General features: G+C 45.7%; 9 protein-coding genes and 5 long non-coding RNA genes across 28 annotated transcripts; 8 read left to right on the forward strand and 6 right to left on the reverse strand.

Moving 5' to 3' along the window:
• Nucleotides 1-9,188: 9,188 nt before the first annotated feature.
• LOC135388620 (protein prenyltransferase alpha subunit repeat-containing protein 1-like) lies at nucleotides 9,189-68,535 on the reverse strand. 4 transcript variants are annotated; one of them, XM_064618267.1, is made up of 9 exons: nucleotides 68,374-68,535; nucleotides 23,743-23,848; nucleotides 20,647-20,879; nucleotides 17,099-17,212; nucleotides 16,851-17,011; nucleotides 16,696-16,771; nucleotides 16,483-16,587; nucleotides 15,515-15,686; nucleotides 9,189-12,181 (listed from the first exon to the last, which is right to left on the reverse strand). In XM_064618267.1, exons 4-9 carry the CDS (start codon nucleotides 17,167-17,169, stop codon nucleotides 11,774-11,776), a joined length of 993 nt encoding a protein of 330 aa, XP_064474337.1. In that variant the 5' UTR covers nucleotides 17,170-17,212; nucleotides 20,647-20,879; nucleotides 23,743-23,848; nucleotides 68,374-68,535; the 3' UTR covers nucleotides 9,189-11,773. The 4 variants fall into 4 exon arrangements, with proteins under 4 accessions (XP_064474337.1, XP_064474339.1, XP_064474338.1 ...); XM_064618269.1 differs by lacking the exon at nucleotides 20,647-20,879; XM_064618268.1 differs by lacking the exon at nucleotides 68,374-68,535 and having other exon boundaries at nucleotides 23,743-23,865.
• On the forward strand, nucleotides 17,927-29,525 carry LOC135388619 (programmed cell death protein 7-like). 3 transcript variants are annotated; one of them, XM_064618263.1, is made up of 11 exons: nucleotides 17,927-18,040; nucleotides 18,607-18,853; nucleotides 19,345-19,584; nucleotides 19,647-19,781; nucleotides 19,961-20,050; nucleotides 23,650-23,781; nucleotides 23,845-23,983; nucleotides 25,497-25,703; nucleotides 25,816-25,894; nucleotides 28,011-28,150; nucleotides 28,226-29,525. In XM_064618263.1, exons 2-10 carry the CDS (start codon nucleotides 18,608-18,610, stop codon nucleotides 28,129-28,131), a joined length of 1,389 nt encoding a protein of 462 aa, XP_064474333.1. In that variant the 5' UTR covers nucleotides 17,927-18,040; nucleotide 18,607; the 3' UTR covers nucleotides 28,132-28,150; nucleotides 28,226-29,525. The 3 variants fall into 3 exon arrangements, with proteins under 3 accessions (XP_064474333.1, XP_064474332.1, XP_064474334.1); XM_064618262.1 differs by having other exon boundaries at nucleotides 28,011-29,525; XM_064618264.1 differs by having other exon boundaries at nucleotides 19,348-19,584; nucleotides 28,011-29,525.
• LOC135387347 (uncharacterized) lies at nucleotides 48,328-50,393 on the forward strand. The gene is made up of 2 exons (XR_010421062.1): nucleotides 48,328-49,609; nucleotides 50,133-50,393. It is a non-coding gene; the product is annotated as an uncharacterized LOC135387347 (long non-coding RNA).
• On the forward strand, nucleotides 59,150-63,692 carry LOC135388618 (uncharacterized). The gene is made up of 7 exons (XM_064618261.1): nucleotides 59,150-59,308; nucleotides 59,389-59,434; nucleotides 59,490-59,520; nucleotides 59,601-62,083; nucleotides 62,306-62,344; nucleotides 62,479-62,525; nucleotides 62,920-63,692. The coding sequence occupies exons 4-7, from the start codon at nucleotides 61,906-61,908 to the stop codon at nucleotides 63,259-63,261; spliced, it is 606 nt and encodes a 201-aa protein (XP_064474331.1). The 5' UTR covers nucleotides 59,150-59,308; nucleotides 59,389-59,434; nucleotides 59,490-59,520; nucleotides 59,601-61,905; the 3' UTR covers nucleotides 63,262-63,692.
• A 2,934-nt stretch (nucleotides 68,536-71,469) lies between the features above and the next one.
• On the forward strand, nucleotides 71,470-88,924 carry LOC135388621 (uncharacterized). 2 transcript variants are annotated; one of them, XM_064618270.1, is made up of 7 exons: nucleotides 71,470-71,648; nucleotides 74,731-74,784; nucleotides 75,448-75,489; nucleotides 76,289-76,400; nucleotides 81,022-81,164; nucleotides 87,145-87,271; nucleotides 88,658-88,924. In XM_064618270.1, the coding sequence occupies exons 1-7, from the start codon at nucleotides 71,591-71,593 to the stop codon at nucleotides 88,896-88,898; spliced, it is 777 nt and encodes a 258-aa protein (XP_064474340.1). In that variant the 5' UTR covers nucleotides 71,470-71,590; the 3' UTR covers nucleotides 88,899-88,924. The 2 variants fall into 2 exon arrangements, with proteins under 2 accessions (XP_064474340.1, XP_064474341.1); XM_064618271.1 differs by lacking the exon at nucleotides 74,731-74,784.
• A 3,198-nt stretch (nucleotides 88,925-92,122) lies between these two features.
• Nucleotides 92,123-122,287, reverse strand: LOC135388622 (lamin Dm0-like). The gene is made up of 10 exons (XM_064618272.1): nucleotides 121,735-122,287; nucleotides 120,545-120,656; nucleotides 120,012-120,161; nucleotides 118,493-118,663; nucleotides 115,864-115,989; nucleotides 111,361-111,598; nucleotides 101,173-101,366; nucleotides 101,005-101,109; nucleotides 98,089-98,319; nucleotides 92,123-93,611 (listed from the first exon to the last, which is right to left on the reverse strand). Exons 1-10 carry the CDS (start codon nucleotides 122,187-122,189, stop codon nucleotides 93,573-93,575), a joined length of 1,821 nt encoding a protein of 606 aa, XP_064474342.1. The 5' UTR covers nucleotides 122,190-122,287; the 3' UTR covers nucleotides 92,123-93,572.
• Nucleotides 122,288-128,768: 6,481 nt separating this feature from the next.
• LOC135388623 (DNA polymerase kappa-like) lies at nucleotides 128,769-140,828 on the reverse strand. Of its 2 annotated transcripts, XR_010421482.1 has the most exons (10): nucleotides 140,638-140,828; nucleotides 140,332-140,543; nucleotides 140,081-140,233; nucleotides 139,698-140,019; nucleotides 138,420-138,711; nucleotides 138,216-138,345; nucleotides 132,429-132,600; nucleotides 131,206-131,695; nucleotides 129,631-130,074; nucleotides 128,769-129,368 (listed from the first exon to the last, which is right to left on the reverse strand). XR_010421482.1 is itself a non-coding variant. In XM_064618273.1 (9 exons), the coding sequence occupies exons 1-9, from the start codon at nucleotides 140,651-140,653 to the stop codon at nucleotides 129,969-129,971; spliced, it is 1,893 nt and encodes a 630-aa protein (XP_064474343.1). In that variant the 5' UTR covers nucleotides 140,654-140,828; the 3' UTR covers nucleotides 128,769-129,968. The 2 variants fall into 2 exon arrangements, 1 of the variants encoding a protein (XP_064474343.1); XM_064618273.1 differs by having other exon boundaries at nucleotides 128,769-130,074.
• Nucleotides 140,829-140,885: 57 nt separating this feature from the next.
• LOC135388625 (ankyrin repeat family A protein 2-like) lies at nucleotides 140,886-144,022 on the forward strand. 2 transcript variants are annotated; one of them, XM_064618274.1, is made up of 6 exons: nucleotides 140,887-141,247; nucleotides 141,319-141,385; nucleotides 141,466-141,519; nucleotides 143,341-143,567; nucleotides 143,640-143,787; nucleotides 143,845-144,022. In XM_064618274.1, the coding sequence occupies exons 1-6, from the start codon at nucleotides 141,146-141,148 to the stop codon at nucleotides 143,886-143,888; spliced, it is 642 nt and encodes a 213-aa protein (XP_064474344.1). In that variant the 5' UTR covers nucleotides 140,887-141,145; the 3' UTR covers nucleotides 143,889-144,022. The 2 variants fall into 2 exon arrangements, with proteins under 2 accessions (XP_064474345.1, XP_064474344.1); XM_064618275.1 differs by lacking the exon at nucleotides 141,466-141,519 and having other exon boundaries at nucleotides 140,886-141,247.
• A 1,762-nt stretch (nucleotides 144,023-145,784) lies between these two features.
• LOC135388626 (uncharacterized) lies at nucleotides 145,785-147,808 on the forward strand. Its single transcript, XR_010421483.1, has 3 exons — nucleotides 145,785-146,037; nucleotides 146,605-146,665; nucleotides 147,074-147,808. It is a non-coding gene; the product is annotated as an uncharacterized LOC135388626 (long non-coding RNA).
• On the reverse strand, nucleotides 146,876-148,985 carry LOC135388627 (uncharacterized). Its single transcript, XR_010421484.1, has 2 exons — nucleotides 148,742-148,985; nucleotides 146,876-148,314 (listed from the first exon to the last, which is right to left on the reverse strand). It is a non-coding gene; the product is annotated as an uncharacterized LOC135388627 (long non-coding RNA).
• Nucleotides 148,986-164,141: 15,156 nt separating this feature from the next.
• On the forward strand, nucleotides 164,142-167,555 carry LOC135387348 (uncharacterized). The gene is made up of 2 exons (XR_010421063.1): nucleotides 164,142-164,406; nucleotides 167,472-167,555. It is a non-coding gene; the product is annotated as an uncharacterized LOC135387348 (long non-coding RNA).
• Nucleotides 167,556-184,996: 17,441 nt separating this feature from the next.
• Nucleotides 184,997-187,516, reverse strand: LOC135388628 (uncharacterized). Its single transcript, XR_010421485.1, has 2 exons — nucleotides 187,448-187,516; nucleotides 184,997-186,071 (listed from the first exon to the last, which is right to left on the reverse strand). It is a non-coding gene; the product is annotated as an uncharacterized LOC135388628 (long non-coding RNA).
• A 97-nt stretch (nucleotides 187,517-187,613) lies between these two features.
• LOC135388629 (peroxynitrite isomerase THAP4-like) lies at nucleotides 187,614-192,865 on the forward strand. 7 transcript variants are annotated; one of them, XM_064618279.1, is made up of 13 exons: nucleotides 187,614-188,003; nucleotides 188,101-188,157; nucleotides 188,339-188,434; nucleotides 188,501-188,584; nucleotides 188,654-188,762; nucleotides 188,839-189,105; nucleotides 189,169-189,326; nucleotides 189,416-189,585; nucleotides 190,265-190,326; nucleotides 190,408-190,513; nucleotides 191,468-191,639; nucleotides 191,750-191,898; nucleotides 191,963-192,865. In XM_064618279.1, the coding sequence occupies exons 1-6, from the start codon at nucleotides 187,650-187,652 to the stop codon at nucleotides 189,096-189,098; spliced, it is 960 nt and encodes a 319-aa protein (XP_064474349.1). In that variant the 5' UTR covers nucleotides 187,614-187,649; the 3' UTR covers nucleotides 189,099-189,105; nucleotides 189,169-189,326; nucleotides 189,416-189,585; nucleotides 190,265-190,326; nucleotides 190,408-190,513; nucleotides 191,468-191,639; nucleotides 191,750-191,898; nucleotides 191,963-192,865. The 7 variants fall into 7 exon arrangements, with proteins under 7 accessions (XP_064474349.1, XP_064474350.1, XP_064474347.1 ...); XM_064618280.1 differs by having other exon boundaries at nucleotides 190,265-190,322; XM_064618277.1 differs by having other exon boundaries at nucleotides 190,265-190,513.
• A 16,196-nt stretch (nucleotides 192,866-209,061) lies between these two features.
• Nucleotides 209,062-211,594, reverse strand: LOC135388630 (uncharacterized). Its single transcript, XM_064618284.1, has 2 exons — nucleotides 209,573-211,594; nucleotides 209,062-209,505 (listed from the first exon to the last, which is right to left on the reverse strand). Exons 1-2 carry the CDS (start codon nucleotides 211,575-211,577, stop codon nucleotides 209,486-209,488), a joined length of 2,025 nt encoding a protein of 674 aa, XP_064474354.1. The 5' UTR covers nucleotides 211,578-211,594; the 3' UTR covers nucleotides 209,062-209,485.
• Nucleotides 211,595-288,358: the final 76,764 nt, after the last annotated feature.

Genomic DNA, 288,358 nt, shown 5'->3' on the forward strand with positions numbered 1-288,358 from the left:
CATATTGGACCATGCCCAAAATGAAGACTTATTGACGAATTTGCATATGGGGGGGGGGGTACAGAACAGATTCAGAATGGAAAGAATTATGTTCGCGAGTTTTGTATAGAAAATCTATAGAATATGCTAGATAAAGTACCTATCCACTCTCAATTAACCTTCTATCTAGTGTATTGGAACTGGATAGAGGAGATAGATTCCCCATTGGAATTGTATAGAAAGTGGAAAACCATTTTCGTAAGAGGGAACCCACGTAGCCAGGTGCTTTTTTTGTCGTACTTGTGCTTGAAGACCTTTGTACGTTCTACTCATGGACGCAGCATTGTTGTAGGACTACCCTGCCTGTTTAGGCCATGTGCGTCGAATACAGCTTCCAGCATGCCCTCAGCATTATGCCCCTGGTTATGCATGAACCGTACACGATGGAAAGCAGCTGCTCTCAGGCTGAAACACACAATATTGTGTGCTTCACCTTGAGGCTTGTGTTAACACAAGCCTTAAGGTCCCTAAGAACATGAACAACTGAATTATGGCAGTGAACTATACGCATATCTTTCAACTGGGGTGGTATTCTCCAAGTGCACAAAAGTTCTTGCTCCATATGTGGTTTTGGCGAGAATCCAAAACCGTATCGTTTGTAGAAGAAGCAGTGACAATTTCTCTGGTGGGGGCCCCTTTTGGCGGGGGCCCCGGGGCGTGCGCCCCGTTTACCCCCCCCCCCTAAAATCCGGCACTGGTACGTTACGTATAACTAAGCTATACAACGCTCGGAGTTCTCACATCCGTGTTCCCAGAGGCCTCGTCTTCCCGCGTAGCGTTGCAAAACGGTAATCTCTCAAGCCAATGTGCCAATTTTGATAAATTTCCGAAAATCCCTTTCGTGCCCGAGTTGCACGACTAACGCTCTACGTCACAAACAACTCCCTACGGCTCCACCGTGAAGTCACACTCACCAACCAATAGGAGCATCCAGCCATTCCTTGCGACAAGTGCTCGTGGATCACGAGAGTTTGAAACACAGGCTTTCTGTGGCTACAAGTGGCTGCCCATGCGGATGATGGCGGCTTGTGTCCATAGCTACGGCCGCTGAAAGCAACGTAGTCATTGGTGTATGGTGGCTAGATGAATATTGTCTGGTGTGAGGGGCGGTGCAGCCGAGGCGGCCCGTTCACGGAAGACGCCGTCAGGTGGCGCGCCAACACGGATGTATGCAGTGCCGTGTATGCCAAAGTAAGTCTGGCCATTAGGAGGAGCCTAAAAAGAGGCTCGACCTGTCAATCAAACGTAGGCGCATTTCATTGGTTGCTGTTTTCCATGAGAGCTGCCATGACACCAAATTTTCTCCAAAATGGATGATGGTTCTTGGAACGGCGAAGCGGAGATTTCGTGACAAAAAAATTTCACAGACTACTTTAATTTCATACTGTGAGTATATATCATCATGTACGCATCTGCAAAATCAGCTTCAACTTTCGCTCCGCCATCATTATTTACGTGAAAATGGGATGTTTCGTCGCTAATGTTAGGCCTAGTTAAGATCGTGATACCAGGAAAATAGCAAGAAAGACGATCCTTATACGTAGGATTTTGCATGATATAATTGCATTTTATTTATACATACATCTTTGCTCCTTTTTGACTCAATGTACTTACATTACGTGATATAAAACTTCATTCCGGCTGTCGTCTGCTACGAAGGCGCGGTTGTACCGCAATGCTGGCCAATCACTTCTGCCAGCAATCATTTCTGCTATTCTGAGCCTTCCCAAGATGCCTCTCTCCGTGCAGATGGCGTTGATAAAAGTGGGCGCAAAATCCGTCGTTTTGGTCTGTCACCAGTGATATCCGTTTCAATCCAAATCCATCAATTTTCTCCAAAATGGTAGCGCCCAGTAAATAAGGGTGAGGTATAAGGATTGGATGGATGTAACAATAGACAACTGTATTTCGACCTGTGATTGGATAAATACCTCAAAAAGTGGGTGGAGCCTCAGGTATAGGCAGGTCCCATTAATGGCCAGACTCCCTTTGGCATACACGGCACTGGATGTATGTAGCACAGCTCCGCCAGTCGAGCCGGACGCCGGTCGGACGCTCTTCGCGGGAAGTTTTGAAGTGTGGGAAAAGATAAGTATTGCACGCAGTTTTTCTGGGGTGCTTAGTGTTAGCGTGGAGGGTGGATAGGTAAATATAGCGTGTGTGACAGGTGTACAACGCGGTGCTCGGAGCTAAGTGGTTTGGGGCTGACGTGGAAAACCACGTGGGAGTTAGGCCTAGTGATGCCGCGACAGAAGGGGCAACAGGTGGACAAAGAGGATTTCGAGGACATGGTGGAATGCGAGGGATGTAAGAGGTGGTGCTATCTATGTGAAACACCATTTAATGAGCAATCCGAGGCGGAAGGGAAGGCTTTTCTGTGCAACCTATGTGTACAGGTGGGCTTTTTGAAGGATACTCTCAAGGGGGAGATGAAAAAAGAAAGGCAAGGGAGAACGGAAGGAGAAGAACAGACGAGGGCCCAAATTGTGGCGTGTAGAGAGGTATTGATGAGCATGATGGTTGAAGGGTTGACGAAATGCAGAGAGGAGTTGGTGGTGATGGAGGCGAAATCGAAGGAAAGACTGGAAGCGGCAGTAGCGAGGACGAAGGTGACCGAACAGAGGGTTAGGGACCAGGAGAAGGAGGTGCAAGAGCTGAAGGCTGAAAAGGAGGCGGTCGGGGGAGGCAGAAAACAACAGAATCCCCGTGAGCTGACATGTAGCTGGGCGGACGCGGTCTCGGGAGCTCAGTCTGAAAGATACGATCTGGGGTTGGTAGAATCACCTTTGAAGGCACCGAGTGAGAAAAGTGACGAGCAGCTGGAGCGGTTTGTCCCATTTGCCCCATTTTTTGAACAAGAAAAGGACCAGTCGGATGGGGACGACAGTAGCAGGGACAAGCAGCCGCGCGCGAGTGGTGGTAATCGGGGACTCTAACGTAGGCAGGGTTCGACAGGGGATGATAGGGAAAGTAAGAGCAGACACACTAGTCGAGGTGGTGGCGCAGCCAGGACGAGGCATGAGAGATGCCGTGCAAAAGATGAAGGAAATAGTGTGGGAAAACCGCGAAGGGGGGAGCCTCTACGTCATTCACTCTGGAGTAAATGACATCTTTCAGGGAAGACCTAAGGCAATAGAGCGTCATCTTGAACAGGGACTACTGGAGGTCAGAGAGCTCAACAAGGACGCGCGAGTCGCTGTGTGCACTATCCCCGAAGTAAGGGGCCAAGCCTTAGAAGTGGAGCGAGAGGTGTTGACGGCAAACAGAGCGATAAAGGCATTGGCTAGGAAATATGGAGCGGAACTGATAGAGGTCAACCGAGATGTGTACCAGGCGGGCCTCTATCCCTTTACTAGAGATGGGATCCACTACAATGAGGATTTAGCGAGGCGGATAGGGGGAAGAATAGGACGCAGAGCAGTTGCTTTTTTGGGGGGTCCCAGGCAGCTGAAGGGACCAGCCTAACCACAACACATGCCAGGAGGAGACGCAGAGCTAGAGGGAAATGTAGAAGACAGAAGCAGCAGTGCACAGTGGACTTTTTAAATATACAGGGAGGGAGGAATTTGGGGAAATGGAACGAATTGGCACTTCAGCTGGCAAAGGAAGATATCTCACTTTTCGGCGCGGTAGAGACACATCTCAGGGAAGAGGAATGCCCGCCATGTAACCCTGATTATGTATGGGAGGGCTGCAATAGGAAAACAGGGGAAAGAAAGGGTGGCGGGGTGGGTTTCATGATCAAACGGTCAATGGACTTGAGGCGAGTGAATGCAGAGTGCCAGGAACATGTGTGGTTACAGGGAGCGTTGGGGAGGAGACCAGTGATAGTGTGTGTGGTATACTTATGGACAGGGAACGCCAGGGATCGGAATAGAGAGATTATGCAATGTTTGTCGAAAGACATTAGGCAGCTACGAAAAGGGCACGAGATTGTAATCATGGGGGATATGAATGCGCATATACACGAGCTAGATGGGAAAACGGACCAAACGGGAAGGATGTTGTTGGAATTCTGCGACGAGCACGACCTCATCATGGCAAATACCAGCGATAAATGCTCAGGGGAGATTACATGGGAAGTAGGTTCCCACACCACTCTTCCATAGATTATGTACTCATGTCAAGGGACATATACTGCTCGCTGCATGAGATGCAAATTGAGGAGGAGGGGGATAACAATTTGGGAAGTGATCATAAGCGTATCACAATGACATTTAATGGTACGGACATTGCACAGGATCAGCAAAGGGAAGGAGATAGGGGCTTCTTGACCAGGGCCAAGCTTGAGGAGATAGCGGCGAGGATGGAGGAGGCGGTGGAGGAAAGTGCAGAACGTGAGTGGACATATTCAGACTTCATGGGCTTTCTACAAACTGAGGGGAGGCAGGAAGATACCCACCGAAGGAACACAAAGCGGAGACCCAAGGGCTGGTGGGATAGCGAGGTCAAATTATCGAGGCAAAAGCGCCAACAAGCGGCCAGAGAGCATAGGCGGGTAAAGAGGGAGGACGAGGATATAGAAATAGTGAGAACAAAATGGGTACACTATCAGCGGTGCAAAGCGGAAACGGCGCAGCTAGTACAACGCAAAATTAGGGAGGTCGGTAACAGGTGGATGACCGAAATAAACCAAAAGGATAGAAAAGCCGCGCAGAAATTCTGGAATTATATCAAGGAGCAGCGAAGGAAGACGGAAAAGCGACAGAGTTTTCTAATAACAGAGGGGGGATACAAAGTTGGAGGGCAGCTCAGCCCTGCAGCATATAAGAGAGAAAATGCAATCGGTTTTCGGTTCTACGGAACAAGCGGAAGCTGCGAAAGTATCGATGGAGACGGGAGATGTGGAGGGTCTTGGGGGCGGCATTGATGGGGTATCGGAGTCAGAATGGTCGCGAGCGCTAAGAGCAATCCCAAATGGTACAGCGACAGGACCGGATGGGGTCCCGGTAGCATTCATAAAACTACTCCAACAATCGAGTCAGAGGATTCTCCGAGAGATAGTTAGCAGGATTCTAGCCAGCGGAGACATACCCCTGAATGGAAAAAAGGGAGAGTCAGTTTAGTTTATAAGGGTAGAGGGAGCAAGGAAAGGATTGAATCGTACCGACCGATTACGGTCACGTCGGTGCTGTACAGGATAGCAATGCAGATCTTGAAGGAAAGAATCCAAGCTTGGGTGGAGGGAAATGGGGTGCTCGGCGAATTGCAGAATGGGTTCAGAAAGGGACGAAGGTTGGACGATAATCTGTTTGTGCTAACCCAGTGCATGGAAATAGCGCAGAACGAAGGGCGACCATTACTTCTCTGCTTTCTTGACATTAAGGGGGCGTATGATTCTGTTGTCCTTTCGGTTTTATGGGAGAAACTATACGCATTGGGCATGAGCATTAGCATAATAAATCTGCTACGAAGGGTATATGAGGGCAGCTCGGTGGACATTTCATGGGAAGGGAACAACGTTGGGAATGTGCAGGAAAAAAGAGGGCTCAGGCAGGGATGCCCACTGTCACCGATATTGTTCATGCTGTACATTAGAGGTATAGAGAAGGAGCTAGAGGAATGCGGCCTGGGCTTCGACATCAGGTACGGGGTGGGTCGACAACAGAAATGGCAGAAGATTCCAGGCTTGATATATGCGGATGATATTGTACTGATGGCGGACACAGCACAAGACTTGCAAGGGCTTATGAACATATGTGGAAAAACCGGTCAGACTTTGGGACTCAGGTTCAGTGGCGACAAATCAGCAATCATGAGGTACAACGCGAGAGAAGAGACACCGCTGTTTGTGCAGGACACGGAGGTACAAACTGTTTCAAAATACAAATACCTGGGGGTGTGGCTATCGGACGAAAAGAATTACCTAAAAGACCACGAAGAAGAGCTAGACAAGAAAACAAGGAAGAACTCGTCGATCATGAAAAGCAATTGTGGGTGCACAATAAATATGAAGTAATTAGAAGGGTGTGGAAGTCTGTAATGGTACCAGGTATCACGTTTGCAAACGCGGTACTGAGCATAAATGCCGGCATTATACAGTTTATGGAAGCTAGGCAGCGAGGGGTGGGGAGACTGGCACTTGGGGCACACGGGATGACACCCAATGAGGGGGTGTTGAGAGACATGGGATGGGCTACTTTTGAGGGACGGGAAGCAAAAAGCAAACTTCGGTACGAGAACAGGGTCCGGAAACTGGGAGACAAAAGATGGGCCAGGAGGGTTTTGTCATACATATACTTAAAGAACGTGGACACGCGGTGGAGGAAGCGCACCAGGAAGCTCGCGTCTAAATACCTTACGAAATCCAGGGACGAAAAGAAAAGCATTAAAAACCAAGTTAAAGAATCTGAGACAGAGGTCTGGCGTTCACGTATGGAGGGGAAGAGGGCGTTGGGACTGTACAGAGATAGAAAGAAAGACATCGCCAAGGAGAGCTTTTTTTTTAATTCCCAGGGGAGCGCGCTGCTGTTCGAGGCCAGAACCGGTATGATGAGAACTAAAACGCATTATGCAAAATTTCAACCCGGCATCAGCACGCGATGCGACTTGTGTCAAGGAGAAGAGACCACCGCGCACGTCATCCTAGAATGCAAGGGACTCCATCCAGGACTAAGGGAGGGCACAGAGATGTGGAGAGCACTGGGCTTTGGGAATGAGGAGGGTGAGGTGGATTCCGAGGCAGTCGGAATAACGAAGGCCAGGTTGAACTACTGGTGGAAGAGGAAGCTTATCAACCGTAGTCAGTGCTAAAACTGGGGTCACAAACGATTAGGCTTTGTCTTTTTAACACTTTAGTTTAACACTTATTTCTTCTTTCTTTGGCTAGGTGGCGCAACGTCACCGCCCGCTACAAAGGGAACAGCCACTATCCATCCATCCATGCGAAGATTCTCCCCATGATTCTCCCGAACGCTCCCGAAGCGCGTCTGTTGAACGGGTCGTTTTCGCCCATGTGGCCGAGAAGTTTTGCGGAGGAATGGAACGGTGGGGGATAAATATCAATGGAAAACAAAACAGTAATGGTAATAGCTTAAAACACACTGAAGACCGCTTATTCCCATGCGTAGCTTGGACATCACAAAGCTGATGGCAACCCTCCTTTTCAACTTTTGTATCTCTTTCTTTTATCAGGTTACTTTTCTTTGCTCATTCTTGCTTTTAGTTTTGTTTTGTTTTTTATTGTCACAGCAACGAGGCCGGTTAATCTTTCTTTTTGTTCCTCGATGTATAAAGTTTCCTATCAGTCAATGAGGACACGATCACCTCCAAATTTCAACCTCGCAATGTCAAAACAAGATTTATTATGCACAGCAATAGCAACAACCTGTTTCGTCCCCTCACCATGATATATATGTACATACATATGCACACAATGAAAACAAAGAACATACACGAGTCTGAATGCTCACATGTGTGTATATCCACTGATGGAGACGCGCCTCCTTTGAAAGTTTCTGTTTTTTGCTCCGCTCTGCGCGAGGACGGTTAATGCCCTTTACGGGGAAGTGCATTCTCATCACAGCATATAATTTTACAATGTTCATTGTGAGATATTCGCTATGGGTTCGACAGCCAACATGCTCAAGGCTTCGCCTTAGCACATGCCAATTTCTAGTAGGCTGTCTGCATGCCTTTTATGATATGAAAACAGCATTGTGAAGGTATCTTCAAGTTTGGAGACAAGCTTGAAGAGTGTTTCTGAATAGTAGCGTGGGCCCCCCTCCCAAGCAAGCAATGACCGATGGCCGACGGTTGGCAAAAGGTCGGATGACAGTTGGCCAACGACTCTTTCGGCCATCCAACGTTGGCGCAGCGTTGTATAGTCATAGGCAGAGCGATGATTGGAAAGCCGTCGGCCAGGGTACAGATCCGTATCAAGAAACAAGCTCGTTGGCCAAGCACTTGCCAAAGCTTTGATCAATCTCGCCTGGGGGAGAGGGAAACGTAGAATGGTCTAGCGCTATGGTAGCGCGTAAGTTCGACTTTCGATGGACCAAGGGAATTTCTCAAAACTAAAGCAGTAAGAAACAGAAGCATTACCTTCATGGCGAGTTAATACGACACGCAATTCATCATTTCAGTGTCATTTGTGTACGCGCCAAATTAAAATTAGACACGCCTCACCCTTCATTTTGACACACACGCGAACAGGTCTCCCGAATTTGCGGAAGCTCGCGAGAAAAGTTATGTATGGTATCTGTTTTTCCTCAGGAAACGTTGTGGGAAATACGAGCAACAAACAAATAATGGTATATCATTACCTTACGCCGCGAGACAATTGAGTCTGAAAATGAGGGACGCCGCAGGAATGCTTTGGTGTGTATCTTGGCACAAGCTTGGCACAACGTAGGCTGGCCAATGCTTGGCAAATCGTTGGCAAAGGTACAGATCCGTATCAAGAAACAAGCTTGTTGGCCGATGATGTACCAAGCAAGGCCAGGTAGGCCAGCCTAGCTATAGCCTAGCTTGGCCCAACCTTTGTTTGTTGCTTGGGCTGTTGAATTCGTTCATGTACGACGACGGAGGGTCGGCGCTCTGTTCGTTTTTGCACGCCGCTTTTTCGTTACAGGGGCGTCATACGTCTGCTAAAGGTTCACCATTCCACAAAAACAGTGCACAGCCGACGATAAAGTAAAATAAAGCACTTCAAAGACGCGACAGCGTCGCTATCCCACCCTCTGATATGTCACGGCGAAAGAACACCGCCCGGGGACCAGCCAGAGCGCCCAGAAAGTAGCATACATCCGTGGAGCAGTGCGCCTGGCGGCCGTCTTCCGCAAGAGTCCCGCTCCGTCGGATAGGAGGCTGTGGGCGCTCCTCACACCAGACAATATTCATCTAGCCACCATAATTGGTGCACCCTTAATTGTTACGTCACGTACCTCAAGCGATCAGGCTTTGTATCTAGGTGGCATTGGCTCTACACGTCGAGTGACGTCAACTATTCTCTCTCTCTCTCTCACACACACACACACACATGCAACAAGTTGACTTCAGCTGTTCTAAAAGTTGGGATGGTTCTCCAACTTCTTGTTACAAAAATTATTAGAATTCAGGCTGTATTCAGGTTAGACCAAGCTGTTCCAAGATTAATCGAAGAAACCCAAACTAACGAACGATCCCATTCAGTGGCGTGTCACACAATACACTTTTGCTCGCTTTGCAAACAGCTTTAATAAAGTCTTTCCCCATGCCAACCAACGGGTACTGAGAGCACCTCAAAGCAGAGCATGATGCACTTTTCCAACAATGTGGACACAATATATTTCTTGAGAACAACAATTACCAAGCACATGCATTTGTACTATTTGTCCTTCTAGAAGTTATGCACACTACATGCAGATATTGCTTCTTCATTAAGGTAAAGGGCATGTGTGTGTTACGTACAATTAGTCGCTTTCAGCAGAAACTGCTGAATGAGCAGTGCGAGTACCATGTGGCAGAACCAGCACGCTGAACTCTGCCCACAAGTGTGACATCAAACAACATCAAGTTTGACAATGAGTAGGAGTCCTTTTTTTTCCTTTTCTAGCGCTGTCATACAATGACTTAGCTATAGTCTGGCTAACACCGTGTTTAAGTACGAAAATAGACTGTGGTGCTATTATGCCTCAGCTGTAAGTTATCGTGCAGGTCTAAAAGTACCTCGATGATTTGGTTTAGTCAAATCCGAAACATTTGATGCGATGGCAATCACTTTGTAGTGACACATAAGCTTGACAGAGGTTGGCAAAAAATGAGAATAAAACCGCGTGAACGTGACTAGACCTACTGAAAAAGCCCGGCACAAATTTCTACTCAAATAAAGTGGACACACTGCTCAAAGATGTACTTGAAGAACTGCATTTTGCAATGTCACGAAGCTTACTCAATGTTGCCTCTGTTGGAAATAAAAGTAATCCTCGAGACAAATAATGTCACATTCCCAACTTAAGAACTTTTACAGCAAAAGTTACTTTGAATGATAGACACCACGAAAATCATTGTCAGGTATTATGCTACGTTTAACAATTCTCTCACTACATACTTTAGCACTCATGACCACAATGTGACTTCTTGTTGCCTACACTGGTGTACAAGCTTTACCATATTAATCGGCCACAGGGCCAACCTACAGGGATAATAAAAATATCTATTTGTTCGTGCAGTTTTTACTATATTGTTACGTGCTCCAAAGCGCATCAGCTTTTATGTTAGATGCACCTGTATGGAAACCACAATACTTTCTGACAAACATACGCCCCCACAACAGCAACACATGGGGGGGGGGGGAACTTTGCTGTGCTATTAGCTATTTTATTTGGGAGATGCAACACATTCCGCTTGAGCAACTTTCTAATGAACACATTCCAGTATCATACTCTAGTCTGAAAATGTTCTTTCATGCTACGGTATATATTTCTCTGACAAAGAACACCTCTTGAAACAATAATGTGGTTAGTGAGCACTTGCTGTGCACTGCACGGTACAGCTAGGCTACATGAAACAGTTGGACGTTGTTACACAAAACTAGCGCTGTCCACGTGCTACGGACTAGAAAAATATTGATCTTAAAATAGTAATGACAGTAACAATATAGTAACAACAACTCTGCCAACATGGTGCTCATGTGCCACATCAGGAAGAGCTGACAGGAACACGTTTTCAAAGAAAGCATGTGGTTCCAACCTTCCATGCCTCAGCTATATCATTTCACAGTGTTACAGGTAAGTGTAACTGACATATGAAACAAGTTGCAACCCTTTGCTTCCTACCTACTTTAAAGTAAAAGTAATACTCATTAAAAGTGGTGATGTTCTTGTGAACTGCCCGCACGTGCAAATGTGAGAACCTGTACAAAATAATGCGGCATGGACCCCACAGAATGGCACAGCTTTACTCGTGTGTGGTACGCAGTTGATGCCACGCAAGTTTTATTTCACTCATTTTTTAAGGTAAGACGAAAACACTTTGCGTGATACCAAGAATATGCTGCACAGTAGTAGAGGTAGTGCTTTTTTTTTTCCAGAGAAAGATGCAGTGCAGGGGTCTGTGGCACGTTCTGAGGAGAAAGCCATGGGCAAAAGTGAGATTACGGATTAAACATCTTTTAAGGTGTCCGTAGAGTGCAGAGACTGCCTCAAACCACGGCACGTCGCCCTTTGATACTCCATAGTCATTAGATGTGGAATGTCCTACATGAATCCTCACACCAGCACCTACTTTATACGTAACAGCCTCTGCAAAGTGCCAATGTGCCACAAGACATTATTCGTGCCCTGCAATGTAAACTTGAAAGTGCACAGAAGCCCTCAAGTCTCTCAGTGTTGGCATCGTTATGCAATATGGCACCCCTTAAAAGCATATAGCACCATAACCTTGCGGCGTAGAAACATAACGTGCAGTGCTACTATATGCACGTACCATGTGATAGCCTACCCGAAAAAAGATGTCGCAAGTCCTCTACCTCTCTCTCACTCTAACTCTACCTGCCCTGCCTCTGTCTCACTCGTAGCTGATGGCCTCAAGAGAGAATGGTATCACGGTCTCAAGGGACCATCACATTAACTTATTTTGTGAAAGACAAGCACGATGGAAATTGGGGGTGCGATCCATCATCCTGTTTTGCGTTCGCACAGCTCCTGGAAGACTTCTGTTTGCTCTCTAGCTTGGCGAGTTTCAGAGCACCAGTAGCAGTGTCTGGAGCCATTTGCCGAATTCTCAATCTCCCTGCTGTAGACAATACTCTTTATCATGGAACCGACCCCATCCAATTCAGTACGTTCCGTAACCACTGAACGTGACGGTGAACCAGTGTGTCCTGCCACGCTCCCTGACCAGCGCAACAAGCCAAAAAAGCTTCTTCCGTTGCACACCAATCGGTCGTGCCACGCGCTTTCTTGGCCAATGACTGTTCTCCGTTTGTCGCTGCGACTGACGTTGGTGGGTGTAACCACCAGAGGCAGAAGCGGCGGTGGCTCCAGATAGCTTCGTGTCCTGGAAACTGCAGACACAGCTCGTCACACAGGGCAAGTTCCCGAACAAGTAGTGGAGAGCTGCCCACTCGTTTGAGCAGGTACTGCCGGTAGTGAAAACCGCTGCAGTCCGACACATGGTTTTGCACCCAATCCCGTGTCATCTGGATCTCTGATTCGAGTACCTGCAAATTTATGTTATCTCAACGTTTTCCCTAAAAATCTCACACACTCAAAGAAGTCGTTCAAAAGATAAGTCCAATTATGGTACTCGGGAAAAGAACAAGGAGCTTTAGAAAACATGTGATCCTCTGCGAGGGAAGCTAGCAGACCTGCAAAGTAAACCACGCAGACCTGTAAAGTAATTACAGTAAACCCTCGTTAATATGATCACTACCATTCCCGCTCCCTTTGGTCATAAAGCGAATTGTCATATTAACGAGAAACGCACCCTCCACTGACCGTACAGAGTGTTACGCAGAATAAAAGACAACGTAATTACGATGATTGATCTTCTGAAAAAAGTCTGTATACTTGGAGCAACTGTCAGCAATAAAGCTTTACAGATGGACAATAGCAGCATCAACTGTGCATGGGCTATGAGTCCCAAACTCAACAACATCAGGAGTCATCCCAAACACTGGTTTAACACGTGTCACCCTCTGCCCGTGGTAGCCTCTTCCTGGGGCTGCTGCGCAGGTCATGTGACACGGTCATGATAGCGAGAAGATAATACCTGTATTTGACCCTACTTGTGACAAAAATCTTGGTAATTGTCGGACAAGCGAATTGTCGTATTAACGAGGTGGATTTACATGGCAGCGAAACGGTTCCCCAAAAAAAACGGTAATAAAGTGAGCACGTCAGATTATCGTGAGGTCATACTAACGAGGGTTCACTGTAATTTCTAAGTAGCCCAAATACTGTAATTAATTAGATTCCCAATAAATAATTACTTCCAGGGTTACTTTCGATATTATGTAATTATAACTGTAACTTAACACTTGTGCAAGTAAATTGTAATGCATGTGGAGATACTTTTGGAATTACTTTGCATGGACATTACAAGCTGCAGACATAAGCAGCATCCTTTGTGTTTGGCATAAGTTAAAAAAGGCTCTCTTTGTAAGTCATCATGCTAGTCATTTCATTTGACCTTTCAAGAAATATACTTCCATATTTGTACTGTACAAATACTTGTATTTGTTCCTCAGGAAATAATAAAGGAACCATCAAAACTATGCAATGAAATTAATGTAACCCGGTGTAACCCAATTCCTCTTTTGTAGTAACTGCAATTGTATATAAGTTATAATTGTGATTTTATAATTGTAACTGTAATTTAACAACTTCTGAAAAGTAATTTTTACAGGTCTGCACATCAAAAAATGATTCTATGTGCTGAGATTTCAGCTTACATTAAAGCACTCATTGGGTGGGAAAAATTAATATCCCTGTGAGAAGATACACCAAATGTCAATCTATTTAGTAACTGTCACTTAGGATGAAGGACCTTTGTGTCCATGTCACACGCCAGTGCAAATGGCCTTGAGCAATAACTGGGATTTTTTACTAACGGAGCTCACTAACGGCCTTTAGAGCATAAACGGCATAGCCTCAACATATACCAGGTGTTTTACGAAGGTCCCCCGGCTGAATAATTCGTAAACAGGCAGCACCATTGAAGAACTTTCTTTTTGGTAAAGATCCTTGGGACATCGGCCATCGACTGAGTAGTGAGCGGCTCATTTGCATACGCTCACTAATTCAATAAACATGCCAACTTTTAAATTTTACTTCGCACACTTACAGAACCTTTGTTTGACGTATCGGGACCTTCAGCAAAAAATATTTTTTTAAAAAGCGTCGACACTGCATGATTTTTTCGAGTAATTAATCGGTTTTGTTTTATATATTTCTTGCGCGGAGCAGCGCACCAATGAGCCCTTTGGATCAGCTATCCGACTGTCAATTTCGTGTTCATCCGCCTGGTTGGCACACAGGGCACTAAGAAAAAGAAACAGCCGCAAGACCGCAGGAGACGCCTTGCTGTTCCTTCTCCTCCTCAACCCCCATTAGCTCAGTGGTCACGGCGCATTCGTCATCATCCATGATAAGAGCACGCTATCTCACCTACAGAATGACAGAACCGCCAGTGCTGTTTACCAGTCGCTTTTACAGGAATACCAAAGCGTCTCTTGCGGCTGTGCCTAATCTTCCATCACCCCCATGCACGAACCAGGTGGATGAACACACAATTGACAGCAGGATGGCTGATCCAAAGAGCTCATCGGTGCACTGTAGGCTTGGTGCGCTCAAGAAGCATGTAAAGCGAGACTGACAAATTACTCTAAAGATCACTAAGTGTCAACACGTTTTTTAAGATTTTTTCGCTGAATGTCCCGATACGTAAAACAGAGGCTCCATAAGTGTGCGAAGTCAAATTTTAAAAATTTGGATGTTTGTTTAATTAGCGAGTGTAAGGAGATGAGCCGCTCGCTAATCAGTTGATAAGCAATGTCCAAAGAATCATTGCAAAAAGAAAAAAAATTTTGAGGAGTACAGCCCTCCTTTCACGTTAAAGGGGCACGTGATTTGGAGAGATGGAGATTATTAGAGTAGCTGCCGACCTGCGGACCAGATAAACCGCTTTCCCGCCCAAATAAGCCTTCGTTGCGAAGGTGATGCGCTTCTCAGCTGCGCTTTTTCAGTTTAGGTTCATTTGCATATGAAAATTAGGGGATGGATATCTTAACGTAGGTGCATGTTTCAGGATTTTTTTAATGCAGAATGGCTTTCAACTAAGATGGTCTCTGATTCTGATCTCCCGCTTTACTCGATGTCCCCTAATTAAAGAGTTAATTAACGAATTTTAGCAATTAGTAATCTTGTAGTTGCAAACTTTCTTCGACAAGATATCAGCCTGGCCGTAGCACTAAACTGTAAAAATGGCATCTATTTTGCTCCGCTATTTTTTAATAAAAATTCTGAAAAAATCAAAATAAACACTGTATACTGCTGCGATAGAGTTCAAGAAGGATTAAAACATGCCCTGAGTAAAATTTTCTCTTGACGTAGAGAGCTGGTTTTGTATTGCTAGGATATTATGTGACTTGTCTTCCACCTTGCATGCGAAAGGGCTGTTTGGTTATGGGTATGAACATCACTAGTCAGCGATGTCAGTTAGTGCACGTCTGACAGACGTCAACTGTAAAGGACAGTTAAGTAACACAGATGTCAGTTTACCAATTGACATATACCAGAGGGCATGACTTATACTCCTGTCAGACGGCCTCTGACAGGAGCATAAGTCATGGACAAACCGCCATGGCATCACTCATGTTGTTGTCCCATGAACTCAGACCACAAATTATCATTATCAGAATCGATGCACTTCCAGCATATTTAATGGGGCCACCCCTCTGCTCCTTTTACTTACTCTTGCAAGCACAACACTGTCACAGAAGAACCTGGCAAAGAAAAACAAAACAAAATGGCATGCTTCGAAGGTGACATACCAAAGGGTTTCCATGTACAAAGCTGTCCATGAGCCATATCCGGTATGCCCAAGCATAATAGTTTGAGTGGTATTTGTTTGCTGCCAGTTGGCAGGCTTTAAGCTCTTCCTGCAGAATATTGCCCATCCTATCGCTAGAAAGGCCCGGTAATGTATGTTGTAATATCCATCGTCTGCAACGAAAGATCCAAATCAAATGTGTTAGAAGAGAAATAAAAAAGGACGTAGATAAACTAGAACATGACAGACCTACTGTGCTAACTTATTTTTAGTTTTTTGCTGCAGCTTGTTGTGCAACAAACAACATGAGCCCCTGCAGGAGAATAACGAGCACAGCAGATCTCTTTTGTGTGTGTGAGAGAGAGAGAGAGAGAGGTGTCTGATCTGCACACCCTAAAAGAAAACCTCCACCCCTTCAAAGAACATGGAAGTGAAAGAAGAAAGTGCAGATGGGAGGGACAATCAGGTAACTCGCGATCTAGCCCGGCACAGCAGCAGCGCCACAGCCAGTGGCAGTAGCAGATAAGTTTCCTGTGGTTTACGGTTGCCACCCTCCGATAATGTTATGCCTCAACAAGCTTATCAGGAGGAATAGTTCTCACTCGCTTGAGAGCTAATCACCTCAGCAGAAAGAACTTCTTTCTTTACTCACTATTCAGTTGCCTCCTGAACATTTATTTCCGCATAAGTCTATTCACTTAATAGCTCCGTCAACTCCAAGTCTCCTGGTCTAAATAACCTATGGGGGAAAAAGGTCTATGGGTATCAAAGCATATTTCGGATTCACTGTGATACTTTACTGCTGAAACTGTGATGCACGCTTGACCAAGAATTACATTATTCACATCACAAAAGCTGGCTTTCCTGACTAGTAAAGAAAGTTGGCATTCGTTGAAATATCCAATCCAGACATGAAGACAGATATCCTGTTTCCCAAAATTGAACATGTAAAGTTGACGTTATGCATACCTATGAGCAAACACCTCAGAGCACTTTGGCTTCCGTGTAAGAACCAGATGCGAGAATTTGAGCTCCTCTTCAAAGGTAGTTTGTTTGCATAAGAACAGTTCTTTCCTGCAACATGTAACAAGCAAGTTACGGAAGCGGGTTGCAAACAGCCAGTCTTTTGTCAATAACACAGCTATGTATTTATACAATTTGAAAGCAGTATGTTGTCCTCACCTTACGTTCCATGCCAGCTGTACATCTGGGTTCACCAAGATAACCAGCCTCGACCAACCAAGAACTGCGTCTTTTTCTTCAAGAAAAACCAGAACTGCATTCCCTCTGGTGTTCGAAATGTAAAACCTGCTATGATACTGAGTAAAGAACCGTACCATATCTGCCGATGTTGCTTCGGGCTTCCATGAGCTTGGAGTAGGCATAGCCATAGACATGCGGGATGCACCAACTTCCCAGAGCAAGGTGGCCGTCCACACAGACCACTGGACTGCGGTTGCAGGACGAGTTGCTCACAGGAAGCACATCGAACTCCTTACTGCATGAGATTGTAAACGACTCTGTCCCTGAGCCTACTCCACATTTTGATCTCTTCATTCGTTCGTGAGCTTGACACTATACGTACATGTATGGCTCTTTCTTGAAGGCATTGCTCAAGTCCAGAAGTATTCTTTCCGCCAACGATTCATGGTCCATCTTGTTGTACTGACTGTGCCAGACAAACTCTTACGATTTGCTTCTGCAAGACGTGACGGCAAGGTTATTCCTGCTTTGCAGAGCAAGTGATGGATATCTTACGAGAAATATTACGCGAACCGGACAAAGTGTTTTGTCCAATGGTGTGCCGATAAGATGCCAAGATTTGTGTATTTACAACAACACACGAATAGATGCTTGCTCTTTTTATTTTTATTTTTTCCCTTATGCGAAATGTACGTATGTGTGTGCAATTTCACTTTCTCGTCCGGATAGCATTCAGCTGTGTAATCTCACGAGTTTGGCAACGGTCATTACAATAGAGATGCCCAACCTTCCGCTAAAAGCTACGTTACTGACATACGCAACCGATCAAGGTTTACACAACACGATCGAGAACAGACCATTACGAAGAGGCATGCGCTACTGGTAAAAGTTATTTCGTAATCTTAGCTTATGTTGCTTTTCACGGATAGGTCCTACGAGATCGGGTCAATGAGTATCGAAACATCTGAAGCAGATTTGCCTTTTCATTAAGAATGCGAATAATTACCTCACAAGCGGCCTCACGGACGTTACCGGTGAAAGGTGAGTGTCAACTGATATCCATGCGTTAAATAATCAAATAAAAATGACAACTTTGAGCACAATCAAAGCGGTCAGTATTGCGCCGCTTTGCTCAGCGAAGAGATCTCGCGACATCTGTCGAGACAATACAACAAAATAAAGTTGCTTATTTATCCGGCGAAGGGCGCTACCTCTGGTTCCCACGGCAACCGGCATGTTGCATACTTGCATGTCTTGAATGGTTGTGAAATTTTAATCATTCCGAGGTCAACACTGTTAAGGCTTGCCTGGAATTAACCACAAGGTATTACAATGAACTAGGAACGGCCTTTTTGTGGCTGTTAATCATATACAGCTACTCGCCTAGCAAAAGAAGGCTGTGACAGCGGGCAATAGTGTGGCACACTCGGTGGTCACCTCATGCTAGAGTTATGTTTTTGCCTCTTCCCCAAAGCGTATAATCATAGCGCTACACCCACATCCAAGTGAACGATGGCACTTTTGTTATGGCTGCTACCAAACGTCTAAGAAAACAGATGTCCCAGGCTTGTACACAACTACATCATGTAGAATGTAGAAACTAGAAGCATGTTCAACCTAGAGCGACTAAATAGCTACGTGCAGCCATTTAGTGACTCTAGTTCGACATAGTTTACTTCACATAGTATAGAAAATAACTTGCTTTTTTGTTGATAAAAGAATCAACCAACAAAAAAGAAAACTTGTGATCCCCGCACGCTACGATAATAATAAGTGATGCAATGTAGCAGTATACAGCTTGGATACATTTGCAGCGCGTGGGCTACAAGCAGTACCAAACGACTGATCGCTACAGTCAATATCACTATTGTTTGGTTTATACGTTCGCAGCATGTCATACTGGCAGCAGTACCCACCGCCACCTCCTGTCGTACATCCTCAGGCTGCATCCGTTCCACCTCCAAGCACTGGCACATGGCCTGCCAACTTCCAGCCATCCCAGCCATCATACAACTATGCCGCACCCTTCCAGCAGCAGCCCAGTCCGTTCTGTGCCATTCAGCCCAATACCTTCAGTCAGGCATCTCATCAAGGTCCTCCTCCTGCTCTTCTGCCTTGGAGCCAACCACTCCCAATGGTGAACACTATTGCTGTAGGGTGCACCAGGGCTGGAGTTCTTACTGAGTGTGAACATGTGTTCAAACCATTATCATGAACCAGGCTTAACCATGTTCTTAGCTTGATTGGTACTGCACTCCATATTGGATATCTGTCACCATCTTGAAGCTATGTACTGGAACAAAATTTCTACAATTGAATCATAGTGGGACTGAAAATGTTTGACCTAATACTTTAACATAAATGTAGTGTACAGGGATATGCACAGGATTTTCATCTTGGAGGTGTGGGTGCAATTCCATAATGGGTATGACACCAGTATTTGCTGTTTTGGGCCTATTTTGGGGGAGCATTGCAAGACCTTTGACGCGGTGTATAGAGGGGGGAACCACTGGCAGTCTATGCAAATAAGGTGATAACATTCCTTTGAGATTGAAGGAAAGCCTATGCCACCCAGTAAGATTTTTGTAAATGCCTTTTAACAGTGTTCTTGTTTTGTTTTTTATCCAGCAGTCTCCACAAAACATCCAGCCAAGTGGTTGGCCAGGAGCACTGTGGGGTCAATCCACACAGCAGAATGCACCCCACAAGCAAACACCTTGTTCGAGTAAACCACCAGATAATACAGGTCCTGACGAAGGAAAGGAAAATGCTCTTTTACAAATTGTTCCTGACTGGATGAAAGAGAAGATTAAGAGACACGAGGAGGAGAAAAGTGCCAATGTGGTGCAAACAGTTTCGACGGCAACTGTGAGAGTACACAATTTAGGAGCAGTGCACTTTCACAGGAATGCTGTGTTTCTCCTCTGCAGAAAACTGTTGATGTTCTACGAGATGCACTCTTGGCAGTCGACAATTTGAAGGAGCTCAGGGGTAGAGCAAAACTGTGTATCAGCAGTGATGATGCCCAGTGGACATTGCTGATGAAAGAAATAAAATCTTCTCAGGTCAGTACTATCATACTAGCAGTTTGGGAGGCAATGATGAGAGCGACATTGCTGCCGATAGCAGGGTATAGTGGTAGCAGAGTATCGGTAATGCATAGTAGTAGCCTCGGAAAGAGTCGGACTAGCAACCTTTTGCTATGTTTTGATTCACTGCGATACTTATGCTCTTCCACGACTAGGAGACAGTGAAGGCACTTTGTGAAGAGCTATCAAAAGAAAACGTACTTGCAGACCTTAAAGGATATGCAAGGAAGCAAAACAAGAAGAGGGTAAGTACATCATCAAACTCCCACATAACACTGACGTAATATGTGCGCTGATTAAAGCAATGTGCAAGAGCTCGTCTCCTAAGAGCTTTGGACCTCGCTACGTGTTCCAGCAAAAATGTCATGCTATTTATAACTAACTCTCCGTTATTGAGAGTTCATTTGAATTCGAGTCACCAAGACGGTGCCGGCCTTGGGTAAGTTACCCTAACCCATTCTTGCCCGAATTTTTGTACGCCGAGGGAAAAATTCAAAATTTTGTTTCTGTGCTTCTCAAAACATAAAGAACACCTGAAAAAAGTTTCAAAGTTTTGCGGTGTTTATTATAGCTTACAGACATAGGATTCCTGTGGGAGTCATTGGTCAATAAAGGTGCTCCCCTCCACAAAACAAAGGAACCGACGAATTGAAGCACGCTGTATTCCCTGCTACTCCAGTCTTATGACTTGTTGTGGAATGCCAAGAAGCAATTCTTGTTTCCATTCAGGCAGAGCCTGACACTACACTTACTGCACTCCGATTTGGAGTAAGAAGAAATGCAGAGCTTACATCTCTGCTTGTCTTTGTGAAATACAGGCCAGTGACCAATTTGGTCATACCGTGTTTCTGATGATGGGCCTGCTTGTCGTGGGCGTCCTACTTTCTTTGTTGGTTGAGGTCGAGAGTTCGACGGACGACCAACTTCCTTTTTCTTTACCTTCCCTGCATTTCAAAGGCCATCTGACATGTCGAGGATGAACTCAAAGAGTGTCAGCTGTTTCACACAGAGCCATGACGACGTTACCGCCGAACCCGAGCTCAAGATCCTGGCACGGGCTCAGCGTGCTTGCTCCTGTGTAGACCAGGAAGTTACAGTTAGTCTGTAAAAATATTAATTGAGTTACAGTTACAGTCAGGGATCGGAACCGGTACTTTTTTCGGTCCGTGTCGGGTTTGGGTTTAGCTCCGCTGAACCGAAATTATCAGCTTGAACCGGTTCAGGTATATCGGTTTGGTTTGGGTTCGCCTCAGGGAGAGCACCACCCCCCCTCCTGCACACACGCAGGCCAAAAAAATCGGCCAGCGGTTGGGACACTTACACGGATGGAACCGTTACCGTTTTCGGTCCCGGTTTAACCGGTTCACGGGCAGTAATTTTGCTAAACGAAAGTGAGCTTATGCTCACCGTCACGGTATATGAGAAAGGTGTGAGATAACCGTTTCAGGTGAGTCAAAAAAAGGTCGGTCAGTAGTACAATTATTTCACTTCTGAACCAATTCCCGAACCAGTAACCGTATGAATTTTTTTCGGTTCAGTTCCAGCTCGTCAGAAAATGACGTGTTTTTTTTTTTTTTTTTTTTCGGTTTTCGGTTTGGGGTTTCGGGGTTTGGTTCCAGTTCCGATCCCTGGTTACAGTTAGTCTGTAAAAGGAGTAACTGTGTCACAGTAAATATAACTAGTTATAGGCTAGTTACTATATAACTAGGGTTCCAAGTTTTTGGAGTTTTCATTTTGGAAAATTCGGAGGGTGTTTATTGGAGTTTTCAACTTTTCCGAAATTCGGAGTTTCTCGGAGGATTAAAAAGTGTGAAAAGTGAACGGCGCCGATTTCGGAGAATTTCAGAGCCATCATCTTAGAGACAATGCAAGGAAAGAAGTGCAAAAGTGACTGAGACCACACAGTGTAGCGCACCGATGTTCTACTTCATAATGAACCCTGAGGCTGGGGAAAGAACATCAATTTATGAAGTTATGAAGATCAATTATCACCAGCTCGCCTGCTGTCTTGATGCTCTTTATGTTCTATTACCCAGAGCTATTGAAGTACAAACAAGCGTATTTGCACAAATTGTGAATGGTGTCCAGAATCAAAATGAGTAGCAGCTGTGACGAACATAGAACTGTTCTGTGCCAAACTAGCCCAGTACCCCAGGATCAAGTAGAGTCACTAGGGTCGAGGATGCATAGAGCAGATGGGATACGTTATGTTATCCTTTTTGTGTCCAGCAACCCTGAAGGAGGACCACTTGTGACCCATTTTTTGTGGTTGTAGATCAGTTTAAAGTCTAAAAGTAGGCGTGGAAGAAGGGGGGACACAGGCAGAAAGAACGGGAAAAACCATTACGCTGCCATATGGGCATTGGAAAAATCTGAGTTCATCGGATAAATCCGATTTTTTGCAAAAAACATCGGAGGGAGTTTATCGGATAAATCTGAAAAGTCGGAAGTCTATACTATATAACACAGTAAAATATAACTAGTGACAGCTACAGTTAGCACATCAAAGTAACTTAGTTACTTTACAGTTACCTTTTGCGGAAAAAATGCTGGGGAAATGCAGCTTTAATAATAATAATAATTGGGGGTTTTCGTCGCGAGACAACTGTGATCATGAGCGACGCCACAGCAGTTGGTCTGTGGATTGCAGTTTTAAAAAATTTTATTCGAGCAATTGCACTATGTTGCAACCACAATTATACCACCTGCTTAGTTGTCGCACTCATTCAATCGCGTATGAATAACTGCTTAAATATGTTCATGTACACATAACAGCAGACAACATCTATGCTAGAGTTTGCCGCATAAAATGCCTACTACCTGCCCCAAAGGTCAACATGGTTCGTGTTCGTGCAGCGGATGACAGTACCTAACACTGGGCCCAAAGAACTACCCACAATTCAGAGACGCTTGCAAGTGTTTTCGCGACATCATAAATCGAAATTTCGACCCACGGAATTATACAGAGACAAGTACTAGTAGGACAAGGAGTGAAATACGTAGCTTACAGCGAGGTGCTTCTTCAAGTTTGACTTTGACATCTTGCCTGCGCAGTAGGTTTTGTGGCATACCTTGTATTTTACCGTCAAGTTATCGCTGTCTTTCTACGCCAAAAACTAAAGCGTGTCTTCACAAAGTGGCCGTGGAAGTTGACACCAAGGGGCACTGAGTTGTTCGGGATGTGATAACTGAACTTTCCTTCCTCTGCTAGTGAAACAGAGTGAAAGAAACATGCAAGATGCGATCACGATGTGGACGACTGCACACACGTCTTGTAGAGGAGGAGAAGGGGCAGAAAGGCTAACGTCGACAAATCAAGAGGCTTGATACTGTTCGAAGAGAAAATAAAATTGTGAACGAAGCAGTGTTCGCATTAGGTCTGTCCGAGCTAGGGTGTCGGTTCGTGGTGTGTTGAATTCTGAAGAACGACAAACGACGTTAGGAAGCTGGGGCTTGGAAAATATGGCACAACCTGAGTAACTTACTCGTAGTTACATTTCACAGTTACTTTAACCAAAGTTGGTAACAACTACGGTTACAGTTACAAGTTACAGTTGGTTACTTGTAATTTAGTTAGTACACAAGTCTCCCATTAAGGCAACGGTCTGAACTCATATGAAAGCTAAACAAACTTGCAAGATTGAAAACTCTCTTGCACACAAGGATTACATGCTGCAATTATACTTTTTGTACGGATATGTATGCCAGGCCTTCTAACCCTAATTTCTATTACTCTGGGCTCTTATTTCTGTTTTTCTTTTTTTTTTTTTTTCCTTTTCCTTGTTGTTGTTGTTGAGTCTTTCCATGCTCCTTAGCTAACTTCTTTCTTTCATTTTTGCTGCAGGAACGTTGCAGACGTCAAGTCGCACAACGTAAGCGCGAGAAGGAAGAGGCTGAAGAACATGCCGCGCAGCAAGAAGCCCGAATAAATGCTTACCGCCAGAGAATATTGGACAAGGCTCTTCAAGAAAAACAGGTTAGGTTACGTTTCTGTTTATCACAGTTCCTGCCTGCTGTTCTTCACAAGACAACTTTTCAGGAGGCTGAAATGAGAGAAGAAGTGGACTCAGTTTTGAGTGAAATTCGTTTTAAAATCAGTCGCACACGAGAATATCTCGAAAAGCTCTCTGCCCTTGAGCAACTGCGTGATGCAAGAAAAGATTCATACAGAAGAAAAGGTGACTATTTTATTATTAACATTATATTATATACAGTTATAAAAGGTGACTATTAGGTGATTATTATTATTACTATAGAGGGGGGCTCTATAGGTGGGGCTACTATAACGACATATAGTACATCCACATCTAGTTGTGACATTTTATTCCAAGAGTGAAAGTTTATTCTGTAGTACTCGTGAGTGTGCTTGACATTTCTTATCAGTGCAAGGTATTGGCAGATGTATTCTTCTGATGTGTCGGTACCTCCAAGACCCAGATACGCTTGCCCTCTTGTTCTTAAATGCGAGGAGATGATGTGCTGCTGCTGTTTTTTCTCCTTCGCACTTCAGGGCAAACAAGAAAGTGCATTTCTGGCAGGGCAGCAAAAATGACCTCCAAATGTGCTATTTTTTCAGTGGCTATTTGCTCGCACTCCATTGGCTCGATCATTTTTCTGAAAACAGCTCACTGAAAGGAGCGGATGTTGTCATCGTCTTTCATAATCAGGGTCTGAAACCGGAACCGAACTGAAAACTGCTTAGAACCAGAACCGTAACGTAACTGGAAATCCTTGCCGTCCATTAACCAACACCGTAAATGCAACTGTAAAACATAATTGCACTACCGGTTTGTAGGGACCCGGTTCAAGCGTGGAAGTGAGGTGACCAGCGAAAATGACTAGTCTAAACATTAAAATGGTAGAAGCAGCACTGATACGGACAAACTCTCATGCAATAAATATATCGTCGAAAATCACCGATTATGTACAACCTCAACTCTTGCTCCATTACATCTATTTGCATGTGAAGTTGAGAATACATAGGGTTCTTCATTTTCGGGTTAAACCCGATTTTTCACGATAGTTTCCCCCGAACGAGTTTTCAAGAATTCAGGGAAAACCCGGTATCTACCCGAAATCCTTGCAGTCCTTCAACTTGTCGTTCTAGGTAAACCATCGGAAAAATTAATCATAATATCAGCAAAGAAAGCTATTTGTGGCAACCTATTTGACCTCCTTTTATAATCCCCTCCTGCAGGAGAAAAAAGACGAGCTTTTGTGGAGCTCGGACAAGTGTTTGAATACTGCGGTCTCTCAGTGCCCAAGTTCCGAACGGTCCCGTCCCAGTGTCAGTGGCTTCATATGTTTTTCGCATATGAGATCATAGTGCCCGATTTCTCCCCGAGCTATCATATGTAAATAGCACCCAATTTTTCCCCCCGAATTTGAAAAATCATAAAACCCGAAAATGAAGAACCCTAAGAATACAACACTAGTAGCTATGTAATTATTAGATTACACCCACAATTTTCATTTCGGCAACAATACCGGCAACTTCTTGTTTACGAGAATGCGAGAATGTGTAGAGCGTGTTTGTTGGAACTGAACGTGATTAAGGACGCGAAGGGCCAAAGACGACACACAGACTCTTGCTTTCTTTCAGTACCACACATTTGCGCCTTCCCCCGTATTTATTTACAGTATGGTAGACATGCGTACCTTAACGCTAAAATTTTAGTTTGACTCTTACAGGTCTGTATGTCGCACCTGAAGCGGATGAAAGGTTCACGACAGAAATGGCATCAGTAAGGTCTCTGCTGGAGAGCCAGCTTGTCAGCTATCAGAAAGAAGAGACCGCTTTGAAAGTGATGCTTGAAAGTGAACAGAAAGAGCAGTACCAGACAAAGAAGATACAACTCAAACAGGACACCATACTCGAATGCCTCTTTGGCAGCCAAGGTACATTTTATCTTTGTTGTACCTTGTGCTCATCCTAAATCTGTTTGTGTGACAACGTTTTTGACAAAAGAGCTACGGCGGCATGTTCTCAGGTATTTGTTTCTAAATGTAGACGTGGACCACATTCTTTACCCATTCTACACATACTTCTGCTCACCAATGACTAGCATCGAAGCATTTATGTCTAACAGGTAAGCCTATTTCCATTTTATTGTTAACAAATGACAGCGACTAAAAACATGCTACTAAGAATTATACATGCATACCCATTTGGCAAGCCTGACCTCAGAGGCACACAGGAACTTTCCTAGTGTGACATGATGTTGTATTTCTGAGCCCCATCACCACTACTCCGATGCAAAATGCTGCCACACTAGCAGGTAGATTGCTGGCAAATTACGTGCCACCAATCAACCGGCCAATCCCACCGCTTATTAAACGAGCAAGGGAGTGCCTTGCAACCCCAAATCAATACTGTATCCACTGAATCAGTCAGGAAATGCACTGAGAAAGATTTCCCTCGAAACCTGTGATTATCTAATTATGGAGCACCATTGGTTAAGGAGTGCTTTCTCCTGTGAGATTCCGGGCAGCAATCTGGTGACAGAGCGACACAAGCAGGGAGAGAGAACGCTCAACGTGGGTGCATGGTTTCGGTTTGGACAACAACGACGTCGTATATTTGCCGTCGAAATCACTTCAAATATGGCGAAAGGCAAATTTCAGCAATGGAGGAAGAGATTATGCGAAACACACAGCGTTTATGGATCGTTCGGTACGCAGCAGCTCGTAAAATGTCACCGACGAAGGTGTGTTCTTACGAAGAAGTTCAAAGGGGAAAACGTGCTCCGGAAGCCATGCTGACAGTCAACGGCTGTATTACATTTCTCGTAGGATTCTGTGTCAACGGTTAGTTACAATCTTGTCTCCAAGTCAAATTAAAACATATTTCATGACGAAGTATGCAAGCTTGTTTGAAAATTTTGCAGTTTGCTCGCAAAGGCCCGTCCGCGAATCGGCCTTATCGGTTTTTTCCTCGTCTCCGGAAAAATTGCCCAAAATTTCCAGGCGAAAAAATTCAAAAATGTAAATTTTCGTGCCTTCGATACGTTCCAACCCGCCAACAGTGCCTTGGGTGCCTCTAATTCGCCAACAACCACCAACTTAGAGCTCCGTCTGGCTCCTCCAAGCGATCGCCGTCGCTTTCACATATGGTCCGAGTTCTGGTCAGAGTGGACGGGTTGTTCCAATTACCTATCGCTGAGTAGACAACAGTCTCATGGGGTGCTCTGCTCTGCATTTATGCCTAGAGTGTGACCACTACTAAAGTCTCTAGCTCATTGTATGCTGTGGCTTGGCCGGCAGTGCTTCGACTCAGCAGTAACCGCGTTTGTTTCCATTTTCTCATTTCCCATTGTAAAGGATGAACATTACATACTGACACATTGTGGAGAGACCAACTGCTTTTTATGTGCTTTTCCATGTGAACAGTGGACATCACATCCCTCCCTCCAATGCTGCTGCACAAATACCTGTTGGTAGTGCATCTGCTCTTCCGCTCCTCCTTTCTGCCCTTTCCACGCTGCCTTCTCCTCCTGCGCACTATCCCCGCGCACGCTCTCTGCGATGAACAGACCTATCGTCGTGTTCAACTTATGAAGGAAAAGAAATCTAGTCCATAAACTACGTACGTCGTTGGGGATAAGGACACAGGAGAAATACTGCAGCGCCACTATGTGCCATCAGTAGGGGAGCACACTTTCTGCTCCAGCGTAGTGTCGCGAGGCCAGTCTTAACAGCCAATTCGAAAGCAAAGTGAGTATGATGGATTACATTATCTAGTGCAGGGAGAGCGTGTGACCTCTCTGCGTCCAGCCATCCTATCTGCGGCGCAATGTAATATTTTGAGGGCTAACTGACTAGATTTCAAATATATTCCAAAAGCCGGGAATCATAATGCAAGATGGAAACAATAACACCGACTTAACATAACAAACTAACCAATTTATTCAGACGTTTCGTCTCCCATACGGGAGACATCATCATGATGTCTCATGATGTCATGTCATCATCATGATGTCTCCCGTATGGGAGACGAAACGTCTGAATAAATTGGTTAGTTTGTTATGACTAGATTTCTTTTCCTTCTTAAGTTCAACATGACTGTACATGGCTACTACTAGTGGTTAGCCCTGTAGAGGTGCCACTTTTAAAAAAAGTGACGGGGAATTTTACTGCCTCTTTGAGATACGCTTGTGAATGGGGTAAATTCTGCTAATGTCTCGTGCATTTGTGCTTTTTGTGCAGGGAAGCATGGGATAGGTGCATTGTGCCTCAAAGCTATCCTCAGGGTGAATCAGTACCAGTTCAGTGGGTCAAGCCTGAGCAGCCGTCATCGCAGATGTGGGCAGAATACTGCAGCCATTGAAACGAAATGAGGCACAAAAACTTATAACAGAGAATTACCGTAGTTCAACATACTGCAATGGGTGATGCCTCTCGTTGATATTGGATGAATGTGCACTTTCTATCTACCCAACGTCTTTAAAAGTGACTGAATGCTGAAAACACTCGAATATATGCAGCAGTTTTGCTAATACATCATGTTCGAAGAATTTTTGCTGGTTATTTTGATTTCTGCAGATACTAATGGGTTTTGTTCTTTTGTAGTGGTCAAAGTTTGAACACATTGGTGACATACTTTTTCTGTACACGTCACCCCAGATGTGCATCATATTCAAAGGAACTTCATAAATCGCAAGTATAGAAGCAAAAGCCTAAGGCCTAAGACAGCCGATATTTCAAACGGGGGATTGTCGCTGTACTGTTCCAGCGGAAGCACAGTCTTCTGTTTGAAATATCAACAGCCTCTAATCTGACAAAAGTTTTTGAGACTTCGTGTTGTGTCTGTCCCTTCGTGTTCCCTAGTCTCGGGGTTTTACATTATGCATCATCTTCACCAGCTCGCTTGCTTCCTAGCCATTTTTTCATACTCTAATCTGAGGCACGCTGGCCACTTGCTCCACTAACAAAGTTGTCTTCGTTGTCGAACATGTCACACAACTATGATCATGTTACGACAATGTCACACAGCTGAAGGGTGGTGACCGTGGCATGGAATTCCAGGATGTACAAGATGGCAGCACAGGTAATCATAGAGGCGTAAATGATGTCTTGCAGCCACTTGAAAGAGGCTAGTTTCTGCACCAGATGTTCCAAAAGGTCAAAGCATGCGAGATGGGCATCTTGTTTGCCATTCCCAGCAAGTATAGAACTGTGCATGTGGAGTGGGATGTGATGTTTATGTGGTAAAAAGGGACACCGGCATGCACAACAGTTAAAACAATTTAAAATGACGTTTTGGAGTTCATATGGATTACATCGTCAGAAAAAAGACGTGCCAGCGCCTGCTCTAAACTACGTATTTAAGTATCAAAGGGACCTAGCATTCAGGAAGTGGCCCGCGCTGTTTGTTAATAGCCCCTTCCGTTTTTTTAAATATAGTAATTGTTTCCGTACGCCCCAGCACTTCTCCCTGGCTAAGATAGGTGGCTTATCTAGGCCCACGGTGTGTCCTGTAGTCCGGGCGTGTTCCCAAAGTTCGGATTGTTTCTTCTTTGCTGTTTCAGTATCTCTTCGGTGTTTGTTCATGCGTATACGCATCTTCCTACCAGTTTCACCACCACATGTTGCCGAGCAGTCACAACAGAATACCTTATATATACAATACCGCGTTATTCACCCACATATGTCTCATCCTTGGGGTGACATAGCAATTGTCTCATGGTTCTCGTAGGATTAAAAGCTGTTCATATAATCCTACCTGTGCCAGTGTTCGACGTGTAGGTTCAGAAATTATTTTTATGTAGGGTATACGCCCCGTGCAGCGCCTATAGTTGCGCCACAAGCGAATCCCATAGCGGGAGGAGCGGACACTTTTCCCGGGGCTCGTAGCACACTCCGCGGTGTTGCCGCTATGTGGCCTGCTGCATCATGTTTACCGTAAGCACCTCGATATTCCGAACACAAAAGCAGTAAGCTATCCAGTTCGAGAAAAACTACGACTGCAGAGCGCAGAGATGTGGCACGTGTATAATATTACTGCACCAGCCATGGCTGTGTTGCACGCCCGATGGTGTTATCGTGAAAGACAATGAGGTATGACTTCTACATGTACAGCTGGAGTGTCCACACTCACGTGCAAAAATTGACATTGTGGACGACAATAGAAGGGCATTATATATTCCTTACCCAGCTTTCGACGGGGCCCAAAATGCAATGTTAAAGGAGTACTGACCATCGAAAGACCACTGACCATTGTAAGACCATTGAAACTTCCGTTCCAACAGTTTTGTATAGTGAATAATTACGTGTTTAGTATTTATTTTATATTGTAGGAATTAAAAAATCTCATGCAAGGTTCCTAACTTTATTCAAGAGTGTAACATGACTCCATGATACACAGGGTTGCAAAAAATCGCGATTTTAAAAAATCTAATAAATCGGATTCATTTGATTTAATCAACTCCCTCCTAAATGACCATTTTGCTCATAATCGTGAAGACAATGTCTTAATAATTCGTAGTGATTCGTACATAGCATTAAATTTATACCCCATGACGCGTTGGTTTCCGTGATGATGTATACTATCATGAGTTAAACAACAGAGCTTGGCCCATGCAACTATTGGCCTTAGTGTTTTTGGAACGACGTTGAAATACAAGCTGAGATTTTACGCTATACATTGTGGAGTTCTCTTCAATGTCACAAAGCAATTTCCTTTCCAATGAAAGTTATTTGGTAAAAGGCAATAAAATTATTTAAATCTCGATTAGCACTAGTGGTTGAAATCGCGATTAAAATCAGTATCATACAAATCACGCAACCCTGATGGTACATCAAATGAAGAGCATGCTTATGTTAGGAATGTAAGACAGCTTGTGTCAACTTCTGAGACCTCGCCAACACGGTGTTTTGTTCTTAGTGAGTAAGTGTAGAGTGAGAATAGTTGTTCTTAATTATTGGCTTTTGCAAGGAGCTTGAGCTTGAAGGAGCGGACTTCCCTTGTAAACGGAAAGAAAAATAGACGGAACAACGAAAAGATCGTACTTGGATCATTTGACTTAGCACCGTCCGCAAAATTGTGATTACATATTACAGTGTTATTGGTGGACATCCACGAAGAGCTATCTTTACTAAAAGAAACAATGAACGAAGTTCGCTTCGACAGTGGATAACACCACTCAAAGCGAACACGTTTCACTGCAGCGTTTTACTGCGACCCACTTCTCTCCTTTTCACGAGGCTTCCCAAGAAACGAATAAAATTTCGTTCCAGGCGGTGCACTAGTAGGTTAATGCACATTTCACCATGCAACAACTGTTTTTCGGCTTCTTCAGCACCATACGACGTGCAGCAAACACACAATAGAGAGTTTTAGCAAACGGGATCTGGCAGCTCCCGATCGTTAATAAATACGGTGAAATCGAACCGATCGTATCCGGAAGAACGCCAGCACGAACACTTTTAGCAAACCGGAGGGAGCCGGAGACGCGCTCGCTGCCAAACCGCCCGATATCTTTTCAGATGACGAAGAGGATTGAGAAGAAGTAGTTCTACTGCTGTCCACATTTTCACGATTGAAAGAACTTTCAAAGTACTATTGTGCTTTTTTTTTTCCTGACCGTGAACAGGTGCTGCTCGACAAATGTGTGGACCTAAAGTGTATTCTTCGAAACTTGGAGAAAAGACAGTTGCGGCTAAGTTATTCTTTCGTTTTTGCATGCTTGGAACAATGCTTACTGCTACCGCAATGTAAGTGAAATGCGCCGGAGACTCTCCGAGCTCCTCACAGAGAAAATAAAGATAATCGGTGATCGTAAAACGCTTTCGGGCGGGTGTCATACTAGCAAACGACGTAGCCGTTATGAACCGCATGGCACGAAAAACTGGCCGAAAACTGTCCGAACCGAAATTGGGACCGAACTTTTTTCTGTGCATCACCGCATGCTACCGAAATCCACCCCGAATTTCGGCCGAAGACTTTTGGCCTTGGGGAACATCGCCTTTCAACCATCCAGGTCAATGAGATATAATCCCTGTATTCATAGGGGTAGAAGGTAGAAGTCCCACACACGGCAACAGTCAACCCGATTGCTACGTCATCCGCTGCTATGGTTCTCCTTCCGACTGGATAGCCATTGGATGTTTCTACTTTTTCGGTTGGCGTCACTTCCCATTTCGGACACTGATCTCTATGTATAAAGGCTGGATCGCGCATGGGAGAGGGGCTCGTGGGGGAGAGGCGTGCCTTCGGGCCGCCATGTTGGTGGGCCCTAAAGTGCTGTGTGTGCCCATAGAAAACAATGGGAGGCAACAGAGATTGTGAGTATTTATTGCGCTGCTAGCATTGATCATTGTTTGTCATCACACAATTTTGTAAGGTGCCAGTATACTGATGTATCCTAACGGTGTTTCACAGGTGTCCTGCCGTTCGATTCTTAATTACGTTATGTTTTGCATTCCGAAACTAGACCGTCACTGCAGTGCAGCGCTGGGGATTGTACTACAGCACGTTTCCCAGCCAATATTTCAATAAGAAATGACTTGAGGTTAACAACAACCATGTATATAATATCCCGTACTGCGTTCTGAACAAAAATTGTTCCATAAAGAACGGTCCGGGAAAAGATATACTACTCGCATGGCAGAAAGAGATCGTTCTGTAGAATCACAGCCGTTGTTTTAGCCGTGTATGCGTTTAGTATGATTTATATCAAGCATCACCTTAGAAAGAGTCTTTTAGTAAACGACAGCGGTGCTTTGCCTCGCAAATGGTTCCGGGACATTTGATCGAACGCCGTTTCGTCGAAAGCCGTTTGATCGAATGCAGGACATTTGGTCGAAAACCATTTGATCGAACGCCGTTTGATCGAAACGGCAGCGGTCGTTTGATCGATTTTTTTAATGGTTAACTTGGAGTGTCGAAAATGACAAAAAAAGACAAGAAAAAAAAAAAGCTGCAGTTCTAAATGCAGTTATCCTAAGGAACATTTAACTTTGTCTAATCTGCTTCCCCGTAAACACATTCTTCATGCTAACCCACTTTTTCGTGTCCAAAAAGCTGTACAAGGGCCAGGGTTGTTCACCCTTAACCCGTTGGACAACCGAATAGGTTTTTCCGCTCTAACACATAGTGACTAAACATGCTGTACTTGTTAATCCCCCAACCCTTTGTCAAATAAGAATTGGTGTCAAGTATTAAACATTTTGGCAGATGAATTAAAAAATAAGTAAATTACATTTTTGATTATTTATTCCCGTCGAATGTGAACAAATTTTAACAGTGTATTATTGTTTGTAATCAACTGACCACTGTATAGGAGAAAGAGCAGTTTCAGTTTATTTACTTTTCGCCTATGTGCAAGTGAACCTAAATTTAGTTCTTGCAACAGGCATGTAACCGAAGAAGTCCTTCAAAACTTAGACAAGATAAACAGGGCAGCAGATCTTTGTACTTTCTCTATTTCTTCGGATAGCGTGCATGTGTAGTGATTCGAGGCTGCAGATGCATACTCTAAGGTCGAACTAAGGTTTTACATGCTATTAATTTAATATCTCTAGTTGTACCATGGCGAATTTCGTTCTTAGCACCTACAGACTTCGAGTGGCTTTGCACATATGACTATCCCGTTTCAGACCGTTCCCTTTAAATATGTCGCCAGCAATAAGAAGGGTGCCCAGAACAAGGATAGACTATCGGCTGCAAAAAGCAAAAAAAAAAAAAGAAGAAATAAAAAAAGCAGAGGACACTGATTGCCTGCTCCGTATGCTCGAGTCAAAAGTTACAGAAAAAGTGGTGCGGACAACACAGTGCATGCAGCTTTGAATTCCCTTCGAACAAACGTCTTTCGAACAAACGGCGTCGATCAACCGGCTTTCGATCAAACGGCTTTCGACCAAGCGGCGTTCGATCAAACGCCTTCGATCAAACGGCGTTCGACCAAATGGGCGGACACCCTCGCAAATATGGACACACCGAAGCAGCGCAAATAATTACTTCACGCAATTAGATCACACTCGTTAGGACAGTTAATCAGGTAGTGATGTAAGCTTAATCAATTAAGTTACTTAGAAAGTGGTAACACCTCCTTGAGACACAGGACTTATCTCTTTTTGAAGTACAGCCCTTCTATGTTTGTTTGCTTCTTCCTTTATTTGTTCTGATTATTTGCAGGTGCGGTTGTGCCAAACTGAATGTCCTTCTCCAGCACTCACATGCTTTTGTTGAATACAACTGCAGCGTGAGAAAGGCTGCTTGGAGACGGGGTCCTGCTATCCAGTGCTGACTTTGTCATGCTTGTTATGTGGAGCATGTTCCAAAAAATGCAGCTCCACGTATGGTCTTCAAATTGCAACAGGACTATTTGGAGCTTGAAACAGTTGTGATTGTCATTTTGGCCCTTGTGTACCCAGTCTGTGAAACGCAAACAAAAAAGTCTAACACGATATGCTTTTGTAATGAAGATCACTGATGATGAGTAAAGAGAATATACGAGTTCAAGTTTATTCAATATTTTATATCATTCATTATATTATTCAACATTTTATGTCAAGTTTATACAACATCAAGTTTATTCAAGTTCAAGATTTATTTCTTGCACTTATGCGTTTCAGGATACAATGAACGTGCAGGGAGGTCGCAAAAGACTACATTTATTGTTTTGTGACCAAGCTACAATGGCAATATATATTTTAGGAATGACAATGGTGAGGTACGCTCTCTCAATTTTAGGTTGGAATGAGCAATGAATAGCAACTTCCCTCCTGATATTTTCTCATATATGCTAAATTTTAAATTTAATGTGATCGAATATGTGATAATATAATAATAATATATAAGAATATAATATGTGATAAATGAATGTGATCAACAGTAGATGTAAACAACATGAGTAGCCAGAGAAGTGCATTCACAATAAATAATTTTCTTCTTATAGCGTATATGTGCATGCCTATTAACTGAAACAATTATCACAGTTCCCTGACAAGTTTTAATTTCTGAGAGTATACTGTAGAGGCTGCTTCGATCTACAACAGTTCATACAAGGTATTATATACTGTGAATGCCTTTAAAAATCCCGTGTGACACACATGCCTGTACTTTCTGGAGGTGCTGTGGTAGTCAAAGTTTGTGGGCATTATGCAGGTTCTGCACCCATTTCTTGAGTATGTCGAGGCAGCTGTGAAGTAACCTGCATTGATGATGATTATTCCAATTTTTATGGTGCATCGACAACAAAGGAAATAATGCATCAAAAGATTGGTTTGGGTGCAACCAGTTAAAAATGAATATGTTGTTTAATAAATGCATTGGACAAATGTTAAAACATCAGTTTAAAACATGGTTTACAATCCCTGTATCTTCTAAAAATTAAAAAGATTAAAAACTATTCTAAAAAGAATATGGGGAACTCTTCTAAAAAGAATTATAATCTCTAATTATTATATTGCTGGGTGAAGGAGCCTAAAGTGTAAGGTGTGTTTCTGATGTGAACATGTAAGAAAATATGCAAAACTGAGAGAGGCTAACCATAGTGCGTGCACTGAGGTTGTTCCTTCCTGTAAAGTAGAAACCAGTGGATGAGGAACGTGATACTTACCTGTACACCCAGCCGTATCACACTGCACAGATTATTCACTGGGTAGCCCTCATGACGAAACCTGTATTGAGAGACCACTTTTGCCTTAAAAACTGCTACAAATAGCACGACACGCTACAGATTATTACTATCGTAACAAGCTGACGATACAGCTCAGACACAAAGGCGTTATTCAAGTCGCGCCACACCACCGTTACGTAGGATTCTTTGTCACAAATCAAACCAAGGCACAAAACAATACCAATACATGAAAAAAGGTGACAATCTTGGTCTCATTATGACGTAATACCGAACTTGTGCGCGAAGGTAATTCAAAGAAATGAATGTGGCACTTGCTTCCGCAGAGAACACCGTGTACCATGCTAGCAATGCATGCAAAAAAGCGCTCGAGTGCTTGCACATATATTGATGACAACACTACCTGTGTAGTGTAACATGTTCGTTCAAGCATATTATGCACTCAAACTGTATTTGCAGCCGGGTAAAATGCAAGTGTGCTCGATTGAACGTCGGAAGAGCGATCACGCAACCTGCATCCAGTGCTCGTTTTGGGCAAAAAAACACTTCATAATGGTCAACTAAATATACAGAATGGACGCCTATTTACTCCTCGATGAAGAGTGACTCACCTGTATAAATTTAGGCCCTGTAACATTGCCAGTACGGTTGGTACGACCGTAATTGCAAGAAGTTGCCATGATCGCTGCGGCGCTGCGGCGACTGTTGTGGAAGATGGCGGCCGGTTTCTTCACGCTCGTGCTCCCAATCCGCGATCCAGCCTTTTACAATCGAGATCAGTGATTTCGGAGGAGAAATCTGGCTTGGCCTAGAGCCACTTGGCCAGATCGGGCCGAATTCGGCACGGAATTCTGTTCTCCGAAAAAAGTTCGGTCCCGAATTCGGCTCGGAAAGAATTCGGACGCTTTTCGGGCCATGCGGCTAGCGAGCGGAGCTCCGGTGACGGCCGGAGAGATACGGTGAGGGTGACGTCATGTGAGCATGCGCAGTTGCGTGGCCGGCCCGACGGTAATCTACTGAGCGGGAGGACGCACTTTGCTAAAACTCTCAGGCTGGACGTTGCGCGCTACGGACGGAGCCCCGGAAAAACTTTCCGTGCTTGACGCAGGGCGGCGCGAGAAGCGCTCTGCACGAGGCGTATGTGACATAAATGGGCGTGCTGGTGGTTTCACGTGTGTGCCGCCGTGTTCTACGACGGTTGTCGTCAATGAAAGACTGGATACGCCCTGCCTTGCAAACAATTCCTAACAGTCTCCATTTCTTCCATTTTTGAGTTGGGGCTGGATGGAACATTTAGCAAACGCGAAGTCAACGATCTGACCATTGCCCTCTTGTGAACCATAGTGCAATACCAGTCCTGAATCGCAAGGTTGTGATGCGACGCAGTATCTGAGGGACTGTGGCATGTGAATGCGATGCAGGCATAACTTGTTGTGTTAGGTTTGCAGCGTGACTAGAGATGCGAGCCCTCCGGAGCAGCACGGTTTTGTTCCTTTTTTCCTCGGCATCGGCAAAAAATTGCCACAAGACAAAGGAAATAAGGCTCTGGTGGCGTTTTCCTTTTCTTTGTTACAGTTTTCTTTTTACCAAAAAAGGCTATGAGAGCATATGCTGCACTAGCATGCCGACTATACATCCAGGCAGGCATTTTGTCGAAGAGAGTATATAACTGCTAGATTACCTGAATTAATAAGAGTGATATTAAACGGTAGGAACAACTTATTTATTTACACATGGTAAACAAGACTTTCGTGCACGAGTCTGCACTTCTTCAGGTTACAAAAATATAAACATGGTACAGGCACATATACAGGGTGTTTCAAAAAACGTGTCATTCGGACTTTATAAAAAAACGGGGCGACGGAAAAATACGGGGTAAACGGCATTTGTGTGGCAACTGAATTTGCCATCTTTCAAAAATATTTTCGTTTGATTTTAATTAAAATAAATTGAATTTCTTTAATTGAACTCCAAAATTTTCCAAGTCAACCTAACGTTTTTTTTACAGAATTAGAGAGCCCGTAGCGAACTTAGTCCGATCCACTAAGAAATCCGCTCGATATTGCAAATGGAACTGCCCAAAAAAAGTCCCGAAATTGAGGCTTCAAAGTTTCGGGTATTCAACGGCGCACCAAATCAGACGCAAAGATTCGTGGAGAGGAGGACATGCTCCTGCCCCCGTGAAAGATAGAAGGTCGAAAAAACACAGGGCGGAAAAAAAGAGGCGGAATCATTTTTGTTTGCCGCTTATCAACGTATGGTGGAATGTCACCTGCCTTGTTATCTGCGCGTCTTGTGCTGCACGCCGGTTTGTCGATAAACTGTTCTAGCTTCATGGGGGCAGGAGCATGTCCTCCCTCCGCGCATTTTTCCGACTGATTTGGTGCGCTGTTGTCGGGACTTTTTTTGGGCAGTTCCATTTGCAATATCGAGCGGATTTCTTGGTGGGTCTGACTAAGTTCGCTACGGGCTCTCAAATTCTGTAAAAAAAAACGTCAGGTTGACTTGGAAAATTTTGAAGTTCAATTAAAGAAATTCAATTTATTTTAATTAAAATCAAATGAAAATATTTTTGCAAGATGGCAAATTCAGTTGCCACACAAGTGCCCTTTACCCCGTATTTTTCCGTCGCCCCGTTTTTTTATAAAGTCCGAATGACACGTTTTTTGAAACACCCTGTATAATTACCTAAAGTTCATTAATCATTCCTTTAATTATGGGATTTCATTCAAAAACCAGGTAGCGGAATGGATAGAGGCGTCGGAAGTCCTTCACGGCAGGGGGGGGGGGGGGGGGGGGGGGCGAGCCTCAACCCAACCCAACCTATCCTAACCTAGAGGAGAGCACTACGCACTGTTAAAACAGAACTTCAGCACATAGCACGCTCCAAGCCAACCATCATTCCGAATTATATCATTCTGTGCACTGATTTGTTGAAAATGAGAGGTGGCGCCTATCTGGGACAGATTATCTTGTCCCAGATAGGCGCCTCCCCCCTGGTTTGAACAAATCATGACAATGAATGATATCATTTGGTATGATGGTTGGTTAGGAGCGTGCTATGTGGTGAAGTTCTGTTTTAACAGTGCGGTGCATGTAGTTCTACATAGATTGAGAAGTGTGGCAAATACCAAAATGGGAGCGATTAACGCGCGCATTAGAGCAGCAGAAACTGAAATTCAGCTTCTGCTGCTCATCAAACCACCAATACTTGCTGATGGTTTCATTAATTGCGGTAAGGCAAATTTATAAAAGTATAAGCAGACGGCGGCGTGTATCCTTAGTTTTTATTTTTGTTCTCGTCAAAAGTACAATGATTTCGTCTGCAAATGGTCATTATTGCTGCATAAGTTAAAAAATCGTACCGACGACTCGTCGGTATGATTTTTACTTACGAACTACGAACTTATGCAGCTCGTCGGTACGATTTCTTAACCTACATGAATAGTTGGGATAAAACTGACAAGAATATGTCGAAGGCGTGACTTCTCGTATAGTACTCGTCACATCCAGGTTCTGATGATGTCAGTTTTCAGGCGCCAAAACTCTCAATTCTCTCCTTCGCACAATAATCGCTGGGTGCCGCGTTGTCAGTTCGAATCGAAACTAGGGTTGCAGGACAGGCATTGCTATAGTGAAATAATCCCGGAATCACCCTGTCTGCATCGCAGATAGGAATAGAATGGTGGGAACGGTTTAGGAACGGAATAGGAATGACACATGGTAATAATAATTCGTGGCTTTACGTCGCGAGACAACTCTGATCATGAGTGACGCCACAGTCTATCCGGTCTGTGGATTGTCTTTGCCCACCTGAGGGTTCTTTAACGTGCGCCGAAAGACACATCGTATAGTGATCGGAGGAATGGAATGGCATCAACACTTATCAGAAGGGATTGTAGAATTCGTGTTTCCACAAAAAAGACAGATGTTTTCTGAAGAAAGCAACATGCTCCTATATGGACCTCGATTAATCTTATTCTGTTTGCCGTACCTGGTCCCCCAGGGATGCACGATCCAAATTCGTGTACGTATTTGCTTTCAAGGTGACGACTCTGACGACTCTGACGACTTTTGCAGCCGTCTTTTGCAGCCACTTTGCAGCCGTCTTTTGCAGCCGCCACTTTTGCAGCCGACGACTTTTGCAAGCCGACTTTGCTCTGACGACTTTTGCAGCCCCATCTCTATATATCAGTCTCAGTACTCTCAATATCAGTCGGTATAGTGGTAACCTCGACGAAAATTGTGAAAAAGGAATACCACTGCAACAGAGGCGCCATATAACAAAAACTTTTTTCTTCTTTTCTGCACTTGTAAAGGTGCAATTTGACTGCTACATAACCCAGAGAAGTTGTGGGTAATGCGATAACCGCAGCTCTGAATTATGTAAGCTCTCTGCTTATTTCCGGGTTGTCGCCCAGTACCGCAAGAGGCACGCGGGTCTTGCGGCACTTGCGAAAAGTGGGAGGGGGGAGGGGGGGCGTCGCCCCGTAGTTTTCGGTCAGGGGTCGGCTGCCCGCCCTGCCCCCACCTTCCGACGTCCATGGGAATGGAAAACAATCCTTGTCGAAAGCTATGCAGCATAGGTGTCATTTCTACAGACATCCTCTCGGAGAAAGCATAGCAAAGACTAAATAATTACCTAAAATTCATTAATTATTCATTTAATAATGGGATTTCATTCAAAAACGAGGAGGCAGAATTGAAGAGAATCCTTGTCGAAAGCTATGCAGCATAGATGTCATTTCTACGGCCATGGGAAATCCTCGCGGAGAAATCATGCAACTACAAGACGACTACATAAGTACCTAAAATTCATTAATTATTCCTTTAATTATGGGATTTCATTCAAAAACAAGGTAGCAGAATGGAAGACAATCCTGTTTGAAAGCTATACACCACAGGTGTCATTTCTACGGACATAAGACATCCTCTCGGAAAAAGCATACAACTACAAGATGACTATATAGTAATTACCTAAATTCATTAACTATCCCTTTCATTAGGGGATACGTTCAAAGTCGAGGTCGCGGAATGGAAGACAATCCTCTTTGAAAGCTATGAGAGCAGCATAGATGTCGTTTTTACGGCCAGACGGACATGCTATCGGGGAAAGTATGCAACTACAAGATGACTATATAATTACCTAAAATTCATTAATTATCCATTTATTATGCGGTTTCATTCAAAAGCGAGGTAGCAAAATGGAAAACAATCCTTGTTGAAACCTATACAGCACAGATGTCATTTCTACGGACATCGGACATCCTCTCGGGGAGAGTATGCAACTACAAGATGACTATATAATTACCTAAAATTCATGAACTATCTCTTTCATTGGGTGATATCGTTCAAAGTCGAGGTCGCGGAATGGAAGGCAATCCTCTTTGAAAGCTATGGGAGCAGCAGAGATGTCGTTTTTACGGCGAGGCGGACATGCTGTCGGGGAAAGTATGCAACTACAAGACGACTATATAATTACCTAAATCATTAATTATCCCTTTATTACGTGGTTTTATTCGAAAACAGGGTAGCAGAATGGAAGACAATCCTTGTTGAAAGCTATGCAGCACAGGTGCCATTTCTACGGACATCGGACATCCTCTCGGAGAAAGCATGCAACTACTAGATGACTATATAATTACCTAAAATTCATTAATTATTCCTTTATTATGGGGTTTCAATCGAAAACGAGGTACCAGAATGGAAGACAATCCTTGTTGAAAGCTATGCAGCACAGGTGCCATTTCTACGGACATCGGACATCCTCTCGGAGAAAGCATGCGACTACTAGATGACTATATAATTACCTAAAATTCATTAATTATTCCTTTATTATGGGGTTTCAATCGAAAACGAGGTACCAGAATGGAAGACAAACCTTGTTGAAAGCTATGCAGCACAAGTGCCATTTCTACGGACATCGGACATCCTCTCGGAGAAAGCATGCGACTACTAGATGACTATATAATTACCTAAAATTCATTAATTATTCCTTTATTATGGGGTTTCAATCGAAAACGAGGTACCAGAATGGAAGACAATCCTTGTTGAAAGCTATGCAGCACAGGTACCATTTCTACGGACATCGGACATCCTCTCGGAGAAAGCATGCGACTACTAGATGACTATATAATTACCTAAAATTCATTAATTATTCCTTTATTATGGGGTTTCAATCGAAAACGAGGTACCAGAATGGAAGACAATCCTTGTTGAAAGCTATGCAGCACAGGTACCATTTCTACGGACATCGGACATCCTCTCGGAGAAAGCATGCGACTACTAGATGACTATATAATTACCTAAAATTCATTAATTATTCCTTTATTATGGGGTTTCAATCGAAAACGAGGTACCAGAATGGAAGACAATCCTTGTTGAAAGCTATGCAGCACAGGTGCCATTTCTACGGACATCGGACATCCTCTCGGAGAAAGCATGCGACTACTAGATGACTATATAATTACCTAAAATTCATTAATTATTCCTTTATTATGGGGTTTCAATCGAAAACGAGGTACCAGAATGGAAGACAAACCTTGTTGAAAGCTATGCAGCACAAGTGCCATTTCTACGGACATCGGACATCCTCTCGGAGAAAGCATGCGACTACTAGATGACTATATAATTACCTAAAATTCATTAATTATTCCTTTATTATGGGGTTTCAATCGAAAACGAGGTACCAGAATGGAAGACAATCCTTGTTGAAAGCTATGCAGCACAGGTACCATTTCTACGGACATCGGACATCCTCTCGGAGAAAGCATGCGACTACTAGATGACTATATAATTACCTAAAATTCATTAATTATTCCTTTATTATGGGGTTTCAATCGAAAACGAGGTACCAGAATGGAAGACAAACCTTGTTGAAAGCTATGCAGCACAAGTGCCATTTCTACGGACATCGGACATCCTCTCGGAGAAAGCATGCGACTACTAGATGACTATATAATTACCTAAAATTCATTAATTATTCCTTTATTATGGGGTTTCAATCGAAAACGAGGTACCAGAATGGAAGACAATCCTTGTTGAAAGCTATGCAGCACAGGTACCATTTCTACGGACATCGGACATCCTCTCGGAGAAAGCATGCGACTACTAGATGACTATATAATTACCTAAAATTCATTAATTATTCCTTTATTATGGGGTTTCAATCGAAAACGAGGTACCAGAATGGAAGACAAACCTTGTTGAAAGCTATGCAGCACAGGTACCATTTCTACGGACATCGGACATCCTCTCGGAGAAAGCATGCGACTACTAGATGACTATATAATTACCTAAAATTCATTAATTATTCCTTTATTATGGGGTTTCAATCGAAAACGAGGTACCAGAATGGAAGACAATCCTTGTTGAAAGCTATGCAGCACAGGTACCATTTCTACGGACATCGGACATCCTCTCGGAGAAAGCATGCGACTACTAGATGACTATATAATTACCTAAAATTCATTAATTATTCCTTTATTATGGGGTTTCAATCGAAAACGAGGTACCAGAATGGAAGACAATCCTTGTTGAAAGCTACACTGTTAAAACAGAACTTCAGCACATAGCACGCTCCAAGCCAACCATCATTCCGAATTATATCATTCTGTGCACTGATTTGTTGAAAATGAGAGGTGGCGCCTATCTGGGACAGATTATCCTGTCCCAGATAGGCGCCTCCCCCCTGGTTTGAACAAATCATGACAATGAATGATATCATTTGGTATGATGGTTGGTTAGGAGCGTGCTATATGTGGTGAAGTTCTGTTTTAACAGTGTATGCAGCACAGGTGCCATTTCTACGGACATCGGACATCCTCTCGGAGAAAGCATGCAACTACTAGATGACTATATAATTACCTAAAATTCGTGAACTAGCTCTTTCATTAGGGGATATCGTTCAAAGTCGAGGTCGCGGAATGGAAGACAATCCTCTTTGAAAGCTATAGGAGCAGCAGAGATCTCGTTTTTACGGCGAGGCGGACATGCTGTTGGGGAAAGTATGCAAGATGGCTATATAGTTACCTAAAATTCATTAATTATCCCTCTATTGTGAGGTTTCATTCGAAAACGAGGAAGCAGAATGGAAGACAATCCATGTTGAAAGCTATACAGCACAGATGCCATTTCTACGGACATCGGACATCCTCTCGGAGAAAACTCCGATTGTCTCCCATTTGCGATTTCCCATTTTCATTTCCGAGGACGGTAGCAATGTGGGAGAGGTAAACATTGTTTCCGTCACCGTTGTCGGAGATTATCGCCGCACGTCAAGAAAACCCCAGGTAGTCGAAGTTATCCGAGGTCCTATATTGCGGTACGTGCAGCATGTAGCCACACAAGTGTGGGCAGACTCACCTTACGTGTAAATCTACTCCCCAATTATTATTGTTGTCTCCCATTCTGGCATTCTCGCGTGTGCCCGAAATTCCCTAATTAAAGCGTTAGTTAATTAATTAAGGTTAGGTAAAATGTTTCTGGTCGCGAACTGCGCGTTGTTTCTCGTTGCGGTGCCCGTTAGAGTGGGATGCCCTCCGTGTCGCACCGCGATCGGTAACGCATCGGCTATGCCGCTTGGTTACGTTTTTAGGATTTCATGTTCTCTGGAGGGCCCGTAACAGGGCGGTGGTGAGACGTGCGAGGTTCCTTCCGGTCCTGGCAGCAGTAGCATCCCTTCGTGGTGAGGTGCGAAACTTCTTGACCCTTGAGTTGCACCACTTGGACCTCTCTGCTTTCTCATTGACGTGGCTAGCCACGAACGTTTTCCCGTGAAAAATTCCTTAATATTTTTCACGCACTGTTGAGTCGTCTTACCAGTCACCTCCACACAGTGTTAAAACATCAAATGAAAGCTAGTCTTATCTTTCCTTCTTAGTTCTCTCTCTTCACTATTTGAGCATTGTATAGGTTTTCTTCCACTGGTTCATTGTATGTAATGTTCTTCACTGTTTCATTGTATGCACTGTTCTTCGCTGTCTCTTTTTATCTACCACTGTTATTCATTGTGTGTTATTAACTGGTTTCTCTGTATATACCACTGTTATTCATTCTATGTTATCAATTGGTTTCTCTGTATACTGTATAAGTAGTAATTTTCGCGAGGACCTATTTTCCGCGAAATTCGCGAACGCCCTTTTTTTCGCGAATTTAAAGTCCCGCGAAATATTCGAAACAATTACAGAAAAATACGAGAACGAAATATGTAAGAAATTTTACCCAGGACGCTGAGGCAACTTATGTACACGGGGTTTCTTACGCTATTTGACTGCATTGCCTCGCAAAGTGTTCAGTTCGCCGCTGCAACTGGAGACAGTAGTCCAGCCTCCACGTACGAATCCCGCGCGAATGCAGGCGTCCCGTGATTCCAGTTCCTTGTAAGCCTGGATCGTCCATCAAGCGTGTATGCACTCCGCTACGCGGATAGGCCTTTGTAGAAGTTGCCGCATCACTATCGATACACGAGTGCCAATCGCACCTGCTAGATGCGATGACAAGAATGACGGGAGACAGGGCAATTCGGCAATGCCACAGATACAAGCCGATCGAGTAGGACCCCCTAATCGCAGCCCTTTCGTTCAGAAGCTCTCAAAAAGAAGACAATTTGAACGAGTTACCCAGTTGTGATACCTTTTATTAGCTTCTTCCAGGAAATTCAAGGTGGAGGGTCCCAAAAAGACAGGGTCGACGAACCGGAGTACCGCGAATTTAAGGTTCCGCGAATAATAGCCTACTCCTGGCTTCTCAAAAATTCGCAAATTATTGAGCCCGCGAATTTAACCACTTATGCAGTATACCACTGTCATTCGTTGTATGTTATTAACCCGTTTCACTGTATATACCACTGTTATTCACTGCTTGCACGGTACATATCATCAGATTAATGTAATAAATGTTCTTTATATAGGTAATTAGCCATCAAGTAGTTACATGTATTTTCTTCTATAAGAGGCCCGCCTGGTCGTAACTCAACCACAAAAACTGCTCTCGTAGCTTTTTCATGAAAATTCTGTAATTAAAAAAAAATCATGTACAATTATGTTACACTGTGTTTTTGTTATTTTATTCCACAAATAAGGCTAAGTCTTATTAAGGGTGCAACGTTCGCATGTACAGCGAGTTTTTCTTTTTCTCTGCAGAAAGCATTAAAGAACTGCTTTTTCTTTACTTCTTTTTTTTTTTTTTCTGCACTTGAACTTGGCCGAGCTGTTGAGAATGCAGTGCGAAGTGCTTGAAGTTGAAATATGCCATTCGAAATAAGCGCCATGAGGCTTGTGTGCCTGATGCAACAGATTTAGGTTCGCCATTCACATTTCGGTGGTCCCGCGCTTCTCCACTAGAGGCCGGAAAACAGCGTTGCATCCACACGTGTGCGCGGGTATCTACCGTCAGCTCGCACAGCGTCGGTGCTAAGACGACGTTGGGCATTTTGTCGTCCGTCTCCCACTGCCGGAGAAAGTAAAGAAAATATGTTACCTAGTATAAGCAGTGATGGTTGCGTGAACAGTTTACCGTTGCATGCCTCAGAATTTTGTGCAGCATCACGACTGTAGTGTATAACCGTTGGGGTTCCCGGTTTTCGGTATTAACCGAAAAGCACCGATAAACGTACGCCGGTAAATTTCTTACAAGTTCGGTGGAAATAATTATGCTCCGATAGTCGTCGAAATGTCGACTTCAAATGTCTTGATTTCATTTCCTGTCCCTTCGCTCTGAACTGGTTGGCTTCGGACAGTGAACATGAGGTGGTTTTTGAAAGAACAGATATTTCGTCTTTAGCTTCTCACGGGGTCTTAAGGTTGCGGATAATCAGGATCCAGGCAAGTTACAAATAGATCTGCATAATGAGAATAGGTCTGTTCGGTCAGGAAGTGCCCCGCTAGAGCCTAGAGACAATGGAGTGTATGTACCAGTGCGAAGTATTCGCCTATATTCCACAAATACTGAAAACTAGGACGCGGACCGACTGAAAGATTTGCCTTCCACAAGAAAACTCTGATGCTAAATCCTTATAGTGAAACAACAGCGTGTGACCTAACATGCATCGCTAACATGTGCCTCACAATCTTATCGACCCCTGAGTGACAAATGATCAGTTGGCATTGTAATGAAAAAACAAAAAAAAAACAAAAAAAACACAAGGACATTAAGTGTTGGTTCGCTGTATGCATAGGAAACTCCCGTCACGTTCCTCGCCGGTTTCCACCGGATGTCCTCTCGTTTCAAAATATTACCACCGAAAGACACGGATTCCTGGTGAGCGAAATGGCCATCGATTTCTCCCACCGAATCTCTGAAAAATTATGCACCGAAAACCGGGAACACTATATATATATGCATTCCTGCATTATCCCTTGATCCGAGACATAATGATGCCTACTTCTGTTGAGTTGAGTTGATTTGTTGATTCGTTCTGTTTTTCGCACAAAGGCTAGCCATTTCTTAATTAACCAAGATGTAAAGTTCGACTGTGCGGGACAGGGGGCACTACTGACGGGGAAATCCGGTATATTCACTTGGATACCTCGGGTGATACTTGCATTTGTATCATCTAAAAATAAGTTCCTCACTTGACGAGGCAATTCAAGCGCTGTTGGAGGAAAGTGATCATAGCGAGGGCGAGCGATGACCGCTAACTATGTATATGTACATCTTTGTTCACAAACCAACAACAACAACATATATATTGTGATGATGAAGTGGGGAGGTTTTCCACTCTAGGAGTGGAACGCTACGCCATAGCTAGGGGTCTAATATGAGTGGTGACAATGATGAGTGATGACGATGAGAGATGACGGGAATGATCGAAATGGCGATGACGATGCTGGACGTGATCGTGATGGTGGGAATGTCCGAGGGCGTGCTGGGGTCATAATGAGTGACAAACCAGACACAAATCATTCCTGGCTAAGTGGTTGCAATGGAAAGTGAAGTGTCGCGCCTTCCTGTGCCTTCGTAACCGAAATCGCTCACGATGTCGTTCCAGCCCCAGAACATCCGTTCTTTCTTGTTCGAAATCGCTCCACATGCACCAAAGGGTACCAGAATGTTTCCTCGTTAATTTGCTACAAGCCTACAGCTTCACCATTAAACACACAATGAACAAATTTCGTTGCTATCCTAGCCATGGAATCTCTTCCGGTTATTTCACGTATGTATACCGGGTGATTCACGAACCATATCATTTGGGGTTTATAAGCAAACCGTAGAACGGAAAAATATGCGGTCAACGGCTCCCGTGCGGCAATTAAAGTTGCCATCTTCAGAAAATTATTTTGTCGAATTTCAGTTCTAATAAATTGAAATTTCTGAATTGAACTCTGAAATTTGCCTAGTCGGCATAATGTTTCTTTCTTTTTTTTTATGGAATCAGGAAGCCCGAGGCGAACTTAGTAGAATACACCGGAAGCCGAAATCTCTAATGCTACAGCGAGTGCAAAAAAAAAAAAGTGAAAATCGGCATTTTCTGACGCGCGTATTTCAACGGCGCACGAAATCGGCCGCAAAGATGCGATGAGAGGGGGACATGCCCCTGCCCAAACAACAACAACAACAACTTTATTTCAGGATGATGGGGGGGGGGGAGTTCCCTCGCTGGGGGCGATACTCTACCCCATTGCTGGAGGTGAAGCAGGGAATGAAGGAATGTGTCCCGTTACAGTGAGGATCGAAGTCCTGTGGCGTCCAAAAAGGAGAAGAGAGCCTTGAGGACAGAGCGTTGGTGAGCTGGATGCGGCTAGGGGCCCATGCCCCTGTCCAGATGATAGACAGAACATTGCAAAAAAACAAGAGGAAAGGGACAGGAAGAGACATCGCGATAATAATCTGAGGCAACATGGATTCCCATTGGTATGTGGCGGCCCGTGGACGACGATGACGACGTGCCTCTGCTGCCACGCGCTACGGCGCTGGCACGGCAGTTCTACCGGCACCGTCCTAGCTTGAGGACACGTCCATCTGCCCGCTGGGACATTCCATCATCGCCGGTCAGGACTCATGTAGAGGGACACCACCTCCTCTACATTTGGTGACCCGAACAATGAACACCATGTTCGGCGTAATTCGGCCATGCAACATCCTAAATTTTTCGGCAAACAAGCAGCGAACCACCCTCTAGCAGGCAAGGCGCACTGGGACCACTGTTCCACCGGGGACCCGCAGGGACACCACAGTAAGCTGACTTTCCAGCCTCCACCTGCTTCATTATGGTCCTCCCCGGCACTTCTCTGGCGGCAACCGGCATTCACGCTGTCGTACCGGTCGCGGTACTGTCGCCCTCTCAGCAACTCACTCACTCAGCAACAATCAACGCTCGACAGCAATCACTCAACAAGGGCTCAACGCACTCAGCAGGGACTCAACACAATCAGCAACAACTCAAGCACCCAAGCACTCAACATTCACATCTCATCACTGGAACCCGCCCGGATCGCAGCGCTCTTGTTCCCGCCATCCCGCTGCTGCTGCATCAACAGCCGCAAGCGCAAGCCGTGTGTCCAGTCATCCACCATCCACGAGTCGTCCTAATTCTCCTCTTCATGGTATCGACGCGGGCTTCAATCCCATGCAACGCTCCGCGTATGAGGGGGGGGGAGAGTGATGTGGCGGCCCGTGGACGACGATGACGACGTGCCCCTGCTGCCACGCGCTACGGCGCTGGCACGGCAGTTCTACCGGCACCGTCCTAGCGTGAGGCCACGTCCATCTGCCCGCTGGGACATTCCATTATTGCCGGTCAGGACTCATGTAGAGGGACACCAACTCCTCTACAGGTACATGGCAGGGACATGTTCTCCTCTCATGGGGTGCGTTCCAAAACCTACTCTAGTCAACTCGGGAGTACCTCTCTACCCGAAGCGCCGTTCCAAAATCGGGTCGAGTAACTCGATGACGTCACTACCCGCGTTCCAAAACAAGGTGGAGTAACCAGAGTGTTAACTCGATTCAACTCTCCTTGGAAGGCCGGTCAGGGAAGGTTCGCTCGAGTAATGACGGCATGCTTTTCTCGTCTGCTCTTTTCCGCTAAAGCGCGGTATCGAAACCAGCTGAACGTGTGGTTGTCGAAAAGCCTCTACCTCCACGACGGGTTATCAGTACACAACTGGACACCGAAATGACAACACTCTTCCGATGCGGATTGTGCGACATGGTTTCTGAGGACCAGGCGGACGCCCAAAGACATGTGAGCCGGATACATTTCTCAGGACAAAGTGATGTCTTCATGTACGTCGCTTTTCCATTATCTATTTAGCATATGTTCACTAACAGCTGCCCTGCAATGTGTATTTGTTTCACTGCCTTGTAGCCACGTGGTCCTTGTAAAGGCAGAGCTCTATGTGAAACGTTAAAAACTATCAGGAGCAAGGGCTATTACTGGCCAGCATTATTATTATTATTATTACTTTTGTGTGCGTGTGTCCGAAATGGGATTTTAAATGGAATATTACTTTTCTTCCTTTACCTTCACAGTTGTAAGATGGTTTGTTGGTACGTTCGTGTGAACAGGTTTCAGATAAAATATGTACCATAGGGGTAGGCTAGCTGGTGGATAAATGCCTGGGTGAAACTTAGATAAATTCTGAGCTATGGAAGGAAGGGACAACACGACAGAACTCCCGAATTTCCCGTCTTTTCGCCCAAGCTCAGACTTCTTTCAAGGTGAATGAAACAGGAGGCTTTTGCGCGCTTCGCGATACGTGTACGATTAGAACGCTTCATCGCGCTTTGATTACGTGTTTTGTTTCAGCCGTTCAGCTCACATTCGACTCCGACGCCGCGGACATTTCCGTGACCCAAACCACGCCCGCGCCACTACCTCAGTTCCAGGATTCCAACCAGCAGCTTCCACGTTTTGTATTTTTCATCTTCTGTCGTTATGATGTTAACATTTTTCTTTTTTATTTCTTTTGACTACCAAATGCAACGTTATGTATCCACTTCATGCATTTGGGGTACGTGAAGTCTTCCATCCCACAAAAAATTAGCAAATAAATGACAATGTCAGCTGCTTTTCCCTTTCATTCTCCAATAGAAGGGCTTAAGAATAATTCTGCAGTGTCTTGGAACAAATACTACCAGACAAGCAATCTCTGAATGTAACTGTCCAGTAAGTAACTACATAAAGTGCTGAAAAAGCCAAATGCCCATTGGGCCGAGAAGACAGAGTTCAACTATGTCCGACGGGGCATGGTGACTCCTGTAAGCAGCTCACAATACATTCCCAGTCGTCGTTACCGTCGTCTCTGTAAAATAAGGGTGCGTTTTCTTATTCAACTCTGGCAACTCCGAGTTACTTTCAGCCGGCGAAAAATAGCCAGGGTAGCGGAAATGACGTCATAACTCTGCGGCGAAAATTAGCCAGAGTAGCCAGGGAGCGACAACTCTTCTCTACTCTGAGTTCGTTTTCTTATTCAACCCGAGCAGCCAGGAGTTGGGTAACGACGTCAGAGCCTTTGTCATCACGTGACTCCAGAGTAGCCACCTTTGACCGTAATTTTCGAACGGCTAGAGTTACTCTGCGCTCAAAATGGCGGCCTGGCCTGACAGGCGGCCCGATGTGGAAGTGGTGGCTTACTGTCTGTTTAACAACTTACCGCACATGCGTGCACTCTAGCAGACTTTGAAAATGTTCGACAGATTTTAACCAGTCCAACATTTCCGAATTGAACGCCACCGAAATTGTCAACAGGACGGTTGGTGGCAGACGATGCATCGTCGTCTGCTATCTTGTGTGTGACGTCAGAACGACGGCTACCCTTCTTCAGAGCAGAGTGGAGAAGAGTTGTCACCCCCCTGCTACTCTGGCTAATTTTCGCCGCAGAGTTATCACGTCATTTCCGCTACTCTGGCTACTCTGGCTATTTTTCGCCGGCTGAAAGTAACTCGGGGTTGCCAGAGGTGAATAAGAAAACGCACCCTCTGCTCTCAAGAAACGAGCACTTGGCGAAACCTTTATTTAAACCGTTCAGAAAACACTCTATTAACCGTCTGAAACAAACCCTAGAAAAAGCTTGCAAGCAGTATGAATGCATGAAACCAACATATCGTCTGAACTGTCAAACTCCTCAGAAGGCGGACACCCCCGCAGAAATAGTGACACAGTCTATTATTTGCATTTGCCAGACTATTTGCCTTTATTTCTCGTAAGAGCCGCTAGGGTGGCTCTTTCCAAGACTGTAGCTCCGCCAGTCGAAGTAGCGTTCCAGTTAACTCTGCTTCGAGCTGTACAATGGATTCCCGAACACTTGGGAACCGCTCACTCTTCCTCCTCTCCCTGTTAAACAGGGGAAGCGTGTCCTTTCAAGCATCCCACTTTCGATGGTTCTGGGCGCTCGAATGGAAAGAGCATTTGGGGGATATGGGTCACTAGAGCCCTGCACGGGCCGACTTTTCCGGGCCCGACCCGGGCCCGGACCTTCATATTTTTATGCGGCCCGACCCGGCCCGGCCCGGTGACCAAGTGGCTAGAGCCCGGCCCGGCCCGGAATCTAAGCAAATAGAGCCCGGCCCGGCCCGGTGACCCAGCGAGTAGATCCCGGCATAGTATTTCCAGCCGCGACGTACGCTTTTCTGGCGATTATCAAACAAATTTATCAGTAAATTTATAAGGAGAGAAGACAAACATACAAGTGATGGCGGTTTAACACCATAACCGCAGCAGACCAAATTAAATCCAGAACGTACGCGGGCATGGGCGTTATCGTTACACTGTCAAGATTTTGCGGACGTAGAGGATGCTGTCGACAAACTCCTTCCCCAGTCCATACCCCTCTCACCAAGCTTTGCCAAGTGATTGTGAAATACGTGAGGGGTGAGGAGCAATGTAAAGTGGCTTTCAGAATGTTCTAGAGGGTCGAATCATATCTAATGCAGTATTCCTTGCTTGTCTTAGCAAAATATGCACAGGAATGACGCAAGCGCATGATGATATGAACTATAATGCATCTCCATTGTGTGGAATTAGCTGCGTGGCTCGACCGGGCCTGAGTCTCGGAAACATATTTGTCGGCCCGGGCTCGGCCCGGCCCGGAGCACACAGCCCATAACAAGCTCGGCTCGACCCGCGGGCCGGGTCGGGCCCGGGCCCGTACAGGGCTCTATCCAGGGTCACTGCCACCCGTGTGCCCAGATCAACCGAAAGCTCAGAATCTCCGAATATTTTTTCGGATGAAGTGAGCTTTTGGTTGATTTGGGACGTCGGTGGAAATGGGCGTTTGGAGGATATGAGTTGCTACCAACTCCCACTGCATTCCGACAGGATGCAACTCATATCCTCTCGGCATGAGCTGTTGACACGGCGTTGCTGTGGTTATCATGGCGATGTTTGTTTGTGTGTTTGCGGCGATTATGTGAAGGTGTATGTCGGCTGAATTGCATGGATGCGATGACTTTATTTCATTGATACACGCGAAGGTGGTCGCGTTCGCTCAGTGGGGCATTTTCAAATTTCTGATGAAACAAAGGAGGATGCACGGAGTCCTTTGGCAAATTTATTGGATTTGGTGCCCGCCTTTATGTGTTAATGAGATAACAGCATCGCATCCGCGTGATATCAGTCAGCATACACCTTTACATAATCGCCTCAAACCCAAACAAACGACGCGATGATAACCACAGTTGATGGTAATGCCGAGTCCACAACTCTTGCCAAGGCGGACACACTCGCAGCATAATGGCGAGTTCGGGTGATCATTTCGTGGCAACTTTTTTTTCCAGATCCCGAACAGTCATGTTCCTTGGTCGAAACAAAGCAATCTCGCATGTTCGCGTGGCGCTTTCCGAGCGCCCAGAATTTGCCAGCTAGCACGTTTTTCGCGCGCTCTCAAAACTATCGAGCAGCGGGTTGCCCAACAATATCCGGTGTCGTCAAATCAGCACTGCAACGGTGACGAGTGCCCTCATTGGCCCGCACGTCCAAGTTGACGTAATTTCACAGATGACGGAATCCGAAGACGGGCGATCGCGATGCCGCAAGCTTGATCTAAGTGTACGAACTCTGACCTGATTCAAAAAGGATGAGGCGAGCCTGATCCTGATCCTAAAACCGCTAGATCCCTGGCACTCATGTTCGGGTGGCAACTGTCACGTGATCCAGCTGGGGAGCCGACCTAACAATTTTCGAGCGCTAGGCCTTATTGCCATAAAATGACCACCCGAATTCTCCATAAGTAGGACAGTCGAAACATTATTTCCCTGTATTTCTTCTAAGCGCCGCTAGGGTGGTTCTCTTCCCGATTCGGCGGTCAAAGTCGCGTTCCAGTTAAGTTTGCCTCGAGCTGTACTTCCTGCAACTCACCAGAGAGGGTCACGTGATCCTAGCCGTCACGTGGGTCCTTGGTAGCTGCTCATCCGGTGCTCGAAATGTTCTGTAACGTAATGTATGTAGTCCGCCGACTTCTACAGCTTATTTGGTTCCCGTGCTTAATAATTCCCCTTAGAGATCTAGCATCTGGAACTCCGCTAGATGTAACAGATATGACTGATATAAAAATGAGAGCTGATGCACGGAATCTATCTTAAAGAAGCCTGAGCTTGACACGACACTCACAAATGAGATCGCGTTCAAGAAGTGGGACAGATATTTCTAAAATGAATTTTATTCGTATGCTCGTCGCTCATGGGAGAATCACTATCTTCGAAAGCTCATGGAGGTCCGCGTCATGAGGCACGGAAAAAGAACATGGTGGGAATGGTATGTCCTGTGGCTGGAACATGTAGCGGGATGGCGGAAAACACACGAACCTCAAGCGCCTTCTGATGAGTTTGACAGTTCAGCCGATATGTTGTGCATTCATACTGCTTGCAAGCTTCTTCTAGGGTTTGTTTCAGACGGTTAATAGAGTGTTTTCTGATCGTCTGAACTGTATTAACAGAACGCATTGAAGAAAAGTAAACGAGGAGGTCCTTTTTGTAACCTTTTTAGGGACCTATGCCGTGGGCGCTTTATTATTATTCGTTTTCCATTATGATGACCTACACAGTGCCTGGACTCCAGTCACTCATATAGAAAATATCTCTCGATTCGGATCGGATCACTTCTTGAACGCGATCGACATCAATAATACCTTTCCTTGGCGAACTTCACTTCTGAGTCAGTTGCAGGAAGTACATTGGATTCCCGCACACCCAAGAACCGCTCACCCTTCCTTCTTTCCCTGTTAAACGAGGGAAGCGTGTCCTTTCAAGTATCCCACTATCGGTGGTTCTGGGTGCTCGGATGAAAAGAGCATTTGGGGGATATGGGTCACTGCCACCCGCGTGCCCAGATCAACCGAAAGCCCAGAAGCTCCGAACATTTTTTCGGATGAAACCAGCGTTTGGTTGATTTGGGACGTCGGTGGAAATGGACATTTGGGGTTAGGCCTCATATCCTCTAAATGCCCATTCGCTATAGGCCATACACTTCATAGGCCATACACTTCAGTCTATAACAGTGTTCCCAGCGTCCTGACAGCGCAAACGAATGCAACGCGTCTATGGAGCCAGACGGTAGTGTCCCGTGCGCTTTACGAAGTGCCGCGAAAATTCAAACACGGTGTAAACATACGAGCGTCAAGCTTTCTCACACATTTACTGTCCAGGTTTCTTCTAAAAGTGCAACTGAGCTATTGAAGAAAACTTTTTCCAAGTGGGGCGATTGATATTAGCTGTGAATTAACATACGTGTGTACGTATAACTACGATATGCATATGCAACGCTCAGAGGTCTCACATCCGTGTTTCCAGAGGCCTTGTCCTCCCGCGTAGCGTTGCAAAGCGGTAGTCCCTCAAGCCCATGTGCCCATTTTGATAAGTTTCCGAAAATCCATTTCGTGCCTAACTTGCACGACTCACCCAGTGCGTCACAAACAACAAACAGCCACCACGGCTCCACCGTGACGTCACACTCACGAACCAATAGAAGCATCCAACCATTCCTGGCTCTAAGTGCTCGTCTATACGTATTGGCATCGGAGCGGAAGACCAGCCACACAGACTCTAACCTCTCTAACCCCGAGCGGGATCCCTCTAACGTTTCATCCATCCCTCTAACGTTTCACACGGACTACACTAAGGTTACGTAGATGCCAACTCTAGAGCAATGTGTGCTGGATGTCACCATGCAACGAACGAATACTCGCGGAAAGCTGCGAACGTGACAACGGCACACTCTACTAGGCCACCTAAAAGTGAAGCACATACGTACCTCTATCATCTTCAAAGAGGACCGAAGATGTCTGCCATCGTCTTGTAAATTGCGCACCTCCCAGCACAGCTCTCTCTCTACGAAGAGCGCGACGAACACCCGCTCGAACAAGATTTAGCGCTTCTGCTACACTACGGATGCAGCCACCCTGTGCTGCAATGCAGCGAGAAATCCACACCTGATAGTTAATCTCAACTGCCAGAAGGAGGAACTGTTTCCTATCGCGATGCAGGACCGGAGGCTGAAAGAGCGTTTGAATGACAGCCCACCGAATGCGTGACACTCCGAACAGGACTTCAACTTTGTGCCACAGCGTATCGGGCACAAGGCACTGATGAAACGCGTGTTCCGCAGTTTCGTGACAAGCACATGGACAGAAAGGAGTGGCGACTCCGTACCGAGCCAGACGGTCCCGAAGCGGTAAAACGCCGTGTGCCAAGCGCCATTGCAGGCTAGCCCGACGTGCGTCCAACCAGCCCGCGGTGACAAGACGCCAAGCAACCTGCCGGGGCACACCAAGGCCCACAGCCGCTGGAGGCATGGGGAGAAGCTCCAAGAGGGATTTGTACAGACGCTTCACAGTCCACGTAGAAATGCGTTCACCAGGGTAGGACTCACGCAGGCGCCGCATGGAGGAGACATACTCCCTGAGGTGGGGTGCGACAAACTCAGATCGAGGCCAACTCAGCAGAAAAAAAAAACGGACATCAGGACGCAGGAGGAACTGTAACAGATCATGGGCAGGGTGGCACGGCTGCATGAGCGCATCAAAAATACCTTCAGGACCATGGGCAAGACACTCGTCTGAGGAAGGGTAGCCGTTGTTCTGACGTCACACACAAGATAGCAAACGACGATGCGTCGTCTGCTACCAACCGTCCTGTTGACAGACAATTTGTGTGATGTTCAATTTGGAAATGTAGGACTGGTTAAAAATTGTCGAACATTTTCAAAATCTGCTAGAGTGCACGCATGTGCGGTAAGTTGTTAAACAGGCAATATGCCACCACTTCTACATCGTCTCGCCCGTCGGGCCAGTCCGCCATTTTGAGCGCAGAGTAACTCTAGTCATTCGAAAATTACGGTCAAAGGTGGCTACTCTGGAGTCACGTGATGATAAAGGCTCTGACGTCGTTACCCAACTCCTGGCTACTCGGGTTGAATGGCAAATCTGACGCGCGCGAGATGAGAGCGGTGATGACACCGGCCTCCATCTTAACTCGGTCGGAGTCCCCCATGCGTTGCCAAAGCTACTCGACCGGGCGCGTTTCCTGTGGTTACATGGTACAACTCAGTCATGTGACCTACTCGACTCGAGGGTTTGTTTTGGAACGCACCCATGGCATCTTTGCGGCCGATTTCTTGCGCCGTTGAAATACGCGCGTCAGAAAAAGCCGATTTTCACTAGAGATTTCGGCTTCCGGTGTATTCTACTAAGTTCGCCATGGGCTTCCTGATTATGTAAAAAAAAAAGTTATGTTGACTAGGCAAATTTCAGAGTTCAATTCAGAAATTTCAATTTATTGCAATTGAAATTCGACAAAAGTATTTTTGAAGATGGCAACCTTAATTGCCGTCCGGGAGCCGTTGACCGCATAATTTTCCGTTCTACCGTTTTCTTATAAACCCCAAATGACATGGTTCGTAAATCACCCTGTATGCATAGTAAAATAACATGAATATCTGTTTCCTAATCCTGCCTTACGCAGGGTACGGGGCCAGTACATCCAACGAGCTGTTACATCCATCGTGTCGTTACATCCATCGATGGACGTAATGGCACGATGGATGTAACAGCTCGTTGGATGTAATAGCACGGTGTGGATGCAACGACCCGTTGGACGTAAGGTGAGAAGGTCGACGAAAGGAGAGGCAAGGATTAGGAATAGCAGGAGTGAACCGGTGACCCACCTGTGTTCAAGACGACTACAACCCGCAGGCGATTGCTGTGTGTGTGTTTCTTTGCTTTATTTCTTTTTCGTTTTCTTTTTGTGGAAGGGATAGCAAGTCGGCCTATGCCTGACTAACCTTTCCTCGCTTCTTTTTCAATAAACATATCCCTCCCCCCCCCCCTGGTTGCTGGTCAGTGGCGATGTACATTCATCCACAATGCATAGTGCATGAATATCCATCAATACCGCGTTTCGGTACCTGGCCAATAGTATTAGTTCCGCCCATCGTTTCTTTTCTCCTGGTCTCGCTGTCAATGGACGAGCGGACATCTTCCAAATTCGGACCAAATTCGATGCGAAAAGTTTATGAAATTGTCGCTTTCATTTCCACCCCACTCTTTCCCGAACGAACTTGAAACGTAAACCAGTACAAACTAACAGCAGACAGTGTCAAAAAAGGAAAAGAAAAGAAACACGCACATACAATAAAGCTTTTGCAAGCACAAGATGGCCCATCACGATGGGAGCTCTGCTCAAGCGCCAGCCTCACGTCCACAACGTGTGGCTGCAACATGTGGCAGACATTGAAAATAAAATACATAACTAAATGAATTAAGCATGAACGTGTCTTTAATGATCTGGAAGGGCAGGTGCCTTACCACCCTGAACCACTCTCGTACTTCTTCATTGTCTTGCAGACAGTTCTCAAGCAAAGCTAGTCCCGCTTTTCATTTATCGCCGTCGCATAATGAAAGGCGCAGGCACTTAGTATTTTTATCGGCTGATTCACACGTACAGCGCTGAACACTGTCACTGCTGCATTCATAGCTGCTACTTCGAAGTGCCAGTAACCTGAGCTTTGTAGTGTTCCCAAGTGACTGAAACGGTGTAGGAGTGTGTCACGAATTACACCAAGGGTTTATTCATGGGCGGCTGTATCACGTCGCCTGGTGATAGCAAACACCACAGGGTGACACTCTCCTCGTATCGACACATGAAGGGTTTACAACGGGATTCATGAATTCTGGTGAGTTATACTTAAAGTTTCCGTCCCAAAACACTTACTCGGCCGACAAAAGCGCTTCCAAGTCGCTATCTCCGTACAAGACGATCATTTCGCTGTCCGCACTCTTAATTTTTTTACTCCCTTTAGGGTGTAATCCGGGTGTAATTGGGGTGTAAACTGATTTTTACTCCCATATTACACCAGCTCGAAGAAACACCCTCGGATGAGGGGTGTTAAATGGGTGTAATAAAAACTTAACACCTTATTTACAACATCCACTGAGCTTGGGTGTAAAAGAGGCGTAAAATGGGTGTAACGGGCATAGAGCTTTGTACATGAACTGTATGTGTCTTTTGAAAGTACAATGACATGCTTCATGCTCCTTACAGATGCCTACAATGGGGCACCTCGCTAGAAATTTTGAGTCTACACTCTAAATCGTGTGACGAACATAAGCCGGTTAAAAAAGTTCCCTCAGAAAGTACAGCCGGTAAACAGCCGTAACAGTTATCAAATAGCAAGCACAGCGATCCCAATCGTCAAATATGTGTGTCCCACTGAATAATATGTGTGCCTACTGAGCCGTGTACGCATGTGCGTATTGAACATTCTTGTGCGTGTTGAATAATGCGTGTGCAGGCTAAGTATGTGTGCCTTCGCTGGAGCGTACTACGTTGCTGCGCGCTCCCGCCGTGAGGAGTGACGTGGCACCAGTGGCACCTCGTATTCTTCCGCAGTGTATTCCTCGCTGCTTTCCTGCCTGTTGTGTGCTGTGCAACCTCGCGTTTGAGAAGGATGACAACCTTGTTTTTTCAGTACAGGCTTAATGTTTGCTTAAGGTAAGTCAACCTAGCTGGGATTCCACGTACGACGCCCGCGTTTTACTTGTGTTTAACCATCGCAGTACATTCTGTTGCAGACAGTGGACGCATTGCAAATGGCGGCAGGAGAGATCGGCTACATCGGTGAAGTGATGATGTGTACATTACAAGCGAGGCTAATTGTATTCTTTCGTTATAGGTGCACGTGGGACTGTATCAACTTCAAGGACGTGAGTCGCAAAATGCTGTACTATTCTAGCATTCACGTTTGAACAATACCAGCGTGATATTAACTTCGGTTTCTTCACAGGTAGTTTCCTGTCTCAACGGTCACATACACGCGTGCAAAACTGTAACTGCAACTGCTTCGCATCGAAGTGTGTATGGTGCCACTAGCTTGGACAATTGTTCATCGGCCATTTCGTTTGAGGAACTGTCGTGTTCGTCACTAAGAATGATCTTGGTTGAGCTGTGCAGTGCCTGTTCGGAGTTCCGAGGACTGTGTGTTCGATGTTTGGAGTACTGCCTGGTTCATCGGAGGTTGTCTGTCCATGCAACATGTGCTCCATATGTGTGTGTTGGGATTAGTGAACCGTGTATGCTTTCCATTCGGCCAACGATGATGTACGGGATTCAATTTAAAGGTATGTGCACGGCAATAAAATTTGGTGTTTCAATTGGGATGTCCTTGGTGCATTTTTTTTTTTCCAAACGTGGAGGTTATTTTATGTTAGGGAACCCGAGAGGCATAATGTATCTCGCGTATTAATGGGTACAAGTATTCCTTTAATACGTAAGGTACACTGTGGCTCCTGGCGTCAGCAGGGGTGTCGTACCAGTTGTTTCAGGGGGCACAGAGCACCGGCAGCTTTCGCAGGCCTCTTGAAGTCATCTAGCGCATTGTTTGAGAAATGTGCCAGTTGATCAGGCGGCACCTATCCGTCACTGGGTTTAGAGTGTATATTGTACTGCTTGTGACGTACTTGTCTGAAATTTGCAATTGAAATTGGGGTGTGCAATTCTACAACATTTCGCTCTTTGTCCTTTCACACGGATTTACAGTTTGCAGCTGCTGGCAGCTCAGAAAACTGAAATTTCGTGCTGCGTACATGCGCAAACACCCCTTTTTTTTAAGGGTGTAATCCTGCGCACGGTGTTCACGTACACCCTTAAGGGGGTGAGTTATGACACTTCTTGATTACACCCCAAAGGGTGTTTTTCGCCCAACAGAAAACACCCTTTTTCTGGAGGGTGTAACCTCTCCTAGAGGTGTTCCCATACACCCTTTAGGGGGTGAGTTATGACACCACCGGATTACACCTAAAAGGGAGTAAAAAAATTAAGAGTGCGGGGTGGAGTCTCTGTATCAGAGGAATTCTTCTCCGTGGAATCGTCCAGGCAGCAACAATAGCCCGCTTCTGGGTCAAACCGTGGTTTTTCCCGGATTCAGGTGACCAGGTGTGTGCACCTTCCCAACCCTATCTGGTATTCAAACCACGTGATTCACACCCAGGACGCTATCTCGTAGGTGAAGGAGATCATTGGCAATAAAGCGCGAAACGCGACATTCGCACGAGGACCACTCAGTTTCAAAACAACTAAGTTTCCTAAGTTTCAAAAACAACTAAGGAATTAACGACCTCAAGACTTCCTGGCCACTGACGTAGGCGCGACAAAAAAGTACAGAACAGCGACGTTGGAATGAACCGCGTTTGAGATAGTCGACAGAAGGCGCTGCGTAACAAGCACAGAACAGCGACGAGAACATTGACCGAGTATTCTGCGTCCGTGGATGTAATGGCTCGTTGGACGTACTGGCCCGATGGATGTGATGACTCGTTGGATGTACTGGCTCGTTGGATGTAATGACCCGTGGATGTAGTGGCCAAAAATGGATGTAACGTCTCGTTGGATGTAACGGCACAATGGATGTGACAACATGTTGGACGTAACGGCTCGTTTTTGGATGTACCGGCGCGTTGGATGTAATGGCACGTTGGATGTAGTGGCACGGAATCCTTACGCAGGAAATAACCGCCAATATGCCTCAAAATAACAGCAACGAGAAAGCACGACCATAACTTTGCGTTCAAAATAATCACCTCAAAAATTCCCATCTAAATATGAATCTTGACGAACCTAGGGGGGTTCCTAACGACGACGAACCTAAGGGGACATTCAACAGGGGCCGATATGGAAGAGGCTGACAACGGCGAGCTCTTCTATTACCGTCACCACCACCACCAGCGCCCAACAGAGATCACTAGTGTACAAAGTAATTGTTTCATGAGCAAATATGCACTGCGACGAATTCAGCATAGAAATCGCATATGAGAGACACACTGACGTTGCGATATACTATGTATAATTTTTACTGGGTATTTAATATAACGGAGGTTCGTGACTAATGATTGAAACGGTATTCACCAGTAATGCACGTCGCACACGGGGCAACGCTAAAACTTTATCGTTCAGCACTCAACTGAAGGACACGTTGACCGAGAGGAAGTGATCCATGCTCTACAGGGAGTCAGGGACATCTTGAGGAAGGCCAAACAATTTTGGAAGGTTGTCGATTTATCGCTTTCCTATTCTGCACTATAAGGTCATCATATATGTCCTACACTAGCAAGTACGCTTTTCTTTTCTTAATCACTTCGAGATGTCCCTCAAGCGGGATAAGCAGTAAGTTCATCTGGAACTGTTTCCCTCTGCCTTTAAATTCCCCACCGGGCGCATGCGAACGCTCATACCCTGTTGCTGTCCGCTATTGCACGCTCGTTGTCCAAGGCGGTAAGTTGTCTTCTTCCTCCTTACAATTTCATCGCACAATGTTCGGTAGAGACACAGCATTCTGTATTTTTTTGCTATGTTATACTTTGTAGTGACGAATGCGATTGTCTTCGCTGCAGCGAACATCCCCCATTACTTGTATACCTCATCATACTTGTCTGTCCTAAATGCAGCTTTATGTCTACGTATTGTTCGCCAATTGTATTCATTCTGTCTGTATAGTTTCACAAGGAAAGAGAAAAATGGTCGTTGCCCCACTCGGTAAGACACCAGCTCTCACTTTTTGCATGTAGTCCCTAAGTTTGTCGCCTTGGGTAATATGCTGAAATGTGCGAAGAACGCATATCGATGTGTTTACGAGCTTATAACTGGCTTTGATGTGCTGTCTTTCCCAGTTTTCACTGTCCTGTCTGTTGCTGCCGTTTTTTCTGCCCTGCCATACGTAAGTACTTTTCAAACTCCGTTTGCTCTGCCTGTCGTTTTGCTGCTTGCAAGTGTCGCAAAATTAATAGTTCTGTCTCAGCCCATATACCACCGGGACTGAGATTCAGTATCGATCATTACGCCGACAACTCGTGGCTTTATGTCGCGAGACAGCTGTGCGCACCCTGCCAACTGACTGCTGATTATCGTTCACACCTTAGCAAGTGGCTTGACGACGAACGTTAACCCTCCCTGGAAAGAGTACCTATAGTGATAGGTTATAGACTTGATTTGACTTACTATATGTACTTGACTTGACTTGACTTAGGTTATAGACTTGACTTAGGATTAATCTTGAAGCAAAATGTAGCTTTTCTAAGTGCCATGTCCGGCGTTACCTCCCACCATTCTAGAACTCCTCCCAGGTAGCTGCCGAATCCCCTCAGGCCGCTTTCCTCGGCCTTCCCTCTGGCTCTGGTCACATCCTTCGTCCCATCGAAATCACTTTCTCTTGCGCCAACCGAAGCCTGGGTTACTATGCCGATGTCTCCAACCAGTGCAAGGTCTACCACGTCTGCAATCCAATCGTCGTCGCGAACAGCACCGTCGCCATGATGCAGTACAGTTTCTTCTGCCCCGACAACACCATCTTCGACCAGCAAACTGTCACTTGTACCTTCCCTCCGGGCTCTGCTCCCTGCGAGCAAGCTGAGAGCTTCTACCACGATGACAAGTCCGGCAGTGAGACGCCGTAGTTTTAGTTGGTATCAACTGTCCTCCAGAATGTATCACGAACCGTATGTGCATCTTTAGTGTCTGAATGTCCTATAAAAACACTTAAAGACGACACCGACGTCGTCTTTTAAGTGTCGCCCTGCACTGTGGTTTCTATCGATTTTAATGTCACGCCAGACAGCCCGATTTTTCACCATTTTCAATGCCCTAGTGCCACGAAGTATACCCCACTCTGGCCAAACCCACGTCGTTCATCACCAGCAACACCTCAGCATCCTAAGGCTCCCTGCCTGAACACGAAGGATCCCTACAAGGAGTCTTCACTGACAGCTCATTGCCAGTGGCGCCGATTCCAATAGGCCCGCTGTTTGTTACTACAAGAGTTGTTACACCAATGTCACTCATCTTCATAACGTATTTCTGTAAATAAATGTGTATTTGTATAAATGTGTATTTGTATAATATTATGTATTATCTTGTGTGTGTGTGTGTGTGTGTGTGTGTGTGTAAATGTATAACATAAGGTATAAAGGTGTTTGTCTTTCCTGTGCATGCATACGAAGATCTGCTTGTGTGATGTACACGAGAATGATAATCAGTGTAGATTTCATGGAAGATGCCTTCGATAAGCTGCTGCGTTAGTGTTCGACGAATTATATCGTACTAACGCAGCAACTATTAAAGAATAGCTACTATATATAGAGGGCGTTTCACGAAAAATGAGCCAAAGTTCTTTTAAAAAATAGTTCATCGCATACCAAAAAGACAGACTGCATAGTGTTACCAGTGGTGTGAGGATACTCAAAGTATTTTTGTTTTACAATTAATTTATTTATTTATTAAATTAATTAGTCAGTTTAGTTATAAGGATTAGAGCCAAAATGCCAACGAGAAAGTTGTAGCGGGCGATTCAACGACACGAAACCCGTTGATTGCAACTTTGTACCTCTAACGGATCCTTTTTTCTTCTTCTTCTTCTTTTTTGCACCGGGGGGGGGGGGGGGGATATGTTTAATGCAAAGTAAAAAAAGAGAAGGGAAAGGTTAGCCACGATGTGGGCTTGCTATTGCCTAAAGCTTTCAAGCAAACAAAAGAATATACAAACAGCTGGGATACAGATTGTGTTTTGTACAGACGGTGTTTTGCACCGGCTCCAAAGACAAACTTTCGGGTTTGCAAAAAACTGACGCGGGACCTGTCGTGCGAGGAGCGCCGGATCACAGCCCCCTCGAGCGTCCTGTTTTCGAACGAAGGCTAGTCACAGTTCTCATTGACATTTGATATTTTGGCTTGACATTTTGACTTGTCATTGGATCCTCACGCGTACTGATGCCATTTTTGCGGGTGGGTTACAAGGCTAGGCGGACGTGCTATGGAAAAGCGCATGTAACTAATGGACGACCAATTCCCTAAAATTCACGAATTCACTTTTTAATTACATGCATTCGCGAAAATGCGAGACACCAGAATTGAAGGCGACCATTATTTGAATCCACCCTCTTTCTCAAAAGTCCTGAAACAAGCAACTTTGGTATGCAGGTGAAGCGAAACCAGAACTACGTACTACTCGAGCACAAAAAGAGGGAAGGGGAGTGGCCATGGGTTTTGTAGCGATGGAGCTGATTGGAATAAACGCTTATCTGTTGGCCAGATAGGCGGACTTCCGGTCACCTAACTGCAGTTCTACCATGCGTGACGATCTATTACTCCAATCATCTTCTTTTTTTTTTTACAGCTTTCGGGACCAGATATGCCGAAGGCATGTCGTTTCAGCGCTCGAGAAGAGCGTATATGTATATGTATATCCCAAAGTTTGGCGATCTATATCTCAAAGGAAGTGCTCGTTTTTTTTTAGAAGGTGGGCAGCTCAAATAATGGTCGCCTCCAATACTGCTGTCACGCATAATTATGAAAACATTTAGCAATTAAAAAGTTATTTAATGAATTTTACGTAATTAGTCGTCCAGTAGTTACATGGTCATTCCCACAGTACTTCCGCCTGGCCGCGTAGCCCGCCCCGCAAGAATGGCATCAGCTATTTTAAAGGGACCATCGCATCCGTCGTGGCCGATTCCGAAAATACAGTGCTCTTTCACCACCGACAACTGCGCCGAATATCCGACGCGGATTAGTGGAGTTGTTTCTGTGTAATTTGATGTAGTGCATGACAAGAGCAGACGACGGATGTTGAGAGCATTCCGGAACTTCCTCTCGGCAAACGTCACTTGGACAAGGCCAATCAGTGAGCGGCAGTGAGATCTTGGCGTCCGACCGTAGGCCGGGAATGATGCATGGCGTCCGGAGGTCGCGGAAAGGTCTGCGATCGGCTCGTGTAATGCTGTTTCTGGTTAGCGTCGTACGTATTTGTACAGCCAGGAGTGTAACACCGTGTTCCACGAAACATAGACATGTCAGCCAGGGGCGGATTTAAGGGTCTGTAATGGGGGGGGGGGGGGCGGTCTTAAGGATATTTCGTGCTTTGCAGCACAACATCATCCAGGAGATAGCGTTTTTACATAGGGAACACAGCCGCATAGGGGGGGGGGGCGTCGCACCCCCCGCCCCCCTTAAATCCGCCCCTGACACCCCACTCACACTGATATACGAGCGCTGGCGAATTTACCGAGGTCTTTTCACTTCGTATGTTGCGGTGCGAACGCAAAGCAGACGACCTCGGAGACAATCACCTGCGCTGCGCTCTCATTCGTGTGCCCGGCTTCCGTCATTCTGGCTTAGCTTCAGCGGGAGTGCGAACCTTTAAAACTCGTTTATTTAATAAGTAGTTGTTTTCGGAAGAGAAACTTGGCCAAGCAGACTGTGAAGCCATGCCGAACATTACCGTTGTCGGTCTCATACACACCTTTCCGGATGTGACAAACCCTTTATAAAAAAATCTGTAACGGAACAAATGCGCGCACACACACTCTGTATATAGACTTTGGTTGGGTCTTGTAACCATAGGTGGGCACTTTTCCAGAAATTTATTAAACATCATATCAGCAGCCCTCCTCAGTCTGTCTTTGGACGCAGTCCAAAACTAATCTACCCTTACCTCACGCGCCCGCCTCCGTCGGTCGCAAAGCGTCATGTCATCTGGCAACAATGTTCGCATTAACGCTCTACGCTATTATATCTACGCAGCTCAGATGGATCGAACAGCAAAGTCTTCATCCCTCTTTCCGAACGCTGTCTGCAGCGGGATCGTTGCTAAAGTACAGCCAAGCTAGGACACAATTATCGTTTAATGTATCGTAATTTATTTTCCTTGTTTATTGTTTAGTGTAATGATAAGGAGATAATGTATTGTGATCCTGATTGTGATTAATAATTTTTTAGTGCCGGCACTTCAAATAATTGGTGTATTAACAATGTTAGATTAATGGCATCATAATTAAATGTCGTATCGTTTTAACCACGGATCGTGCTATGACTTCATACGAGAGATCTATCGGTGTCTCGGGAAAACTTGATATGTTAGTCAGAAATGAGGATAAGGCGGCAGTGAAGTAGTATTACACGAAGATATAGTACACTACAAATATATATATATATATATATATATATATATATATATATATTGTATTCATTGTAACACTGTCATTGTAACACTGTATAAAACTCCAAGTGTCATTTGTCATTCTTCAGTCCTGACGAAGGCGGAGCCTCCGCCGCAACGTTGACTTCCCCCTTAACTTTCCACTAGTAAATAAATAACTCCCCCTTTTTCTACTTCCTACATTTTCGTTGTCTGCCTCATATTTTGTTAGTACCTATTTAATTTCGCGGTCGCCCGAACCCCTTTCTTCCAGCATATTCTTCCACGATGGCTGCCAGGAGTGACAGACCGAGGATTCAAAGGAAGTATCCCCTTTATGCACCTACTATTGCTGTCCTTGGAGATTCCCAAACTAAATACCTTTACCATCATTTCGATCCCAGGTCTCGATCGGCACCCACGATGTTCGTGTCCCGTAGCGGAGGGCGGATCCTAGACTTCATCGAGGAGGTGGACCTGCTGCCTGCCAGCGTACGTGTCGTGGTCCTACACTGTGGGACCAACGACATGCCGCTGTCAGACCCCAGATGGGCCATGTCCCACTACCGACAGCTACTTGAGAGGATCCGCTCCCGCGGAGGCATCGAACTGGCCGTTTGTACACTCGTGCTCCCTCGATCCCATAACCGACGCCGACCTTTTGTTGACAGGCGCAGGGGGTACCAGTGCAACCCACGTGCCTTCAGCTTCAATCGACTACTCGTGAAACTCTGCCAACAGTCACGCGACCTGTGCTACCTGGACCACGGATTCCATCGACGACACCCGAGCCAAGTCCTCGCGGCGGACGGCCTCCACCCGAGCTTCGAGGGAGTGACGACTATCTGCCGCCATCTCCAGGACTTGGTACCTCGCCTGCTCCGACACCTGCCGCAGCGCCGTGCCCACGCCGTGCCCCCGATCCCGCGTGGCCCACACTGCAAGAAGCAGCTTCCTTGGATCGACGACGCCCTCAACGCATGCCGAGCCACCAACACCAGGATTGACTGACCGACGGTGAGAGTACTTCTTCTGACCTTAGTACCGAGCCACCTCCTAGTGCCAGGGCGTTCTTTAGACTAAGAGAGATCAGTGATAAATCCGTGCGATACAAATCTCATCGCGATGCTATGCAACTCTATAAATCGGAGAACAAAATTCCCAAGCGGCTGGTGATCAATCTTAAACCAACTTTTCCCCTCAATGACCAACTTCAGGAGAAGTGGAACAGCATTCTACATAGTACTTCCTCTACATTAATTGATATCTTGATATCCCACTGCGACGAAGTAAATGAGGAGCTTACGCGCGAAGCGCAGGGCATTAACGAAACAGTTAGCTTATCAGATAGTCACCGTTCTGAATTGTCACAATTCACCAGAAAAAAAGAAAACAACATCCTGACAACCAAACGTAAAAAACTAACCAGAGACAATATTGATCCTAATCTCTTAACGGAATGTGACACAGAGTCTCGGTCTCCAAGTGCAAGGGCTTTACCCCATTGTTCCCAAGACAATTGTACAGACCCCCCAGCTCGCGCAAGCTCACTCGTCCCATCTCATAATGTAGTTAACCTATCGTCCCACTCACTTACCGAATCGGAGCTCTCCCTCCTTAACCGTGGTCTCTCGTTCTGTCCCAACATAAGTTACGTAAACGAATATCAACTTCATTTGGATTTGGACAACTTCGCTCGGCGTATGCGTCTTAAAGAATATTTTCATGAAGAGCCCGGTCACAATGCTAACCCCTTCAGACAACCTTCTCACTTTATCCCAGAACCCAACCGCGACAAAGCTCTCGATATGTAGATAAAAGCTGTCCAGAAAGATATCATTATCGCATACAACGCGTCTTCTAGCCGCAGTCCCAAGTCAAATTTGACCCCAGTAGAACAACAGAGTCTTTCTGAACTCAAGCATTGTAAGGAAATTGTTATCAAAAGAGCAGATAAGGGTGGCGCAATTGTTGTAATGAATAGGCAAGATTATATTAACGAGGGTCTGCGACAATTGAGTTGCACTTCATTTTATGAAAATCTGGACGCCGACCCCACGGAACGAATTGTTGCGAGCATCACAAAAGAACTAAAAGCCCTAAAAAGTAAGAAAGAGATCGACGCGACTCTCTACGAATACCTTCTTCCCCGAAATTCCACACCGGGCAGGTTCTACATGCTGCCAAAGATTCATAAAGAAGGAAACCCTGGCAGGCCAATTGTGTCTTGCAATGGTACAGCCACAGAAAAGATATCCAGCTTTGTAGATCACGTCCTCAAGGACATACCCCCACAACTACCGTCCTACATCAAGGACACTAACCATTTCCTTCAAATACTAAATCAGTGCCAGCCCCCCACATCAAGTTTCCTAGTTACATTAGATGTCTCGTCCCTCTACACTAATATTCCCCACGAAGATGGCATTATTGCAGTTGAGACAGCTTTTTCTAGATGCGCCGGACACAGTCCTATCGACCCACTTGCCCTGTCCAAGCTAGTAAACCTAATCCTTAAAAACAATAACTTCGAATTTGACAGTCAGCACTACCTCCAAATCAGCGGCACGGCTATGGGCACTAAAATGGCGCCTACTTATGCAAATATATTCATGGGAACTTTGGAAGAAAAATTTCTGGAAGGACGTGAGCGGAAACCGGCACTTTACAAACGCTACCTGGACGATATATTTATGATCTGGCCACATTCAGAAAGGGACCTCATAGAATTCATAAATGATCTCAACCAATTTCATCCCACTATTAAGTTCACCCACACGTACTCAACTGCAACTGTTAACTTCCTAGATGTTCAGGTAAGACTACAAGATGGACTTCTAAGCACCGACCTATTCCGTAAGCCCACTGACTCCCAACAGTATTTGTCCTTTCATAGCTATCACCCACGGCATACAAAGCTTGCCATCCCTTACAGCCAAGCCCTTCGGTACAGGAAAATCTGCTCGAACGATGACGATCTTGACAGGAATCTAAATCAGTTGCAACAAACATTCGTTGACCGCCATTTTCCACCGAACCTTGTGAAAAACGCTCTCAACAGGGCCCGAAAAATAGAGCGCCAGTCACTATTCGGTACGCGAAAAAATAGCACAAAAGAGGACGCTATCAACCTGATCGTAACATTTGCCGGAAATATCCCAAACATTAAGGGTATACTGAATCGACACTATAGCATACTTCACCCAAGCAGCACAATGTACTGAAAGTCGAGTGCAATAGGGGTGGACGGTATGTCTTATCAATGTTCTTTAGTTTCACGAATCTGTTCAAGGCCTTCCACCTACCCGTCCACCCCTATTGCACTCGACTTTCAGTACATTGTGCTGCTTGGGCAGCAATCCGAGCGCACAAAGGAAATTTTTCCGCAGGCATCTCGTGTCACCTACAGGCGCGCACGCAATCTGCTAGATAGCTTAGTTCATTCTAAAATCAACGAACCAAATGATTCACCAATGGGTTGTCACCCATGTGAAGGCCGCAGATGTCAAATATGCAAATCAATGCAAAACACCACCATGGCCGAAAGTACTAGTTCTCACTTCAGAGTGACAATTAGAGCAAACCTAGACTGTAATTCTTCCAACGTTATCTATCTCCTTCAATGTAACGCATGCCAAGCACAGTACGTGGGCCAGACAAAAACCGCATTCAGAATCAGATTTAACAATCACCGATCGCACGTGACGAAAAAACCGAATCTTCCAGTTTCACGCCATTTTAGCCAGCCAGGGCATTCAATTAACGATGTTTCAATTTTCCTTCTTCAAACAAACTTCAGTTCCGACCGGTGCCGAGAACAGCGCGAATCTTACCTTATCTACAAATTCCAATCTATCATAAACGAGGACCCTAATGTACTGTCAACAATAAGAAATTTATCTGCTTAGATAGTGTACTGCTGTTTGTTCCCCTTTTCTTTGCAGAAAAACAGTCCACAGCCCTTGGATTCCATCCCACCTCCCGGACGATGACCTCTTCACCGGACATGACTCAACCACTTCCTTGTACTTGACCTGCTGACGGCCGCCAGGTGGCGGGACCCCCCGATTGTGACGTCATTGTAACACTGTATAAAACTCCAAGTGTCATTTGTCATTCTTCAGTCCTGACGAAGGCGGAGCCTCCGCCGCAACGTTGACTTCCCCCTTAACTTTCCACTAGTAAATAAATAACTCCCCCTTTTTCTACTTCCTACATCTTCGTTGTCTGCCTCATATTTTGTTAGTACCTATATCTATATATATACATATATATATACAGAAAACACCATTAGAACTGCGGCACTTTCGATTGAATTTTTTTCTTTACATTCGGATGCGCGGACAGTTCCTCGCAGAGTCGCATCACCAGGTATCCGTCGGATAAGGTATATTGATCAACGAGTATCCGTCTTCTACATCAATGAAATTCTCAACGGTCCAGTTAGGTGCGGATTCATTCCTTCGTGCAATGTCGCCGTGCTTATTTCAAACGAAAAGAAGGAAGGAAACACTGCACTGTGAAAGACAACAGTAAAATGGAATAGTCTCCCAACCACCCACGAGCTCTCCCTGTAGACCTTCACGCACCGCCACCTTACGTAAGAGCAGGCGCAGGCGTAAACATTATTAGCTCGTGCCTTTGGAACATCCCCTTTGCCCCTCCTTTCTTATTTGTGTCCCCGAGAGACGGAAGTTGACATGGGTGCCAAGTCGAGCTATTCTGGCCCACGACGCTGAGGATCGCGCTCAAGGTTCCGCACGGTACTCATTACACATCACGGACCCTGTTGCCGGTGCAGAGACAAGGTCTGCATGATGGCGGGAAGTGTCCCTGCCTTACTCTTTTTGCTCGTAGCTGTCTTCTGCAAAGGTATGGGACCCACGTCTTTATGCCTCTTTCTGCGAGTGGTAACTTCTACGAATGATCAGTCAGTGGAACGTGTTTGCGGTCACTGTTTTCGAAGTTATGCTCTATACCACAATCCAAAAGACATCCGTTATACATAGGCACTAGATCGAGTGTTTATGTTCCTTCGTCTCCGCGGTCCACATTCGTCGTATACAGACCATGAGTAAAGCAACCTTTTGACCTGTACCCTTACGTAGCTTCGGAAAACGGCGAAGACAATTCGGTGTTTATTCCAGTTTTCATTATTGATGCCGCTCAGTGGTAAGGCATGACGCTATGTGTTTCACGTGACCTCGTTTTATTACTGCGCGAAAAACAATAGTTCCTTCATCTAGCCTCTTCTCGTTAGCACAGTGAGCGCATTTTAGATAGTTGCCGGTTTCTACCGAATGCCAAAAAATACGTACATTTCCCTCCCGCAGGAAAGAAAAAAGTACTGGGAACTTCTCTAGGAAATTTTTGGACAACAGCGTACCTTACATATGACTGGATAAACAAAACTGTAAAATTGATTACTACAACATAGAGAGTGATTTCTTTTGAAATTCTCAATAACTCCTTTTTATTTATTAACTTATTATTAATATCGGGGATTCCTCGTGGCAACGTTACACGAAATGGGTAAGAACGTTCACAATACTTATTGCTGAACGAACCACAGAACTGCCATAGCGGTTAGGAGACGACACATTATTTTGCCATTCTGTTGTCGGCGCTGTTGCCATTCCCATCGCCTGAGGTATGTTTAGGTCGCCTGGGCCTTGGACACATCTGATTCGAACAAACGGTGGGAATTGTGGTATGGAGTAGCGTAGCCAGAAAAATATTTCTAGAGGAATTTTTTGGGAACTTTACATGCGGAAGAGAATTTCACCCTCGTTTTCCATCTCCAAAATGCGCGATTTCAGTGTGTAGTTGACCCCCTCCCCCCATCTGGCAACGCCACTGGTGTGATGTGTGGACTTGTTCTCATGGCTAGTTTAAACTTCAATTCTAATTTTGAGCTCCAGTCGCCGTTTACAGCACGGCGTTGGTGTACGATAGTGATAGGCTTCTAAAGCAGTTCATTACCAACACTCCTCGTTATTATCTGTCGCTTATTCGAATAGGAAGCTTACATCTGTTACGACGCCTTGAAACAGAGCACGTCATACCGCCGATGATGTTATGAATCATAATAAAGTAATAATCATACGTGAGACACAGCTGGTGCTAGGAATGTGCTAATAAAAAAGAAAAAAGAGGGAGCAAATTGGGGGGAGGGGGCAATTGTCGCGTCTACTCCACTAGATTTATTCCCCATTTCAGTCCCGTTACACTGAAGTTTACTCCACATCACTGCAGAAGGACCTTAAACTTTGCATGAAATTTCACGTATCACTACCCAAAGGCATGAATGGTTCTGGCCATGCATCTATAGTACCCAAAACACAGCCCGAAAGGACTAAAAGATTACTCATTTGTTTGTTTGTTTGTTTGTTTGTTTGTTTGTTTGTTTGTTTGTTTGTTTGTGTGTGTGTGTGTGTGTGTGTGTGTGTGTGTTCATTTACTTACAATATTGTGATTGCTCCACTGAATAGGGGGTCGCGACATACAGTCCCTATATGGAATGCACGCATTTTTAAAATCGTATACCGACGCAAGGAATTGTTCAATTTGCGTGAAATATGCCTTGGCAGGTCGATTTCAGTCATTCGCAGAACTGAAGCAGGATCGATTTTTCGATGAGGGCCTGCGTATTATTCCTACCGCGGTCAGGAGATAACAAAAACAATATCACCGATTTCCTACTTCATTCACTCTTTTGAACTCTCACAAAATGATGATGACTCAAACCAGAATACTGATCTCATTAAGCGAGAGAAAAACATATCTAAAACCAGTAACCAAATAGTATTTCGTCCTCACGTTCAGCCATCTGCTTCCTGCATGCTTTTTTTTTATCAGTTATGGTTAGTCGAGGAGACTCGCTAATCTTCCAGATTCAAGCTACGTGCAAGGTGAGCGTGCACGAACATCTTAGCACACCTGTCTTTGTGAGGTTACTGTTGTAAATACACAAAAACTAGCAAATTTTCCGCAAACATTTCCGCCTTCGCAGTCAGTGGGGTCATTGCACCGCAGGCATATTCCGTAGTACGCGAGTTATTTTTTACGGCTTTCTGTTTCTTTTTTTTTTTTTTTTTTTGCCTTACGTGTACCGTGTGTCGCGTGGACGGCTATTTCCATCCTTCGGTGTTCCAGGAACGAAGAAGAAAGAGGCCTCGCTTTTTGCTCGTTCCGGATAATGTCACCCTGTAATGTGTACGGTCTCTTCACGGTGCTGACGAGATGTGGCGGTAAATAATACGCCGCGCAAAATAATTCTAATAAGAACGCGGATAAAGAGACAAAATGCACGCGATAAAGCAATCGCTTCACTGAAAAATTAGTCCTAGATCACGACGCATCTGATGAGATCACAAAGAGAGAGGAAGTTAGACGAAAGATAGCTGTAGTACGGTAGCGCCTTCATCAGTACCGGCGTCTACTTTTTGCCTCCGGGGGTCAAATGCGGATGATTTGCACCCACCCTGGTATTCTTGCTCCTCGAAAGTTGTCCTTATTGCGCCCCTTTATGCAGGCGCGGGGGCGGGGGGGGGGGGGGGGCGTTGCCCCACTTCCCCACCCCGTAGACGCCGGCCCTGCCCTTCATGTTTCCTTTCGTGCATCATTAGAAACATGACGCCCCTGTGTAGAAGGCTTCCCCACAGGCTCCTTGTGTCTACGGGAAAGGCAACTTTACGTTGAACATACAAAGTTATTGATTAGTTATTACTTGTGCTCGCAGAGGCAAGTTTACGTCCGTGTCGACATTCCGCACAGGGCTACGCACGGCGAATTTTGTCGTCATCACGTGACTTAACATCGATGTTAGGACCAGTTCCAAAGACAACGCAGTGTACTGATTGGGCTCGTTCGGAATTAGACAACTTTGTGGCATTGCTTACGACGAAGTTATATGAAGGGCTCGACTCTTTCTTCATTCTTTGCGTGAACGCAGGTGGAAACACTGCCTCAACTCCTCATCTGATGAAAGTCCCTTCCACTGTGACCCGTACGTACACGTCCACATTTGTTCTCGTGTAATGTCACGGTTGAAACAATGTCTACCTTTTGAGGAAAGCCAACGCTATGCGGTCCCATGCCTTGTAAATAAGGAAGGGCAACAAATATATTAATCCTCAGTTTTCTTTCTCTTGTTTTCTTTTTTTTTTTTTTTTTTGTCTCTGTAAAGAGCGGAAAGAAAATTTTGTTTTCGTTTGTGCCTGTGCTGGTCCCTCTGTGTGAGATATACCAGAAAACGTTCTAAGAATTTTTTTATTAAGAAGTGCACTAAATCAATAATTATCGTACGAATCGCTATGAATTGGACCTCAATATTGAAGTAAATGTGCCGTAGGCTTCTGAAAGTTAGACATTAGAGTGGCATTATATCGAACAATGTTTTAAATTTCTTCTCCTCTATGCGAAACGTTCTCCCCTACTTGTAAGCTGACACTCTCTGGGCTATGTTCATCTCGATCCGGGTGATAATTACTCATTGAATAACTCTTTCATGCCTTTAGTGTATTCCTGTTTCCACTCCCATTTCTAAGTACACATCTTATAATCTTATTTTACGTTTAAATATGTGGACCCTCGTTCTTTCCTTGGCGCCTTACGTATTCTTCTTCTTTGTGCGGAGGTATACCATCTAACAGATTCCCCTCTTTTCAAGCTGGCGCGTTGAACTTCACGGGCAAAGGACTCATACTTCACCGTAAGTAATACTGTCGTCACATGTGTGCTTAACATTCCGTACATCCATTGCATGTTTGTCGACAAATGTATCCGTCGTCAGAGGCGTCTTAGTGAATTTGCCGAAACAGTGCACATTTTACCAGCGGCTACGTCTCTGGTACACGAGGAATGTCAAAGCAAGTGGAAGGCGCACTGAACAACCGCGTTACCGCTTCAAGCGTCTGGAAGAGTTCTTACACATCTTCTATGTCTCGTAGGTATAATGAGCAGAACACACATGTGTTCGGATGTAAGCAAAATAGTAATTCAAGGAGCATGTAATGTACTTACGATAGGTTTTCCTAAATGCGGTCAAGTCACAACATTTTCTACCCACCGTCTAGACTGATACAGAAGTCGCTAATAAATTTCGATATTACATCGTAACATAATCCTTGTAGCCTAACTATCGTAAAGACTCTCACCTTTTCGATAACTTAGCGAACTGAAAAATTTCGCGGAAATTTCGAGCAAGAACTGACGCTTTCGAAAACTCTACTGGAATCTCAAACTTTATTTTCAAGGGCAGTTTCAGGCTTATCACCAATATTAGCATCCAGATTTCGCGAAATTCAGAGGCCGCGTGTATGTGACCGCGTCCAAGTCGCCAAAACTGGGGCCACGGGATAAAAGAGATACTTTCGCTCACTTTGAATATTATTAGTTATTCCGCGCAATATAATGCAGCGTTGCCCGACGGCACGACCTATTCAACAGTGCTCATCATGCAAATGTATCGGGCTCATTTTTCGAAAGCTACATGTCCATTTCTGATACAGGCGCGCTTTGCCACATACCAACTCTACGGGAGCTCATAGAGAAAGCGGACAAAATACTGATGCACGACAAGGATGCCTGGTCCAACACTTATATGAAAAAGAAATCCTGCCAGTGAGTATGACGACAATTTGCTATCCTTGCAGCGCGGAGACCTTGAACATGGCTCATTGCGGGGTTCAAAGTCGCGGTGCCCGTGTGGGATAGTGCAGGTCGGAGTCTATTTAGAGACATCCCAAAGATATCGGCTGAGAGGGTCATAATCGCGTCACGTAAGCCCCGTTTTATATTGCTGTTTGATCTCCAGAGATCCTTCGCATGTGAGAGACATTTGTCTGTTTTGTTTGCTGCAAAATAATAATAATAATAATAATAAAGGTTGGTTCCTACGCGGACAGAGACCTGCTCCTGAGTCATTCTTCTGGATTTTACTATACTCGTGTTCAACTTAAGAAGGAAAAGAAATGATGTTGATGTTGACGAAAACAAAATATTAGGGAGAGATTGAATTCCTCAGACGACAAATTCAGCTACTCCCATTAACAGACCCCCCCCCACACACACACATACAAAAAAAAAAAGACAAGAAAGAAATAGAGAGAAACCAGCCGCTTTCGCGATAAATATGGGCCAAAGGCCGAATCACCTGTTAACGCGCACAATGAATCACACGGTCCTAATAGACTGACTCCAACGCACACTTCTGAATAAATGTCACAAGCGCTGACAAGGCAGCAATCCTCTTGTCAGGCGGCCCAGCACTTTTACGAGGTCAAAGTTGCGGTTGTCCAGTTGGTCGAGAGCAGATTTCATGGCAGCCCTTGGAGATGTGTATCTAGAACAGTGCACGAGATCGTGCTCAGTGTCTTCCACAGTTGCACAAAGTGTACAGTTCGCTGAATCAGCCTTCCCAATTTTATGGAGAAATTGGCGCCCGTATGACACGTTCAGACGAAACCTGTGCAAGAGCGTCTGGATAGACCAGATAGACCGAGGTAACGTGGACGGAAAAGAAATCTAGTCCGTCAACTACATACGCCGTTGGAGATAAGGAGACGAAATAGCGCGTGAGGAGAAATGCCGCAGCGCCATCACGTTCTTGGGGGCAAGGCTTCCAGAAACGTCCAGACTGAGCCAAGGCAATGTAGTTGCGGCCGCAGTTGACGCATCACCACTCCAAACATTCTGCCCCCCCCCCCCCGCTCTAGAAAAAATCCTTGCGGCGCTCCTGGTCGTGGCCAATCTCTCAGATGCAGCAGGTAACTATGCCACCTAGGATGTAATGATAATAATAATTCGGGGCCTTAGGTCGCGAGAGAACTGCGCTCATAAGCGAAGCCACAGTTGTCGTGTCTGTGGATTAATTCTGCCCACCGAAATCTCGACACACGGCACACTATATTTATCGTCCCTTGCGGAAGATGGCGTGCCTGAGCAACTTGTACCCTTCTATCAAGTCGGTCGGGTTTGAACCCGCGATCTCGGGATCAGCAGGCTGACACGCTACCGATTGACCCACCGAGGACGTCTGAGTATACGTAATAGGTCTCTTCGATTTGGCCTGTACCGCCAGCACTAGGGAGCACCATAGGGGAGTTCCGCTGTGGTGTCAAGAGTGTGCGCCGCCACCTGAGACAGTGCAAGTGTAGGTTGAACGAACCAGCGAGTACAGGTGCAGGCCGGTCGTCTGTGCATGGTCTGCTGCCCGCATCGCGGCCACTGTCATGTTCATTATATGCTTTCCTTTTCTTTCATGCATACGGGTTTTTGTGTGTTGTACTTCATCCGCTTTACTAGTCATTCGAATAATGGCGAATTCGGGTGGTCATTTCATGAAAACACGGTCTAGCGCTCAGAAACCGCTAGGTCGGCGCCCGAGCTGGATCGCTGACTGTTGCCAACCGAACATGAGCGTAGGGAAGCTAACCGCAAGCAGCACAATGTACTGAAAGTCGAGTACAATAGGGGTGGACAGGTAGGTGGGAGACCTTGAACAGACTCTTGAAACTAAGGAACATTGATGAGACACATACCGTCCACCCCTATTGCACTCGACTTTGAGTACATTGTGCTGCTTGGGACGGGTTTAATTGCTTGGTGGTGCATGCAAGATACAAGTAAAGGCATATTACGATGCGATAAGTATCAGCGCCTTTCTCCTCAACCTTTGTGTTAAATGCACACAGTCACGAGAGTTTCAAGATTTCATCACCCTACCATAAAGGTGGTAACGAGGGCAGTTACACCCCTTGTGGTATTGAACAAGGAGGTAACGTACGCACAAGGTGGTAACTCGTGGAGTTACCATCTTTTAAAAGCGTTAAAACCCCAGTGCCTTTCGTGCCCAGTGCGCTTTTAATCATGATTCCAGAAAACCGAACAGCCCAATTTTTAACCCTTTTTGATATACCATCTTTTCACACCTTTTTTTCTGAGAGTGCATTAATTGCTACCGTCCTCAGCCGGGATTATCCTAATCCTTGCGGTGTCTTATACACCGTATTGCTCATTCCATTTCCCACACATTATCCTCCTCTCCCTCGTGTCGTGATGGCCATAACTAACCGACACCACACTCCTAAAATTTACTTCCCGGAACTGCAAATAGTCGCCCTGAACTTCGTGTAAACTGGCGTGCGTTTAGTCTCGGAAGGGACCAATAGTCGTGGCAATCCAGTCCTCATAAGGAGTAAAGGTACTCCTTTTAATGAAACAAGGGAAAGAGTGCAGGCTAGCTGGTGTAGATCCGTGTGTCGTCTTCTGTGTCCGTGTCTCTCGATCTTCTTCGTGGTTACTCCTTTTAAATTTTCCTTTTTTAGAATTTACGCCTTTCCGACCGTGTATGTGGTTGACACTGAAGACATTTCATGGAACATTTCGGTTGCGGACTGGTGTAGGGTGAAATTCGTTAAATTGGGGTTAAATAATCAGTTCCAATTATTAAATAACTTCGGATAATTGAAAAATAAATTAATAAGTTAATTAATTTCGAAGTCACCAAAGCAAACTCTACGCTCGAAGCTTCGCAGACCCTTCCAGCGGTACACTACAGAGTCCCAAATCTGCGAAAGAAGGATGTGACTGAAAAGGTTAGCCGATCGCAGTTGTCTCGCGACGTAAAGCCCAGCATTATTAATAGGTTTTTTTCTATAATCAACCTCATTAATAGGTCAGCCAGCTGTAGGGCTCGAACACACATCGTCTGGATTGCCAGAAGATGGACCGGCAATCCAGAAGATGTGGGTTCGAATCCTACAGCTGGCTAATCTTTTCAGTGACTTCCTTCTTTCATTGTTCTTAGGCACTCGAGGCTGTGTGTTGCCCTTTCTTCTGTGTTCCAACCTCAGGACATCAATTTCCACCCTAAATCGACTTTTTTTTTTTTTTTTCCTTAGGGTGAAGTTATATGCTAGATAGGATGTAAAAGACAGTTAGTTGCATCGCTGTGAACTGGTATTCCAGGCTTTACAGCAAAGGGAGTAACAGACTCGTAGAAAGCCAGCACCGCGACAACGGCGAAACAATCCCGCTGGTGTCCCCGCCAGTGAGGCAGCCGCGGGCGAGATGCTTTCGAGAGTCAATGGGAATGGCCCAGGCTGTCGCTCCTCCCTTGTCGTAGCTTGACACGCGAAGTTTGTTGGAGAATATCCATCTCGCCAACACGTAGGAAAATACAGGCGTGTCTCGCTTATCTGTAGGAAGATGGGGCTTAGGTACCGAGGCATTCGGATAAGCGATCGAGATATGACTGGGGGGGGGGGGGGTATTTTCTAGAATAGCACAATGTCCATTGCGAATAGTTTATGAACATTTCACTTGCACTGCAAATCGAATCCGAATAATCAGAAAAGGCCCAATTCGAATAATTTGAAATACCTCATGGTGAAATATTTTGTGGTGTTGTGCTCATTCGACGATGTTCTCCTCCAAGCTTGCGAGCCTTTTCACCCAACATAACATATTGTGAGAGAACGGTCCATCTGTGTTGTGTATGGTAGACTGCATTAGTGGGATGAACTGCACTGAGAGTTAGTCAACATGTTCCATGCAGCCTGCTTCGTGTGCATCTCCTCAGTTCTATGCTTACATTGCGAATTTCCTGTACTTTTTTTAGGAACTGCACATATTTTCATCTGTTACTGAACACAAATCTGAAAGTTATGAGTACATTTACTGTACCATGCAGTGCCCAGAGTACAGTGTTGACCATGAGGTCACAGAAGTTGTAGACTTTAGTGACAGAATATTGTAAACAGTGTAAAGCGGGCTTCACCTAACACTCGAGTGTAATGAGGCGAAGCCGACTTGCAGAATAGAGCTGCACACCAAAAGAACAAAGGCAGTAACGTGAAGTGGGCTTCACCTAACTTCTGGATGCAATTAGGCGAAGCCCACTTGCTGAATGGCGATAGCGATACCTCGCTTATAGATATTCGTTTCATATTCGAAATTTCTAAATATTCGCACAGCTCTCCTATTTTCCCTTGCTTGTGCGAAAGCTCGCTATTACATGGATGCGCTTTCTAAATGGATCCATCCTCATACAATTGCACAGACGTCACAGATTAGAATGTTCTTCCGCTTTTGACGTGTAGGGATAAATATATTCTAGCGTACACGTATTTCAATTCCACTTGGCCACTGGCTTTCCTTGATTGCGAATCGCACCTTAACGTATCATAAATACAAAGTATACGAGATATATGTCCAAAATATTTCTCTCTGTTCTGTGTAGGGAGGTTGAGATTATCTACAACTCCATCTCGAAGAAGTTGGAAAAATGCAAGGACGAAATGACAAGGAAGAGAATGGGGGCCACCGCAGACAATGGAAGAACACTGCTCAAGGAAAAATGCCAGGATGTAGAACTCCATGCAGGTACATTTTATAGTATACAATCACCGCAAGCTGGCGGCTTCCTCTCTATATATTTTACGCACGAAAAGACTCTACAGCTGTTCCTGCACTTTGAGCGGTATACTGAGATGTATTTCGGTGGTCAGGCTCGCCAGAAAGATGTGTTTTATGTTTCATAATGTCAGCGGAAATGTCGTAATATCGTCCTATGCGCGTTTCGTCGAACTCAAGCAGGTTCCGAAACAAATCGCATGCCTCCTCTCATTGTTGTCTGCAAAGATTTCCCATCCCGAGGTGCAGAAACAGCTGTTAAGTTTTGGCTGCGCGTACTGTACAGTCAGATTTGCAGCTGTACCTATTTCTGCATTGGTCTTACTTCTTATTACTACGCGTCTTACTTCATATTACCTATCACTATATAATTACCTTCTGTGGATGAATTTACCAACATGCTTAAAACATTTCGCAATATTTCCGGTTGCCCCGTCTGCTTCTTAAATGCATACACGACGAGTCAACGAGCAATGGTGCGGCAGCTGCAGCATTGACCTTGGCCAGCGTTACTTTTGATTAACGCCTATCAAGCGAAGTCCTTCAATTAATACGCAGCGTAATTCCTATTACAGCCTTATATACGAGGGTGGTTCCATAAGTTTCCGGCCCGACCAACTTTTAATAGTCATAGAGACGAAACAAGTGTATCACTTTTCGACATAGTCACCCTTAACTTCGAAGCACTTTTGACACCTTTCAACCAGCATTCTTATACCCTTGAAAAAATAGTCCGAAGTTTTGTCCGCAAAATGCTGGAAAACTGCATCTTGCACCTCACTATCGTTTTGAAATCTCCGTCCTCTGAGATCCGTCTTCAAGTTTGAGAACAGGAAGTAGTCACTCGGTGCCAAGTCTGGACTGTAGGGTGGGTGGTGGATTTATTCGAAGCTGCACTCCTTCAGTGCAGCCTTGGCAACAGAAGCCGTGTGGACAGGGGCATTGTCCTGGAGCAACCGGACACCTCGACTCAACCTGCCGCACCTCTTTTCCTCGATGGCGTCTCGCAGTCGGTGCAGGAGTGAAGCATAATAAGTCGCATTCACTGTGGTGTTTTTCCACTGTGGTGTTCCCCTCTTTGAAGTCGATGAGGAGGATCCCGTGACAATCCCAAAATATTGTTGGCATGATCTTCTTTGTGGATTGTGTGACCTTGGCTTTTGTTGGGGGTGTTTCTCCTGGTTTGCGCCATTCCATCGACTCCTTTTTCGAAAGGGGATCATAGTAGAGCACCATAGTCTCATACCCTGTGACAATTGACTTCAATATTTCTTCTTCGTTCTCTTGAAAGAGCTCCAAAAACTCTTTGGCACACACGACGCGCTGTTGCTTTTGAACTGACGAGAGAAGTCGTGGCACCCATCTCGCACTGACCTTTTTCATGTGAAGGCCCTGGCCGATGATGCGAAAAACGGTTGTTTTGGAAAGCCCCAGCCTTTCTGAGATTTCCTTCACCTTCAGACGCCTGTCGCTCAGCACTTCCTCCTCGACAAGAGACAAATTTTCTTGTGTCACCACTTCCACTGGACGACCATCGCGTGGATAATCTTCAGTGGACTTTCGCCCCAGTCGAAACTGCTTAGCCCAGTCTTCTACCGTTGTGTACGACGGAGAGGCTCCCCTGTACACGTTGTCCAGTCGCGCTTTAATTTCCTTAGGCGAAAGTCCCTTTTTTGTCAAGAATTTTATCACAGCGCGGTACTCGATTTTTTCCATTTTAACTGAAGAGTGCACCCTGGCTGTTTGAAATGCCGCTCTCCAACCGACAAAAGCATGGAGAGGGTTGAGGGTGGTGCTCCGGTCCTCCAACAGATGGTGCCACGCGTCCTTAATCGCATTTTCAAATTCGCGCGCATTTTCTACCTCGGGCCGGAAACTTATGGAACCACCCTCGTAGTTCAGGAAGAGAAGAAGCAGACACCGCTGAAACAGCACCGTCGACAACGTCAGTCATGAACATAGTTTATTTGCATATGATATGATGGAGAATATGAGGAACACGCTCAAAAGACAGTGATGATGAGCCGTATAGTTAGTCGTCGGGGCAACATCGCTTGCGGTGTTGTTTCCGGGAAGATTTTTTCTAAAGATAGTTAGTCCTCAGACGCATTTGGGATGATGCATTTTCCCATGAGACAACGCGCTATACATCAGCTGATTCGACTTAATCACCGAGGTGAACTATGGCTAAGTTGAATTATCAAATGTTATTGGTATTAAAAGAAAACTAAAGTAGAAGAGCGCATATAGTAAGCCACGCCGTGCAATGACATAACCTCACAATTTTACGCAAAGAGTGCATTGTATAGAAGTTGAATAATACATACATGTCAATACATAGAACTTTTGCGGCCCCCGAACTTGTGGAGCAGGGCTCGAAACCGTTACTTTTTAGGGTTCAGTTCAAGTTCCGGTTCAAGGTTATCGGTTCGGTTCGGATTCTGGTTCAGCGCAACCAAAATAACGGTTTGAACCGATATTAACCGGTTTACGTGTGCTATGCTAATCAGTGTACCACATGTGAGAGGTAACATCAGGTTCCGGCGATCGCTTGCTCCTCCTCCCTTCCTCTTACACCCTCGCCTCTACACTTCATAGCTACAAAGAACCATGCATTTCACGGCAGATCATCCTAAACGATAGGTTTGAGGTAGGTAAGGCAAAATTTACGTCGCCCTCACACTGTGACGCTGAATAAAAGGAAGCAGCCGAGGGAACAATGCAAAGTGTAGCCGTCGTGTAGTACATCTTTCTTTATTTTTTTTTTTATTTTTTTTTACACCTTGAGTCACAAAAATGTACAGGGATGTCGTGAACCTTTTGGAGGTCAGGCTGTAGGAGGTGCATGGACTCACCACTTCTTGGTTTATCAATTTGTTATATCCGCTTTATGAATTCGGCAAGAATCCGAGCGACGCAGGAAGCTGGTGGGCGATCCACCGATGGATCTCTTGACTCGGAGGATCTCTTGACCCGTTGGATCTCTTGACCCGGTTGGATCTCTTGACCCGGTTGGATCTCTTGACTCGTCTGAGGGTTCGCCAGGACTGGATCTTTTGACCCCTTTGTGTTACGTCGTTAACTCTAACATCGCTAAGCAGGAATTACTCGTATCGAAATACGAGGGACTCGGTTTACGTGCGTTATAAATAGAATACAAATGCAGGTGGCAAATCAACATCATGGCAAATCAACATTTTATTGACATAGTTACCTACTTTGTAACACATAGCGCAGTCGAAGAAAAGCCGACAGTTCTCTTACGCCATCTGTGTTAAAAACAGGTGGTTGCATTGTAAGATCAACCTGTTTGTAATACAGGATTTATAGGAGTGCTGTCTTCCTTTTTTTTCTTTTTTTTGACAGCGGTTCGTGTTAGAGATTATTTCTACAGTTAGCGTGGGCTACGTACACTCACGTTGGGTGGGCCGGCTGCTGTTTCAAACACGTGATTATTCAATCACTTCTCGTATCACAGCCGGCTCGTAGTCGAAGAGCCAAGTCTCTGTTGCGGACAGACGTTCTACATGGTGGAACCGTCTGACCATGGACTCTCTTAGGGTACTAATGAGAGCTTTTTATTGTGTGTGTGTGTGTGTTTGTATCAAGTTTCCCCTTAATTTTTCCCGCCGTCCCACAAAAGGACAAAGACAAAGCACTTTGCGGCTGGGCCCATTATAATTGGTAACAAACTTCAGTGCTGGCATAACGTGGGGACGGCTGCGCCAATGGACACAAAAGTACAAAGACAACTCTGAGTCCAACAGTATACCCTGCATTTTGGGGTTGAGGTCAATGAACGTGACAGGTCAATGTTGATTGGAAAGCACAGTCAGACAATATTTTCCAGGGCGGTCAGTAAAAGAATAGAATAACGTGATAAGGGTGGGGCCAATGAAAAAAATGCGACAAGGATGTGGCCCACGATTCTTTGTAAGTTGAGCTCAATATTCTTGGTAACGAGCATCTGTTCTGGCATAGCGTGGTACGGAGCTAGGGGCAATGGACATAAACGTGCAAAGGCAAAAGGGGTACTTGCCGCCGTAACTTACAGCACAACCTCAGGATTTTCTCGCTTGCATTTTTTTGTTCGTGTGCGTGTGTGGTAAGAAGAGAGAAAACACCGAAAAGTGTTCACTGTTACCGGGCATATTACTTCCTAACTTAATACTACGTACAGCGCAATCGTTCTGCAATGAACATGGTAAGGGATAGTCTTTCTTTTCTGTCGGGAATCCTGGCCAGTATGACGCTTTGACTGGTTGGATCTCTTGACTCGCCTGTCACGTGTCCGGTTGGATCTCCTGACTCGTTGGATCTCTTGACCGGGTTGGAACTCTTGATGCTTTGGATCTTTTGACTCGCCTGTCACGTGAGCGGTTGGATCTCTTGACTCGTTGGATCTCTTGACCGGAAGCGGAGAAAAAATGTTTACAGTTCGGTTCGGGTTCGGTTCGGCAAAAAATAACGTTCTTTTTTTGCGATTTTCGGTTACGGTTCAGTTCCGGTTTCGACCCCTGTTATGTAGTATTATATTATCACGAGATGTAAGTAAAATACTAACCCATTAAATGCAATGGCGCCCAAAAGATAATGCATTTGGCGATTCGCACCGCCTCCAGGCTTCCGACTTTCATCGAACTTCGTAGATGCGTTCATAGCTTTCACTGAACGATATGAATACGAGCAGTCTGAACCCATCTCTCTCTCTTTTTTTTTTTTTCGCAAATGTGCCTCACAGACAGTGCTGAGCATTTACATGGAGTTATCCACGGTTCGCCGTGAACGACGTAACAACAGATACAGATTTAGCATTGAAGCGTTAAAGGGGTTAAACATGTTGACGAGCATTACATCCGGGATCTGGAGACGTTTCCAAGAAAGGAAAATGTGCATCGAAGCTTCGGACGTGGACCACGAAGGGCTGCGGGCTGAGGGCACCGCCTTGTCGGGCTAGCTGCCGGGTGAAACGAGAGCAACTACTGATAACTCCAGCGAACTAATAGCGGCGCCACTGGTACATATGACCTGCATTTGCTGTGGATCATGCAGTTGGTTCTCTTGACGCACACGAGACCCCACCGGAGACAACAACGGTTGGAGTGGTGCAGGAGCGGAGCATAAACAAAGCCACAGCGGAGCCGTATTCCGATGTGTTTATATATGGAGGAAACTGTCGGGAGCAGGTCCAACTCTCGCAATACTGTCGAACCCAACCAGTATGGAGGTGGTACGCGGATGACAAAGCCCATTGCATAGGGGAGCGGCTCCTAAAGTGTCAAAAAATCAGGTGGTGGTGATGGCGATAGGGCTTGCCGTTGTCGGCCTCACGTATGTGGGCAACGTCACGACTGACGCCCTGGGGGAATGTGCGTCCTGGGCCGACTTCAAAGGGAACTGTGCCGACATATGTCTGAAAGCGTCTGAGGAAAACCCAGGAAAAACCCCAGACAGCACAGCCGGCACCGAACCCCGGTACCTCCCAGTCTCGACGTGACATGGCCAGCACGCTAACCACTGAGCCACGGGAGCTGGTGTCAAAAAATCAGTCGTTCGGAAGGCATGCACCCGCGCCTGACCTCCATCCTATCCGGGGCGTGGGTGACACGTTCACGGACGACGTTTGGCACAACGTGAATCACCCACCCGGAATATTTAGAAATTGCAGACAGCGTCGGTACAGGAGCGGGATCGATTACCCCAGTAGTTGCTGGACAATCTCGATTACAGGGAACCAACACGTTGTGGCGCAATCATTGCCTGGACGAGCGGCTCTTGCAATAGTTACAGTAATATGTACTATATACTATACGTCAGTGGAAGGTACTAATTTCGTGAAAATCGCGCGCCTGGAATGTTGAACCCCCTGGCCATGCTATGGAGCACCGGTATACCACGTGAAACAGAGAGCACTAATTGTATATCACATCAATTTCTGTGTACATTACAGAGGCCAGCAATTTTGTGCAATGCCTAGAGAAAGAGGAGGAGGATATTTGCGCAGCAGAGCGGGACAATCTCTTGACCGAGAATTCGCACTACAACACCGTCGGAATGAACACACACGACGTGTGCTGGTGAGTATACCTCACAGGGGAATGCCCTCTGGACAAACGAACAGCATGACAGAAACAGAGCAAGCTCGTCCATATGTGTTTGCCGAGCGATACGCCTCGAGGAGGATGATGCACCCTGGGCAGACTTCATTAACAAATGACTGAGGGAAAACGACTAGATAGCGCAACTGATGATTAGTTACGGCACATGCGCGGCTATGGTCAGAATACGCCAAACAACATCGAACGAAGAACAAACTAGGGTCACTCTAGAACAAACTAGTTAAAAGCTGGCATAATTGCGTAACAACCTGTATATGACAGCCTGTATAAGCAAAAAGATTATGTGATGGTATTTAAAGGAGATCCTAGGTAGCCGATGTCGGTATACAGAAGCAGTACACCCGGTACTAAACGGCACATGGCGTGCGCCAATCTTCTTAGGACCGAATGAGTATTAAGCACGAGTTGATCAATGTGTCAGTCTTATACCGTGTCCCCGCGGAATATTCTCGTGGGAGAAAGATAGCAGGAAACTGGTAACTTGGGGAGTGGGTGCGATGTTCCCCCTTGTCTTATGTTGGAGTATTCGGTCGTCGCCGGAATGTCGTGAGTAGCGGCGCATATAGCGGGCGCGCCATTGACTCTGCGTCGTCAGCTACGGAATATCTTGTGGCTTCGCCGCAGCATATTCCACATGCTTAGAAGAGCAGGAAAAAACCTGACTGTCAGCTTTCGCACTCACGTGACAGCTGAAAGCTATGACGTTTTACGCATCTATCGCTGAAGTAATTCTTGAGGATGTCGCTCGAGTGAACACAATGATGATGGAATGTTCCCCCTGCATCAGTTGAAGCGGGAACACGCTCTAAACGTCTGCACCACGTGTCGATACGTGTTCGAGGAAGCCCAGCCGCGCTCGCCTCCGGGGAGGGGGGCGGGGGTCGAGACAAGTGGGAGATCTGCATCCCCCTGAGTTGATTTTCTCTCTCCTGCCGTCCCAAGCGCCTTCTTCCTGAGAGGAAGGTGTTTTTTTTTTTTTGCGCTTCTTTAGGCGGGCTCAGTGTGTGTGTGGTGGTGGTGGTGGGGTGGGGTGGGGGATGGCCCCATACTCAAATTGGAGCGAACAGGAGTGGTGCGAGCCGTCCATACAGAAGCGCCATGCCTCATGCCCTAAATGTAGACAAGCTTTTCTATGGTGTACATATACGATAGAATATGCTAGAATAAGGTATCACCATCAACAACCTTCTCGGCATGAAAACCGAAGCTACCTGCAAGTTTACTCTCCAAGACATGTGGGGAAGGGGGGGGGGGGGCAATCACAACCTCTTTGCACACGTCTACGTACACACAGTGTCTGCTCGCGGTGGTCTCTTCGCCTGATGTGCTCTTATCCATTTTCAGTGCCTACAAAGCGTACGAGAAGTGCGCACTCGATAAGGTGGTGTCTTCTTGCGGCGACCAGGCTAAACGACACTTAGACCTCCTGCTCGAAGTTAAGCCCAGCGACCACTTCTCGAACTTCTGCCAGACGTATGAAAACAGTGCCTGTGATATGACGAAGGATGAGCCTGGTTCAGCAACAAGCCACACGTCCACAGTTGTCACATTGTGTTCTGCCCTCATCATTCTCCTCTTGTGTTAATTGTGTAATAAAGTGCTGTCAACGCATCCCCGTTATTACTGCATTAGTACACACGCTAGTACATTGAGATGCACAAAGTGAAAGAGAAATATCAAAGCCTCAAGTAGGTCCTTCCATCTTCAGGATCAAAAAACGTAAATGTGTACTATATACGTATCTGCACTAGAGTATTATAGTGTCATGTTAGAGCAGGGTCATGCGATCGAACTTTGCGCATTCCAAAGTGAGAAATGTTTGCAACTGGAATCATTTACAGGTGGTTTACGAAACAAATTCCGCTCTTTGCACGGTTTGCGAGTTTTAGTTTTGGCTCTAGCAGCCTATGGTACAGTTTGGAGACAGAAAATCGGTAACACTGCAGGTCAATTAATACACGGTATCACGTGCGGAGCACGGCAGTGGTTTATCCAGAGTCCGAAGCCTGGAGGGGTGTTGGAAAAAATTGGGCAGGGGGGGGGGGGGGGGGTCATTATTATAGTTACGTCATTACAGCTTAGCATATCATTACCGACATGTGTCTAAAGCTGAAATCGCAAGGGCACCCCCTGTAGGGCACAGGTGAAAAAGTTAGGGGGGTGTCACTGAACATTCACATTCACACACTCGTCTGGCCAACACAAGCGACGAAAGTGGTCTTTCGGTATCCGCAGAAGACGCAACAGCTTTCTTCAGCTGTAACGGCACCTAACTCGTCGTCTCAATTCCTGGTCTGCGGCGCAGACCAGGAATTGAGAAGGCCGCGAAACTATATAGTCCTTCTCATGCGATGCATGGACAAGTGGCAGTTATTTAGGTTGCCGCGTTGTCTTGTGTGTCCGACAACATTCTAGTCATGCGTATTTGCACATAGTCAACAAAAGCGAATTCAGACCAGACGCTCGGTTTGGGGGGGGGGGGGGTATTTGCCGGAGCGCGTAGTGGGGAAGGCGAGAGAGAGGGGTGGGCGATCGCCCAACCGCCACCCCCCCGGGATCCTCCACTGATTGTAAGTGCAAGGCGTAAATACACGGTGTGTTTCTATGGCCTGGTTGGGGTAAGCCGTACCGTATGGTACAGTTTGCCAGCATTGTTTAGGTGTCAATTCGGACATTCTCATCAGCGGACATCTTCTGCATGGGGCTTCTTCTGCATATGGTACCATAAGCTGTGCCATATGGTACAGCTTACCAATTCAAGAACAATCCATACCAATTCAAGCAAATCAATTCAAGAACATTCGAGATGTATTGCTACTTAGTAGCAATACATCTCGAGTGTTCTTGAATTGATTGATTGATTGAAATGCATGGGACACTGCGCAACGCCTTCATCTCCATTCTGATTTTCCAACAGGTATCACTTTCAAGCAGAACATACGCCATTAAAATTAAATCCCGCAACCCTGGGTCAGGGGCCCGTGAATGTTACTTTCGTGTTCGGAGCAACAGCCTTCGTGTGCCATACCGTCGACAGTTCAGCCACATTTCTAACGTCTGCATAGCAGTACACAGAGCACTCGCTCAGGAGATACAGGGCACTGTGTCAGAGTTTCCGCACACTCCACAATGAGCAAACTTTGACGCAGCGATTATACAACAAGTTATCGGCACATCGGGAGTTCGCGACCATTTGAAACATGGCTTGAAAACATTGTGGACGATGTCGATCCGCAGGTGTGTGGGTGGTGTCGTGATAGCGACGGACAGAAATGAATGACTACTTTGAGGTCTTTCAAGGACATGCTTTCAAGATTTCGTGGAGGAGTAAGACAGATAAATTGATCATTTTCAGAAGCAAAGCACGTCGATGGAATCTTCTCACTGTGCGTAGAAACCAGTGTCGTAGCCAGAGAAATATTTCGGGAGGGGTTCTATGCGTTCCCAGTCGAAAAGCACAAGCTGGGACCAATTAGGGATCATGCTGGTTCTTGATGGTTCTTGTGAGTTTGAACTGGTTCCAGCTTACCACAGGAGACCAGCTGAGGGGGTTCCAGCAGAACTGGAGTCCATGTACATTTGGTTTAAGCTGGATGATATCCAGTTGAAAGGGTTCGGGCATATGCATGTACAAACTGGTTTCAGCTGGATAATATCCAGTTGAAAGGGTTCCCACAGAACTGGAGTCCATGTACAATTGGTTTAAGCTGAATAATACCCAGTTGCAAGGGTTCCAGCTGGATCCATCAACGCTGGGATTTGTTCCATAAGCCAGATTAGATGGAACCGCTTGAGTTTCCAAATGATTCCAGCTTGTGATTTTCGACTGGGTTCTATGGGACCTTACATCTTACATGGGGGAAAAGGATTTTGCCTTCTCCCAGGCACCGCCAAAGGTAAGGCTTCAGTAAAGGGGGGGGGGGGGGGGTGAACCTCCCCTGACTAAGTCAACGGTACAAACTAGAAACCTCTAAAGCACGAAAAAGCTATTGCATAAGCTGAAGCGATTTGGGGTTTTCTCTTTTTGCAGTGTATAGCTTTATCATCAACACAATTATGTGTTTGATAATGACAGTAAAAAGCAATATTTTAAAAAAATTATATGACTTTCTGTCCTTCCCCCAATTTTGGTTTAATTGAATTTTGATTTTTCTGGTTTTGGTAGGCTGGAGTAAATGAGACAGGACATCTGCAGGGAATCTCAAGTGTCCAAGCATATGCCTGTTTAGAATTTGAAATCTAGGATTTGGAATAAGAGGTCAGATGGAAAAGGGAAGAGTAAAACTGCCAAATTTGGGGGTACATAGGTTGCCACAGCTAGCAGAACTGATCACAACAATGTAGTGCATAGTTTTGTTTCATTTAAAAGATATCCACTGTCATGAGCATACCCACTTTAGCCGCTGTTCAAAAAGAACCCTTTATATGTAATTAACATCCATCTCTGTTGTTATTGTGTTATTTGTCAACGATTGTCCAATTTGAAAAATAAGTACGCCATATTTATTAGCATTTCTAATGACACTCACATGAAAGAAAAAGTATATGCAAGGTGCACAATCAACATGCTATGGCAGTGATAACTGGAAACCTTGTACCAGTCTGCACACACAAAAGAGAGTCTAGGAACATGCACAAAGCCTAAGGCATTGGTTAGTTGCATTTGATTGATGCTAGTTGAACAAACAACAAACAGGGAAGATACCTAACAGTACATACATACTGATAATCCTGTCTGCGGTGTGCCATACTTTGAAACGTAACATTTAAGTATGCCAACTAAGAGCTCTCAAAAATAAACACAAGATGGTTAGCCAAGGACCACTTTATTTTTTGATCGTGTAGGAAAACACAGTGTTGCCAAACGGGCAACACAATATTTTATTGACGATGCTGGTGGTTACGCGACTGAATCAATAGTCCACTGACAAGTTTTTCATCACTGGCAAAAGTTTTGAAGCAGAAATTTTCCAGGTACTATTTTGCGTTAGCATATTAGACACCTTTGTCACATTTCTGAAAGAACAAAAACAAGAGGACAAGAACCTTCCGACCGTCACTTCGGCAGACTGTCTTGGTAATTGACGATTGCCATGATTTTTGCCCACAAGCGTATTTTGTGCAATGCCATTAAGGGCACAGAGACATTATGCAAGTATAGAGGATAATATTAATAATAAGAAATGTACGAGTGTTAGGAAGATGATGACACTTTCTGCTAAAAAAAACTGCGAACGGAACAAGCACACGGTTGACGATGGTTTGAGGGTGAAACCGAAAGAGAAGACAGCAGTGACAGGCGAGCAGAAAAGCCAGGAAACTGTAAGTGAACTTTACTGATAGGATCTCTGCAGCTTCAAAGATACTACTATTAGCTTTCACACGAGGCAACTGTTTTAGCATATAAGTGCAACAGTAGCCAACATACAGGGAAAGAATGTCCATATCATTGTCATTCACTGTTGTTCAAGTTTTTTTTCCTACACAGAGCAGGAATACCTTTAGCACCGATTTTACGTAGATTTCTCTGACGTTATGCGAGTCATAGCTGTTATATTCGGCTATCAATACAGCACGCAATGTACATCTTATTTTCTCAACCTTTACTTTGACGAAACTGTTGCAGGAACAAGCAGCGTACCTCCAGCATCACCACTGAAGTTGAAGGGACAGCACAGAAAACAAGGAACCAGCCATAACGGTTTTCACGCTTAAATCTCTGCACTGATCCTTCACGATGAGCAGTTACCTACTAGCCCACCTTGTTAAGTTAATACGTCACTAAAGACTGCAAAAGAAGAAATGAAGTAATGGTGACAGGCACATATTTGGTGCCTACATTCAGCTGTGAGGGTTCACGTTAAAACAAACGCACAAAATTAACTTACCCACAAAAGGAAGCAGCAGTACACACATAAAGCATCTGGTCAAAAAGCATGCTTAATATATTTAAATAGCAAACACTGAAGTTTGTTTTTCAAGCTACCGTGAAATGCAAAAATATTAAAAATGACTACCATAATGCTAAAAAAAAGTGGCAAAGAACCAAAGAATGCTGGGCTGTAAATCATAAAGAACTCTCCCGGGAAGTCCAGGGGATGCAGAGAGAGAGGAGAGCACGTGATGTGAACCACGCATGGACGTGTCCCGTGGCATTTATGATAACAAAACAATGAAGCACGATGGGAACAATGGACGAATGGCACGCGGTGACGGATGGTGAAGGCCTGCTGGCCACCAGAGTGAGGGCCACAAGGCCCTACATGATCAAGCAGCGGTCTGGATTTGTTGGGTCTCCCTGCGGATGATACAGAGACAGGGTGTGAGACATTCGACTGAACTCAAGTTACAGTACAGTTGGCCCTTGAATTTCATGAAAATTAGGGGAGAAGGGGCTATGCAAAAGTCAAAATTCGCAAATATAGGTAACGTGGGGACAATTTTAAAAGCAGTCATTGGATACTTAAAGGGGCACTAAAATGCAAGAACAAGTTCACTTCGAATTACGTTGCATGCTATGTTAATTTCATACTTGTTATCATAATTCAAAACTTTGATTCCATTTCCAAGCTACATAAAGAATTATACCGGACTCTTTCTCTGTTTGGCGTTATGCAGTGAGCGATGCTTCAGCTCATGCATCGGAGTTTTTAGTCGAACATGCGTGTGCCACGCCATAGAACAGTCCCGGCTAAAAACATAGTGCGCGTTGTAAAGTATCTGTAAAGTCCTGCGGACTGGCGTCGCTGTCCGAAGGACGTAAAGATAAATGTTGTCAGCAGGGTGTCAAAGCGAATCGAAAACCGAAAAAAAAATAAAAAAAAAATGCTATTTTGGTGCGAACCGGAACGGAATCGAAACCGTATACGTTTTTTTCGCTCAGGAGGGAAACAAAAAAAATTATTTAACGGTTTTTGGTCCAAGCAAAAACTTCACCGGGTTGGACTACGAGTAGGCGAATGAAACTGCCGTCGTGTGTTCTGAAGTCATGTCATGAATACTTTACAAGGGTTACTGTTACGGTGCAATGTATGTCGGTAGACTATGACCCTTAGGCTCCCTTTGTAACGTTTTATCGTTGACGCACATATACTTAGATGTATACGTGACAGGTTGTGACTCTCTACCAAACTGTGCAAACAGTGCTTCGTCTGTGTTGTCGCTTTGTGTCCCCTGTACTGGGGTTTTATCGCTTTTAAATGTACCACCAAACAGCCCGGTTTTTATCGCTTTTTTCTCTACCAATGTGCGACCCAAGGGGGCTGCGAAACGGCTTCTCTATCGGTAATCTAGCGCAACGTGTCCCTTGTTTGTGTTTAGAGCCCTTGTCCTGTGTTTGTGTTGTAGAGCAGCGAAGTTGAATACATTTACGTATGCGCGAGGGCAAGCGCGTGCGAAGTGGCGCCTCTTTTGTGGACAGGACACGAAGAAAAGAAAATGGAGCCGTCGAGCGCGTTTGTGAGTGAAGGTGTTCCTCGATTTGCGTCGTACTCGTGCAGAAGTGCTTGCTGGCGAGGAAGCAGCAACAGGCATTCGGATGGGACGCGATCGCACCAATCCAGCAAGAAAGTACTTTTTCTTATGACATCACGACAAACAAGTCCGTCTGTATCATGCGCTTCAAGAAAAGAGAAAGCCTATTTGAACAGACAGTCACCTAGAGGAACTAGGAGCTACCAATTTGTCTGCTGCCTATTAATATTAAATACCATGTATGCATATAAACGGGTTTACATTTTGCAGCATTGATTTTTTTTTTCTGGGAAGAAATATGTCCACCAGAAGCAGAACCGGTTAAAACCGGCATGAACCGTTATTTTTTTGCTCTGGAGCAGAATCGGTACCGGACCGTTTATGGTAGAACCGGAAAGAAAAACGTTTCGGTTCGACACCCTGGTTGTCAGTGAAACATTTACGAAAACTGTTGTGGGCTACGATTCAGTGAGTCGGTATTGAAAAATACAACAGTGTGCACCATGTCGCGCATATACGGAACACTACGATCAGACCCGTCCCCACATGCACAATAGGTATGTGAGCGCTTCTCCTGCTGTCTCATTGGATGCCGCCAATCTTTGCCTCCCGGGGATCCCATTCGTTGCCACCAAAGACGGCTGTTTTCATTGCGCTTTTCTTCTAAACGGGAGCGTTGTGTGACCTAATTTTGTTTGAATTGGACTAATTGAAACACAGACTTTCATTTGAGAGCAAGTTGTTTTTGCATTTTAGTGCCCCTTTAATGTCATTTGTGTCATAATGGTAGGCAACTGCAGTAGTTTCTTTCCGCACAGCTAATCTAATAATTCAATGTTTCCTTGGGAGCACTTTCAGAAGCAGACGAACAAACAAACCTTATTTTGAGATGATGAACGGAGAGTTTGATCACCAGGGGCGATACGCTTAAAGCAACTGAAGCACCACACTTTGGACCCATAATTTCCAGTCTCATTGGTTCAAAGAAACAAGATAATTGAAAGAGGCCTTGGAACCTGCCTCAGAACAGTTACTTTCCATCGAGAGATACCTGAAACAGCTTCGCACAGGCAACCTTGGGGCCACCCTTGTTTAGGAGGCTATGGTCACATCTATCCGCAATCTATAATTTCAGACATGCGCATATACGTAGGCTAGAGCCACTAGATAAGCTTCGCTTCGGAGTAGCGACACTGAGCTCCACAGGCAAGCAAGGAAGCCATCTTGTTTCCGCTCCACACATTTGCCATCCCCAGTTGAGGAGTGAGACAGCTAACATAACCATGCCCGCCATGGAGGCTGTGAGTTAGGGAAGCGTGTGTGATTGTTGTCCAACAGACCGTACAGAGGAGGTCAAGGTGAGCTCAAGGCTGTCGAGGTATCTACCGTGCTGAACTGCTCTCAGCAGGAACAACATTTCGGAGGACGCTTGACAGATGCCATTGCGAGCTAACAGGGTGCGGAAACAAAATGGCCTCCTCTTCTCTCTCCTGCTCGTCTTTGAACTCAGTGTCACTACTCTGAAGCAGAGCCGTCGCGAGGCGAGTTTGTACCCAGGGCAGGGCAAACCTAAAGCGCCCCTCTCCCTCACCGCCCTCAGAAGCCTCGTAAACAAGGAAGAATGCCCATTTACACTGCCGAGTTTGTAACTTCAAATTCTCTTCATTTCTACTCCGTACAGTCCAACCAACCTGCCAGGGCTTGCCGTTCGGCATCCTCTCTGGCAAAGGCGCCCGGGACGGCTGCCCCTCTTGCATCCCCGTTGCTATGGCTCTGCTCTGAAGTGAAGCTTATTTAGTGACTCTAACGTAGGCAACTATGAAAAGCAAAACAAATAAAAGCAAATAATCTAATTCACGAAAGCTACGCCCGCAAAAGTCAAGGACCAACTGTAATTCACAAGAAAGTGAATGTGTTTGAGCAGAATACTTTCAATGGTCGTCTCAGATTTCAGGCCTGGTACCCTTCCACCCTTTCAAAGTCGCGCGCCTTGCAACGGGCACATCTAATCCCCAGTAGTCATGCGTGGATAAACACACTGCGTTCACACTTTAACGCTCACAGAAGCCAAAATGCCACCATAATTTGTTTCAATTAAAAAGTGCAATCTTGCTCTTCAATTTTCACAAGTTTTACCGGCCGCCAGAATTATGATCGCTGTACGCGAGCGAACGCTTTCATGGCGATCCTTATATCGATGTCTTGTTTGCATGTACTTCAATGGGTGAGCTGACGGGAACCAGCAATTGAATCGTAATAGTTATCATTATAACGAAGATCGAAATAAACGGGCTAGACTGTACTTTCATCAGTGTGCAGTGACAAGATGTCCCTTCATGAAGTACAAGTGGACGTGATGGCACGGAAACGGAAGAATGTTCCTCAACTGAACATTCCCAATTTTTTTGAGACACTGAACTGAATAAGGTAGTTTTTAAGACAAATTAATTTTCCCTGGATTGCCTGATTACCGGACTTTTGCACATTCCCCGACGCGTCCAAAAAATCGATGGGTGACTGTATATCACAGATTAACGATTCCTCGTGAGGGATCCCCTGCCTCATTTGTGTATGGGTGAGCAAATGTTTGGAAAGCATGTCAATCAAATGTGGTGTGATAGGACCCGCATGTTTTTGGACTTTATGTTTTTTGAGACGCAAGGAGCAAAAATTTTGATTTATTTCAGCTATAAATTAGGGTAAACTCAGTCAGTACTGGTTGGGAAAAAAAGAAGCAAAAAATGAGCTTCTCGGACTTCAGGTGGACACAAGATGCTGAGCGGCTGTGCTGAATACAAAGTAATTAGCGCTCACGAGGGCCTGTGTTAGCAGCTCAAATTGCACTTTGGCAAGCTCGGTTTGGGGTATTTCGGGTTTTACCCCAAGTGACGCTGACGTAAATCTGGGAGTAAAAACAGGTTCCACTGGGTTCAACCATAAAACACAACGTTCTAGTAACACTAGCACATACCGACCCTGAACGATCAGCCAAGCTTTTTCTGTCTCGTTTGCTCGAAAGATGCACAAAAATTGGGAACCTAAAACTTTCTGAAGTTATATTCAAGCACTCAATGACAAAAGTTATGTCTGTCATGACACCGGAATCTGTCACAAGGTCTCAGAACCCTTTATCTAGAGAAACCGTTTATGCAAGAGACGTGTATGGGGTAAAGTATTGCCCATGGCAATGAAACCCTCTATTCATTATCTCACAATCAAGTTCTTGTTGTTGTTGCATGGGTGAATCCAACCTTATTCCGATACCCTAACCCACTACGATGGAAGGTGATCATGTCACTCACGTGTTCGTGGAACATGTGCTCATTGCCAGACCGGAAGCCACCTCCGCTGTGGCCCGAGGAGCGCTCCAAGAGTCGAGAGTACTGCCTCTTGTTGCTCTCCCTCGATGCCACTTCTTCCCCATCTGAATTTAGGAGAGCAGTCCGAAGGGACTCCCCTTGAGGCCACTTCTGGTTGCGCATCACAAGGTGCTCTGGAGGCCTGTGTTCCGTTCCACTGTCTGAACTCCAGATCTGGGATGCAATGAACAATAATGAATGTGTGAATGTTAAAGTATGCATGAACCTAGCAAACAGACCAGCCAATATGATGTCTCTGTGACTTACAATTTAAGAAGGACAATTATTGTAAATATCACGCAAACTGTTCAGAAGCGCGCCACATCCGCTAACTCATGATAAGAAAAATCCACCACTAAAGATGCAAGAACAAAATGGTTCCATTTTATTTTTCAAGTGGATCCGCTTGTTTTTCAAATGAATCCACTCCGGATTCCACCTCATATCTCTGCCTAGGATGTTTACGTAACTCAAGAGAATTTGTACAGGTGACAAGCAAGGAGCAGACCACAAGATTGCTCTGGATAAGTAGAAGTCGTGGGTAAGCAAGTACAGGGTTCGCCAAAATAAACTTCGGAGACAAGCTTTGTGAAATCGTGAAAATTAAAAAACTGCCGCCGCCTAACATTTGCAATCGGCTATACCTATGTTTCAGCTCCTTCCGTCAGATGGCGAAACGGTCGAACGCGACGTTGCAGACGATATTGAAACCAAGTGAACAAGTGGAACGGAATGCAGAGGACTACTGTGCAAAGTTGTCTGCAATGCCGCGTTCGACCGTGTCACCATCTGACAGAAGAAGCTGAAACACAGGTATAGCCGATTGAAAATGTTAGGCGGCGTCCTTCGTCTTGGTGACTGGAAATGCTAGGCAGCAGCTATTTTTTTTCACGATTGATCCACAGAGAAACGAACCAAGTGGCAGCATCGACATAAAATTTTGAGGCACGTTCTCTAACATCTACTTTAGCTTCCCTAAACTCCTTCTATTTGTTTTATCTTCATTACAAACCCCAAAGTTTATCTTGGTGAACCATGTACTTGCCTACTGTTCGACAGCATTTCAACACTTCATAAAATTTTTACCTTAGTAACCAGTTGGCTCTTAAGCTAATTGTAGATACAATACAAGCACAGTGTGCATATGCATTAGGTCAATGGTTCTCAAGTAATGTACGATGGGATCCATGCTTTCCACAGAACTTGCCCTGCATTTTTGCATACACGACACCGTAGAGTTCAATTTAAGTATTTCCAAACAATCCCGTTTCTAACATAGATGTCTTATACATAGAAAATATTACCTCTGACACATAGGCATGCTTGAACTCCTTTACACAAAAGGACACCTAATGGAAAGACGTGTGATGTGTCACATGGCAAAGGAGGATCTCCTTTTACGAAGCGGTCCATTAAGCGGAGATTGGCAATCTCCTTTTCACCTATGGCCATTGGCGTGTGGTATAGCCTCGAACAAAGGGCGATATGACGACAATACTCTCGAACGAAGGCTAGACTACGTTTTCATTTTTGAAGTACTCAAAGTCTGCGTACAGATATTACTGTTGCAGTACGTATTTTTAATTAATTGGTCATATTGTTATGTTTACTTACTATGTATGTCATATGTGTAGGCTGGTTCTAATGGAAATACCTAGCTAGACATCCTCGGGTGTATTTTTCAAACGAAACACCAAAAGAAGTTCGCTCTAGCCGTGTGTCACTGGCATGAACCCCCTTTGTGCAGGTGTCGTTTACAGCTCTAAAGGACCCCTAATGGAAAGGAGTTCAAATGTGCCCGTGTCAGGGGTATTAGCCTCGCTGTTTTAAGAGATCAAGACTCATCCCATTGACAAACACAGCTAACAAAAAAGTGTGGATGATAGTCAATATACTCTTATCAAATTAGATTAGCATTATTCACTTTCATGGGGTTCGTGACTGGGCTCAACCTTACAATAGAATGTCATAAATAAAGATAGAATGTTGATTGAACTGTGGCCGGAGAAACGATCGCAAGTGCATGTAACAGATTATTTTCTACCCTGTGATGTTTTGATGCTTGCCTGTAAATAGATATTTTGTAATATGAATAAGCCTGTTATATTTTCGTCATTGCGCGGTCACAAACGTGTCGCAACGCCAAGTGAGCCATGACGCCTCTGCGATGCAGCTAGTATGCACTGTCAGCACATCAAACCCCTCATTCAGAGCGACTCCCTTTCGTTCGAACTCCACCTTTATTCCAACAATTCCGGTCCCCTTCGAGTTCAAATTAACGGGACTGCACTGTACAAGGCTGAGTACATAGACAACCCGAGCCCCTACGTCATTGATTATGTAACGCCGGCGTGTAAAGCATGGTGGTGAGCACCTATCAGCCTTATCAGCCAGCGCATTCTTCCCACTTCTTGCCTACCATAGCAAAATATAACCTAGAACCAGTCTTCTTCTGACATCACAGGTTTATAAACAGAAGGTCGTATATTCTGCATCATACCGGAATTGTTCACCCAAGCATGATGATTTGGCCGCAACATTTTATGTTCAGATATCTCGTTGATAATCCGTGTTTCAGAGAGAATATTTTACACTACAATATTCACTGCACACTTCACTGCCCTTTTAAGCAAAGACAAGTTGCCATACACAGAAAATAAGATGCTTGACCGGGAAATATCCTACAAGTCCGCAACAAACATCAATCTACTATAATTTTTAGTAACTTCAAAGTTGATTCTCAGAAACAGGCAGTGTGACGGCAATAATTACGAGATACACCGAATCACTCAATCATGTGCTTCGTACAAACGACATTTAAATCAACGCCTTAAATAAAAGCAGCAAAATCCTTCTTACAGTGATGGTGGCCTTTGGTTTGATGACATGGGTGCGATGGAACTTGAAGGTAAACTCTTCGTCGCCGGCTTTGCGGCGGATCTGCCACCCTGCCAGAGGCACGTCCTGCACAGAGAGCAAACCTCTCCGTCTCTCTGACTGCGCTTGGGTCACCTCTTAATGACTTACCTTCGCTCCCTTGTTGTGCACTGCAACGTATTTGCCCTCGGCACAGTGGTCAGATACCTCTATGTCACCTTTCGCGGTGGCAGACACCTGCATGTCAGAATTGCTGTGTTCCTCTCGACGAGCTATGAAGGTTCGCTTGCGCTTCGTGCCACGAGGATGTGGTGTGGAGTACATCTCTGCGCCGGGACTGCCAGCTGCGAGGTTTGCACATAGCGATGTCAAACATGTCGGGCACAAAGTCTGACGTTAGCAAACTTGAGTCACAGTCCAAGAAGTCTACAGTTATAAGTGCGTGTGGGTGACGTTACGTGCAGTCGTATTGACTTGCGGATGGCAATCAGGGAGCGGTAACGGAATCTTTTTCGTTTCCGTTACCACCTCCGTTACTGGCCTATATTTGTCTCTGCTTCCGTTTCCTTATGTGCTCCAGTTTCATTGTTCATTTTAGTTTTATTTCCTCAATTAATCTTAGTTTGCTTCATTCAGCTTGATTTCACCAATTTATCTCAATGACACGGTAAAGGATCGTGATAATTCGGGTCCTGCAGTACTCGAATTATTACAGTAATTTTAAAAATCGTTTTCCGCGTCTGTTTCAGGTATTTCGAGTGTGCGATATCCATTTCTGTTACAGTTACCCGCTATATTCCCGGTATAATACTGTTTCCGTTACCTTTCCCTGACGGCTATCAAACATCTTCAAATCCACGCGCACAAAATGCAGATCTGCACCACTATCCGCAAATACCGCATTTTCTCGAATATAAAACAACCTTTCTTTTCAAAATCCCGCGTTCCAATGTCGGGGGTAGTCTTAGATTCGAACATCCATCCTGTCCGCGTGAGAGGCGGGAGCGGGCGACGGAATCGGGCCAATAGCGCAGTGCGACCGATACCACGTGTTGTGGTTCTCAGCGCCAGTCAGCATGAAAGAAACAAAGCAACGCAATACAAATGGGGACAGACTGTCATGGCATCGTCACTGCTGCGTTCAAACGCAAAGTTATCGCTTGCGTCACTGAATGTGGCAACAATTTAGAGGCAGCAAGGTGGTTCCAAGTATCGGAAGTAAATCTTAGAGGATGGCTGAAGCAACAGGAAGTGATCAAGAATTGCGCCAGCTCAGTGGATTTTCGATGCCTGGTGCGATGTGCTAGACAACGTGGTCGTGCGTGCTTTTAAGAAGTATGATTTGTCTAACGCTCTGAACAGAATGAAGCACAATGAGCTGTGGGCAGAAAACGACAAAGAAAACAGTGGCGAAGAAAGTGGTGATGAATAAATGGCATCGTGCATCGTTTCCAACTGTTATACTGCCTCCCAATCTCTGTTTATTTTTTTCCAAAATTGTGTACCCTGAAGTCAGGGGATCGTCTTAGGTTCGAGCCAATACAGTTAGCATTAGTGTCCTTGCCGACATTCCCTAGATGCAGTCACAACTGAGGGTACTTAGTGAACCCAAAATTGTGTGTCAGTGTGTGCCATCTGTCGCGTTCTTGTGCAGTTAACCGCTATCATTAGACACTGTGAATTGCGTAATGTTCCCAAGCAGTTTTTATGGTCAAAAGTAAAAGCGTGTGCGCGTAACATTTTCATACTGTAGGCTTTTCCCTACGAATGCAATGATCACGGACGTGCAGATATATTGAATAGCTGCGCAGATGCAGATCAGGGCTGTGCGAATAGTGAAATTTTTGTTAGAATCGAGTATGAATCGAATATGTATTTCTTCTATTAATAACAAATTGAATACATTCAAATATTGCTACATGTACTACTGCATAGGAAGCTACAGCTTGAAAAATATCTTGTGTCAGCATTCACATAATCGATCAGCATTAGGTGCAAGGAAACTATTCCACATGTAATGGCATTTTGAATTATGGAGAACAAGAATTAACTTGCTCTGAGACTCAAATGTAACGATACACTTGCGTAACTTCAACGGGAAAAGAAAAAAAAAAGAGCAAAGGTTTTCAGTGAACGTGTTTTTCTTATCATATGACATAATAGAGGTTGTGAAAACAACAGAAAACTTGCATATTTCAAAGAAAATCGATTATATCTCATTCATAGCTTTCAGTAACAAGTGGCCGCAAACTTACTGCACAACTCTTTTGCTTCTAGTAGTGACTTTCCGCTGGCAGCTAGAGTTGACCAATGTTACGTTCAACTTGCAAGACACTGTACAAATTTTTGTGCGGCTTTTTCCAACACCCAATATTCTTCCCACAGAACATAATGCATTGGAATACCGCTTATAATGGCCCATCACGACGCGCGGCACAACGGTTATAGTGCAGTCACTGACACCTTCCTCGAAGTAGGTGAAAGACCGAGAGCATTTGTCAGCAAATTCCGAAGCATGAATCAACCACCAGGAAGAACGCTTGTGTTATCTCCTCGTAACGAGGCGGGTGAGGGTGTCGTGCGAGGAAGTTGGCCGCCCGGGAAAGCTTCATGGCTTCATTGGTTGCGTTAAGTAGGCGCCCCGGAGCGAGGTGTTTCAGTCACTCCACTCATTTAATGCGACACAAGCACCACTCGCACATCCGGGAGTGCGAGACTGCCTATTCACTATGAGTTGGAAGAGTTAAATAATGTTGTGAACTTCTTCGTCATCAAGATTTTTTACACCTTCCATTAGTATCAAGGAGATAATGCGGTCCTGCGCTGTTTATAGCACGCTGTAGTGCAGTAAGGCTACAGCACAGTAAGGTAGAGTACGGCTCACGTACCCACGTAAGCCGTAGTTCCGCTTTAAGAGTACTCTAAGTCTTCGACAGAAGTGCTATTAAATATAATGGATTCAATAAGAGCTCAAGCTACAGTGGTTTTTTGTAGGGGTGTGCGAATCAGAATATTTTAAGTCGAATCGAATATCGAATCGAATGGGGGAAAAAAATTCCGAATATCAAATATTCGTGCAAAATTTACTGTATGATGGTGCATGAAAGAATGAATCTTTATTGTCGTCGTCGTCTACACAACAGTCTGACTTCCTCTTCGTCAGTCGTAACCCATGTTACATCCCCCTTTCCAAGATATAAACAAACAAAAAAAAGAAATGTACGTGTATAGAGACAAAAAGAAAAAAGAGAAAAAAAATTACAGAACAACAAGAACCTAACTTAAGTCGTTTTCTGGGTAGCGTTTAGGATGCCTCCTTTCACGGTTTGACCTCCTGTATGAGATTTCAGCTTCAGCTCTTTGGCTCTGGTGATTTGTTCCTGCGGTTTCAAGAACTTTCTCTGTTCTTGGTTCGTTGGCTTGAGTTACAGGTACTGTGGATGTTCTCGCTTCTCGAAGGTGTTCTCGGGTGCGAACACAAGACTTTTCAGGAGTCTGTACAATGTACGATCTCGGTGTTTTGGCTTTGCCTACAACAACCGCTGGCGCCCACGTCTTGCTGAAGGTGTCGTAGAGTGTGACGTTGGAGTTTCTTTCAAGATCCGGTGTGCTCTTGGAGGATCGATCGTAGTAGAACTTTTGCTGTCTTCGTATTTCTTCCAGTCTTCTTTTTACAGCTGTGGGTGGAACGACTCGCGGTTCTAATTGCTTTGCACTCGTGGGAAGGAGAGTCCTTGCCGTTCTACTCATGAGTCGTTGTGCTGGTGACTTGAGAATGTTATCTCTTGGAGTGTTCCTCCACTCCAGGATTGCGTAGAAAAATTCGTCCTCAGTTTTTGTCTTCCGCAGAAGTTGTTTTGCTTGGCGCACCGCTCTTTCGGCCATCCCATTTGATCTTGGGTGGTATGGGCTGGAGTAGACGTGTTTCACTTGCATTCTGGTTAAGAAGTCGTTGAATTCAGCGCCGGAAAACGGTGGACCATTATCGGTAATCAAGGCAATTGGCAGGCCATGTGTTGCGAATGTCGTCCTACAAAAGTTGATGATGGTACTTGCAGTTGTGGTTCCCAACTTTTTGACTTCGAAGAAGAAGGAATAAAAATCCACCATCACAACGTATTTTTCTTGATTGTGAGTAAACAAGTCCATTGCGACACGTTCCCATGGTAATGTGGGGACTTCGTGGCTGAGTAATGGCATCTTGATGTTCTTCACTTGATATTTTTGACATTGGCGACACTCGTTGTACTCTCGTTCGATGTCCGCATTCATTTCGGGCCAAAATACTGTCTCTCGCGCCCTTCTTTTCATTTTCTCTACTCCTGCGTGCGCAGCATGAAGCAACTTAGTTACAGTCTTCCTTAATTTGCTTGGTACTATGATCCGGTTTGATCGAAGCAATATTCCGTCTTCGAGATGAATGTCCTCTTGATAGGACCAATACTGCTTAGCTAGACGATGCACGTTGTCTTTTGTAGTGGGCCACCCTGAGGTCGTATACTTGTTGAGCTGTTGTAACTCGTCATCTGTATGGGTCGCTTCCTTGATATCGCGAAGCCTTTCTTGTGAGACAGGCACGAATTCCAGAGCATTCACGTATACCTTTTCTTCAAGTTCGACCATCCTCTGGGTGTCTGGAAACCTTGACAAAGCATCCGACAGAACTTGTTCCTTTCCTGGCCTGTACTTTACTTCGATCGAGTAGGCTTGTAGTAAGAGCCGCATACGCTGAAGCCTCAGTGGGCACTGATGAAGTGGCTTCTTGAAGATATTCTCCAGAGGTTTGTGATCCGTCTCCACCGTCACTACGCTGTGTCCCAATAGGTACTGGCGAAACTTTGTGCATCCATGAACTATAGCCAGCATTTCTTTTTCTATTTGAGCGTAGTTCTGCTGAGTCTCAGTCAACGTTCTCGATGAATAGCTGAGAGGCTTGCCATCTTGCAGTATCACTGCGCCAACACCGGTCTCGCTTGCATCTACCGATAACGTGATCGGTTTGGTCGGCGTATAGTATGCTAGTACGGGTGCCATCGTTAGACCCTTTTTTAGGTCTTCAAAGGCTTGTTGGTGGCTCTCAGCCCATACCCACGCTACGTCCTTCTTCAGTAATTCTCGTAGTGGCTCTGCCCTTTCTGATAACCGCGGGAGAAACTTGGACAGGTAATTAATCATTCCCAAGAATATTCTGAGTCTTCTGACGTTGGTTGGCTCCGGAATTGCTTCTATGGACTTTGTTCGTTCGGGGTCTATCTTCACGCCGTCAACCGTGAGAAGATGTCCGAGATACTTCACTTCGCTTTTTCCAAAGTGGCACTTTTTAGGGTTCAGCTTGAGATTGACTTCTCGACACCTCTTCAGCACATTCCGAAGGTTTTCATCGTGATCCTCCTTTGTGTCACCCCAGACCAGGATATCGTCCATGACGACTTGCACCCCTTTCAAATCATGCAAGATCTCGTGCATTATTCGCTGGAAAACTTCAGGAGCCGTGCATATACCAAAAGGCATTCTGTTGAAGCGGTAGCGCCCAAACGGCGTGCTCATAGTACATAGCTTAGAACTTGTAGGATCGAGTAGTATTTGCCAATACCCAGAAGCAGCATCAAGTGTCGAAAACCACTTCGGATGACCAACTTTTTCCACTACATCTTCTAACGTCATCATAGGATAGTGTTCTCGCAATAAGGCCTTGTTGAGGTCGACTGGATCAATGCATATCCTGACTTTGTTTGGTTTAACCACCACCACCATGTAACTTGACCATTCTGTTGGTCCCTCAACCTTTGAGATAACACCATCCTGCTCCATCTTCTTCAATTCTTCGTATACTTTCTGTCTCATAGCGACTGGAACCTTCCTGGCTGGCCGAACGACGCCTTGCACTCCAGGCTTTAATTTCATGCTGTACACGACGTCTTTTACTTTTCCCAATCCGTGGAAAATATCGTCGTACGGTTTTGCTACTGGATATTGCACTTGTGGATTGGTATCTGTCTCTGATATCGTTTCAATTCGTTTTAGCAGTCCGAGTCGTTCACACAACGATCCACTGAGTGTAGTGGGCACGTCTTCCTGCATCACGTAGAAGTCTTCAGTAATACAATGACCAGCATTCTGCACCTGTAGAGCCACTTTCCCTACAGCTTTCTTTCGGTGTCCGAAGAACGTACTGAGCGTTGTTGAGCAGTTCTTAACCTTCTTTTGAGTAAGCAACTTCACCAGTCTTGATGGAATAACTGAACAGTTGGCTCCAGTATCCAATTTGCAGTGCACGTCGTCTTGTTCAATTCGCAATCTCATTGACCAGCGATCATGCTTCCTTACGCCCCCGATTGACAAATGATTCAAGAAATAATCCTCGTCGCTGTCATCTTCGGTGTGCGGACTACTTTGTAGTTGCCTCACCCTCTCCCTTTCATGGGTCTTGCGAGTAGCTGCCGGTTTCCTTGTGTGACCCCTCATTATGTGCTTCGTTCTGTGCTCTTCAGGTGGGTTGCGACAAACTTTGGCGAAGTGGTTTAAGGTCCCACACTTGCTGCAGATCTTGCCTGCTGCAGGGCAATAATTAGTACGGTGCTCCAGGTATCCACATCTGGGGCAGTGTGAGGTCTTCCGTTGCAGGACGTTTACAGCTGCACATGCCTCGGACTTTCTTTCGTCGCTCGAAATCTCTTTAAACTGTTCTTGTGATCGCTCTTTTATGCGGCACCTTTCGAGAACTTTCTCGGGTCGGGTCGGGTTTTCAGTTATCAACTTCTGTTGCAATTGTTTATCGTTCGTCCCCAGTACAATTCTGCTCTTTAGCATCCGGTTTTCGAGATCTCCATATTCGCAGTTGCGTATCATTGCTTTCAAATCCGTGAGCCAGTCATCGAAACGCTCATTCGGTTTCTGGTCTCGTTTACCGAAGACATACTCATGGTAGGTAAGATTTTCAGCGGGCTTCAGGTAGGACTGAAACTTTTCCTTGAGCACTTTCAGCTTCTTTTTATCGTCTTCGCTGTCGAACGCGAACGTGTTGTAAATTCTCCTACCTTCTTCTCCGATGCAAATCAGAAAGGTGGCTGCCTGCACGTTGTCAGTCTGCTGCGCGAGGTGTGTCGCCATCGCAAATAAGTCGAATTCCATGATCCACTTTTTCCATTCTTGCCAGATGTCGGCCGCAGTTGTGTCCAGGGCTTTGGGTGGCGGTAGTAAACTTGACATCATGACGGGATTGAGGTGTTGTCCGGGGCTGGACTCGCCGTTTCCATCGGCCATTCCAAAATCGAATGCTTCGCAGCTCGCGACACTTCTGACACCATGTATGATGGTGCATGAAAGAATGAATCTTTATTGTCGTCGTCGTCTACACAACAGTCTGACTTCCTCTTCGTCAGTCGTAACCCATGTTACATTTACAATATGTGACTTTCGCACTAAAAGTTCCCATTTTGTAGCCCATGGCTTTATGTAATTTTTCTGGCATTAACTGTCACAAGAGAGACATGCAATTCTTCTGTTTAAAGCCCATACTCTTTAATTTTACATGAGAGTGCTTCCTGCATTTCAGGTGAGCCTACACTTACTGGAGTGCTGCAGTGGTTACCTTCATTTCAAAATTTTATGAAAGGCAGTAGCATGTTATACGGATGAGGCTGTAATTGTTTCAGACAACCACAGGCCATTCAGACAACCACATGAGCTTTGCCATGAACACCTTTTAGTTTCTTTGCACTACTAGGAAGTTGCACTACTGAAATTTTAGACGTAAAGGACATCTTTAAGACACCCTTCTTGTTCGTGGGCTGTAGTCATTATTCGAGAGTCCTAACTTTTTCAAGGCAACCTCACAGACATCAAATCTAAGTCCCTCGTCGGTGCTAAAACATGCTAAACTGCATATGTGAGGGGCGCCACCCCTTCCACAGACGATGTCTACAAAACTAACTCTGGATAACGGTATCTTGAACTAAACACCGCCCGGCCTGTGTTGGTCCTGCAGCAAGGGCAATTTCGTAAAGCAGGCTTCACACCATGCACCGAAGCATCAGGTGAAGCCCACTTTCGGGTTGTGCCGTTCATATTCGTGGAATAGTCGAATATTCGAAAAATCTAATATTGGATATCCGATTCGCGAATCGAATAGTTCGAGCGTTTGATATTCGATTCGAATTCGAGAATTCGAATAGTCGCACACCCCTAGTTTTTTGTGTACTTGTCCATTAGCTTGTACTATTTCCCGCTGTCCTGTTGTACTGGCCACAATTTTGGTTGCGTTGCATCAGTGACAGAGTTTGTCACATGTGTTGTTTTTGCGTGCAAAAATCGCTTCATGCGGGCCAGCCTTTACAGGTTAGAGCGATTGTGAGTCATGGTGTCAAGCATGTTGCCAGCTATCACATTGTCCCTTCAGTACAGCCGAGCATTCCTCCCTTCAAAGTGTGGAGTAATGGGAGAAAAGCAAGGTCAGGCAAGGTCAAGCTGGAATTGCGTGGCCTTCATAAACTGGGAAAGGGGGAAGCCACGGGAAAGCGTGCGGTGCCGGCAAGCGAAAGTAACATACTTTTGTCAATCAACATGAAATAAAGGGTTAGGACTGTGCAGGTTTTGTAATTTACCTCTCGAATAGAGTTTCTCATCGATCAGCCGGCAGGTGGGTGCGTATGTGAGCTTTTCGGTTATGCAATTGCTAACCGATTTTTCTGACTCCCATGGAGAACGGTGGCCTTTGCCATAGGATGAATACATTTTGCGTCCGTTTTTCCAGACAGATTGAAGCCCGAATGCTCCATTTTCCGGACCAAAACGCTTGCGGAGAAGCACCAGCACCACTATTTTCGGGACTACAGCAGCAATTTTGAAACCACCATTTTGGATGGTGGACTTGGATTGGATTGGTAATTGGAATCCTAGGCGAGACTTCTCAAAACTGCCGAACCGTACCTCTAGGTGATGCCACAGCGCCAGTGCTTCCCGGGGCTGTGTGTCGGGACACTTTCCAGTTTCTGTTTGTGCACACTGTCGTTGTTCATCAGCTTTTAACGCTGTGACATTCGCGCAAATGCGAGCGGATATCATGATACTCATGTGCCAGATCCGACAGGGCACAATTATAGACTTCTTTGGTGCAGCTCTGGTGAAATAATGTTGAACTTAGTACTCGTCAGGTTTTTCGGACTGCTGTATTATTGGGACATTTTCCCGGTCACCGCCAAGTCCGGAAAATCGGTCGGCGACTGTAGTACCACGTTGTACGTACTTCTTTCGAGTCACCGCCAGGTACGCTTCGACAGGGTTCTACTGTAGTGTCATACCAAGAGCGTTTACATACTGCTTTATGTTGTTATACAATGAGACAACAACTGCTTTTAACTGACTATAGAAAGCAATGCCATAGTTGAATATGAACTTGCGAAAACCCTATAGACCCTTTTCACTGACCTCATTCCGTCCGCCATACTTTTGTGTTCACACGTGCTCGCACCACAGTTAATGCTGGTAGCGTGCACGTGCCATGCACAAAAGTATGGCTGCCACAAGCAGGGGGAAAGGTTATGCTGTCTGCGACAGTGACGTCAGATGAAAAGAGTCTATATCTGCCCAGTGGAGCTTTCTCATGGTTGGTAGCACAGAGCAATTCCATTAATTTCAAAATCCCTTCTAACGTAACTGTGACTAGACAGCAACCATTTACAGTTAGTGCAATAGAATTTCATGTTTTTCTATCTTGTTTCAGTCTTTGTTCACTACTGTCACCAAGTGATATGCAACATTAAAGTTGCTCTCTGAGAAGGCATTATTAATTACAGTTACTGGTTAATTGCTCAGTAAGTGAATACTTGAGACTTGGTTATTTCCCAAGACTGGCTGGTAGGACTCGTGCAGATATGGAGTATATCGCACATCTGCGGTTGTTGCATTTGTAGGAAAAAATCTCCATGACAAAGATGCTACGTTACAAACATATTTTCAACATAAAAGCTTTCTCAAGAACGTTATGTCGTCCTCAATCCAATAGTTCAAAGCACAGCAGTTAATAAGCCGATGGCAGCACAGAAAGGTGCAGCAATGCAACGGATATGGCACTCTTCGACACCATTTTTGCTAAGTTCACTGCGTGCCCTCAATTATGGCTCCCCCGGGTGATGTTGACAGGGGCACTAATGCTAATGTGTGGATATCCGCAACCACTGCAGAGGCAGCTGTTATGCGAGCAGATTTACCAGGTTCATTCAGGGATATAAACGCACCCATGCACACCTTTAGCCGTGAGCATTCAATTCCAAGACAACCCTTGGCATAATATTTTGGAAACAAATAAACCAAAGAAACACACGGTATAAAGGGGATTACCAGGGGTAATGTTGAGACGTGTCTCTTCTCCCTCCAGCAGCTTCCTATAAGCAGCAATCTCCATATCCAGAGCGACCTTGATGTCCAACAGGTCCTGATATTCGGCCAGCTGCTGCTCAATCTCTGCACGCAGTTTGGAGAGCTCTTCATCCTTGGAGCGCATGGCCCGAGAGTGCCAATCGCGCTCCTGGTCCAGCAGGCGTTCCAGGTCACGAACTCGGTTTGTCAGTGAAGCATTCTGCAAACACGTAACGACAAAGCAAGAATGAGCGTGAAATCGCATTTATGAGGGAAAGCCAATAAAACTTCAAGTACACAAAGTATTCCATATTTGTACTGAATACTTAGAATATCGAGAGGCAAAAATCTGATTTTATTTCAGGTGCCGCAAAATAGTGCAAAAGTGTGAAATATCGGTTTCAAAAGTAGATTTCAGGTGCTAAATTAAGAAAAAATTTAAGGACGATTAATGCAACAAAAGGGGGAGGAAATGCGTGAGCATTAGACAGTAGTATTGTAATATGTAACTGACGACAGCCGTGCACAGACTACGCTGACCCACCACCCACCCACTACCACTATCCACCCATGTCCCTAATTAGTATCACTAATTGTTACTAACTACCACTAACTATCCCTAACTATTACTATCTATTACTAACTTTCGTTGTTCCTCTGTTTCGGCTTCACAACGTCGCCGCATAGCCTCGGCATTCTTTCGGCGACGCTCTTGTGAGTGGTCATCTACACCACTCGTAGAAGGGACCACATCCATTTTATAAACTACGCACGCATAAACTCACGTAGCTACACATGTCCGAACGTGCCCAGGAGCAAATGCCAACTACACAGTGAATTTTGACCTCACGCCAACCTCACAAGCTCCTCCGTGTGACGCCCTTTCCACTCCTCTGTACACAGACGAACGACACCGGGTTTTCGTTCGCATAACCGTTCTAATGCTAATGCATTAAAAAGTGCTTTCACATTTCAGATGAACATGACATGCTGAGAAACTGCACCGACGCACAGTGCTTAGCATTTACAGAATATTTACCAAATTGCAGCCTTCAAATTCCCTGACTTTTTTTCACTGACTAGTTCAATAGAATTCCCTGACCAAAACAAAAGGGAACTTGATGCCTGCTGCTATGTTTTCATACAGATCCCTCATAAAACAGATCATTTATTGAGTATTAGTGGGGTCGCCCTACTTTTCTGCCTCTGAGCTTGTTGTACTGGCGAACTGCTACTCGTGGCAATGTTGCTGCGGCTTGGCTGCTCAACCACTAATCGGCACTCGCGATTTGCTGCGTATCGTCACAGTACTTGTCTGCAATTTTCCCTGACCGCAGCTGCTTTTTGGCAGTTTCCCTAGCAAAGTTTCGGCCCTTTTCGTTTCTCAGTTTTCCCTGACCTTTCCAGTCGCATCAAAATTCCCTGAGATTCCCAGTTTTCCATGTCAGTAGGCATCCTGGTTTGTCCAATGTCTGTATCAATTGCTGAATTTGCACTTCGGCAAGTTTGTTTTCGGGATTTTTCGGGTTTTTGCCCTATATGATGGTAATGCAAATGAAGGTGTAAATACGGGTTTTACGAGGTTTAGCCTTAAAATGCAGGGTTCTATGACTACTGCGGTCTTGCAGTTGACATCTGATTCAACAGGTGTTTTTTGAGTACTTTGAACATTTTTGAACTGCTAGATATCCATCTGGAAATCAGGCTTCCGTAAAATCGATAGAGCCACCAGTGCTGGGTAAAATGACAGACGACACGACAGACACTGAAATTGTCTCATTTTTAAAAGTAGTCTGTCGTTTTACCCAGCGCTAGGGTATTTATCGCTTTAAAGCAAGAATGAACCAACGTGTAGAAGTGAGATCGAGTGTACACGTGCAGTTTTGCGGGCAGAAATTTGGTGTCGCTGCAGGTAAATCCACATTACCCACACGCACTAAACTAATCTTTTGAGACCCTAACTTACTCAATAATTTCAATATCTTAACCAGTTCTCATTTGGAAAAACACCTGAATAAGAGCACTACTTTGGCATACCCCGTGGTCATTTAACTTTTCACTGAACCGCTTGTGGCTTTCACTTATATAGTTGACAAATTCTGTATCAAACATTAAGTGAAACAGCACGCGTTCGTTGATATTCCTCTCAACTCTATCTGGCAGCACGCAAGTTCTTAGTCTCACAACATCACAGTCAGATTCTACCTGTGCAGATTCTACCACACAGACTCTACAAATTCACTAAATGACACACTCGGAACTAATGGTGATCCCAAATGATATTGCTCTCTGTTCGGATTTGTTTCACAGTTTTGCTATTTGCGAATAGAAATTCAATTATGCTGCAGGTTGCGGGTAAAACGCACGTGTACCTGCACCGCGTCTGCGGGTATACCCAGGCTGGTGCAAGCTTACATACCTGCGCTCGCCTCTACACGTTGCAACAGCATTCAGGCGTATCAAATTACTTCACGTTTTCTGCATTATGAGACATTACTCAGCGGTATCTCAGCAGCAGAAAAATGTGCGGTATGAATAATGGTAATTCTATATGAGTACAACGTAGGAACCCATTGACCTTGTTTAAGCTTTCGTTCTTGTTGGTATCACACGAAAGCAGAACACAGTTACACGAGTTACACGACAACGCAAAGCTCCAAAAAGAATTGCAAACCATATTAGGGAGCAATTCTGCATACATCTACCAATATATTCATATATACTCATGAGTATAAGATATGGGGATTCATATATTAAAAAGGTTTGCAACCATTTGTTACATGACGCCATAAAGAAAATCGCATAAAGACCGAGTCAATATTTGATAGATAAATCACCAAAAAAGCATGTTACTGAAACTCACCCAGCATCAAACAAATTTGGGTTGATTGCTCACATGAAAAGCTGCACAAATACAACACAGGTCCTATGGCCCCATTGTTTATCGTCCAGAGTTCACCACAAAGACTGCAAATTACGTGTTTTCTGCAACCAGGAATACTGTCACGCACAAAATGTTTCACGAAAAAGCTTTATGTGAAGTTGCCTGTAGCAATACTCCAAAAGTCATAAATTCCACATTGTTATAAAAATTTGTGACTCGATTTGTATCCCGTCCCGACCAGAATTTCAGCATGCGCACAGCTGTCTTCTAATTTCCTTGGCGTCATTTTAAAACCTACTGCCTCGATTTGCATGATGTTCACACAGTTTAAAAATACGGGGCAATCCCGCTAATTCGAACTCGAAGGTGACAGAAGATTTGTTCAAATAAAGCGGAGCCGCTCCGAATGAGCGCTTGATGCGTTGGCAGCGCATGCTAGCTACGTCGGAGACACATCACGAGTCGCCAGGCCTTGCCATACATTCGCAGTAACGCAATGGTGGATGTATGAGAGGCTGTTTCTATCCAGAATATTTGTTTACAGACAAGCATCAAAACGGCTCAGGACAGAAAATAATGTTATATTATATATTACTCTATAAAAGTTGTTTGCAATGTTAAGCCCAACTCAACTGCAAACCACGCAAACGCAAATATCACTGACTAAATTCGAGAAAATATCAAATTGCTGACTTTTTCTTGGCTGCGTGCAGTGAACAGGAAGGGTCTTGATCCCCTCAAAACAGCGAGGCTTGCTTGCTTAGCCGGCGACAAGTAAGCGGTATCTTTCCACGCCGGTCGCACTTGGGCAGACAGTTACGGTGATTCGTTCCTTACTCCTCTTAAGTATCGGCTCAGTATAGGCTCAAGTATTGCTTCTATGAGAAATTGACTTGTAAGTAATAAGTAAACTTGGCAATTAATAAGTAAAGGTGTCTCTGAGACGCCAGCCGGCGCTTCCGAGCCGTAGTTGGGAGTCGGGCACGGCCCTGCAATCTTGTTCGAATAAACTGGTGCACACGTTCAGAAGTTTGAATTACCAGGCATTTTCCCGCTTTGAAATACACACGGCCTTGCCGTAACCCAAATTATCTGGAAGTTCGAGTTAAGAGATTCTGAATTAACGGCATTGCACTATACTTTGACAACCTTTGATAGCCTGATACACAAATGTCACAAGTCTACGTCCCAACCTTGTCATACAGAAGAACAGAGCTTATTTCATGATGTTTGTACAAGGAGCCACTAAAACAGGGTTATAGACACAAAGCCATCTTGTAAGTAGTACCAGGAACCACCAGAACAGAGACGGAACACAAAGAAGCAATTGTATGTGCCCTTTGAGTTCTGTCCGTGTTGCTGTGGCTTTCACTGTGATTAAGTGATAGATACAATACCACTGCAAGCATTTATATGAAACTGAAGGAAATAGACATTATGTAATAAGAACGTGTGCAATTAAAAAATTAAAATTTGGGAAGGAAGGACAACGTAGCCCTAGTTCTTATCCAGCACCCACATGCTTACGTACGCCATCGTGCTAAGAGAAAGCAAGAGATATGTAACTACAAGCTGCACATTTTTCAGGCAGCTGTGCCTACCTGCGACTCCAGCTCACCAACGCGTGCATTGAGGCCTTCCATTCGGGACTTGTAGGACAGCAATTCGTCTCTTGTGCTCGAACTGTCAGCCGAACGCTGCTCCAGCAGTGTTTGCAGGTCATGCAACTGGAAGAGAGAGGCAATGTTACTTGAAGAAGTTACCATATTATCGAAAACAAATCCAACAAAGCATAAAACAGTACTGGACAACTCTAAGGGTGTGTAGTACACAAAGAGAGAATAAACAGACCCCAGTGTTTTCGGGCTTTGTTTTCCTTTTAAAACATAAGATATAAAACATAAGATGCCAAACAATACGTATTTCACAAAGACAAGTTAATGCTCACTCTCTATAATTCTCCATTTATTATCTATAATTAAAAAAAGCCATTACATGTGGAATGATTCCGCAACTTCCAAAGGATATGCAGCCATTCAGAATGCAGCACGAAATATGACAATAGCTATGCTGATTGATGATACGAATAGTGACACAAAATATTTTTTTGAGAAATAGCTCTCTATCTAGCATATGCAGCAATACAGTCGAACCTCCATATAACGAAATGTACTGGGATGGCGATTTCTTTTGTTGTATCGAATATTTCTAGGGGTGTGCGAGTACCAAAATTGAGACAGAATAGTTTTCGAAAAGCTGAAACTCACTGCGAATAGTTTTCAAATATTTCACTTGCACTGTGAATCGAATCCGAATAATTTCTTCAGACGGCAAATCCAACTTGAATAATCAGAAAATGCCCAATTTGAATAATTTCTAATACTTCGTGGTAAAATATTTTGTGATGTTCTGCTCCAAACATATGAGCCTTTTTACCCAGCATAACATATTGTGTCGGGTCCCTCCGTATTGTGTATGGTACACTGCATTAGTGGGATGAACTGCATTGAGAGTTAGTCAACACATTCCATGCAGCCTGCTTTGTGTGCACCTCCTTGGTTATATGTTTACATTGTGAATGTCCTGTACTTTTTCTAGAAACTGTGCATATTTCCACCTGTTACCGAACATAATTGTGAAAGTCGGGAGTACATTTACTGGAACATGCAGTGCCCAGAGTAAAGTGTTGACCATGAGGTCACAGAAGTTGTACACCTTAATGACAGAATATTGTAAACAGTGTAAAGTGGGCTTCACCTAACACTCGATTGTAATGACTTGAAGCAGACCTGCAGAATGGAGTCGCACACCAAAAGAACAATGGCGGTAACGTGAGGTGGGCTTCACCTAACCCTTGGATGTAACGAGGTGAAGTCCACTTGCAGAATGCTTGCCTTGTGATACCTTGCTTGTGTACTATTCGGAAAATATTCTAAAATTTCGAATACTGAAACTATGTTGCGAACAGCATTCGAATAGCATCAGATATTCCTTTCATATTCGATATTTCGAATATTCGCACAGCTCTAAATATTTCTGTAAGCAATCGGACAACTGGTCCTAGACGTTGTGCTTCTTTAATGGTCATGTCTCGAATGGAAGATGCGTGTGATCCTCGCTACAACTTCGTCATCGTCGTTTTCCAACAATTTCGTTACACTGAAACGAATGATATTTGAAAAGATGTATGTCGCAAATTGTGAAGAGACAAGCAACATAAACATGTATATCCAGTAGAATAGCGATTATACGACCACGGAATTCTTGGAAAGCCCGCACCATATACATAACGCATTACGTTTCGGGACAAAGACAAATGCTTTCCTACTACTCCGACAGCCGACGCCCCGATCAGTTGCGATCACCACTGGAGACAATCTTTTGCGTGACCGACAAAAGATGGTAGGAGAGATAGACAGAATAGCAGCACTGCAAAAAAGAGCCTCAGCGGCACACACTTATGCCTTTCTTTGAGCTTTGTGCATGTGTCGGAGATGGAGTAAATGCTGTTTTGGGAACTTTTCATTTGTTGTATAGAGATGCCGGCTCAAAACTCTTTTGTTCTAGCGGGAGTTCAAATGCATTGTACCCTATGGCAACCTGATGGGGAATGTCTATTTTGTTATAGTTGAACCTCGGTTATAACAAATTTGTAAATGCTGACTCTTTGTTTCATTAAACAGAGAAATTTCTTAAATAGAACGCGCCAAGTGTAACGAAGATGTCCGAGGCCACTACCTGTGGCATGCGTACCACAACACGCCATTTCCCATAAAACAGGTATCAAGCTATGCAGGGCACAAAATATCAAGCTTTATTCATCAGACAACGGTAGGTAATTACGTAATTTATGCACAATATCGCTTTGAGCGTTCGTAACTTTCGTAACTCTGGATGCCCCCCAATGCTTTCTCCTGCGCGCTCGCGTGTCGACTTTTCTTGGTTGGTTCACTAGCACTCATGACACACATGATGCACAATTCCGGAAACTACAAGACTACACCGCCATTGGATACCGAAAAGAATGAGAAATGGGTACATATCACATAGACGTTTGCGCCGATGGAACTTTGACCGGCGTCAGCGGCACAAACAAAAACGACGAAAACAAGTACAAAAACGGCACAAAACCGCAACCTACTGTCATCGGCATCAACAAGAGCAACTTAGACTTTGCGAGAGGCCAGCAATGCAAGCTTTCGTGTCCAAAAAGAGGTGCGAAGGTCTTACCTTGACCTCATAGAGGTCCTCCATTTCCTGCCTGTTCAGCTGCATCTGCGTCTCATACTGCTCCCGCAGTTCCCGCAGTGTATCCTCCAGCTTTTGCTCGTAGCGGTCCTTGAGACGACTGTCAATCTCTGTGATCTCTGTCTGTTTCACGATCCGAACATCTTGAAGCTCCTGTATAAGTGGCAAAGAATGTATACACATTGGTTGCTCGTGGACATGAAACCGATTCAAACAGTACCAAGAGATAAAAGCAGGACCCTGCTTCATTTTTGGGACAAACTCAGTTACACCATCGGCTAACCTGCGGAACAAATGCCTCTCTGTGACATGTCTTTGGGTTACACGAGATGATTTTTCAGATAGGCTTATCCTCAGTGTCAGCTTCATTCTACAAAGGGCAGAGTCGTTTAGCAGCTGGTGACAATGTGGCAAAGATGCTCCTCGAGGTATGATATTTCAGGCTTTCCTAATGAGGATGACGTAAATGCAGCAAGTGCCTGCAGGGCCCATGCGCAAAGAGGAATCAAACACTCTGCCATGAGTGCTCAGTTGCTGCATTGTGTGCACAACTACTGGATTAGTTTATGTGGGTCCTATATATTGACTTGTCACAAGCATAGGTCATCATATTCACTCATGGTGAACATCACGGACATCATTCACCACCACATCATGCGATGCTGAAGTTGAATGATGGCCGATGACGCGATGCTGAAGTTGAATTAAGTTCCGAAGTTGAAGGCAAATGGATTGCGTGAATGATAGGGATGTCAATGTGATGGCCTGCTCCATGGTTCACAGTTCTACAAGTGAATGCTTTTTCTTTGCTAACCTAAAAGATCTAAACTTTGGATGGGGTAAGCATGGCAGAAAAATCTCACGTCAATACACCTTAACTGTAATTCAACACATGGCTCCCACTGAATTTTGTAACCAAAAAATTCAAGGGTCTTTTTAGGACCTCTTAAGACTCAAGGTCATTTTATGTAGGATATAAAACACAGTTTATGGTCAGCATTTCACATTTCCAACCAACAAGGGGTGTTTGACAACCTACAGAGGACTGCACAATAGTGACCCGTTCACAAACGTGACCGACAACTCTTGAATGTCAAAGATCATAAGACAGCAAGGAAAATTATTTAATACAATGGAGAGCACCATTCATTTTATGCTGCTGCTTCCTATTGCAAAGAGTGCTAACTCCTGTGGTCTCAAACTTTAGTTTCATACTATAGCTAAATTATAGCTCTGACTACTGATAAGTGGACTTATTGGCACTAGCAGCACCATGAGAACAAGAATAAGATGCAAAATCAAGGGTTTTCAAGAGGACCTTGGGAAAATTCCAAGTTTTTCCAGACCTTAAAAGTGCCATTTTCAACTTCCACATTATTCGACAGTTTCAAGGGCTAGTAGGAACCATGTCAACAGCAAAATAGCCAACTACAGCTGCCTTTGTTTGAAAATCGTGCAACGTGCAACAGAATGACTTGAAGTGATTGAAATGATTTCATACCTTTTCGTAAAGCGAGCGTTGGAAATCAAGTTCTTCGGACAGAGTCTTCGCTCTGTTCTTGAGATCCACCGTTCGCAGAATTTCATCGTCCAGCTCCTTCCTGAGTCTCTCAACTTCCTTGGCCAGCGCATTGCGTTCGTTCTCCGCTTCCTGCATAACGCAAATCACTGTCAGTGAGCTTTGCAAGTGCAAGCTGATCAAGATGAATGAGTATATGAATAGGGTTCCTTTTTTTAGACTACTTTCATTTTTAACAAGAGGAAACAATGTTGTCCTCAATGTAATGATGCTCAACAAAGGTGTTGACATATCAATATTAAAGAGAGAATCTGCTTCAAAATTTATGGTAAGAAATTTAGCACTGCACTAATCAATATGCTGCGATGTTTGGTAGACTACATTTTCAAAGCCCAAACGAAAGTATTTTTGTACGAAGGTGACTAATGTGTGTTTCAGCTGCCTTGTCTATGTGTGAATCACTAGCATGCTCCAAGATACCCATAGAGTAGTATTTCAACCAATAAGTCACGTACCTTCAGCTGGGCCAGGGCTTGATTGAGACGTCCCTGAAGATCAACAGCCTGTGACTCCAGTGTGGTAACCCTCCTCTCTGAAGCAGCATACTCTCGATCTCGCTTTGTTAACCTAAAGCGAGTATGAAACAATTGTTTTTAAGCAAGTCGACAGGGCGCCACTAAAAGTGCATAAAGCCCTTTTCTTTTTCATGTTAGTCTGGGACATCAAATAGTAGGATGGTGGTGCAGCACTTATGTGTGCAATGGACCTCTGGGAGTAACCCTGTACCACTTTGGGCAAATGTGTCCGATGCATTACCCATTCCACTGACATATGAGTAAGTTTGCAAAGTATGCTGTAGTCGCAAGGCTTATTTGTTGGTTGACACTCGTAGTTCCAAGCCATTACAACAATGCAACAAAGATTTGGGTGAATCGACTTGTTCCCCATAGTCCTGCTTAGAGGTGCTGTAGCATAGCAAAAAAAAATTATTCCGTGAAATTTTTCTGTTGAACATGGCAAATGGTGTGTGGGACTACAAATATGATTTATAAGGCAATAATGTTACGGGTCTAGGTCACCACAGTGACAGTAAAATGTAAACAAAAGTGTTGTGACTAACGTTTTGTGGAAAGCAGTACACACAACAAAACGCAAACAGAATAGACCTTTAACACCCCTTCAGCTCACTCGAGCGTTTATCTCGGTCAGGGGCTACACGATTCGTTGCGGTAACCCACTTTCGAACGCATGTGAACTGATGTGACCAAACGAAATACAATAGGCGTGGGACTGAGGGAGCGACCCAAAGCGTTGCCACGATGACGTCCTCCTGTCCCGTTTTTTCCCGCACATCTAGAGACGATTTCTTCAGAAACTGTGGCTCAAGTACACTGCCAACCTCTGAAGAAATATATACATAATGAAACGCGTCAGGAAGTGCATGCGCATCCGCGAACTCAGCGCAGTACATCAACGTAACAAATGGAACGCATTAAACGACAATCTCAGCACAAATAAAACCGTCCGACAGTAAGCCGCGATGTAACCAAAGAGGTACGCGAAATAGGGACGCTAAAATTCGCAAGTAGGGCACAGGTCGCTTCTTTCGCAACAGCCCCGAGTTGCAAAGAAAAGATAACCAAAAACAAGACACCGGCAACGCGCAGCCATCGAGTCATGCCGCCACACCGAACAACCCACTCACTTAGCTTGCAAGGTCTCCGCTTCGGCTTGCCACTTCTTCGCTTCCAACTGCAGTTTAGCATTCTCGTTAGCAGTGAGGTCCACCGACCGACGGGCATCGGCTAATTCTCTGTCGTAAAGACTCTTGACGCTGGTCACCTCACGAGAACGAGTCTCCTCGCTCGTCTCAATTTGCTGCGTTAGCCGTTGATTTTCGGTTTCCAGATGCCGTACCCGATCGATGTATGCTGCTAAACGATCGTTGAGGTGCGCCAGCTGATTCTTCTCTTGAATACGCGAGGCCCGAGTTGGGCTGAGCGGCGAGCGTGATCGCTCTGACCGGTCTTTGCTGCCGGAAGCTTCCGGACTTCGGAAACTGGAAGCTACATCCTCGCCTTCTCCTTGGTCGCGAGAAGAACTGCGCGACGATGTAGTTGACGTCGTCACCACTGTCTTTCGAACACTTCTCGATGCCATTTTGGGCGAACCTATAAGCAAGACCAACTCCGCGAAATCACACACAACTTCTCTGCCTCGCCCAGAAAAAACCAAGATGGCGAAATGCCGCCAAATACCACGTGACCTATAAATTCAGGCATATGATCCAGCGCACGAGTTTCGAGCTTCGTTTCGTACATGGCAATTAACGGCTGCAGTGAATGCATGTGTGGAGGCTTGTAGGTAATATTACCGAGTGTCTGTTTACATAACGCATCAGTAATCTTCACACTACATGTACGTTACATAGTGTATGTAAGAATGGTCACGATTACGTATTCATGACGTCATGAACCGGCTGGTGTAGTCAGTGTAGCACAACCGTAAGCACGCGCCCCGCTAGCCGGCGCGTCCCGTAAGCATTTTTATCTGATCATTCATTCATACGAAAGGAACTAGGGCTAAACGTATTTCTCGACGATGACGTCAAGACTATAACACGTAAAGACAGAGACTACGTGCTATGAAACGGTGGAGAAAGATAGTAGGAGATCCTAGGAGAAAGAGGAGAGATAGGATCCTAGGAGAAAGATATCAGAAATCGACAGGTACCGAGCGGGGAGCCGAGCCCCCCTCCCCCGTGAGACACGAAGGTCGCTTGCGAAAACGGGACTCTTTAGTCATAGGTCGTTGGTGATTATTCTCAAACGCCATGATGGGAACCTCTGAACACCCACACAGTGCGCAACGTTCGCCTCCAGAAAAAGATGTGATGGGGAGAGTTGCACTCTTGACCCGGCGGCGCTTACCCACCACCACCCCCACCCTGGAAAAAATCCTGAAAATGCCCATGGGTACCGAGCATAAAAAAGGGAGGTTCGATACATGTTTGTGGGTATATGCATTAGTAGCCGAGCTGTATTGGGCAATTTGGGAGGATGTTGCAAAAAAAGAAAGAAAATAAAAACGGGGGAAGGGTAGGGAAACACCTGGATACTACGTGTAAATACTCAAATATCAAATACTAGATTGGTGGCCACTGCAGCCGTTCGCAAGAAACTGCACATTTCTCAGTGTGAACTCTGCGCATGCAGGTCCAGTTGCGTAGCCAGGAAAAAAGAAAAAAAGTGTATATATATACAGGGTGTTCAAAACTAAGCTTTCACTAGCGCTACGCAAACACAGCGACGACAGGAAACCGGATGATAACTTTACGCTACTTGGGTAAGAAACAGGTGCTGCTAAGTGGTTAGCACCTGTTTCTTACTCAAGGAACAGAAAAATTAGCACCAGTTTTCTTTTGTTCGCCTATTTATAAAGTGCTGGTGAAAGCTTAATTTTGAACACCCTGTATATGGTTACGCCATAGAGCTTTAGCTATTTTTCCTTTGTATATATATATATAAGGAGGGGAGACAGTGCTTCTACAGGACAAGGTATAAAAGGGAAACTTTATTAAAAACTAAGAGGGGATATTCGGCGTTTCGACAGCAGCGCTGTCTTCAACAGTTGTTCTGTTGTTAGTCTGTTGCAGACAGCGCTGCTGTCGAAACGTCGAATACCCCCTCTTAGTTTTTAATAAAGTTTCCCTTTTATACCTTGTCCCGTAGAAGCACTGTCTCCACTTCTGATCGTTATTGAATATCTTTATTTTTCGTGATCAACCGCATTCCTTTATTTCAACTTATATATATATATATATATATATATATATATATATATATAATGAGGGAAAAAAGCCATTAAAGAAACAAGTAAATGATAACATGCTAAAATATATATATGTATATATGTGTGTGTGTGTAAGGCAATTGAATTGGAAGAATCAGACAGACACGAATATATATATGAATAGATGAATAAATCAATGAGCCTTAAGACGGAAATGAATAGGAATAAGGTAAAACTAAGAGTTAAATCTTTATTTTTTATTTTTAGATTTTATTTTTATTTATTTATATTTCGGGAGGGGTGCTGTGGGGATCTTTACGAGGTGGAAGAAGATTTCGCCCTCGTTTTCCTCTCCCAAGTGCACAACCAAATATGGCTTTTTACCCCCCCCCCCCCCCCGGTTACACCAATTAGCATGTCCATGTACGCTGCCACTGTATGGAATTGCGCAAAGGATAATTAATCTGACAGGCCCTGGGGCAGAGTTCCTGTCGCATGACGTCAGTGTGCCGTTATGTAGACTGGTTTCTAGAGATTTCTCAACTCCTAGTCGGGAGAGGGACCGACGGAGCCTTATCATCGAGAATAATAAATTATACACCCTCATGCAACGGAACGGAGACTAAAAGTGAAATCGTTTAGCGACGAACAGGCTAAAGTCCCAAGAATATCGCAGGTAGCGTTGAAGCAGCATGTCCTATCGGTGACAGTCAGGAACACTCCTGCGTTGCGACAAGGAAGGTCACGTATAAAGTATGTTGAGCACGCAAACGCTTTCATTTATTCATGTCGCAACCGCGCCACGCCCTTGAATCAAGCAGAAGCAGATGGCTAGCTTTATGGAAAGGAGCGATGTGCGCGGTATGTCTTCCGCGATCTATTATGCGGCCGGTATGTGGCGGGGATTTCAAAGTGCATGCGTTGAGTTTACCATAATTACATAAATGGGAAGAGTACTTAGAGAAAGCCTAAATTCATTTGCACAATATCTATCTATTATGCTTCAATTTCTAACGAAGGATGTTTTTCCCAATGACCGCACGGAAACATTTTAAACACGTGGGCACGTGTCCCGCGCGCACATGCATGTGCAGTGACGTGCGAAGCATGTTAGTGTTTACCACAAGAACCGCAAGGGACGCTTTAATGTTTCTGGTTGATACAACAACGAGTGATCTAGGCAATAGTTGTATAATGGAAACTGTAAGCTGTATTTGGTTACCATGGTCGGGTGCTGCGTCGTGGAGTGTGGGCAGGGCAGAATAGCTCCGCTTCCCATTTTAGGCTTCTCAACTCTGAGACTCGCTGCAGTTCTCACCTCCTGCAACGACGCCAGCCAAAAATGGATGGAACCATCTCATTAATAGCGCGCAAAGCAATGGGAACGCAGAAGGCAGGACTGCGCAAACGACTGGTATTTAAAAGCCGGCAGGTTCAGCAAAGAAATCTTCAAACACCCCGCTTCCCTCCCACGCAGCGTTTCGCACATAAGCGTGCAAATCGTCCCCCGAACCAGATGGGCCGGTCGACCAAGCTATTTTTAGTTCACATCCGACCGACCTCCTTCAGGTGGGAAATAGTAAAAGACAATGAGGCCTCCTCACCTGTCCACACAAGTATATTGCCACATAGGTCATCTTCAGGATAACATCATTAGCCGCCAGGCATTGATGGGGCGGCGGGGGGGTATATAGAGATGTCGATTGATTTAGATATGAGAATTGCGTTGGACTGCAATGGAGATAAAAGTGGTTGAGAAAGCTTTGGGCGAATCCATTGGCATGTTGCTTTTGAAGAATAAATTCTATTGCTGACAGGTTTAAAATGTTACTAGTTATTAAAACTAGTGATCGTTTATATCGTTCAACAGATAGAGGTTGAGAACGCAAACAAGCGCGCGCACACGCTATGCTTTGGAGCGTGGTCACCTGGGTTTGCTTTTTCTGTGCTCTCAAGACCTGATTCTATTATTGTTGTTTTCTGTTATTGTTTTTTTTCTCTCTCACATTGTTCCTTTCATTGGCAGTTAAGGGTGACTAAAGCGCAAAAATTTATTTCGCGAAACTAAAGATCCCATTACCAGGACACGAACACAAAAGAAACGGGAGTCGTCCGTTGCGCGTGTCTCATGAGCGAAAGAAAGAACAATTTACGTTTTCCTTCTCCTTCTCAAGAGGGATGCGGAACGCGCTCTCATTGGTCTCCGCACACGATTTGTCCACTTATCGTGAGTTCGTTTGAGGAGACCAATCAGAGGCCTCTCCGCATTGGTCACACTTCGTGGGAGAGAGAGGGAAAGCTTAAATTAAAGCGGGTTCTCTCGCTCATAAATCATGAACGACGCAACCGATGAATCTCGTTCCTTTCGTATTGCTATCAAGGTAACGGTATCTTTCGTCCTGTGCTCCGGCTCGATACGAAAACTCGCCCCCCCCCCCACCCCCACTGATCCTGGGTGCGACAACACACATATATTTGTCCACACCGCAAAATGCGGTTGAAAAAAAAGAAGAAAAAGAACGAAAATAATTTATTTGGACGTTCACAATACGATTACATGTATAGGCTGTCATGTCCAGTGAAGTGGTGTCACGAGATTGTAAGCACTTTGAAAAACTCATACTTTGAAAACCATTCACGAGTGCTGCTTAGATAGCCGCCATGAACTGCAAGAACTTTCGCGATCGTCACACTGGTCCCCCCCCCCCCCCCCCCACACACACATACATATTATTTTCTCTTCGGATTTGCACGATTTGCGTGGGTCGGGTCGTGGCAGGTAGGGGGGGCTCTGGGCCCAACTCATGAGTAGCGGCCCCCCCTTATTTGCTCGGTCGCTTTTGTAGCCTACGAGGTGTAATCCAGACTTCACTGAACACCTGTTATACGTACACGTGCTTAGACCCTCGTGATTACAGGTTTTATGCTTCTTTTTTGTTGTTGTAAAGTCAAGGTCAATGGGCTGTAAAACAAGGTAAAATTAAATGATATCGAGCATAAAGGAAAAGAGACGCTCTTTTCGCATTTCAGATGAATATACCAGATGCTGACCGGTGTGCTGCAGTGTTTAGTTTCTCGTCCAGTACGTGCCCGTGTAATATATGGTGATTGGATTTGGATGGTGGGATTTGCGCTACTTTGTTTTCGGGTATTTTAGGTTTTTACCTGTGAGGATGCTATAAATCGGGGGATAAAAATGATTTTTACCGGAGTTAACTCTGAAACATGCTCAAGGGTGTGTGCTGGAGGTCGGCAGTGTGAGCGTGATATCTGCTGGTACTCGCTCGCACTTCCAAGCAGGGGCGGATCCAGACCCTCGGTTAAAGGGGGGGGGGGGGTACGGGCTTCTTTGCCGAAGCCCGTAACTGGGGAAGAAAGAGAGGGAGCCCGGATCCGCCACTGCTTCCAAGGCGATCCATTTTGCTGCGAAGTGCTCAGCAAAAGTTAACGGTAGGGTCAGACTGGGTGTCTTTGTCCATAGCCGCAGATATGTTCAAATGCTGGCTACCAACGTGCATTTCGAGAAACGGGCCAAAATGTTTACGTTTTCCCTTCCAAGACCACTCCACGTGCGCCTATTTTACGATCCAGCATGCCCACACCTAATACAATTTGAACAAAGTAGGATGAGGTAGCAGTATAGCATATGTGTGCCCCCGTGCTTTGCAATGCAACGAAATCGAAAGTAAATAAAGCGCATCTTCGTTTTCGTTCCCAGCACTTCCTATCAGAAAAGCTGTCCGGGAAAACGAAGAAATATACAAAATCATGTTTGGGAGACTTTTTTCGGCAGTACAAAGGAAGCTGCAACTATACGCATCGCGGAATAGCAGCGGCGTGGTAGAGTGGATAAAACCGATCCTCCATAGCTCCAACGTCGTGATCAAGACGGAGAGGTGGTGGGTTCGGACCTCATCGTCTGTGCTGCCTGAGGTTTTCCGGCAGGCTTTCCAGACGGATGCTGGAACAGTTCCCCCTGAAGTCGTCCCAGGACGCATACTAACCCCCTGTCCCCAACTTATTCCTGCTGTCCTCTCTCCATCTGTTCACGACTGTACGCAGCTCATAACCACCGTGGTTTCGCGGCGTTATCACGAAATAAATAAAATAAAATAAAAAAGCATTTGCGGAATAACAGCCAGTGCATTGCCAGAGATTCAACATAAGAGAGACGGGGGTCGAAAAGCAGCCGCGCCTAAAACGAAACTCGGCGAGACACACGGAGGTTTTACGTTTCGTTTTTTTATTCCGTACGTGTTCGCGCCGCGGAGGTTCGTGTATGCAGAGGGAGCTAATATTGAGACACCCTAACTGTGGATGCGAGTGGCGTACACAAGTGGACAGACAGAGAGAGTACGCAGGAAGGATTCGGGGATGGTGTGCGTCCTGGGCAGACTTCAGGGGGAACTGTGCCGACATTCGTCGAAACCCTACCGGAAGACCTCAGACAGCACAGCCGGTGGTAGGATTCGAACCCATCACTTCCCAGTCGTCAGCATGACCTTGGCTATCAGCAAGGAGCGGACCAGCTTCCGCGACATGGTGGTTAGGGTGACCGCTTTCCACGCCAAGACTTCCCCTGAAATCAGCCCAGGACACATACTAACCTTCTTCCTGCTGTCCTCTCTCCATCTGTGTACGCCACTCATAGCCACAGTTGCTTCGTGGCACTAACACGGAATCTCTAAAAAAAAAAAAAAAAAGAAACACAGTTAAACAACGAGCGGATACTTTTCCCCACTTGGCCATGCGAGATTGCTGCTTTTAAGTTTTCCTTTTTTTGCAGATTAGGAACCTCAGGGCTTCGCTCTACAACTGTCCAGGTTAAACCTCTCACATTCTTTTTAATTAATTTTGTAAACTCGTTAAGCACTGGTTGTACAAACCGAATCATGCCTAAATAGGTAGTCTTTTTGGAGCATATTCCTTTGACAGGATTTACATATATATTAACAGTATAACTTTACTACGTGACACTTGCAACACAATTTGCATTCAACTTTTGGGGATGTTCAACCTAGAGAATGAGCACAATATGAACAATTAGGATACTTTAACTGCGATGGGCTCACGTAAAAAGCAGTCTCAGTGCACAATGAAAGTAACAGCTGCTGTATTTTCACAACATCTGGGAAAAATCAAGTGAGAGCTACGTTATATACTTCTCTATTGGATTCAATCCCAAGTACACAGTGGCCTAAAATTTGTGTCAATGCCATCGCATAATAGACCATCGATCGGCATCTTGAGGCAAATATTGTCAAAAGTATTTATGCATATAGACAGCTTGTTCAATGTTGGTGAAGAAACAAAACTGCACAAGAGTAATGGAAATACAAACATATTACAAAGCAATACACTCTGAAATAACTCTGAAGTGGCATTCAATCAGGGGTGGATTCAGGATTTTTCTGAAGAGGGACCTAGTCTAGGACACGCTACATGCGTTGCACAAGATCATTCGAAACAGACAATGACAAATTAAAGTGGTGATGACAGGAACTGGGGGAGAGTCAGGGCGTCCCGGCGACCCATAGATCCGCCCCTCTATTCAATGACATGGAAAGAGAGAGAGAGAGATAACTAATCCACTGCATAAACTACATTTCCACTCTCAAGTACAAATATGCACTCCTCACTGAGCTACACGAACTAGTCGTGCCCCGCTTATCCAGAACTCGGTGGAAAAAAAAGAAAGAAAGAACTCATTGTCTTTACAAAAAAACGTAAGGAAAACCTGGATGTTCAAGTTTTTGCTGCAACTGATCCACACTGTCCCAAAAAAGCATGCTCCTGTGACTTAGCTCACCAAAATGGGTCCTTCAGCAGTCGAGGGCGCAATATCCATTGCACAGTCCCAGATTTTGTTAGTGTAGAGGTCCGTGGTGGCACGCATTAGTATTTGCAAGCTTTCTTCCACTTGAAGCTTATATCAGGTAGACTCTCATTTGATTCATATATCAAGAAATTTGCGTAGTCACACTCCTAGTCTTAGCGAAGGTAGGAATAGAATAGCCAGCTGGTGTACATCTGGAGAAAACGTGTCCCTGAGTTCCTAATCTAATCCTATTATAAATATCAGATTGTCACTACACAGCAATAATCACTCGTAGAAAATGACTCCCATTTGAGCGTAACTTGACACAATCAAGATGACTGAGAGAGGTAGCGAGTGATAGTGTTAGATGGTGTCTCAGAATTTGGCTTTATCCTCTTCTGCGACCGCTGAGAACGCTGGGAGGTGGGCGTTTTCCTGGAATACAAAGGCAGAAAGAAAGTATGTCAACAAAAACTGATGAAGTTTGCTATTCTGAGAGGTAAAAAAAATTTTAAGCATCATTAAAGTGATAAAATTTCTCCTCTCAGGACGAAAGATGCCGTTACCTTGACACCAACACAAAAGGAATGGGATTCATCTGTTGCAATGTTCGTGATTTATGAACGAAAGAACCCGCAATTTCCACTTTCAATCTCCCCGTCGGATTCGCTTCCTCAAACGATCTCCCACTGTGACTGGACAAATCGTTTGGGAAAGACCAATGAGAACATGGTCCACATTGTCACGTTTCAGATGAAGGGGAGGGAGAGCTAAAGCTTAAATTGTGGTCTCTTTTGCTCATAAGTCACGGACAACACAACGGAAGAATAATGTTGATGCCAAGGTAACAGCGTCATTTGTTCAACAAGGAGAAATTTTTGCACTTTGGTGCCCCTTAAAAATGTAAAAATGCAGTTCATAAAATATTCAGCAAGTTTGCAACATCAATAAATGTAATTTTGTATGTGGCATATTCGAAACATGGTATGTTCCTTTAGAATCAGAGGGCGACATCAAAACATGACCAAGGCACATATAGCGCAAATGAATGCCTTATTACAGGATGGAGCTAGAACTAATTTATGATGAGGCCTTTTATTAAACATTACGCAAAATAGGATCATTAGCTTGTGGCTTTTAGTCTCTGTATTTGTAAACAGCATTCCTCCATATGGATGTGTGCTTGAATCCACGTGCTTCTTGTGTTTACGATGCTCCTGCAGATGTGTCGTACGATATAGCTGCACAGACTAAGTCTGAAACCATTGCTGCAACACTGGTGCAGCATATGAGGTAAGCTTATTGTAATCTATTGTTCAGGATATACAGTGAGAAGCATAATAGTAAATTTGACATGAAATGACAACATAAAAAGGACTGACAACCTGAAAAAAGAAATTGTATGTCGCTTAGTTTCTGATGAGTTGGTGAAGCTGTCTGTCACACAGAGGGTATGTCATTCTGACATTTGTTATGTTGTGCTTTTAAACAAGGCCACAATCCCATTATGCAGTTCACCTCTGCAAGAACAAGCAATACTGCAGCAATGTTAAACAAGGCACATACCTCTTTTCCGATGCCTGCGGTGTCACGGCGCACTCTTGAGATGACAGCATTTCTTTAATTGCTGGCTTGCTGAGACAAGTGTCGATGTGTTCATTTATTTTTCTTTGATCCGTGTCTTTCAGAGGAAATTCACAGACAGGGCATCTAAGGGGCATCTGTGAAACTCTCTCCTCTGTATCATGATCCGTTAAATTGAGGAAACAACTTCCTGCACTATCATTCAAACTAGAGTCTTGAGTTTCAGATGCTGTCTGCAGGCCACTGCACTGTACTGACATGTTAAGGTTGGTGCTGCTGGTACAATCTTCCGGAGCTGTGTCACCGAGGCAGCTATCTATGTGAGAGTTGATGTCCTCGGAGCTTGACATTGGCAGTGCCTTTTGGCACACAGGACAAGTGATATCTGATTTCTGTGACAGGAAGGCGGAGAGGGTTGGTTGCACAGCTGACTTCTGAGTGTTCTCTTCAACTAGACCTGCTAAACGTACACCTGAAAGAGGAAGGAATCTTTACCTTACAGATGATGCATGAGAACAATCATTAAAAATGATCAAAATAAAGAGACACGCAAAAAATTTTGTCTGGCTTTTTGGCAGCACCCCCACTGCAAGTGAGTAATCCACACCAAGGAAAAAAATATTTCAAAGCACTTAAGTCTGCCAACACCGTATTGTACTGCTTAAAGTGTTCTAATTTTCATAAGCTCATAATTTTCACAAATTTAGCAGGTACTGTCAACAACGTCAGGAAAGTACAGAGAACTTTCAATTTGCAATGGATGAGATTTAGTAAGCTGAACTGACCTACTGAGTGCAATTTATTTATGTATATATTATTTATTATGGCACTATTTTGGTACACATTTAGCATGCTCTAGCAACATTTACACTACTGGATATCGATTATAGACTCATCCAAACATCATCTCGTCATTCTACCATCAATAATGTGTGCTGGCTGTTCACCATCAAGCTCACCAAAGAAGGCTTTGATTTTATGTGGGCAGCACAGAAGCACGGACAATCCTCTGGCTCCAAGCATTGTTTCCCAGATGAGATTCATGATACAACTCCATAGAACGTGCATCGCGAAACTGAAGTCCCATGAAATATTCCCTAAACGTTATGCCGAGGAAATTCGCAGACTGATTAAGATTATATTAAGACCGCCAAATTAACCACTTTTACACAATATGTGTTCAACTGGCTACAAAAGTTACGAACCCATGAGACGTAGACGAAGTGGATCAGGATGCAGACTGTCTATTTCGTGTCTCAGAAGACGAAATGCAGCCTGTTGAACCGGTCCTAATTCTCGCGTGGGAAGTTCCAGCGTCACACTTCGTGTCATCACGTCAAACGATACAGTCTTCAGCTTCAGTGTCACCACCTTGCCCTGCACCGAGTGATGTTATAGGCTACATGTAGTTCATGAACAGTTGTCTCGCTTCTGCTGAATTTCATTGCCACGTCAAAAATTTGTATCTTTTTCGAATTGTAGGGGCATAAGCTTTTGGTATACCCCAGATGCAGCAGATTCAAAATGTCTCTAATGTGTCTAATCAACTATAAAATGTGCAGAAATCACTTTATTACTTACACCGCATAGCTTGTCCTGGCTTCTACAACGAGAATAAAAAGTAACATGAAATAATAAATGACCAATTGCAATTTTTTTGTGATTGCCCTTCTGCTTTTTATGGTGCAATGTGTGAAAATGTCCTATGTAGTACTTGAAAGAATCTGAATACCGTATCCCACTGCATCAGCCAGCGTACTGAAAAAGTGGAGGGAGTCCAGCTTTGAGGTTTCCAAAAGCTGGTTCTTCAGCGGCGTGCCACGAAATTCGAGGTCCGAAAAATGAGGTGAGCACACATACAACACAAACACAAGCTGTTGGTTAGATTGCTGCGCCATGGCAGAAGCCTTGGGGCAGGCGAAATGACGGTAGCTACATTTCTGTCTAAGCCTCGGGCAGCCATTGGTTATATTGGTGCGCCATGGCAGAAGCCTCATGACATGCGAAGCAACGGTAACACTGTGCCATCGCTTAGGCAACAGCAGAGGCTTGGGAAGTGCCTGCCCTCGGTGTCCTCCTATTGGTCGGCATCCAGGAAACGGAGCCCCCTCGCTCTTGGTCAGCAAATGTAAGGATAGTTGCTGGAAAATGCTGACCTACGGGTATTTCTTGAGAAGCAAGCACACCGGCCGGCAAACCCTCACGAGTCAATAATATGAAAAGGCTACCTGCATCGTTGCTATCAGACAACCTTACAAAACATCCTTGAGAATCTGAAGTCACGGAAAGTGTGGATATCCATAGATGAAACAACGTACGCTTCGGGCGTAGCCTCTGTTGTCGTCGGACCACTTGGGCTGGACACGTGTGAAAAGGGCTACCTACTGACAGTCGAGGAGCTTCCAAAGGTCAATCCTTCGAAAGTGGCACAGCTCTTCATAGACTGTGGCATGCTGCTCTTTCGTTACGGACGCAGTTCCTTACATGGTGAAGGCTGGTGCAGCTCTTCGTGTCATATACCCAAAAATTGTTCACGTCACCTGCGCAGCTCACGTGCTTCACAGAGTCGCAAAGAAAGTTCATGGTTGTTTCTAAAATGTTGATGACCTCATGTGGCCAGATGTGGCTTTGCCTCCTCTGCCTGCGCTGACCAGATGGGGCACGTTGACCGAAGCAGCAAAATATTATGCCGCAAATTTTGAAATCGTGCATCAAGTGGTCAGCAAGCTCAAAAAAGAAGACGCAACAAGCATTTGTTCGGCGCAGCGACTCTTTGAAGACGTTAGCGTGAAAAATGGCTTAGCAGCTACTGAAGCTTATTTCTCGTTCTTTTCCGCTTCCATCACAAAGTTAGAGTCAGCAAACTTGGCTCTCGTGGAAGCTTTAGCCATCGTGCAGGATTCCTTACAAAAGGCTCGAGGTCTATGTGGATCTGTTGTTAAAGCAAAGCTTGAAGCTAAAAAAAATAAGGGTCTGAAACTGTTGCAGTCCGTAGGCGCCATTCTTGAGGGCAAAGAACGAGACTCCGAATCTCTGTCGGCACATAGTGCAGATGAACGAGCTCATTTCAAGTTCGCAAGGATAACGTCTTGCGATGTAGAATGGACATTTTCTCGATACAACACTGTATTGTCCGACAACAGGATGTCTTTAAAATTTGAAAACTTAAAAATGGCTTTGGCTACGTACTGTTACGTCGTATAGTTCAGAGTTGGCTTCAATAAAAAATGTACCTTTGACATTCTATGACGCATTTATGTTCATTATTTTGCTGCACAAAGAGGCGATGATGATGATTCAGCTTTTAGTGGCGCAACAGCAACCTTGGCCTTTGCACAAAGAGGTTTATGGTATCAAATAGGCTTTTGTACCATTCTCCTGGCATCACGTTTCATGAAGCATGAAGGGTCATTCCACATGAAGCGATCCAATCGGGTGGCTCGACCCCCGCGGAAATCGCTGATTTTCGGATTCCTTGTTCCAATAGTTGAAAAATCAACACCCAAGAAATATTTTCGCCGAATTCGGCGGCATTTTTTTCGCTACGTGCCGCTAAAGGTCGGGAATTGCGTCAAAAACGAGGTGCGTTTGATTGCTTCTCCAGAGAAAACGACAAGATGTTTTTCAGGTTCGTAAACGATAAAGTGACCCAAAAGGATGTTTCGTTCACCCACATCCGAGAAACCTTGTTTTGATGTGGCTTCCAGGACGTAATCCAGAGACAAAAATGCGCGTTTTCGGTGAATGTTTGACATTTTCTGCTGACTCACTGCCTACGAACTGAAGCTTGAAATTTGGTAGCCATGGAGTTGGTGACTCGACCAATCAACGAAAAAAAAATTATTGCTTAGGTGCCAAATGAGACCCGGATATAATCAGGCAAATATGCCGAATTTTAAGAAATCGGCATAATACAACAAAAAATAAACAAATGTGGCCAACGCGATACGAACAATCTGTCAAAGCGAAAGTGAAGATAAATGTGTCATCTAAAACATAACTAAAAATCTAAAGGGTACTTTTTGTTCTTTTTCAGCAAATAATTTTTGAATGAAGCACAGTTACGACAAGGGGCGTATAGGGCGAAGTTGCGTGCCCTTATGTGACTGGGGTGAATGAATAGACACAATATGCCAGAAAAATGGTATTTAGGGTAAAAAGGGTTTATTATGGAATCGTATTGAAAACAATCGGTAACAAACACTCTGTACACAGGCGAACCTAGCAATGCGGCTTCCGAACGTTATACACCTTGGCCTTTGCGGATGACGATGTAACACGAACCCTCACTTTTCCTGTCGATAGGGGTTCAAAGCAGTGGAAATCGCGAGTGCCTGGTATGGCTTTTGCCATCTCGTAACGTGCTTTCAATGCGCCCTGTTCAAGGGTCACATCACTACATGACACCCAAATTGGAACTATGCGCTCTAGATTTTCATGAGCCCAGAGGAAAAGGTCGTGTGCGGTGAGTATCTGGCGGTCGAATGGTCTCTGCAGACTTGCCTTTGCTGCAAGTCGCTTGACGGTGCCTCCAATTCCGTCACACGCTCCTTTGCCGTGAGAGGTACCGAAGAAGTGCCATGTCGCTGCAATACCAAAATCCTCTTCGTGATAGCACAAATTTATGAAGTTCTTCTTGTTTTTGTACTGGGAAGCGGCACCATCGGAAAAATAGTGCAACTTTTTGATGTGGGGATGATCTGCGAGGAACCGTTCTAAACATAACTTTTGATACAAGTGAACAGATGCATTGTCATGGGCGAGGGACTCTGATATCACCACGAAGGAGAGATTTTGCAATACTTGATCTCGATCCCTGAAATATACCACAATCGGGTGCACTGTTGCCTGCGACGTATTCCAGTAAAACGACTGGGGTGAATTCTGGGCAATGAAAGAGTAGTTTTCTGAAAAATCTAATTGCACGATGGCCTCATCATGGGGAAGACTGTCTTTTAGTTGCTTCTTGTAAACAGACTGTGACGAGCAGATGAAGTGATGTTTCTTTAAGGCCGAAAGTGCACATAGCAGGTTGTGATGAAACTCCTCTACTTGGACAACAAATGTTTGAAGCGACGCACGAACTCCAGGCACCCACTGCTGGTACGTGATATTGTCACAAAACTCTGACATCAGCTGGAGCTTTGTATCCAGTACGCTCTTGACTCCCGGTAACCCCGGACAGTCAGGACAGCTGCCCAGCATGCACTGTTCGCGTTCAGCGAGCCGTTTTCTATCCCAGCCGCGTGGAGCATCATCTTCACATTCTGATGGTAACTGCAAACACACACAGCATGCGTTCCTGGGTCCCCTGCGAGGACGCACCAGGGTGGCCTTAAGGAAGCAAATGTCGAAAAACCAGCTTTCAATACATTGAAAGCTGGTGGTGCTCTTCTTTCGAGGATGTACATATGATACCTGATATTGGATCACATAAACAGTTTGGTGTTCTTCTGAATCATGCGGCGGACTGGCGTCGTGCTTTTTTCTTTGGGCTAAAGTGCGCGAGTTCAATTGTTCACACTTCTAATACGAATAATGCAACAAAATAATGTTACGGTAATGAAAAATGTCAGCCTTTACATGTACCGTCGAAGGGAAGGTGCCTTCCCTGTGAGAGGGCGAAAATTACGTAAAAGGAAGATGAAGAAAATTTGCTTGCACGTTGCTTTAAAGAGAACGAATTGCTTCTATTACACTACTGTAGTAAACAGAATTTATCGCTTTTTCTGTTTTTTTTTTTTTTTGTAAAGTTGTGTGTTTATTCATCCCAGTCACATAAGGGCACGCAACTTCGCCTTATACGCCCCTTGTCGTAACTGTGCTTCATTCAAAAATTATTTGCTGAAAAAGAACAAAAAGTACCCTTTAGATTTTTAGTTATGTTTTAGATGACACATTTATCTTCACTTTCGCTTTGACAGATTGTTCGTATCGCGTTGGCCACATTTGTTTATTTTTTGTTGTATTATGCCGATTTCTTAAAATTCGGCATATTTGCCTAATTATATCCGGATCTCATTTGGTACCTAAGCAATAATTTTTTTTTCGTTGATTGGTCGAGTCACCAACTCCATGGCTACCAAATTTCAAGCTTCAGTTCGTAGGCAGTGAGTCAGCAGAAAATGTCAAACATTCACCGAAAACGCGCATTTTTGTCTCTGGATTACGTCCTCACATCAAAACAAGCTTTCTCGGATGTGGGTGAAAGACACATCCTTTTGGGTCAATATATCGTTTACGAACATGAAAAACATCTTGTCGTTTTCTATGGAGAAGCAATCAAACGCACCTCGTTTTTAACGCAATTCCCGACCTTTAGCGGCACGTAGCGAAAAAAATGCCGCCGAATTCCGCGAAAATATTTCTTGGGTGTTGATTTCTCAGCTATTGGAACAAGGGATCTGAAAATCAGCGATTTCCGCGGGGGTCGAGCCACCCGATTGGATCGCTTCATGTGGAATGACCCTGAATTTTGCTGCGCATAATTTGAGTATAGTATTTGACCATTTTTTCCCACATATTTGGATGCATATTTTCGAAAATTTCTGCGCATAAAGTCCAGGGCCCCAGTTATCATCAAAGGAAGTCCGCCAGCATGTCACAGAATTTTACAGCATGCCACAAAATATGGGGTTTTGTTGTATGCTGGTTGATGCAGGGGAACACGGCACTCATTTCTTCCAGTCGACCCAGTAGCTAGGATCAGTACATTCTAGCAACCCTCAGGTTCAATATTACCGGCCCAATACTAGCTACTCTCCGTAGAGTAAAAATATTGATTAAAAAAAGTGCTGCAATTGACTCTGAAGTGCATGAAGCAACAAATGGGCTAGTCGGTGGCAACGAAAACACAGGACAACTTTCAACCATTTACTAGGTGAACAAAAGAAAATGCCACACGCAGTTTGTACACATCCCCTGCTGATGCTAATCCCCGGTCTAGTAATTTCTCACACGATAGAGAGAAAAAAGTCAATCCTGATACCTACGGATATTTTGTCTTCTGCTAACTGTTCGCAAAGCCTTTGGCACAATTCCGAGCACTTGCAAAAGAGGTCTGATGGGGAGCTCATCTCTGCAAATGTTTCTTCAACACTTTTAGACTTCTGGCTAGAATCACTGGAATCACAACAATTCAATGTAAATCGGACATCAATAGCACTCGGATCATTTCCAAGCTGAGAAGGACTTACCATCGGACAAGTGTAGAGCCAAGACCTAACGATACCCTCAAGTAGAAATGAACAGAGCTGGGGCTAAAGAAATGTCCAATGAGGCCCCGTTTTCCCCAAAGGTCACCGCATGTCCTCACACCGAGGCACTGGAGAAGCTGTTCCTGGACAGCTCCTATGCCAGGGACCTTCCGGATGGAAAGAGTATCCACGAAGGCTTTCACAACATCCCTGTCACCTATCAGTCGGTACTGATCGTTGGGTTTGCGAATGTCGGAGCACACTTTTGCGAGGAAAGTATTTGGTGCTATACCTAGACGAAGTAAACAGAGAGAAGACTGTGTTAGTGCAGATGCGGGCCAACACTTAAGGATTGTACTGGTGTGTCTCTCAGTGGTCATAAGCTTTGAGGAAAAGCATGCACTGAGATGCAAAACAGATTACAAATCATCTAGAAGCTCACAATCCAAAACAAATCTATACTGGTGCCATGCATGCCACCTACGAGATGTTCCTTAAGAGGTGTATTCTAGCAAAGAAGATACGTTCCCTGCAAGTAATACGCACAACAGTTCCATACAAAAAGCATTATACATCTTTGCCTAGATAATGATTCATGTCTGAAGCAATTACTGTAATTCTTAATAGTGAAGTTTGCACGAGACGCATTACTACTGACCTTTATATCATCGAAAATTACCTGGCAAAATCTGTGTATTTTTAACTTGCTGTCAAACTTATTTTGCATAGCGAATTACACATGCTTGGGAGACACGATCATGGTTTTGACACATTTCTTTCAGCAATGGCCAAATACAACCTGAACCCCAAACACTGATGTTAGTATTTCTGCAACTAGAAAGCTATACAAGGCTCAATTACCTAATTCAAAAGAAGTTGGTGCCTAGCATCACTTATTATGTGCCTGCATTACAAATTACATGGAGAAATGTTGTAACACAAAAATGTCTCATCTTCATTTGAGCAATCTTGTTCCCTTTATGCACACTTTTAAAGGGGCACTGAAGTGCAGAAAATCTCCCTAATCTTCTCAAGACACACGAATCCAAATCACCGCTCGAAATTGTTGGTCGTGGCCAATGGGAGAGCGCTCCCCCATTGCCACATCTCTTGAGAAGGAGTGAATGAGGAAAGTGTAAATGATGCTGTGGGTGGATTCTGTTCCTTTTGTATTGCTGTCAAGGTTAACAGTATCGTTCATTTTGTGAGGAGAAATTTTGCACTTTAGCACCCTTTAAGGGGTGTAACTGTAGAAGTGCGATTGTATTGTGGCATTACCGGCACTCGCAGTTAGTCCCGTTGCTTTGAAAATTTCGTGACGTATTTGTTTCACAGTTGCTTCTACTATGTCATCTGCAGTGACGTCCTGATTGAGACGTTCAACCAAGTATTCTGTGATATCGAGGTACGCTTCATCCAGGCTCACCGGCATCAGGTTCGGATCGTAGTGTACCAATATGCGCCGTATATCTGCACTCACAGCTGTATACTTTTCAAAATTGGGTGGGACAATAACCAGGGATGGGCACAACTTCTTAGCGATGAAACCTGGCATTGCCGCTCGGACACCAAACTTGCGGGCCTCGTAGTTCGATGTTGACTGTGAAAGAAAAGCGTGTGTGGAATGCACTTCAACGTGACAATGGCTTCAGTTTAGTTACCAACATTCCCATGGACCCGACTGCCATTGGTACATCGCGCAATGCAGGGTTGTCGCGCATTTCGACTGCAGCGTAGTAAGCATCCATGTCAATGTGGACGATCACTCGATCAAGATTTCGGCTTCGTTCCATTTTCTCTGCCAAGTGGTTCATCTGCTTAGAAAGAAGGGTGTCGTGACTCTTCTTCTTCTTCAACCACTAGGAACAGTGGCCACTAGGACTCTGTTTTCAGAGAAAATTACGTCAGATACCTTTTCTTCTTCTGGTTGTATCTGTGCAGGAGACAGTTTGCTCAACTCACACAGCATGGCTTCGACCTTCTTGTCAATTCTTTGCTGGCGTTTCTGTTGGTGTTCATAGTACGGTGTTCCTTTGGAAATTTCTTGGATCACCTTATTTACGAATTCCTTGTCGACACCTTGCAAGCCGGCCTTCGTTGCATTTAATCGAAGTATTTTGACACCTATGCACACAAAAAACATGCACTTATCGAGCATGTCATGTCAAGGAAGTTAAACGGAACTAACGACAACATAGGAATATGGAATAGGCATTACTTTCATTACTGTCCATGGCCAATTAGTGTGATGTGTTGCCTGCGTCTCAGCAGCCCGTCATATCTTTCAACAGTTGCTTGGTTAATAACGTCATTTCAATTATGCTATACAGTTCGATGCTATTTGAAAACGCGCTACATCTCCAAGCTCTGCAAGTAAAATGCACGAACGGAAGTCTCCCCTGTCGCCCTAGCGACACTGTGTGCCAATCCAAAACTGATCTAAAATCCAAAACAAGCCAATTTATACTTCCGGTTTGGACTACACCGCACAGCTGATGAGGGATACAACCGGTTACATCTCGAACATGACGACAGGTACAATAGTAAAATTTCGTACTGGCTCTGATATTCACGCTTGAGTGTCACCTGCAATGAAGACTGACAAGGAGTGCGGCACTTCATCTATTAATAATTACCCGCATTAAAACAAGTGCTTCCGATTTCTATTTACCTGTGCTTACACATGAAGTGAAAAATATCATCCAAAGTGGCCCATTGAGAACAACATGCCTCACGTCTGCCCTGAAACATCGCTAGACCAATCGAGACTTGAAGGGTCATCTGCACTGCAAGGCGATGCTAATAGAAGCGCATTCACGCCTTACAAGGTAAAAGGTTTACCATCATTTCAGCATGTCTCTTGCTTGGTAATGATGATATAACATGACATTTGCTTCAGTCTTCCACAGTGTTAACAAATCTGCAAAGAGGCAATGTTCCAACTCAAACGCCAGCTGTTCCTCAAAGTAAGTACCAGGTCAGGAATGCTGAATTGTTAGGTGTGCAACACAACGGGTTAGAAGAAACTTTGAAACTACCTCCACAGGAAGGTGCATTCATCTGTTGTCAGCACAAGGGGAACTTTTACCTGAGCAACTTGGTGAGTAGTGAAATTGTCATGGGCACTATACTTGCAGGGAGCTCTACTGATTACTGTTTGAACACTTTTTCATTGGCCCTTCGAAATTTCCACCATTGAAAACTACCTACAATTCATTCTTAATATGTGCTTCCAGAACTGAACATGCACGTAAATCAGTCCTCCCAAATCCTGCGTTACTATTTGGCCCCTGATAATTGTAATGACTGCAACAAGGAGCCTAAAAAAAAAAAAGCCTCATGCCAAAACCACTCACTCTCGTAATAAAGATAACACAAACACTGAATATGAACCTTGGGTGCATGATCAGGCTGAAATACTCGTGTGAACAGCTAAAATCAGAGTTCGAGGTAACTTGTTACTGTATGCAAACAACTCAGGGAAAAGAGTTGTTACTGTAACTAAGTTCCCTTATTTGGTAACTTGTAACTTAACTCAGTACTTTTGGGCCGTGATAACTTTCAGAGGAACTCGTTTCTTTTTTAGGTAACTTTGCCAAAGTAACTTAAAATAAGTTCGAAGTTACTTTTAATTCGCTTTTGACTCACGTCCACTTATTTTCTTGCTTTCTCTCTGGTTCTTTTATGGCATTTTATGCCACAGAACATGGTATTCAATCAATGACAGCATTCTATTCAGGAAGTTAGAACTGCTGCCATTGAAATGAAGCTGAACCATTGTGCACCCACAGGGAGTAAGATGCAAAGCGTTCGAACTGTTGGACATAAACGAAAATTATCTAAGCGTGTTGCCCTCCTCTGCAGGCAACTCAAGGTCTAACTCAACTGCTCACGCGCGCTGCACCTGTGTAGTGCTATTTTGTGTCCGAAGTAACTTGGAAGTAACTAGTTCTGTTTTTTAAAGTAACTCTGTTACAGTTACATTTCAGGCTGAAGAACTTCGTTATTAACTTAGTTACATTTTTCACGAGGTAACTTAACTCGTAACGAGTTACCTTTGATGGGTAACTTCTCAATCTATGGCTAAAATGCTGGATTAAAATGTGTCAGCTGTCGGTCAGTCATGGCTGTAGTCAGTCAAATGGAACAAGGACAACAGCTTTCTTTGAATCATAACAAGTAGGGAGTTTTATCGCCAGGGACAATTCTCTACCCCATTGCTGGTGGTGATGTGGTGAATTGGAATAATGAATTGCCTCAGAGTGAGGGCTGAAGTCCTACAGTGTCCATAAACTTTTGAAGTGCTTTGAGGTCAGACTGTTTGGGGGGCTGGATTTGGCCATGGACCCAGCAATTTTGATATAATAAGAGGGCGAGAGTCCAACTGGTTTAGAGCTACTGAACGTGTGGTTCTGAAAGGTTGGTATAATGGGCAATGGAGAAGAATGTGCTCCAGATCCTCTTTTGCACCACAGTGACGGCATCTAGGGGAGTCCACTTGTTGCAAGCGGTAACGCCACTGAGCTGTAAAAGCCACAATGAGGTCGCGTCCTTGCCGAGAGGTGTCTCGTGGCATCCGGAAAGCGAGCAAGGACAAGAGCTTATGAAGTGAGCACATGTCACTCTTGGACAATGCTGTATGCTTGTTCTGAAATACAGCCAGGAGCTTGGGAAAAAGAATGAAAAAAAAATAAAGAAGAAAAAATTAAATCTTGTTTCTGTAAGTGTGATACAAACACCAGCCTCCCAAATTTTCTAAAGCTTAAAATTGTAGCAAGTCTCAACAAAAAAGGATCCTGTTTGTATTGAAAGTGCTTGACCTTCACACACAACTGATTGCGGGAAGGCGATTCGTACAACATGATTACTCCGAGATGAGTCTCCCAGTGGACCACCTGTTTAAGACACACACTTCCACCAGGTGGCGACAGGATTGAGCTGGCAGACGAAGCTGGTCTAACTCCACTTCTGTGGGCAAGTGCGCACGGGCAAATGCTAGCTGTACGCTTGCTCCTTGGACGAGGTGCAGCTGTGCATGCACAAGGCAAGCATGGTGAGACTGCTCTGCTGCTGGCTGCATCAAACGGACATTCCCACGTCGTTCGTCAACTGTTGCAACATGGGGCCAATCCCGATCAAGCGGATCTGGTATGCGGCAATGCTTTCTCCGCACAATTTCAAGCGTGGTCACGCTAAACACAAATACTGCTTGTCATACAGGACGGAAATACTCCTCTCATGTATGCAGCTATGGGAAATCATCTGACATGTGCTCAAGAGTTACTCTCCTGTGGTGCCGATATCTCAGCGCAGAACAATGTTTTCGACACTGCCTACGACCTTTCAGTGCTCAATGGAGCAAAACAAGGTCGGTTCGCTAATTGGGTACGATTTTATTCCCATACTTTCCTCTTCTTCCTTACAGTACAACAAGCTATTGACAGCCACATTTTGAAGCTGCTACAGTAACGACATCTGCTGAAAACGTTCAGAGACACTGTTCGACACGATGGCCGTGATATTTATCTGTGTTCCTTGTAAATATTGTGTTGTATTCATGTCTTGTACTGGGTGCTTGGGAAAGAATGACCTGCTCAAAAACAGTTACGATTCACAGTTTATTTCCTGGCACACAAAAATGTACAAAATACAGACACAAGCAGGGCACGAAGAAAGTTCTCCAAGACAGCTTCAGATCATATTCTCCTCTTCTGTGTGCTGATGTAGAGTACTGCAGAGATACCACCATAGGAACTTAATTATTCACTGTGCTGGTTAATTTTCAATGAAGGGCTGCAAAGAGAGGAATGTTTGCCACCTCACCATTATTTCCTCTGATGAATGCGTCGCCGTATTTGTTCTTCAGCTGCCCGTTGACGTACTCTTCAGTTTGCTCTAAGGCGATATTCATATAGCCATCTAAGCACGCGAGTACACCTGAAATGAGACTGAAACTTTTAAGTTCTTTGCCAAGCGAATTGCTAGATTTAGAGAAGGTGTATTTGGTCATCGGGGGTCGTTTTACGCATACGGTCGTATCAAAGGAGATGACAGTTTTCGAAAACTTTACCTCGGTAGTCGAGGCCAGAATTAAGCTTTACAACGACTGGGCGGCCAATGATTAATTTGAGGAACTCGCTGGGTGTCTGCTTTCTTCCACTCATTCTTCCGTGTTATCCTAGTTCAGGAAGAAATAACGGAACTATAGGTGACGACTAGGTACACAACGTAAATTCACGCTGCAAACGCCGGCTATCGGATTGGATTGGATAAGACCGGATTGGATTCTTCTCACCAGGTTGACGGATCAAAAAGTATTTTATGCTTTTTGTGTCCTCCCTGCGCGGGAGGTCACATGCCGATCTGCCGAATTCCAGTTCGGGAAGGTCAACCTCTTTCGGCCAGCTGGGAAAGGAAACATGAGTTTTACGGCGGGTTGGGTATGGCGGAAAATGATCTAAATAGGAAAGGGGCGGGAGCGGACGTCTTGTAAGATGGGAAGCCATACCGTCTGGCTGACCACTCCAAACCCATATAATAAGGAAGGAAGGGGAAATGTCCAATCGCTCCTGCTGAATCATCTCCGTTTTTTTTTTTTTTTCTTTTACCAATCAGTCAACCATCACTCAGTGAACTATATCCGAAGAACTATGGATGGTGTTGAAAACTGACACACTCACATAGCACACTGCAGCTATAGCTGGCTATAAAATATAGTAAAATTGAATATCACCCGAGACTATAGGAAACGAGCGCGCAAACATGATAAATAATTAAGAGTAGATCTGTTGAATAGGGAGACAACAAATTTATCGACAACAAGAGTAGGGTGTCGTCACCGTATCAAACTTCTCAGATATGTTTCATGTTTGTGTGTGATAGCTTAACATTTGCTGGTCTCAGGGTTTTTTGTATTGTATTCTTGCCATCATCTCACATGTTTTCTTACCATTCTTTCATTAACAATAAGTGTGTTGTTTCGTAATTTGATAATTTAGAGTAAAAAAATCTATTCAGTGTCCATGTTATTGCGATACGCTTGCTTCATATACCATTAAAGTAGCACAGAAGTCATTTTTGACACCCAGTTTTCTTCCTGTAAAACTGTTAAGTAGGCCAGTAAGATGCACCATGCGAAGTAATTTACACCACAGAGCCATAATTATCGCAGAAATTGAATTTAAAATACGCCGCAAAATGCGACCGTGCGCAACGGTGGTGAAGAGCAGTACCAGCCTGTGATCTGCCTGGAACCTCGCGCTGACGCTCTAAGGAGAACGCTCGCTGATTGGCCTAGACAAATGTTTTCTGCTACTCCGCTGTCGTCTGCTACTCGGCTGTTCGGGGTTCTGATAAAGCCTTTCTCCTTGCTCGGTAATGCTTCGGCAATGCTCCGCACGGGTGCACGGGGGCCCTCCGTCGTCCACTGCCGTCGTCCAAGTCACGCGCACTGATCTCGAATTCTCGATTCTGGATCGCGGATAGGGAGCGCGAGCGTGAAGAAACCGGCCGCCATCTTACGGTGCTCACAACAGTCGCCGCAGCGATCATGGCAACTTCTTGCAATTACGGTCGTACCAACCGTACTGGCAAGGTTACAGGGCCTAAATTTATACAGGTGAGTCACTCTTTATCGAGGAATAAATAGGCGTTCATTCTGTATATTTAGTTGACCATTATGAAGTGTTTTTTTTGCCCAAAACGAGCACTGGATGCAGGTTGCTTGATCGCTCTTCCGACGTTCAATCGAGCACACTTGCATTTTACCCGGCGGAAAATACAGTTTGAGTGCATAATATGCTTGAAAGAGCACGTTACACTACACAGGTAGTGTTGTCATCAATATATGTGCGAGCACTCGAGCGCTTTTTTGCATGCATTGCTAGCATGGTACACGGTGTTCTCTGTGGAAGCAAGTGCCACATTCATTTCTTTGAATTACCTTCACGCACAAGTTCGGTATTACGTCATAATGATACCACGATTGTCACCTTTTTTCATGTATTGGTATTGTTTTGTGCCTTGGTTTGATTTGTGACAAAGAATCCTACGTAACGGTGATGTGGCGCGACTTGAATAACGCCTTTGTCTGAGCTGTATCGTCAGCATGTTACGATAGTAATAATTTGTAGCGTGTCGTGCTATTTGAAGCAGTTTTTAAGGCAGAAGTGGTCTCTCAATACAGGTTTCGTCATGAGGGCTACCCAGTGAATAATCTGTGTAGTGTGATACGGCTGGGTGTACAGGTAAGTATCACGTTCCTCATCCACTGGTTTCTACTTTACAGGAAGGAACAACCTCAGTGCACGCACTGTGGTTAGCCTCTCTCAGTTTTGCATATTTTCTTACATGTTCACATCAGAAACACACCTTACACTTTAGGCTCCTTCACCCAGCAGTATAATAATTAGAGATTATAATTCTTTTTAGAAGAGTTCCCCATATTCTTTTTAGAATAGTTTTTCATCTTTTTAATTTTTAGAAGATACAGGGATTGTAAACCATGTTTTAAACTGCTGTTTTAACATTTGTCCAATGCATTTATTAAACAACATATTCATTTTTAACTGGTTGCACCCAAACCAATGTTCTGATGTATTATTTCCTTTGTTGTCGATGCACCATAAAAATTGGAATAATCATCATCAATGCAGGTTACTTCACAGCTGCCTCGACATACTCAAGAAATGGGTGCAGAACCTGCGTAATGCCCACAAACTTTGATTACCACAGCACCTCCAAAAGTATGTGTCACATGGGATTTTTAAACGTATTCACAGTATATAATACCTTGTATTAACTGTTGTAGATCTAAGCCGTCTCTACAGTACACTCTCAGAAATTAAAACCGTGAGAACCGTGATAATTGTTTCAGTTAATAGGGCATGCACATATATGCTATAAGAAGAAAATTATTTCTTGAGAATGCACTTCTCTGGCTACTGGTGTTGTTTACATCTACTGTTGATCACATTCATTTATCACGTATTATATTCTTATATATACTATTATATTAACACATATTTGATCACATTAAATTCAAAATTCATCATATATAAGAAAATACCAGGAGGGAAGTTGCGATTCATTGCTCATTCTAACCTAAAATTGAGTGCTACAAATTTAGAGAGAGTACCTGTCCATTGTCATTCCTAAAATATATATTGTCATTGTAGCAAGGTCATAAAACAATAAATGTAGTCTTTTGTGACCTCCCTGCACGTTCATTGTATCCTGAAACGCATAAGTGCAAGAAATAAATCTTGAACTTGAATAAACTTGATGTTGTATGAACTTGACATAAAATGTTGAATAGTATAATGAATGATATAAAATATTGAATAAACTTGAACTCGTATATTCTCTTTACTCATCATCAGTGACCTTCTTTACAAAAGCATATCGTGTTAGATTTTTTTTGTTTACGTTTCACAGACGGGGTACACGAGGGCCAAAATGACAAAATCACAACTGTTTCAAGCTCCAAATCGTCCTGCTGCAATTATCCTGTTGCAGACCATACGTGTGTAGTGCAAGAAGGCCCTTGCACATCAAAATGTAAGATGGGAGTCACAGTTAATGCAAAGTGGTTCCTATGAGAGACTTCGATGCTGAACAAAATTGTGCAAACTGCGGAAGGTGCCATAGAAGATATTCAGAAAGCGTGTCTGGTCTCACAACGGTGCTACGACGCTCTCTTTTAGATGACGATGATACTCATTGGAGTTTCAGATGTGCAGCTGCATTTTTTCGAATGTGCTCCACATAACAAGCATGACAAAGTCAGCACTGGATAGCAGGCCCCCGTTCCTAAGCAGCTTTGCTCACGCTGCAGTTGTATTCAGCAAAAGCATGTGAGTACTCCAGAAGGACATTCAGTTTGGCACAACCGCGCCTGCAAATAATCAGAACAAATGAAGGAAGAAACAAACATAGAAGGGCTGTACTTCAAAAAGAGGTAAATCTTGCGTCTCAAGGAGGTGTTACCACTTTTAAGTAACTTCATTGATTAAGCTTACATCACTACCTGATTAACTGTCCTAACGAGCGTGTTCTAATTGCGTGAAGCAATTAGATCACGCTCACAACGTATTTGGGCTGCTTCGGTGTGTCCATATTTGCGAGGCAAAGCACCGCAGTCGTTCACTAAAAGACACTTTCTGCGGCGGTGCTTGATATAAATCATACGAAACCGATACACGGCTAAAACAACGGCTGTGATTCTACAGAACGATCTCTTTCTGCCATGGGAGTATATCCTTTCCCGGACCGTTCTTTATGGAACAATTTTTGTACAGAACGCAGCACGGGATATTACATACATGGTGGTTGTTAACCTCACATCGTTTCTTGTTGAAATATTGGCTGGGAAACGTACTGTAGTACAATCCCCAGCGCTGCACTGCTGTGACGGTCTAGTTTCGGAATGCAAAACATAACGTAATTAAGAATCGAACGGCAGGACACCTGTGAAACACTGTTAGGATGCATCAGTATACTGACACCTTACAAAATTGTGTGATGACAAGCAACGATCAACGCCTGCAGCGCTATAAATACTCACAATCTCCGTTGCCTCTCATTGTTTTCTACACTGATCTCTATGTACAAAGGCTGGATCGCGCATGGGAGAGGGGCTCGTGGGGGAGAGGCGTGCCTTCGGGCCGCCATGTTGGTGGGCCCTAAAGTGCTGTGTGCGCCCATAGAAAACAATGGGAGGCAACAGAGATTGTGAGTATTTATTGCGCTGCAAGCACTTGTCGTTGTTTGTCATCACACAATTTTGTAAGGTGCCAGTATACTGATGTATCCTAACAGTGTTTCACAGGTGTCCTGCCGTTCGATTCTTAATTACGTTATGTTTTGCATTCCGAAACTAGACCGTCACTGCAGTGCAGCGCTGGGGATTGTACTACAGCACGTTTCCCAGCCAATATTTCAATAAGAAACGACTTGAGGTTAACAACAACCATGTATATAATATCCCGTACTGCGTTCTGGACAAAAATTGTTCCATAAAGAACGGTCCGGGAAGAGATATACTCGCATGGCAGAAAGAGATCGTTCTGTAGAATCACAGCCGTTGTTTTAGCCGTGTATGCGTTTAGTATGATTTATATCAAGCATCGCCTTAGCACGAGTCTCTTAGTAAACGACAGCGGTGCTTTGCCTCGCAAATATGGACACACCGAAGCAGCCCAAATAATTACTTCACGCAATTAGATCACACTCTTTAGGACAGTTAATCAGGTATAGTGATGTAAGCTTAATCAATTAAGTTACTTAGAAAGTGGTAACACCTCCTTGAGACACAGGACTTATCTCTTTTTGAAGTACAGCCCTTCTATGTTTGTTTGCTTCTTCCTTTATTTGTTCTGATTATTTGCAGGCGCGGTTGTGCCAAACTGAATGTCCTTCTCCAGCGCTCATATGCTTTTGTTGGATACAACTGCAGCGTGAGAAAAGTTTGTCATGCTTGTTATGTGGAGCATGTTCGAAAAAATGCAGCTCTACATATGGTCTTCAAATTGCAACAGGACTATTTGGAGCTTGAAACAGTTGTGATTGTGTCATTTTGGCCCTCGTGTACCCAGTCTGTGAAACGCAAACAAAAAAGTCTAACACGATATGCTTTTGTAATGAAGATCACTGATGATGAGTAAAGAGAATATACGAGTTCAAGTTTATTCAATATTTTATATTATTCATTATATTATTCAACGTCTTATGTCAAGTTTATACAACATCAAGTTTATTCAAGTTCAAGATTTATTTCTTGCACTTATGCGTTTCAGGATACAATGAACGTGCAGGGAGGTCGCAAAAGGCTACATTTATTGTTTTGTGACCTTGCTACAATGGCAATATATATTTTAGGAATGACAATGATCAGGTACGCTCTCTAAATTTGTAGCACTCAATTTTAGGTTGGAATGAGCAATGAATAGCAACTTCCATCCTGATATTTTCTCATATATGCTAAATTTTAAATTTAATGTGATCGAATATGTGATAATATAACAATAATATATAAGAATATAATATGTGATAAATGAATGTGATCAACAGTAGATGTAAACAACATGAGTAGCCAGAGAAGCAGGAGGAGCACGTTGCAAAAAATGCAGCTGCACATCTGAAACTCCAATCATTATCATCGTCATCTAAAAGGGAGTGTGGTAGCACTTCCGTGAAACCAGGCACGATTTCTGAAGATCTTCTATGACACTTTCCGCAGTTTGCACACTTTTCTGCAGCGTCAGACTCTCTCATAGGAGTTACTTTTCAGTAACGGTGACTCCCATCTTACATTTTAATGTGCGAGGGCTCTCTTGCACTACACATGTACGGTTTCCAAACTGCAACATGACGATTTGGAGCTTGAAACTCGAGCCCTGGTGTACCCTGTCTATGAAATGATACCAACTGAATCATGTCTGAAACGTGATGTTTAATGGAAGATGGCTTTCTTGGTTGTGCGTTCTGCGTGACAAAGATGTAACACGATATGCTTTTGTAAAGAAGATAAGTGATGTTATGCTCTATGAATGAAGAGAATATACATTTTTCAAGTTGAACATTTATTCTGGCATATACGCATTTCAAGATACAATGAATGTGCAGGGAAGTGACAAAACAATACATTTATTGTTTTGTGACCTCCCTGCAATGACAATATATATCTCAGGAATGACAATGTACACGTACACTATGCAAATTTGTTGCACCCAATTTTCACACATGCTGAATTTTAAATTTTTGTTTTGCTGCCTATGTGTTCAGTGTATTACAAATTGCTTAATGCAAACAACACTTTGTTAATTTCAAGCTTTTTGCTCCCATCTAAGATATTCCTATCCTGGAGGAACTGCCACTTCGACACCATAAAATATTCAGTAGGTTTCACTCTGGCAGGCCCTGCCACTTCAAATTTCCTGAATTGAAACCCTTCAAACTGTGTCATAATCTTAAATACGTCAATATTTCTGCAAGTAGTTGACATGCTCGATGACACTCCTCCTGCAGCTAAGGCAACTAAAAAAAAAGAGTTCCAAGAGGCCGAAGGTAAACCTACAGCTGCACGAGTGTGATCAACACTAGTGCATTCTCAATAAATAATTTTCTTCTTATAGCGTACATATGCATGCCTATTAACTGGAACAATTATCACAGTTCCCTGACAAGTTTTAATTTCTGAGAGTGTACTGTAGAGGCTGCTTAGATCAACAACAGCTCATACAAGGTATTATATACTGTGAATGCCTTTAAAAATCCCATGTGACACACATGCCTTTACTTTATGGAGGTGCTGTGGTAGTCAAAGTTTGTGGGCATTACGCAGGTTCTGCACCCATTTCTTGAGTATGTTGAGGCAGCTGTGAAGTAACCTGCATTGATGATGATTATTCCAATTTTTATGGTGCATCGACAACAAAAGAAATAATACATCAGAACATTGGTTTGGGTGCAACCAGTTAAAAATGAATATTTTGTTTAATAAATGCATTGGACAAATGTTAAAACATCAGTTTAAAACATGGTTTACAATCCCTGTATCTTCTAAAAATTAAAAAGATTAAAAACTATTCTAAGAAGAAGTACAATCTCTAATTATTTTATTGCTGGGTGAAGGAGCCTAAAGTCTAAGGTGTGTTTCTGATGCGAACATGTAAGAAAATATGCAGAACTGAGAGAGGCTAACCACAGTGCGTGCACTGAGGTTGTTCCTTCCTGTAAAGTAGAAACCAGTGGATGAGGAACGTGATACTTACCTGTACACCCAGCCGTATCACACTGCACAGATAATTCACTGGGTAGCCCTCATGACAAAACCTGTATTGAGAGACCACTTTTGCCTTAAAAACTGCTACAAATAGCACGACACGCTACAAATTATTACTATCGTAACAAGCTGACGATACAGCTCAGACACAAAGGCGTTATTCAAGTCGCGCCACACCACCGTTACGTAGGATTCTTTGTCACAAATCAAACCAAGGCACAAAACAATACCAATACATGAAAAAAGGTGCCAATCGTGGTCTCATTATGACGTAATACCGAACTTGTGCGTGAAGGTAATTCAAAGAAATGAATGTGGCACTTGGCCACTTGCTTCCGCAGAGAACACCGTGTACCATGCTAGCAATGCATGCAAAAAAGCGCTCGAGTGCTCGCACATATATTGATGACAACACTACCTGTGTAGTGTAACGTGTTCTTTCAAGCATATTATGCACTCAAACTGTATTTGCCGCCGGGTATAATGCAAGTGTGCTCGATTGAACGTCGGAAGAGCGATCAAGCAACCTGCATCCAGTGCTCGTTTTGGGCAAAAAACCACTTCATAATGGTCAACTAAATATACAGAATGGACGCCTATTTATTCCTCGATAAAGAGTGACTCACCTGTATAAATTTAGGCCCTGTAACCTTGCCAGTACGGTTGGTACGACCGTAATTGCAAGAAGTTGCCATGATCGCTGCGGCGACTGTTGTGGGTACAGTAAGATGGCGGCCGGTTTCTTCACGCTCGCGCTCCCTATCCGCCATCCAGCCTTTTACAATCGAGATCAGTGGTTTTCTATGGACGCACACTGCGCTTTAGGGCCTCCCAACATGGCGGCCCGAATGCACGCCTCTCCCCCGCGAGCCCCTCTCCCATGCGCCATCCAGCCTTTATAGATAGAGATCAGTGGTCACGCGCATCGCGCAATGCGTCGTGGGAAATGGTTTCGGTTACATTCGTGCTCGCTGCCTGTCGCTCGAAGTTGTGGGAGGTGAAGGAGAAAGAAAACCGAAACCGTTTGCGCTCTTCTTCTTCGCTCTGTCTCATGAAAACTAAATCCCAAGGTGCAGCGGGACATTCGCAACACGGCGCTCTCTGGTGGGCCATCCATGCAATTTCTGAAATCGTCTATTCTCCAGGAGAACTGGCAAAACTGGTTTACGGCGGCAAAGGGACAAGGCGCTGACCCCCACTGACCGGCGAACCAGAACGAGTTCTCTTTATACCGTCATCGGTGACGTGACATCATACCTCGTCACGATTTGCTGTCTCTTGTTCTCTCTCTTTCTTTTGTTTTTGTTTTTACCATAAAAAAAGCATTTGTCCGACAAAATCCCCTTGCCTACATAACGAATGTTTATCATGGTGCAGACGGTACCTGAATTCAGTCATACGCGTTACATTTACGGTACACACGTGCGTGATTCGGGGACGTTTTTTTTCTTTTGTGTGTTTGCGTGTGTGGCTGGACACGTTTCCTTGTCGACAGACAGTGCTGTGCGTAGCGGCGCTACTAGCTGAGCAGCTCTTTTCGCTACTTTTTCAGTAGCGGAGGAGCGCTCGCGCTAAATTTCTAACCAATAGCGGAAAAATAATTCCCGCTACAAATTTTGGTAACGTGTCCGATGCTGCCACCGCTACTTTCCCGCTACTTTAGTGGGCAAGACAAAAGAAGTAACTCGTATTCAACGCCATTTCACTTCGACAAGGCAGTATCCGTGTCACAATCCGGCATGACAAAAGTGATATTTTCTAATTCCTGTACGCTCTTATTCTGCCTAGAATAAAGTTCAGAGGTGGTATCGACATTTTTCGTGCTTATTGTTCCTGCATAAAACAATATTCTATTGCCTAAGCGTTGTGTGGGCTCTACTCATCATGGTTACATATTCGTCATAAAAAAAATATCTTACGAGGCAGCTTGGCAGTAGCGCCGGTACAAATTTCCTTCCGGTAGGGGTACCGCGTTACGTTTCGGAATGAGTAGCGGCGTTTCAGAGGAGTAGCGAATAGCTCGCGCTCCGCTACCTACTGCCGACCGAAGGGACAGGACGCAGACAAGCTGGTGCATAACCCGGTTCCTTCCGTTCGATTAGAAACAATGAAGCAAAAAATAAAAAATAAAGGAACAAGACGAAGAAGCGTGTGTTTGGGAGACGGAAGAGAATGGACCTTTTCCAGAGCGGAAAAGCGCCTCTAGCGGGAGGAGTCGGAAACACGGTTGGTGGCTCGCGCGACGCGCGGTGTCTGCACATTTGGTCAAACGCCGTGTGATTGGAGACATCTGATCGAACTCCGTTTGGTCGAAAGCCGGTTGTTCGACACCGTTTGTTCTAAATACTTTTTTTCGAAGAGAGTTCAGTGTGTTGTTCACACCTATTTTTCTGTAACTTTTGACGGTACTCTCTGAGCGTACGGAGTAGGCAACCAGTGTCATCTGCTTTCTTTCTTTTTTCTTTGCTTTTTCCGTTGAAGATGGGAGACCACGGGTTATTCGCATATCTTTGTCTCTCACGAACAGCACAGTTGAATAGAACAGTGTGGAACAATCCGGCGTACCAGTAGGACACATCTTGAAGAAAATGGCCTCATGTTGAGCACAGCCAATAATCCGTGCTTCCTCTGGGCACCCTTCTCATTGCTGGCGGCATATTTAAAGGGAACGATCTGGAATGGGATAGCCATATATGCGCGAAAGCCACTTAAAGTCTGTGGATGCTCAGAGGGAAATTTCGCAATGGTTCAACGAAAGATATTGAATTGTCAGGCATATAAAACCTCCGTTCAACCTTGTTTAGAATATGCATCTGCACTGTGGGCCCTTACACATGCAGGCTATCAAAAAAGAAGGAAAGAAAAGACAGTACAAGGATCTGCTCCCCGGCTTATATTGTCTAGGTTACGAAGGACTTCTTCACTAACATGTATGTTGGAAGAGGAAATTTAGATTCACTTGAACATATGTGCAAAGTAAATAGACCAAAACCATTCTTTTTCCTGTACAGTGGTCAGTTAAATACAATCATTAATAATACATTGCTAAAATTTGTCCACATTCGACGCGAATAAATCATCGAAAAATGTCATATAATTATTTGATTTATTTATAAAAATATTTATTATCTGACATCAATTATTATTTGACAAAGTGTTGGGGATTATGGGGGAAAATCATATATGGCATGTTTAGTCACTATGTGTCAGAGCAGAAAAACCTATCAAGTGGTCGAACGGGCTAGGGTGAACAACCCATGCTCTTGGACCGCTTTTTGGACGTGAAAAAGTGGGTTAGCATGAGGAATGTGTTTATGGGCAAGTTTATGGCGGATGTTCCTTCAGACAATGGCAAAGAAATGTGGAACAAGGTCCATGAGGGCCTAGTATACTTTTACAAGGCAGCAGTCGTATCAGACACATTAAACATCTCTAGGGTTTCTGTACACAGAATGGGTAGGGTGTGTGCCCTTTCAGCGGTACAAGAATGGCTTTTATGTGGTTGACGAACAAAAACAACCCATGAAGCTGAAGATAAGAAGGCTAAAATAAGGCAGCAAGAGCTACATGCACTTGTGCAACCAACGGCAGCGCATCGTTTGGTTGCATTTTTCGCACGGAATACGCGAACCAAAAGCGCCCCGGCCGTGCTATTCTGAGCACCGAGAGCCACCAAAGATGATGGCGGCCGCGCGGCGCTGCTCGCGCATGCGTCGCACGTCCAACTGGAAAAGGTCCATTAGCTCGTAGCCTTTTCTGTGTCCACATTCATTGCCTAGCAGTGACAATTCTTTTGTAGGAGCCTACTAGTTGCCCCTAACAGCTTTATCTAACACGCAGGATGTCAGTGACACTTGCAGTAACCGAATATGATTCAGCATGCGCGGCGAAGTTGCAACTGCTATTATTCAAACGTATTGCTATACTTAGGTTCATTACGATAATTATGTTGATGACACCGATTACAGTTTTATATTCCCTTGAGACCATGGCTGCTTGCGTACCGAAGATAGTGCTGCACGAACTGCTACAGTCGTTCATTGTACCGCTAGATTTGATCCACAGGCACACTACACGCACGTATTGCTCTCTAGGCGCAAACATAGGGTTCTACGATTTTTAGTTCGTTCACAACAACGATTATGAGCCAAGGCCAATACGTTAGGCCGAAGACACGTTGCGAGAATGCGAGAAAGACAAACAAGGAAGCACACAAGACCAGCTCCGGTGGCGCAGCGGTAACGCGTGCGCTTGGAGACTGGGAGGTCCGCGGTTCGAATCCGCGGGCCGGGGTTTTTCCTGGGTTTCCCTCAGATGTGTAATAGGCGTATGCCGGCACAGTTCCCCTGAAGTCGGCCCATGGACGCAGCTATCCTCCCCCCTTCTTCCACTTCACCCTTTCCTCTCCACCACCTTTCCCTTCCCGAGAAACATGCCGCCTAATCAGGCAGGCAGACCTCTCGGGTTCCTCCCAACGACACTCCTCCTCCTCCCTCCTCGAAGCACACAAGAGACACGTTTCGAATGACAGCCTTATGCGTTCCCCCACGATTTTCTTTTACAATTAAACAGGTGGTACAACAACCGAAGGAATGTGAACGGGCGCGCTTTCCCGTTATTTGTTTCGGTCATCTGTCCTCCTCTGCCCGTGTGCCATGCTAACCCGATTGCAGCAGGTCAGTGGTCGGAAATCTCGTGCAAGTTGGTCTCTTTCCTGCTCTTGCATAACGTATCCCAAGTGTTCGAAGACTTTTGTGGGAGAAGAACATATACGATAACTTTTCATGAGACCGCAGGACGTTGGAGAAGGAAAAAAAAGAAGACAAGAACATATGGTGAGACAAAACAAACAACTTTATTTTTGACCTTGGAGAGTGGGGAATATGGTGAGACTAAAGGAATATACGGGTCAAATTTCAGGTATGTTAGTACGGGCATTGTGATATTGCTATGAACATGCCCATGCTGACTTCATCGTACTGCGGAAGCGGCCATTCGCTTGGCGCGGGTAAAACAACGGGATGAGGCAGTGAGGCAACTGTAGCAAACATAGAAAAAGAGGAGATAGAACATAGCCATTAGAAATTGGTAAATGCATATATTGTTTATGATAACATCCGGGTCGAGCTGAACCGCATCACATCGTACGCCTGTCTCTTGGATAGCCGCAAGTGAAAGTTGGCACCACTATGGTAATCTGAAAAAGTCGAAATGCACAAAAACTTGGCAATGCTCCCATGGGCACACAGCAGGAGACAGTTCCAAACCTAGAGAACGCTGTCCATTCTCACCCTTTTACTCCTGTGCTGTACCTCAGACTATATATATATATATATATATATATATATATATATATATATAAATCAGCGGGGGAGAGTCGTGATACAGGTGCTTCTCAGTCTTGCCTTCAGAGTCAAGGCAATGGCACTAGACTAAGACCACTGATGCCTAAGACCACACAAGGGGGGCAAAGACCACAGCTTGGATTGCCTACGGGGAAGAACAAGTAAAAGCAAGCGCACTGCACCAGTACAAAGTTACAATCACTTGGTTACAACTTACCGTTTCTCTCTCGCCAGCCGCCGCCGCAGCTTGCGGACTGATTTCCGACCGCAACTCCGCGGTTTCCGAGGTTTCTAGCACGGCCGTGTCATTGGCGCGCGTTTCCAGTTTGTACTAGAGTCACTGTACCCGGGGGAAGAGTATCGCATTCGCTTTCCCCGTGCCGCCGCCTTGCTCATTCGCCGAGGCGCGTCACGTGGTGCGTTTTCCTCCTCTTTGCTTCCAACCTCCCGCCGGGTCTACGGAGAATGCAATAGCTGGGACGCATGTGCGCGTACGTTCGTGTGCCGCTCTTGGTTTTTTGTACGTGAAATGTATCTCAGAGAGCTGAGGAACTACGAACAACCATGTCTGGATGTTGTGCTGCAACGGGACAGAGTCAGGGAAAGCATTTTTCTGCATTCCGACGGGCAAAAGTGACGAAACGCGTAGATCGGCACAGAACCTGCCGGAAGAACTTCGCGCCTACGAATAACACACGCTCGAGCGAGGTAAATTTCGTGGCGTGTTCATTTTTCATTGCAGAACCTTTGCACACAGTATTGAATAACAGTTAAACTGTGCGAAGAACAACCGGTCGTATCAAAGTAGTGCTTGTTGGATCTTCCCATTGCGTTCCCTGTCCTGCGGTGCTAACAAAACGTCACTGTCAGGACCACTTCACACGCGACGACTTCGAGGACAAGGAGATTCGAAAGAAGTTGAAGTGGACGGCAGTCCGAAGCAGTTTTGCATACCGGACACCTACGAGGCTGAAGAAGGCTCCTATCCCCCGTTCTTCGCACGCAGAGTTCTCCGAGGAGTCACCAAAAGACTTGCACAGTGAAGTTGATGACAACATAGTGTAAGATCAAGGGGCAGTGGAGGATAATAATGCGTCGAGATATATGTAGATATGCACTATGAAAATTATTGAAACTTATGAAAACTATTCCTAAATATTGAAAGTTATGAAAACTGTTCTTAAATATTGAGCTGTAATTGTGAGTGAATCAACTTTGCAGAGGAAGACAACACCGTCACAAACCAGAGCATCGAGGAACATGCACAGGAAAAACCTGCAGACAAGTCGGTCCCCTCGACGAGGTCGCAGTCTTAAAAGAAACGAGCAAAGGCTGAGACGGAATGTAGTGACTTGAAGCTCACGGTCTACTCCTCATGGAAGATCAACTGCTTGCGTTGGAGCGGGGGATTGGAAGAACAATCCACAGTACTTTACATGCGCGTGAAAAAACGTTGGCATGCACATAGCCATTGAACGTTTGAAATAGAAATTTAATTGCGAAGAGATGAGAGTAAAACTGGTGGAGGTTATTTATGTCAACCTGAAGCTGCACACACGAGCATTATAGTTTTATGTCCACAAAACAAGTAACTAAAAGGAAAAAAAAAAAACTGTACTATAGAGCGCAAACGAGACTCGACGACGCCTTTTAGAGGCGAACACGCGCCAACACAATTCGTCTGTTAGCTACAGAATACAACAAACGACACTGTAGTGACGTTTGTGCCATGTTTCATTAAGTATTAGCCGAGTCCCACCACAGGAAGTCACAAAATATTTGGTGCACAGCCGCGAAATCAACGCGATGTAACACTGACTACAGCTATCCCAACACGCGATCCGCGGCGGCTTGGAAGCAATATGGCTGCCGGAGCAGACGACGCGGAGCGGTTGCGGTACTCTTCCCCCGGTACAGTGACTCTAGTTTGTACCAGAGCCATATATTAAAAGGGAGTCTGGCCATTAATGGGTCATGCCTATACCTGAAGCTCCACCCACTTTTTCAGCTTTCCGACCAATGAAGCTTTGAAATATGGGGCGCTATCAATCAGCCTATCCTCACTATTTGTCCCCCTATCCAACATGGGCAGCGCCATTTTGGGTGGCAAGTGGATTGGATGGGATTGAAATGGATACCTCTCGCAATCTGCAAAAGTAGTGGATTGTTAGTGCAAATTTGATAAGCGCCACCTAGGGAGCGTAAGGCACGTCGGGAATTGTCGTCTGCTTCCGTCGTTGTACCGCTGCCGGCAGAACCACCTGCTGGGACACATTCTGTTGTCAGTATGATTTTTAAACCAATCTACATGAATAGTTGGAATATAAGAGGCAAGAATGTTTATATCCATGAAATCCAGCTGTTAAATATAAGATTGTACAGCACAGCGCCGTTTTTGTTATGATTTCGTTGTGATCGCCGTGTTCACTAGGCCTAACACCGCCGACAAAACATATTATTTTCAGTTAGATATTGATGGATGAGCATAAGTTGAAACTGATTTCCGAGAAATTGATATTAAGATGTACATTTGCAGCGTAAAATCAGGTTAGTCTGTGAAAATTTTTTGTCACGAAATCCCCGCTTCACTGTGTTTGTTTTCGTCGCCATTTTGGGTGGCAGTATGGTGTCATGGTGGTGGTAGTGGTGGTGATAGGGCTTGCCGTTGTCGGCCTCACGTATGTGGGCAACGTCACGACTCACGCCCTGGGGGAATGTGCGTCCTGGGCCGACTTCTAAGGGAACTGCGTATGGTGTCATGGCGACCCCCTTGGTAAAAACCAAACCAATCAGAGGAGCGAAACTGTGATTGACAGGTCGAGCCTCTTTTTGTGACTCCTCCCAATGCCCAGACTCCCTTTTAATATACGGCTCTGGTTTGTACGAAGAGGCAGCAGCAACGATATTGTAGGGTACAGAAGGACCAGCAGACAAGGCTGAATGCGAAGTGTTAAATGTGGCAGCCAGGCCAACAACAACTTCTTCTTCTTCCACCTCAGAGCAATGGCCGTTAGCCACTGAGGGCGATTGGTCAGGGCTAGTCATGACGTAACACGCGGAGCGACCTCAGAGATCAGGTACGATCAGATAGGATGACAAAAGCAGCCACATTGGTCGCTACGGCCCAGCTCTACCTCCCCAAGTGAGAAGCTCCAAATGATAGAATGATAGGCCAACAACTGAAAGAATCGATGGTACGCGCGCTCGATAGAAATCATGCGCGAGACACGCGTCGTGACGAAACCACGAAACGTCCATGGCGGCGCTCGTCGTCCATTTCTGTCGGCTGCTACATGCCCCCCCCCCCCCCGCTAGTGGCAGCTTGAAGCTGTCGGCCCACGTGACGTGTTTCGCGATGGGCTTCGGGCATAAAGGGGAAGGGTTGGTTGATGCCGGGACACCAGGCGTTGGAGGGAAACCGTTCCAGGCTGAGGAATCAGTGGTGTAGGAGTCGACGGTGGCAAGATCCATGTAGGCCGGCTTCAATCTGTCGACGGCAACCACGTCCTCGCGGCCGTTGATAGAGATGCGCAAGTTCTTGCCCTGGCGCCCGAGGACGGGATGTGAACCGGAATAGGGCGGCGTAAGCGACTTCCGCACGGCGTCCGTGCGCAGGAAGACGTGCGTTGCGGATGACAGGTCTTGGGGGACGTGAGCACGGCGGGAGGAGGAAGCACGGGTGGCAACGGGTCAGAGTGTGTCGAAAAACCGATGGAGGCGGTCCAGGTAGAGGGATGGGGACGGGTCGGGAGAGGGCGGCACGAAGAAATCGGCTGGAAGACGCAGAGCACAGCCATACACAAGGTCAGCCGCACTAGACCTGATGTCAGTCTTGACGGCTGCGCGGATGCCGAGGAGCACCAAAGGCAGGTAGTGTACCCAGTGTGCCCAATCTTCGTGGGCGACGAGGGCGGCCTTCAAGTGGCGACGTTGTCGAAACGCGCGTCAGGAGGCTGGAACTTCCCGAGGGGGGCGGAAGTGTGGCGGTGGACCTTCGCACGCTGACAGCGGTGACAGGAGCGAACCCAGGCGCGGACGTCTCGGTTGATCGAAGGCCACACGAAGCGGTCCGCAACAAGCTTCTGAGTTGCCCGGATGCCAAGGTGCGCCAAGTCGTTGGAGCGAAGAGAAGACGGCCCGGCGACACGTGACAGGGACGAAAGGCCTATAGGTTGGGGAGTCGACGTGTCGCAACAGATGTTAACGGAAGTGCCGGGAATGGGGAGGTCTTGCAGCTTGAGGGAGGTGGTGTTAGCGCTGCGCAAGCGCTTCAGCTCTTCATCGTGGAGTTGGGCACAAGCGAGGACTTCGTGCGAAAAGCGCTCCGTGGTGGTAGAAAGGGCGGCAACTCGACTTAAGGCGTCGGCTGGAGCGTTTCCTTCTCCCGGTACGTGCCTGATATCTGTGCACATTTCAGTAAGATAGGCGAGCTGTCGAATCTCCCTAGGGGAATACCGGCTGCTGGCAGAGTGGAAAGCGTAGGTCAAGGGCTTGTGGTCGGTTAAAACGGAGAAAGCGCGACCTTCCAGAAAGAAATGGAAATGCCTGACCGCGAGGTATGCGGCCAGCAACTCTCGGCCAAAAGTGCTGTAGCGCTGCTCGGTAGGTTTCAGGGCTTTGGAGAAGAAGGCTATGGGGCGCCACGCTGTGCCAATTTGCTGCAGCAGCACCGCGCCGACGGCTATACCATCGTCAACCATGAGTGTAGTCGGCGCGCCGTGCCGGGGATGGCAAAGCAGAGAGCTAGCGGCGAGATCTGCCTTGATCTTGAGGAAACTCGATTATACTTCTGTATATGTCGCCACTTACTATCAGGGTTTACAACTGCTTTTTCCCATTTTCCGTGCGTCGGAGCTCATGTTCAAAGCCAAAAGATTGAAATCTGGGATCCCAGATGGCGCTGCCACTCCCATCATATATAGTGTCACTTCCCTAATCCCTACCCGTCTTTCCTCTTTTGACGTCCGTCGGAGACAAGTTGCCGCTTTGTTCCTCCGTTAGCTTCAGTTTCCTTTCGTTTCTTACTTAGATTAATTATCTTGCGTCTCTCAGTTTTCTTTTTATTTTTACCCCTGCTCGGTACAGGTAAGTTACCTTTCTCGTTGAAATAACCTGTTGGACAGAGATAAGTTTGGAGGGACGTGCGTCCCCGCCACTTTCGGTTCGCTCTGGAAAACGCGGGCTGCACCTTTTGCAACTTGGCTGGACGGCCGTATAAGTGTGCAATTATTTTGTTGGTGCTTGCAATAGTCTAAACTAGTGCTGCTTACGACTTAGGCTGGACGGCCATATAAGTCTGCAGTTTCCTGTTTGCGCTTGCAATAGCCTACGCTAGTACTGCTTGCGACTTAGGCTGGACGGCCATATAAGTCTGCAATTACCTGTCTGCGCTTGCAATAGCCTACACTAGTGCTGCTTACGACTTAGGCTGGACGGCCATATAAGTCTGCAGCTTCCCGTTTTGCGCTTGCTATAGCCTAGTGCTGCTTGCGACTTAGGCTGGACGGCCACATAAGTCTGCAATTACCTGTCTGGGCTTGCAATAGTATACACTAGTGCTGTTTGCGACTTAGGCTGGACGGCCATACAAGTCTGCAACTACCTGTTTGAGTCCGCGAGTCTTGCTATGTCCGACTTAGGCTGGACGGCCATGTAAGTCTGCCGTTTCCTGTTCGACCTTTAAGAATGCAATCGGCCACAATAGCGCTGCTTACGACTTTTTACGATTGCCTGCTCGAGTATAGTTAAGCATTCTGCTCGTTAGCACACCACATAGGCTGGTCAACCATGCAAGTCCGCAGTCGTCTAAGCAGGAGGGCTTCATAGTGGGCTCAATAAATCTTATTTAATACCCTCTCCTCACAGATCATGGCTACCCCAAACAAGGAGGTGTCAGAGTTGCGGGCCATGGTGGAATCGCTGACAGCCACTGTGGCCACGCTGGCGGACCGGCTCCCTCCCCTCGCAATGGAGGAGGTCGACATCCAGGATGATTCTGGTGATGACGACCCTCCCCCCAGCAGTCCTATTCTCGGTAGGGCTGGAGAACGTGACCCCTCAGAGACTGCGCCCCAGGAGGACTGGTTGGCGGGCCTAGCCGGTGTGGGCCCTCGGGAGGTGCCCCCTCCTATCGCACAATTTGTCAGGGCCCATTGGGGCTCAGAGGGGCGACAGGAGAGGTGCCGGAAGGCCCTCTCAGACTTCCCACGCCAGAGGCTTCCTTTTCTGGTGGTACCAGAATTAAATGCTGAAATGAAGTCGCTGGTGCGGGGGGCACCAAGGGACAGGAAGGCCCTCCTGTCACCGGACGGTGACACCGACCACAGCAGCGCCACTCAGAGGGACCAGGCCCTCCGAGACGCACAGGCCTCGGTGATCTCATCGATCAGTCCGCTTGTGGCCCTCCTCGAGCGTTGTGCGGACCGTGAACCCACGGCGCAGGATGATGTCCCCAGCGGCCAAGTGGAGAGACGGGTCATTGCTGACCACCTGGCGGCGACCATCTCCCACCTCGGCCGCCTCTTCACCTGCCTAGGCAATGAACGGCGGGACAACATCCTGGGGCGCATTGCTCCGAACCTGCGTTCCCTCGGGTCTAAGGACCCCCAACCCGAGGACGAGGGGACGTCGCAGCTGTTTGGGCAGCGCTTCCTAGATCAACTTCGCACCCGGAATGAAACGTTCCGGGTGTTCAAAGAGGCCCGCCAGGAACCCACACGCCAGCCGATGCAGGAACCGGCAGCCAAACGCCCCAGAACAGCAGGCGGTGGCCCCAGTACCTTTCGGCGCCAGCCCATACCCTTTCCAGGGAGGCCCTTCCCGGGGGGCTTCCAGGGAAGGGCACCACCAGGCCCAAGAGGTAAGTCCTGTAATTCAGTCACCCTTGACGGCAGGCAGGACCAGTCTTTGTGTTCAGGCTTGGGCTCAGCTATCTCGCGACGCGTGGGTCATCAAGACAATAAGGGGGTACCATCTGGAGTTCTCGCAGAGGCCGCCGTATCAGTCCCTCCACAGCAACACTCAGGTTCCGTGTCCTTCTGTTGCCACTGGGGGAGTGATCCAGGAACTACAACAGAAAGGAGCAATATCTGCCATCCCCTTGAAGGATGCACGTTTTCTGTCCCCATTCTTTCTGGTCCCCAAGAAAGATTTGCAGTTAAGACCCATCTTGAACCTGAAAGAGCTAAACCGTTTCATTGCTCACGAGCATTTCAAAATGGAGGGCTGGGACACTGTAAGGGGACTGCTCCTTCAGGGAGATTTTCTTGTTCGAATAGACCTCAAGGACGCTTACCTGTCCATTCCGATCAGCAGTTCCGATCGTCCATGGCTTTGCTTCCTCTATCACGGGACCTGCTACCAATGGAATGTGCTCCCTTTCGGCTTGACGTCTGCACCACGGGTGTTTACCAAACTGATGAAACCAGTCGTGGCATACCTGAGGTCGCGCGGAGTTCGGCTAGTGATTTACCTGGACGACATTTTGATCATGGATCAGTCTCCTTGTCATCTCCTTGCCACCACGAGCTTCGTAGTAGATTTCTTGCATGCCCTGGGTTTCATCGTGAACCAATCCAAATCCCACCTCGTACCAACTCGGAAACTACTCTTTCTGGGGTTCGAAGTTTCAACCTCCCCAGAACCCACACTTGGCCTACCCCTGGGCAAAGGTCAGACCATCACCCAGGAGCTCAAAGCCCTTCTTCAGGGCCCAAGGCGGGCGAGACATTTAGCAAAAGTCATTGGCCTATTGAGTGCAACATCCCTAGCAATCCTGGAAGCCACTCTCCATCTCCGGTCGCTCCAATCTCTGCTTCATCAGACCTTGAAGCAGGGTTCGTACGAGAGCACAATTACGCTCACCGTGGAGGCCACCAAGGACCTGCAGTGGTGGAGCAAGAAACTCTTGTCGTGCCCCACTCGACCATTGCGCGAAAAATCTGTAGTACAGATAATTCAATCAGACAGCTCCCTGAGGGGCTGGGGGGCGAGCTCAGAGGGTTCTGTAGTGGGTCAACAATGAACCAGCGACCAGGCTCGCCTCCACATAAACGAGTTAGAACTGGTAGCTGCCCTCTTGGGACTCAAAGCTCTAGTGAAAGCGCCGCCTCAAGGGCGGATCCTTCTCCAGCTAGACAACAGGGCAGCAGTGGCAGCCATCAATCGCATGGGGAGCACCCGTTCCTCACGCCTCAATCAGGTAGCACTCGAGCTATGGTCTTGGTGTCTCAATCGTGGCCTGACAGTGCAGGCGCAATACATCCCAGGGAGTCTGAATGTGGTGGCGGACCGAGCCTCACGTTTCAGGTTCGACAGCAGCAGCTGGAGACTGCATCCCTTAATATTCCGCAAAGTCGTGAAGCTGTGGGGACCAATTCTGGTAGACCTGTTTGCAGACCTATCGAACTTCCAGGTGCCACACTACTTCAGTTGGAAACCGAATCCAGGGTCAGCAGGTGTGGACGCCTTCAGCCAGCCCTGGTCGGGGCCAGGTCTCTATGCTTTGCCCCCCTTCAGCCTAATAAGCCGTTGCCTTCAGAAAATGTGCGAGTCACAATCCACTCTCGTCCTTGTATCCCCGATCTGGCCCTCTCAGCCATGGTATCCGTCCCTCCTGCGTCTTTCATGCCAGGAGCCTCGTCTGATTCCTCCACTTCCAGACCTTCTACAGAATTCCCAGGGTGTAGCTCATCCACTGTTGGAACAGGGCCTTCGCCTGGCGGTATGGAAAGTGACCAGCGACCACTCACAGACCCAGGCCTTTCGGGAGAAGCTGCCGAGCTTATCTCAGCATCATGGCGTAGGGGCACAAAGCTTGTTTACAGTGCTTGCTGGCGAAAGTGGGACAGCTGGTGCAGTACAAGGTCGATGGATTCCCTTTCTCCCCCTATAACAGCAGTCCTGAATTTTTTGGCCCATCTTCACTTCAACGAACGTCTAGCTTATAGAACGATCAACTGCTATCGGTCCGCCCTGTCCCAGATTATCGGTAGCTGCGAAGGGTATCCTTTAGGCGAGCACCCTTCTGTATCTCGTCTGCTTAGGGGAGTCTTTAATCTTAATCCCCCTCTCCGAAAATATACCACTACTTGGCCTGTGGAAGTGGTCACCTCTTACATCTCTTCCCTCGGCTCAAACAGCTCCCTCCCCTTACGCCTTTTAACTTACAAATTGACCATGCTCCTAGCCCTTGCTACGGCTGGCCGCTCGGCAGACCTACGTTTGTTGTCTACAGAGGGCATAAGCCAACGTGTTTTGGGCTGGGATATAGCTCTCAATGGGTTACGGAAAACATCCAGGCCCTCAGGGACTGCACCTTCCCTTTTTATTCCTGCCTTGCCACAGGAGCCCCTTCTTTGTCCTGTGCTCTGCCTGCAATCTTATATAGCACGCACCCTCCCCCATCGGAACAGCTGTCCTCAGCTCCTTCTGACAACCCAGAAGCCGTATAAGCCTGCCTCACGCGATACTATTGCAAATTGGCTCAAACGGGTCCTGAATCTTGCGGGTATTGACACCCGTATCTTCCAAGCACACTCTACTAGGGGTGCAGCAACATCCAAAGCACTAGATAGGGGGGTTCCTGTCTCTGAGATACTCAAAGTTGCTGACTGGTCTTCTGACACCACATTCAATCGTTTCTACAGGCGTGAGGCTCACTCAGGGACTAGCTTCGGGGTTCAGGTGCTATCTCAGGTGTGCACACAGCTTTGAACCAGCAGTTGTAAACCCTGATAGTAAGTGGCGACATATACAGAAGTATAATTACCAGTTCTGACGAATGGTACTTACCTGAAGTTAGAGCAGGAATTATACGATGTATAGGGAGACACTTACTATCAGGAGGTGTGCCCTCCCGTGGTTACGTGTCCCACCCTTTCACACCCTGTTTACTCATACATTTGTATTCTTCTCTCCTGACAGGTCGAGGCAGAGTATGACCTTAGGCCATCAGTCTAACCAACCTCGTTACTATGGCCAATAAATGTAGTTGTGCACACCCTCGTACTGTCTCTCGTATGTACCTCCATCTCCTCCTCAGTCGGCAAGAGGAAAGACGGGTAGGGATTAGGGAAGTGACACTATATATGATGGGAGTGGCAGCGCCATCTGGGATCCCAGATTTCAATCTTTTGGCTTTGAACTTGAGCTCCGACGCACGGAAAATGGGAAAAAGCAGTTGTAAACCCTGATAGTAAGTGTCTCCCTATACATCGTATAATTCCTGCTCTAACTTCAGGTAAGTACCATTCGTCAGAACTGGTAATTCGGCGTCAGAATTCCACAGCAACTTCTTCGCAGCTCGGCTCGACTGGGTGAGAAGAGCTTCAAGGGGGCGGAGGGTTTCTGCGCAGTGCGGAATGAAGCGCCGGTAGAAATTGATGAGGCCGAGGAAGCGCCGAAGTTGCCGGATGGATTGGGGCTGGGGAAAGTTGTAGATAGCCTCGACCTTGGAGGGAAGCGGTGTTATGCACTCCGGGGAGACTTTGTGCCCAAGGAACCGATTTTCGTATCGAGCCCTCCCTACCTTGGAGTTCAGGCTACGCGTTTGCCTACGCTACCACGTAGGCGAACGCAGAGCCGTGTCCCTCGTTTTTTTTTTTTTTTTGTTCTTTAAGCACCATGCAGCAGTTAGTCTGCGCCCTCTCCCTTCTGTCGATTTCTACACTACTTCTGGAATTGTAAAATAATCGGACGTCTGTGAAGGTTGCTTTTTTGTGGGGAGAGACAGCTGTTATACGGCCGACCCTCACAGAAGAAGCAGATGCCATGAGAGAGAAATACCTGGCACCGGATTTATAGTGGCTTTTCACAAAGGAAACAGGATATACATCAGTTATGTCAAGTGTAAACGTAAACGTATCAGCTGTAAGTAGCGCTTTAGTATTCATTCAACTAGAGTGCCTTGAAATTAATAAAGAAAATTATTCATTTATATATCAGCACACAGATTGATTTTAACCCTTTTTGTAACAACTTGCACAACAACTCCACTCTTACACAAATTTTCAGGTTAGGCGTTCAGGGATTAAAAACAAAGGAGCTTCAAAAGTTCTCCGCAAAATGCTTCGAGCTGTTGCTAATAGTGTTGGGAACCGGGATATGCCGAATCCCAAAATCCCGGCTGCTTTTCGCGTCCCGAAATTCCGGGATTTGTGGTGCATACCTCAAACGTATCGCTGGCGTAGTCGCGACACAGAACAACATAACAATTACGGGTCATTCAATGTCTATAGCACACATTTTGAATTACAATTCTTTGTCACGAGCTGCCTCTCAATCTAAGAGTAAGCTCTAGGTTGCCACGTAACGGTCATTTTAATTTCACCCACTGATCTGCTGGTAGGAATAAGTTTTTAATACTCGTTAAAAAAAGTTGGAAATCAAAAGTTTTGGAAGCCTCGAATCTTTGTTTCGTAATCGGTGACAGTACAAAACAAATCAGTAGGCGCTATGAGTGACAACTTGGAATAAAAACGAGCCCACAATTTGAGGGAAACATAAAACAGGCCCTATCAGTTTTTGGATAAAACGGGTCGCATATTAAAAACGAATGTTTTGGTTAACACGCAGTGACCGAATGCCGGGGAGACAGACACAAAATACACACTGGAATCATTCGAGTTACTACACAAAGGCTGTGTATGAGTGCTGTTTCGGTTTTACATCAATCCCCAAATCCCCCCCGTCCAGGGATTCCCAACTCTAGTTGCTAACAAGTGTGTTTAATTACAGGAGTCTCCTTCTGCTTATTTTAATGCTACTAACTGCATGATCTTTAGGGTTCCAGGTTTTCGGTTTTAATCGAAAAACACCGAAAAACATACGCCGGGTCAATTTTCCCTCATTCGGTTTTAATTGAAAAATGCCGAGTACAGAGGGACATTCCAAGACGTGACAGAGGCAAATTGCCGCACATGCCCAGCAAGTTGTTGATGCAGATAAGAAAACCATACAGAAATACGATGGTCGTGAAAAATGTCTGTTTACTTTTTCGTTAACCGTAAAACGCCACCGCAGCGACCAACGCCATCTTGAATGGGCGTCGTGCGGATATTACATTGTGATTTCTATTCGCCGATAACTGCCGGGTAAACCGTGTACACGCCAGGAACATCGAAAAACGTCGATTTCGGGAAAATCAATAAACATCGAATCTTCAAAGTCGTCTGTGCAAATTTTGCTCTCTTCATTCGTAGGCCGTCACGATATTTCTCAGCAAAAAAATTACGGCAGAAATCACTGTGCAGATCGTCATGAAAATGTGATACCGAAATTAGCGATTGAAATGAAATGCGATTGAAATGCTTATCGCTGTTATTCTCCAACGATAGACAGTAGACGCCAGTGAAGACTGAAGTAGCTGAAGTACTTTACCTCCACTAGCTTGTCCATGCTCCTGACGAAGACAAAATCTATATAGCAGCTTCCGGACGGGTTGTGGTAATTTATTATCGTCACTGACTAGTCGAAGCTTTTCCTTCATAAAGTCCGCGAACGAGTTGTTCTGAGGCTTTTTAATATCCATATTTCTGAAGTCTCCCATATGACAGTGTTCCTTCAATTGTTCTATGAAGGTGTTACTTGCGGAATAATTGAGGAGCTTGGCTAGAACGAACTTCTTGATCATGCCTTTAGGGGATTCCGGCGTAGTGTATACATAGGGAGTGACTTTTTCGGGTTAAACCCGATTCCGCCCGGTTATCCCCCCCCCCCCCGAACTGGCCTCCGACCAATTCGGGTTAAACCCGATTTCTCCCCGAATTCCAGTCACTATGAAATCCTCAAGTGACGTTTCCGCTGAAGACGAACAAAGGTCGTCACGTGTAACACCTGTAAGAATGGGTCACTTACTTTCCAAGCAATACACCCAGGTGTGTCAACACCAGTGATGGCCAGTAGTTAACTACATGTAGTTAAACTACTAGTTAAACTACCTGATTGTAGTTAAAAAGTAGTTATCAACTACTTGCAGAAATGTAGTGGCAACTACTAGTTAAACTACTATTTTAAGTAGTTAACTACAGTAGTTAGGTTACTGAAGGCGCCAACTACTACCGATTTTGCCGCAAGCTTTACGGCACGATTGTGCTTCCCACTTTTGTCTTGAGCTACTTGTTTGATGAGAACGGAGGTGCAGGGCAATTGTGTCGTGCATGTGTGGCTGTATCGTGGCTGTATCACGCGTGATTGTTTCCGCGACGTTCGTGTTCAGCGCTCCTTTCATTTCACGGCGGAAACCTGCGCCATCTTCACTTTTATTTAGAGGTGTGCGAATATTGAAATTTTTGAATACGAATAGCTACAAAATTGTCCTCCGAATATCACGTCATAGGATAACGGCTTTTAAGTTAATTAAGCCCCGAAAACAAGCATCGTCACAGTTGTGTTCTGCTGATCCTTAGAATAATGTCCCAAGTGCTAATGAGGAATATGTATTAATATATTGGCTTAGCATAGGGCATACATGCTTATATATGCATGTACAGTAAAATTGTATTGTGTGCGCCAACACCATGGCCTTAGCTTCCGTTCTTGGGCACTAATAAAAATTGTTATTATTATTATTATTATTATTATTATTATTATTATTATTATTATTATTATTATTATTATTATTATTATTATTATTAAAATTATTATTTACAATGAGACAGTGTGCTGTTCTCATGAGGCAAGCTGAAAACCGCAAGAAAAAATGTTCATTTCAAAAATCTTTCATGAACTGTGAGCACCTGTGTTGGCATTGTAAAGTGCTGGTGAAACAGGCAGAATGGAAGTCAAGAGCAATGACATGTTCAGAGTGACATTCTCTCAGACTGACATTCTCACGCGTGACGTCACGCGTGAGACCATCGTTACTGATGGTAATGCATAGTTTGGAACGGCCTCATGCATTATAGCACAGTAAAACTGCGATCCTCGACGATGTTGTATGGCTGTATCACGCGTGATTGTTTCCGCGACGTTCGTGTTCAGCGCTCCTTTCATTTCACGGCGGAAACCTGCGCGCGGGCCTCAAACTTTGTCGCGCCGACGGCGACACGCTTGAGTCGCGAGCAAAATCGCTCCATGAAGGTCGGGCTTAAGGCTATATATGCGTTTTGCTATCATCTGTAACAACAGTTAGCGCAGTTTCAAATGACTGCAGCGTTACTGTCGTAGAGCGATCGTAGAGCGAATGACGATCGTAGAGCGCCGGAGTTGGAGAAACTATGTCGAAATATCAACACGTCCCACTCCTCGATTATCGCCGTCATCGCACGCGACCATGATTCTCTCATATATCGCTGACAACCACAAATCGAAACCGAAGAAGACGCATTCGAAACGCAGGCTTTGGCTGTGCATGCAATTGGACGCTGAACAGCGGTGTCCAGCTCAACGTCAACAAAATTTCAATATTTAACCGTAATTTCACCGAACTGTAGGCCCCATACGAATGTTCAGCGTTCACTAGCAATCCACTAAAGCCGCGACAGTGCTGACGATGTATGAAACGTACCGCGGTCTCGGGTTTCGCTGGGGCGGACTCTAAAATGGCGACTGCACACAACTGCATACTAGTTTCGGTTTCGGTTACCGAACGTACAGCGACGCATTCTCAAACGAGCGTACCTCGGAAGCTCCGCGCGTCGCTTTGCAGCTGTTCTATTATGCATGTTCGTCGCCGCAACGTATAAATTCCAGTGCGCAGCCCGAAACAGCTTCGGAATAAGCTGCTGTGATATGCGAAAAAAAAAAATCGAATATTCGAACTTTTACGAATATTCGAAATCTTCGAATATCAAATTTTCGAATACGATACGAATCGAATATCGCAAATGTTCGATTCGTATTCGAATATTCGCACGCCTCTACTTTTAATGCTCGTCTAGTGAAGCCTCATATGCTGTGAAATAATTCTGCAACTTAGTTTATCGCGTAGGCACAGAAAGAATCCCGCCGCAAGGTTTGTATTTGACGATCGTCGCAATGGGTTGAGCCAAAGTTTATTGCTTGTCATTCACATTTAGGTGTCCAAGAACACTACAAGGGATTGGTGTTGGTGGACAACGTTAAGTAGTTATAGATGTAGTTAAACTACATTGCAGTAGTTAAAAAAGTAGTTTTAACTACTCCCCTGAAAAGTAGTTGAACTACTAGTTAAACTACTCAATCACAAAGTAGTTAGTAGTTATAGTTAAACTACTGTAGAAGTAGTTAGTGGCCATCACTGGTCAACACTGTCTATGCCTTCGGGGATTACCGCTGGAAGGTCACGATCTCGCAAAAACAACAACAAAAGAACAAAAAAGAGAGATTAGGAAAGGACTTAATAGACAAGAGGAGAAACAAAACACCCGATAATACCCGAAGGTACAATTATCGCACGATTTCTCCCCGAATTACAGATTTAAAAATAGCGCCCGATTTTTACCCCCCGAATCTGAGAAAGGCATTTAACCCGAAAAAGTCACTCGCTATGTATACAGCACGAGCACGATGAGGGCAGGGGGCACAGGTGGGGTAACTTCGCCAATCACACTGGAGGTTACCGTGGTACAGAGAGCATCCCCATGAAAGCTACCGAGGGATGCTCGTGTGTTTTCTGCGATGGGTAATAGTTTGCGACTGCCCTATTCCCAGATCAGGAGGGACTGCACACCCTTTCTCTCCTGTACCACCCCCCCCCCCGCCCTTTTTTCACCCTTCCCTACTCTAGGGCCCTGCTGCACCAAGCCGCCACCCACGAGCAGGCTGACCGCACCTACTTCAAACATCATTCCCCTGTCGCTACGACGCATACCGTAGGGTTCTTCTTTTTCGGGTTTTATGATTTTTCAAATTCGGGAGGAAAAAATCGGGTGCTATTTACACACGAGAATTCGGGGAAACAGCGGGCGCTATGATCTCTGTCTGATATGTCACCGGCGAATTTTCGGGTAAAACGAAAGGCATATGAAACAAGTCACTGCTATGACACTGCGGGACGAGAAACAAGAATCTTTATATTTCCGCTCGGAACTGGGATAGTGAATGACTGCGGTATTCAAACACTTGCCCGAGCTCCACAAAAGCTCGTCTTTGACTCCTGCAGGAGGGGATCATAAACGGAGGACAAATCTGTTGCCACTATTTAGAGACTCTAGTTGTTCCTTGTTTCTCCCTTTCGATGTTTTTTGGTTCGCGTTTGTCGGAATGCAGTGAGAGTTACAGAAAAGCGATAGAGCCTTGGCTGTTTTTGTCACATTAAGTATTTTATTGTGCGGTATACGTTTATGCAAGTAAGACGTACACAGCATGTCTGCGGTAACGAAGACAACATGACACGAGCCCAAGATTCGCGGACAAAAACTTAAAGCGTGCTTCGCCTGCATTACACTCATAGACGCAATGCGTAAGAAACGCATAATTTCATTTCGAAGGAGAACCCCGACACTTTTCACTGGTTCGCTACTGGATCCTTAGTGATCTATATGCAAGGAATTATGCCGAAAAGGAGTTATCCCTATATCTATAAAGGCCTTCGCTCCCCCGACGTTTGAAATCTTCCCTGAAAAAGTCCCTTCCAGGGTGTCGGAGCGAACCGAAAACCGGAACCGAAAAAAAAAAAAACGCTATTTTGGTGCGAACCGGAACGGAATCGAAACCGTATACGTTTTTTTCGCTCAGGAGGGAAACCGAAAAATATATTTAACGGTTTTCGGTCCAAAAAAACTTCGCCGGTTTGTACTACGGATAGGCGAATGAAACAGACATCGTGTGCTCTGAAGTCATGTCATGGGTACCGTAGGAGGGTTACGGTTACGGTGGAATGTATGTCGGTATACTATGACTCTTAGGCTCCGTTTGTAATGGTTTATCGTTCGCGCACGCACACAGGCTTAGAGGTACATGTGACACTCTAGCAATGTGCCGTACTGTTCGTTCTAATTTGATCCCCGCAAACTCTCCTCAACTAAACAGAGACCCAAGGGGGCTGCATAACGGCTTCTTTATCGGTAATGTCGCGCAACGCGTCCCTTGTTTGAGAGCAGCTAAGTTGAATACATTTACGTATACGCGAGGGCGAGCCCGTGCGAAGTGGGAACTCTTTTGTGGACAGGACACGAAGAAAATAAAACGGAGCCGTCGAGCGCGTTTGTGAGTGAAGCTGTTCCTCGATTTGCGTTGTACTCGTGCGGTGGTGCTTGCTGGCTAGACAGTAGCAACATACATTCAGATGGGACGCGATCGCTCCAACCCAGCAAGAAAGTACTTTACGTATGACATCGCGACAAACAAGTCCGTGTGTAGCGTGTGTAGCATGTGCTTCAAGAAAGGAGAAAGCCTATTTGAACAGACAGTAACCTACAGAAACCAGGAGCTACCAATTTCACAGCTGTCTATTAATATTAAATACCATGTATGCGGAATAAACGGGTTTACATTTTATAAGATTGATTTTTTTTGTGGGGATAAATATTCCCAGCAGAAGCGGAGCCGGTTAAACCGGTATGAACCGTTATTTTTTTTGCTCCGGAGCAGAACCGGTACCGGATCGTTTATGATGTAACCGGAACGAAAAACGTTTCGGTTCGACACCCTGATCCCTTCCCTTCCCTTCTGAAAGTCCGTGATTTTCGGTGATTTCGCTCGACAAGTTTTATCCGACGTTGACTTTAGGTGTTCTGTACGTACCTCCAAAGCCAAGTTTGTCAGGATATTCGGCCTGAATACATCATTGTGAAGTAGCGCAATAAAAGACATTTTTTGTACTTAGGTCGCTCATCACACCCCATAGCTGCGAGCTTCTCACAACCATATACCATAATCGTTCTTATTTTTCGCATTCAATAGCACCGATTCGTATTAAGGAGCAATATTAAGTTAATATTGCTTCGGAATTTGCTCGAAGAAGTCTGACGATGTCGGACCACCTCGGGCAAGGACTGCTACGGATGACTGGAGCTGCAAGATGAAAATTGGTATCAGATATATAGCTACGTATGTGAAAGTCGCAATGTCAACAGAAAGAATAGAGGTGCTATTGAATGCGAAAAATAAGAACGATTATGGTATGGTTGTGAGAAGCTCGCAGCTATGGGGTGTGATGAGCGACCCAAATACAAAAAAACGTCTTTTATTGCGCTACTTCACAATGATGTATTCAGGCCGAATATCCTGACAAACTTGGCTTTGGAGGTACGTACGGAACAGCTAAAGTCAACGTCGGATAAAACTTGTCGAGCGAAATCACCGAAAATCACAGGCTTACAGTAGTGTCATGCCTTTAGACAGTACGACGTGAGCGGGTATTTAATCGTAACATGAAAATGATATTGTTTCACGAAAATAAATATAATCTACCATCGTAACTGCAAAACTACGCGGTTGGTCACAGCGTATTCCGTATTTACAGTGATTGTTGAGCTACTTATCAACAAAACACGAAGTGAACGCCGTGTTGTAAGGCAACAAGCAATAACAAATGAATTACCTGTCGACAGTCGTTCACCGGGTATCGGAAGAACAAGGCGCTTGGATTCTCGAATCGTTTCTACACCAAGAAGCAGAGCAGAAATGTTGGGCATGCATCTTCCCTGGCAGCTGTGACTGTTCAAGGACATAGACATGGTACGTCCAGCCAGAGTTTCTAAACAAGAAAAATCGGAACTCATAGAGCAACCCAACAGCTATACATAACATATGGAGAAACATGAATTAAAACATCGTGAAGAGATCAAACCGACTCAAAGGGCACATATGGAATTTGGCCAAACACTATTATAACCAATATACAGTGGGAAGAATACTATGGAAATCGACAGCGGTACCAGCCCTCACTTATGCGAACGACAGTCTCATCTTCTCAACAAGCTACACTCAGATCCCTATAGATCGCCTTCAGCGAGAACTTGGGAAATGGATCCTTGGGGCAAATTTCGCGACGGCGAATGCAGCTATCCAAGGAGAAATTGGCTGGTCGACTCGCACTGGACGCAAGGTCGAAGACGCACTACCTTGGACGACTAAATCATCTACGAGCAACTTCAGTAGCAAAGAAAATTTTCCAACATATTCGCTTCGTCGGCCTAAAAAACCAGCTGGATCAACAAAATGAACCAATACGACAGAAAGCACAGCGGGGGAACCAGAAGACACAAAGCCCCAAACGAAAAAGAATGGACAAAAATCATCACCCAAGAGATTAACAGGGCCGAAATCGACGAATGGAAACGGAACGTAAAGAAGGAACAGAGCCACAAGTACTACATTGAACACAGAGAAAAATCAGAATTGTGTCCCAAATACAGCGCACTCCTTTTCCAGGCACACACCGGCTGTCTCCTGACTAATACTCAGAGGTACGAACTACTTGGCCAGAGAGACCCTACCTGCCAACTATGCGGCAAAACACTAGAGACTCTGAACCACATCCTGACTGAATGCGACGCATTGCCAACACATGAGTTGAACAAAACAGCGGAAGACGACAAAAACATCATCGACAGGCTGTATTGGAAACCAGAAACCGAAACAACGGAACAACCCACAGAATGGATGGATGGATACTGTGGCTTTTCCCTTTGGAGCGGGCGGTAGCCTGCGCCACCTAGACTAGAATGGCTGCTGCGTACGCAGCGTCATCTGGTAATGCTGGAGGCTGTGTGTTCTCTTTCTTTCTCTTTATATCCTTTATCAGAAGGAGATTTCTTATGATTTCTATGCTTTATACCTCTCTTTTCTATTTTCTAAATCTTCGCCTGTGGTGTTTTATCACCTGCCTTGATACAAAATGATTAGGCGAAACTAAACCTGTTATAAGGCGTCCTTTGTGTTTTTTTCCTTTCATTTTATTTCCTTCTTTTCGTTTCTTTTACTTTTCGCCTGTGGCACCTCAAGGTGCCTGCCCTGTGTCAAGAGGGATTAGGCGAACCTGAACCTGGCACCGCAGACGACAAAATTTCTTCCGGTTCTAGCCTTCAGTATGCACTATGCACCAGCCTAGCACCAGTTCGTGCTTTAGACGGCCACCTGCATGTTGGTTTAGCGTTTAGCACTACTCTACTCTAGCTCTAGCTGCTTAGGCAACACTGAGCGTAACATCCACACATCCATCCACCGCCATCCACAATCCACAACCAGACCAGACACTGAATCTGACAAGACGCTAGATCCTGAGGGGTATCATTGCCGCGTCACTCACTCTTCTAGGTGCTTCCGCGCAAAAATGTAGCTCCTACTTCTCATTGGCTGCTGTGTGGGACGCCTTGCATTCTAGTTGCATCCGCGGGAAAAATGAAGCCATTATTTCAATTTCATCTATTTTTGTTGTACTGTTTATTAATAGGCCTGTTCTTTCACACGAATGTTGCACGGACGATCTTTTTCGCGTTGTTGAAATACTGGGAACTTTTTGCCTGCTTTGTAGTTTGTTGGGTTTGTGTGTTGAAGGTTGAAGCCGTCATGGCTATGGAAGCCCGCTCATATTCGAAACGCTGAAAGTGTATCGGAAGCATGCGAAGCACTTTGTAATTTGTCAGGGGTACTGTGCATCACCGCTATGTTTCTCATGGGTCATCATGAGGGACCTCACGCCAGTGATATGAATTTGATGAAACAAATTGGGTTAAAGTCAACTCTTTTTCGAGAAGCAAATGAAATCATTATATGTATCCAGAATTACAGTTTTTTCTGTATTTATTTATTTCTGCTATTACGAACAACGCCTGACATTACTGTGGCGGGGATACATACAAATAAAAGTAAGCAATAAGTACAGCAAAGAAAAACTGAAAAGCACACATGTATATAGGTGGAGGTGGTATTGTTGAAAGGGCTTGCCGTTGTCGGCCTCACGTATGTGGGCAACGTCACGACTGACGCCCTGGGGAAATGTGCGTCCTGGGCCGACTTTTAGGGGAACTGTGCCGACATATGTCTCAAAGCGACTGAGGAAAACTCAGGAACAACCCCAGACAGCACAGCCGGCACCGGGATTCGAACCCGGTTACACATGTATATAAAACAACACGTACTCAGGTCCCGAACAAATCAGCTCTATACATCCGTTGGGCTAAATTTTCCTGTGATGATCGATTTCGATGAGATGTACGATGGAGGTTCCAAGTAATTAGAGGAGGTTCCTTTGTCATACTAATTTTATTAGTAGTAACCTTATCTAAAAATTGCAAACGTAACTGTTGTTTCCTTGTCGACAAACTATCCCAACCTAATCTGGACTTTATCTCGCTTATACTAACATCCATGCAACTCATCTAGCCGCAATATCCTGAACCCTCTCTAGTTCCTGCATTTAAAACATTTCGGGCGGATCGCGTACTGTACATGCACAATCCAAAGTAGGGCGAATCTGTATGCACCCCTTTTGACTCGAGTACTATGCCCGTTTAATATTATGGAAAACAAAGTGAAAGCATCTTTCTTGCTTATTTGCCTTTTTTCATGCCAAATCAAATCCCATTTCAAATCCGGGGTTGTCAAATCCTCTACAGAATCCAGAAATTTGGGGAATTTGATAGAAAACATGGCCAGGTGGTCAACTTAAGAGCATCCTATTCACATGCTATTCACTGAAATGCTATTAGCATATTATATGACATGCTATTAGCATGCTATTCACTGAAAGTATATCGTGCCAGGTTAGCCTGAGAGATGAATGACAGTTAGTTAGAGATGAATAAGTTTCAAATTTACAAATGTAACCAAACTAACGCAGACACTTGGGGTAGATGGTACGGTGTAAAAACAGCACAAAGAAAGAGAGAGATACACACCACGACGCCGAACGTCTAACCGATTTAATAAAAGGAAAAATATACATATACAACAATTATTGTCATTATCTGATTCTTCCCGCAATTACAATTTTCTGGCATCTTCAACCAAACTGTACACTTTCCTACGCTTAAGAACCGGTCCTGCAGTAAAAATGTAAAGATATCAAGAAAATATGAGGAATATTTCAGATTTCGAAGAATACAAGTTGACACCTATGCGTGTGGAAATAGTCCGGGTGCAATATGTCACGAGGAGCTTTTACAATTTCGCTGCAATACCACACTACTATATTGAAAACAATGATCATGTATGAACAAATTAATATAGTGCAAGAGAACTGATGTACTCTATAACATTTTTTTTTTTTAGTTCGTATTTGAGTCTTGTATCGTCCTCGTCGTCTTCTGGGTTCTTCAAACTCAAGGGAGGGGTGGATATGTTTATTGAGAAAAAAAAAGCAAGGAAAGGAATGCTACATGGGAATGTTACATCTTTCAATAGCGTTGTGTCCAGCTACACAAAAAGTCAAAGTGCAAATTGCCGAAAATCTGCCGGAGATCGGTATTTGGTTGGCACAAGTCGCTGCAACTTGGGCTGACGTCGTCATAATGTCACCTGCGAAGGCAGTTCGTAAACTGCGTTGGGCTCAAAGCAGTGGCCTAGTCCAAAAATATTTCTGGAGGAGTTCTATGGGGACTTTACGTGGGTGAGGAGGATTTCATTATCATCTCTTCCAAATGCACTAACCAAACTTACAATTTGGGAGGGGGGGGGGGGTAAACCCCAAGCCCCAAACAGCAGCTGCTGCTCGAAACAACAAAGCAACGATGCTAGTCTATGTCGTTCAATTCGATGTACACAAGTCCATTTCTACATTTTTTCTTCAGCTTGCAAACTTATTTTCAGACAAGGTGAAAACCAGCTTCATACATTGAGCCATAATGACACGGAGAGCTTAATCGAGTAGGAATTTCCATTTCCTACGCGTTTGTAATGTGTATAACCTTTGACAATAACAGCTATCGAGCAGGTTGGTACGTATACATATCTATTCCAATAGCGGCAAAACGATGTTAAGACAGGCCACACACGACCAGCAGCAGCACTTTCAACCTTTGGATTTGATTTTTGCAATATACACACCTGCCAGATACAGTTGTAAGGCACACTGGTGTTATAGAATAGAACATCGCGTAGAGGGGTGCAGAAGCTGCATGGGATACCTCATAACCGTGCTTGGTTGAGAATCTTATTAGATTTGGACCATACTTGGCCCATCATTGCTGGTGCCTCATGGGACGCTATCTAGCCAACTAATGCCCGACTAGAAACCAAGATTGGTTCTACAATGGCCCCAACGGCATTGCATACTAGTCCCCGTGTTTGTTAGGACGGTTTGTCACATACTGGCCCAAAGTTGGCGGTATTCAGTTGGCCCGAGTAAGGCCGATGTCAATCAAAGCTTGGCCGAACAACGTTTAGGTATAGGAATGTCGTTTTTCTCCATGGGAAGCACATTGTTCTGCTTACCGCTAACAGATTCGTTCATAAATTTGGTGCCCCGTGTGTTTCTTTTAAATACAGACAGGCAAGCTTTGTGCTGATGGCATGTATATAGTTTGTTTATTTATTTACCCTCAGGGCTACAGCATTAAACAGGGGAGGGGCTTGAAACAAAGCAGGAACAATGTGGAATACAATAAAAAATAATAATAATAATAAAAAAACACACACAACGAACCAAAACACGAGCATAGATAGTATCACTGGTGGACAATCAGATTAGTATATGTAAAGCTTAAATAATCTTACGCTGCATTCAAGTGGTCGTGAAGCAGTTTTCTGAACTGTCTACCGTCAGTGATGGAGGTAAGGTGATCCGGGAGATGATTCCATTCCAGTGAGGTTTTAGGTAAAAATGAGTCAAAACACGTTTTAGTAGTGCAGGATGGGACACCAACTTTCTGGCGATGATCAAGCCTTGATGAGACGTATGATGGATGTGCAATTAAATGGAGTTTTAGCGTTTCGTTGTAGTAATATGTCTTATGGAACAGACAGAGTCGAGCAAACTGGCGGCGAACAGTCAAGGAAGATAGGTTAAGGGCTGATTTCATCGCAGTGACACTGGCTGTACGACTATAATTTCCGAGAATAAACCGTGCAGCACGGTTCTGAACCATTTCCAGTTGGTGAATGAGTGACTGTTGCCCTGGATCCCACACCGAAGCGGCATACTGTAATTTAGGAAGAATTAGCGTTCGGTAGAGTGTTAGTTTAGTTTCCCTTCAGTTGACGATTGAACCCCTGTATGCAAGAAGGGGATAAGTCGAAAAATCCCAAACCGAAAAAACTTCGAGTATTTGGTAAAGTAATTGCAGCCGGGTTACCTCGACTAATGCAATGGAAAATGTGTAACATATATGTTTGTGTTTTTTGGGTCTGTGAGTTAGCAGAAATTGTCCGTGAGCATGATACATCATTTTCCAATGTAACACCGCATGCACACAGGGTTATCGCGCAAATACAAGTAGCTTTCACAAGTCGTACTTTGATTGTTGAAGAACCAGGTAGGGTGAAGTCACCTGTGCGTTGCAGAACAGTCTAGGTCGAGCGTATCGTGCTGCTAAACGAGCACAATCTTGAAAATATATCGTAGGTGACCAGCATAATATGACTTATTAGCTTAGTGCTCACGTTTTTTTTTTTCTTATTTCTTTTCGATTACAACGCTCAGTATCACTGCCGACACAGTCGTGTTAGTTAGGAAGAACGTGTTTTTCGAGTGGAAGCCGCAGTTCAATTTAAGCTATCATTTGTATGCGTGTGTAGAAAAGGGGCAAGACCTGGCTGCCCATCCTATTAACACACATACATTTCTCGTTTCTTACCCTCCTGTAACAGGTCAATAAATTGCAATACGGTCCTAAATTTTCTATGGCAGGTACATGTTGGTATGTGGACGTCATTGCAGCAAAAATACACGAAAGGGGATTGCATTACATGCATGGCTTGCTTATTGCATACAGAGGTTCAATTACTTTATATATGGTTATCTCTAGATTAAAAACCCGAGACTGGGGGACAAAAAACGACAACCTTGTCTGTGTTATGGATCTATACCACCAGCTCGCTTGCTACCTCTCTATCCTCTCGGTACTGTGTATATATTTTTGTCATTTTCTTTGGAGACTGTGTTGCACGATTTACCCTAAACATACCCGATCATCGTGATCATTTTGTGACCTTAGTATCAATAAAGAAGTATCCTTGATCGAAGACAATTTGTCGCCTTCTCTTATGTTTTTTTTCATTTTTATCTGCCCCTCTTCCTTTCTACTTAATCTGCATATCAATATACTTTGGTTATGGACACTTCACTTTTTGTAACCAGTTGGAAGGAGAAGTGGTCACGAGATAAGGGTATTTCGAGGCTGTCGGGATCCGGGGCCCAAGAGCAGTGGCAATCATATAATGCCGAAAATCATGAGACCGAACTATCAGAAAGCTGGAAAGTCGGAAGACAGAACTATCGAAAAACCGAACAAAGAGGAGCCCTAAGATATGAAAAGCATTAGAAATTACAATTACTACATAAAGCGTACTTTCACTAAGTCGATGTTATATGTGAATTGCTGTAGTAAATGAATCATAAACAAAAGAAAGAAAGAAAAAAGGACAGAAATCACGGGACCTGCGATGTTGGATATACTTATATAAACTCAATAAACTGCAAACTAAATTTTGAACATCTGTCAAAGAAATTCTAGAAGAATCTTGGGGGCGACACGTGATTCACATTTACCACCTGCACTTATGTTTGTTTTCCCACGGTGGTGGTTCCCCGGAAAAACCCGTTCATGTCTTTGGAAGACTTGCTTTGTGCATGAGCTATGGTGCTTTTGCGCAGATATAGGACAGCGTTATGTTTCTGATCCTTGTTGTTTAGTTTCGAAAGCGATTGCCCTATCTACAGGGATCTCAAACACGCGGCGTCTTGGCCACCAAAGAGAACGAAGCTACCCTCTCGAAATTTAAAGACGAATTAGGAGAACAGATTTTCAGGCATTGTTTTCAGCCTGGCCCCAGTACTGCTGCTGCACTGTCCATGTTAGGTAGAATACACTGCATGCGAGCAGTTCTTGTGGCTCTCGAACCTCACAAAATTACGGACACGGCAACCCGGTATTCGCGTGCGGTATGGTACACTAGCACACCGTAGCTAATGCGAGGATTGAGTCGATCTTCTGTCCATCCTAATTCTTATACTATATCATATAGTGACATTAAAACCCGGCTTTTGAAAGAACTCAGCCAAAAAGAAAAGCAAACTTTCAGTTCGAAAGAGAGGTAGTCGAAGTGGCTGAAATAAGATGTGGCTCTTCCAGTTGTACTACTGAAGCTTCTATTTGTCTGGTGGATAAGAAACTTGAATTTTTATTCAAATCATAGGCATTTTTTTCACTTGTGTCACCCCTTATCACTACGGTGGTTTTGTTTGCACATGCCTAAAAATGTCATTTTGAGGGTCTCGTCTGACATACTTGTACAGACTTCGACTACGGAGCTATGGCAGACAAGGACAGCAGGAAAAGATCACCACTAGGTGTAAAGTTCCTGTTTAATCAGTTCGTCTCAAAACCCCCAATCCCAACGCTCAACCTTCCTTTTCCAGAAATAAACCAGTTGATTATGGAGTGGTGTATTGTCCTTGTCTGCTGTAGCTCCATAGTCTAAGATGTCATACCAACTAGCCCACTCTACATTGTTAATCACTTTTATACTTGTAAAGTGCTGGACAAAAGTTTATGGAACATGCTCTGGCACACTCCTCCCTCCGAGTGACAGGCTGGCAGCGAATGGTATCGTACGGACTTGCATACAGGTGACTGGGCTACCTATACGCACATGTCTAAGTCTGTACGGTCCCATTTGCTGTCACTCTGAGGAAGGAATGCGCCGGAGCGTGTTCTCTAACATTTGTCTAGCACTGTACTCGTTGTTTTGACATGGTGGGATAGCAGTGCACCTGCGCACGTGACTGCGTCGGGTTTCTTATCATTATAGTTTAGTTGTAAGCAGCTCTGTCCCTCCATTGTCCCGTCTGTATACTCTCCCTTTTGCAGTTATGTACCAACTAGCCCAAATTTCTGCACTTCTAAGTAAACACAACATAGCAAACCCGCAGCCATAACCCACTGTGAATATGCCAGCTAGCTCTTTCTCTTTGATTTTCTATACTTATTTTTCCAACTGTGAGCTAAGGCAGCAATACAGTAAGTAAATGGATAATTTGGAGTGCTACTGAACATTCTCCTAAGCCTTTGTGAAGGTCGAATAGTTTTTCATACCTTCAGCACTCTATTTGGAAGGCCGCCCATTTATTGGCGTTAGCCTAGTAAGCCCATTAATTTTTGGTGTTATCCACTATCCGGCTCCACAATAACTATGTCGGTCCTGTTTTTGTGTACAATGTTATGTATGATATACCAAAGTTTTATGGTAACTACAATCGTTTCTTTTCCTTGTGGCCCTGCATGATGTGGTGTAAAGTCAATATGCCCTGTGGCTCCAATGGCGTTCTTAGGACCCAAATATACTGTCTAGATAAAGTTTTGTCCTCAGTGCCACAGGGGTTCAATGATATAGACTGGCACACAATTATGTCAAGTACACCCAAAGACCTTTTTTCAAATTCTCGTATTATTGGACTACACAAAAAGAACTACCTTTACAGTACGGAGAGAAAGGGGAAAAATGGAGGCGTCCAGTACATTCTCCACCTCACTTTTGTTGAGAAACGGTGATAGCTTTTACAAAAGACATAGAACAGACATAGTACAGGTCTCTCGCAACAACCACGACATTTTCTGCTTCATATTTTCTGTGCGAATGAATAACAGGAGTTATAGTCGGTTCCACATACTGTTCACCTTAGCAATATGTTCTGTGATGCATACTTTGACCATCCAAAAAGTGGCAGAACATGACTCCTTCAACTCTAAATACTACTGTCATCAAAAATACAGTGCTTAGTGAAATGTATGGCATTTACAACTGCAATGATTGTTTTCTATCAGCACTGTTGTAGCCATCATGCTTGAATTATGGTTACTTCAGTGATCTTCTATCACCGTCAGGGTTTCTTCTACCAGCAGAACGCTAGCCATTGTGGCAGACATATGGTGGCCCTGATAAGGGCCGTTTGTTTACTTCGTCCAGGTCTGCTGCTTCTTCTCCAGTGCACCATGAAGCTACTGAAGAATTCCTTAGCATGTCCACAGTCCATCTTCTAGTGTCTATAGTTCCCTACGGGAGCACGCTGTTGGCATAAGACAATCTGTGGGGTGGGGCATCGTCATGCAGCTGGTGCCTGTGGGATGCCCTGGACAGCGTTCAGGCATGAATGCAAAAGGCCAATGCAATAATCCTGTGGGAGTGGCGCACTTGATTACAGTGTGCCACCAGAGGCCTTCTGTTGGGTCAGCTCTGTTTGAAGAACTTGAACTGAAAGTAAAACGTAATTGTGAGTAGTGTGAAATTACTGAGAATTATAAGTAAAGAATGTCAATTACGAATCCGTCAGCTCAGCACGAGAACAATTGGGTGCCTGCTTTGGTTGGCCTAGTGAGGAGTAGCATAAGCAGGGGTATGCAAATTCTCCAATAGAATCTCAATATTTCTCTCTATCCCATACCCAATTCATATATGGCATCTGGCAGTCCTGGCCTTTTTGGTCAGCTACAGGGGTTCCACCTGGAAACAATAGAAAGAAATGCATTTAGGCAACAAAAAGCTTCAAGATTGCAGCTTTTAACATGCTGGATAGCATTTCACTCTCCGTAATTATCATTTGCAAGCCTTAGGTTTTGGCAATGTCATTTATAAAATCCTCTACAATTTTTGAAAATTAAACCATCTGATCACTCACTGTGGCATTTGTAAGCCATCAAAGGCCATATGAGAAAAGAAGAATATTGTTTGATTGTTCAAATCGGATCGGGGCTTAAAACCTGAGGGGTATCATTCGTAACTGCTGCTTGACCGCAGGGTTTTGAGCACTAAATTCTAACTGTATCACACGTTAAATCACTCATTGAGGCTTGTATAAGCTATCGAAGCTGCACGAGAACAGGAAAACGTCGTTCGGTTGCTGTAATTTGGTCGAAGCTTAAAACCTGAGGGGTATCATTCGTAACTGCTGCTTGACTGCAGTGTTTTGAGCCCTAAATTCCAACTGTATCACACGTTAAATCACTTACTGATGCTTCTATAAGCTATCGAAAGCTGCACGAGAACAGGAAAACGTCGTTCGGTTGTTGTAACTTGATCGGAGCTTAAAACCTGAGGGGTATCATTCGTAACTGCTGCTTGACCGCAGGGCTTTGAGCCCTAAATTCTAACTGTATCACACGTTAAATCACTCATTGAGGCTTGTATAAGCTATCGAAGCTGCACGAGAACAGGAAAACGTCGTTCGGTTGCTGTAATTTGGCCGAAGCTTAAAACCTGAGGGGTATCATTCGTAACTGCAGCTTGACTGCAGTGTTTTGAGCCCTAAATTCCAACTGTATCACACATTAAATCACTTACTGATGCTTCTATAAGCTATCGAAAGCTGCACGAGAACAGGAAAACGTCGTTCGGTTGTTGTGTCTTGATCGGAGCTTAAAACCTGAGGGGTATCATTCGTAACTGCTGCTTGACTGCAGGGTTTTGAGCCCTAAATTCTAACTGTATCACACGTTAAGTCACTTACTGAGGCTTGTATAAGCTATCGAAAGCTGCACAAGAACAGGAAAACGTCGTTCTGTTGTTGTAACCTGATCTGAGCTTAAAACCTGAGGGGTATCATTCGTAACTGCTGCTTGACCGCGGAGTTTTGAGCCCTAAATTCTAACTGTATCACACGTTAAATCATCACTGAGGCTATTTATAAGCTATCGAAGACTATATGAGAACAGATAAACTTTTTGGGTTGCCCAAATTTGATCGTCGCATCATTCAGCACTGTTGCCTGCAAATCTACCGAAATTGAACTTATTTAACTGATTTCACCACAGCTGAAACAGGTCGCGAATGCTTCACTAAAAATTCGGGAGTACAAACACCAAGGAACTAAAATTACTTACCTCCATGTGGTAATTAGCATGAAACAAGAAGCACAACACACACACACGTTAACCCACGACAGCGCGAAACCGACGACTGAGAACAATCGATGTCTTCATGCGCTGACCAGGGCACTACATTCATAGCCACCACCGCCGAGGCGTACGAACACAACGAATGATACCCCTCAGGATCTAGCGCCTCCCCTGAATCTGTGGGGCCATGCCGTGTGCCGTTCCGGGTTGTGTAAACAAAAGAAGTGGAGCCGCGAAGCGAAAGTGTCTCTTGCACAGGATACCGAAGAACGAGCCAGCAAGAAGCACATGGCTCAAACTAATTGACCGGCACGATATTGCTCCTGGCGTTGGATCAAGAATATGTCACCTCCATTTCACTCCGGACGACTATGTGAGGAACACAAGGATTGCGCGCTCGTTAGGGGTGAAGTTCGACGCTATTTTGAAACGCGACGTTAGTCCGTCGCAGAATCTACCAGGCACAAGTCAACCCAGCAAACGGCACAAGGCAGAAGACAGTCGAGAAGCTGCTTCTATTAGCGGCGATCCGAAACGAACGGTAGGTCGATCTTGCATTGTTCATCTGAAGAAGGAAAGCATAGTGATCTAGGTGATTCACATACAGTAACCATCAATTTCGGATTGCCCCCCTGCAGTCTGCGCCTTTGCCTTGTGAACTCGGCACTGGAAACAGTGATTCTGATGATATACGCGTAAGCTCACGTAAAAAAATAAATAAATAAAACTGTCCCCGAAACGTTTGTATGTGTTTCAAATTTGTCTGGTGTCGATGTCACCTGAAGACACCACAATCTGTGTGGTAAAGGGGGGTTCTTGTTTGAACAAAAGTTAGAAAAGGTGAATGCTCAACGATGACCATTAATTATTGTGCAGGTCACTGAGCCATATAGCGAAGAAGGTTTGGCACCAGTTCCCACTACAGTCGCAGGGGATGATGCACCCACTGTTCCAGCAGTGCACAGCATGGAGGTACAGTTTCACATAAGTGGTTCCGTAATGTGTTTTATAAAGCAACGTATTCTCTGGGAACATTAGCTGTCCACATTGCAAAAGCACCGTGCACAAGCTTTGCCAGAGCATGACCTGATGTGCCAAGATGTCTCAGCTGCAAATGTAGAGGTGTGTATACATAGCTCCAGCAATCACAGAAACAAAAATACGAAGTGGATCTAACGGGTCTAATGACAGGCATCATCACAGGCATATCACGAAACCGTCGATGAACCTGTGACCGTCGTGTGTCCGATGATAGTCGATGCAGCGACTCAAACAATGTCAACAAAGTACAAAAGAAAGGGTATGTCGCTCTAATTTCTTGCTTATTTTCTGCACAACTATACTGGACAGCAGTATAATTTTCCTTTCAAAATCAGCTACACAGGTGGACTTCTGTGTGAAATCACTGAGGGAGACCGGTGTGCAGGTGAACCTCATAGATGACTCACATCCTTCACAGTCACCAGTCCGGTGCCCAACACCAACACTGCTGCAGTGTGATACCACTCAAGATGCCACAAATACCACTGTACATGATGTAACCCTGAGGCCGAGTTCTTATTTGAAGTCCACAGGTCTTCTGTGTTCGTACTTCCTTTCTGTACCAGCGAGCATATCTGCTGCCAGCCATAAATAAGCCACAAGTGAGATTTGAGAATTGACTCCCACCTCCACAGTTTCCTTTACTGAACTTCTTTTCATGCTAGGTGTGGAAAAGACATCAGGCAGAACAGCTGGCACAAGGGAAGAATACAATGGAAAGAGTCGCACCTCGCTGGAGATGGCCGCTGCAACTCCCCCGGTCATAGCTCAAAGTTCCTCACCTACAGCTTCCACGACGAACACCTGAATAAAATTGTGCAAGGTGAGAGAAGTCCTCATCCTCAATCTAGGCCCTCTTATTTCATACAGATCCATGAGGGAACTATGTTTATCTGTGGCTTTTCTTGACAGTCAAACGAAGTAGCCTCAAGTTCTCACAGTACTGCTGGAAGCAGTACAAAGGGGCCTGGAGGAGCTGGCAGACTACAACGTGCACATAAAATCCTTCACCACTGACTGCCACCCCACAGTGTGCAAACCAAACCTTTGTCACCAGTTCGATGTTTGGCACATTGCTAAAGGTACCCCTGTTTTGCAGAAAGTCAATGCCAACCCAAGAATAATTAAAAATGCAAAAACTGCCAGTGCTGGGGGTCTAAAATAAATGACACAAACATAAAGCAGTGAAATTACTTTATTTTAGCTCCCCGACACTGGGGGTTTTAGAGTTTTTAATTATGAACTACCGAACCGCCCAATTTTGAACCCTTATTGATAACCCAAAGAATACTGTAAAAGTTCCTGCTTAGAAAAGTCAAAGGATGTACTGAAACGGTAAAATGGAGCTGAACCTGCAGTCACAGTAAATGAAATGCAGAGTAGTTACTCAATATTATCAGTGTAGTGCAACAGTATGTAGTCAAGAAGCGTACAACTCCTCATGTCCACTGATTTTATGATGCTGGCCCCATAACCAAGTGCAGCCAGTGTTTATTACAATACATTCAAAAGCCCGGTCACTAAGAACATGAACAGATGTCTGCATCAACTAAACTGTACACAGTTAAATGCACGTGAAATAAATGGCATTGATGTTTACCTAAGTTAATGACAAATGCCAAGTGAACCAAATGACTGAATACAATTACTTGATTACTAGCATTTTCTACTACCACTAAGTTTGGCTCTGACATTAGGTCCAAATCAATTGGGCACTAGCTGCAATGATGACGTATAACTTAAAATAGCATGCTGCACCAGGTATCCGGAAAAAGCTGAAGTTGGCCAGCAAGGAGAAGCACTGCGATATCCAGGAGTTGTAGGTGAAGCTTGTGGTGAATCACCTTTACCACAGTGTTACCCACAGCGAAGGCGACTCTGAGCGACTTTTGTCCATGTGGCAGGGCTTCAACAACCACGTGTCCAACATTCATGAGGGTCACGAAGGACCCTACTCGCGATGCCTCCACCCTCCACTGAATGACAAAAAGCGGCCTTGGCTTCTCCCAGGTGAGCAGCCTTATATCTGAAAGCAGGCACTGATTTCAATAACCCATAGTACGAGGGGTGTTCAAGTCAAACTGGGACTTTTCATTTTTCGCAAAAGTAAAATGAACTTGGAGGTGAGAAATTAGTTTTATTTTTCAACGGAATCTTCAGCTGCACTAATGCACTTGTCCCAGCGTTTCAAGAGGGCTTGGATGCCAGCAGCGTAGAAATCCTTACCGGCGCATAGCAGCCATGATCGGACCACATTCTTGACCTCGTCGTCTCAGCTGAAGTGGCGGCCCCCTAGGAACGCCTTCAGTGGCCCGAAGAGATCTGTAGTGAAGTCAAGTTACGACAATAAGTGAGACGAAGGCTACAACCACTTTACTGCGTGAGGGCCGGATCTGAACTAATGAACAGGCAGCACGAGCAGGGCAGAGACAAGGCTCGTCGTCAGCAGGTGCCCTACAACTTGGATGTTCTCAGGAACTCTGACACTGGGCTCTGAGCCGCCATGGCCGGGATCATCCTGCACTGATGTACGGCCGTCTCGGAACCGTTTGCACCACTCAAACGCTTTGCTGTGGCTATGTGTATCGTGGTCATACTGAACCTGAAGTCTTCTGTGAATTTCAGATGACAATTCGCTGTTCGATGTGCACGCTCACCTCGTTGTCGGCCATCTTGTCCAGGACATGTCTTCTGGTTTGCACAAACTTTGGACCACCGCGTGGTGAACGCAGATGCCTGTTGCGTGTGAAAATGACGAAAAAGTGGCGTGAGCTATTTGTACACTCAGGAGACAGAAGGTACCGGTTTGACTTGAAGACCCCTCGTATGTTACGAAGCAGGGACCATTATATGTAGTACAGATACCGCAATACAAGACGAACATACATGTGGAAACGTGCAACACGTTCAATATTTGTGTATGGTTTGAATAGTGTCAGGTAACCTGTTTTTGTATACTTGAAGGTTCTCGTCCCAAGGAAAAGGAGATAGCTGTGACCACAGCAAAGCACTTGTTGAAAGATACTCAGCATCTTTCACCTGACATGCAAACGTCTGGACTAGAAGCTTTCCATAGTCTACTGATCAGGTTTGCACCAAAGTCGGTAGGCTGCAGTGCAAAGGCTATGCAGAGCAGGTAGGGCACACTCTTCCTGATGTCAGTGTAGCGCACAAAGGTGTTTAGAAAGCACATGTGGTTTCAAAACTAAACTTGTCACCCACGTAACTTCCACATTCCTGTTTCAGGACATTATTAGCCATTCTGCATCTTAATGAAAATTTTGAACGACAACACTCTATGACCGAGGAGGGGGAACACCGGTATAGCATCAAGGCATCACAGACATACAAGGGAGAGCATGTTGCACTGCCAATCAAGGGGGAGCCCACATTCAGTAAGTACAAACACATCAGTTAATTTGGCCAATAAACACAACTGAGTTTCCCACACAATGACAGACTACTTATATCAGCTGGTAGACAGGGTGCAATGAGTGGCCCACTTTTGATGCCGCATTTGGAGCCAACCCTGATGACGATCTCTACCTTTGACTGCAAGCAACCCAGCAGCAGAAAAAGATGACCCTTGTTGCTCAGAGACTCCACCGACTGGAACCATGTCACTGTATGCAGTGCAAATCTTAGGGCATGGAAGATAAGCTCATTGTACTCAGAGTGTTCAAGAACCTATTTGTATCAAACCCCAGAAGGGAATATACGGGTGATTCCATCGCAACTCAGGCAAGGTGGTCCGGGCACCATCAGTATTTTTTATTGAAAAAATTATGTTGTAGCCTGGCTCAGATTGAGAAGGGAACGGCAAGTATTTTTTCTCCAGTTTCCGTAGTTCCCGAGAAAAAAAATCTGCAAGAATATGGCAGGTCTGGCGCACTTTCAGGCATAGTGATTTTGGCGTTCAATATCTTTTCAATGAACGTGTTCACGGCTTTGAATTTTTTTCCACGCACTGTCAGCTATGTTGGCTTCTAGTGCATTGAATCACTTCCGGCGGCGGTTTTGTTATTTTGCAGCTAAAAATATGCAAAGTTGGCAACGGCGATGAAAATCGCTCATATTCTTGAGGTTATTGCGGCACTTGTGTACATGCTGGTGTAACGAGAAAGGGATCGTAATGTAGCGGAGACTGAGCTCTATAGCTTGGTATCAAATTTAGGTGTCTAAGCCAGGTTGCTGTCACTCACGGAGGTATCAACAACACGTGATGTTTGAAAAGTTGCGGTTTTTGAGCGCCCACATCTAAAGAGCCCCACCTCGAATATTATTATTATTTGTAGGCACATATAATATTTGAGTGCACAGTAAATCAAATGTTTGTTCCTTGCACAATAAAAGTTAAAGCGCGCCAAAGTTTCAGTGTCTGACTGTGGTGTGTGTAATGACCATGGAAGCGCTGCGAGAAGTCCACTAGTCGATATTAGCCTTTTTCTTGAGACAGCGGACCGTGGTACCTGTAGTCTACCCAAGGAGATGTCCTTCAGTTAGCATCATAGACAACGATTTCTGTGTCCGTCAGCAAGTACTTTGCCGTGTCAGGAGCTGCCGGCGGCGGCGGTAATAAACAGCGAGGAGAGTAACAAGATTCACGCCACCCACACTGGAGCCGTATCCTGCTTCAGGTACAAAATCCAAGTTAGTTGGGAGTCATTGAGAGAGAGAGAGAGAGTGGTTCCTCTAGCTGTTTCCAGTAGTGATTTCGTTTGTAACAGTTGTGTTTTGACACTGTTTAAACTCGCAGTTGCTCTGCTATCTGTATCTTCGCCATGAACATGAAATTAAGTAAAGACCATGCCTACTGCACGAACTAGTACATGAATAGGCACAGACAGAAGATACATTTTCAAAGGAACTTCGCCCGTGCGTCTTCGCTGGACAATGCGTTGATGAGAAACGTTCTGGCCCAGGGTTACCAGATGCCGAAGCCTAAGCCCGCCAAAGCCAGGAAAAAAAGTAGCCCAAAAGTAGCCAACTTAAAAAAAAAGGAACATAAAAATAGCCAAACGAGATTTCGTGACGGGAAAGGAGCTTTATGTGTATTTTGCATTTATTTTTTCACTCATACATTATATCGCTTCTAAACCTTTCAAGAAATGCATCAGTGGGCACGAAATCAGCGCAACATTTGCCAGCTCTGCGTATTCCAAACCTCACATGCAGCGTGTTCTCAAGTGTGTCGTGGGTCATCCGGTTCCTGAGATCTGTCTTCGTCAGAGCAACTTGCAAAAACACCCTTTCAACTGCGGCATTTGACATTGATAGGCTCAGGAGCTTCAGAGCGAGGCTGGAGAGTTTGGGAAATTTCTTCTCCCCGACACTATTCTTGGCATTGGCCACGGTGATCCAGAATTCAGAAGTGCTTGCTTCTGCTGTGCTTTTTCGTAGTTCTCCTATGTTTGTTTGCAGGAGGTTGAACTCCGACTCGATAGGAGCAAGATCGCATGGCGAAATAAACTGCTTGAAGGCTTCATAAATGTCGCCGAAGTTCTTCTTCGCTATGCTGTCGCAGTGTAGCAGCTTGAGGTTCCCCATTACATCCATGTTTGACGGGACGCGTTTCAAGACGGCTTTGATGGCCGCCACCAAAAATTGCCGACAACGTTCCATTATGACAGTTTTCTCCTCGCCGCCAAGATTTTGTGCTGTTTCTAGTGACTGCCGGAATGCTGTCCCAAAGTTGCACGCTCTGACGTGTAAAATATGGGCTTCCCAGTTGCATCCGGGTGACGCGAAGGATGGCATCACAACTCTTCGCATCAAGCTCTGCACAAACAGTGAAGGTCCTCATACAGTCTACACGGATCAGGGTTTTCCGCTTCGAACATTTTGTTTATCGTTTCAGAATCAGTGATGATGGGGCTAACAAACTTTATGTATAACTCGTTCACGTCATCCTTGTACATGTCCGACAGCAGACGCGCGGTGTAGCAACGCTCTTCTGTCTTCGTAGCATCAAAGAACGTTTTGAGTTCCAGCCACTGCGCTAGAATCGTACGCAAAGCCCTCGCGATGCTGAGCCATCGCGTTGCGCTCACCCCAATGAGCTTATGTGGGATGGACCTGTCATTGATGGCTGCATACATGGCTTTGTAGGTCTGTTGCCTCTTCGACGAATGCGTAAACCAGTTGAATGTTTCTCTCACAAGGAAGTCCAGCTGAGAGGGCAGTACTGCTATGGCCTCACTGCACGCCAACTGTAACGAGTGGCACATGCACTTCACGAGCACCAGGTTATTGTTTTCCGCTTTCATGTGCGAGTACAAACTGTTGTTTTGTCCGCACATAACATTTGCAACGTCTGTCCCAATGCCGACGCAGTCATCAAGAGATACGTTGCAAGAATGAAGGAACTGCTTGAGACTTGAAAACAATCCGGCGGCGGATGCGTCCCACACTGGGACAAGCCCAAGAAATGCTGTGCTGAATTCGTTTCGCGCACGGGAAAAGTACCGAGACACCACCGCAAGTTCTTTCGCGCAGGACACGTCCGTGCTTTCGTCGAGAATAAGAGAATACTTCGAACCCTTCATGTCGACTAAAAGTAGTTCTTTGAAGGTTGGTCCCACAATATGAGCAGCAATCCGTAGCTCTATCACCTTTATGTCGCGCATGTTGCTAGTGGGACGGGCTTTAGCTTGAACAAACTTGTCCAGGCACGTCGCGTTTGCTGTGGACGTTGCCAACGTAGACATATTCTTTTGATGTTTGGCTGTGCTCTTGTGAGCCTTAAGGTCCTGAATGTGGGGCCGCAGCTCAGTCTTGCAGGCCTTGCAGTATGCTGAGCTCGACGACGATGATGCTGCTAGCCAACCTGTTGAAATACGTAAGTATATATGCGTCAGGCGCTTGTAATCAGGCTGTAATAGGCACAACAGGAAAAGCAAAGGACAACAAATGATAATAGCCGTGGAGAATCTACCTTTGAACTCAGGATCGTCCTCCCATTCTCTTCTGTAGTGCCGCGCATACTTCCCCCACTTGACCATGGCTAACGGCGTCCGGCGAAGGGAGAATGCTGCCCGCGACGGTTCAGAATCAAAACTGACCAGGTTCAGGCGAACAAACGGGTGTGTGCACGAAAAAGTGGCACAAACTTGTAAAGTCCATTCAACCCAACCGACCGGCATCGATATTATACAGAGTTTATTATGAATCATGTCGTACCCAAGGTAGATGTACCCTCCAAAGGTCCAGATAGCCCCCTTCGAGGTTACAGGGGAGCCTCCGGTGACCTTCTCCCCTCTTTGTCTGTGAAAGGGTGTCATTGCTGGCCTTCTCAGGCAGCACATTGCATTCTTGGCGTGGAAGGAAGTTCCACGAATCGGAAATCCTAGTAAAATATCAGCAGCTCCTGACCTAAAGCGCTGAACATGGAAGTAGCCCAAAACTAGCCAAATAGCCAAGCTTAAATATTTCCCGCCAACCGTGCCAGAAAGTAGCCCAATTTGGCGGTTTATAGCCCAATCTGGCACCTGAACAGAATTGTAACGTGCGTGAGTTGGATTGTCTTTTTCACATCTGCTCATGTAATCAGTAAAATGTAAATATGTAAATAGTGACTCATCTTTATTGCCATGGTCTCTGGCTCATCTTTATTGGCAAGCCGTCGTGCTGCTTTCGACATCATGGGGAAAATATTTGACTCTTTGGGTTCTCAAATAGCAGCACGAACAGCATGGGTGGCTGTCACAAGAAAAACGTGAATATCGACCAGTGAACTTCTCGCAGTGCTTCCAAGGTCATTACACGCACCACAGTCGGACACTGAAATGTTGACACGCTCTAACTTTAATTGTGCAAGCAAAAAAACCTTCGATTTTCTGTGTACTCAAGTATCATATACGGAAGCATGTGTCTACGAAGTTTGAAGAATTTTCGATGTGAGGTTTCTTAGATATGAGCGCTCAAGGACCGCATTTTTTCAAATGTCACGTGTCACGCCTCCATGCGTGACACCAACCTGGCCTAGGCTCCTAAATTTGATACCAAATTATATAGGTCAGTCTCTGCTACACGGCGATACCTTTCTCTTTTCACTGGCATGTACACAAGTGTCCCAGTAGCCGCGAGAATATGAGCGATTTTTGTCGTCGCCACCAACGTTGCGTAGTTTTAGCTGCAAAATAACAAAATCCCTGCCGGAACTGAACCCAAGCACTAGAAGCCAACATAGCTGAAAGTGCGAGGAAAAAAATTCAAAGCCGTGAATGCGTTCATTGGAAAGATATTAAATTCCTTAATCACTATGTCTGAAAACGCATCAAACCTGCCATATTCTTTCGGATTTTTTTTCGCAGGAACTACGGAAACTAGAGAAAAAATACTTGCTGTTTCATTCTCAATCTGAGTCAGGCTACAACGTATATTTTTTCAATAAAAATCACTGACGGTGTCCGGACCGCCTTGCCCGAGTTGAGATGGAATCACCCATGCATTAAAGGGGCACTAAAATGCAAAAGCAAGTTCACTTCACATTACGTTACACGCTATGTTAATTTTGTGCTTGTTATCATAATTCAAAACTTTGATTCTGTTACGGAGCTAGAATCGAAATTATACCAGACTCTTTCTTGCTTCAGTGCTAAGCAGTGAACGTTGTTTCATCTCATGCATCAGTGTTTTTAATTCATGCTGCACGTGCAAGATCGCAGATGACACCAACAGATTGCAAGAGGAAAAGTTATTTCAAAAGAGGGTACCCAAGACAAAGGTGTACTGAAATGGAATAAAGATTATTGTGTTAAGCTGAGCTGTTGCTAACATATAATTAAATGACTAAACACATACGACTAAATACATTCCTGTCAGTTCGAGATTTATTCCATGTGCCACTGTTGTATGCTGCATATGACCATTAATAAATGCTGTGTGTTTTGGGGTTTCCCACTGATCGCGAACAGATGAACTCTACTGACTTTACTTTCGTATCCATGTTGTTGTGCTTTTGTGAGATGTTGCACACCTGGTATCAGTAAGATATGGTAAGTGCAATGCTACACAGCTGTGCATTAATCGGTCCGCTCTTTCGCCTCGGAGATGCCAGTGCCCATGCGGTTCAGTGCCCATGCGGTTCAGAGCCCATAGTGTTGACGACAACACGGAGAAGTCATGATGGTCGACGACCTCTTCAAATGAAAACACTGGTCACTGCGCCGCGTCTTCATGACTACGCGTTTGTAACCAAGAACAAGCACTATATTTCAATCCGAATGTTTGTTCACACTTAGCAGCATCACTTACCAGTCTCCGGGGCATTCGTGCGGCGAAATCGAAGCTGGCGGACCTTAGGCTCCAACTTCATAAAAAGGTTTTGTCAAGAACAGCAGACGCGTCGCCCGTAGAAAGTGCAGGTCATCACTTGTCCTTTCCACGACGTCCGATAAACAACAACACATCCTGCTTGCCGCCGAACAGATCGCAAAAAAAAAGAAAAAAAAAAAGAAAAAGACGGCGCGGCCACATGACGTCAGCGGCTGGCAGCCGATAGAGGGGGCATTTCTGCCGCGAGATTCAAAGCTCTCTCGCGCGTCGGGATTGCGCGCTGCGCTTGAACTTTTTGTGCGAATATATCACAGGGCTCGGAATCGTAATTTCTACTTCTCCCGTCATATTTTATTCCGATCAAAACTCTGAGCTAGCGTTGTCCCAGGGCGAGCAAGTGAGTCAGACACGACCAACCATCTGTTCTAGTCCCGTCCGAATGATCGCACTTCATCATCCTCCACCAGGACCATTTATTTTCGTCAACCTCACGTGTAATATAGTGACAAAGAAATATAAACGATAATATACCAAAAGACCATAACAAAAGGAAAGACAAAAGGATTTGCGCTGGACGCAAAAAACTCTTCGGTTAACAAGTCCCCCTGCGTCAAGCAAATACTGAGGAATAGAAGAAAAAGCACAAAGAATACGGAAGGCGATCATGCGAGATTCACAAAACCAAAACCCTTTGCACGCACCAGGTTCTTTGCATTTGGAACGGATTTGGTCAACGAGTCCGCAATCGTCTCATCTGTTGGCAAAAACTGCAACTTGAAATAGTTGCTTTCCATCTCATTCCTGGCGAAGAAGTACTTAAGTTTGATGTGTTTTGTTCGCTGATGGTACATTGGATTTTCGCCTATTTTGATAGCAGATTGGTTGTCACACCTATCCTCCACGGTGTCCGTGCCGTATTGATTGAACCGTAGATCGCTCATGAAAGTCGTAATCCAGTTTCCCTCTTTCATAGCTTCGACAAGTGCAACATACTCCGCTTCACAAGACGATAACGCAATAAACCTCTACCCGACAAACGTCATCATGACGTTGGTAGACAGACCGAAACCAAAACAGATCGGAAGGGGAAAGCTGGGTTCCACGAATGAGCAATTGTTCGGCTGAAAGAAAATAGGACCCAAGGTCGCGTCCCTTTCAGAGACCATCCCTCAAGATAATCCCCTCAAGACCGTGGCTTTGAGGCGCGACCTTGTTCGCCACTAGCTTTGAACGTAGTTCAACTCTACCAAACTCGTGGTGCTGTCGAACATTATGACGTCATTTGTTTACAAACAGGTAGAGGTCTATTAGTTGCTGCTTTGACGATTTCCATCTAATGGCGCATTGAGCTATGGTGTACACATAAGCACTTCTTGATCTTCCCGTACCATACTCGTTCCAGCTAGCATCAGAATATCCGATAATGGACTCCTTCGATGCTCTATACATCACACCGTTGTTGCGAGTTCCTTTCAGATAGCGGAACACCCTCTTTCCCATTTCCCAGTGCTTGTTGGTGTAACAAAGATTGAACTGGCTCAAATAGTTGGTCACGAACGCGATATCAGGTCGGGTTGCTTGCGCTAAATACATGAGACTGCCTATGAGACTTTGGTACGGCACATTTGGTTTGTCTTTCACACTTTTCGTACTGGCTACTGTTGGATCTCGAGTTGCCATTGGGGTCTTCGTAGTCTTGCATCTTGAAACGTTGCAAGATTTCGTCAACGTATTTTCTTTGGCCAGTTGTCAATGTGTCATGTTCTTTATCATGGGAGACTTCAATTCCTAGGCTATATGTGGGCTCTCCCACATCTTTCAATTCGACTTCTTTACCGAGATTCTTTATAGCTCTTTGTAGCGCTGCTTGACTTGTCGCTAACATGAGCATGTCATCCACGTACACACTCACAATAACTTTCTCAGTTCCGTTTTCCAGGATGTAAACACATCTGTCAGCTTCAAGCCTTCTGTAGCCTCGTGTTTTTCGAATATCATCGAGAGTTCCAATACCAGGTTCGCCCGGACTGTTTTAAGCCACAAAGTGCCTTATTCACCAACAGACTTTGCCACTTTGGCCAGGGCAACCTAATGGGGGCTCCACGTAAACTGTTTCGTCTACACTCTTAAAAATGAACTTCACCACATAGCACGCTCCTAGCCAACCATCATCCCGAATGACAACGTTATCGCCCTAGATTTGCTGAAAACGGGAGGCGGAGCATATTTTGTGTCAGTTATGCACGGCACAGAATAGGGTCCGCCTCCCGTTTTCAACGAATCAGGGGCGAGAACGTTGTCATTCGGGATGGTGGTTGGCTAGAGCGTGCTATGCGGTGAAGTTCATTTTTAAGAGTGTAGTTTTCCACGAAGGTATGCAGTCTTTACGTCAAGCTGCCGCATGGCCATTCCTTCTGCTAATCCCAGTGCAAGTAGCAGCTTCACCCGGTGCGGACCGCGCCCCCCTAGTGACGCCACTGCGTCACCAACTTCGTCCGCAGCGGCTAGGGAGCGTTCTACGAGGGTGGTTCCATAAGTTTCCGGCCCGAGGTAGAAAATGCGCGGGAATTTGAAAATGCGATTAAGGACGCGCGGCGCCATCTGTTGGAGGGCCGGAGCACCACCCTCAACCCTCTTCATGCTTTTGTCGGTTGGAGAGCGGCATTTCAAACAGCCAGGGTGCACTCTTCAGTTAAAATGGAAAAAATCGAGTACCGGGCTGTGATAAAATTCTTGACAAAAGAGGGACTTTAGCCTAAAGAAATTAAAGCGCGATTGGACAACGTGTACAGGGAAGCCTCTCCGTCGTACAGAACGGTAAAAGACTGGGCTAAGCAGTTTCGACTGGGGCGAGAATCCATTGAAGATGATCCACGCGATGGTCGTTCAGTGGACGATGGTCGTTCAGTGGAAGTGGTGACACAAGAAAATTTGTCTCTTGTCGAGGAGGAAGTGCTGAGCGACAAGCGTCTGAAGGTGAAGGAAATCTCAGGAAGGCTGGGCTTTCCAAAACAACCGTTTTTCGCATCATCGGCGAGGGCGTTCACATGAAAAAGGTCAGTGCGAGATGGGTGCCACGACTTCTGTCGTCAGTTCAAAAGCAACAGCGCTTCGTCTGTGCCAAAAAGTTTTTGGAGCTGTGTCAAGAGAACGAAGAAGAAATATTGAAGTCAATTTTCACAGGGGATGAGACTATGGTGCTCTACTCTGATCCCCTTTCGAAAAAGGGGTCGATGGAATGGCGCAAACCAGGAGAAGCACTCCCAAGAAAAGCCAAGGTCACACAATCCACAAAGAAGATCTTGGCAGCAATATTTTGGGATTGTCACGGGATCCTCCTCATCGACTTCAAAGAGAGGAACACCACAGTGAATGCGACTTATTATGCTTCACTCCTGCACCGACTGCTAGTCGCCATCAAGGAAAAGAGGCGCGGCAGGTTGAGTCGAGGTATCCGGTTGCTCCAGGACAATGCCCCTGTCCACACGGCTTCTGTTGCCAAGGCTGCACTGAAGGAGTACGACTTCGAAGAAATCCACCACCCACCCTACAGTCCAGACTTGGCACCGAGTGACTACTTCCTGTTCTCAAATTTGAAGAGGGATCCCACAGGACGGAAATTTCAAAACCATAGTGAGGTGCAAGAGGCAGTTTTCCAGCATTTTGCGGACAAAACTTCGTACTATTTTTTCAAGGGTATGAGAATGCTGGTTGAAAGGTGTCAAAAGTGCATCGAAGTTAAGGGTGACTATGTCGAAAAGTGATACACTTGTTTCGTCTCTATGACTATTAAAAGTTGGTCGGGCCGGCAAGTTATGGAACCGCCCTCGTATCTTGTCTGCTTTGAGATAAGATAGTTTCGTCATGTCTCAAGGAAGTGACGGCACCGGACTTCGGTTGTCTTCTCTCTTGGCAAGGGAAACGGATCACAAGCCTTGCAATGTCGCGGTAGGTTGGTCCTTCGTGGTAGGCTGGCCAGTACCAAGTCAGTCGATATGTCGGGAACATGTGCATTGGGGTTCTACACATTAAGGGCCTCCATGTTTGTCGTTCTCCTTGGCCTGCTGCACCATCTTTTCGGAAATATCGAGACTATAGTAGGTATTTTTTTTTGTTGTTGTTGTCTAGCGCGCGGCCCCCATGCACTGTAGATGAATTTGGTGCTGGTTGTCGTTTTCGTGGGACACTCTCGCCCGCTAAAGAAGAAGGGGGTGGGGGACGTTGGGCAGAAGAGCGATGTGCCTGCCTAGGCTGGTGGCACGTTGCTCGGGGGAGAGGGCACTATTGGGAGGACCGTTAACTTATGTACTGGCAAGCACAGTCTCCTGGATTTGGGGCTCAGATATGCTGGTGGGCTGCATATCTCGCTGCAGTCTGCGTCTTGCATCAGTCTTGCATCGACCGTTTAGCTTGTCGTAGTTCGGACAAACTCGCTTTGCGTTTGTCTGAAGACTCACTCGTACACAGTTGCTGCTGCGCCTAGACACATATACGCTTGAACTGGAGAAGTTCCTCCGCCGACAACTGCTTGCGCCGGCGTTCGTGGCGTCGGGACGTCCACGGTGTGACATCTGAAAGCGCGCCCTCTCTCACGGCGGTTTTGTATCTGCGCTTGAACACGTATGGGCCTGTTTCACGACGTTTGGGGCACTCCGAATTGTATTCTGCAGCACCATTTGTGGTCGTGTAGCCGGAGGTTTTTCCGTACATAGACATGTCTCACTTACTCTGCAGCTCTGAAAAATCGTGGCGCAAGGTTTTCCAGAAAAGAGATGACGTTCCCGGTACGGCGGTAAGGCGGGGAGCACGCCGGACACGACCGTCTAGTAAGGGCGCTCTGCTCTAGAGGAGGGCAGTTGGCGCTGCGGTTGCCGGACGAAACTTCGGTGCAACAGGCCCTATGGGCCTGTGATGTGCAATTTCCATCTGAAAATCACACGCCAACCTGGCTGACCACAACCGCTGTCCCAGAGAACACAGCAGCGTACACGTTAACGAACAGCAAATATGTTTATTTGCTTACATGCAATTCTGCCGTGTTTGGGCTGTGCACTGTCCTCTGTCTGCTCTGTGCAATGCTGCTGTTGTGAACGGGTCACTCTTTCAGCTTGGTCTTGTCTCTTCTTTTTCTATCTGCTTTGTGCTGCTGGCATTGCCGCATTTAACCGCTTCGCTCCTCGTCACTGCGAGGTTTTTTTTTCACGTTTCGTGGCCACTTTCGTTACCGCCTGGGAACATTTCGGCGTTATCACAACACACGTGATCTCAAAGTCGCAGACACTAAGTGCAGGTCTTACGCTGCGGCATACCCTGCCTCAAGCTCATATGCTCATCGAATGATTAAAAAAAAAATCATGGGAACGCCCATATGCTTCATTGTACGAGTATATTCCTTTGTGTGCGGAGCGGGCCTGCTTTCATTAGTTTGCTCAAACAATGTGTCCAATCATCGCGGGAGATCGTTTGAGGGAACCAATCAGAGACCTCTCCACATTGTCGGATTTCTTGAGAACGAGAGGAAGAGGGAAAGCGTAACTTGCAGTTTTTTTCTCTCACAATGCACGAACGACGCAACCGATGAATCCCGTTCCTTTTGTGCTGGTGTCAAGATAACAACATCTTTCATGACATGAGGAGTAATTTTTGCACTTTTGTGCTACTTTAAGGAACAAGAAGCTGTGATTACACCCCAATTTACTCCCCTTTCCTTAGAATGCGCGTGCACTGCTGTGCTGGCCGACTCTATCCTTCAGGAACAACGCGCAAGCAACATCGTTAGAATTCGAATTCGATGTCCAGCACTCTGTGCAGAAGTTACACATGAGAGAGCAGTCGATCAGTGAAGCCGACCTCGGACGAAACAGAAGCCAAGCGGACCTCATCGCTTGAGGAACACGTGGTGGCAAATGATACATCCATCTCTCGTACCCTATTGTGCCTCCCTGCGGGTGGTAGTTAATAAAACTCACGCCAGGGGGTCGCAGTTCACCCACGCTCCTTTTTTTGTGTTCCCGCGTCTCTCCGCTAGAGGGTGCCTGGAGTCCGTGACGTGCGATCACCCATAAGAATACCAGGGGAACCAGGCGTGAATCGTATCGGAAGTGTTGTTTGCTCAAAGCGTAAGCTGCGTATGAATGAGGCATTTATTTCATTGCGCAGCAGATTGTAGCAGCGTACCGACATGGTTCCGTTTGTGTAGTAATCAGGTATGAATTCAGATTGCCTTTACAATTCACGGCTGGAAATCGGGTGTATGTTGCGAAAAAGAAAAAGAAGAACCTAGAACGTGTACCTACAACAATTTACGAGAAATTTTATCGTCGCTTCCCATTCTGCAGTTATATTCACTTACAACAGCTGGGAAGTATAGGTTTTGCATAGCATCTGTATGACTTGCTCCACCGACGTGCAGTACCTTATTCTTCCCAAAACAGATAGCAGGATGCAGTGGTTTATCCAGAATCCCAAGCATGGGGGGTGGTGCAAAAAATTGAGGGAAATAGAAGGGTCCCTCCCCCGTTTGCGGGGAGTGCACAGGTAATAATGTTACGAGGGGGTGTAGGATGTTTTCTAGATATATCATTGGTAGGATGGAAGGTGCCTCTATGGAACTTTACCGAAGCCCATAATTAAGCTGGAGGACATCATCAAAATGCAATTGTTTGAAAACAATTTCTTGACATTCGTGTAACGGAGAACAGGTCAGCTCTCAGAGAGGGCTTGTAGTATAATCACGGTCTCGAAAACTGGAAAACTCCCAGTGCTACATGGAATGGTATGAGTCTACTTCGCCTCCACTTGTATCTGTGGATGTCTCGGTCTTGTACATTGAATAATGATTTATTCCGTGAGCAACGCGTTTTGGTATGCACTCGGACAAGTAACGCATCGATATGGTGCCTCACTCTGTAGGTTATTGAAAGTTGTCGCCTGTTCATTACGCGTGCTCTCATACACTTCTGTGCTTTTGTTTTCGATGCGTTTGTGATCACCGTTGGACCAGCACCACCTAGATAACACAAGGCCTCTTCATGCACGCCGTGACGTCACGCTAGTTGTCTCTGGGCTGCTTCCCTCTGATACTTGGACGGTCGCCAGAGCATGTCTAAGCAAGTGACGTGGCGCTGTTGTTGTTGAAAACGATGTTTTAATAACCGTAATGGAATTTAGCATCAGCTCAGGAGCAAGGCCAACTGGTGAATGAAGCACTTCGAAGTTTATATATTTATCCTAACGTTGAAAATACTACTTTACTCATTCGAACACTTAAATGGTTACATAAAACCTTAAGTGCGATGATGGGTTGATTTCAATGTGGAGAAACATCACACACTTGTCGGTCACACTCATTGTCCAAAATTGGTGTTGCAGATGCCTCCTAACTTGCTTTTTAAGTCGACATAGAAGACACTGAATTCTTCATCACTTGTTCTCTTCTGGTTCCTAGTGAATTTTCTAGGGCATTCTGAAGGATCGTGTTCTTCATCTTGGCGCGTTTGGAGTTCGTTGATTCGCGTAGATGATATGTAGGCCGGGCAGTTTGAATAAACTGAAGGCACAGCACCTGGCACCGGTCGTAGTCGATCGCTTTCGATTTCAGTCGTCTTCCCATTGGCCCCATCGCTGTGCGTGAGTTTCGCGACAATTCCGATTGCTGAAAATGCAGTTCGCAGACGTGCGAGAGAATGAGGGCGACCGCATTGCAATCAACATGTAAGTAAGATCCCACAGCGCATTCCAGCGGCAGTGGCTTCAAGTTCACTTACATACCTTGGAGCGAATGCTCGGTATAAAATCTGCGCATGGAATGGCCTTCAGCTATGATTTTTTTGAGAGCTTCATCCTTTGGAAACGAGAACACACATGCACTATTGGGCCCTCGTCGTTGTTGTCTCGACAGCGAGGAACGCAGCACCGGCCCATGTGGAACTGACTCACCAACATCGTTTCAGTAAACGGACACTGCCTATCCCCACATACAGCGTTCCAAAAGCATACGTACCTGTGACTCGAGAAACCTGACAATGCAGTACGCGACGCACAGGCCAAAATCTCACGAAACAGACACTAGAAGTACGCATGGAGAGATGACCGGCAAGTTGCACAACGCTTGCATCAGCATGCATCGGGCCATCGGACTCGGGATCGGGCTTAGGCAACTAGTGTTACGTCACACCAGAAAGAGGGAAGCATGAAGAGGCCTTGTGTTATCTAGGTGGTGTTAGTTGGACCCGATCGCCCCCCTCCCCCTCGCGCAAGGCTAATAAGACATGAGGCATTTCCGAAACCACCTCTACGTCGTTTGAGACCCCCGGAGTGCCGGTCCGGGCATGCCCGTATTTGAAAATCATGAGACAGTATCAAAACAAAGATTATGAGCTGCGTGAACCTTCGGCAACCCCTAGCCCTGATGGCGTCAAAGCCGCCCAAGTGAACACCCCGAGAAACGAAAGGCAAGCGCGCACCGGTCAGTTTCTCAACGCAGTGATGTTTCGTGCGTCTCCCGTCATAAAAAAAGATGAATGTCGTTTCTTGCAGAGCCCATTCCGCGTTCATCGCCACGACCCAGCTCTGCCGTTTAAGGCCCGGTTTCACCAACGCTCGTTAACTTTGAACCGAGATCAAGGGTTACTAAAACTTGAAGTTAACACTCAATTCTTTTTTACAAACGTTAGTTGGTGATGCGATGAATGTTTCAGTGACAATAAATCCCTTTAGTGAAGCAGAGTTAAGTGTTAAATTCAACTTAAGGGAATGTTGATCTCGGTTCAAATGTTAATCGGCGTTGGTGAAACCTCACCTAAAGCGCTCAGCCTTCCTTTCGGCACGCGACTAACGAAATAAATTGATGCCGTCGACGTGTGGGATGCCCGACATACAGTTCTATGTCGGTTCGACTGGTTTCGGGTTTGCTTCCAAGACGCACGAGGATTTTTTCTGACCTGTCGGATTTTAACGACACCGAGCCCGATCTTCTTCTTCTTCTACCTGGTTGGCACATAGCCAAAGGCGATAGGCCATGGCCGATGAGTCAGTGGGCAGGAGCAAGGAAGGAATGAGACTAATAAGGACTAATAAGGAATAAGACTGCACGGAAGATGGCTGGATTGCTGGCGCGTTAACCCATAATGCGCGTTAAAGAGACAATAAAAGAATATTTAACAAGCCTATGATCATTATCAGTTAGTTATTCTGAACTAAAGCATGCAATCTGTGAAATATGATGTTGAAACTGGTGCAAATAGTGAAAATATTCGATATTAACCACGGGCGTGAGCGGCAGCTGCTATGCGTCCCGCCTCCGAGGCGAGCTGGCCGTGACATCATACACACTAAACTTTTTTACACCCTTTCCAGTGTAAAACTGGTGTTTGATAACTCACACCCATTTGGGTGTAAAGTCTGTAGGGTGTAAGCAGTTACACCCGTTAGAAAGCTGTACCTCTGTTTTTGCTTTTGAAAATTTATTACAGCATTTTAAAGATTGAGACCGTGACTTGAATGTAGGCTGCACCATACACCGGTAGTGACGTCATTTTTCTGTCAAATGATCATTTTGCTGAATATATTCACGGGAACGTGCTCTAACTTTTGTACCTGCCTTGATGCGTTTCATGCTGCGCATGGGAATGAAACTTCGCTTCCATCGAATTACCGTAGTTTTGCACTTGCTGTTCGTGACGTCACGGTGAGTAGGAAACCGAAACGGGATATGGTTCGGGTGTTCGATTTAATTCAATTCCTCGAAAACTATTTCATTTTCAGATGTATCCTTGCACATACAGTATGTACGCCGGGAGGAGAACGTTATTCAGCCGGAATCTGAATACCCGCTGGGGTCCCTACTGTCCCTTTTTAATCTGCTTTTGCTTTGCCATTCTGATGTCATTCGAAGGCCGCATTAGATTGAAAGAGTTTCATCAATTTTGTTCCTGCATGGTTGTGTACATATTAAGTGCAGTCCATTACTGCCATGCCCATGTTCACCTTTGAGACCCTAAATAAAATATCCACAGTTACTGGTCTTGGTAGTTGGCCTGTGTAAGAAGTCGGCTGGCATCATTTGCAGCATATCATTTAATTATGTGCAGTTCTAAGTAATGTGCATGATGTTCAGTGCCACATTTAAAAACACTGGACTGCATGGACTATCCTCACAGCACAGAACGAACAGAAGCTAAAGTGCATAAGTCCCATCGCTGCTAAAATTGCAGAAATGCCGTGTGCAGCTGACCCGCCTTTTACACCCTATGGGCCTGATGACCTTCTCACGAAGGGGTGTAAAAAGCAGACAGAAGGGCGTAAACAGCAGGATACACCCCCTTTACACTCAAATGGGTGTTAGACAGTTAAGTGTGGGGTGTGAATTGTGCAATACGCCCTTTTAACACCTAAAGAGGTGTGAAATTTTTTAGTGTGTACACAGCGCATGTTAGTAGTATAGACATAGACTGTATAATTTTGGAGCGGCATAAGAACCGAGCGGCATAAGAACCGAGCGGCACAAGAACCGAGCGCTATAACGGCCTCTTTTTTCTAATTCAAGATGGCCGATTCTAAGCCAACACAATCCAGTTCTAAGCCAACACAAGCCAAATCCAAAGCCATCTGATTGGCCGCCATTAGCTCCGCCCACTTCACACGTTGATTGGCCCATGCTAAGCCTACTGATCTTTGATTGGTTGACCGTAGCTCCTTCATGCTAATTAATTGGCTCCGCCCCCACTTCACATGCTGATTGGCTCATGCTAAGCCTTGACTGAGCATTGGTTGGTTTACCGTAGCTCCACCCCTTCATGCTAATTACTTGGCTCCGCGCGCGTTGATTGGCCACCGCTACTGATCGCGCGTTGATTGGTTCACCATAGCTCCGCCCCCGCCCGTTTATGTTCATTACTTGACTCCACCCATGCCCCCACCGGGCTTCACGCTGATTGGCCGGCGCGACCGCTGATTGGTCCAGGCGCGGCGGCAGCGACCCCGCTGCGGCCCTATCTCAGATGTCCAAACTTACCCATCTGATTGGTCCATTCTAAGCCGGTCCGCGCACTCTCCCAGCCCCCACCTCTGATTGGCCGCCGCCACTGCCTTCACCGGCACCCACCAGACGGCCCGTTGCGGCCCTATCTCAGATGTTCACACTTATACCGATTGGCCCGCCACCAGACGGTGCGCGGCGGCGGCGGCGGCTTCAGATGGTTCTTACCTATCTCAGATAGCTCTATGAGATCGAACAGACAGGGGAAAAAATACCTTTCAACGTTTATTGAGTACATGTTTGAGGAAAAGCATGGCAGTTTTGGAGAGGTTGATTCCCTTGATGCTGGGCATGGTTCCACGGAAGTGACGGATCATGTAGACGTCTCCGGGACAGCGGCTGAGACAAATTTCGTCCTCCGTTAGTAGGCGCTTCCGTGTGCACTGGATATCTTCGTAGCTGTCGCTCACGTCCAGCGTGTGAAGGCACGTACGCAACGATCCAGTAGCGTTCCTGTCCAGGTTAATGCCGGACCGCATAGGTACCACGTGCCACTCTCTGATGGCCAAGATGTCGCCGGGGCATTTGTGCGCGTACGTGTGCTTATCCTTCTCCAGCTTGATGCTCGCCGTACAGTTGCCGGCGTCCAACGCCAGTGCGCACGAGACGAGCGAGAAGAGAACGAGGTACCACATCCTTCCAGTGACGCAGGTCAAATGACGCTACTCCTACTCATCCACCGCATTATCTGTGCGGCGGCGGGGGAAAGAACGCCAGGTGAAATCTCGCTATCTACGTCATCCACTCGAGCTTACCATATTCGCAGCTTCCGTACGGGTAGGAGTCCACGTCATTGTAGAGATATCGTTTGTCGTCGTACGCCATCAGACTTCTTTTCACGTTTCTGATGGTGTACATGCACTGTTTCTTTCCCACTATTGACACCTGTTCGTGCGATACGCTGGCGTGCTTGAATAGGGTATCGCGGTACGTGTCATGGAGGAGGTGTTTGCGCACAATGTTCTTTTTGACCCCTTTAGCTCTTGCAATTTGTTTTCCCCCGGCTAATTTGATGGAATACATTTTGGCTTTCAGGCATATTACTTCCTCGATGGGTACGCTACCCGTTTCACTTTTGAACGCGCCAAGTCTACCGCGATTCCTCTCGCTGTACAGTGGATGATCACGATCGAAGGAAGACAAGTCTAAATGGTCGTCGGCGATCGCGCGTAACTGATCTTCGTAGTCCTTGCAGAATAGGCCGAGGATCAGAGAATCCGTGTCAAAGTAGCAGGTAATCACCGGACAAGTGAGCTTGCTCAGCAGGGTTTCATAATAGAATGAGTACATGGTTAACTTACTCAGTTCTAAAATCGTGAAGCCAATCTGCAGGGGGAAATCGCATCGCACTTTTCTCTTGCGCATTTCGTACATGACACAATCGGGGGACAAAATTTCCATTCGCGCGCATTCCGCCTGACTCCCGAGGCGACTCGCCGTCTCCTCATCGAAGGCTACTCGAATGTCTCGCATATTAAATTTATTTAGCAACGTACGCCCGAAGACCGCATTATTTGAGATTTTATAGAAATTTTTCTCGAACGTCGTGCTCGATGCGACGCGTCTGGCAACATTGTCCTCAATGTAGGGACGCAGGAATGGTGCCTGACGAAATTTTAGAATTCTGTGAATTTTCGTCACCCGCATGCCCAGTCTACAATAGAGCCCGAGCAGCGCGTAATGAACGACGTACTCGACCTTGTCCTTGCACGTGAGCAGCAGCTTTTTGCTGTTCGCCGCCTGATACATTAACTCTTCGAGGAGCCCTCGCTGGAATGGTGAGAGCCATTCCTTCGGAACGACAGCCTTCTCGGGAGCCAGGGGGAAGTACCGCGTCAGCGCGTGGATAGATTTTGGATACTCCAAATCGCTCACGTACACGTATCCCACGTCCGAATCTGTGGGATGACGCATAAAATCCACGGAGCTAAAATCCTCGACCCATTCGAAATCGCCGACTGGGAGGTGCTTTATCATACTGAATCCGTAAAGATTGTTGCAATCTATGTACGATATGTACGATATGTACACCTCCTCTTTATCGGGATCGTAGCCACTGCACAGCGGGTTGTTAGCCCGTAAATGACGCCTGCTCGCCTGACAGAGTCCACCTCTAACACCCGATTCGATGGTCCGGTACATGTCCTCGGCGATGATCAGCTCCAATTTTGCCCGCGTGTAATTTAGAGCGCATTGCCACGAATAGGATGCCAGCGAAACACAATGAAGCAATTCCAATCCGCGCGCGTCGTAGCACAGGCGCCGGAAGTGCTGCATTACGTCAGCATGTAACAGGGCATCCGTTTTCAGGTACAATGCATTATAATCCCTCAGATTCGAGCATCCAAAACGTTCAAATACGTGCAGCGCGTACTGATAGTCTTCGTCGCTTATATCCTCCCCCGTCAGATCGTTTCGGAAGGCGGATTTTGCCGGCAGAGCCAATTCGTCGTAGACTGCGAACGAGCTAACGTGGCTGTACGGGAATACACCTTTACGAAGCAAAATTTCGTAGTCGTCTCCAAATACCTGCTTCAGGCATTGGAACGCCTCTGCGCCCCCCATGGATTTGACGGTTTCCACGAGCTCTCCCAGCGACGAATTTAGGTACTGCATGGTATCTCTGAATAGGAAGGTGCCAATTTCGAACGATCGGATTTTTTCCATGGAACTGGCCACGATGAAGGGAGCTCGCTTCCACCCGAGAAGGTGAAATTCCCGCAGTAGTCCGGCCAAATCGTAGGCCAGATTGTGCACCATGATGGGCAGTTTTTCCCGCGTCGTGCACGCTACGTTACAGGGGTTGCACAGCGTTGCGATGTAATTTGTCTCGCCAGCGGTACAACGCTTGGAATGGTCGTGGTGCCGGACACGGGATACATCTTGCGCGAACTCCCGCCCGCAGTACGCGCAGTGGGTGGCAGCTCTGTGCCTCGTTGCTCATCATTCAGCACCATTTCCGCGGGGCAGGCGTTCAGGGCGATCATCTCGTCCCGCATTTCCATCAAAGCTCTGACGCACTGCCTCGCAGAATCTTCACCGTGGTGCGTCCTGATGCGCATCACCTTCGAGTCGTGGGTGCGTACGAGCACGGCACAAAAGCTCGAGGTGACGTGACGCTGCATGCCAACACCACTGGGCGCGAGTACGCTCTCCGTGTCCAACGCGACGACGTAGTTGTACTGCTGCTTGTACTGTATTTTAGTAAACTCTACAAAGTTTTTGCCCGGTTCGCAAAATTCCAATATGATTTCGTTTACGTCCGCGCACAGGCGACGATGTTTCGCCATGCTCTCTTCCTTGTTAAAAGAGCGCGTGCAACGCTCGCATACGAAACGCCTGTTGTCTCTCATCAGTAAGCGCTCGAGAGACTTGATTCCGAAAAAATGTTCATCTACAGCCAATAAGTGAATTTTCTTTTCATACTCGAGTTTTGGGGATCGCGACACGTGCACTCCCTGATCGACGTACTCGTATACGTACACGGATATCTTGTTTTTATCTTCGAATTCGTCCAGATCAGAGTAGGAAACGGGGAAGCGACTAGGCCACCAGTACTCCGCGGCATAGTTTTCACATTTTTTCCACGAATTACTTTCCTGCGGGTGCAGGAGGGCAAGCGTATTGTATTTAAAACACTCACCCTCCTTATGTGCCGGTAAATGAATATTCGTCAGCACGTTCCTGCGTTTAGCCAAATGATCGGGAAGTGCCCCTTTGCATCCGAATTTTTTAGTTTTCACCGCGGAAATGCATATTTGAACCTTTTGGACGTCGGTGGACACGAACCCGCTCCCTTCCCGCTGATAATTTTCTATGCGTCCCGTGGACTCCTGAATCGCGTCCATTAGGGTATTCGCGACGGCTCCGTCGCTGTGGACTTCGCGAGCAAATGCCATAAAGTGGGCTATGTGCGCGGTTATCTCCCCCCGAGTTTCCCTCACCATTAAAACATCGGAACAAATGCAAAACCTAAAGGGTATTCTTTGCGCTCTCAATATGGCGAGCATATCGTGAAAGTGACTCATTAAATATTGTCGCAAATCCTCTACTCCCTGATCGTGAACAGATGCCAATAGCGTGAATCTTTTGACGATACCTCTAAATGCGGCGTCAGTCTGGAAGAAGGGCAGGAAGGATGTATCCACGTCGGGGTGCGATCGCATCACGTGAGCAGACAGTGTAGGAGGTGCGCCGTCCCGAGAATCGTCGTCGTCGTCCGATTCATCCTCGATATCGTGAGGATCAAAAAAGCAGAACACACACCGAGGCACTGAAAATAAACGCGCATCAGTAAGAAACGTGCAACAAGTAAAGGAGGGAATAACTTACTTGTGAAGCGAGTGAAAGCAGACTGTTCCCCCCCTGAGGCGATCGCGCGGCTTATAAACCGGCATCCACGCTACATGCGCAAACACGTCGGGGCTCGCTTGTTTCCACGCGGTCGTAAATCATGTGGCACCTCGAGGATGAGGCCGCGTTGGGGGCCATCTGTTTAATATCAGAACGCGCGCGCGGCCGCAATGGTGAGCATTCACCGTCGAAGAAAATGTTGCGTCAAGGTAATGTAAATAGGTCTTCTCCGAGAAATTGGGTCACCTTGAGTCGGTTGCATGTTCCAACACGTTGGGGTCGCCTGTTTTATATCAAAATGCGCTTCATGGTCAAAATGAGTTTATACAGTCGACCCCCGTTTATCCGGACGGTGCCGTTCCCGGCGAAATCGTCCGGATACCGGAGCATCCGGATAAATGAAACGACCGAATAGAAACGTCCTACAGAGCAAGGTTTAATTAAAACACAGAAATCTTGTCAATGACAGCTGTTACATAGTAGTGTAGGCACTCGATTCCTGCAAACTTTTGCTAATTGCATAGAGTTGAGCCACGGTGTTGCGCTGCTCGAAGAATGTCAGTGCGGACGCAAAGTGTCAATGTCGGAGCCTTGTTTCTCACTGGCGTCATCGGCACCGTCTTGCTGCACATCATCGGAGGCAACAGCAGCAGTCGCACCGTCATCAGTCATAGCTGCGCACGCGTCATCATCCTTATCAACGTCAACGTAGTCAGAAACCGCAGCATCATCTACGGCAGTCACAGTTAGCCTCTGCATCAGGGTTCGCAGCTCACCTAGGGGAATGTCTTCATCGGCCAACGGGCCGTAAGCAGCAGGCCCTCGGGTTGGAGTTTTCCCCTCTAGAACCGGATAGCTGCTCCAGACATTTCCAAATGACTCGACTGGTCAACGTGACCCAACGCACACAAATAGAAAAGGGGATCATCGTCCACGGTTGTCTCCCCTACGGAGGAATGTAGGTCCCTAACGTGTGACGGGAATAACCCCAACACAGCGAAAAGGGTGACGAAGCGGGGTCAGTGTCGCCTCTTACTCACGGTAGTTCGGATAACTGAAGCTGGATTACAATAATTTTCGACTTTCGTTCCCTGGAATTCTCATCCGAGTCCGGAAGCTGAAGTCCGGATAAACGAGACCAAAATACATGGAGGAAAATTCGTTCCCGTGCCTTTTGTCCGGATACCGAGGGATCCGGATAAATGAAGTCCGGATAAACGGGGGTCGACTGTACTATAGAACGGTGAGCTTTGTTTTATTCTCGGGGAAGTTGCGTCAAGGTAATGTAACGAGAAATTGGGTCACCTTGAGACAAGCCCCAACACGACGGTGCCATCTGTTTAATATCAAAAACGCACTTCCACCCATCGTGGCGGGCCCTAGTGAAAAAAAATGTTGCATCAAGGTGATGTAACGAGAAACTGGGTCACCACGTAAATCATGTTTTCCGAGGCCACGCGTATTAAAACCAAAAGTAAACTGTTGTGCTTGATGAGACAAGTCTATCTGAAGGAAAATATCCCTATGAGCCAACCAGCTCATTGCCGAAACAAGCGCCAAAAACAAAAGGGTTCGCTTATGCAGTTTCCAAATGTCCTTCGCGCGCGCATCATATATCACATGCTGTTCCCGTGTGATTGTGTAAACAGAATCGCACCACCCTTGCGCTCCTCCGGAGGTGCTTTATATAAAAGTCGCGATATATACAACTCATTTGAGGTCTGTGAAGCCGTCGGTCGACTCCTCGTGAAGCGCACAACGAGAAAGGTATGTTTCACTATTGTCTTCAAGATGAGGAAAGTTAGGTAATAGTCGTCCTCATTTTCAGTTCATTTGGCGTGCGTAGAAACTTGCACTGAGAGATATGTCATCTATTGTCGAGAAGCTGGATAAACTAAAGAAACCCGGTGATGGAGACATTCAGAAAGTGAGCATTGTTCCAAACAACGAAAAGCTCGACGTGTTGGACTTACGCAAAGTGGACACTATCTATGGGGAGTCCGTGTACGTGGAACTCCTGATGAACAACGATAAACGCGTGAAGGTGTACCTACCCAGTCGTTTTAGGCGACTCACGGATGAAGATTTGCAAGAAATGCGAGAATTACCAGATCTGAAACTAGAGAAGAAGGAGAGATTCGGGGATGGTAAAAGAGCCGCATCGCCCGACATCATCTTTACTCACGCGAAGAAGAAGTGACCGCGACGAAAGTCCGCGTCCCATATGTAATCAGCGGGAAAAATAAAAATACATGTATTTCTGATTTTAAATGTTGCGTTGTTGTGATGGATTAGGAAGATAGGCTGATATGATGGGAAGCTCTATTGATAGAATGATATGATAGGGAGCTATAGCGCGTATTCATTGACTAAGCAAGTGTAGTTTGTGGGGAGCTATAGAGAATAAAGGACGCCAGGCGTTTTTAAGCGACAAACAACTTTTCTAGCAGCTTTATTGATTTTAGGTCATTAGCGGCGAGATTATCGGAAAACAGGGATACAATGCTCTTCAGTGATTTCCCTTTCGCCAACAATGTCGCCGCGATACAACAGTACACACCACACATTGGAGAATACAGGCTTTGGATACAGACATCATTATATTCGTCGACGGTGAGGCGTTTCAGCTCGGGTTCGATGGGCGGCAATCCGAAGGAATCAAAGTAGATGAGGTCATCCTTCATTTTCGCGTACAAAATCCAGTGCTCCCCAGCTTGCTGTCGCCGATCGGTGTTCACCACGATCATACCCGGTCTATCCAGTGCGGGCAGACGGTCGTCTCGAGCGTATACACCGCGGAAGAGTGCCGAAGTGTAGTCGTTGTACTTCAGGAGTCTCTCGATATCTTGCTCGAACATCGCTAATCCAGTGTGACGTTCCTGTTCTTATCGATGGACATAATTCGCACACTCTCGGACAGTATCAATACGGTTGTGGGTTCGGCTAAGGCACGTCGGAACTTGAGCTGCAGACGAAGGTTTCCACGCCTGATCGGTGACAGGTGGACGGAGGATTGATCCGGATCCAGGTCGTAGTACAGTAGGAACTTGTTTCCAACGTAGTGGTCGTATTCGTAGGAGACGTGCTTCTCACACAGCTGCTCCAGGAGGTTGAAGTAGCTTCGGTGGTTCAGGTTATTGCTGAAGTCGAACGTGTCTATTCGCTGCGTCCCGTTCACGGTGAGCGTCGCCGACTCAATGTCGCAGTTCACGAATCGGTACGGGTCCCGATTGAATGCTCCCTGGTAGGCTAGGGTGGGCACGAATGCGACCACCACCTTAGACGGTATCTTCTCAGGAAATAAATCTTCCAGGCATGCATCCAGGTTGCCAACTGGTAGCGAACGAATACGCGATTCACTTCCGGCCAGTGTGTAGAGAGCCTTGCGCTTCTGCAATTCCGTTTCGTGTCCGAGGAATAGGCTGGGAGACACGGTGATTTTCTTTATGTACAAGGTGGCACTCATGATTTCCACTTTATGCGCGTGCTGCTCCTGATCGGTCTTCATAATGCGGAACGCGTCGGAGCCTTGATAAAAAACAAGCCTAATTTCCACTCCCGATATGAGTAGCTTAGGCTGCAGGAAAATGTCCGAGTTGATCTTGGAAACCAGGTCGATGGTCTTGCCGCCGCGTGTGAGGTTGTATCGTTCGGCCGGTCCACGAGCGCGAATGTTGTTTTCCGTTTGACGCGCTTCTTCTTGCGTGTACAGACCTGCTTTATGCACGGTATTTTGCTCCGTGGTGCTGGCGTGAAGCAAAATATCCAAGTAGCTTCTATAGCTATACAAATCATTATTCGTAATCATGGTCTGATTCAAGAAGACGGCTACGTTCTTGAAAAGCGAGCTGGCGAACGCGTTGACGGGGTAGACCTCGTCGTAGGTCGTCCGATCGCCAGCCTGTGTTTCCGGTAGCGAACCATCGTCACGTACGATGCGGACTTTCGTCACTATGTACGCGGAGTTCAAATCGAGATAGTGGTGCCCCAAATTCGAAAGCTGGAACTCTATGACGGAGGATATGTCAGCGACCGGGTAGAATACCTCATATTCCCCCTTCAGTATATGCCACTGCGTTCCCGGCACGGAAAATAACTGTGTTTCCGACTTATCCAACAGAGGAGTGTCGGGATGTACGACGTTAATCGTGTCCATCTCGCAACTAAATTGTGGCCGCGCAACCAGCGTGATTTATGCCGTCGAAGACGTCCGGTTTTCTCCTCTTTCTTCGCCCGCCAGCCCCTCCGAGGTCGCGGAGAATTTCACGGCCCGTATCTTTCGCCGATCTCTTAAGCGCACTTCGGAAAGAGTCTCCCTCCGACAGATTTTTGGCCACGCGCTTAGCGGCCGCAACAGCCGTCTTTTTTAAGTATGGCGATACGCGTTTAAAGAGTGGAATAGCGAAACGCCCGAGCTGAGAAAAAGAAATTGCCTCCCCTCTGGTACAGGTGCGACCTGTATACCGTCGGAACGCCAAATCCGTAGATTGGTACTGCTTTAGTGTACATGCTTAAAGTGCAGCGTCAGCGTCGATCTACCGCGATTTTGTAGCGGTAGCTTGCGACCCGTGTCATCGCGTATAGAGACGGTGATTGAGGAAATTTCGCGCTGCACTAACTTAAAATACTGAACGGGTAGAAAGCTGAAACTCAGTTGTTCTTTCGTTCTATCGTATACGAATGGAAGTAATTGCAGTATCGGATGCCGCCCGTTTCCCACTACGGAGGGCGTGACGAGATCCGTATATATCATAATACAGTTAATGGGAAGATCTATGGTCACTTCGTCGACGCCCGTATCGTTTTCCGTAAATACGGTTTTCGCGCCGAAACCCAGTAGGTACGCAAAGTAATCGGATAATGTAAGCGACACGTTTTCCCGCAAGCTCAACGAACACTTCCTCGCCCATGCATCGTACGTGAGGGAAGCCTCCGGCTGCAGACGCTCATGGATGGCGCTCACGAGAGCTTCGGGTGTTTCGTAGTAATTCAGTGGAAGTGAAATGCGCCGACTTTCCGTCTCTCGAGTGTTTATGTGGACGCGGTACGTCTTCACTATGGGATTACACGTGATGTGCTTTCGGGATCCTTCAACGTGGATGTGCTTCACCTGAATGAGGTCCAGGAACTCGGTCGACAAGTTGAAATTCGTCGGGAGAGAAAGCGAGTAAGTGTTGTCTTTGTATTCCACCCGTGATTCTGTATCGTTCGTCGCTCTGAAGAATTCGTTGAATGTGTCGGTAATGAGCGATCGGGGTTCTAAAATTAGATCGTTATTGATCACTATCACCCGGCGAACTCGCATCATAACGGCTCTTTCCTCCGCGAGCGGTAACACGTTTGGGACGGCGCGTACTTTACCGCCCTCCCGGTGATCTCCATCGATGTCGACGATTCCAAAGGCGAGATGCAGCGGTCTGTCGATTAGTTTCGCCGAGCGCACGCGCGACGGTAGCTTAAACACGTAGTGATCTTCCTCGTAAGTCCACTCTATCCCATATTCGGGGAATATTTTATTCAGTAGCGTGTCCGTGTCTTCGAACGTGAGCTGTTTTGTTTGCCACTTCTCCGTTGATAGCGTTATCAGGTTATCAGGCGCTTGGTTCACGTTCAGGAAGCTGTTGGGAATGGAAAATCCCTCTAGACCGACGACGTACGAATCATCCAGGTGTAGTGGCTTATCTAACGCGATCGTGAAGTCATTCAGCGTATTGGACGGGTACAGGTCCATGCTAGCGTTCGAGAGCAGATACACGTAAAATTCATTTTCTGACATCGCTGGCGGGCACCCAAGAATCGTGATCTTTGGCGTATCCGAACCAACGAACCAAGTAGTGCAATACCCCGTTAATTTTCTTCTTTCTAATCACCGCGGATATGAGTCGCTTATCGTACGAGGAAAGATGGTGGACGGGCTGCAGCTCCTGCTCGTAGAATGATCCCAGTATTTCTTTTCCCGTCGAATCTTTCACGTACACTACGGGCGGATCGGTCTTTCTCGTTCGCGACACCTCGAACACTTCGGCCGTCCACCTTTGATCGTAGCCTTTGGCGAACACGCCGCGGTCTAACGCGAGCCTCACCTGGTCCCCTGATTTATACTTGCTCTCGCGCGGGGTCGTCTTACGATTCAATCTGTTGAACAGAGCTACTTCATTTCCGGCGTTCACGTTTTTCGGCTTTTCGCCCGTGACGGAGTGTACCGAGTCGTTATAGTCGGCCACTATCTTCGGCAGCGCGTTGATATAATTAAACTTCCCCGTACTAGTGAAATGCCTGGCTATTCTTTCCCTAATTGTTCTCTGCACGCGTTCACAGGAGGCCGCTTTCATTCCGCTTTGTGTGCTATAGTGATTTAGTAGCGACTGAAAGTACTGACGAACGGGGGAACCCCAAAATTCGCTCCCGCGATCCGTGAGCAAATTCTTCGGAATTCCGTGACGGAAAACTCGTTGGAAGGCTTTCTTTACGTCTTGCGGGCGCTTTGTGCGAATGGGGACCATGTACAGGTACCTCGATAGCGTATCTATGACCGTTAGGATGTACCTGAAGCCCTTGTTAAATTTCTGATATTTGCGCATATCCAGAAGGTCTGCCTGATATAAATCCCGCACGTGAGTTGCGATGATGGAGCGCCGCTTAAATTTTTTCTTCACTGGCTTGTGAAGGGTGTAAGCATCTTCTTTTTTCAGCTGTTCCACGGCTTCTGCGCGCGTGAGCTTGTGATAACGTCGGTACCGATCCACTCCACCTAACCCTTTCTCCTTGATCTTTCTATAGGGCCCCATATTTGCTCCAGCGAGCAATGCGGTGTATTTTCAGAGCGCTTATAATTTTCGATACTTTTTTGTACCAGCGGGGTTTCTTGATGAGCGCGCTACGACGTGCTAAGTAGCTCACGAGAGCCACAATGTTTGAGCGATTGATTCGCTTCCCTCTATATACTAGCACATTATCCGCCTGCCAGGTGAATACTTTCTTCAATTCTTTTAGCACAGATTTCGCGCGTGCTTTATCAACGCCGGAGGGTAGAAGATTAAAATCGAATGGATTGGGTTCTGGTTCAGGCTCCGAATGGACAGGTTCCAGAGGAGGAGGAGGAGGAGGAGGAGGATGATAGTGAGCTCGCTTCAGCAAGTAATAGAGGGCTTCCAGTATTTTGCCCACTTTTACATCGTCCGAATCGTTAGATTTCAGAACTTCACCTATTTCTATTCTATGAGCCATGACCGATGGCTTTGGATATCGCTCGCCCGGCGACTCCCGCCACGAGACTTGATAGCCCTGAGAGGAGCAGTGGAAGTATGGGAATGAGACCACCTCGTTGTCCCCTAATATATTTCTTCAACTGCCGGGGGCACTTATGAAGTGACTTGTAGGCGAGGAAGCGGAGGATTTTTTTGTGTTTCTTCAGGTTTTTATGAAGTTCCGTCGAAAGTGGGATATTTCCGCGTAGAATGTTCAGACAGATTTCCGAAAGGATTCGAATGTCGTCGCAGCTGAGCTCTTTAAGTAACTCTGTGCTGTGCGTCGGTTTGCTGGCGGCCAATACTTTGAGGAGCGTGAGATGTCTTCTAAGATCGGCCGTCATTTCGCGGGCGTAAACAGGAACTGCCGGTCGTGCGGTAAAATACCCGTTCGCAGGCTACGAGAGGGAGGTGTTTGCGCGTGCAGATCCACAACTAAATAACCGTGCGCCTTCTCCGTCGCCTGGTTATATGCGTCGAGAAAATAGGAGAGCCCCTGTTTCCCGAATACCTGACGTCCGAAGGTTTCGATCTGTTGTACGGACCGCGCGTTCCGGAACAATACGATATAACTGGCGTTCAGCGATATCGTTCGAAAAGCGGCATTGTGATAGAACAAGGCTTGTGTGATCAGGATCACGGACGCATTCTTATGGTGGCTACCACGTACAAACAGCGACTCTACCTCCGATAGAACCCCCTTTTCCGTGATTTGATCGTCAATAACTATGAGAGTGGGATATCGCTCATCCCAATCTGCGGGTATCCTGTCCATAAACTCCACACCGTCGAAATCCTTTTCCCAGCCGGCTGGATACTTTCGTACGTAGAGTATCTTCTGCGGTGGAATGCTAAATAATTCGGGGTGTCTCATTATATTCTGCGTGAGCACCGTCTTCCCACACATGGACGCGCCGGAGATGAGAATTCGAGCAGGGTGCTGGAACTGCATGCGCATCGTGGAATAACTCGAGCAGACTGTGTACCGAGGTGTGATGCATCTTTATTTTCATCCATAGCTCCTAGAGCGATTGATGATCGTCTCCAGGACTCTTATTTCTTCCTGACATAGTTCCTGAAGCTCGCGCAGTGATTGCTCCCTGTAAGCCGACAGGTACTCGTCCAAGATTTCGCGTATGATTTCCCGCAACTTGCTTGCGGTGATACGGGAGCGCAATATGTGGCAGCACATCTCGACGAAGTTCTCTCGCTCGTGTGACGCCTCGAAGCGGAACCGCGTGGAGTTGATGCACCTGAGTCGCGCCATCTGGTGGCACGAGGTAAGTTTGGTTGTATGAGATAGAGACATTGGGTTAGAACCATCTGAAGCCGCCGCCGCCGCCGCCGCGCACCGTCTGGTGGCGGGCCAATCGGTATAAGTGTGAACATCTGAGATAGGGCCGCAACGGGCCGTCTGGTGGGTGCCGGTGAAGGCAGTGGCGGCGGCCAATCAGAGGTGGGGGCTGGGAGAGTGCGCGGACCGGCTTAGAATGGACCAATCAGATGGGTAAGTTTGGACATCTGAGATAGGGCCGCAGCGGGGTCGCTGCCGCCGCGCCTGGACCAATCAGCGGTCGCGCCGGCCAATCAGCGTGAAGCCCGGTGGGGGCATGGGTGGAGTCAAGTAATGAACATAAACGGGCGGGGGCGGAGCTATGGTGAACCAATCAACGCGCGATCAGTAGCGGTGGCCAATCAACGCGCGCGGAGCCAAGTAATTAGCATGAAGGGGTGGAGCTACGGTAAACCAACCAATGCTCAGTCAAGGCTTAGCATGAGCCAATCAGCGTGTGAAGTGGGGGCGGAGCCAATTAATTAGCATGAAGGAGCTACGGTCAACCAATCAAAGATCAGTAGGCTTAGCATGGGCCAATCAACGTGTGAAGTGGGCGGAGCTAATGGCGGCCAATCAGATGGCTTTGGATTTGGCTTGTGTTGGCTTAGAACTGGATTGTGTTGGCTTAGAATCGGCCATCTTGGATTAGAAAAAAGAGGCCGTTATAGCGCTCGGTTCTTGTGCCGCTCGGTTCTTATGCCGCTCGGTTCTTATGCCGCTCGGTTCTTATGCCGCTCGAAAATTATACAGTCTATGTCTATACTACTCATGTTACCGATTCGCTGACGGGCTTTTGGAAGCAAGCAGTTTTGCAAACTTGCAAAGCAAATTTGCAAGCAAGCTGCTTCTTGCAGCTTTTAGCACTGGGCCTCCCACATTGTACTTGCTACAATGTGAAATAAAGTTTAAATTCAAATTCAAATTCAAGCTTGCATACTTCGCAATTAAATATGTTTTAATTGGATTTGGAGACAAGATTGTATCTAACCGTTGACACAGAATCCTAACGAGAAATGTAATATAGCCCTTTATGTCAGCATGGTTACCGAAACGATTTCCTCTCTAAACTTCTTCGCTAGAAAATGTCTCTGTCGGTGACCTCTTACGAGCTTCTGCGTACCGAACGATTCCTAGACGCTGTGTGTGCCGCATGATCTCTTCCTCCATCGCTGACAATTCGCCTTTCGCTATATTTCAAGTGATTTCGACGGCAGACATACGATGTCGTTGTTGTCCAAACCGAAACCATGCACCAACGTGGTCCCGCGGGGTGTGTCCTCCTCGTCGTTCACAGTTGGTTGAGAGGATTGGATGGTGATGACGTAAGCCCGCTTCGAAGGCATATATCCGGCTGTCACGCCCCGCTATTTTTGCCTGGTAACTGCGCCCCCGCTGTACTGACTACGGTTAAAAGTTGATGTGTGATACGATCATGAGAACGGTTTCCTGCGGAGTACTCGGAATTCGCGAAAATCAATTCATGGTACCTTTAAATCAGACATGTACAAGATACTCAAAAATGTATTTAAGATAAGATAATAAATACTGACATTAGAATGTAATTAAGATAAAGTATAAATACATGAAAATTAATGTACTTAAGATAGAGTACCAAATACTTCAAAAAGTATTTGAAATACAATTAAAATACTATTTATCCTTGATCGCAAAAAGTCACCGGTCACTGGTCAAATGCGGCAAGTCGCCGCTATGTGGCATGAATCACCTAAACCCCGCGCACTACGCTAACCGCCGCTGTGTGATAGGAGTCATCTAAACACAAGTCCCAAAAAGATGACAGAGAGATACCACATAACTGCACTAAGTATATGTGACCCAGAACAAAGCAAACTTCTAGCATGTCCCTGCTCAGCGAGTTCAGAATTCGGCATCACCATGTCAAGGCACACATAATAGAACCCTGACTGGCCAACAACAACAACAAATAAGTTAATGATGATGAATGGGGAAATTCGCCAAGGATTAGTACACACGGGGCAAGATCTCCAAATGGGGACTTCCAAGAAGGGCCAATGTCCGGGTCAAGTCCGAGGGACTCAGGAAATTCCCACTGAACAAGCAAGATAATGGAAAGACAAGACACAGAAAGTCTGAGAGGGGGATCCAAAATATGTAATTAGAGTAGTGAGTAGAAAATACCATAAAATGTATTTTAAATAGAGTACAAATACACAAAACAAAAAGTATTGAGTAGAGTACCAAAATACCACAAATTGTATTTAAAATACAGTATTTTAAATACAATACTCCAAATACGTACAAGTCTGCTTTAAATGCACCACTTCTGCCCGTGATATGCCACGATCTCTTGCGCGAGTCCACCAAAGCGGCTTTGGAGCGCGCGAACTTTAAATAGAACGATAACGATTGCTATGTGAAAGTTCAAGATCCGGGTCCACGGCCGAAAGGAGTACTTTACGTGAATATCTTACGTCCCTGCTTTAAAATCATGCAAATGTGCTCAGTGTACGCCGCCTCCGACGACGCAACTGTACAAGCAACAGTTTAAAGCATGCGAGCACACTAAGTTGTTACTCTGAGGCGTCACGTGCTCTTCTAAGCCAATCATAGACGTGATTTGTGTGCGATGTTGCCCCTGTAGGAGTTAACCTGTCCCGAAGTATAGGTACCGAAGTGAGTCTTATTCGTTACTTTATCTTTTGTCATTTTGAGTCAGATAAACCGATTTGAATGCAGCATGTTTGAAGGTATACCCGGGTCCGTTTACATAAAAGTTGAGTACGAGTCTATAGCTAAATATATAAAGCTTTGGCAATGCTTTTCGCACGAGCTTTTACACGTGCTCACTGTACAGCCAGGGCTATTGAGATTGAGTCTGATCCGTAGTAACTTTTATGCAAACGGGCAGATGTTATAGCTTTAAAATGAAGAAGTAGAAGACGGCAGTAGCCGTCGCGAGATTGCGTATTACGTTCCCTTCTTTTTTCATGGAGCTTTGGTTCGTCTTTGTGGGTCCTCTTAATAAGGAGGTTCGAACTACAGATGTAAAGGAACGAAAAAAAAAAAAGAAGAAAAAACCCGGAAATATTTAAAAAAGTTTTTCAGCCGCTCAAAGGTTGAAAAACCTAAAAAAATCCATAAGGCGTTTTTCGTGCGTCAGCACATTGTGAGGCGTCCGAGTTTTGGTTGTACATTCAGCATGCAACTTCGATGAGCAGCGGTGAAAGGTCGCCATCGTCATTCATCGCTTTCGCTTACGTTCATACTTCGACGAAAGGAACGATGCTGTGGTATTACCGATAGCTTTTACACCTGATGCATATCTGCAACAAAGGTTATGAGCCCAGCAAAAGTACGGGCAAAGGTTATGGGCCAAAGGAATGCTGGGGCACATGGCTCGACGTTGTCCGGCAAACAATGCCAGTGGTGGATCCGGAGGCAAGGAATGGAACGACACCGGATTTCGTCGAAATCAGCTCAGGGGAAGACACAATGCATGGCTGATTTCATGGAGGACGCTGATGCTGACACACCATCTCATGCTGAACAAGCGGAAGGTTCGTCTACATCGTACGCCTTTAGGGCGAACGAGTCAAGTTGCAGGAACGCAACATGGAACGGATGGTCCGTGGACTCTAGAGCTTGCAGTCACATGACAGGCTCTCGCACTTTACTGAGCGAATCTCGTGACCAAAATGAAAAGGCGGTTACGCTGGCGGATGGCAACACAATCCAATCTCAAGGAGTTGGAAAGGTCACATTCGAGGTGACAGCCGGAGGAGTAACGAATGTACTTACAGCAAAGGACATCCTCCATGTCCCAGGCATGGAAGACAACCTGCTTTTGGTATCGAAACTCACGGAAAATGGAATGCACGTAATGTTCAGCGGTGGTCATTGCAAGGTCTACTACGAAGGAAAACTTGTCTTTGACGCTGTCAAGGAAGGAGGCATTTACAAGTTGTATACCAAAGTCACTTCGCCCATTCATCAAGCTGGTACAGCGTGGCTGGATCCAACGATGTTATGGCACCGCCGCATGGGCAATTTGAATACGCAAGACCTGCGCGAATGTCGGGTAGAGGAATGGTTCGAGGAATGCAGAAGTTAAGGGATGTAAATGAACAATGTCCTGAGTGCATCAAGGGAAAACATTCGACAGATCCATTCAAGCCATCGGTTGACAAGCCAGAAAGTGAACTACTTGAGTTATTGCACGTCGACGTATGCGGACCCTTCCCAGTCCACTCTATTGGAAGAAGCCGTTTTTTTTTTCTTGTAGTAATCGATGACGACAGCCATCGGGTAACAGTACGTTTTCTCAAGCACAAGAGCGAAGTGCTTGAAAGCCTCACAGAGTATATAAAGCACACTCTCAGAAAAAAGGGAGTATGGGAAACTCCATTGGGGGTGTTCACGCTCGTCGCACATATGACTCCCTTTGTGGTGTTTGGGCTGCTCCCCTCTGTGAGGGTGTTCCCCCGACACCCTTCCTGCAGGTGCTTCCTTGACTGCCCTACCAAGCACATCGCGGAGAACACTAAGCACTCTTTCCCACCCTGTCAATAAGTGGTGTTACTTCATTGCACTTCACTGTTTGTTTGTTTTTATTTTTTGTGTGCACATACTGATCTGCACTGCACCGCGCTACAAAAACAATACTGCTCTCGCCCCAAAACACGAAAAACAGGCGCAGTGCTTCTCAGTCTTGCTCAAGAATCCAGGTATAGTCCCATAGAACTACCGAAGCAGAACACTCCCCAGAAGTATTCATTGAGCTTGAAGTTCTATGCGACCCAAAACTTTACAACCTGCTCCTAGAGTACAAAGGGGGCGCACACTTTCGTAACGGTGACCGTCATACGCCTCATCAACTCGCACTGCATCTGCGGTAACTTGAAGGTGCTTAGCGTTACATAACAGATATCCCTTTCTATTGGACGTTGCGTTTCTTAGTTGACCTGCTGTTTCAGAGAGTATTTCCGCGGACATTTTCCCTCGAATGAAACGACAGATCCGAGTGTCAGTTAAAATGAAAAAAAAGAAAAGAAAACATTGCATTGTAGAAGCAAGCATCTTTATGAGCTCAACGAAACAAGATGTGGGCACCAGCTTGCTCGTGAAATTGCAGTACCTGTTCCTCAGTACGTAATGTTGGGTACTTTCCAAGGATATCTGCCACCAACAGCATTTCCTGGTACAGCCAGGACTTGCGAAATGTAACGGCCCTCAGCAGAGACACAACTACTTTGGCCATGCCAGACACAGGTTTGTTCATCTCTTCTTTTATTATGTACAAGTGTGTCTCGGTAAAGTTAACAAATAAATAAAGGTACGAGACTGTACTGTTGCATAGAATGGAACAACCTGGTCATAAACATTGGGGAGTGAGGCTAACACCCCTCCATGAACGGAGTGCACGCAACGTCGCTGCAACGCTTTCTGTGTTCGCGACGGTGTCCGAGAATCGTTTGAAACCCTTTTGACTCACTTTTTTTTTTTGAGAGTGCAGGCCGAAGTTCAGAGTGGCAGACACGTAAGAAGAGTACGAATGGACAACGGAGGAGAGTTCACGAACCAGCACCTAGAGGATTTCTTCAAGAAAAAAGGAATAGTGCATGAGATGACAGTCCTGTACTCACCAGCGCAAAATGGAGTGGCGGAACGGACGAACAGAACGCTAGTTGGAACAGCCAGGACTCTCTTGAAGGACGCTGATTTGCCCCTGGAATACTGGGCGGAGGTAGTAAACACGGCAGCTTGCGTGCGTAACAGATGCTGTTTTATGTTCTGTGCGGAGGAGTTCCAGAGGAAATGTACAAGGGAAGGACACAGTCTGTCCGCTACTTTCGGGTTTTCGGGTGCCTGACATGGGTTTGGATCCCCGACAGCTACAGATCCAAATTAGGCACCAAGAACAAAGAAGCTATTTTCGTTGGATATTGCGAAAATGTCAACGGATACAGGCTCTACGATCCTGTTCAGAAAAGGATCTTCATCAGCAGAGACATACGATTTTTGGAAGACCAAAAGGGATCGATGTTGTTAACACAGCCCAAGAACAAAGACAACTACGACGAAATGGTTTAATTCAGCGTAAATAGTACTGCGAGAGATGATCAACAGCGGCTTCAACAGAGAGGAGGCAATGAAGCCAAAGATAATGTCGAAAATGAACCGAGAGACGTCAATGATAATGAACAAAGCACTTCAGTCGACAGTCAAGGGAGTGGCTCCTTAGTTCACGATCGATCTCCAGACGAAGCAAGTGGGAGCGACGAGAACGAAATACAAGTTTTGTTTCGGCTTAGATCCACAAGGGTTTAGCAGACCACCCGAACGGCTACAGGTGGATCCAACCAAGAGGAGCTATTGGGAGATCGCAGATGTAAAACAACAGCTCGAGGAACCGAAAACCTACAGCGAAGCAATATCTTCGCCTCAACGGATTCAGTGGGAGAGAGCTATGGAAGAAGACATAGCTTCCCGCAAACAGATGAACACTTGGACTCTTACTCCCAGAACACCAAATATGAAAGTAGTAAAGTCCAAGTAGCTGTACAAAATCAAGCAGAATGCTGCTAGCGAGATAGAGAAGTTTAAGGCTCGTGTCGTAGCCGTCGGCTGTTCACAGACACAAGGCATAGACTATTTCGAGACTTTTTCATCCGTCGTGAAGCTTACCAGTTTGCGCATACTCCTCGCGATTGCAAACGAGGAAAACTTGGTGATGCGTCAGCTAGACGTGAAAACCGCATACCTACACGGAATATTAGAAGACGTCTACGTGGAGCAACCTCCAGGATTTTGCGAGAACGCTAACCAAGTATGTAGGCTGAATAAGACTTTGTACGGGTTAAAGCAATCTGGACGGACTTGGTACAAGACCCTGGATGCTATGGTTCAACAACAAGGGTACAAGCATCTAGAAAGCGACAGGTGCGTTTTTGTTCACACGAGAGGAACCGAGACTGTTATCCTAGGGGTCTACGTTGACGACATGTTAATGGTAGTCACCAGTCGACTGGCAATGGAGAATGCAATCAAGATTCGCAAAAAAAAATGAATTGAAGACCTGGGAGAACCAAGGTACATTATTGGATTGGAGGTAAATCGGGACGAGGAACAACGGAAGGCTACTATTAGTCAGAAGACATACACTCAAGAAATATTGCGACGCTTCAAAATGGACGATTGTAAGCCAATCAGTACACCCATGGAGCCGAGCCAAGTCAAGGAAGATGATGAACAAGCAACTGCGGCAACTGGAACGCAAGGTCAGCTACCTTACCAATATCTTGTCGGAAGCCTCATGTACTTAGTACAGGGCACAAGGCCCGACATCGCATTTGCCGTTAATTACTGAGCCAGTATAACAAGAATTACACAGTACAGCACTGGAGGATGGCAAAACGAGTATTGAGTTACTGAAAAGGGACACAAAATGCAACAATAACATATACACCTGATGCGTATCTGCAACAAAATCTACAGAGATTGTATGTCCCTCAGAGCTTTTTATAGATACCACAATGTCCTACTTGCATGAGAAATTGGAGGAGAACGACACGTTTTGCAACATTCCTAAGCACCAATGGTATACGTCACCACCGGAGACCACCACTGTGGCCACAAGCGAATTGCGAAGTTGAGAGGTTCATAAAGAATATAAAAAAAAGACTGTGAAAGCCGTCTATGATAAAAAAAAAGACTGTGAAAGCCGTCTGTGAATTGGAAGGAAGAACTCAACGAGTATCTTCTGAACTACAAAGCAACATCACACTCCATCGACAGCCATCACACCAGCTGAATTTTTGTTTGCAAAAAAGTACGGGCAAAGCTGTCCCAAATGCAAGACAAACACATCTACGAGAAGCTGGAAGCGACAGATCGGCAAAAGAAGCAGCAACAAAAAGCATCAAGCGGTGTCTCAGAGCATCTGACAAGGGGGATACAGTGCTGCTGCAACGATCATCGCCGTTGTCCCACGAATCGGCATAACGAGCCTCGACCGTACAATGTAATAAGAGCCTAGGGAACTGCAATAACAGCTGTCCATGACAACAAGAAGGTTGTCAGGAACGCTTCATTTTTCAATCACATCCCCCAATGCACCCCTCAGGAGCCCGCAGACTGGGACGCGGTTGGGGACCTGGTAGAAACACTGCGAAGACTGCGAAGGAAGCTGACAGACTTCATGCTATACTAAATCAAGATAGTTTTCACCCTGTCTGCCGGCAAAGGTGCAGTCGGTGCTGTCGCTGGCGTTGCCTGAAACCGTGCACACGCACGGCAACTCTGTATGACAGACTTGACCAACTCTTGTTGATCCCACCACTTCTCCCGCAAAGTACTCATGGTCACTTGCACTCCTCCATGCAATGTCCGTCGATGTGCGTCCGATGCTAAGAACTTGGATGAAGCGTGTGCTTCTGGTAGAATTATTGTATGATTGACTTCGCGAAGCGTTCAAGAACTTTACCATGCGTACGCCCATCAAGGCTTCCATCAACTGAAGCCTCTATAGCGTGATCTTCTCGAGTGGTGCCGCACGCTACTTTGCAAGTTGCAGACTGATCTAGAGTGCCGCCAGTCTCGCTCATGATTCTGATGTACGCACGCGCTCCATAAGCGAGTGGGCTGGCATCCGTGAATACACGGAGCTCCTCTGTATGTTGAACTTCATTGCTTGGAAGCAGACGTCGCTCCAGTGACATAGTGCACAGAACGGGTAACTCAGCACGCAAGACATGCCATATCCTGGCCAGTTCATCAGGAAGTTCACCGTCCCGATCCAAATTCGCTTCCCAGAGCTCTTGGAAAATAATCTTCAATCGAATTATATACGGAGACAAGAATCACAGGACATCAAACAACCTCACAGATGTAGAATGGACCGCTTGCAGTCCCTCATCCCTGCGTTGACTTCCAGAAGATGATCCACCGAGAACCTCAATCTGTCTGTAGATCTGTCCCATACTACGCCGAGGATATAGGTTCACTCAGGAACTTCTCCTGGTTCGCCTTCTGAATGTCGGCAGTTATTGCCACTCTGTACATTCTGAACCGGAGCAGAATAGGCACAAGATCGGGTGTTAGCTTCTGCCCCTTTTCCAGCTGGTCGTTGAGAGAGGCAACTTCTACGGTTCTACCGCATGCGACGAATCATCGAACACTACCCGTACCGTCGTCGTGGTCGACTCGCTCCTGTACACAGTCCTGTGCTGCATATAGAACACCATGCTAGAACTTGGTGTATCGGTTGTCACCTTCTCCGTGTGACCGTTTTTAAAGTACGCTCTTATACAGGGTGTTTCACGAAAATTCCCCGGCTGAATAATTCGTGAACAGGTGGCGCTATCGAAGACATTTCTTTTTGGTAAAGATCCTTGGGACATCGACCATGAACTGAGTAGTGAGCGGTTCATTTGCATACGCTCACTAATTAAATAAACATCCTAACTTTCAACTTTTACTTACGGAACCTCTGTTTTACGCATCGGGACCTTCAGCGAAAAATATTGCAAGAAAAAAAAAACGCATCGACACTTAGTGATTTTTTCGAGTAATTAATCGGTTTCGGTTTACACATTTCTTGTGCGGAGCAGTGCACAATGCGCTCTTTGGATCAGCTATCCGGATGTCAATTTCGTGTTCATCCGCCTGGTTGACACACGGGGGTGACAGAAGATTAGGAACAGCCGCAAGAGATGCTTTGATGTTCCTTCTCAAAGCAACTGGGACACAGCGCAGCCGGTTCTGTCGTTCCGTAGGTGAGATAGCGTGCTGTTACCATGGATGATGACGAATGCGCCGCGAGCGCTGTGAACTAGTCGGTAGACTCTTAAAAATTAACTACACCACATAGCACGCTCCTATAGTCAACTATTATCCCGAATGACAACGTTCTCACGCGATTTGTTGAACAGGGGAGGCGGAGCCTTTCTTTTTGTCCTTATGTACGGCATCATTGGTTCTAAAAAAGAAAAAAAGAAAGGCGCACGCCTCCCATACTTATCAAATCCAAGGAGCGTACGTTGTCATCAGGGATGATGGTTGGCCAGGATTGTGCTATGTTGTGAAGTTCATTTTAAGAGTGTAGAGAAGGAGAGGGAACACCAAAACGTCTCCTGCGGTCTTGCGGCTGTTCCTTATCTTCCGTCAACCCCGTGTGTCAACCAGAACACGAAACTGACATCCGGATAGCTGACCCAAAGAGCGCATTGGTGCACTGCTCCGCGCAAGAAATGTGTAAACCGAAATCAATTAATTACTCGAAAAAATCACTAAGTGTCGATGCGGGTTTTTTCTTGCAATATTTTTCGCTGAAAGTCCCGATGCGTAAAACAGGGGTTTCGTAAGCGTGCGAAGTAAAAGTTAAAAGTTAAGATGCTTATCTAATTAGTAAGCGTATGCAAATGCTCACTACTCAATTCATGGTCGATGTCCCAAGGATCTTTACCAAACAGAAATTTCTTCGATAGCGCCACCTGTTCACGAATTATTCAGCCGGGGGATTTTCGTGAAACACCCTGTATACATTGTTGTATCCCATTGAATGTGACTGAACCGACTGAGTGAAGTTACGGTGTGGGCTATTTCCGTTTCGGTGGAGGAGGACTAGTAGATGACTGTAGCTGTCGCGAGATTATACGTTCCCTTTGTTTCTTCTGGAAAAGTCGAGTTTAGGTTAGTCTTTGCTGGTCCTCTTAATAAAGAGGTTCGAACCTTACAGAGTGTCTTAGTCGAGCTCTTACAGTCACAGAATGGAAAGGTGTTGTTTGATATTTCATGTTGTCAAGCTCGTTAGCGGGTTCATAAAGTGACGTCTGGTTTCATGGATTGTAACCTCGATCCATTCGAATATCTTACCAGTGGGTTACTCGTGGTCAGCTTATATTAACCAATGAAAGCTGCTAGTGAGTTTTATGGCATCTTCGACTGGCAGCCACCGACCGCTCTAGAGCGCTCTGGAGCGCATGCTCTATCTTCCACTGCTCAAAACTGAATGCTCTGACAACAACTTCGGCGGTTCTTTCTTTCTTTCTTCCATCCATCTTCTTTCTTCCTCCAGCTAGGAGCGCTCTGGCTTCCATTGGTACCGCCAGTGGAAGATACAATTAGTAAGTCGTAAGCACATTACGAAGACAATGCGATAAAGGAAGCTGTCGAATCCAAGGTCCGTAACGTGAAGTGATCCAACTCAAAGAAATTTGTTTATTTATTTTTTACACACGCACGCACGCGCACACACACACACACGCACAAATAAACAAATGGGATGATGTGGTGGGTCATTCTCCGCCGTTATGGCGGTACACTGCCCCATTGCGCTTGTGGAAGGCATGAGAAAGCAATTATGATGGAAAGGTGTCCTATTAGAGTTCGTCCATTCGTCCAGTACTGGAGAGCAACTCAGCAACAACTCGTAGGCGATGTGAGGGGTCCGACCATGGTCCGAGAATTTTGGCTAAGTCGAATTGGCGTTGATCGACGCGTTGGAGAGCAGTTTCCATGAGGGCGCGCTCGCGATCGTACTGTCCGCAGACCAGGACGACGTGATGGAGGTCACCGCGCACACCACGCGTGGAACAGAGGCTGGACGCGCCACACCGAGGAGGTGTTTGGTAGTCGGTGCAAAAGCCACATTAAGTCTAATGCGGTGGAAGACTGTGGTAAAGGAACGCGACATTCGGCGGGGGAAAGTAAGGGACAATGTGGGGTCAACGAAGTAAAGCAGAGAGTGGGTGGTGATGTCACGTTGCCATTGAGACCGCATCATGGGGCCAGTGAGGCTTGAGACGAGGTAACGGCGATCCCCCAGAGACAAGATGATGGGGACACGCCGGGTGTACTGGTGCGCACCTGCGGCTGTTCGATCTGCGTCCTCGTTTCCGCTGATGCCCACACCCGGGACCCACTGGAAGACGATAGCGTGGCCCTGTGTGCTTGCTTTCTTGTATACGTGTAGAATTTCAATGACCACAGGACTGAGGAAGCCGCGAAGTCCCATAGTTGCAACACACTGCAGCGCAGGTCTGGAAACCGTAAAAAGGACACAGGAGCGAACGGGGCTGTCAGTAATTTTCCGCAAGGCGAAAAGACTAGCATAAAGCTCAGCGCATGTTGACGATGTTTTATGTGAGAGATGATGGTCATCTGAAATTGACTCGGAGGGAATCACAAAGGCAGACGCCGAACTTCCCCTCGTGGTTGAGCCGTCCGTGAAAACTGCGGTAGAATTAAGTCTCATAACACGAGTTCATCATATCGAGAGTGAGCTGCTTCGTCACGCGTGCAGCGACGTTGCCTTTCAGCCCTGTTAACCCAGGCACCGACGAAGGGAATAGAGCGACTATTTGCGCATCGTGTTTTCGGAATAGTTATCGTAAATACCATTCTACCCATTCTACTAAGACGAGGGCCGGTGAGAGGGTGGAGCAGCGCTGGCCTGTCGTAATTATATAAAGAAGAAATACTTGGAATTTGCTATCCAGACGTGAGGAGCGGTCCCGGGCATGACCCATCCCCGGGGCTTGTAATTTCTTTCACTAGCCCTGAACAAGACTCTGTATTAATACACAACCTGACGATATGTGTCAAGGTGTTTCAAAAGCGTCTAGCACTGTTCTTCCTGGTGTTCGACTCCTTTTTTTATCCGTGTCTCTGGTCCCTGTCATCGTGTACCGACTAGTCTGAGATCTGTCCCTTCTATCGAACCAATTCAATGTTATAAAATGCTGGTCCCTCCCTCTATGAGTATGTAGTAGGCCCCTCCTGTGCACAGTGCCTATCTCAAACCTCCTGAGATTTTTTAATGCACCTCAACTGCAAAAAAAAAAAAAAAATATCGCGTTCTGCGGTACGCCCTGCATACTACCATACCGCGCACTCAGGTACGAACCTATTGTGGGGTGGGTTGCACTCCAGCTGCCTGTATGAGGCTTCCATCAAAGGCAAGTTCGAGGATTCGACGATAGGGAAACGAGAATAATTTTAGTGGTCACTGATACGTGGCCGCTGAAAGTGTTTGGACATGCTTATTTATAAACACCATATGGACAATTTTATCTACCAGGCGTGACAGTTACTCATCCCACACTCACTGAGGAACGACGCTGCTGTACCCAGGGTAGTTTGCTGCCTGAAGGGCCGACCAAAAGACAACATGTAAATCAAGTTAGGAAACACAGGAGGCAAGGCAACCATGGCTAAGGGAGAGCGTGGATAAGATTGACAGTATCTGCATGCGCACAGTATCAACGCATTTGAAATCCACGACCGCATCCACAACCGCGCTTGTGGAAACAGGTGTTCTGCACCCGCATTCCTGCGGATATTGAGCGTATCCGCACATTCGCGGTTATTGGACTTGTAGAAAAAAATCCGCATGATCAAAATGCTATGTTACAAAAGTTTTTACTTTTCAGCACGCAAACTTTACAGCAACGATATGCCATCCGCCTTTGCTGAATAATAGCAGTTCAAGGGGTTGGTACAGGTCGTCTCAGGTTATCCCAGATAAACGTAAAAGACGGTTCTTTGCACCAATGTGAACCCACATTGAAAGTTTCACAGTGGAAAGAGTAGTAGAAGCGGAGAAAATGGGCACCGCGAATACCGAAACTCATGCGGCTCTGACTGTCTGACATCACAGCCCCCGCCCGCCACCAGTCAGGCAGCGCACGAGAAGCCTCGTGCTTACGGCTGCCAATAAGAATGGACGCAACTCTGAGCTCTCTGACGTCGGCGCTTAGCTCGGGAGTGTGTTCGAAGTCTTATATCTCGCTAAGTAAGACACGTCGGAGGATAACTATTTTTTCTTCGGTATCCTGGAGTGCAATACAACGCCTCCGTGATGTAATGAACGACATCTATGAAAGTGTCCCAACCCTTTAAAAGAACAGCAATACAAGGGATGGTACACTTCCTATGAGTACATCATTTTGGATTCATTGCGTCCTCCCAATTATGGCTCCCCTACGGGGCGGCGGTAGACACCAATGCTATTTGCGGATAGAATGCGCATATCCACGAGCATCGCAGACACGCGCGGTCCGCATTATATCCGGGCGGATGTGGAAACCTTACATTTATATCCGCAAACGAGAAGTATAGGAATTTTACAGCGACAGCTGCATAGTGGAGTCAAGCATCGGATAGCTACCGTGCGCGCGCCGTGTGTCCCAGATATCGCGGCGCAAAGAGTCACGGAAGAAGCGCGCTGCGACGATGGCGTGATGCGACGTTGGGCATCACGTGAGGTGTGGTGATGCAGGTGGCGGGAGTGGAAAGCACAAGCCACCAGGCCTATCGCCAGGATGGCTCCGCGGAGGAAGGTTCTTAGTGATGGTTGTCGTCTTATGTACTTGCAATATGAACTCGTTTGGAAAAGATTGTAAAGATTTCTAAACATCTGAACAGGGTTCACGTTGCATTGCATTTGTAAGTGGTAATTTTGAAATATTAACATATTACAGTATATGTTAAATATCTCTCAAACACAGCGAAAGAATCGTGTTGAAGTCTATCCACAATGCGTAGCAACCCTGCTGTCGCTATCTCAGCTGCGAGTACCAAAGATTGCACAGCTACTCGGGTTTTTTGTTGTTGTCACTTTGCAAAGTCCATGCAGCACGCACATGTTGCTAATGCTCTCACGTGTTACGTCCTAAGGTGCAAGTTTTGTAAACTGGCCGTTCATCTGTGTCTGTTGTTCAATGTCCAACAAGGCAGGTCCATAAGGCATCGGACTTTTCAAGATCCTGCTATTACGTGGGGCAGCAGATGAATCGGAAGAAAGACACGTATGCGAGTTCATGGCAATTTTTCAGTTGTGTCGTTGAACAATGCTCGTGAAGCTTATTTGACGGAACGGCTCGATTTGGAATGCATGGATACATCCGGTATTCAGTACCGGTACCACTTGGATGGTCATCCAGGTACGGGATGCCAGGCCCTCATGTATACTTGTACTTCCTCAGCAGGTACACCTAATGCAGTCCGAAAGAACTTATATATCATAGCAGGATTTCCGCCAGGACCTTGCGAGAAACCGACAGCACCAGGCGGCACATTATATTTCGTGTGTATATGGAACTTGAGGTTCATAGATAGTTGTTGGAACACGGAGGCGAAACCTATTGCGTCAAAAGTATAGGCTCGGATTCTTGGAAAGCATACAAAGAAGAAAAATAAATAAGGCCCAATTGTGATTATTGTGAGTGCGTTTTTTTGCATATCACAAGGCGTATAAGCATCTGGTACATTACGGACTATAAACTGCATTTTGACCAGAGTGTCGAACCGAACCCGAACCGAAAACCGTACCCGGACCGTTATTTTTTCCTGAACCGAACCCGAATCGAACTTTTCATGACACTTTTGAAAGGGAACCGGAGCAGAACCGGGAGAAATAATAGCGGTAACCGGTTTTCCAACAAAACGGTTCCGACATAAAAGAAGTCAGCAAAAGAGTTCAAGTGCATCTCAATCCCCGAACGAGGACACATTGGTCTCCATATCATGCATTTCGCAAATTTTCACCTATCAGTCAAACGAGGACGCATAGTAAGTATGCCTTCAGCTTCTTTTTTTAACTCGTTGACGTAGATGAAGTAGGAAGTGAAGCAGGCACCACGCGGACGAATCAAGCAGAAATGCAGTAGGCCAGTTATGTAGCTCTATAGGACGAATATGTGATTAATCCAGCGCCCAACATTTTCCTATACACGTGAGCAGTAAAAATTATACAAGTGCGAAACATGACAAGTGGAGAAGAAGCGTACGCAGAACGGTGCCTGGGGTTTCAAAAGTAAATGTAGTTCTGCTTACTGGTAGTGAAATTGTGTCGTGACACATTGCCTTTGTGTTGTGTATTAACTGGTACACTGCTGATAGCTCGGACAGAGCAAGGCTGGCGGAATACTTTCCGACATGCTTCAGTGCGGTTCCAGATCGACTCACACTGCGAAGGCAATGTGCCGGCTCAGTACCGTCGTTTATGTAAAATTCGGATTCTCTGATTTGGCTTCCTTTAAGTGTATTTTGCTGGCACTGCGCGTGTGAGATAAGCGATTTTGGAAAGACAGTAACAGGACTATACACCGTTTCATTAGCGTGGACGTTATTTACAAGTGTTCATCTATTCCTCCTTTCTCTCGCTAAAGGGAGTGCCCGGCCACTAAGAACGTCAATGCAGACAACAGCAGTAAGCTGACTAATTGACTAATTACTTAGTATTAATTATTAGCTCCCTAATTCGGGAATTTCGTGCTAAGGCGGGAATACAGAATGGGGAGACAATCGTCGTTGAAAGCCATTTTATCTTCTAAAATCCTGAAACAAGCGCTTGTCGTGAAATATCCATTGCTGAATGCACCTTTTTTTTCTAACCTTCAAATTCAAAGTCAACTCCATCACTGAATTTCGCTATGTAAATAAGCCGAAACGGCGCGCCTCACGAACTCATCACCATGTTCGCCGACGGAGGCTTATCTTGGCCGCAAAGTGGTGGTGGTGCTGGTGGTGTAAGTGCTTGCCGTAGTTGGCCTCGCAAGGCGGGTAACGTCACGACTAACGCAGGTCCAGGAAAACTATTGTTGTATTGTGTTAAGGGATGTCGGACAGAAAGGGCATCTTGGATCGTGCGTATAGTCATCAGCCGGTGGAATATGACGTTCGTATACGTATATGCTGAGTTTGTGCGTATGCGGTGTAGGAGTGTGGATGTGAGCCTGGAGGAACTTGGAGAGTGAAGGTCGTGCGGTGGACAGGGTGAGCCTCATGCTCGAGTTAACTGTAGATATTAAAATTTTGACTGCCTCGTTAATGCTTTGATGTGGTGGAGATGGGAACGTGGGAGACGGAAAAGAATGGGCTCCGTTTGCTAGACGACCAGCTTCATCATCGCCGGGAATGCCACTGTAAGAAGGAGGGGGGGGGGGGTATATCTATTAGACGAAAAGGAAAAAAAAAAAAAACGGGGGAAAGGTCAACCAAACGAGACGTCGGCTTGCTATTCCAGAAATAAATAAATAAATAATGTAAGAAGGAACAACAACAACAACATAGATGAATGGATGATGATGATGTGGGATGTTTCCCTGCGTTGAGTGCAGGACCCTACCCCATTCCAAAAAGGTTCACATGAAAGGATGACGAGGGAAGGAAATTCCTACAGTTCGTGAAGGAGGCCGCTGGCCCTCAGAAAGGAAAGAAGAGCGGCAAGTGCACGGCACTGGTGTCCAGGGTTACTCCATGGGCCGAGAACTTTGCAGATGTTGAATGGCCTCTGATCCAGCATTTCAAGTTGATATTTAAAGGCCCGTCGCTCGCGTACGTACTGGCTGCAGTCTTCGAGAATGTGTCGGATTGTTGCCGGTAAACCACAAGTTGTACACAGCGCCGTGGTGCTGTGGCCCAGCCTATACCGGAGTGCAGGGGTGAATGCGACGCTAAGTCGTAAACGACGCACTAGAGACGTAAAGAGGCGAGGGAAACCGCTTGGCATGTCAAATGAAAGCGTTGGGTCAACAGCATACAGAAGCGACCACCGGGTGATATCATGACACCATTCCTGATGGGCCCAGGGCGACGTCAACGCGGACAAGAGGGAGCGCCTATCTCCATTCGAAAGTATGATGGAGACTGCTGAGCGGCGATGGTGAGCTGCAGCAGCTGCCCGATCCGCTACCTCATTGCCTCTTATTCCAATGTGGCTAGGGACCCATTGGAGGGTGAGCCGGTGGCCCCTGTCTTCTAAAACCTTGAGTGTCGTCAGGATGTTCACGACCACCGGAGCCAAGGAGCCACGGATGCCCATGTTGTCTATGCACTGCAGCGCTGCCCCGTGAATCTGTGTAAACCACCCAGCGGCAGGGGTGGTGATCCAAAATAGACCTTAGGAATAGCAAGATGGCATACAACTCCGCAGAGGTGGCCGAGGTGCGGTGCGATAGGCGGAACCCACGTGAAATTGACTCCTCTGGGATTACAAATGCCGCAGATGAGCCGCCTGTAGTGGAGGAACCGTCCGTATATACAGCGGTTTGGTTTCCGTATGTAGCGTCCATCCACTCCAGAGTAGCCTGCTTGAGGACTGGAGCAGGGGTTTGGCTCTGCGGCCCCTTGATCCCCGGGATGTGAGACAAGATGGATGGTTTCGGCAGTGTCCATGGCGCTACTGAAGACGCGGATGGGGCAACAATGAAGGCAGGTATATGGTCCGTTAGTTCTTGCGCACACCGCGCGATTTTGCTGCGGTTTCGCTTCCGAAGCTTCTGTACCAGTGGGTGACGGCGATGGTGAGCGCGCAATCGCAAGTAGTGGCGGAAAGTTTCTCTCTTGCGGAGGACGCCAATTGGGAGTTCCCTTGCCTCGGCTACCACCATCCTCGTCTCAGCGCAACGCGGAACGCCAAGACAGGTCCGCAAGCTGCGCGCCAAGACGCAACGGAGCTTGTGTTCGGACGTCCGTGATAGTATGGCGGGCTAGAATGAATGGTGTGCTGAGCGAAGGATGAAGTCGGGTCGGGACGACGGGCCTGCCGACAGGTGGCTACCACGGGCTGCTTGCGCTGTCGTTTCCGGCGCCCTCTCTCTCACCTTCTAGCCCGCCATAGTGATAGTCCGTGCAACACAGGAAGGCTGTAGACTACTAGGAGAGCTTTGCGGATACAGCGGATCATAATAGATGAGTGGTCTAAGTATTTGATCTGGTGTAATGGACTTAATGAGTCAGTGAGTATAGTTGCTTTTGCACAGTTGATGTATTTCAGTGCTGCCGGTTTAGGGTTGCGCATAATTCGGCTGGACGAACGTAACCTACAATTAAGTTCTGCTTTCCAGCAGTGCATGTCTTGGAAATGTAGTAGGAGCTGGTTCTTGATTGTTTGAGACCGTAAACCGTCAACGACTTTTTCTAGATATAACTTGTAGCAAAGAGAAGTAGAAGGATACAGTCTACGTCCAAAAAAGCTGATAGTACTGATGCAGTACAGACAGTGAAGCCTTGTCCTTTATTACACAATTTTTTTTATGTAGGAGACTACATTTCTTCAGGTTTACACGCGTGAAGAAATGTAGTCTCCTACATGAAATCTTAACAGTGTCTATTAAAGAACGAGTCTTCACTGTTTGTAGATCTAACTTGGTTAGAGAACCGGACCTTGTACGTCGATGCACGATTGGCAATCACTGGAACGCCTCCATCGTGTAGGTATTAGAATCGCACTGGGTCTCCCAAAATATTCAGAATTAGAAGCCACCCTCGTCGTCGCGGCCGAGATACCACTGAGTCTGCACGCAGAAAGGACGGCACACCCTGTTATCGACACAATCTAATGATGAACTTCAATCTAAAAATGAACTTCACCACATAGCACGCTCCTAGCCAACCATCATCCCGAATGACAACGTTCTCGCCCCTGACTTGCTGAAAACGGGAGGAGGAGCCTATTTTGTGCCATTATGCACGGCACAAAATAGGCTCCTCCTCCCGTTTTCAACAAATCTAAGGCGAGAACGTTGTCATTCGTGGTGATGGTTGGCTAGGAGCGTGCTATGTGGTGAAGTTCATGTTTAAGAGTGTACTCCATTGCACGTGGAACATTATGTGAAAATGATGAAGGAAGGATGAAAATACAAGAAAGAACTAAAACGTCTGGAGCAATCCAGTGGACGACCTGCAAAGTTGCCAATGTGTCATCTAAAATAATGTAAAAAATAAACAATTTTCCTCCTTTCTTCCTAATTTCGCAAACACATTGATAGAGAGAAGAGAGTAAAGGGAAAAGCAAGCTGAACAACAACGAAATGCAGCCTGCATAGGCGTTTCGAACAGAACACAAAACATTACTATACTATGTATATACGGTGAAGAGCTCTTGCGGTGAACAACAACAACAACAACAACAATAAATGAAGAAGTGATGATGACATGGGATGCTTCCCCGTGGTAGCCACAGGACACTACCCCACTTCACAGTGGTTAATACACAGTGAAGCCCCGCTCCTTTCTATAGCTATTTCATCCCGCAATGCGTAATTACATTCCTGGAGCATGTGATTCCGTGCCGACATAAGTGCTTGGCATTCGATGCACTCTAATAAGTGCGCAGGCATCTGCTTTGTGACGAATGCGATGCGCGTACGCTTAAATCTCAGCACGTTCGTCGAGTACGGGCGGTGTACCTATAATTTTCCTTTACGGCTACAGTGGTACAACGAGGAAACTGTGTCATTTGAAATGCGACGTATGCTGAGTTCTTCGTGTAATAGTGTCAACTGCTACATACACAATCTACATGTCGTAGCATTTTACCCAGTATCCTGCGGCCAGTTATTTTCACCCGATAAAATGAAATGAAATTGTGATAGATCCATACAATACAATGTTTATTTATTCGAGAAATCACACAAGCAAGCTACTGAGAAACCGATAGGATAAAGCAACCAAGGTGGCTACACTCTAAAAACAGAATTTCACAGCATAGCACGCTGTGAGCCAACCATTGCCACGAATGATACGGTTATCGCTTCTGATTCGAAGAGAAAGGCGTACGCCCCCGTCTCTCTCCGAATCAGAAGCGATAACCCTATCATTCCTGCAATGGTTGGCGCTCAGCGTGCTATGTGGTCAAGTTCTGTTTTTAGAGTGTATAGAGAGAATTACTCCCGACTAAAGTTCTGTATCCATTGCCGGGATGATAAATAAGATTAATATAATATAGACACTAACTTAACATAATGGCATGGTTTCGCCAAGTGCACTCTTAAAAATGAACTTCACCGCATAGCACGTTCGTAGCCGACCATAATTTCAAATGATATCGTTATCTGCCCTGATTTGTTGAAAACGGGAGGCGTACGCCTTTTCTGTGACACTTATGCTGTTCATAATTGTCACAGAAAAGGCGTACGCCTCCCGTTTTCAACAAATCAGGGCAGATAACGATATCATTCGAGATGATGGTTGGCTAGGAGCGTGCTATGCGGTGAAGTTCATTTTTAAGAGTGTGTGAGAAGCACACATCATGCAGTGAGAAAAAATATTATAGATTCGAAAAGACACAACCAGAATGCAGTGTATTCCCTCAATTTTTCCATTTCGATACGACGTCATTGTTACTTGTACAGCCAGTGAGATCACAGGTCGGTTACATACCGTCGTTACACTCAGCCTGCTGTATTACCCCAAAACAAGAAAAAAGAAAATCCCACGATTTAAAATCTCTCCTGGGTGAATGAGAGAAGCCGTAACTTTAACTCCAACACAAAAGGAACGGGATTCGTCCGTTGCATCGTTCGTGATTTATGAGCCGAAGAAACCACCTCTCCCTTTCCTTCTCAAGAACCGCGACAATGCTATTGGTCTCCTCAAACGATCTCCCGCGATGATTGGAGAAATCGTTTGAGGAGACCAATGAGAGCGCACTCCGCATACCGGCCTTCTTGAGAAGGAGAGGAAGGGGGAAAGAGGAAATTGCGGTTCCATTCGGTCATAAATCACGAACGATGCAACGAATGAATCCCGTTCCTTTTGTGTCGGTGTCAAGGTAACAGCTTCTCTCATTCCATGATAGGAACTTATTTAGTGCCTCTTTAAGGGTTAGTGATACCTACCCATGCAAGTCTCACATATTAGATTCATGTTCAGAGTACTTCTTCTACTTAAAATGGGTGGCGCATAGAGCAGAAGCCGCTAAATTCTGCATGTAGTGCACGAAGCAGCTCGTGGAAATCTTCGTGTCATCAGATTTTTGGTTACACGCGAATTCGCGAAACTTGTGTTCGCGAAAACCTATCTCATGGGTAGCGCCACGCAGAAGAAAATCCGCGCTTCGAATTGGCTACAGGAATGAAAATTCCGTCTATGTTCCATTATGCGAAATGTAGCTTTTATCGAACACGGCTTCCTATATTGGCCGAGCTCTTACATGACATTCGATCGCAGTAGCCGCTACACAAACCGAAGAAGTTGGAGCTAGCTACTGCATATGGCTGAGGGAATGTCGGAGAAACACAAAAAAGGAATCGAACAAACAAATAAAAAACGGCAGTTTTGAGCCCAGTCTTGAGCATAACCTGTCAGAAACTTTAAAAGCACCGGTGCGTAAACCCGAATTGATGGGAGATCGCAAGACAGATTGATTTTCTTTTTCTTTTTTGTCATCCCTTTTCAAGTTTCTTTGAGTCGCGACTCTTCAGTTATTCTACCGCTCGCGTTTTTCGTCGCTTCCTATCACGGTTCCTGAAGTTTGTTTTCGGCCCAATTCTGGAAAACGTCAAAACGGGATTTCTGAGGAAGCAGAGGTATGAACCAGGTGCGTGAAATATACTACAGTTGTTGCGTTACGTGAAAATGAAAGATACTGCACAGATTCACCACCCGTGAGAATCAGTGGTTGTGGTTGCGTTGCATCTATATAAGCAACGTAATCCGCCGAATTATTGTATATGTTTTCGAGAGATCAAAACAACAACGCTCAGCATCGTGAACACTCAAAACGGTGTGTGTGTTTGGGGGGGGGGGGGGCTCGCCGTTGTTGGCCACACAGCAGTGGCCGTCGTCACGACTATAAAAAAGAAAAAGAAAAGAAAAAACAGACATAATAGGAACAACAAGAACAACAACATAGATGAATGGATGATGATGATGATGTGGGATGTTTCCCTGCGTTGAGTGGAGGACCCTACCCCATTCCAAAAAGGTTCACATGAAAGGATGACGAGGGAAGGAAATCCCTACAGTTCGTGAAGGAGGCCGGTGGCCCTCAGAAAGGAAAGAAAAGCGCCAAGTGCACGGCATTGATGTCCAGGGTTACTTCATGGGCCTAGAACTTTGCAGATGTTGAATGGCCTCTGATCCAGCATTTCAAGTTGACATTAAGGCCCGTCGCTCGCGTACGTACTGGCTGCAGTCTTCGCGAATGTGTCGGATTGTTGCCGGGAAACCACAAGTTGCACAGCGCCGTGTTGCTGTGGCCCAGCCTATACACTCTTAAAAATGAACTTCACCACATAGCCCCCTCCTAGCCAACCATCATCCCGAGTGACATCGTTCCCTCCCCTGATTTGTTTAAAACGGGAGGCGCACGCCTTTTTGTGACATTTATGAAGAAATGTTAATTCTCACAAAAAGGCGTACGCCTCCAGTTTTCACAAATCAAGGGTGAGAACGATGTCACTCGGGATGATGGTTGGCTAGGAGGGGGCTATGTGGTGAAGTTCATTTTTAAGAGTGTATCTTGTCCCAGATAGGCGCCTCCCCCCTGTTTTGAACAAATCATGACAAAGAATGATATCATTCAGTATGATGGTTGGTTAGGAGCGTGCTATGTGGTGAAGTTCTGTTTTAACAGTGTACCGGAGTGCAGGGGTGAATGCGACGCTAAGTCGTAAACGACGCACGAGAGACGTAAAGAGGCGAGGGAAACCGCCTGGCATTTCGAATAAAAGCGATGGGTCAACAGCATACAGAAGCGACCACCGGGTGATGTCATGACACCATTCCTGATGGGCCCAAGGCGACGTCAACGCGGACAAGAAGGAGCGCCTATCCCCATTCGAAAGTATGATGGGGACTGCTGAGCGGCGATGGTGAGCCGCAGCAGCTGCGCGATCCGCTACTTCATTGCCTCTTATTCCAATGTGGCTAGGGACCCATTGGGGGGTGAGCCGGTGGCCCCTGTCTTCTAAAACCTTGAGCGTCGTCAGGATGTTCACTACCACCGGAGCCAAGGAGCCACGGATGCCCATGTTGTCTATGCACTGCAGCGCTGCCCGCGAATCTGTGTTAACCACCCAGAGGCGGGGGTGGTGATCCAGAATAGACTTTATAGGAATAGCAGGATGGCATATAACTCCGCAGAGGTGGCCGAGGTGCGGTGCGATAGGCGGAACCCACGTGAAATTGACTCCTCTGAAATTAGAAATGCCGCAGATGAGCCGCCAGTAGTGGAGGAACCGTCCGTATATATGGCGGTTTGGTTTCCGTATGCAACGTCCATCCACTCCAGAGTAGCCTGCTTGAGGACTGGAGCAGGGGTTTGGCTCTTCGGCCCCTTGATCCCCGGGATGTGAGACGAGATGGATGGTTTCGGCAGTGTCCATGGTGCTACTGAAGAAGCGGTTGGGGCAACAGTGAAGGCAGGTATATGGTCCGTTAATGATAGGGTAATCGCCTGTGATTCGAGGAGAGAGGGGGGGGGGGCGTACGCCTTTTTGTGGCAATTTGGATATATGGTAATTGCCACAAAAAGGCGTACGCCTCCCTCTCTCCTCGAATCAAAAGCGATAACCCTATCATTCGCGGCAATGGTTAGCGCACAGCATGCTATGTGGTGGAGTTCTGTTTTTAGAGTGTACACTCTTAAAAATGAACTTCTCTGCATAGCACTCTCCTAACCAACCATCATCTCGAATGATATCGTTATCTGCCCTGATTTGTTGAAAAGGGGCAGGCGTACACCTTTTTTGTGACGATTATGAACAACCTCAGTGTCACAAATGAGGCGTACGCCTCTCGTTTTGAACAAATCAGGGCAGATAACGATATCATTCGAGATTATGGTTATCTAGGAGCGTGCTATGCGGTGAAGTTCATTTTTACGAGTGCACTTTCTGATATCCTGCATGGCGGTGCCTTGATTGCTTGTTTTTCCTTTTCTTTCTTGACGTCCCATATTTACGTCAACATGAATCGTACTTAACGAGGGTCCTCGAATGGATCCGCAGTGGTTTGAGGAATCCGACACAATGGGAAGTTTGGATTACGTTAAGGTGCGTCCTCACTATGCCGATCGGCTTTGCCGCTCAGTAAAGCCGCTCGTGCTCTCGCTAACGCCACTTTGCAGGTCAGCAAAACCGATCGGCAGAGTGACGCTCCCCTCAATGCCGATGAGCGAAGCCAATTGGCATAGCCGCGTTCCTCACTATGCCGATCTGTGATACTGAGCGCCAAGGCCCAACGGCCTCAACACTTACACACGTCCGCTTTGTGGTTGCAGTCAGTTCACAACGAGCGCACCATGAGTGATAAGGATGATGAAATTTTGGTAGCTGCAGCGGCACTAGTGGTGAACTCGTGCACACGTTCTAGTGATATTTCTTCACTTGCACCTAGTGTACTAACACACTAATTGTTGGGGATGGGGAATGTACTTTTGTTTGTTTTGGGTTTGTTTGTTTGTTGTTTTGTTTTGGGAGTAGCAGAACTAGTCAGGAGACAAGTTCAATTTCTCCCTGGTTTTCTTTTAAATAATCAATCAATCAATCGTGCACATGTGTGCGCAGAAAGTGTAGTTTTGAATCCGACCAAGTTTGAGGAGCAACAGATATTGTGCCACTGACCTGACGATGGACTTGGCTGTTAATGACATTGATGAGTTCAATTTAGAATACCGGTGCAATATTCTACGCAAGTATTCATGACTACTGCTTGTCATTATGACATTTCATAACTATTTCCGAGATACGGGTAGTAACCCAACTTTGCGGCGCGCGACTACAGCTGGGTGAAACAGTGTCAGGCGACGATTCAATTGCCATAAGAAAATGTATTAACATCACCGATTGGTTGGTTGCGCTGCTGGGACTGCCTCTACTCCAATGCAATATATGCTATACAATAGCTATAGTTACACAATGCTATACACTAAGTATTAACTTATGTACATAGCTACAAGATTAGATACGCGTAAGGTATGTAGGTATGTGTAGACGCTTATACACTAGACACTAATATGTACAGTCAATATGCACAACCACATTGGTGTCTGTATACAGATGAAAAAGCGAGAAGACAAAAGTAAATGAGATTCACAGTTCAGGGAGGGGCGCCAGTGACGGTGACACATTCACCACGTACAAGAAAAGAAGGGTGAGAACGCCACCTTCGCAAGAACCCTTCGTCACCAAGGGCGAGCAGCTAGCATTGCAAATGGTTCGTGAGGAGGACGCGTGTGTTCCTAACGAGCAGAAACGTAGGTGTGTTAAGCTGACGTTAGGCAACAGCTCCACATCGGGCCGCCCACAACACTGCTGCGCCGCATGCCGTGAGTATAGGACACTCAGGCGGTGTGGAGCCGTTGATTGAATTGCACAGGACAACAGATCCGGGTACACCGTGTCGCTATAGGGTCCAGAATACACGGGCAACGCGACATTCATATATAAAACATGTCGGTTGGTTTCTAGTTGGCCGCAATACGGACGCGTATCAGTAGATGTGATGCCCCAAGAACGGAGGCGATCATGAATAGGCTGGATGGCCCAAGCAAAGGACCACATGCTGTCACGTAGTGATCACGGGAGTCAGGCGCTTGCAAGCGCCCACAAAATGCCTGACGTGTGGTCGACCCGCCTCCTTCCTTTTCTTTTTCGTTTTCCCCCTTCTCCCTTTCCCCCTTTTTTCTTCCTTTTTTTTCGGAATAGCAAGCCGGCTCTTTGCGTGGCTAACATTTTCTTTCTTTTTTATTAATAAACATATCCCCCCCCCCCCCCCCTGCCTCCTCAGACTCTCGCTCGCTCTAACCATACTTTGCAGTGCTGTCTTTGCCATCAACGAAGGCCAAGTAGATGCCGGACAACAGGCAGATGGCAGGAACAAGAGGTGACAGCTTCTGATGATACGCTCGAACAGCTGCATGGAAACGCTGTGGCACTGCTCTCGGTTCAAAACGAAGTCTGGGAGGTTAATCCTGCCTTGGGATTCGGGAAAGGACAGCATTGTGCGGGGAGGACCACTCCGCTTCTTTCAAAAGAAAGACAGGATGCAAGAATGAACTCCGACGAAAGCAGCGTGCGGAGCGATAGAGTCCCGACAGGACACGACGGATGAGATAGGCTCATTTGGCAAGATAGTTCATAGTGAAATAGTATCGAACTTGTACTCCACCAGTTTACTTGGTCATGCTAAATATCCCAAAGAGCAGCCAAGAGTTTCACATTTCGCCTGTATCTCGTTCAGCGCCATTATCCAGCTGTCGACCACAGGACCATGTCGATCGAATACAACACTCAGTATCTTCATTGTTGTAGTGCATTGAAGATGCAGGAACATGTACGACGCAGAGTTCCGAAGAGGAATGAGCTTTGTGCTCTGATAGTTGAGCATCCCTAGATGATTTTTGATTGCTGCTTGTGATTATGACGTTTCATGATTATTTTTCATATACGGATCATAACTCGACTTTGCGCGACTACAGCTGCTTCAAACAGTGTATTGCGTATTATTAGTGACTACTGCGTGGTCAGACATACTATTCATGACTACTATACATGACTACTGCGTACTAATTATATGACATTTCGTGAGTATTTTGGGCATAGGGGTTCATAACACGACTTTGCGCGACTAGAGCTCGTTCAAACAGTGTCAAGCGTTAAATTATGACTACTGTTTGTCATTATGATGTTTCATGACCTATCCCTGTTAACAAACAAATGACGTCAGATGGTACAACAGAGCCGCCAACTTGGTAGAGTCGAACTGATATAGACCTGTTTCTCTGGGCCAGGTGGCGCGAGTGAGCAGCAACGTCAGCGCCCCAAATTGTGCAACACGCGGTCGTTTAGCAGACGACGCGGCACTTTCAAATACACAGTCTCGAGTTGTTCACACTTTTCAAGAAGCACCGCTTTTTCTGTGGATTTCCTACAGGTTTTGTAGCTTCCTTGGCAGCATACCGTTTGAAACACCATGCAAAACACGCTGATGAAACGACCTACTGTTGGGATCTGTGGCCGTTGGGGCAGAAATGGCGCTGTGCAAACTTCACTGCAACAGCCCTATAGCAAAAAGTCAATGTCACAAGAAAGCCACGTTTAAATGTAGCTTCTCATATTGTAAGATTTTCTTATTTTTTGCAATTCTTTATATGTTATTAGTTGTATATGTAAGTTTTGCTACACCTTTCACCGTTTGATATGGCCACGTGGATCTGGCGGACAATCCGATTTCTGAAGGAGGCGCCCCCTCAAAAGAATCCTCTCGCGGCCTTGGCTATCGTTAAGGGTGTAGACGAAAACACGCTAGCGACGGACTTCTGTGTGGTACTAACGACTCTGGCGGCTGCCTCGACCACGCCACTACACCGCAGTTTTGTCCACAGTTTGACAGCTGAACTTCACCAAGACTGGCCCCGTCCCCCGGAAGTTATGGACCACGACTTCACACTAATCGAGCTAAAGGCAGCGTTGCAGCTTGTGAACGCCGGCTCGCCCCTGGACCCGATAAAATCACCTATGCCGCCCTGCGAAACCTTGACGGGCGGTCACTCCAAGCTCTCCTTCATGTGTATAATACGTCTTAGCAACAAGGATTTTTACCACATACATGGAAGGAGGCTTTGGTTGTTCCCATCCTGAAACCAGGCAAGCCCCAAAATGCCCTATCCTCCTTTCGCCCTGTGAGCCTGACAAGCTGTATGGGGAAACTGATGGAGAGAATGGTTTTGCATCGCCTCGACTGGTGGCTCGAAAAACAACGTGCGTTCCCTCACAAAATGGCTGGATTTCGTCGCCAGCGAAGCTCCATGGATCCAGTTCTCGACCTAGTCTCTACAGTTCAACATGCTCGTGCCCATCGACGGATCGTCCTATCGGTTTTCCTCGACATCAAGCGCGCATATGATACCGTCTCGCACATTTGTGTGCTGCACGCCTTGCGCTCGTTTGGGGTATCCGGTCGGCTCTTCATCTGGATCCAAGACTTCCTTACGGACCGAACTGTCGCTGTCCGTATGTCCCAATGCCAAAGCCCTCAGCATCCTGTTCCACTAGGAGTACCCCAAGGAAGCATTCTCAGCCCGACACTCTTTAACGTGGTGATGGCCGGCCTACAATCAGTAATTCCTCGTAAAGTGTCGTTTTCCGTGTATGCAGATGACGTCGCCCTTTGGACAGTAGGCAAATCACGCCCAGCCATACAGCGCCGCCTGCAGCTCGCTTTAAATAATATCCATACGTACCTCACGCACCTTGGGATGGACCTTTCACCCGAAAAGTGTGTCGAGCTCCCTTTCACGCGCAAAGCTATGGCCAATTTCCCTCTTTGGCTTGGTAGAAAGAAGCTTGAGCCGGTACGCTTCCACCGCTTCCTTGGCCTGGTAATCGACTCAGACTTGCGCTGGGCTCGGCACATTAAACGCCTCGAAACTTCCGAACCACACTCTCCGAGTCTCTTCGTCAGCTGGACTCTCGCCCCTTCTCCCTATCGAAATTGCTTGGTCCCTGGCCTAATCCAGCCCAGCAACGCTCTGCGCTCAAAGCTCTTCTGACATTTCTGGACACCATAGGACTTCGATCGTTATTGTGAAGGGGCTCGTTATTTTATTCCCCACATTCCCGCCAGCAATGGGGTAGAGTATCGCCTGTGGCGATGAACACTCCAAAGCCAAAATAAAGTTGTTGTTGTCTTTCTGTGGTAGAGTGGGAAAGCGAATGAAGACACGAAAGCAACTAAAAACGTGACCTCACTTGTGTGTACCACTTATACAAAGAAGCCACCCGTGACCTTCATGAAGGAATATGGCTTTGTGAAATGGCGGTGTTCTCCACCCTCGCTGTTTCAGTTTCATTATGTCTACCAACGTCATGATTACGTCACGGTGACGTGTCATAGGTCTGTTTCGCACATACGGGCCATAAGTCGACTTTGTGCGACTACAGCTAGTTCAAACAGTGGCAAGCGATGATTTATGACTACTGCTTGTCAGTATGACATTTCATGACTATTTTGGTCATGGATCATAATTCATAACTCGGCTTCGTGCGTGCTGGCAAAAACAGTGTCTTGTGATGATTCATTACAACTGCTTGTCATGACGTTTCATGAATGTTTTGGACATAGGGTCATAGCTCGACTTTTTGAGGCTGGTTGAAACAGTGTCTTGCGATGATTCATGACAACTGTTTGACATTATGATATTTTATGACTATATTGGACATAAGAGTCATAACTCGACTTTGCGCGACTACAGCTGCAAGCGATGATTTATGACCACAGCTTGTCATTATAACACAATTTCGTAACTATTCATTCATTCAGCTAGCTTGCTGCCCTTGATTACAACTCCCCAGAGTGACAAGTGCAGCTGCTCATGAGTTACACTATTTGTCTCAGCACCCATAGAAATACAACCATAATGGGTTTCTACACATGGGAACACTAAACACATAGAACATGGATTATCACACAGGTAGAAAAAAAGCAAGGTATAAGTCAACATTGCAGGAGATGCATAAAAAAAGAAGAAAAAAAGAACTTCACCGCTCAACACGTTCTGAGTCAACTGTTGCGCCGGATGATACAGGCGTCACTCCTGATCGGAGGAGAGAGAGTAGGGCATATGCCTTTTTGTGGCAACTCAGGTATGTGTAAATTGCCACAATGAGGCGTACGCTTCCCATTATCAACAAATCAGAAAAGCGAACGATATCTTGTTCTCAGCGCGTTATGCGGTTATGGTTTTCAGAATGAAGAGGAGTCTGATCCCCATCAAGACGTTATTGGAATCGAATGGGTCGCCCAAAATCCCTGAGCAGGGTCGGCGAGAGAACGCTCCCCGGGAACGAGTCCTGACCGGGACCCCTTCTCACGTGTACTGGCACTAGCAATCGTCGGGTCTTGGGTCGGGCGGACCACTGAAGAGGCCCGGGCCCCGAGGCTCCATCCCCGGGTGATATTCTCTCGCCGGCCCTGTTCTTGAGAGCATTTTAAAAAATAAATAAACGAGACACGATGTCATCCGAACACATATTCAGACGTCCTGTCGAAGGAACGGAAAGGAACAGGAGAGGATGATCGATACAGACATGACGAAAGGAAAGACGAATTTGAAAAGACGAAACGCTGAAGAGGCCACTTAGCCAACGTCTCTCTCAGTCGTCCTGCCTTTCCCTGGTCTCCACTCAGCTAGACATTCGCTTCTTCAATCGAATCTTCAGGTAACCGACACAAACTGGTTAAACTTGTCCATAAAGCGAATTCCGCGCCAAATTCTTTTCACAACAGTGAGACACATCGGAGAGAGATGGGCGGTGGCATTCCAGTGGAAAACATTCCAAGTCGACGGACAGCACACACAGGGGAGGGGATCTCAGCCATACAGGGGCGGGTATCTTAGCACGGTTTAGAAAGTGGAATGCGACAATAGGATACCGTGGTCTGGCCTTTTCACATTCTTGGAGTGGGGATTGTTTCTAATGGCGAACGGACGAGAACGCACGATCTGGAGATGTGCTACGAAGAATACACGGTGTAACCTTTATAGGGCGCACTTCGGTATGAGTGTGCATCGAGAACAGGGGAATTTGAGATAGAAACTACCCCGGTGTCATTGTGCATTTAGAAGAAAATTCGTAGAGAAGAACGTGTTTGAATGACTTTTTAAATTTCGCTCCCAAAAATACAGCTTTCGGTGTTCAGATCTTTCGATGTTAGTTTCAATAGGTAGGAAGCTTTCACCGTGAGGATTTGCGTAGGTAGGACCAGAGTTGGTAGAGTTACTTTTAAGAGGTACTTGAGTTACAGGAAAATAGTTCCAAAAGTACCTAATTTAGAATTACAGATAACCCATCGAAAAAAGAAAAGAAAAAGAGACACGGATAAACCATTAAAATATCAACGATTAAAATTCCACCCGCCAAGTTCATCCGCCGAAATAAATAATTCAAGAGTTCACGCACTTAAGAACCACATTGCCAAAATAAATCATAGTTAGGCCTAGCGGGGAACTCTGTCGCACGTTATTTTATGGGCTACAGGATATTGTGTTCAACAAAATCCACAATAGTGACCTTCTCTATTTACATTTATTTCATAATTAATTATGAATAATATTTGAGGAAATCGAAATATCCAGTTTGTGCAGACGCGTATGAATAAAAGAGAATACGCACACATTCGTGAGTTGAGCTAATGGAACAGTGCTGTTCCTATAAGCTTGAAGGCCCCATGACATAAGAGCAGGGTGTCGAACCGCAAAATATTACGGGTTCGGTTCGGGTTCGGGTTCGCGTTGTTTTGATTTCTTTCCGGTTCAGTTCCGGTTCGGCCACGCCAAAACTCGAACCGGTTCAACGCTTCCGTTTTATATGTTCCATAAAACTGCTTTTATCAGGAAATGCGTGGCTAATAGCTTACTGCTGTTGTCTGCATTGACGTCTCCAGCGGTGAGGTAGCCCTTTAGCGAGAGAAATGAGAAATGGATGAACACTTATTGCAAATAGAGTCCACGCTGTTGAAGCGGTGTAGTCCTGCTACTTTCTGTTTCCAAAATGTATTTTTTCACACGCACAGTGCCAGCAAGATACATTTAAAGGAAGGCTAATAAGATGGACAGCGTAACATAGACGACAGTACCTGCCGGCACACTGCCTTCGCAGCGTGAATCGATCTGAAACCGTACTGAAGCATGTCGAAAATAAGCCTGCCAGCCTTACTCTGTCCGAGCTCACAGCAGTGTACTAGTTAATCCACAACACAAAGGCAATGTGTCACGACATAACTGCACTACCAATAAGCAGAACCACATTTACTTTTCAAACCACGACCAATCAAACAGGCACCATTCTGCGTACGCTCCTTCTCCACTTCTTATGTTTCTGACTTGTTTAATTTGTACTGCTCAAGTGTAAAGGGAAATCTTGGGCGCTTATTGGATCACATATTCGTCCTGTAGAGCTACATAACTGGCCTACTTCATTCGTGTTTCATTCGTCCGCGTGGCACCTCGTCTCTGAAGAGTAGACGCCGCACGGCGTGCGTGGGGCGTTAGCCGCGGCGCTCACAAGGACAACTGCGCTTCAACATGTTAAAAAGACGCCGAAAGTATACTTACTATACGTCGTCCTCTGACTGCTAGGTGAAAATTTCGGAAATCCACGATATAGGCGCGTCATGATGATACCAATGTGTCTTCGTTCGGGGATAGAGAGGAACTCTTATGCTGACTTCTTTTATGTCCGAACCGTTTTCTTGCGAACCGGTTACCGCTATTATTTTTTACGGTTCTGCTTCGGTTCGGGTTCAACAGTGTCATGAAAATTTCGGTTCGGGTTCGGTTCCGGCAAAAGTAACAATTCCGGTACATTTTCGGTTCGGGTTCGGTTCGACACCCTGCATAAGAGGATTAGTGTTGTACGTTCGTTGTCCCCAAACTAAAGTGATAGCTGCCTACGTAATCTTGGCAAATATACAGGGTGTCCCAGGAAACGTGTCATTGAATTATAATAAAAACCACGCCACCTAGGATCATGCGGTCAACAGCATTTGTTCTTACTAGGTTTTTGCCACCTCCTCATGTGAATTTCATGTATCGTAAGTTTAATTATGTAAATATTCGCGAACTGAACTCGGAAATTTGCCAAGTAAAGGTCACTTTTTTGCCCAACCAATATGAAGAGCGTGCCGAATTCACTCATGTTCACGATACTTGACAGCGATATCCACGAACTATCACATCGAAAAAAAAAAAGCCGAACATCATGCTTTTCGGTGCACCGGATCATAACGCGCTACGACTCTTTGAGCACAATCGCCGTCAGTCCGACGAAAGGAGGTTCCAAACCCAGCCCTCAGAGTGACAGTAGATAAAATGGCAGTTCTTGAAATTGGGAGAGGTAAAGCATGATCCCAGCGAAAGACGGACCCGATGAGCCATGCCTGTGTTGTCTCTTTCTGCCATGCCAGTGTAGGCTGGGTTACCAGCCACCTTTCGTCGGACTGACAAAGATTGCGCTGAAAAATTCGTCGCGCGCTATCCTCTGGGAGCTCGGTAGAGCATGATGTTCGGCTATTTTTCCCGACGGGATAGCTTCTGAATATCCCTGTCAATTATCATTAATTTGAGTAAATTAGACACACTCTTCACATTGGTGGGGTAGAAATGTGACCTTTGCTTGGCAAATTTCTGACTTCAGTTCGGAAACATTTACATAATTAAATATGCGATACATGAAATTCACATGAGGAGGTGGCAAAAACCTAGTAAGAACAAATGCCGTTGACCAATGATTCTTGGTGGCGTAATTCAATGGCACGCTTTCTGGGACACCCTGTATAGAAGTGGTGGGTGCCTGGACAGGTGGGTTCAGGCTCGCTGACGCTTCGAAGTCCCCTCCTTTGCTCTTCTCCTTTAGAGCAGGGTGTCGAACCGCAACAAATACGGGTTCGGTTCGGGTTCGCATTGCTTTGATTTCGTTCCGGTTCAGTTCCGGTTCAGCCACGCCCAAAATCGGACCGGTTCGCAACCCCGAACGCTTTCAACGCTTTCATTTCATATGTTCCATAAAACTGCTTTTATCAGGAAATGCGTTGCTAATAGCTTACTGCTGTTGTCTGCATTGACGTTTTTAGCGGTCAGGTACTTTCTCTAGCGAGAGAAAGGAGAAATGGATGAACACTTATTGTAAATAGAGTCCTCGCTGATGAAGCGGTGCTATTTTCTGTTCCCGACATCTCTTTTTCCCACGCACAGTGCCAGCAAGATACACTTAAAGGAAGCCTAATAAGATGGACAGAGTTTCACAAAGGCCCGGTTTCACAAACGCCGATTAACATTTGAACCGATGTCAACAGTACCTTTACTTGACTTTTACGCTTAACTCTGCGTTACTTAAGAGAGTTATTGTCACTAAAACATTCATCCGGCCACCAACTAACGATTTGTAAACAAGAATTGAGTATTAATTTGAAGTTTAGCAACCCGTGATCTCTGTTCAAAGTTAACTAGCGTTGGTGAAACCGGGCTATAGACGACGGTACTTACCGGCACACTGCATTTGAAGCGTGAATCGACCTGAAACCGTACTGAAGCATGTCGAAAATAAGCCTGTCAGCCTTACTCTGCCCGAGCTCACAGCTGGAACTACTATATCAATAAATGAATATGTCACAAGGAAGCGACGTTTGAATGTGGTTTCTCGTATGGTAAGATTTTTATGTAATTCCTTACATATTATTAGTTGTATGGCCTTGTTCTGCTCCATTCTACTGGTAGCCCTATCTTTTCGGTGGCACTTTCTAAAGATGGATACCGGGCTCTTCCATCTTCTGGAGCTTGAAGGGCACTAGAGCCACTAAATAAGCTTCGCTTCAGAGTATCGAGGCTAAGGAGCATGCGCCATCTTGTATCCGCGCCACGGTAGCAACGCGCACGCGCACTTTAGCGCACGATGCTATTCTATCGTGCGCGGGTGAAATGCTCCTTTCTCTTGCAAGCTGCCCATCAAAGTTGGCGTTCTTGAGGTCACTTTGATATCCTCGGCACGCTCTCGTGAACAATACATGGATTATCGCGCAACAATCATACACCCTTCTCTACCCCACTGAGAGCATTATGTTACCCGTCCGTCAATTCAAACTCAAACTCATGTTAGCCCTCATTGGTCATTAACTGGGACCGGTGCGGTGCGGAAACAAGATCACGGTCCTGCTCTCCCTTGGACCTTAGTATCAATGTCAGTGCACGTGGTGTCTATATACAAAGCTGTCACAGTCCTCAAACACAAGGCGACACCACCCACGACTTTTTGTAGTTATTTTTCCCAGTCGCAAAGAAAAAAAAAAAAGAAGAGAAAGAAAAAGTAAAATCTGTCCGGCACGGCAGCACGGCCAAGAAACTGTGCGAATGGCTCGCACTCTGTTAGCGGCCATTCGTGTGTTATTTCAAGGACGGTTCCGGTGTACAGTCCGAATAGACCTCTACCCGAGAAACGTCATCATGACGTTGGTAGGGAGACTGAAACCGAAACAAATCGGAAGAGGAGGGCTGGGTTCCACGAATGGGCATTTGTTTGCTGCCTCCTATGGAAAGAAGAGTAGTACCGAAGGTCACGTCTCTTCAGGACCACCGTAATCCCCTCAAGACCATGGCTTTCGGGCGCGACATTGTTCGCCCATAGCTTCGAGCGTAGGTCAACATTACCAAATGGACCTTTTTCACATACGCGTCGTATCCTAGCGGTTCTTCAACGAACCATGCTCGGCGTGCGTCAAAACAAATCCACGAGGGTTGCACAAAATACCAAAACTGGTCCGGAGTTGGGCGACAAGCTCGTGCCGTTCGTGCGGTCTCCGCACTGGTCCCGACTTCTGTCGTCCCCATACTGCGCCATCTAGTGAAGGCGGAGATAATCCTCCCCAGCGCCTCAAGGTCATACGCATGCGCATAGGCCATTGTGAAACAGGTCCATTGGTGGCATTGTCGAACACTATGACGTCATTTGTTTACAAACAGGGAGATGTCTATTTCTTTCCTTCGTGAAACTTGACTTCAGAGGGACGACATATTCATGGAGGGGATGTTCTATAGTCCTGAAGCAGGACGCAACAATGAACTGCAGGTAGTTGGTATCGGTCTGGCTCAAGAAGAAGTCGCACTCTTTTCTCGTGGAGTATCGGGCGCCTCGATGCAGTGCCACCAGTATGGGGCTGGCGTAGTCTTCAAATAATCTATGCAAAAGTGTTTTCCTACTTCAAGCTCCACCTCCATCTTCGTCAGCTGCAATCGAACTTTTCTCCAAGACTCTTCTTCTCCGCTGCATATCTCGTCTCGACGAGGGACCTCACTCATCAGCGATTGAACATTCGGGAACCGCAAACTTGTTTTGTTCTTGTTTGCAGCACTTATGCAATCTCTGAAAGCAGTATTGTCATGCCACTATCTGTCTCATAGCGATTGTCTCATAGCGATTGTCTATAGGTGATTTAGTTGCTGTTCGTTCATAAATGTGTTTTCCCAAAACCGATTGTGTGACTTGGACTGCTGTTTGGTCGGATGACGACACAGGCAGGGATTTCCCTACACCCCCCCCAGGGGGGGTGTACACGCTCCCTGCATTTTTGCAACACCCCCTTGAAATTTCTCAGGTGACTCCACCTAGCTCGGCCACAAACACGTACTGGGGTCCTGCGCAGCGAATTACATCCTGTACTGTCAAACTTATGCTGTAGGACCACAGTCATGCGGATGATCGTACCATGCATTTGTCCAAAATCATTTGAAAATGACTGTTCGATGCATTTATTGCGCACATATACGAGCAAAAATGCGTGCAGGCACGCAAACTCAATGTGGATCATCAAGAACCATTTGCGCCCAACTCAATCAAGCAAGGTATTCTGCTTTTTTCGTCCAAGGTTTTCACCTTTGGTTGCTAGGTATTCATTGAGCTTCGTGAGACAAAGTGCTAGTCTTTTTTCTTTGTCAGTCGTGCAATTATGGACCTTAATGTTGAAATGCCGTTCATAAGGAATCTATATTCTAATGTACTGTGTTCTAACGTAATAACGTGTACAAATAAAACGTGAAAGCTGTGCAGATATATCACAATTGTGCCACGATTCTTTCCGTGTCTAAGAAAAATTCCGTAAGTGGAACCTATCACCAAGTATACCCCCCGTTGAAAGCTCGGCACCCCCCCCAGCAGTGAATTTCTGGGGAAATCACTGGACACAGGTTTTCCCCAGTGTCATCGGGGCGTTGGGGAAACCCCTGGCTCATCACACGATGTGACAACAGCAAGCGCGAACTAAGTCAACAAACCACATCCCGCACAGGATTACGACATTGTCTTTCAGACGATGCAACTCTTGGGATGAAGCCTTCTTTTCTTTTCGCGGTGTACTGGGAACGCGAATGAAGACACGAAAGCGTCTAAAAAAATGACATCATTTGTGTGTGCCACTAATACAAAGAAGCCACCCGTGACCTACGTGAAAGAACATGGCTTTGTGAAACAGCGGTGTTCTCCGCCCGCGCTGTTTCAGTTTCATTATGTCTACCAGCGTCATCATTACGTCAGGGCGATGTTTATGCGGTTGAGGCTCATTAAAGAAGATGGATTTTGAAATATTTATTTGGGGGGGGGGGACCCGTCGATTTTCCGTAGTTTATTTTTCAGAGTGTGCTTTGACAGCGTTGATATTTACATGATTTATTTTTCAACGTTTTATTTTCAAATGGTTTATATGAGCATCACCACCAACCAGCATAAGGGGGCTCACCAAAGCGGCCTGTTATCCTGTTCAGGCCAGCACGGGGACCTACCGACAGGGAAGGGGTAACGGAAACAGAAACGGGTATATTACCGAAATTGGAGATGGTAACGATAACGGAAACCGAAACGCATAGCATGGTCCTCCATTACCGGAAACAGAAACGGAAATGAATTTGTCATGCGGTATTGAATTCAGGTAATGGCTATTCCTGTTGTGCGATGTCATTTGAGTGACTTTCTATTTTTTGTTTTTGTTTTGATGGCTCCATTCCCTGTAATGCTCTATATACTACACGAGAGCATGGCATGGGAAGCAACCGCAATATTGGATCTCGAGGGTGCACCCGTCGCTTACCACGTCCCAGTCCTCATAGCTCCATGACATCAACACATGACTATACCACACCTTAGCACGAACTTGACAGCCTACGATTTTTAGTTACTTATTTTGTGCTTTTTTTTTTCATTTCACCGTGGCCATGGCCGCATTATTTACTACTGAGAGCGTCCGCTTATGAATGCGACATTGGATGCAGGTTACACCCACCTTGAGTTGCTGAACTCCGAGTGACTGAAGACATGTTCCTACATTTTCTTATTTTTTAGATCTTGCAAGATGTGCGCATCCCAACGACGTAAAATTACTTGTGCAGTGTGTACACATGACACAGAAGCAGCACTTGGGCAAAAGAGGGTGCTGATAGAGCCGGACGGGCTGTCCTCCCGCAGCTCTGTAACAACCGTTCCATTACCGAAAACAGTAACGGAAACGTAACGGAAACGAAATTTAAAGGCCGGTACCAGAAACGGGTAACGGGAACGGAAAATACAGCAGTAACGAGAATGCAAACTGTAACCAAAATACGTCCGTTATCCTTCCCTGCCTACTGACTCATAAAAAGATAGCGAAACTATTGAGCCAGGGGGACGCAACATGCATGTAATGCGGAGGGGAACAAGTTGACTTGGAACACCATAATATTACGACGCCCAACTACCGAATCAACCCACAAGACGTGGATGTACCAACCGCAACTGAACTGAAGGCTCCACCTAATCCTGAAAGCTCCAGCGACATCGTCGAACTGGCCGATCGCAGCAAACGGCATCTAGCAAACTTGAAGAAACAGAAGAGGAACGCTTTGCTATGGTTGGCTAGCTTTGCGATCTCAAGAGTCGGGACGGCGACAAAGCCTGCAACTTAGCCAAACGATCTTAGCTATACCTTAAAGAACGGGAAGTTTGTACCGTGTGCAATTACCACCCGAAATATAGAATGTTCTGTGTAGTCCCACCTGTGGTGTAGCAAGATCCCTGCCATGATTCTAAAGGGATGAGGGGATCCTGAATCTGAACTTGTGTTTCTTACCTGCATAATAATCGAAAGTGTTCTAAATATTACAACCTTTTTTTTTCTCTCTCTCTCGATCGAGTAATCAAGTTAAGCTACCTTGCAGAACAAAGCAAAGAACGAGCCTCAGGACAGGTTGTATAAAACTTACATACACGCAACTTCCTTCCTACACTTCCTTACATTAAGCTCTGCAATACAACACTGTCACACTTTTAAACTTCCTAATATCACCACGCAGTGTCTATTACAAAATTTTAAGCTTACTTCGCCCCCATGACAAAACGACCTGTTCCCTAACACATTACGCACGGGTGCAGAGACAGACATAGGGAAAAAGCGCGTGTGACACCTTTCCCAAGCACCATCGAAAACCCACAAAGAACGGCAGAAGGTATCGAACACAGCTTTCGTTTTAATTCCGACCCCCCCTACTCTTGGAAGACCGCCCGATAGCGTTGAGACCTACTTGGCTATCTGGCCGCTAGGGAGAGCAGCAGCTCAAGACAGAGCTGACAAATCACAGTTGGGATTGATGAGCAATGTGGGGAGGGGAGGTGCTCGCTCCGGAGGGAATTCTTCGACGCTGTATCCCCCCCCCTCCCTCCCTCTTTCTCCTTCCTGTAGATGGCAGTAGCGGTAGCGAAACGATAGAGACGCCACAGCACACAGGCGGGGCGCATTAATGTTGCAGACCGTTTTCTCGGCGTGTCCACTTTTTCCCTGCGCGAGGTGTGTTGTGAGTAGGGAACAGGTCCGTATAGGAGACATTTCAGTAATAAATGGGTGCATAGGAAAGACGGGACATGTGGTTTTTCCCAATGCTGTTTCATCATTTGTATGTGGTTGGAGTCCGCGCGTGCTCTGTCGAACGAAATTAGGCAGCTTTTGTGGTACGCACATTTAAACTGGGATGGTAATCGACGGATATTCTCTAAATGTGCCAAAGTTGTGCCAAATAAACGTGAAAGAAAATTGAACCCTGGTATGCAATGCAGGGGATAAGTCGAAAAATCCCAAACTGAGAAAACTTTGAGTGAATATTTGGTAAGGCACGTTGCAGCTGGCATTGCTCGAATAACGCTAATGCAAAATGTGTATCATGCATGTGTGTGTCTGCTCTACATGCATGTCCTGTTAGCGTCATAGTGTGTGTGCCTTAGCAGAAACTGAACAGAATCCAGGAGCGTGACTTATCCCTTTTTAACACCGCATGCACAGGATTTTGGTCTAGAAAAAAACAATTTTGCCGAGTAAGACTTGGATGGCTGATCAATGTTGATGCCTGGTAGAGTGAGTCACCTGTGTTTAGTGGAGCAGTCATGATCGGGCCTATCATGTTGCTAAACGAGAAACACTCTTGAAAATAATGCCCTACGTGACCAGCATAACAGACCCACGTAAGCCTCACATCGTTCGTCCTACTGGACTTTGCAACCAAATTTATTTATGGATATCTTTCAGTTATTTTCCTTACACCTTCAGCCACAACAAGCTTTCAACCCCCTTAGCTACCGAAAACTTCGAACGACCGCCACAGTTCTTGCTTCCTGTGACTGTTAGCTGGTCTGTCTCCCATCCGCGTAGCACCGGTGTCGTGTAACACTGCGTTAGAGCCCAGATGTCGGAGGGACTTCATTACGTGAAATTGTCAATTGGCAAAACAACCAGCACAATTATATTCGAGGCTCTCCGGACAAACACACACACACAAACAAAAGCAAGAAAAAGTTGCGGAAAAACAATTCGGTTTCTGTAACTTTCTGCCTGCCCTTGACTGCTTCGGTTGCTAGCCTACCGGAGACAAGCATATTCGACTCTCCCCTTCCCCCTCTCTTGTGTTAACCTCTTCGTCCTCTGCGTTCCTCAAATCTAAATGTTACCTCTTTCTGCACTACACCAGCTCGCTTGCAGCATTCTAATTTGCTCATCATAATATGACTTATTAGCGGCGATGAAACTCTCCATTCATCATCTCCAACTAAAGCTGTTGTTGTTGTTGACTTATTAGCATAGCGAACACGTTTTTCCGCTTTCAGCGCTCAGTAGCACCGCTGACACGGTCACGTGAGACAGGAAGAACGTGTCTTTCGAGTGGGAGTCGAAGTTCATGTCCGCATCCTAACAAAATTTAAGTTACACGATTTGTATCAGCGCATAGAAAAGGAGCCTGACATAGCTACGTATCCCATTGACACACCAGCAATTTCCCGATTCTTACCCACTTGCAGCGGTTCGATACATTGCAATACGCTCCTGAATTTGCTTTGGCAAGTACATTCTGGTATTCAGATGTCATTGTAGCAAGAACATTGAAAAGGATATAAGTCGACTTATCCCTTCTTCGACACAGAGGTTCAATATGGCATTAAAGAATTTGATTTCGCGTGAATGCACACTGACTTCCACGAAAACACTGTCTTAAGTGTGACGTCGTCGTGGCAGTACGACGTTACATGAGAAAGACTGCACGAGCCATGTTCGTCTGTGTGAATATGGGAGTGACTGGCAATAATGTAAGAGAGAATGTATTGAGGTTGAGTGCATGTCTCCGTGTTTCCTAGCGTGGCTTGGTACGTTACCGTTAGGGTAGCTAGTATGGTGGAACTGGTAGTATCTCTGGCCGGCAATACGAGGATGTGGGTTCAAACCCCACTGCTACCGCCTTTTTTTCAACTGCCATCATTCACTTAAATGTGACGTCACTGAAAACTTTTCGCAACGTGGTCTTGAAACTCTCGCTAATATGTCCCCCAGCAACAAAATCATATAATCATATTTCAGGACCGATAATAGTATCGAGGTTCATCTACGCAACATGCATAACTGGCACGGAGCCAAGAATTTGCTGACTGAGCCGATAGCAACACTACGCTATTTTTGCTTGCCATACAACTCACCTCTGGCACTCTATTGAAATTCCTCCCGTGTTTCAACGGCGTTAATACGCGATATCTTTCTCACGCGCAATAAAAAACTAACAAAACTCTAACGTGAGACAAGGCAGCGGAGGCATTATCGGCATCACGTCCTCCATTTAGAGCGACAATTTTTACGAATATGTTAGGGGCTGCGGTTATTAGGGACATTACTAATACGGCAAGGTCTTAGGTAGGCCACCAATTGGCGTTCCCGTATGACCGTGTTTTGAATGTGGAGGCAGAAGGTCGAACAGTCTATTTGGGCAGAGGGGCAGAACGTGGGCACAGAAACGTTGTGCCTCCTATCTTCCTGGTGACGTGACAGAATTACACGCTGGACGTGTTTATTCGAACTGCGCACATGATAAGTATCGTATTAATGAGCTTGAAGGGAAAGACACATAGGTACCTGTACGTTGTTCTTCACTGCATGTCTTCCGCCTCAGTGAGGTATACAAGAGCTTAGACTAAACACGCGCAATTGAAAGCGTGTGTCATAACTACATGTCGGCAATGTTGATAATTTCATTTTGACGGATGATTTTTAGTCGTTCCCAACACACTGCCGCATAGTTTTAAAGCGATACCCTTATAGGGCCGACCACCGTGTATGTCCGACACCATGTTGTTACCAGACTGTGTTTGCTGTACGGTGAAATTGCGTACCCGCAGCTTCCGACGCTGGACCATGAGCCTGGCCTGGCCTCTATCTCACAAGCCTTTATTACAATACCCTTCTTTGCTATACCCAGGAACAGAAAATAGACGAAGACAAAAACATCTGCACCGCTCGCTAGGTCACCTAGCCTCCGTTAGCTCCTGATGCTCTCCGAAAACTGGAAGTGCGCCTCGCCGTTTAAAAGATGCCGCGTTTTATACGAATGGAGCCCTCATAATCCAGTACAGCTCGCGACGATGATGATGCAGAGCGCCTTGCAAGGAGCAGAAACAACGAAAATAGCTTCGGCGCCCACGGTTATGTATTTCAAACATTGCCAATCAGGCCCTATCAACCGTCCGTTGACGGCCTCCTTTTCGTCCACAATAATCTTTAGCAGCGAATAAAGAGTTGAATGTATGGACATGTCTATGCCAGAAATGTACAATCGAATAAGGTCGTGGGGGTTTGTCATACGTGGGAAGTACGATATGATGACTTTTATGTATAATGACTCAAAGCATCAAATCTATGTATGTACGTAACATGTGGCATGTACGTAACATGTGGCATTTAGTTGTGTAACCCGAAAGAAGTGCAGTCTCTTGCACGAAAGTTCTTGTTCAACTACAGTTGTTCCTAACCGTTTTCATGTTACGTGTGTGATTCCTTCATCGCGGGCTCTTTGCCAGTGTTTCTTTCTTTGTTTCCCCCCCCCCCCCCCCCATTCCCACGTATGTACGTAACCAATGCATCAACCACTGTAGAGGATACTCCGCCGTAAGCATACACTATGTGCGGGAAAGCACCCTCTACAGGCGACAGTGGCCGTTAGTTATTATTGTTAACTTCTGTTTTTTCGCGCTAAACACGTCATGCCGGCTAAACGCGTCAACGAGGACACAGAGTAAACTCAAAAACACCCTTTCTGGGAAAAAAAGATGTTTTTTGAAGCAAATACACCTTTTTTAATTCCACAAAGATAACCAAAGGCCGCAAAAAGAGTGCTAAAAACGGTGTATGAGAAAATACACTCTTTATTACACCGAGTGCTGTATCAAAAAGAGTGTTTTTATGCGTTTACAACTGTCTCTTCCTTTTTACACGCTTCAAGTATAACACTGGTGTAGGAAATGGTGTTTTTACGTAGCAGTAAGACTGACCGCTTTCTGGTCTAGCATGGTGTGTGCAGGTGGTCATGCACAGGAAAAAACAAAGGCCACTGACTGTGAAATGTATCACTTGGTTGTCCAACAAGGTTGTGTTACACTTTTGAAACACGGTCCCGTAGGAACAAGCTGACAACAATGTGGCCTGCACAGCAAATCATTTTATGCCTTTATTCGCTCAAAACAGGTGTATTGTTATAAAAACGACATTGTCTATCCCGCAGATTGAAGCAAAAGGTTTAAAAAGAGCATCATTAAAGGTCACCATACACCACATTTTATCCCATGTCGACCATTAAGGGTGTAAAAAGAGGTGTCGAAAAAGGTGTTTACGTTATATACACCCTGTTTACACCGGTGTAGAAAATGGTGTTTTAATTCGTTCGAGAAAAATTATATTGGCTTGACAGCTCCGCTCATTAGGTAATCACATTATAGACGATAACTTGAGTTAAAGGCACAATATTTGACAGGGAGGGATGTCAGGAAGTTCGCTGATATCTTTGACTCCTTGCAGGCGTACGTGTTAATTGCAAATACACATTTCCGTCACCGTTACAGACGAGTTCTGCCGCACTAAGCTTAACGAACGTACCCCAACAAATTATATTCCAGTATATGATCAATCTGGTACGCCAATATAGGCTACCAAAGGGTGCCCGGGCTCATTGCTGGCATCGTCTGAAGATCGCAGCATCGTAACGCCGCTCATTTCACGAGCACGGACGGCGTTACGATGCTGCGATCTTCACCTCTTCCCTTGCGCATGTCCCACAGTTTTGCTTCCATTTGTTTTACTTTTTTTTGCACACTCACTCATTCACAGTGTTGCTACGACGATGAGGGGTGCCTGTGACGCGCTGCGCTCCAGTTTAGGTTGTGCGTTGGAACCACGGCTGCAACTGTGCCGTCTCCAGGGTGGTTGTTGCCACACAAGCAAAAACGTCGAACTGCATGGTTCGGCATGCTGCCGCGGGAGCTTTTCGGGAGGATTTACTGTGTGGAACCAAGCCGACAAAGTCAGTTCTAAGGTAGCTAGCTAGCTGGTGAAGGTGCTGTGAGAACGTGGGCTGATTTCCCTTTTATAGCGCTGGCAGCTGGCACACAACCCAGGGACTGCCGGGTGCTGGAATGCTCCCTGGCATTTTATTACACCCTTACGAAAGGGTGTAAGATTGTTAAACACCCTCCTAAAAGGGTGTTTAAAGGGTGCAAAAAAGGCATTTTCAAGGAAAAGCACCCTTTCAAAGGGTGTTTTACACAGAATACACCTTCTCAAAAGGGTGTTCTAGACCATACTGTGGCGAATATCACAACGTGTAACTACGAAACGGAGAATGTTGTTGACCATGCCAGTCGAACTATGTTCTTTTGACTGTTCATGTGAGCCACGGAGACTTGTCAACCGAGTTCATGTTATTTATGGGGCGCTGCACCTGCACCCCTCGTTGGAACGTCCCCGAATGGGTCAGTGTAATCTGATACCCAAAGCAACGTCTTCCGAGAGGAGCATCTGGTCACAGTTTCTGGTGCCTCTGTCTCTCCCTTCTTTTTGTAAATAAAATAGACGTCTCTTCTCAAAGCTACGGAGTGGTCGTGTGTTTTCTGGTCTCTGCGAAGTTCGGGCACCCCCGACGTTTGAGTTCGACGGATTTACAATACGGTGTAAAAAGTGGCGTGAGTTATAGGACAAGCCATTTACACCCATAAGGGTGTTTTTCAGTTTACAGTGTACAGAAGGGTTTTTCATTCTGGCGTTATCGCGATGGAACAATCCAATCATCACCATCATTCAAATAAAGTGTCGTTGTTGCTCTCTGGTGTATTCAGGCTGACTTGACGCGTCATACGCATTGGACACGCAAGTGGCGCACGCACACGATTTAGTTTGATTCTTGATACCGGGACATACAAGCTCCATTGTCACAAATTTAATCCAAAATTAATCCACAGTCCGACCGCTGTGGCGTCACTCATGATCACAGGTGTCCTCGCGACGTAAAGCCACGAATTATCACTACCACGATGGCTGTAATTATCCCATGAGACTAGGGGTAACAGATAAGAACAAGTATCCACGAGGAAATAAGCTGCACACCCAACTATCATGACTAGGACATCTGACTTCAGAAATGATGCTGTCGCTACGAGAGAGAGGTAGGTCGTACAGATTGAGCATGAGCAATGCTTCTCTCAGAACATCTTGCATGCACTGTGTATGCTAATAAGTTCTTCAACCCTGTGCAGCACCGTCAATGCCTGCACTCATTCTATCAGTTCTTGACGTCTACCAGCCTGCTTGAACTCCTCTCACCTGAGAGCTTTTGCCACGAATGCGGAGGTGTGATCTTCACAGCACTACATCTCCGGTGGCCGACCGGATGAACTACTATCCCCATCAGTAACGACGTGTGTGACATCTCATTTGCGTGTGTCATGTGTGTGTATGCCTTGTCTTTTTCATCGTCATCCCACTCACATATTAACCCAAATGCACCCAAATGGTATGGTACCGCAATTGTTGCGGTGAATCACCTCATCCCATCGTCATCCATGTAGTAGTTGTTGTTACAAGTTCCGTTTCCTTTTCCTTTCTTTTGTACGCAGAAACCGAATCGGATCGAAAACCACCACACGGAGACGGAGCCAGCAACGGAGACATTCTTAAATGTTGCCAAAGACTAATTTTACAGGAATGCTGAAGCTGAAGTAAGTATTTCTGTCCTAGTGTCGCTGTATACATTTGCCAGTGAATCCAAGTCATTGCACACCTATAACACTATAGAAGGACATTTGACCGGACTCAGAAAAGAAGCCGAGCAACACTGAGGAAACAGCAGCGCCACCGTTGCGTCTTAGCGTCTTGCGTCCCCGGTCGCTGTAACGGACATGGCGACTGCGCTTTCCGAAGACTGGAAGATTCAGTCTGTCTGTATCATCTGTATCACAAATAAAACGACAATACGGATATCACGAGCAATTATTCATTTTCTCTGTGTATAATTGTTACGCGTATTGAGTTTCTTGGGTGCAGTTTTAGAAAAAGTGACCCAGGATATTATCGGGAGTTTTGGTACATCGTGCGCTATAGGCCTGTTGCGCTGGGCCAGGGGGCGCAGCAAACCTTGTGTGTCAGCGCCGCTAGTGGCGACCTTTTCAACACACGGCCGCTCCCTAACAGACGACACTCAGTCTACGCTGGCTAATTTGGTGTGGCGTTATCGTTTATCATCTGTTTTCCGCATTAAAAAAAAGTCAAAAGATCGACAAATTCTTCCTAAAAAAGTCGCTGAAACATGTGTACAATGCGCGGCACGATGTACATATGCTGAACGCGTGTATGTCGCGAATGATGCTGTTTGTTAGAGTGTTTAGTGTGCTTCTCTGGTGCACTGGGGGGCACCAGTAAAAGTATAAATTTCATTCTGAGAAAAATCAGGCTCAACAAGAACGTGGCAAAGATTAATTCGCAGGGTGCTCATCGAATTCAATGGGGACTTAACAAAACGCTCACCGTTATAATTGAAGATAGTTGAACAACATTAACGGGACATCTAAAAGAAACATAAACTGTTTTGTGGTTCAACACCTAAATAGTTGCTCTTTCCTGGGACCTCTGGTTATGTTCTCCGCGTGCGGAATGTTTACGACGCTACCATGAACACAGAACAAACAGCCATTGGACAACGCAGTACCGATGATTTCGAAGCGTTTTCGGGCACAGCCATGCAGCGTCAGCAAACTTCTCGACAATTTAGATTTGGAATCAGCTATCATATGTCCGCCTCGTTCAAACAGACGTCTAACTTTTTCTTAAATATGCGTACGGAAACAAAGGTTGTGCACATATACACGAGGCTATATATTGTATATGTATATGCTTGTAAGAACTCCAAAGAGCTCCAGCTATATTTTTTCCTTATATATGTATATATGGAGCTTCTGGTGACGACGACCCAGTGAAAGAATTGATAAAAACAAGTGAGCTGGTGAGTGTAATTCATGACACTAAGACCCGGAGACTAGGGACGACGAAAACAGACACATACAGATGTCTCCAAACTCTGTCTATCTGCGTCTGTTTTCGTCGTCCCTAGACTCGAGATCTTACTGTCACACAGCGACAATTATCCGAAGCATCGGCTGCGCAGTCAACTTAAAAGCAGAAAACTGCAAAGCAAATACAGGAAAACGAAAAGTATATCTGGTCAAAGTGTTTGTGTTCTATTTCATTAGAATGGATGACGATATTTGTCTACTGCAATAAGTATACCTGGATCTTACATAGCCGCAATGAAAGTCTATGACTAAAAACGGTAAACGGCGGCAACAATCAGGAATAATTATTTCAGGGCTTCATATTTTAAGAATTAGCTAACTCTGGAGTACAAAAGATAATACAGCCGCCTGCATATCGCCGGCAGCCGGAATAGCGCTGCCAGTCGGGGACATTTCGTTTGGGGACATTTTTTCTGGGGACTTCTCTTGGGCGGGCAAGTTTTTGCCGTAGCCATCTTCTTACTGCTATGCGTACGATACAACAGCAGTTTGCGATGTTTAGTAGAGTTCGATTTCGGAAAAAAAAAAAAAAAAAAATACGGCGCACTCTTTGACGCGTCCTGCCCGTCACTATCACCACGGTCACCTATTCATACGGGGCGAGAGCGGCCGCGTGTCGTAGCATTCCGACGGTAGGGGTCAGAGTGGCGCTCCAGTCGCCCTCCTCAAACTTTAGCGCAACAGCCCTATATCGCCTTTGCGTTCGTAAGGAATATCGTAGTGGTTCTGCGCACCGCGCGAAACTCGCTTTATGTTTTGCGCGTGCGCAGGACCACCAACGTTATCCCTTACGTACCCAAAGGCGATAGCGTACGATGCACTCAGACTCGCTAATGACGCGTATTCTTGTCTTAAGGACACCAATTCATCGCTTGCACGCAGCCATCATAAACAATGGAAGGTACAGCAGGTTTCGCAGGGCCACTATTTCTAATCATGAGAGTTAGCCTTGCAGTGACCACCACACCAGCGCGAAAGACCGTGCTGTTTCTGTAGACAGATGGTACCACGGATTATGCATTGTTACGATCACATGCAAAACAGATGACCACGTAGACAGATTGGAAGTAGAAGATAATTTCGAGCTTCAAGGCTGGACGACCAAACCAGACACACATTGCGGGAAGCAAGCACTCAACTTCCCCTATTGTCCCTTCTGAGGGATTTGTTCTCTCCATCGTGAGCAACGCCTTTCCCACGGACTCCGGCGACCAAAATAGGACTCGTACGTGGAATCCGACAAGGACGTGGCCACAATGCAGTCTACAAAAGCGCAGGCTATCGGAGCAACTTCGTCTTCCCCTACTACCGATGCTGCTGGACGGCCGCAGCGCCGACCACTTGTATGTCTTTTGTACGTAATGAGATAATCACTTTCGTTATACTTTGCTCCCTGAGTCGGTTCCCCATTTTTTTCGTTGGTGTCACGCTACCAAAGATGCCAAGACGTAACAGCGTGCAGTATCAGCTTGAACCTACTTCGCAAGTGTTGTGCTTACCAACTCGCTCGCACACTTCTCATTTGTTCTTTCATCTGTTCTTTCAATCTATTGGACAACAATAAAACTAGTCGCGATACATACAGGTATAAAGATAAGAGATAATAATAATAATAAAGATTATTATCCATTTCACCACATATCACCACATTATTCCATTTCGTGTACATTGTCGCCAGCAATGGTGTTACAGTATCGTCCCTGGCGATGAAACTCCCCGTTCATCATCATTCAAATAAAGTTGTGGTTTCTTTTCATTTCCTGTCATGATCCTCTAGGAAGAAACAAACCTAAACGCTCGCTACAGGGCTCGGGTAAGAAATGAAATGGCATTGTCGAAAGTAGTGTAGTTAACCTTTGCTTTCATGCCACAGTGAACATATTCCCCTTCCCCCCTACGCATGTGTTTCCTCTTCTTTTCATTTCATTATTCTGCGCATTTTATTTTGTTCTGTGCCGTGCCTTACTCCACGAGTACATATACCTCCGTGATGTTTCATCGTTTCTCGGGCGCCTGCATTCGTATCGGTGCCATTGTAACTTCTTCTTCAGCTAGGAAGGCAGTGGCCGGTGTTCTTCCTTCGCTCTCTTCTTCTTCTCTTTCCACGAGCGTCACGGACGGACCCAGAATGCTGTGCTGCATTAATAGACGAATGCATAGAAGAACAGACAAAGATCCGATTACGGAACGCACGCGAGGCATAAATGTACCTACATTCTTTTGTTGTTTGTAATTACCGACAGCATGACTTCCACAAGTCAAATACACAGTCAGTGCAGTCAGGCGTAACACGTGACTCCACAGAACCTCATCCTCCAATCGCCGCCATTCCCCGTCGTTAGCAGTAACAAGAGCTCGACACGCGAAAACGGGGCTCTTGGGGGTTGGCTTTAAAGGCATCGATGCTGCCACTGCCAGTCGAAGAGTGTGCTTGCGAGGCGTGATTTACCGACTTCAATAGGCTTCCTCCTTCCGCTTTATATTACACAACGGCGCTTTTATTCCCGCATGGGTAAACGAAAGACGCCTCTTCTCCCTAATTGAACACAGTCAATGAGCGGCAAATAATGAATTAAATTTGTCTTCCGTACGTATCGAGAAATATGGTTAGAGCTCGCCTTGCTCTTCCGCCGAGCGCAAAGAGCAATCAGCACGTGGGAGTGAGGCTTTTGCAATGTATATCACGTCACAAGATAGATTAACTGTGAAGTAGTCAACTCCGACTGGCTCCCGTGGCATAGTGGTTAGGATGATCGCTTTCCACGCCGAGACTGGGAGGTGACACGGGTTCGAATCCTGTCATCGGCTGTGCTGTCTGAGGTTTCCCCTGGGTTTTCCGAAGACTTTCCAGACGAATGTCGGCACAGTTCCCCCTGAAGTCGGTCCAGGACGCATACTAACCCCCCTGTCCCCCCTCGTTCCTGCTGTCCTCTCTCCATCTGTCCATGTCTGTACGCCGCTCATAGCCACAGTTGCTTCGCGGCGCTAACACAGAATAAAAGAAAGTCAACTCCGAGTCCCACGATTAATTTCTTTACGAAAAGTCGTCGTAGGGCTGCTGTCGGCTCTAAGCGGTGATACATAGCATGACGAGGTTTCGTTTCCAATCTCTTCTTTTCATTTCAGTTTTGATTTCATTTTATTTCATTTCTCGAGAAAATGTGGGTCAGGTGCAAAAGGGAGAAGATCCCTGACTGGGCTCCCTGACTAATCTAGGAGTATTCGATATAATGTGCGCCCCACCGTGCAGTGTGGCTCAATCTGTGACGTATCATGCTCGGAGTCACCGTGAGAAACATTTCAATTAAATTCGCAGTCAATTACCAGCCAAGACGTCACTGTCAGTAGGCTTCCGGGTTTTGTTCTGCCAAGCGTGGAAGCTAGCGACGATGATGAGGATAGCGAAAAAAAAAAAAAAGACATAATTCGCGACGTATTGCACACATAAGTCACTGATTGCTTGATCAGATGTCAAAAGAATCCGCTGATTTTCCGCTATCTCCCGACGTCCGCCAGGGAGTGGTATATATAGGTACCGATTACTTCACCGTAGAACCCATACAGGATGTGAACGTGCCTTTTGCTTTTCCCGTGTATCTCGAAAACTACAATGATATTCTCTATTAAATTTAGCGTATGATATTTATACGCAACCTGTACTCTCGAATACAGCTCAAAATCTTTCGGTCAAAAGAACCCCAGATGGTCCAAATTATACCCGCAGTCCTCCCCTGCGGCAGGTGCAACATGTCGCCACACTGCGCAGACGAACCTTACGTGTAACATCACGGTACAATTATTATTATTCTGAATGACCGTTTCAGGACAAGTGGTGGCTCCTCTCTAGTTTGCTACTGGGTCACCTAGTCGATAACGCGTGCAATAACTGAAATAAAAACTGATTTGAAAATTGAGTGTTGAAGAGCGCCCACATGTCGATAAACTTGACTTGACAAGCTGCTCAACTGCACTACAGCTTTCATTTAAAGAAGAAGAAGAAGAAGAAAAAAAAAAAGAAAAAGGTGAAAGAACGAAGGGAACGCCAATTTAATCCGGAAAATGTCAATTAATTTTGCTTTCACTCAATTACCCCATTCCGTTAGTAGCTCCGTTTTCAATTGACTCTACAGCCCTCTCAAACACTACAAATAATAGCAAGAAACCAACAGCAAGCAGACAGGGAAAGAAAACAACCTGTTTTCGACAACAACAACAACGAGCGCCCGATTAAATTAAAAAGACATTAATTGCAACGAGGGTTCATTAATTAAACTCACCGTCCAAACGGTAATAAATGAGTGGGGCATGTCGTCACTTCTTGATTGCGGCGTTGTTGAACGGCACAAACACTATGCTAAAGAAAGGAGTTGTACGTGCCAAATAATTGAATGCTATCTAACTGCGAGGTGCTAATCGCTCGGATGGTACTGTGTAGTTGGGACGTAGTGAAGAAAACACGTCACGCTTTATTCCACCTTCTTGGCTACTTCCTCTACTACTTGTCAGATCAGTATTCGTTGAAGGCAACACTTCCCTGAGCTTGAGGAATGATCGGAAAAATACACGAAATAGAATACAGAAAACTCTGTCTTAGTGTATTTTTCTTCGTTCCTCAAACTCACGGAACTGTTGCCTTCATCCAATGCCCCCAGCTCGCTTGCACCACTCCTCATCTGTTCCTTCAGTATTCGTGTTACACTGTACTGCCGTGCATACAGGTGGAATATGCAAATCACGGATGGTAGGCGTCAAGCATATAAGTGAAACCTGCTGCTTCGAATCGCTAAACCAGGCAAAATAAGGCGAATAAACCAGGCGAATAGCAAAAACCAGGGCCCACAGCTTCTGTAAGAAGCTGCACTTAGATTAGATTAGAAGCAGAAAGAAAAAATTATGATAAATAAAATAATGATGATAAAAATAATGATTACATATCTGCCACACCTTTTGAAAGTCCGTTGTGTCGTCGCCGTGTGTACCTCCGTCTCGGGTTTTCGTTTCTATCCCTCTGTGTGATGATTGGTTTCCAAAGGGCGTTATATGTTTCTGCGTTAAGTTTTCGTTTAGAGTGTACGAGTGCAAAAAGTTTCTCTCTGTGTTCAGCAGCATTCAGTTTCTCAGACAACCGGTCTCTGTAGATAAGTTAGTAATGTGCCTGCTTTCTTATCCCATAGGGTGGCGACCTGCATGGAACCCGGTCATGAACACCAGGAATTCGATGGCACGGTACATGCTGCTTTGATACGTCGTCTTCCGCGATGTGCCGTGTGCTAAGATTGCGGTCGATGAATATGAATTTGGAACGCGTTGAATGGTTGTTATTTTCGGTGCGGGGTTCACTTAGTGAGACATAAATGCTTCGCAAGATGCTACAAATTTTGCATCGTGGCTTTTGTTCTCCATCTGTAGAGCTGCATATCAATTGTATACAGGACATGAGGAATAGTTTTAACAAGTCCTATGATTGTCATTTGGTTATTTAGTGATAAAATTCGATCAGTGTTGTTGCTTTGGATTGTTTTTCATTCACACTAGCTCTGCTACACTGCCCACTTGTCTACTGTGTACGTTTCAGTGGAAATAAAAAGAAAACAAAACTACAAAAACAGTGTTGCAGGTTGTCCTATCTATCTTTTTAATAACCCTTCATTAAGCCAAAAATACGAATAAAAACTAGAAAACAAAAATAAATAAAGAACCAGATAGCGGAGTGCATCATCTCGCGTTGTAATCTACTTTGAAGACGCTACGTACTCAATAACCGAAGATGTCTTTTGACTGAAATAGGCACTCTGAAATAAACGACCTCTGAAACGCTCTGAAACACAACGAAATAAAGCCATTTGCAACTTCCATTGCGCACTGCATATAGTGGGAAAGATATCGCCAAGTACGCAGTCCATCGAATACTGTTCCAGTGTCCCACCATAATATATCCGCGTGACGAAACAGTTGAGATCGAGTACCCTACAAAACTGGAACTGAAACCCATAAAAGAGCTATAGTCACGGATGTGAAGTCGCGGAATTCGCACATAGCACGCTCCATATATATGAAATACTTGCCGAACAGCGCGAACGGAAGAAAGCACCAATCAGATACAAAGAAAAGCGACAGACTTCGTTGGCAAACCAATCGGCGTCCGGCCATAGCGCAGCAGACGATATTATCCCCGTAAACGGCGTAGTTACATAAATCTGTCGCTTGGAACGCCGCTGTCGACGTATGGCCTGCGCGTGGCTGAGATTGCTATACATCCGCGGGGTAAACAACAAAAAAGGGGACGACGATATTGCCACCTATTGATGATCGCGAAGAGGGTGGGATATTACCTACGAGGGAGAGCGCGGGGGTGCCCGGTATAGTTATATGTCAGGCAGGATGGTGGTGGTAGAGCTGCGAAAGTAGATCCCGTGGAATTCGTGCGCTGTGGGCGACATACAGAATAGAAAGAGATAAGATGGGGGTCGTTAGGTGCTGCCTCCTTGTGGTGTGGTTCCCTATGTTCGGGGTTCATCTGTGGATACATGCGTGGATACATGATGGCATGAGCTTATTCGGAAAAGAGCCCGCAAACAACTCGCATTGCGAAAACTGAAAATAACGAAGCAAAAAAAAACAAAAAAAAAACAACAACATTGATATCTTATGGTAACGAAGCAAACATCAGTACCGTCCAAGCTCGAGCACTGCACTCTGAAAACAGAACTTCACCGCATAACATGCTCCTATTCGCGTTTTGCATGACCTGTAGGTGGTGGTGGAAGGGCTCGCCGTTGTCGGCCTCACAGAGGTGGGCAAGGTCACGACAGACGCCCTGGGGGAATGTGCGTCCTGGGCCGACTTCTAAGGGAACTGTGCCGACATATGTCTGAAAGCGTCTGACGGAAACCCAGGAAAAACCTCAGAGAGCACAGCGGGCACCGGGATTCGAACCCGGGTACCACCCAGTCTCGACGTGACATGGCCAGTACGCTAACCACTGAGCCACGGGAACTGGTGGTGCTTGTGTGTTGGTGCACCTATGCATCTACACTTCAACATGGCGAACGTATCCAGGTTGTCGCTTAGTTTCGATTTCGAGATTTCGGAACTGCAACGTTGATTCTCGATGCGTTGAAGGCTAACGAGTATTTAACGCTGCTCATATACTTCTGGCAGGCGTAACCGAGTTATCCAAAGCGAAAGCTATAGTTGCCGCGTATTATTTGCAAAGTTCCGGCGTGTTTGATCAACCACATTTCGTGAAGGTGAATTTCACGTTTACCGGCTGCGAGGCCGAAATAGCAAGCAGCGAGTGTCCTGCGCTGCAGGAATGCCAGAGACATGCAAGCATCAGCACACGACAGCGGTGTTCATGCTCTCTTACAGATAAGATCTTCTAAGTGTGTAGCGCGTGTACGAATGTAGTTTAGAATTTACAGGGTAATGTTGCGACACGTGTGTGTCATTGGAGTGCATGTTTTGGGGAAACCTTAACGAAACGTCCCATTCTTTCCCAAGTGACGTGACGCGCTAATTCAGATGCACAGTTACAAAACTGACTTGGCATATGTTTTCCTGCTATCCCTTGCGCTTTCTTACTCATAATGGCTACTTTGATACAAACTTGTTCTGTTTTGCCTAGACAAGGTTTTGCTTCCGTTCCTCACGTGAGCTGCACAGAAGTGTGCTTCAGAAAAAGAAAGAAAAAGAGAGAACGTTCATCCGATATGTAGGCAGTATACCGCTCCAAGAGCTCTGCCACACACACACACACACACGCACACACACACAAACATTGCAACAAGGTTTGCTGATTTTGAGTCGCTGAATCCATCTCTTCCGACGATGCGCCAAAGCAGGTTGTATTCCATGTGTGGAAAGAATAAATCGCGGAAAGACAAAGTGGCTGTCCCCTCGGCGCGCAGAGTCGCATTGTGGCAAAGAAAAAAAGTAGTTTGGTTTAGTTTGCTGGTCGTTGTCTGCATTACTTCCTACAATCATGATTTCAACAGCAAAATACAGCTGCAGCTCAGCGACCCACGCGAAAAGCAGCGACTTCTCTGCAAGTGAACGCGGGGTCGGCGGTCAGATCCTGGATCGGCTAGTCCCGAGTTTCACCTCTGTGTGGCGTCGATTTGGCGAAAAACGCGAACAGTATAGCTAACCCTAATCTCGAATAACATCGTTCTCTACCCTGATTTGTCAAAAACAGGAGGCATGCGCCTTTTCGTGACACTTTATTAATTCATCCTCTCATATTAACCACCGTGAAGTGTGGTAGGCTGTTGTGGCTACCACGGGGAAACATCCCATGTCATCATCACCTGTCCATCGTTTATTGTTCTTGTGACACTTATACAGTTAGGCTAATTGTCACAAAAAGGCGTACACGGCGCGCTTTCCACAAAGAAGGAGTGATAACGGTATCGCTGTGCGCGATGGTGCTATGTGAAGCAAACTGTACCAGTCGCCGATTCCTAGAACAGGAAGTACCAATGTAAGGTTAAACTAGACTTTAAATATTTGGAATGGAACTGAAAAATACAAATACAAATGCACTGTTTACTGTTACTGGAGGCAACTCACGGGGATTCCAACAAGTGTAATGCCAAGCTGGTACTATAGCAAAGTCCACCATAGATCTCAGAGCACGATACGCTAATGACTTTCGCCGTAGCTCAAGAACAGGAAAAGTAAGAAGAAATAGAAAAAAAAAAAGAAAAGAAGAAGCAGGAAATGCTGCACGACATCGGAGCGGGTTGAATCCAGCAGGGTTATGATGATCCTCGACTGCTGCTCTCTAATTACCACGAAAGGTGCGCCATACATCTAAATTTACCGAGTGGGGCTAAAAAAAAAGTACCGATTTATATTGCATCCTGTATAAGACGAACAGTAACCTTGCTTCTTTCATTTTTTTTCCTGCCTTTCGTGGTGTGCTCCGGAACTTTACTTCGCCGTGAGCAAAACCGCGCAGGGAGGACAACTTTCTTTCCCCTTCCCCTTTCATCTAAAAGAGATGTGAGATACATCGAAAAATAGTTTTCGTCAGATTCCCCATCAGTATTCATGAATTTCTGTAGCTGTACTGACTCATTTCCCTATAGGTTGACTGCTTGGAATGTATTTTTTAGTCAACATATATGTGTGTGCGCTGTAATTATACGAATGATTTATACCAGGTAGGAACGTGAGTGAATAAAAAAAACTTGAAAACTACTGGAGTTCTGTAGAAGTTTTGAAGGTCTGACATATCGAAAAGGAACAGGAACAAAAAGACAACTTTGTGCTTGCCCATTATGTTACATCCGACGTTTCCGTGGGCATCCAATGCAGCTGTGCATAGAAAATGAAGTTGTTACTCAAAAAAAAAAAAAAAAAATAGAAAGAAAAAGAAACTCATAAAAAAGCAAAAAAAAAAAAAGAATAGCAGGGAGAAAAAAATGAAGAAGTGAAATAGAGAAACGAAGTTATTCGTTACTCGTGGTTACCTTGTCGATATAGATGCGCTTGTATTGTCCTTTTCTGACCGGGAAATATGCGCGAACAGTGGCTCCCATATTAACAGGGGTGACTACACGAGTAAACCGATCGAGTGATATTGGCGTGAGATGGCTCATGTCATAAGACTGTGCGCAATTTTTTAACAGAACTCCGGCACCGAGATCGTCGCACGTACGATAACTTACACGATATTTACTACGCTGTACAGAATACAAGCGCAGCGCAGCCCAGCCCATGCCGAGATGACGCCGAAATAAATCATGTAAAAATAAACCGTTCAAAAATAAATATGGTAAAGATAAATCTTTCAAAATAAACTCTTCAATATAAATCATGAGAAAATCCACGCGATCGAAATAAACTCCGAAAAGTAAACTTCAAAGAATAAACGCTTCGAAATAAATCACCGTCCCTGATTGATGGACAACCGACGGCTCTACGTCCGCCGAGGAAATTAGTGCGCTCATCGCGCTTTCACAGGTCGGCGCTCGGCTGGTTCAAGGGTCAAGAGTGCGTGTCCTGTATTCATACGCGCATCGTCCTCATCACTTTTAAACTGGATATTTGAAACCCAAAGTTGTTATTTGAACAAATGTAATGTACAAACATGAGTTAGAAACATCATAATAGCATGTTCCGCCGAAAAGAACATCGTGTAGCCCATAAAGTATCACACGGAACATTACCTTCCTAACCCTAACCATGATTTATTTTAACAGCGTTTATTCTGAGGGCGTGTATTTTTAAAGGATTTATTTAAGAAAATGAATTTTGAAGGGTGGAATTTTAAGCGTGGATATTTTAATGTTTTATTTTAAAAGATTTATTTCGGCGTACAGCCCCCATGCCAGGTTTTGGCAGAGTGCGTAAAGCAAAAAACATGTCAACAGCACAAGTGATGCCCTTCAATTTCCTCTTCGCGTGAGCAAGCAGAAAGATCAGCCCTCCATTAACATTATTATGCTGCCTGTAATGTTTGCGTGGAGCAACAGCGTTTTGGCTTAGCTTCGGTTGAGAACTGATGGGTAGACGGAGGACACCCGCGGCGGTTCCGTGGCAGACGGCTGCACCACCGCCGACTTCCGATCGGGGTCGCGGCACACTTCCGGTTTCAATGTTGCTGTTGCCTAATTTCCGGCTTCTAGCCCCAGTAACGACGCAGCAGACGATAGACTTCGACCTCGCCCAGCCCATTTTTCTTCGGGCGGGTCGCGTACTCTGTCGTTGCTACGAACCTGCTCTCTTCGTTTGGCGTTAAGAAGTGCAGAATGACGTCAGTGATGACCGTATTTAAGCAGACGACATGGCAGACAGTAAGTTAGCCGATTTTGTTTCAGTGGGCGTGAAGATGATGATGTTTATTACGACGTTTTCTTTAAAAAAAATCTGACACACAATTTCAGACGAGTGTTTTCCGAACACAGTTTTGAAAACGGTTATTACACTTTTCAGTTGAGAGCGCGGAATAAAAAAGCGTGTTTATTTGAAAAAAAAAAAAAAAGTTACGCGCTGAATGGTGTAGAAAAGGATTACGGTGCAGCCCGAAGGAACGTGAAGGTAAGTCACACATCCGAGAGAGAGAAAGAGAGAGAGAGATACATGATGACGATGATATGGGGATGATTTCTGCTCGTTCAGCGGGAATGCATCCGAACACATCCGAAGTAAAAAAGTCATTTGCACAAACCAAACGGTGACAACTGAAACCTATTACTGGCTGGTGAATCTTGCGCACACTCACAGCATGAAGAGACGTCTTTCGTAGTTTGAAATTTAGTCACACAGACTGGTAGCTTCGCGGAGATAACCAGGGATTTTGAGAAAAATGCACCTAAAGCACAAAGACAAATATAAAATCATCCAATGAATCGCGGTGTTTGAACTGTTCAATTTATCTACAGCGGAGGAGAGTGCCATCCGAAAAAGACCAGCGCCATGGCCGAGTGGAGCATCCGCTCGTTGGTTGTTACTCAAAGCTCGTGCTGTAGACTGGGAGGTGGCGGGTTCAAATCCAACCACCGGCTGTGCTGAGAACTCCACCCCATAGCACGCTAACATACCACGCCAACTATTGCCAAGAATGATAGGGACGTACGCCTTTTTGTGATGATGATGATTTGATTTTTATAGCGCACAACCAACAAAGGCCATATAGTGGGCCAAAACAGTGGTGAAAATTGTGATCTGTTGTTTTCTGTTCTCAGATCACTCACAAATCTGCTGCCAAGGATTATCATGTATCCAAGCTGACACAGGCAGTGGTGGTGGTGAAACAGCTCGCCGTTGTCGGTCTCACGGAGGAGGGCAACGTCACGACTGACGCCCTGGGGTAGAGTGCGTCCTGGGCCGACTTCTATCTGAGGAAAACCCAGGAAAAATCCCAGACAGCACATCCGGCGACGGGGTTCGTCCAAACTGGCACAAAAAGGTGTAAGCCCCCTCTATCTTCTAATCAGAAGCGATAGCCCTGTCCTTCTATTCATGGCAATGGTTTGCGCACAACGTGCAATGCGGTGAAGCTAGTGTTCCTGCTGTCCTCTCAATCTGTCGACATCTGTACACTGCTCATAGCCACATTTGCTTCGCGGTGCTCACACAGAACAAAAAAAAAAAAAAATCTGAAAGAGGGTTTTGTATACGCCAATATACACTGCAAAGCAACTCATGAATCTTATTGGGTCGGTCGATCTTTCCGAGACGGGATATTCAGTTCCCCGTTTGAACGCGTGCAGTGAAACGTACGAAGCACACTCGTCTACATTACAGCGAGTCTCGTCGCCACAAGGAATCCGCCACAACCCAGAACCGTACAACGGAACCTGGCGTACAAATACTGTAATACATCTCCGGCTGGAGGGTTGAGACACATATATAACACGAATACATTGTTCCACATGTTTGGGCTCACACAAAACCCGAACGCACATTGTACCGCGCGATTTAACGCAACTCCCGCAAAGCGGATAATCAAGCCGCGTGGCACGCGACGCAGGCACGCGACATGTCACGTGACCCCCGGCAACCGAGAGGGCGCGATTTAATTGAGTCCGCACCCGCTGAGCACCGTTCGGGGGCTTTGTTTAGAAAAGAATTCCGTCCTGGTAATAAAGACGTCAGCCGTGACTCACGAAGTGTCACGCAATAGTGACGGGGACGCGCTATATAGGATGGCGCGTGAAATGTTGGGTAAGGTTGAGAGCGGCGCTTTTGCGTGTATGGTAATTTGTGGTTCTGTGCCGCAAGCGCTGTCGCTTTACCGTTTGGTGCTGCAACTCTTCCTCCCGTTTGAACGAAATGTTCGTCCAATTCGAATAACCCTGATACTGAGAGAGAGATAGAGAAAAAGGAAGAGAGCGATGAAGAAATGGTAAGTTAGAACGGGAAATACAACCTCCCGCTTCTTCTTCTTCTTTTTTTCAAATAGGAAAATCATAACGACCGTGCCTACGAGGAAAGAAAAACGAGGTGGACAGAAGAACAATCAGGAATCCGTAAACCCTACATTGTATAAACACAACTTCACCGCACAACATACTGCAAATCAACCGTCATTCAGAATAGTATCACTCTCTAATGCTGACTTGTTGAAAAAGAAAGCCACATGGGGAAAGGTGGTGCAAGGTGAGACAGAAATTTTCATGAATATCGAATTTTTGTTTTTCATGTAAAAAAAAATTCTAGCCATAGATACATTCTCAGAGGTCTAGAGCTTCTGATCTGTAAATTAGAACGGACGTAGCCGGTTCTAAAATAAACACAGAACAAGAAATTCAAAAATGCAGATTGTCTCATCTTGCCCCAACCCTCGGGACCAGACGCGTTAGCCAATCGTGTTAGCCAATATGAGATACGCCGTGATAATAAACAATACGAATTAGTTTTTGCGATTCATGCACCTACATAGCCCCCTTGAGCCCACGCCTACATGATGAGCAATAAAACCACACACATCTCGGTGCTATTTGCCTCCACCGTCCTTTGCAAACAAGGCACCACCAGTCTGATGTGTCGCTGGTCGCTCGCTTTTCAGTGAGATTCTGCTTTGCTGGAAATGTCCTAGGACACAGGAAAATTTGCTGGAAAGTCATAGACAACATGCAAAGAAGGAATCTCTGAGGAACAAACATAAAGGCACCTAATAGTTGACTTTCCAATCAAACTCAAACGTAAACTCAGTTGACTTGTCAGTTTCCAAATTACATCAAATTTAAATTGCATTACATTTAAACTACATTGCGTTGTCGCGTCTTGCCCCATGCATATCATCGGATGCATTCATTTTTCAGTTAAGCACCGGATAACCAAGAGTGTTCATATTTTGCATATATCCTGATGAACGAATAAAGAAATAGGATGGGGACTTACATTGACGGAATGAATGACGGAACGGGGCTCGTTATTTTATTCCCCCATTCCACCAAGCACTGGGGTAGAGTATCGCCTGTTGCGATGAAACTCCCCACTCTCCAAGACCGAAAATCATGTTGTTGTTGTTTTGATTTGAACCTGCGACACGCTGCTGCAGAGCTGATAAAAAAAGGTACACAAAAATTCGCGCCTTTTTTTGCTTGTCTTTGCATTTGAAGTAACCGATTTTTTTTTTCTCTTCAACGCAAACACCAACAATAGATCTCTCCCTGTTTGTAAACAAATAACGTCATAGCATTCGACAGCGCGACCAATTTGCTAGAGTTGAACTAGAGTCACTGAATAAGCTTCGCTTCGCGTAGCTTATTTAGTGACTCTAAGTTGAACTACTCTCCAAGCTAGGGACGAACAAGGTCGCGCCCGAAAGTCACGGTCTTGAGGGGATTACTGTAGTAACTGAAAGGGACGCGACCTTCGGTCATACCTTTCTTTCAACAGGAGGCAGCGAAAAAGCGGCCATTCGTGGAACTCAGCCCTCCTCTTCCGATTTGTTTCGGTTGCAGTCTGTCTACCAACGTCATGATGACGTTTCTCGGGCAGAGGTGTATTCTCACGTGCAATAAAGCGGATATGCAGAGCCACCTATGAGTAAAGCTTCAAGCGCATGGAGCAACGTGTCTCTGAGACAGGCGGCGTCGAGCAAAAAATGTCTCATGTTGCCCCACTTTACCCTACGCCTTTTTGTGGCAACTGAGATACGCGTTAATTATCACAAAAAGGACCGGGACCGTTGTGTCTCCAAATAAGAAGCGAGAATTGTGTACCATCCGGCGTAAATGGCCGTCAGAGTGTTTATAGTACGTGTGTGAGAGAGTTCACAGTGGACAGGGATCGACGGGACAGTGGGATCAACCACACAGGGATCGTAGTTTGTCTGGCCCACAATACGAGCTTTGTTGCCACGACTACAAGCGATATTTTTGCTCTGATACGGCGTGCGAGGGAAAGAGAAGTGAAGATATACTTGTAAACACGGCAGAAGGGTGCCGAAGAAGTACAGGCATTTGTGCGTATCTAATAAGAATGAAGTCACAAAAATGTAGTTGCGTCAAATTAAAAACGAAGAAAAAAAAATCAAAGCGCTAACTACTGAGCGTAATAATTAGAAAGAAAAATATATAATTCATCATTCGATTAATATAATTACGAAGGAAATTGCGTCGTTAAACCGTGATCCGTCACTTAATTATAATATCTCACATGCAGAAGCAGCGCTGCCGAGTGGTTGCTAACTGGTGGTGGTTGCAAAATGTCGCCTTTGACTTGATTGGGATCGAATCGGGCAGTGCAGTCCGAGGTTTTGAAGGTCCGAGTTATCGAAAATTCATTCGGATCGTATTTCCTTTTATGTTCCCTGCACGTTTGCATATTCCACGCAGCATGCAACGTGCGCGTTGCTCGTGCATGTTGCCGCACGTTGCGCAGAACCTCTGCAACGTGCCGCGTCAGGTTAATGTAAGCTTTTCTGCACTACAACGACCAGTGCTATTCCCCAGAAGTGCCAAAAATGGTCAAACACGGGGGCAGCTAGAGCAGAGATGAGCAACTCGTAAAGCCACCCGGTGGCTATACACATATCTGTACGCACGCACCAATGCTAAATTGAAAAACACATCGCACCTGCATGACTTCATTCGGAAGCCTGCCCTGTATCAAAAGGGACTGTATAGGTGCACTCAGTGGCGGATCAGACCTTTTTTTATGGGGTGGGGGGTGGGGGAGGGTGATGGACGGTATCTGTGTTGAAGCGCGTAGTGGTGAGGGGAGAGGGGCAAAACCAATGTATAAACTGACGTTTTTTAAAGGGGGCGATTGAACCGCCCCCCTCCGGCACTGGGTGCACTCTATACTGTAGCCACTCGTGGTCGACCAACACTGATGCCGACGCATCGCTCAGACGACCAAGTTCTCGAAACGCGCTCAGAAACTCTCCACGAGTGACAAACATATCGGCCGACAGAGTCCATTCTGCTCGCATATTTGAAACAGGCGGTTGCCCCAACGCCGCGTTCGTTCGGAATTTATTTAATAAAGGTTGCCGCTCGTTTTATTACGGGAGAACACGCGAGAGGGGGTCGCCGAGCAAAAGCTCCTGCACGCTCGGAGCCTCGTGGGTAGCAACGGTGACACAGTCGGTGGAACGTCGAGTGTTTCGCATTATGTTTCTCTCGAGCCGGAATGCAGGGACGCATATCGTATGAGGACGTTCATAAGGCGTCTTTAAGTGCTTTCCGTTAATAAGGGATGTCAGACGTTTTGATGAAACATGAAGGGAGGATGCAGCTACTCAAAGAACCGTTGAGCGTTCTTCCACGTATCGTAATTTTAGTGAAGCTTAGGGAATGTGAAACGCTTCCAGGTTTATTTACACCTTTTCTTAACATCATGCAGGAGGAGAGATCACTTTAATCCCTTCGTTTGTTTGCAAACAAACGGCGCAAACCGGAAGAGTTACGGGGTACAAATCCAGTTGACGCGCGCTGGCGCAGCCTGGCGTTGCGAAAGGGTCTGTACACACACAACTTCACAAAGGCGAACCAGCATTAAGAACGATATCGTTCTATTCCATGATTGGATAAAAACGGGAGGCGTACGGGGAGGAGGGGATATGTTTATTGCAAAAAAGAAAAAAGAAAGGTGTACGCCTTTTTGTGACACTCGTGCAGTTGCGCTGATGTTACAAAAAGGCGTACGCCTTGCGCTTTCCACAAAGCATAAGCGACAACGCTATCGTCATGTGCAGCGGGTGTCTTTGAATGCGCGTGTAATGTTTGAAGTTCCGCCTAAAGACGTCATCTGTGTCAATTAAGTACACCGTAAGACAGACTCCTGACTCAAAACATTTGCTTAATCAGTTAGCAAACTCTTCAAGTAACCGAAATGGACTCAACCTCGTGCTGAACCCGTTATTCAATGTGGCACACGGTCAATGTGCTACCGCGTTACCTTCAATACCGACGTGCATAAACAGAAATTGAACAAAGAGGCGAGTGAATGGAGACGGAAGCCCAACGAATATCCCACTGTGTAGATGCTCCCCAACCCTTTCCCACGCAGTGAGCGAACGGGGTGGCATCATCCCCCGCAGACTTCGCATGAACATGAAGCAGTACAAGTGCAACTGAGTTGCCCGTACGCTCATTGAATTACAGGATATGCCTTTGGGTAGCCATACGCACTTCCCAATATATGGCTACATAAATAAAATGACGTCTTACAAGTGCAGACCTTGATTAGGTGTATTCCCGAGAGACACTCGTCCGACTGAGGTCTCAATTGAATGCCCGTTTCTTCGAACTCCGCGCCAGTGACACAATTAATGGCACCTAAAGAGTGCCTAACCAAACCTGATGTAGAAATCGATTGAATTGGAAAAACGTGACGGTAGAATTTATGGTTCTTCTATTCGCTTTTATGCGTATCATTTCATTTATTCGAGTTAACGGTTACACCACCTAATTATGACGTCTAGCAAGCTAAAACTAAACAATCTTTAGTGACCAATTTTTAAATTGGGGCAAACGCTCATGGAGCCATATGCGGCCTGCTACCGAGTCTCTCTCAAGTTGTATATATATATACCTCTGCGCAAACAAAATGTCGTAGCCATTACAGCCATTATTTTTCATTTAATACTTTGTGTTTCAAGTTCGATTTTTTGCCTGTGGCGTTAATTCCAATACAACGGTATTGTACATATTGCTATACATATATGAAATAATAACAGTGGAATGGAGACGTATATGAAGACGTACTTTATAGGCAAAACGATGGTGTGATAACGGATAATGGTATCACCCTACGCAACGGTTTGCCTTCAGCGTGCTACGTCGTGAAGTTCTGTGTGTGGATTGCGAAGCGTATTTATGTAGGAGTTGTGGATAAATGTCGCGTCGCACTACTTTTATCATTACCGAAATGTTGAGGAAGCGCTCACTGTGAAGGCCCTGTTCAGGACACCCGTAGAGTTCAGCTTACTGGGATAAGACGTTCTTGAAGGCATCTTGAAAAAAAGAAAAACAGAGAACACGCATCACGTGACTGAACGAGAGATTGACGCACGGACACAAAGAATGACACTAAGGACTTTATCCGTCAAGTTTAATATTTAACGCGCGCTATAATTCTGCGCAAAGGTTGGCCTCCGCTCGCATTTTTTCTTGCTGTGTATCAACACGTGTTCCTTCCTTGAAGACGACATATCTTTTATACCAATTAGAGTCACTAAATAAGCTTATTTAGTGACTCCAATGTGAACTGCTCTATGCCGACGAACTGCCATTTTACGGAGCGGCTGCATGGGCGACGCCAAGTTGCTCGATTACGACGACGTCCAGCGGCACTTTGGGTTGAGAAAACCTTTGCTGTGCCAGTGTTTTTCAGTGTTACTCCTCGCTTTTTAATTCTCATACATCCTTAATTGGTACCCCTTTGACGTTTTTTTTGTTTTCTCTCCTTGTTCATTTACAAACGGCTGATTGTTTATTGTTAATATGATTGTAAACTGTAGTTAAAGGCGCCTTTCGAAGACCAAATGACAAG

This window comes from Ornithodoros turicata, chromosome 3 (assembly GCF_037126465.1).
Source record: "Ornithodoros turicata isolate Travis chromosome 3, ASM3712646v1, whole genome shotgun sequence".
In the NCBI taxonomy this organism is placed as follows: domain Eukaryota; kingdom Metazoa; phylum Arthropoda; class Arachnida; order Ixodida; family Argasidae; genus Ornithodoros; species Ornithodoros turicata.

Excerpts from the sequence above, each read along its gene's own strand:
- LOC135388625 (XM_064618274.1), top strand. The coding sequence starts at position 141,146 with ATGCCTCACGTCTGCCCTGAAACATCGCTAGACCAATCGAGACTTGAA. Across the intron at positions 141,386-141,465 it reads AACGCCAGCTGTTCCTCAAA|GAAGGTGCATTCATCTGTTG; the intron begins GTAAGTACCAGG and ends CTACCTCCACAG. Across the intron at positions 143,788-143,844 it reads GCTCAATGGAGCAAAACAAG|TACAACAAGCTATTGACAGC; the intron begins GTCGGTTCGCTA and ends TCTTCCTTACAG.
- LOC135388619 (XM_064618262.1), top strand. The coding sequence starts at position 18,608 with ATGTCATACTGGCAGCAGTACCCACCGCCACCTCCTGTCGTACATCCT. Across the intron at positions 23,984-25,496 it reads AGATTCATACAGAAGAAAAG|GTCTGTATGTCGCACCTGAA; the intron begins GTGACTATTTTA and ends TGACTCTTACAG. Across the intron at positions 25,895-28,010 it reads GAAGCATTTATGTCTAACAG|GGAAGCATGGGATAGGTGCA; the intron begins GTAAGCCTATTT and ends CTTTTTGTGCAG.
- LOC135388630 (XM_064618284.1), bottom strand. The coding sequence starts at position 211,577 with ATGGTGCACAATCTGGCCTACGATTTGGCCGGACTACTGCGGGAATTT. Across the intron at positions 209,506-209,572 it reads GTACGGAAGCTGCGAATATG|ATAATGCGGTGGATGAGTAG; the intron begins GTAAGCTCGAGT and ends GCCGCCGCACAG.
- LOC135388622 (XM_064618272.1), bottom strand. The coding sequence starts at position 122,189 with ATGGCATCGAGAAGTGTTCGAAAGACAGTGGTGACGACGTCAACTACA. Across the intron at positions 120,162-120,544 it reads AAGCCCTGGCCCAGCTGAAG|GAAGCGGAGAACGAACGCAA; the intron begins GTACGTGACTTA and ends TGCGTTATGCAG. Across the intron at positions 101,110-101,172 it reads TGCACAACAAGGGAGCGAAG|GACGTGCCTCTGGCAGGGTG; the intron begins GTAAGTCATTAA and ends CTCTCTGTGCAG.
- LOC135388620 (XM_064618269.1), bottom strand. The coding sequence starts at position 17,169 with ATGGACCATGAATCGTTGGCGGAAAGAATACTTCTGGACTTGAGCAAT. Across the intron at positions 16,772-16,850 it reads AAGCAACATCGGCAGATATG|AAAAAGACGCAGTTCTTGGT; the intron begins GTACGGTTCTTT and ends TTTTTCTTGAAG. Across the intron at positions 16,588-16,695 it reads CAGCTGGCATGGAACGTAAG|GAAAGAACTGTTCTTATGCA; the intron begins GTGAGGACAACA and ends TACATGTTGCAG.
- LOC135388623 (XM_064618273.1), bottom strand. Across the intron at positions 140,020-140,080 it reads TCGGGTCCATGGGAATGTTG|TCAACATCGAACTACGAGGC; the intron begins GTAACTAAACTG and ends TTTCTTTCACAG. Across the intron at positions 138,712-139,697 it reads GGGACTAACTGCGAGTGCCG|GTATAGCACCAAATACTTTC; the intron begins GTAATGCCACAA and ends TACTTCGTCTAG.
- LOC135388618 (XM_064618261.1), top strand. The coding sequence starts at position 61,906 with ATGTCCTACACTAGCAAGTACGCTTTTCTTTTCTTAATCACTTCGAGA. Across the intron at positions 62,084-62,305 it reads CACGCTCGTTGTCCAAGGCG|TTTCACAAGGAAAGAGAAAA; the intron begins GTAAGTTGTCTT and ends CTGTCTGTATAG. Across the intron at positions 62,345-62,478 it reads AATGGTCGTTGCCCCACTCG|TTTTCACTGTCCTGTCTGTT; the intron begins GTAAGACACCAG and ends TGTCTTTCCCAG.
- LOC135388629 (XM_064618277.1), top strand. The coding sequence starts at position 187,650 with ATGCCGTGTGCCGTTCCGGGTTGTGTAAACAAAAGAAGTGGAGCCGCG. Across the intron at positions 188,158-188,338 it reads GTGATTCTGATGATATACGC|GTCACTGAGCCATATAGCGA; the intron begins GTAAGCTCACGT and ends ATTATTGTGCAG. Across the intron at positions 188,435-188,500 it reads CAGCAGTGCACAGCATGGAG|CTGTCCACATTGCAAAAGCA; the intron begins GTACAGTTTCAC and ends TGGGAACATTAG.
- LOC135388621 (XM_064618270.1), top strand. The coding sequence starts at position 71,591 with ATGATGGCGGGAAGTGTCCCTGCCTTACTCTTTTTGCTCGTAGCTGTC. Across the intron at positions 71,649-74,730 it reads CGTAGCTGTCTTCTGCAAAG|GTGGAAACACTGCCTCAACT; the intron begins GTATGGGACCCA and ends GCGTGAACGCAG. Across the intron at positions 87,272-88,657 it reads AACACACACGACGTGTGCTG|TGCCTACAAAGCGTACGAGA; the intron begins GTGAGTATACCT and ends ATCCATTTTCAG.